Genomic DNA, 260,381 nt, shown 5'->3' on the forward strand with positions numbered 1-260,381 from the left:
CCAAAATAAACAAAAATAAACAGGAGAAATCCCAAAACAGGAAATTCACACGGTGCAATATTAACCCTTACTCTCTGAGGGTAGTTTACTGCATGTCAGTTGGTTATGCCAATGCCCTCCAGCTGCAGTTTATTGGCAGATAGTTTTATTTAACAGTGAAGGCTCCAATTGGCAGGAGTTGGAGGCCCTGGAGGGTGCCTGATACTGACCAGCTGGGGGCACTCACTTTGTTATCAGAGGACTCTCATTGTTCTCTGTGGCATGTATTGGAGTGCCTGTCCAGTTACCCTTGAAATGACATGGCAGATATTGGAGGGCCATGCAGAAAACATAGGAGATTTTCTTGAGGCACATATTGGCATGCGTTGGAGGGTCTAGTAGGGTAAGGGTTAATTGCAGAGTCACTGTACCAGGTACAACCAAATGTGGTTTGCGGTCCATCACGCATGGTTAGACATTGTAGGCCCACTGGTACATGTAGGTCACGTTGTGAGTGCCGTTACACGTAGGTCACGTTGTGAGTGCCGTATGGTGATTCAGTCACTGAGAGACGATGATTTTCGCGCGACGTGGGTTTAAGTTCTGACACAAAAAGCGGACACGTTGCCCAAGCCAGATATTGGTACTTTCTTCGGGTAGGTTCGGTTGTCCTTGAATTTCGGTTTTGGTTCAGATTCGGTTAATATCTATTATGTTTTGGGTCGGTTTGGCCTGGTCAACCCGACCCGATTCACAACATTAGGATCACACACACACACAACGAAATTCTTTCAACAGATTTGTCTATTTATTGATAAAAAGAAGCCGTGCATGACAGTTCTTCATCACTTTTTTGAAATCTCATTACAAGATATGAAAAACTTCAGGCTTAAGCCCAAATTGTCATAAAAGCAATGAAGCTACTTTAGTTAAATAAATATTTTGTCAACTCCTGTATTTACATTGCAGGTTGGAAAAACGAGAGAGTTGTCAGGTAAAACATTCCCCAAGAAAAATATGGAGTGACCAGTTTTCCAATAATTCCCCTACATCAATATGATGAAAAGGTAAGGTTACTTAAAATGTCAATATTTAACAATTGTTGAGTGCTGTGATGTGGGATATGACATTTTGAGCACCCGAGGGGCCCATAGCACCCGAGGCCGAAAGCCGAGGGTGCTATGCGCCCCTAGAGGGTTAAAAACGTCATATCCCACATCACAGCAGTCAACAATTGTTTTGTTATTACTCTGTCTTGGATTCTTTGGATTTTGATGTAAAAATAACGAAAACAAATAGCGGTAAAAACACAACAATCATGACAATCAAGCGGCAACTCACATGCGTGTCGCATGCTCGAAACAGCTGATCGTCTACTAGTTCCCTGCTCCCACTCATGTGTGAAAACGTGGTGAAAATAGCGTGGGTACCAACGATACAAGCGTTTCACACTGTATCGTACTGTACGTAAAATCATAGCACACTCCTGCCTCACCTACCTGATATCCCACGGGGAGTGTGCCATGACTTTTTATAAACTTAAAACGTGATCGTTCTAGGCCAATGAAAATACAATATTCAAGACAGAGGTATAACAATATGCATTACAAACTTTCCATCTCGCAAATTAAGCATTCTCTCTCTCAAAAAAGGCCTATTCCATTTGAAACCAATTGACCGAATTTTGTCTCTGCGTTGCTGTACAAGCAATTGACCCATGCCACCTCCCCACTAATTGTCTCAATTTCTCCTATAACTCTCATCGTATCTTGTCGAAGGTATTCAGGACCTTCATTTTGTCCTCCAGCAGTCCTTCTTCCTGGATGCCCAGGTTCTTGGGCAGCTTGGGCTGGACCCATCCTGTCAGCATCTGTCCCAGGTTGCCACTAATTGTCTCAATGTCTCCTACAACTCTCATCGAATCTTGTCGAAGGTATTCAGGACCTTCAGCACCATCTCATCCTCCAGCAGTCCCTCCTCCTGGATGCCCAGGTTCTTGGGCAGCTTGGGCTGGACCCGTCCCGTCAGCATCTCTCCCAGGCTGCTTCCCACGTCCAGTCCCTGCTCCTGCTGCTCTTGTTCTTGCTCCTCGTTGGGGCTAAAAATGAGCTGACGCAGATACTCGGTTCTCTCCTCACGTTCTGTCAGGGCCTGGGAGCTCCACACAAAGTGGGGTATCTATTGGGAGGAAGACGAAAGAGAAAAAGGTTTATATGGTTGTGCTTCTGAATTTGCTTTTTTTTCTTAAATGACCATGGTGTGACCGTAGTTGGAATTGTCATCAATGATCGTTCCAAAATCTGTTTGTCTGATTGGACTTAATCTGTAAAAGACTAAAACTTTGATAAAATCCATTATGGAACAGCTAAGATCTAGTTTATAACGGCGTGGGGTGGGGCTGGCAAGAACACGACCACCCTCCTCCCAAGAAAGGGTTAAAACAAGCTGGAAATGATCTCGGAAGCTGCGGGCCAACGAATTCATGTTCATGCATGAGTCACATGATTGTGGCACGTACTTTCTGGAAGGAGTAGTGTTTTGAGTACAAAAATCAGGTTTTTAACCCTAGTGACCCCACGATGACCTTTCACGTTAAGTGGAGACCCATTGAAGTGACACAAGGGAGGGCCAGGGCCTAAGGGACGAGTTGATATATGCCCTTCGCCAGGCCTGAGGGATGAGGTGATTATAGCCATGCAAGGCTGTCATGGAGCGTTTGTTACTAACTAACGGAGAGACGCGACGATTTGTTGAGCTGCTGTCTGCAGCTAAAAAAATTGGCCTTTTTAATTATGACAAGTTTTCAAAGTTTCACTCGTACAAAAACAGTGTGTACCAACTGTACTTGGGTAACAGGCTCATCCGGCATACCTAAGGTGGACGCTTCCCCCAAACTGATTGGAAAAAATTGTGATCTCCCATTCCTGAAAAAAGGTTCGCAAATACTCATTTCAACTTTCCCCACCCTTACAGAAATGTTCTCCCAAACCATAACTTTGAAGCAACTGTTTGTTAAATTTCCCCCAACCTGGATGGGTATCTGGTTATTTGAAAAATTGCAAGAAATGCTTAAGGTTTTTCAACTTCTTGGGGACGGGTGAACGCTTACCTGGACGTATCTGTAGCCCATGAGTTCCATGTGCCTTCGTTTCAGAGCCACCATGCCTAGGGTGCGCCTGGAGTTGATGCAGAACAACGAACTGGACAAGAAGTCGATGGCGACCCTGAAACAAGACAAGCATGAGATAAGGTTAGACATGAAACCAACAAGAAGAAAAAGCAGGGTTCGACCTTAACTTTTTTTTTTCACTGGCCAGCCGGGCTACTGAAACAGACTCTTATCTAGCCCGCGGGCGTTTTCACTAGCCCGCATGTTTTCCTTTTATAGAGTGTCTCATAAACAACAATGTGCATACATCTAAAACATGTATCCTGAGGCAATCTTGTCAGTCTTTTTAATAAACAGATCTAATACTTTATCCCTAAACAGTTAATAAAACTAGACATATACAGGTTTGCTTTCTGAATTTAATGATTTATTTCTTCCTGTCTTTTCATCTCTGCTGTAGCCCCATAATTTTTGACTCGCCAGCCGGGCTACTTAAGGAATAGTTTGACTAGCCCACCGCTGTTTTGACTAGCATTTAGCTAGTGGGCTACCGCCAAAGTCGAACCCTGGATAAAGTGAGGAAACAGACGAATAGGAAGGAAAGTTTACATTTAATTGTTGAAATTTTGCCTTTAAATTGTCAGAAATAGAATGTGGAGGGGGAAAGCGTTAAACGTTTTCATACATGGGTTGTATTTTTAAGAATAAAATTAGAATATTAAAAAATTATTATGCACATGTTATGTGGAAGGCGGAGAGATCAGAATTTGACATATGTTTCAGCCCCAAACATTTGACTGAAATTTGTAACTTTGAAAAACTAAAGTTTAGCAACTACACACCAACGTTGCGCAGCTACACCAAGTTTTGTGAAATCAATCATGCTTATTGCACAGCTGCACAATAAATTTGTTGCGTAGATCCTACGCATGGCGTAACTTAAGCGCTGTTTCCTGAAATCAGCTGCAGAACCAGGGAGAACCAGGACACGCATGTAATACATTCATTACTGGCTCTTATGAGAACGCCATTCAGTGACATCAATGGCTTCAACTCGAATCCGTAACGAAATGGGATCATTCCTTGAGAATTTACCCACCTCTGTGCACCGTGCGGTAGCTGCTTAGTCTGGGTACCCCACTGCATCAGATCAGCCAGCATGGTCCCCGCTACCTTGGCCTCGGATCGGTTCAGCACGCTGCCATAGTCCGCACAGGCTAGAGGGTTGCCGTCACTGTCCAAGACACACTCAAAGGCTGAAGCCAAAAGCATGAAAAAGTTGTAAAATTTCCAAATTTTCAAAACCATACCACAGTAAACTTTAATAATCTCAATGAAAGGGACAGCAGCTCAGTTTGTGCCGAAAACTGTGAGCTTAGTACCATGAAATTGGGCCCCGACTGTAATGAATGTATTATAGGCTCAACATTTATACTGTTAATCTTGTATACTGCCCTCTATTGATGGACCAGCCACTAGGTGCAATGCACATATAGTCCCATGCATGTATATGAGGACAAGCAAGGCTCACAAATCCTCCAAGTTTGCACTGACTGCCATGCACCATGATGATGCCACCTTCAAATTGAATGCAGTTCGGCCTTCTCGAGTGCACATACCAATGCCATTTTTGGAACGCAATGCTCTGAGTCCTTAGGCCAAAAAAAAAAAAGTCTCCGGTTTCTGGTATGGAGCTTGCCCAAAAGTGGTGCGGCGACGCGGCTTTTTTTTTTTTTTACCTTTTTTTTTTTTTTTTTTTTGGCTTCAAATGTCGGCTGATGACTGCAAATGGTGCCCGACTAAACTTAGTGCAAATATATGGGAGTCCAGAGAGGCCACATAAAGCTTATTCTCGATCGTAACCCCATCTAAAAACACGTTAAAATTGTGCAGCAGCAGGATTCCAGTCAAACCAGTGAGTTTGGCGGTTTTGAGACATCATCTTGTATTGAAAAAAAAACTTTTTCATTTTGCCGACGCGCATGGCTACGGCGACGCGCGCGCATACCAGAAACCGGAGACTTTTTTTTTTTGGCCTTATCCAACGGCAATACAGAGTTTTGACTATACATCGCCAAGTATTTTTACGTAAATACTTTGATTTTGATTTCGGTTCGTATACTTACAGATATCGTAGTAGTACGGCGACACCACAAATGACCGCACGTACTGCGCTCCACCCAAGACCTCTACGAGGGCGCTCTGTATCAACATCAAAGACGAGTCTAACGTCAAAGAACCTATTGGAGAAAAAAACAAATACAAGGAGTTATAACGTGAACTAAAAGCTTCCATCTGAGGATAAAAGCACTTTTTTTAAGAATGACAATGTGCACATTGGACTCACGTTTCTTGAGCAGGTCTTGACTGAACTGTTCGTGGAACCAGGGGACCTGTAGCTCGGGGCACTCCAGCGCAACGGTGCGGTTGAGGTACATCAGCTTACGACGGTACATCATGCTACGATCCGGGATGGCTGGAAAAAGAATTTGCCAGAGTTCATGATTTTTATCCCACAACACCCTTGGTGTAAGAAGCATCCCAAATCTGAACACTGCTATTAAAACCAAGCACCACAATTTTCAGGGGGACCAAGAAGATTGGAATATAAATGGAATGGCAGGTCTACGTCCAGGGTTTTTCTTTTTGTTTTAGAAGTTTCCCAAAATCTGTGGAGAGAAAGGGGAAGTGTAGACTACAGCACAAGTTGTCTTCACACCTTTTCTGTTTAATTATTCAATCGCCATTTTAATCACTTTTTTTTAACTGGGGGTGAAATCATAAAACGACACGTCTCACAGTCCTGGCCCTATATAAAGTATACACCTGTAGATTGCTTTATCCAAATAATATCCCAAATTCTTTGCCCATCCAAGAATTTTAGAAGGAAAAAAAAAAACCTACTTTCCAACTCTTCGTCCAGTTTTGTCAGGAAGTCCAGGCTGAATATGTGTCGGATGAACGGCTCGTGGAACTGCTGAAGGAAGGTCAAGATGTGAGTCAAGTCCACCAGGTAGCCGGACGGAAGGCTGTCCAGGAAAGGCTCACAGCGGGCCACGCAGGCCTGGAAGAACTGCGGGGCGTTGGGAGGGAGGTAGTTCAGGGTACAGAAAGGGCTCAGGATGTACAAGACCTGCCAAGGGAAGTAAACAGTGCACGTTTAAGACTTCATCAAACTTCATAACACTATTATTTCTTGTTTGTCACACCTAAATGATAAATAATTTAATTTGTGGGGCTACTCATCCTTGCTTGTAGCAGAAGCTAACTTGCAAAGGACGTACATGTAGCTGCAATGTAGTCGAGTCAAAGGCATGTAAAGGCACCTTAACCGTAACCCTCCAGGGTATTTTGGCTAGAAACCCTGCCAAACGCAGCAACATGCAACGCTTGTCTAAATGACAAGCCTGCCCAGTGCGGCAAGATCCATCCGGTCAAAAGTCTCAAGGCCAAACTGCCTCAGAGTCCGTGGTCACCAAATGCAGCAGGATACAACTGTGGCATTGTTCAATGGGATTAGCTCTCACTGTCTCAGAAGTGGCCAGTTTATGCACAGGTGTTGGTAGCTGAATGCAACAAAGTGCACCAGACTTTTCCACCTGATGCAATGTGTTGCGTCTGGCGGGGTTAGGGTTAAGCAGCTGCCATACGACAGATCACGGAGCACAGATCACGGAGCTCAGCCATATCAAAAGTGTTGGTTTTATATGCAGAGGGAGAAAAATTGGAGAACCTGGAGAAAAACCCTCATGGCACAGGAAAGAATAAGAAAACTAACTCTATTCACCCGAAGTTAGCTCGGCCGGGAATCGAACCAAGGCCACGGCGATGAGAGGGGTGGGCTTTATGGACTGTGCCACCCACTGTACCCGTTGGCGACTACTTGTGCATAGAATCTATAACTGAAAAGACAAGTACCCACCACTGCTGCCTTGGGCCCTCGCCAAGATGCCTTCCTTACCTGCATCGGGGTGATCTTGTTCATCTTATGTGTAGCCACCTCAGAGATCCGGTCCATCAGATCTCGCTGGAGGTACCTGGCCCGGAAGAGGATCCTGGCGCACTCTACGGCCAGCTGAGGGGTCAGGCGGTGCAGGATGCTCCCGGACTGCTTCATGGCAGCGTCCAGGACCAAGACGTGGCCGCCATCCTGGAGAATGATCTCTGCGATGTTGTTGAGGTAATGGATGCTTGTGATCTGTAGGATGTTCGGGAGAAAGCGTTCAGTACAGATGTAGAGAAATCTCAAACAAAAAGAGACATCTGGTTAACCCTTTCCTTACCATGGACAAATTTGTCAACAAGGAAGTGGCCCCTGCTGCTTACCATAGGCGACTTTAGTCGACCAGGAATCCACACAGAGAACACCCTTAGCACAGATTTATTCACTAGTTTTCAGAAAGGTGGCATGTTGGTGTATTTGGCCGCCCTTACATCAATCATATACCAACTGAAACAGTGTTTTCGGATCGTTCTAATGGTGTAGTTAACTTGTCGTGTTACTGTTACAAAAATTTAAGAAAAGTGCGTCAGAAGTATCCACTCACAATTCTGAGGTATGGAGTGCCATTTAGTCACGTTGTGAAATGGCTTACAGTTTGATAACTGGGACCAGATCAACAAACAGGCATAACTTTCTTATATTTGCACATAATGGACTTGATTTTTACATCACATAAAAGAGTACAGTTCAAGGACCAAACTTTACACACAATACCTATGATTTTATTCACTCCTTTGCAGTGAAAATCTGGGATGAAAAGTGAGTTTTCAACTTGTGGTCCATTTTTCACGCTCTAGTGATTTCCGCATGACTGAGCAAACAATTTGGTTCTGGGGAGAGCCAAGTCCTAAACAATGTGGTGAGGAAAGGGTTAATGGACAGCCTAACAGCCTGTAAGCAATTTTTGCATTGAACTGTTGTGAATTATTTAAAATCCCCCACTCGACAGGAAACTTGTGGTACAGTCTCCATACTTATTTTGTTGGGGGCTAAATAATAAATATTCCTTAATCCTAAAAAAAAAAAGCACTCTTGGTAGAATTTGAAGAATCTTGGGAATCAAGAATAGATGTGGATCGGCAGATTCACAATAACTTTTCAATGAATGGATAAGCCTCTGTACTGATGATGTCACACTTTGTTTACACATGTGGTTTCTTATGGAGGCCCGCACACGTAAACAGAGTGTGACGTCGTCAGTACAGAGGTTTATTTTTGGTTAAAAACAACAATGCACATGAAAGTGGGAGGTGTGAGTATTTTTATCTTATTATTATTTTAACCCTAACCCACCTCACTCCTCCAAAATCCTCCTGGCGGTTTTGGAGGATTCCAGAGGATTGAGGATGAATGGTGATTGAATCAAATGAGGATTCTGGAGGATTGAGGATGAATGGTGATTGAAGCACATGAGGATTTTGGAGGATTGAGGATGAATGGTGATTGAAGCACAAGAGGATTTTGGAGGATTGAGGATGAATGCATTTTGAGGCAGGACTGTCTGATGATTTTGAAGGATTTGGCGTTGGTTATCCTTCATTTAAACACGAGTGCAAAATATTTGGCTGAGGAGGATTTTGGAGGATTGAGGATGAATGCATTTTGAGGCAGGACTGTCTGATGATTTTGAAGGATTTGGCGTTGGTTATCCTTCATTTAAACACGAGTGCAAAATATTTGGCTGAGGAGGATTTTGGAGGATTGACGATGAATGCATTTTGAGGCAGGACTGTCTGACAATTTTGAAAAATTTAGGCGGAGGATTTTGGAGGATTGAGGATGGTTCTAAGCAAAAAGGACCTGGGGGTTAGGGATAATGTCAACTTTTACCGGTAAAATAAATCATCATATCAGAATTTTGCATTAAAGGAAAACACTGCACACCTTGTCGATTGACACCTGTGCCCTCTCAAACAACTCCTGTTTCAAGTTGAGGAAATCTTGGCACGGAGTCCCTGACTTGTCCAACTTGCGGGCAATCCTGCTGGTGGCCAGCAGCATGTGGTTGATGCCAGCGATGTGGAGCTGTGGCATCATGGCCCGGACTCGCTCAAGGACAATATGGTCTAGCGAGTCTAAGGAAGGCAGCTGCGAGAGACTGGACACACATCCCAGTACCCTACTCGGTGAGAAGGCAGAGCGGAGTATCTCAAGCAACCTTTCCTGGATGAGTGTAAACACCTCTGAGTCCAGGTTATCGACACGGGTCAGGAATCCGACAATGTCGGCGATGCCTTCCACCTGGAGGTTACTGCTTTCCGCTTTGATTCTCTTGACCAGCTTCCGCACCAGCGGGTTCTGGGTCCGGTACCCCATCAGGCGCAGTCCAACACTCATGTGGCTAATGGCACTAGGGGAGAGGATTGATACGATCTCCTCGGCTTTATCTGCCAGAAGAAGTTTGATATTGGCAGAGGCGACACCCCCAATGGTCTCCATAGCATAGGACAGTTCGTCAGGATCTTGGCAATCCGGAAGCTTTTTGGCGATGGTCTTCCGGATTGCTTCTCGGAGCTCCTTGTTTTCGTAGTCAAGGCTTTCCAACATGGACTGCACCATGCATGACTCTTTGACGGGGATGTTCTCGATCATCCCCAGCAAGAGCTGGGAGCACTGGTTCAACAGCGGCTGGCTGATGCTCCGCGAACGCGCCATAGTCTGGATGACTCTCCTGAGGCTGTTGTCACCGATGTCTGCAGGGTTAGCCTCTGCCAGAAGCTGGCTTGCCTTCTGGAAGATGGCTTGTCTGTTGGGCGGCGACACCAAGTGTATGACCTCCCGCATCCAAGCCGAGAGTTCGCGGATGCTGTCCACCTTGTGCAGCTTGTCGCTAAACAGCTGCACAATCTTGCAGAACATGGGGCTGCGGTTGTCATTCATATCTTGGAGGCACACAACAAGCTTGGACAGCGTGTCTGTCTCAAACTCATCGAGCCGATGGTTTATCTCGGTCCTCAGCTCCCGCACAAAGGGGTGATGAACCTCAGGAGTGAGACGCAAAGCCGCGTACAAAGTATCCACAAGCAGCTTGCCATCCACATCTTTCAACTTGTTTTCAGCCAAGACACACAGAGCATCGAATTCTGGATGGCCACGGACCACCTCCAGAAAACAAGCCAAGTATGGACCGTCATGGAACTTGGCAAGGTGCCAGAGGTGGTTGAAGGCTTGGTAAACGTGCAGGTGGGTCAGACGAGATCGGTGACGGCTGGTGAGGTTCAGGACCTGAATGGGGTCAGTGGTGGACGTGATCTCGTCAGAGAGAGCATCTGCAGAGACTGTTGCCTGGAAGCGCTTCACAGCTCCTTGGCAGGAATTCCCAGGAGATGGTATCTTTCTTGTGTTAGTCCTCAAGATCTCTGAGTGCACACCAGCCTGGGTTGCTCTTGAGATTGTTGGCAAGGGCTTTGGAAGTTTAATGGAGTTACGCATAGGGTCTGTCACAACCGACAGACATCGCACACAGACAGATGCCGTGCAGAGTTGCTGCAACTGAGACCGGGCAACAACGCAGGCCCCAACTCGGCACCCGACTACAGAAGAGGCCATACTTCACAGTAGATCACAACACAATTAGCGTGCACACAGAGTCCTCAAATGGAATTCTCTTGATCAGCATGACCTGTGAACACTGAAAGAGATCAATTTGTAAGTCTTTAATTTTGTTAGTCTGTCTACAGGGTATTAAGATGCACATCAAGTTTGACATTAAAACAGCACAATAGTCAAAGATATATGATAAAATCTGGATTTACACAACAAACTCACACACTACATTTTCGACATGTTTGAATGTTTGAGTCCAGTCACAAGATTGGTTTAAAATGTGTGAATTAGGCCTAAAAGTAACTCATGTACAAAGCGTACTTATGATATAAATTAATATTATAACAGAACAAAAAAGGAACAATTACAAATAGACTGTAATGTGAAAGCATTGTAAGCAAATAAAAGAACAACAATGTGAAAAATAATGGATAATGACAGTGTAAAACAAAACTAACAAAACCCTGCCCTCTTTCCACAAAATTAAGGTAGCTGATATCCAACATGGTATCTCAGCAGATACCAAGATGATATTCAGATGATTCCAATTGCAAACAAGAGACTTTTCCAGCTTGCGTCATCGCCAAATGTTACATGTTATAAATATAATACGTCCCAAATTCCAAAACATAAAATTTCTTTCCGTTCTCTGGGCCGGGAACGGGGTCCTAAGTAAACTACACGATTACCCATTTTTTTAACCCGACTGTTTATTTATGAGTGGGAGGTTTGCGGTAACACCATGTAAATGGTGATTAAAATCTAAAATGACATCTCTAGGTGTTACTATTATTAAGTCTTAGCATAACTGAGTTGTGTTGTTCTGAGAAGAACCAGTTGGCTTAACTGAGTGAGACTGAGTTACTCGCTGTATCGAACAGTGTGCTCTGCTCGTCATCAGGAGATTTTTTCCTTGCAAATTAATACTTACAGCCTGATCATGTCGTTGACATTGTCTACACCTGGAGGAACTTGACAAAATGCTACATATTCAATTTCTCTGTCCTTTGTATTTATAGTGTTTAAATAACAGCGTTTAAAACTTACACAACTTTACCTGAGCTGCGTTTATTATGAGTTTACATCATGATGAAATGACAAGTTCGTCCCACGTGCAGTGATCTTTTTCGCGTCCCAAGTCCCTTACGTGAAAGACCTGAGGTCGAGGTTGAATTAATAGGGGGAAATATTACGGTAGCCTGTAAATGCCACAATATACCCACAACGCATTATTTTGTGTCGGTTCGCTAGATGGGGCATTTCATCATCACTTATTGATCTTGCACGATGTCGAATTTATGAAAAATGTCTTCTTCTTTTTTCTGATTCAGAAACAAAATTGAAGAAATTTAGTATGGGGAAGTAAAAGTAAAAATCGTTTACTCAATATGAGTTGCCCCCTCCTAGTGAATTGTTGTACAACCCATCGCCAACAAAAAGTGGCCGGGACTCTTGGAGTACAAACAGAACCACCCCGGTCCCCAACAAAGGTTCAAGTGTTCTTTTTTATCTGTAATAGCTGGACTGTTTTTCATTTCGATTGTGTCACTGATGTGGTAAGATTTACATTTGCTATTTAGTTTTGTTACCCACTTTTTGCAGTAAATCCCCGCGGCCATACAATTAATTAGGGACCCCAGTGGAACCAAATTTTCATAATTTGGGTTATCCTGATCTTGGACTTGGGGTTTTTTGTTTTTGTTTTTGTTGTTTTGTTTGTTTGTTTGTTTGTTTGTTTGTTTTACTTTTTCCACAATTTTAAAAACTCTTCTTGTTGAACTTTTCAAGAAAAAAAAGTCAATATGTTCTTCCGCCATATGCAACGGCTTATTTGTATTTGTATTTTTTTTCTTAAAATTCTAACCAGTGTCTAACAGTCTATTATCTTAGAATAAAATACTCATCTTTTTGATTCTAATTGTCTTTGCCTTACAGAAACTCGATCTTGAATAACTTTGCAAATCCTTTGCGTAAAATAATTACAAGAACTTAAATCATGGAAGAAAAAAGGGAATGTGGGTGGTAGACACCAAAATAAATTCGCTCGCAGACGCATAGCATTATTTCAGCATGACTTTTGGTTTTGTTGTCGTAACTTATCTTTTCCAGACCTTTCTTTTTCTCCAAATATTTGATCCGTGTGTCAAAAAAATGCGCTCTTGAAGGCAAAGATCCTTTTGCGCTTGAAGGTTAGCAAAATTGTAAGTGCGCCATCTCTAGTCGACGGCGAGAGATCTTGAAGTTAGTCAAACGCAAAAAAAACCGGTCAAAAAGTAGGCATCGCCCATTTTCGCTCTATCTCACGCCCAATGTTACATCGAGAAGACGTTAGGAAGTTTACGCTACACCTACGAGACATTGGGCTTGTAAAAGCGCTCATTAGAGCGCTGTTCGTAATGGAGTGTATTGTGAAATCGTGAAGTGCATGGTGGACGTGCATAGATCGCATGCAACCGTACTGTGTGCCGTATATCGTAGTGTGTAGGGCGTGATATTTCTGTTGATGTTCGCGGAGGGAGAATTTAAGAAAATTGTAAAAATGCTGAGCAGTTGAATATAACCAAATAATGTCGTGACAGAAGCGGAGAAATTTTCATCTGTTTGCAATTTTAACGATGCAAAAGAAAGCAAGGATTTTGACGATTCAGTATGCTAGCCAAATGCACGGGAATGCACTTTGCTTGACGTGACAGATGACCGCCAGATGACCGAGTAAATTGTACACATGGCCGGTTGACTCTCTGCTGTGTGATTCCGTGAAAAACACCCGGAAAAGTTCACTTCATTTGCCGCTGCTAGACACAGGGAACAGTTGGAACTTAACTATGGGCCAATGTCTGTAGGCCTTACAAGGAAGCCTGTTCCCTGAAACTCCCAACTAGCCGTGGTTTGCAGGGACGGAGACGAGACGATGCCGGACGGATCGTCAGCGGGACGGGGGACGGAGGTGATGGCCGGGAGTGACCGGGTGGTGCTGCGCCGGCTCGCGGTCAGACCCAAGCCCCGAAGAACAACGCTCATCTTCGGCGTGAGCCAGATGATACTGGGCCTAGCTATCGTGGCCATTAGCTTCACAGCGTTTGCCCTGTCAACCAGCAACAGGGTCAGGAATGCTTGCCCATATTGGGCAGGATTTTCGGTGAGTAGAAAATAGAATAAAGAAATTGTAGCCTAAGTCTTTGAATTACTTAACTTATAGTTATAATATCTTAATTTTATGGATTTTTAAAACTCAACTTCCTTCCAAGTTATTGGAAGGAACATTTGATAGGCGCATAATTTCCAAAAAACTCAGTTCATCAACTGATCGTTGGTAATATCATTCGATTCTTGATTTCTACTAAATGACAGTAAGCCAGATGGGGTCCTACTAAAGCGCGTCAACAAGCGTCAACAAGCGTCAACAAGTTTTAGTAGTCGTTAAGTGCGCGTCAACAAATTTTGTATAGGCCTCTGAACAATAAAAACAGCTTTATATGGTAGAAAAAGCAATAATGAACATCTTCTGCATATCAATTAAAGTTTAAATTACTTAAAAAGTGGTTTTCCAGCGCGAAATCTACGACGGGTTTTTCGGTTTAGTATTGGCCGCCATCTTGTTTGAGATTTACATACTACGCATGCGTGGAGTGTACCATTCACGCATAGGGGTTTCTTTATACGATACGAAAATATTCAATTCTAGAAATTAGGAAAACTATTTTTTTTTCAATTATAAATTATGCAAAACTTGGTCACGGTACTTGGCTTATTATTTGAAAAATATGCCGACTGACACTGTTCACAATGTCTGCCAAAAACTCCCAATGCAAAAACCAAACGAGGTTTCGCAAAGCGTATAGTATAAAGAAACCCCTATGTGTAAATGGTACACTCCACGCATGCGTAGTATGTAGATCTCAAACAAGATGGCGGCCAATACTAAACCGAAAAACTTGTAGTAGATTTTGCGCTGGAAAACCACTTTTTAAGTAATTTTAACTTTAATTGATATGCAGAAGATGTTCATTATTGCTTTTTCTACCATATAAAGCTGTTTTTATTGTTCAAAAGCCTATACAAAATTTGTTGACGCGCACTTAACGACTTACTAAAACTTGTTGAAGCTTGTTGACGCTTGTTGACACTTATTGACGCGCTTTAGTAGGACCGGCCAGATGGACTAATTTGTGTTTAAACTGGTGTTTAATACCACTTTACCAGTTTTATCTTTATTAATCCAAGTAAGCTTTTTGATGATAATGTGGTAGGATAAATGCAAACGATCCTATGTATATACATGTATGCCTTAAAGCATCACTCGTCAGTGTCACAAGCAAAGGCCACAGTGCTGAGCACACCAACACCGTTGGTGATTTATGACATTTTACGTGTTAGAATTTGATTTGGCCTTGTGGTCGTCACGCACGATCACATTTTAATAACCTCTGGAGGAATAATAAATTGCCAAAAGAATTAATAGATTCTGGTTTCTAGGCTCATGAAATAAGACTTTTTTTCTACAGAAATGTCTTTTGAAAATGGAATTGAAATATTTGTAATACAACCTGTCAATGAAGGACCAACTTGCAAACGTTGTAATTGATTTCAACCGTTTAAAAGGCCAGCATTCACAGCAAAAAAATATATACCCGCTACCACTCTTATTCTTGTACACTTTATGCTGTGTTTGTTCCCAAACACAGAAAAAACCTCCAATTTTGTGTACATTTTTTGTGTAAATATTATTATTCTGGTAAGTACACATCACATGGAAAAGCATATAATTTGGCAAGCTATTGAAAAGTTGTTTATTTTACTTGAGTAAATATTTTGTTTTCTCCAAAACCACAAATCACTTGACTTTGACTTTCACACAAATTAGAAAAGATTCCGATACAGCGTAAAAGGTTTACAAAATTTTGCAAACAATAAATCAGTCATTGGATCAGCTTGTGTACTTAACCTCGTTCGCTTGTGAATTTAATCATGGAGGTAGAATTACATAGTTTTGTATTGGACCGTAAACTGCATGCAGCAAATAATCTTCCCTTAGATTGTGTTGTCTTCAACATGTCAGTCGTAAATCAAGATGTTGCTCTAATTATCTTGAAAACATGCCGCAGGCAACAACTTTATCCCGTCAACGAAAGTTCCAAACTTGTGCCTTCACCACTGCAACTTAATTGCACAGTCAGTTTCCTGCCCAAACAATTTAGTTGGAGACACTCATTGACAGAAATACTTGTTTCAAGTAATATCTTTATTGTTGCATTTTTGCTAGGATGCCACCTCAATCCTGCAAAATCCTACAACTGCCTCCATGTAAAAATTGCATACAGCCTCAATCCTGCAAAAGCATCCATTATTTCTTGAATTTGGTCCTAGGAGGGGTGACCACTGCCTCAATCCTGCGAAATCCTCCAGCAATCACTGTCAATATGTTGAGGCAGAGCCAGTGATATCCTGCAGCAGTGCAGAGGATTTCAAGTGTAAACTTCTTTTTAAATTTTAGTCACACTGTAATCATATACAAAAGACAATTGTTTTGGTCTTTATTCTTTACAACAAGTGCATAACTGTTTTAACAAGCAAAAGTACATGTATGCAGTGCAAGAAAAATATACCGAAAACCTATTGTCAAGATTAATATCCAGAAAAAGGCACAAGCTGTGAAAAAAAGTCAAATTAGCATTCAATCAATATTGAATTGCACATTATTATAATGCTCAAATGTGTTGAGACCTGTGTAAACTCAGATCACCTGACAGTTGTCAATTTTCGGGGACCGGTGCTGCCATTAATGCGCTTCCAATGATTTATTCATGCGACGTTCGCACCGAGCCTGCGCTGCCCTCGTACAGTACGCACGTGTACCGGTACATACGCGGGCTGTATATAAACCACACTATCACCAAGCTGCAACAAGCGTGTCCAGATCCCATGAATGTTTCATTCGGGCTGTCATCGGTGTCTGGGGGTAATTTACTGTGTGTGTGTGTGTATACTATAGCTTTTTCAGTCTTTCATCTTTTACCAAAATCCCCCACAAATTAGCCAGGGGAATATAGATGGGCTTTGCCTTCTGTCACTGTCAGACATGCTTCAGATAGTTTTCCTTTATGGTGCGTACTGTGTGTCAGTAAATGTCACCTGCAGGTTGCAATGTTGGTGTGAAAAAAAAGCCACTCTTATCGGAAGCTGTTTTCAACTCACTGTCATTCTTTGGATTGTTTGCTTGTTTCATTGTTTTGAATTAAAACCAACATTTCGCTCTAGAAATAAAGTTATCATTTCAAATCATTTAATATTGTTCAGATGCAGTGTTTCCCAACATTTCTAGTCACAGAAAAGAAATGTTCACTTATGAAATTGATTTTATTTTTATAGACAATAATACCATTCAAAAGAAAGTTGCAATTACGTTTTGATAACTTTTATGTCTGGTATAAAGCAGGCATCCAGAAATTGGCTTATTTAAAACTACATCAAAATAAAGAAGCTTTAGTCTCTTTTTTTTTAATTCCTGTCTATTTCATCTTAGATTAGAAATTAACTTCCTTAAATCATCCAAGTTTCATATGACTTTCCTCTTCCAAAGGATTTTACAGATCTGTCGTTATCAATTAAGACTTTCTAAGAACAGACATTCTATCTACAACTACCCGCAAAAGTACAGTACTTTTTGAGTGCCATCTTGAAACAACAAACCACATCTTGACCTCCAGGTAGCAGTAGTTGGGGGTGGAGGTAACCCAATTCTCCTCAAAAGTGCTGCGAACTCTGTGTACACAAATTATTTTTACTACATCCTAATCCTTGGTTTAGCCAGCAGTCAATCAGGCCCCATAACAAGTGACAAATAAACAACATACTTACATGTATTTCCTGCACAAAGTTCCAGAGTTTTGATAGTGTACTTTTTAATTTCAAGTGACAAGGTAAAACATGTCGTTTTTTTTTTAGCACTTCGTATTGAAATGAGAGATTTAGGCCTATAAAGGGAAAATTCTAGTCTTATTATGCAATTATACAGGGCCTCTCTGGCACCGAGATGGTCTACGTATAGCAAAGCAAGGGCTTTATTGCACCTGTTTAACACAAATCAGCAGGTGGGTTTTTTTTTGTAATTAATTAATACCAGTTATTGTGAGAAACTCTGCGAGCTCTTGGGATATTCTTCAATCCAACTGAATTCCAACAAAGTGCAGTAAACCGATTGCATAGTCTGCAAAACCAGTGGTAAGATTTGGATAATCCATGAATTATGACAGACTTGGGTGACAAAAGGTTCCTAGAAAAGGCTTTGAGGTTTTAGGATAAAGGTGTAAAAACAAAATTAAGCAACCAAAAACAAATAAAAGTTGTGACAGTAACAAGTGGGAGATGTGAATGACCAGAGCAACCCCTGGCCTTTTGTTTGATGAGTCAGTCTGTGGTTTGTTCTGTGCTGTGTTTTTAGCACTTTGGGCTTTGTGTACATTTATCACAGGTTTAAAGGGGGGAAAAAATGACAAGTACACTCTACATAAGGTGTTAAATCTTTGCTGACATTCTGCTGTTGGTTTATCAACCCAACTCCCTTAATTTGTTGGTTTGCGAGCTTTAAAAGCAAACTGAAGAAGCCTCACAAGGCATAAAACGCCACGCGAGGGACGTGCCCACAATTGTCTCGCTTTTACTACACGGGGCACTAACTAAAATTTGCCACGATCAATTGGAAATGTACAAAATTTCCCGGCACCACTCATTCTTGTGGGTGTGCCTGTGTGCACAGGTGTGTGCGTCTTGACTGTACCCGTAACGACAGACAGAAGATCCTGACTCATTCACGCCATCATTAGCGCTAATTCCTTCTCAAATGAAATCCTTGCCAAGCCATCTTCACTTTCACGGCTTTAAGCGGCGCCAGAAGAAAGCGCCTTTCTGAAAAAGCAAAAGGAGAAAGGAAAAAAGTCCACCCCTGGTTTGTTGAGTTTCTTAAGACCAACAGTGGTGTCTTTCCTGGACATTACCCTGATGGGATCAGATGGGATCAGGGCCCTTTTTTTTCCCTGTGAGCGATAATCCCTTTTGTTCAGTGTCACCTTGGTTTGTCTATTTCTTGAGTGATGCCTTGCCCAATCATAGACCCTTGAGTTTCAGAATCAGAGCAGTGGTGCGGAAACCGGGAGACAAAAGCTAAACAGTCTCCAGCTCTTGGAATCTAGAAAGTCCTCCAGATCGGCCACTGTGTGTTCAGACTTAACGTACACCACTCCAGTGTGAAATAGCAACCCCCCCCCCCCTTATTAATTGATTGGCAGAAATGTACAATCGATAACGTTAGAGGTTCTCTTCCGACAGTACAAATGCAGTGGGGTGGTTGTAATGAACATCCATTACACGGATATTTTGCATGCTAGATCGGAAATTGGAATCCTTGTTAATGTACATCGTATGGCAGCATGGTGGCAAGTCACGTTCCTGTCGGTGGATCAATGCTTTCTTTTATGGAACCAACCTTCAACAACAACAACAAAGATGAAAAAAAAGAAGATGAAAAATATAATACATGTAACAAAAGATGTAACAAATGATATATTTGATTAATAATAAGCATCCCAAATTTGCCCTTCTCAGACTTTTTAGTAGTGGACGATGAAACAACAAAAACTCAGAAAGTTTGAGCATCGATAAGTGGAATAAAAATTGAAACTTGACACAAAAATTGGTTTTAGCATGAACAAGCACAGTCAATTGGGAGCTCCACTTGTAGACCATCGACTCTTAAATTCTTTTACTAACTGAGAATGTAGGCTATTGTAATCACAGTATAAAATTTGATTGCGCATATTTTATTTTTTCCCTTGGTACAAATATAGTAAACGGTAAAAAAAAAATCTGTGGCGTCCCATTGTAATTTCATCCTCTGCAATCATCATGAGTTGTCACGTACAGGGTGTCGAGTTCCTTAAAAAATACGACAGTTAATTTTGCTCGGACGAATACATGATAAAATGGTAAGATAATCTCCTACGGTCTATTTCTGACCGTAATTTCACCTCTCAAAAAAAGGGAGAATTTGCAAAATTTTAGGAAAACTTTTGAGGGGAAAAAAAAATTAGGAAAACAACTATCTGCACCACACACTGAGCTACATTCCTCACTCAATGTGTGCGCGTGCACTTGACTCCAGGCACTTTCAAATTAAGGCCTAAAGAACCGAAGCACGGCCGGGGCCGGCCTGCCAGCTATTGATGGAATAGGGCCCAATCATGTCTTCAATTACTACAGACACCAATTGGCCAGTTTGTTTGACTGCCGAGAGATAGAAGCGGGCAAAAGCCACGATCCGTCAAACGTCTCGGGGTGTAGTCTGGCTCTGTGTTGACGGTAAAAGTTCATTAGACGTGTGTGCTCTAATCACACGAATACAACCACGCGTTTCAGTCACCTATGTGTGTACTGGTTGTTGGCAATCGCAGCATCACGAACTTACAAATCAGACAATTTTTGTGTACCTAAGGAGCTCAGTAAATAAACCTGGTCTTATACATCCATCATCTAGTAGGCCTAATTGTCAAGAAGATAATGTACTATGAGTTATGGATCATTCCTCTGAATCATTAATTAAATATTCTGGTTTAATTGGCTCAGTCACAGACAGCACATTTCTTCAGGTTTATTCACTGAGCTCCTAAAGTACCCTAAAAAAAGTGTGATTTTTTTTAATGTCCTTAACCCCAAATTGTCCATACGTGCATGGGTGGAGTGCTTGTTCAGCAATGACAAAAAGAAAGAATTTATGTGTAAAAAGGAAGAAAGAAAAGTGAGAACACAGTGAGAAAGAGTTGAGGCTCTGCATGGGAGAGGGGTTAATTATGGAAGGTTTGCTGTAGCACCATGGAAAGGCATCCATCCTGTGTAGTGAGAAGGTGCTTCTGATTAAAATCAAATTATGTAACCGCTGTGTCTTCTTGTAAGTTTCGTCCGCTTTCTTCCCACTTACTAAAGATATCTTTCCATGGAGCTACAACCAACCTTCCAAAGACTATACAAAGGTGACTGGGCTGGAGTTGCACTTCTTGAATAAAATTTTTTACAAGGACCTTCAAAAAGTGCTTAGACTACAAAACGTCTTGAAAATGTTAACCAAATTTCAGGAATCCTAAAAAAGTTTCTCATCTGGCATATAAACTTGAATGCTGCACACCGACTGAACATGTTGTGCACCATTAACTATACGATAATTAGGCCCTGTCTCTCTCTCACCGGATTACCATTTTGAAGATTATCAGCTAAGAGGATTAAATAATTGATTTCAATAATGTACCAGAGCAACCCCCCCCCCCTTTGCTAACCATCACTACCACAACACTGACTGTTGACGTTCCAGTATAAAGTAGGCCTCTTCAAGTACCTTCGATCCTAACATGATGCTCTTTAGTCAAATGCTAAAAGCGTGGAGCCAGCTTCAAAAGACCAACCGCCACTCGAGCGGATCCTGTGATATTTGGCGGCGAGGTGCTGAGTACATCAGGAATTACAAATGGGTGAAACCCACGCCTGATTTGTTTGTTCTAGGGATCTATCCAAGCACTTTCTGTTATGTAAAAGAAGAAAGAGACTAGAAAATCATGAAGCTTAGAGCATTTGATTTTTTCGGGGTGGGGATGGGGGGGGGGGGTGTTGGAAGCAGGCAAATTGGGGTCCAAGGGTCAAGTGGAGTAACAGAAATCCAATTGTCTGTTGACGCAGTTCGTCAGATGTAGCTGGAAAGCACCGAGTCCGTATTAGTCATCCTTGTTGCTTATTTGCGCTAGATTAAAAATTGTGGCTTGGGAGAGTTTGCACATACACATGTATGCACAACACACAATGCGCTGAGTCAAAATGTTAGACATTAACAGAATGTCGGACGGTCGACGACATAAACCAACAACTGCAAAGGCAAATATATGAAACAATGGTCCTGCTTCAGAATGTGTACATTTCCCGGAAAAGAAACGCTGTGCAAAGTATGGGAAACGTTGACTAATGCCATGGCTTCCTTTTACGAGTTGTTGAAATCTTTCCATTGCCTGATTAACGATTGTAAGAATTCAAAGTCTGTCTTTCTTTGATCGTGGATGACTCACGGAGGTTTCAGGCTTCAAATTAAAAACAGAACTATTGCAGTTGTGTCAGTTTGTTTTAAGTTATGGCTGAGTATCAAGCAGTTATAGGAAAACGTCTGAGAATTATTAACTCTTTAGCCCTAAACCCCCTGATGCAGTCTTTAAAGGTATAGTCCATCATTTGTAATTTGTGCATTTTGTTCGTTTGAAGCAATAAACAGGCATGCAACTTTTCCTCGGATCAGCTGATTTCCTCTTTTTTCACTTCCAATGTGTGCCATTGAAAATAGAAAAACACTGTACAAAGTCTTGGAAAGATTTGAATTTCCTCTTTTTTTTGTGACTTCCCAGTTGCATGCCTGAATAAAAGTGCTAAGTATCTGAAGGAGGATGCTGAACAACCAATATGATGAAGTTTCAGCTAAGCTTCAGCTGCATTTTTCGAGAAAAACAACATTCTAGGATCTCGATTTCAAATAAAAAGTTGCTGAATCATGTTTTGAATTGGGCATGAATCCAGTGTCCGAGACACGTTCTCACTTGCCGATTGCAACTATGCGATGTCACGCACAGAGCTGTTATGTTGAAAAAGGCATGGGAACTCTCCGAAAGTTAAAGCGGCAGGCTATTCATATACCAAGAAGTCCACTAGCAAGTGAATGCAGTCACAGTCAGAGACCATAGAGCTGATTGGAGGACGTTCCAGTTGTTTTCTTTAGCCTGTGTCCCCCACCCCCCCCAAAAAAAAAAATTGGAAGGCTTATTTTTTTTTTAAAGATTCATTTCGAATATATATCCGTTTTCCAAAATTGAAACCAAATAGTGGAATTCAAACCGAACATTAAAAAAATCCGGATTTAAATCCCACCACTGCAAGTTTTCCATCATACTGTACATTGCTGACCATTAATTTCAGTACTTTTTCAAGTTAATTTTAAGTAGGTTACTTCAAGTCACTGCACAGGAGGAAGTGTGTACATGCAAGCAAAAGTATAAATGTATCACAGAGTATCTAAATTTATAATCCAATAATGCTTGTACAACATGTTCATGTCGGAGGCAGTTACAATGTTTCAATCTTCAATTAATGTCTTGTACATTTCCGAGATTCATCCTCACTGCATTGACGTAGGATTGGAACAATGGTTTATATATTTCTTTTGATTTGGGAAACAAAGAGGGAAAAAGTAATGTGCAGTCTTCTCCTGCATTCTTCAGGACTTTCAGGATTACCAATTAAATTCTCTTATCTGGTGGCCTTGGAAATGGTTTACACGAGGCTAACCTACCGATACGGTAGACCTAGTGCCTTGGGGAGTATTAATATGTTTTTTATTCATCACAACATTGAGTCCGTGTACATGTACATTACATATATGTAACCGACTCCACAAAAAAGGTATTATGTCCCAAAAAATTGAAATTGAGTTATATACATGGTTGGAAAGCCCACAATGTACATGAAAGCTTTCATTTGATAGGGCTCCATAGCCCCTCCCAGTCTGGAGATATGACGTATAAATTTGCATATTACTGTAATTACTTCCTTAGAGTTTAACTTACACAACTGAGAAAACAGGCTTTGAAATAGCTGGCGTTGTTGTAGAACAACAGAATGATGCACACAAAATGGTTGGGTTTTTTTTTCCACTTTGTTCATCAAAATCAACATTTCTGTGAATGAAACCTGAAACTGTAGGTATTAAAGATGACATTCATGATACAAAATGAAAATGACATTTTGACAAAATGTTCACCCTCTCAATGTTGAGCGGGCCCTTACACAATAATGCTCAGTCAGAGCAAAACCCTTTTTGTGGAGCCGGTCACATATGAACATTACACATTGGAGACAGGGCAGGAAAAGCTCTTTCCGAAATTATGTCTGTGCTCTTAAGAGTTAGGTATGTGGAAAACTCAAACAGATTTTGCTTTAAAAAAGAATGAACTGATGATCAATTAAAAAAACATTTTTAGAAATAAAATTCAGACAATTATGATTCATACTTCGCTCAAATATTTAATGTTCATGCGAGAGTTAGTGAATTTGACAGCACAAACCAGTCGCGTCAAAATAACCAGATTTTCACTTCTGTAAATTCACAAAGAAGTCATGAATTTGTGCTTCAGAGCATTAAGGTGTCAAGAATATGTTCTTGACAATGTCCATTCACACATACATCCATACAGTACATGTACACGTACATTGTACAGCACACATGTACAGTACATTGCATGTGTAATGTATGCTACTGCAGGTCCTGCCCTTTACGAATTTAACTGTCTATTAACCAGCCCTGTTCAAAATACACCTAATATTAACCAAGACCTTTTAACCAAGGCCTTATTATACTCTGCCGATCAGCGTACAGTGCAGTAAGTTACAGTTACACATTGGTCGCCTTAACCAAGTTGTCCCAGTTTCGCAGAGTAAATAACCGCGCGACGTGATTCATTACCTGCGATACTATGCACACGTATACAGAAGAAACAGTCCTGGCCGCGGCGTAGTGATTAAGGGTTAGGTCATCCCTTGCCCACCCTTGAGTCTCTTCTCCAATAATAGCTCTTCTCTCCCTCCCCCCACCCCCCCCCCCTTTTCCCCGGTGTAAAGCAAGACAGTCTAAGCACTCCAGAATGGTGGGTGAGAGTTCCCCCTTCTGTTTGCCCAAGGAGGAACTTGAAGAGTTCTGTTGGAGGAAATTGCCCAAGTGGTCATGATGATGAAGCATCAGCAGTGCAGTAGTTTTCCTCAAGGATGTACCGGTACAGTCAACCGTCTTGGTGCAACCGGGGCTGTGTACGTGTACGTGCTTGCATCAAGGAAAAGTCTTTCCAAAGAAGGAAGAAAAATAGAAGAGAGAAAATGTCACAAAACAGAACTGAGCTCCCCGGCACGCACGTTCGTGTAAATTGCACCAGATCTGATCATGCAGTAATTGGGTAGTTAACCTTTACCGTTTGTTTCCCTTTTTGTCGCCTTTTGAGACTTGAAGGATGGCTGGCCACGTTCCCATTTTTTTTCCCGTTTGAAAATGAGGACGAAGATAATTAGCCGGGAACGCTTCGCTGCACACTCAGGACTAACCGCGCCTATGCTGGGTTGTGATTGGTCGGATGTGTAGACTAATGGGACTGGAGTCCTAAAGGCCTTTCTGGATTGGTTACGCATGAGTCGTTCTGATCTGATAATGTAGTCTCCTCCCTCTGGTTGGTTATTAGAAAATGTGTGTTCCTAGACATGTAGGAACTTGTATTACAAAAGGAGTAGTGTGGAATTTGTATAATGTACAGAATAATGTACAGTGTATATTTGTACGGTACATGTACATTATCTACCAAATCATGTATATACTTTCTGTACCTTTTTCGCCAGGTTGTGGTTTTGTCAGGATAAAGGGAAAATACAACATTTGCAAGCATCACAAAATAAAACTACCAAGTTTTTACGAAATACCTTACAGGATGTTGGTAAATGACATTCTAAAGCATCCTGTAAAATTATGGCACCTGATGTGAGGTCATTTTCAAGTAAATGATTTTTTTTAAATACATTTCCAACGGTGGTCGGCCGACCACCGTTGGAAAAACCTAACTATTTTTCAACTGCTGCTCCAAATTTACCATTTTTTTTCAGTTCAAATGTTGTTTGCTATTGGTTGCATGTTCATGAATGGGGGCAGGCCAGCTAGACTGGTTCCCTTACCGTACAATTTTCCGGCATCTATAAATTGATCCATTTCATTTTCAGTGGAGTCAGGGAACCAGACTACTTGGACATTCTTGTTTTTCTTGGTTTTTCCAGCATTTTCGAACACAAAACTTCGAACTTGTCTGTGGAACAATAATTTGATCAATAATACTAACCCCTCAAATAGTTCATTTCTGAAAATTAAACCAAAAGCCAATGATGTACAATCCCTTTAATAATATACATGGCATTCATCAGGTTTCTAATGCCTGACTTATGCCTTTTGATGCCTGATCTCATATCACAAGATGTGATCAAATGTATGCATTTTTCATAATTGTTCTAAATACCATTTTTATACAATTTTGAGTATATTTTGAAAAAAAAAAGAAATTCAATGCTATACATTGGGTTTTTCATCACGAGGAGAAAATCAGATTTTTTTTTCTTTTAAATCCTTTTTCTTGAAAATGCTTTTCTGCCATCCCCCCCCTAGTTTTTGGACATATAGGCCTACCCAGAAACTCCCTTTTTTTTCATCACGAGAAAAAAAAATTCTTAAAAATCCATTTCTGCTTTTTTTTTCTTTCATTGCCAATTTTTGGACATGTACCCAGAAATGCCCCTTTAAAAAAAATCGGACTGATTGCGCGCACCCCGGCAACCATTTTAATGTGATGGAGAGTTGTTTATTCAGGAATATTCCTCCACAAACAAATCCGTGTATTAATCTGGCTAATTGAAAGGTTATCGCCGGCACTTTACGGCCACGCCGCATTTGATGCGCCGGCTCAAATAAAGAAAGGGTTTGCACCAAAGATATGTTTATCAGGTATATTTGTAGCTCCATAAATTACACTGTCCGCTTCCAATTGCAGTGGCTCTTTGGAGGATGCTGCAGAACTTCTGAATAAACAGTGAAGGTTGGCGTATTGCGTTTCAAGTGGTGACCTTTTGATTTGGATTAAAACGTTTGTAGGCGACCTGGTTACCAATCGCTGGTCTCTTCATTGCCTACGGCAATTTTTTGCAAAGCTACACTAAGCACAAAATCGGGCTTGGCAGCTTGGCTGCGTTCTGACAAGAAGCAGCAATATGTGTTACCACCAAATGAGAATACAATATAGTCAGACTTTTTCGGAATTGAGATGATTTTATTTCTGGATTTTGCAGAACTAGAGCTTTCTAATGGTATAACATTTAGAAGAATCGAGTTCAGTTACGGAAATGTACACCTCCAACTAATTCAAAGTTGTAAAAGTGATTTCTGAGGAAAAAGGCATAATTTACATATCACGCCATTTTTGTGCTATGGTGATACAGGTACGTCAACCAATAAAACAGGATAAAAATAGGTTTTAAAACGTTTGATTAAACAGAAACAATTGGGAAATGTTCATGTAGAACAGGAGTTACAGATTGAGGTTCACCTGAAGAAAAAAAAAAGTCAACCACCCCTTCAAATTTCTGACTGTTTTTTACAGGTCATGTTGTGGTATTGTGTCTATGATATTGGGCCATGGTGGAGAAATATATGATTTTATCTTTTCACCAGATCTGGTCCAAGTCACTGCCGAGTTGCAAAAATAACAACACGGTTTAAAACCCTAGAAATGAGGTTAAGTGCTGCATGAGATGTATTTTCTGACAGTGTCTTTAGAGCCCAAACCAGGTTTTAGTTAGACTTTTTTCTTATAGACAGATAAAGCCTTTAGGCGAAAAATATGGCGCAGTTGCAGGGGCAGCAGAATGATTCTCAGGTTTGAATGGGGCCTTATCAAATCTCCAAACTTTTCTGACCTGGTAATACTTCAGAAAGAGGGACACAGATGAAAGATTGAGGGCAGTTTTTTTCAATGTTCATTGTACACATTGTATATACATAAATAGTATCATTGCTAATAAAGATGAATAAAAATTTAACACAATGTATCACATCAATATCAAAACATCTGTATAGTATATACCCAAAATGAAAATGTGCTTGAGCTGGGGAACTTTTTCTTTGTATTATGGACACATTCCAGACTTTCTGAAACATTCAATTGTGAAATTTGGCCAGAGATGATATGATCTGGGATATAAGATCACCTAATAAAATACATACACAGCAACCCCCTGACGCTACACACGTATGTACATGGCTGAGCTTCATTTCTGTCAACAGAAAGCGTGATACTGTAATTAATCTTTTGTAGCTGTCAAGCTTTGCCTGCAGCTGTGACGGAAGACCCCATAAAGTCCCCCCACCGACCCCCCCCCCCCCCCAAAAAAAACCCCTGTGACAAGCATACCCCATGTGGAATTTGAACAAAAACCAGCAGCATCCTGCTTTTTTAATGGCGGAGCAAAAACACTCAAGTCGGAGGAAATCTCATGTCTTGGAGCATTCAGGAGCAGCTCCTTTTTCAATCTTTGGCGCCAGCCAAACTACAGCACAGGCTGGTAATGAAACTAAAGATCGATATTTCATTGCGGCAAATCTGACATCAGAAACAAAATACATGTACGAGATATGGCACCGTTATCTACTCCTCGAGTTCACATCACTGTAGAATTGAGATACGAGCGGTGGATATGTATAAGATCTTTGCATCTATTAAAAAAAATGGGAGGGGGGGGGTTTGGTGAAGAGAAAATACAGACTTAAGGCAATGAAAAGAATGCCTCCTTTTGATTAAAAGACAATGATGGTGCCATGAATCAGCCGTTAAGCACCGGGCCCGCCACAAATTTATTGCACTTAATTTGGGGAAATAATTGGGATTGATGATGAAGAACGGGCGCTGGGCGCACGCACGCTCGCACCAGACGCGCTCCGCGACATCCTCAAGGCCCCTGCCGCACGCAGGAGCAAAACCAAGAAAATGAAACAGGGTCGGGTAATGGAGATTCTCCGTAATTCCCTTTTGGCTCTGAGCCGGCCCGAGATATCCCCGCTAGGTTTCCTTCCCTTGTGACTGATCCTGCGGTAGAGGGGAAAGGCATTGATTCGGCAAATAATATCAGTGCCGCGCAACCGTGGCCCCGGTATCGCTGTAATTGTGCGCGCTGTGGTCATTGCGAGTTCAGAGGTTTTGTTTCTCTCGATATCTTGTGATAAGGCTACAGGTTGGCACGCTTTGCTTGAAATTTTTGCCGCTTTCGTGTTTGACTTTAATAAAGTTACAGATTAGTAAAATGATCATTGTATTAACCCAAACCGTCCCAAATCCTCCAAAATCCTCTTTGCAAAATGGAGGATTTTGCAGGATTGAGGCTACATGTACAGTATATGGCAAAATTGTGACTGATTTTGGAGGATGCAGTGTGTCAAGGTCTTACCGGTAGGCCGGACATTGTGTTGTTTTACTTGTTTATGCTCAGCCGTGCATAAATTTAGGCCTAGAGTATACTTGAAATCCTCCGCACTGCTCTACGACGTCACAGGCTATGCCTCAGCATAGTGATTACTGGAGGATTTTTGCAGGATTGAGGCAGTGGTTGAGGCAAGATTGAGGCAGTGGTCACTTCGCCAAGGATCACATTCAAGAAATAATGGATGATTTTGGAGGATTTATGCTACATGCAAGATTTACATGGAGGCTTTTGGAGGATTTTGCAGGATTGAGGTTGCATCCTAGCAAAAATGCCTAGGGAGTTAGACTTTAATAAAGTCACAGTTTAGTAAAATATAATCTATTGTATTAATGAATATTGTGCTTGCACTTGATTCGCATACACACAAAGAGATTGACAAGCACAGAATCCCAAAACCCCCATCAATACCGGTACTTTCATATTGTACATGTGTACATGTAGTTTTTAAGCTAACGCCATCAGTAGGTTAAGACAAAGCAAAGAGTGACCTTAAGTATGAAAACTTGATAATATACCGTACACAGGGAGAAACACGTTTTTCTTCCCCACCAGCCAGCCAAGTCTTCGGCGGAGCTCCCTCTTGGATACACAACTGTTCACACAAGTCTCTCTTCCTGCGCGTGCTGTCCGTTTCTTGCGCTCGCCGCACACTGAGAGCAAAAATTAAAAAACACAGGGGTCATGCAGATTTCGTCTACAGTTCCCCCCTGGGGACAATTTAGCGGAGAGAAAAGAGGTTGATTTGAAGGAAAAAAAACTAGAGCATCAGATAGATTTCTTGATGCTCTATTTTACTCGCAGAAAAGTGCAGCTGATAAAAAGGGAAAAAGAAGACGACTAAATCGTCGTTATTTGGAGAACCATTTGCCAAATGAGTTCTTGAGTTTCAATTAAATTTGGTTGTTATTTTCTTGGTGAAAGTGCAAGGGGAACGTGAAGGTGGGAACTTGTACCTTAAAATGGACAAGAATTTTTTTTTTTTAAATTGTTTGCGGCATAAAGTATTTTCTAAAGGGCTAGAAAGATTTCTAAATTTTCTTGTGCTAAATGTGGTACTGTTGTTTGCACACTATAAATGTATGTGTGCCTATCCGTAGTATTAAACCTGTTTTGAAAAGAGATTACAAAATTTCTTCTTTTATGTTTTTGCATTTCTGCCTGAAAATGCCTTTTACAGTTTGTATCTTGCTGTTTTTAAGTTGGACCATTGAATTTTTAAGTCCAAACAAGTCCGTTCAATGTTTTTGAATCAGATTCACACGTATAATATGTACTGTACTGATATCTACTTACATGCAATTCTGATCAACTGTTACTTTTTGGCTTATTTGGACAAAGAGATGTTTTTAATTAAATCCCACAAAAACCTTTCTTTTACTTTCCTTTTTCTGTTAATGAGTGTGACCCAAGATTGACAGATTGCACACCATGTGAGAAAATACTGAGAGTTTAATGAAGTTTACAGATCGGCAAGATGTCTTGTGTATCGTGGATTCCAACATCAGACAGAAATAAACCCAGCCTCTTTTCTCAGCGTGAAAATGTTGATCATGTTTTGGTTGAGCAGAACATCTGTGATTGTCCGTCATCGGTGTCCCTTTCACCGGGCAATTAGTACCCAACATTCAATCCATTCTCCAGATCCCAAGTTCAAGTTCCTCTGGACGTAGCGCTGTCAATCATTTCCCCCCTCCCTCCCTCCTTCGCCAGTTGATCTCCATTTTACTAAGTCGCTATCTTTTGCAAGCCATTAATGAGCGTTCAAAGGGGGAGGGGACTGGAGCGGAGTACCGGTGGAATTTCCACATTCCCTGCTATCATTTCTTTTGCTGTCCGCTCGTGTTTACCGTGTGCCTGTCAAAATGAAGAGCGTTCGTTTGTATCCACTGTGCGATCACTGAACCATGATTGAACCTTTTGCAACCGGATCGTTGATTGAAACCTGGGCACTTTGTATATATATCTGTTGTAATGTATTTTTCAGACATGTATCCTGCTTGATAGTGCATTGAAACTGCAAGTGCTTTGCCCTTGAATGAAAGCACTGTTCATTTCTTTTGTCGGTCGCACTAGAGGTTGATGTTTGCTGCTCTCACGAATGTTTTGTTGGATCATTGCAATTTGAAAACTGAACATAAATGTAAATGTAATTGAAAAGTTTGCACTCTGTAGACAGAGACAGTGTAGCTTGTCAAAAAAAGTTCAAGGCAGCTAAAAAAAATCTTTTACAACAAGAATAAACACCTACATTTGAACTTGTACAGTAGTGCTCTTTGACAATTTACAATGTATAAAGTTCACAAACATTGTTTTAGTTGGGCTTTAGAGGCAAATGAACACCATATGTGAAAGCACTGTATTTTGAAAAAGGGAAAAAAAAACACAATCTTAACAACCTGATGTGATTAAAGATTTCAGAAAGCAATGCATGCAAACAGCAATGTGTCTGTTTTAAGAAGGAAAAGAAAAAGCTGAATGGTCATGGTACATAAAAAAGTATTGCAAAACACATGTTTATGTACAATATGCTAAAAGTGATAGTACGGTACATGTACAGTGCATCATACCCTGCAGATGGGCCCCATGGCATAACCGAACATAAACTGCATTTATATTGATTCTGTACTTGGAGTAGACTACATTTACATGTACATTTGTACATGTATAGTTCAAAAAGCCACGGTTCAAAACTGCAAAATACATTATGCATGTACATGTAAGTACCTGGTACTTTGTACATGTACATGTACATACATGTATACACTGTGTGTACGTATAATGTACAAGGGGTGCGGAAACCAGACAAGACAGGGCCGGTCCCCTGCCAGAGAGGATACAGATCGTTAGGTTTGGTAATTGGGAAGGGACCGGCTTATAAATGACACCAAGTGATGGGATATGACTGATACTCACACCCAGCTGGGCTAGCAGGGTCTCCCGAATATAAGAGCCAGGGAACATGGGCAGGAAGGGTCAATTTTGCTTCTGTCAGAGCAATTGGCAGGGTTCCCTCCCCTAATGTATTGGCCTTGTTATCGTGTAGTGTGCCAAATGAAGTACAGATTATAGATCAAAATCACATTAGTTTTGCTGTAGCCTGGTATTTGGTTGCATGTTTCATTTTGGGGAAGGGTAACGGAAAATGGCATTTCTTTCAGTCCTACCGGTAGTTTAAGCCTCACAATTTCACAATTTTCCTGTTCTGTTGCATGGATGATTCTTCCTCCATGCATGGTCACAACCAAGTGTGGTAACATTATATGAACCCCTCAAGAGTTGTTGTAAAAATGTCAAAATATTGCCTTGAATTGAACAAATGTGGCGTGCAACTTGCTGAACTTTTATTCTTTTAACCAGTTTGCGCCGGGATTACTGTATTCTGACATTGACCGGACCCAGGCATGGGATTGTTTTGCACGAACCTCGATGCCTGAGACAAGTTCAGGCCGTCATCTGTGGGTAGCACGCCCTGATATTTCCGGCCTCGCTCGCTGTGAGTGGGTCACAGACAGATATTTCCGGCCTCGCTCATTGCGTGTTTATCCGTCAGCCATTCCGAATACCGCAAAACCTTTGCGTGTACAATGTGTACACGTCATCCGACGTGGGTAGGCCTACACCACGTTATGGGGAAGTTTTTTATTGTTAGGCAAATTAGGACCGAGTTATGGGGACTTTCAGCTGTCCTCACAGCGTTTTCAGTCCCCACAAATACCTCGCACAGACGGTTGTACATGTATGTCCCCACAACTACGGAACAAGAAATGGTGAACTGGTTGAAACACTATTCAGGTTCAACCTGGTATGGGTATGTAAAAAAAAAAATTGTGCTACATGTGCAACAACAAACTTGTCTCAGACACACTGCAATCCAACACTGCAGCAACACAATTGTACAGACTTAGAACCCACAGAGAATGTGACCATGCCCCTCATAGAGTGATTGGGAAGAATTTGTGAAAAAAAGGAGCATATTTGCAGAGCATTTTGTCAACAATGTAAAAATAAAATCAAGCGTCTGAAAAATAAATCTCACACATGCACCCGTAATTGTATTTGCAATTTCTGGTACATGTTTGCCAGCATATAGTGACATTTGAAATCCTTCCAGTTCGTACTTCATCCCCGTATTATCTTACAATCCTCTTACGGGAACCTCCACTTCTTCCCCCGCCTCAATCCAGGCCTTCTTTTTTGCACATCCTTCCAAATCGGATTCCAGGATTCAAATTTCCAAATAAGGGAGGGTCCAGGTACGCCTTTTTGGAAGATTAAGGATTTTTATATAACACTGAAAATAAATTGAATAGTAGCAGACACAGCAGAATTGTTATACATGTGTGCAATTTTTTATCCAAAAAGGTGGATGAGAAGCATTTTTGTAAAGTCAGAGTGTTCAATGTGAACGCCATTTTGTGCAAACTTTTTTCAACTTGCCGTTAAAATGTGAGGCGTTCGTCTGGTAAAATGAGAGAGAACCGGACAGAGGTCGATATGAGGGGTTGTTGCGGGTATCAGGAAAAAGAATAAAATTCGCCTTACAATACTGTTTGTTGCACTTTATTTCGACATTCCGATGGCAAGTTATGGCTGTTTAAATTTCGCATTTATCGATTTGTCAAAAAAGTAAACTACTGAAAAAAAGGCCTTGAGTTTTGTATTCGTGAAAATGCAAGATGCCAACTGTTTTTCCTTAAAAACTCTTTTATTTCACTATTTTTATACTATTTCTTTAAAATACATGTATGTGTAGTAGACATATCAAAGATTACAAAAATCAATAAATCTGAAAAGCGAAAAAAATCAGCCCCATTTGGTTTTGGCATTTTTCTATACTGCTGCCTGTGCCAAGTTCCGTCACAACACCTCACAAGCGTGTAGGGGTAAGGCTGTAAAAATAGGGTCTGTCGGGGTAACAGGATGCAGAAGTTGTCTTTTGGGGGGGGGGGAGGTCTAATAGAAAGGATGGCTTTTATTACAAAGTAATCTGTATTGCTTTTATTTTTACCTCTCTTGTTATACAGTGAATGCACCCATGATGATGAATAAGGAAAGAAATTAGAATTAGTAAGACTTCTACAAAGGAAGTGGCTAATCATACCGAACCATACAAAATCAAACAAACTGATGTTTAATTAGAAACCTGTTGTGTTTGTTTGCTTTACAGGTGCTACTGACCGGCGGCGTTGGTCTGATTGCATGGAAACAGCCGTCCTCCTTAGCCGTGAGTAAAAAGCCTTGTAATTAAAGACTGTCGTCTTGCTCATTAATTCTTGATGAAGAATGGTACAGAGGGGCGCTATTTTGTAATGAGCAGTGGAGACATGCTTCCTGTGCATGGAATGGCGCGGTGGGGGAGGGAGGAGACAATCTTGATCATTACTGATGATGATACGAGCAATAAATCCTCAACAGTTAAATAAAACATTGAGTGTACAAGTTAATGACGCCAGCAGCAGTCAGTGCACGTCTTTCATTTCTGCTTGACCTTTGCGTGGGAGGTCGCAATGTTTTGATCACAATTGCATGTTGTGGATGCATTTTGAAAAACGCACCCGTCAGGCTTGAAGTAAAACTTGCTAGTGTTGAGATGGCAGGGTCTTAAAGCGTGAAGTTAGCCACTTTTCTGTCTTTCTCAATTAAAAAAAAGGAAGAAAAAATGTAGATGATCTAAACACCCTTACATTTAGCCCACAATGGTGCTTTTGTTCTGAAAGATTTTCAAAACATTAAAGGGGAAAAAGCCAACAGGGCAGTGGCATCAAAAATTCAATTAAAGCTGTTCATTACGGCTCGGTGCATCGCCGTGTTTTGTTTTTCCCCGGCAATGAACAGCTGTGTGGGCCATTTGGGGGAAATATTGAAAGAAGCGTGCCTTCTTGTCCGGGGCCCTGGCAGAAAAAATTAATAATAAAATACGACGGTCAACCCTCGGGAGGATTCTGGACCCTGCCGACTTGTCTGCCGGCTACCCTTGAATCAAAATGTCCTCCCCCGCCCCCTCCTTTGCCACGCACGTCCAGCGGGGACGTTGACAGAGTCGGAAGATGCTCGGAATAGTTGTTCTCTCCTGGCCGACTTCTTAACCATCTCGCGGGATCCAGATAATTCCTGGAGCTGTCTTCCCAGATCAGGAGCGGAAAGACGTTCCGGTGTTTTCCTTTTCTTTTCTCATGAAAATGTCTCCCCCAATTCTTATTAGCGGCATCTTGAGTATGCAGCTTCCCCTCAGGAGGGTGGAGCTGAAGGAATTGGTTATCCCAATGGTGATCATAAGAATGTCTTGGGTAATCAAAACTGGAGAAACATGTACACCGCTAATCATCTTCATTGTCGAACCTTTCAAATTTTCTTATCGTTCTAAGGTTTGGTGTGTTTTGACTTTTGATGGAGTTTTTCTAACGTCTGTCTGGTCGAAGTAACTTTCAGTATTGGATTTTGCCCTTTGACGACGTGATTTACAAGCACATCCTTCATTCAGGCTGCCATTTACATCCCTTATTGTAAGGCCATTGGCCAGATGTTGAACATGTACAAACTGTAGGCACCTTACTTTTGCTGCTTGATAACAACAGCGTGAAAAACCCAAATAGACAAAGCAACCCCAAATACACGCAGCTTATACTTATAGTATTATGTAGTTTTTAAAAAACGGCTCATCACAAATTATTGACTTCCTGGTGTTGATGATTGGGACAAAATGTGATGAGAGGTTCTTTCTCTGTGCTGTAGGCTTAGGGGTTTATGAAATCTGGGCTCTGTTGCCATTGGGCTTTAGGCAATATCTTCATGATTTTAGTCCTATGACTTGACAGGCTCGAGTACAGAGACGCCAGATACTGTCACATAAGTCGAAGCTGAAATCTAAGTCCGGGTTTTGCAAACCCCCATTGTAAGTCTCTGTATGTCGTACCGGTACATGTATGTTTTCCATTGTAAGAAAAAAGAAGTGTAGCTTTGCTCTCCCCCCTCCACCCCTCCACCCCTCCAACACTCCAACCCTCCACCCCTCCACCCTCCACCCCTCCACCCCTCCACCCCTCCACCCCTCCAACACTTCACCCCTCCAACACTTCACCCCTCCACCCCTCCACCCCTCCACCCTTCCACCCTCCACGCCTCCACCCCTCCACCCCTCCACCCCTTCACCCCTCCAACCCTCCACCCCTCCACCCCTCCACCCCTCCACCCCTCCAACCCTCCAACCCTCCAGCCTCCACCCCTCCACCCCTCCACCCCTTCACCCCTCCAACCCTCCACCCCTCCAACCCTCCAACCCTCCAGCCTCCACCCCTCCAACCCTCCACCCCTCCACCCCTCCAACCCTCCACCCCTCCAACCCTCCAACCCTCCAGCCTCCACCCCTCCACCCCTCCACCCCTTCACCCCTCCAACCCTCCACCCCTCCACCCCTCCACCCCTCCAACACTCCACCCCTCCAACCCTCCAACCCTCCACCTCTCCAACCCTCCACCCTCCACCCCTCCACCCCTCCACCCCTAGGGTTAATAATTTTTCGGTGTTCACCTTCTTTTTCAACGAAACAACGTTAGGCAGCACAGTTTTTTTCCGCAGATGCCTCGCAGATACCAGCCTTACTTTATAACGGCAAACAAGTGAACATCAATCCGTCATTCACTCTGCGAATTGTAGCTAGCAGGGGCTCAGCAATTATTCAACTGTTCGCACCTGCAGCTGGGGTTTCCCTGTAAAGCTCAAGACTTTTAATGAGTTTTCTCATTTAGAACCTCAATCAAGATGTCACGGACTTCAGAATATCATATTGCCCCGTGCAGCTGCTTTGCTTGTCGACTGCCGGGTTATCACATTATTCGTGCTTACAGTTTTTGTACCTCAAATGATCACTCTGCAAAGAAAAAGAAGAGATATGACTATTCATCTTGTCGCCTGGAATCCATAACGAACGAGCCCATCTGCACCATTCGTGTGTTAAATGGCTTTTAATATCCCCCTGCATAGGCGGTTAAGCCCCACTTCATGACTACATCCGCATTCAGCACCCGGTAATAAATGAGATCTAGACAGAGATCCGGGAAGTAAAAAAGGAACGTCGGTCGTCGGTCGTCGGCCGCGATCCTGCCAGTTCACTGACTGCCTAGACAAGTTAAGTTGTGGATTGAAGGAGAAGTCCACAATTGTGAACATCGTGTGGAAATTGAAACCGTTGCCAACTTGCCATTGGGCAAAAATGACGGGTGGGTTTAAGGCAGTTCATCTTCATTGCTCTGCGGAGAATTTTCCCCCCATTAAAAACTGTGCAAACACTTTACTTGCACTCGCAACATTTTGCTCGTACTCGGATTTTGAGGTAAAAGTAGTCGAATGTATGATACTCCACGCCAGAAACCTTTCATCCAGTACGAATTTCGATTCAGCGCACGTAGTCAAATTGAAACACGCCATGCGCACTCCACGTTTTAACGTGGGTAGGGGTTGGATGCATATGTGGGGCTGAGAAGTGATCCATCTGAGTGCTCCCACGCTAAAAAAATGGCTCATGTTGCACTATTACCTGAAATAGTTGGAACATCAAACTTAACAAATGACAAGGCACTCTAGTCACCTCCGCGCGCAATATTGCAATTTTGTGGAAATTTCCTGAGCAGAAGTGGGGCAAGGACCCCCAGAAGGCTAATTTTGTTGTCTATTGTACGAGGGTCGTCAGTCCCCCCTCCCCCCCCCCCTCCTTCTATTACAAATTGCTGCGCTATAACCTAATTGCGGCAAAAGGATGGCCCAATTAAAAAAAAAATGGGACTATAAAATGTAACAGGAGTGACATCCATATTTCCACCTTGTTCTTTGACTGGTTGCACTGCTGCAAAATACCCTGACCTGTTGCTGAAGGGGATCGATTCAGAACCACGTCAAGCTTTTCCTGTGTGCGTGTGCACACAATATTTCCCAATTTTGCCGGGGAAGAATGCACTTTTTATTTTTTTTTATGGTCGGCCTGTGTGTATACTTCACCTGAAGGACAGATGCGTGACTGCGGTGGCCACAAAAAAAAAAAAAAATAGGGATGATGAATTAAGTTGTCATCAAAAGACGTGAGTGGTGCATGTAGTGGTTTGGGGGAAAAGGGGTTGGTGGGTAACTGTAATTATAAATGCCCAGTTGATTTCATAGCTGGAGGGGGGTTGGGGTTTGGTTGAGCGTGACATGGTAGGTTGCAGGTGGTAATGGGACCTGATAGCCAATTGATGGAAAAGCTCCCGAGGCTGGTAGCCACAAGGTGTACAGGTGTATACCACAATGAAAAAAATGAAATTGCCATAAACGTTCGACCAGACCTTTTTGTTCCGGGAATAAAAGAACTTGTTTACGGTTTTTTAATCCTTTGTGTGATTTTCTTTTGTGGGAATTTGACTCAATCATGACCTGACTTGATGCATGGGCATTTTCATGTACATGATTGCGGGAAGATATTGTATGGACTGTGAACGGGGATTAAAAATAGTTTGAAATACGATATTAACTAGGCCCAGTACCAAGCCTGTTCGGTATGACGATGTTTCACGATATTTCGATTAGAATTTCATATCGGAAATCGTATCGATCTCATAAAAAAAATCGGCACATCGTGAAATTCGATATGCCGAAAAATATCGCGATATTCTTTTGAAGTACCGCTTTTGTAACTAAAGTCCATCCCTTACAATTTCAAACCGTCGCTAAAGCGCTCCCATGAAAAACCGCAAACCACAAATTCACTGTTGCCGCATTGTATGTACCGCGAGGTCTTGCCTATTCAGGGGCGGAACCAACTGACTAACGTCACGTGTATTGGATTTTGCGTCCTCCACGCACGCTGCACGTAGTGCAGTACAAACAACACAATTTCACCCCACATACCAAGTGCCAAAATCGTAATCACGTGCGTGGAGTTAACCGAAGGGAAACAAAGTCTCCAACATTTCGCAAAGAAAATACAGTGCCTGTTTTGTTTTGACGGAAATGTGAAGTTGTACAGACAAAACACCACAAATACATGTGCTTGAATTGTAGATTACGACGTTGAGAAGTGAATGTTTCGTTTGGCACGCGGCTAGAGGAGACCACGCCGAGCCCGCAAATTTTGTTTTTCCAGCACCAAACAACATCCGCATACGCACATTAAGCGCCCTCTACGATACTTTTATGATACGTGGGCACTATATATTTATTAGTTTTCCACATTGATCTCCATATACACAGACTGGATAGGACATCGCGCCGTGTTTGTGCACGAATGCGCGGCCGAACAATGGCGGCGCGTTTACTGTCAGACGGGTAAACGCGCATTGTGCTTTCACTTTGTTTACTTTGGAAAATGAATTATTGAGTGAAATTTTTCTTACAGGAGGGAGTTCAAGCGCTCCTCCAAAACAATCTTTAAAAAAAACTGTACGATGAAGAGTTACCCTCAATCCCTCCAAACAGCTCTTCCACACTTTCTTGATATACACTTTCTTATTATGCATTTTCGAAATTCAAGAACCCCCCTTTCCTTTTCCCTTTTTTTTTTTTTTTTAAATCCCTCCTCCTCCCAAAAATGATTGTAAGTAAATTGCCATTTCGTTTTTGGCACATTGGTCATTAGAGCACACTGAATTACTCCATCAATGAAATGAATAATATATTAATAATATGCTGAAATGACATCATATTTTTTTAACTGAACACTCACACGGGAAATTGTATGGAGATTCCATTCAAATGATTGATATATTTATTGAAAACCTGAACATAAACAAATTACAGTCTAAAAGATAAAAAACCTTAATTTTACAATGTAATCAGTAAAAACTTCTTCCCGTCCCTAGATTGATCAGGGAATGACATCGTTCACCTCTTGTGATATTGTGTGAAAGGAGATGAATCACAAACCAAAATAGTACTTTACTAATTTTGTCAAAGAATAATACAAGCTACGCACGGTCTTGTTTACAATTAAATGTTTAGCTATACTTCTGAAAATAAATATAATTACTAGTAAGTGTAATGGGAATCGTTTTTGTGAGCGAATATGACGGTGTATATGGCTATAGCTAGTAATCTTATATAACGGCATACACAACATAATTTCAAACCGTAAAAGTACTCATTGCTTTCTTCACCATACAAACTGTCAATAATGTAACAGTCATCTTGGGAGCTCATAAAAATACTTGCGTTGAACTCCACAACTTCTTTCCAAAATCAAAATCAATCAATGTTAAAGGGAATATACATCATTTGCTTTTGCTGTAATTTTCAGAAATGGATGGAATTGGGGGGTTGGAAATATAAAGCAAATATAGTTACACTGACTTTTTGGAGGTTTTGGGTTCGAAAATGCTATAAAAACCAAGAAAAACGATCATTTTCCTGTAGTCTGGCTCCCTGACTCCATATAAGAAGAAACAGAGCAGTTTACATACATTGGGGAATTGTATGGTCAGGGAACCAGTCTAGCTGGCTCGTACCCGTTCATAGGTTTGTAATCGATTGCAAACAAGTGCAATGGTCAATTGGGGCCAGTATTTGAAAAAAAGCCAGTTGTTTCCAACGCTGATCGGCCGATCAGCGTTGGAAATTGATACAAAAATACCACTTTTCTTGAAAATGACAGTATACCAGGTGCTATAATTTTACAGGATGCTTTAGACTGTCATTTACCAACATCCTATTAAGGTATTTCGCAAAAACCTGGTAGTTTTATTTTTCGATGTTTGCAAATGTTGTATATTCCCTTTAACAGTTCCACATCGTAAAAATTGATTAAGTCAAACGCTCAGATGCCTATCACATCGCATGATCCATTCAGTGGATGATACAGTCGATTCCATCCCTCCGTGAAGTTCTCCATTTTCGTCCGGCTCGGTCCTGCAGCTGGTGGTTTTTGCTATATGGCTTTGTTGAAGTTCTTGGTTAGATATGAAGGTCAATCGGCCAGTTGTGTAGTAAGTTAGCATGAACCATCTCCTCGGTTTCTCTTTATAAAGAAAAATAATAGAAACATTTCGGTAGGCGTTAAGCCAAGGTAGCTCTACTGAGTGGAGCGCTGGAACTTCGGTACCCTCCGTACAAGCTTGTACAGAGGGTACCGAAGTTCCAGCGCTCCACTGAGTAGAGCTAAAGCCAAGGCAGACATAATTCAATCAGATTTTGCATATAAAAGTTATAAAGGTTATTCGAATAAACTATTTTAAACAAGTCAACTTTTGTTCATTGCCATTGCCGGGTCAGTCATGCACGTTTAGGCATATGTCTTAACAAATATGGACGGCGATTGGCATGACAGGTCTAGATCGCATGGATTTTGAACAGAATATCTCGCTAGCTACCACACAGGCCTCCATCCCTTCAAACTCAGAGCGACAACACTAACGATATTATAATTTGCTATGTTCATATTCCTCCATGCCATGTTGTATAGGCCTCGTTAAAAAACAACTTACTTGCGAATAATTGTCCTATTCTTCAACGCTCCTTACTTCCCGACTCCAGCAATCTAATGCTACGCACACCTTGACTATACTCTTCATCGATTTTGATCAATTTAGATCTCTGTTTCTTTTATTCTTTCAAAAATGACAAAAGAAACCGAAGAAAACCTAACTTCATTTTTTAATCCTCCGTTCGAAAGTGTACACAACTCGAATGCGAAATTGTGTTCTTTACCCTTTTCAAAAAACGCGCGCGCGAACGCACGTTCGTACGCGATGTCCTATCCAGTCTGTGTATATGGAGATCAATGGTTTTCCACTTTTGAAGCGAGCAATGTGACAGCTCAGTCGATAGTAAATTGTGTTTTATACCGCGAGGTTGCGGGTTCGAATCACGATATTGTATATGATTTTTTTTTATTATTATTTTCTAACCTGAGGCTTGGGAGGATTTTATTAAAAAGGGAAATAAAGCCCGAATTTCATATATTTATATTTTTTATTTTCTTTATGTTTTTAGAAAAGTATAGTCCAAAACGCCATAGCGTATTGCGCGTATATGCGGATGTCGTACGCGTTTGGGAGAGAAAAAAAATCGCCGCTGGGCTGGGCCGACTTCGCGCAGGCGAACTAGATGATCAAATTTTCCTGCACGTATTTTCCTGACTCGTTCCTTCTCTTCCGTGGTTGTGCTTGGGCACTTACACTTGCTTAGTGCCAAAACTGTCCCAAACTTATGAAATCTGTTCATATTTTCAGCAACAAAAAACATCGAAAACCAATTGTTCAGTCGTGCCTTGTATTTCGTTCACAGAACAAAAAATGCGTCACAAGAAATTGGACTGATCCATTAATTTTTGTAAAGGGGTGCTTCACCCTCATTTTGGAGTTAACATCGTTTTTCGAAAAAAATCTTTAGAAAAAAAAATATTTTGTTAGTTTGTAACAATGAAGAACTTTTTCTGAACCAGGAAATATTTCGGACTCCATTAAAAAAAATATTATTTGTAATTCTGAAAAGATGGAAATACTGGTAAATTGTTTTCAATGAAGCACACCCTTGCCGCAATGGTGTGGGCTGTACTATGAGTGCACGTGGGGATCATGTCAATGCGGCGTGCAATTGCGTGCTAGTGCTTCGTTCTTTCCTCGATATGGATTTCTATTTGCACATTTTTATCCAACATTTCAAGGTAATTTTGTTTTCGATGTTTGAATGTGGAATTTGTTTTCTACCTAAATTGGCAAAGTAAATGAGACTCTAGTCAAATAAAATTGACGATTTTGTTCAGGACATATTGGGCATGTTGGGTCTTTTTCGCGGCACTGGATCGTGACTTCGGTCGTGTTTTTTTTATTTTTTTTAATTTTTTTTTATTCCCTTGTTCCATGAATGGAAAAATGACGTCATCACGATAATATCGCGATATCCGATATTTTTTTCACGATTTGCCGATTTAAAAATAAATGGGTATCGAACAGGCTTACCCAGTACATGGACCTTTTCCCGTGCAGAATTGTGTTTGAGAAGTTTGTAGTTGTACGCTTTCTTGTTCAGAGATGGACATCTGCTCGAAGTACCGTTCACATAATTAACTCGTCATTGTTAGTACATACGTACATGTACCTTTGATAGTCCTGTGCAGAGACAGCTGTGGAAACTGATTGCTGTAAAGTAGCTTGCTTAGGGACAACAGGAACTGAAGTTGCATTTGATGACTAGTTGCATTGGTTTCCTATGCACATGCACATTTATAGTTGATGCAGTGAACAATATTCACCGGTACTTTGTAATACGCTCAGTGCATTTACATATATGTACAATGTACCGGTAGGTCATCCACTTGGTATTTTTCATGTGTCTCTAAGGTAACATGCACTTTCACAGCACATGTATTTGCCTGCTCATGTGGAGTCGCTCGTGACGCACACTTGGCAATAATTAAACAAGTTTTTAGACACTCTGTGCATCTTTTGATTGATATGGAGTTAATGGAGCATCCTTCTTAAGGCTTTCATATCTTCTACTCTTTTTCGTTTCTTTTTGGTTGAGAAGCATCTTATAATTGCCCCCCAGGTGTGCTTGTATTGCATATTAATTACTAAGAGTAAGACAAGTATTATTAAAGTGGCATTATGGTGTGAACATTTAAAGGAAATGAATTACAATTAACCCTAGACCCCTACTTTATACTTTTACTAATTAGTAAAGGACCATGTTTGTCAAAATCCATCACGGTCAATCTGCTTCACATATAATGTGCTTACATTTTGATGGACTTACATGTAGTACACATTGCAAATAATACGACAACAGCAGTACAGGATGCTCGGCAACATTTCATCGAATTCCCCAACATTGCTTCAGGCCTCCCGGCCCAAGTCCATCATACTCCATCAAATTTTAGACAAACCAGGCCAGCAGGACCATACATGTCCCTCAAATCCACCAAAATGGGGGGTGGGGGGGGGGGTGGATTTTGATGGAGTTGGTAAGCTTTAATTTAGGTGACTGCTCTGTGGCAAGCAATTACATGTACATGCTCTTTAAAATGAAAATTAGGTTTTGCCCTTCACTGACGTATAAACACTGTATACTCAGTGTGAAACCTCCCGAGTGAAAGTTGAAAAAATCACTCGGGTGGGACTCGAACCCATGATCTCCTGCTTTCTATTGCAGATGTCTTACCACTTGACCACTGAGCCAATGGGATCGGTTGGCTGGTTCGAATCTGATATGTACATAGCAGCGGGCACCGCATAAACTATTTTATTTAAAATGTGCAGTATATTACAAGGTTCTCAAGTCTCAATGTGACATTGTAAATTCTCTGCTCATGTGGATTCAAGTGTGATACACAGTGGGCGGTAATTAAACAAGTATTTGCACACCTTACATGTCTCTTGATTGATAGCTCAAGTATTTCCTGGGACATTAATGACATAGACTGAGGTACCGTAAGAAGCGTGGAATAGTTCCCTGGATTTCTCAAATGTTTCTCATTGTACTGTAGGGCTGTGCATCTGAACCAGGTACCGGTACCCGAGTACCCAACTGTTATAAGATGGAATTTTGCGTTGGGGTGATATAAATCAAATTAGGTTTTGCCTTTCACCGACGTTTAAACACTGTATACTCAGTGTGTTACCTCCCGAGTGAAAGTTGGAAAAAAAATCACTCAGGTGGGACTCAAACCCACGACCTCCTGCTTTTTAGTGCAGATGTCTATTACCACTCGACCACCGAACAATGTACATGTACATGTACATGCACAGGGTGAGTAAAAAAACAACCGAAAGCCAAATGTCAGGACTATTGTTTTAGTGAAGTTCTTCATGTAGCACTTTGAAAATCTAGGATATGAAAGCCCAATTCATAAGCTTTCTTTTAGTACAAGAATCATTCAAATCACTCATGTACTTTTCAAGTTCCGGAGCTTTAAACACAACCACTGTTTTAAAGTTCTGCCCACGGATCACAACAAAAGGTGTGCGTTCTTTCAGCAAAACGAAAACAATTCACTCACATCCCTATGTGTGTGAATTTGGGTTGGTTTTTTTTTTACTCACCCTGTATATCACTGTGCCCGTCTAATTTTTGTAATATGGCAATAAAATAAGATTTTTGACTTATCAGAGCTTTGATAGGAGAGCCTATTCTAATCAAGATTTCTGTCTGGTTTTGGAAATTATGTAATTCTTGCCAAGGTACACATGAACATTTACATTACTTTAATTTGATTTTCGAGCCACCATAATAATCAGTGCTCTGTCAAGTGCTGATACATGTGCAATGTACAATGTATGCATTGGGAATACGAGGCGCCGTCCAAAATAGACGACATGGCTAATAGCATTGACAGATGTGACACTGGTTATAACAACATTGGGGGGGGGGGATTGAGTAAGGGAAAGGATTCTACCTGATGGCTTATTAATGTACTGGGAGTCAGCATGAATGAACGTGCTGTCTTGGAGACACCTGTGTTTCTGGAGAAGTTCCCAAAATGTGTAAACCATTCGTGTGAGATTTCGAAGGGTTTGAGGGTGAAGAAACTGGTTCCCACGGAATAAAAGCTAGCAGTGATTTTTCTCCCTGAGTCATTTTCTTGATGTACTCACATGTACATGAAGGTGGAGCTATCCCCCTCCCTTCCCCACCACTATCCCCTTCTCCCTCCCAGAAAATCTCACATTTTGTAGTTATAATCAAACCATAACGTGCAATTTTGGAAATATGTGAGGAAACGAAAAAGGTTTTGTAAATTTGGTACATCCCGCATTCTACATGTATATCTACTTTTAGGCCCCTTTCAGATTTTGTCTAGAACCTGGGTAGGTACACATTCATGTTCTAGGCTGTAACACGCATGTAGTGCTGAAAAGACAATTTGGCAAGTGCTACACTGTACATGTACTGTACATGTACGCCTGCAGCAGGGTACAAATGTGTACAGTATGTGGCGTTTAGGTATCGCTGTGTGTGACCATCGTTCAACTCGCGGACGAGAAGAGTCTCACCGAGGGGGTTTGCTCACCTGTAGATGACTCATGCACAGACACACAGACACACTGACACGCACACAGTGATATCTCATTCCAGAGACATGGTGCCTAGCTCGTTTTTGCCCGTACGATTTCATTCCGAGGGGCTGCCTTTCATTAGCTCGGCCTGTGTTGCCCGATGATGGAGTGTGATGCGATTTGGTGCGGTGGCTGCGCATACGGGAGTTGTGGTCGTGGGGGGGGGGGGGGGGGGGGAGGGTTGGATGGGGGGCTAGCGGGGTTACGTCTACCGGTACAGCCTTGAGTCAATGATTGACATTTGTATGCGTTGCGGTTAACAGGTCGTATCCCTCGGTTTCTTGGAAATGGTTGAATTTGGGCTGATAGTTTGTACACATTCAGTATCTGAGTCAACATGTGGTCATGTAGGACCCGTTGTCGATATATCGATATTACTCGATCATTTGATTTTACTTTGATTTTGATATCGCCGGTAGCATTTTCAAACTCTCAAGGTTTTTGGAGTATTTGCAGAATTGTCTTAAGTACAGTAACTGGGTCACTCTGTGTCAAATCACCCAAAAAATTTGAAAGTTTAAATCCCACCCCCTTCAAATTGAGATGAGCTATAGAAAGCAAATAAAAAATATTATACCCCCATTTTTAAAATATTTTTTTTTTAGAAAACATGTTAGGGTATAATACTCATCCAAGTTCGTCTGAAAGTCATGTGTTTCTCAAGTTCAAATTCAATGTCAAAGTAAAGATAAAAGTGTCATCGTACCTCAAATTGCTCCGACATGGAACATAATGGTAAATTTGGATTGCTAAATTATGTTACCTTTCCAAAGAAACCAAGATTAACAAATTTGGCTCACAGGTTATGGAGATATGGTCATTTGAAAGTTGGCGGCCACGCCCATTTTGGCAAAAATTGCCAAAAACTGGCGGGCAGTAGCGCAAAAACCGATGGCGCTGAAAATTAAGGCTTTTTCAGCCTAAATTACCCCATACAACAAATACGAACTAATTTGAAGGGGTGTGATTTGACATGGAATGACCTTATTCCTTAATTTACATACAGTTCCGGTACGTTAAGATATGGAGAAGTTGCCATGGGACTCCTGCGTAAAGTATATAGTGGAGTTAAAAAGGCTTGAGGGAAGTTTTTATCCCCCCACAAAATGCCAGAGAAAATGATAAATTTGTGAAATCTGATTTTATTTGACAGTGTTCACGAATTGGTGCCATCCAATAGCGAAAATCACCTGTACAGTATATTGGACATGACAGTTTCTTCAAAAGACCTGCAGGATGGATCAAATATTCCTTTAATTTACTCCAGAATGACGTGCGTAATACAGTCAGGAGGGCATCCATTATTTTCACACACAAAAAAGTACAAGTCATTTTTATATCATCTGCTCAGTCTCATAGGTGCTCATCAACATCAATCTTGCTCTTGTTTCACCACGTCGTCCATGCATAATGTCCCTTCATGGGCTGGATAATTACGACGAAGTACCAATTTTTTTTGTTCCTCGTGTAAGAAAGTGCAAGCCCTCATTATCACATATTACTAGATTCGGAAGAACAAAGTACAGTTTCCCACCCCCGCTGTCGCGCCTCCAGACATGGATGTGTATATGCAATGGCTTGCCCAAGATGGAATGCCCCAGAAATGGGGCAGAAACCTGAAGACGATTGATAATGAATTTTGTCCCGCCCGCAGACATGGACATTATGTGAATATTCGTTGAGAATTGGGTGAGTGGCTCCGTAGAAATTGGGTGGCTTAATTAGCTTTGTAGAACGAGATTACAAGGTGAACTCGATCTTATCACATCAGGTTAATACTCTGTCAGAATTGCAGACGTTCGATGAAATTGATGGCAGTTTTTTTAGTTCACACATGTGCATTTTTCAAGTCCCAGTTACTGCACTGGAACATGTATGTTGAAAAGAAAAAATAAATCGTGCCAGAAGATATCCTTGAAAACAGTTTTCTTTTTTATAGGATGTTGATTTAACACTGTGCACATGTGTGTAGAAAGCAAGTATTTAGTTAAAGTTAAGAAAGTAAATTGACAGCGGCGGGATTTGAACCTTTGACCTCAGGAACAAAGCGCTGCTACAGAGTAAACACAATCATTTACTTGTTACATGATTTATGTTATTCTCTAATGTTCTCTCTTGCTCCCGTTTAAGACAATAACATTTTCACCATAGCATCACGCGCGGTTCTAGAACCAATATTTTGGGGGGGCTAGCACGGTGGATCCAGAATTTTTTTCAGGGAGGTGTGCTGAAATGTAGACCGGTTATTTTTTCCAGACACTTACCGTAGGCCTCCGAAAATCAATAGGGGGGGGGGGGGCTCATGCCATATTTTCAATGGGGAGCGCCAATAAAATCCTAAAATCATTCACACTATATTAACTAATGCGCCCTTGTCACGACTATTTCTTTAGGGGGAGACCGTTCGCATGTACCGGTACATCACAATCCTTCTTTTTGCTAATGCAATTTTTTTTACGGAATTTATTTTGGGGGGGCTAGACAAAATTTTGGGGGGGCTACAGCCCCCCCATAGCCCCCCGTAGAACCGCGCCTGCATAGCATGTCTATGAACTTCCTACATTTTGTAGAGACATGCAATATCACAATGGTTTTGGGCATTATAAAATTATCAAAGCGCCGTCCCGTTACATGTACCTGTACATCAATTTCCAAATTGATTTAATTGTACAACCAAAGAATATAAGCATTGAACATGGTACCGAACAACAAACACTACGCATTGTGGCCCAAGAGATGAAATGATTTTAATCAAATGAGTAACGACGACAGAGTCACAAAGAAGGGCGACTCTTCCCGCAGACTCAGAACAAATTGAAATGGATGCATTGTGTGAAATTAATCTTTTAACCCTTTAGCTCCCCATGCATTGCAGTGGAAACCTAGCTCCCCATGCATTGCAGTAGAAACCTTGCTGAATTCTCTAAATTCCTCCACTGTGCAGTTAATTAGTGGCATCTCCAAATGTCATTTTAACTTTCAAGCTGCGTAACGTCCGTGTAAAGTTAGTCCGACTGCCTCTGCCGGTAATAGTCTCCTCTTTAACCACTTCGCGCCCGGTTTATTTTTGCCGAAAACGTCAAAATTTTCAAATTCAGGCAAAAGTTCCTTTGGCTAGGAACCATCCTAAATCCTCCAATTACCACAATCTAAAAATTTGATTCAGCTCCAATCTTCCAAAATCATCCGTTATTTCTTGAATTTGTTCAGTGGAGGGGTGACCATTGCCTCAATCCTTCAAAATCCTCCAACAATCACTGTTAATGGGTTGAGGCAGTGCCGATGACATTCAGAAGCATGCAGTGCGGATGAAAACAAGCATAATGCAGGGCTCAATTATGCATGGCTGAACATAATGCTGGGTACAACCTACAAACTCGACACGACGCATCCTCCAAAATCAACCGACACTTTTTTTGCTACTCAGGGGTCAAAACTTGATTGAAGTCACTGTCTGAGTTGTTAAAATGAAAATTGGAGAAGTCGTCTGCGCGGTACAAAAACAACATTCTCTGACAGGCTCGGAGGTTTCAAACGACACTCCGTCACATGTTGTGCGGAACTGTCAGCACAACCCGCCTGGTTTCATCATCCGTGGACGAGGTGGGCTGTTTATTTAACCATACCTGAACCACTGTAAACACACGTCTTATTAGAAGTGTGGAGACCTAGCCTGCTTATAAAAATATCCAGTCTGGTTCCGGGAAAATTAAACTTGGTTAGTGTTGGCGCAAAATCATGCAAGCGTCGAAAATGCTTCAGTGTTTGTGTTGATAGGCAATTTTTGCACAAATGTAGCTGATGCATTAAAACAGTACAAGTAAGATTTTTGTATCAAGTCCACATTTGTACAATGTACATTATGATCCCTCTCTGGACGCCTTTTCACACTATACAGAGGAAGGAAAACCACCCTGCCTATCTGTGCAACACCGGTCTACCACGTACCGTTCACACTTGTACTAGTTTGTAATTGGTACGTGGGCCAGGCGTAACATTTTACTTTTCTACCCAGGTAGAGCTAGACTCTCAACTCTGGTTTCAACCAGGGTGAAGTCTGTCTACACACATAAGCCCTTTTCACACTAGACAAATCTCGGGGTTGATGCAGGGTTGACGCAGGGTTGAAAACATGCATCGGTTCATACTTAAAGAATTTCAACCCTGCATCAACCCTGCGTCAACCCCGAGATTGATTTTGCCCCTGGTTGAAATCAACCCTGCTCCAGACCAGGGTTGAGATTTTCAACCCGGGTTGAAATTCTTGCCAGGGTTTAGAAACAGTAGTAACTGAGCATGATAAGCTTGATTTGCATGGAACAAGTGTGGAACGATGCAGGGTTGAATGCGGGGTTAAAAAAATCAAAAATCCAACCTGGGGCGGCACTGGGTTTGCCCAGGGTTGAGTTCAACCCGGGTTGAGAGGCTCTAGTGTGAAAAGGGCTATACCGGTATGTAGAACACAGGAAGGTTTTTGAAGGTGAAACTATTTATTTCTACCATAGAAAAAGTGAGGGGAAAAAAAATTATATCCGCAACTTAGAAAAACAAATGATTAGGAATATGTATTCTCATTATGGGCTGTGGGTTTAGTAGCAAAGATGTGTGAATGCATAGAGGACAATGTTATTAGTGAAGAAAAAAGTTGACAGTCTGACTTTGAGTTTGACAGACATTCTTCTGTTTATCACTGGCTCCATCAAATAATCGGCAGTCGCCACCATCTCAAATATTTTACTTCTGTCATGGCCTAACATGAAGTCCCGGCAGAATGTTCTTCTTCAAACAGAGCATGCCAATCAATAACCAATTTCGGAGTGGACTTGTTTAACGCAAGAGTACGAGTGCATCGTGGTATTGGATAACGACGGTCTCAGTGAGACATAGTGAGAAGAATGATAGAAGGGACAAAAATATTTGAAGGGAAAAAAGTGCCAGATCTCAAGATTTGTACGTACTCGTATTGCACAGTGAATCTAAAAACAAGGCCCCCCCCCCTCTATTTCTTTGGACGCGTAGTTTTATGCAGCCATTGATATTTATTGATCGAGCTTGTAAATGGACTACCCTGGCCGAATCTCGTGTTACCTTTAATAGTCGGCAGCTGAAGAACTCATGTTGGTTATTCCCGAGCACACAATAAAAAAAAAAGGGCCGCGCAGTCTTTTTCCCGATGAAATTTGAGCAAATGTTTGAGTTCGCATTTGGACGCTATTGACGATGTCTTCGCGAGGCGTGCGGTCGTGTGCCCGTATAGCTGCCCGACGCTTTTTGCGACGCCTGTCAAATTAAGGTATGGTAAGGGAATCAACAGCAAACGCAGAATGAAGTTCAACGGGACGTGTATTCTCACACTCCTAAAGTCAAACGCGATTACTTTGAACTCACTGAACCCGCATTTAATGCCTTTCGAATGCAGTCAGTTTCAGGGGTTTTTTTCCCCTTCATTTTGTTCTTTTCCCTTCTTTTCTTACTGATCCGCAATGATTAGTCTTCAAGTGAGTAAAAAACAAATCTGAGACTCTCTTCATGATATTTGACGCCAGGTTCAATTTGAAAGCAAATATGCTCTCAGTGATTCATAGAAAGATTTCTGTTTCTGGCTACCGGTACTTTGGCTCATATTTCCCGAAACCAAAATACGGTACCCGGTACATGAAAATTCTGAATTAATTTTTCACCTCGGGCAAGTTGGCATTTAATGTTCTTTTGTACATTCCCTCATCATCTTGGAAAGTTGTTTGTTTTTAAAAATAATATGAACCTATAGACCCTTTATAAATTCTCTTCTGCCCCCTCCCCCCCAAAAAAAACGAATTACAAACCAACAATGTGCTGTACACATGTAAATGATACTAGTTCTGCATATGCCCCATAATGTTTGAATTGTTAAAAATATTTTGAAGTCTCAGTACATTTGTACATATATACATGTATGTACAAAATGTACAGTACATGTTAGAAGGTGGGGGCAATGGCTCATGTGCCCCTCCCACTTTTTGGACCGTGATACAGAGGTGACCGCTCCATGATTGTCCGAAGGTTCAATAGTCCAAAGGACAGTTAGCCCGAAGGTTCGTTAGCCCGAAGATTCGATAGTCCAAAGGTTCGATAGTCTGAAGGTTCGATAGTCCGAACCTTCGGATCAATAAACTTTTGGACTATGGAACCTTTGGACTATCGGACGGACCCCGTTACAGAAATGTACATACTGTACACATTTAGCCTTGCTCCATCCAATCGCGGAAATGCTTCACCGCCGAAGCTATTACAAGAAGCTTTACAAGAAGCTTTAGAGCCGTGCACTGTAACCCATTTAATCAATCCGATGAAAGAAGAAGAAAAAAAATCCACACTAAGTGAATTTCCCGAACTCAAAGAAAAGACTTACGGTATTACAGGTTGATATAACCATATCCATTATTCCGGCAATTGAAGGCATCAGAATTGGGTTGATCAAACAGGGGAGAGTTTTGAGGGCGAGGGCAGCAAACGACAGATGGCAGGCTAGGCAGGCTGGACATACAGAAATTGACAGCGTCAGATCGGAACGCTGGGATTTCATATATTGACAGATCTGTAACAAGGGCCGTGCTCGTTTTTGACAGCTTAAAGGGCCAGGACGGTAGTGGGTTTTTCAAAAAAATATTTCCTGAACCGAGCTTTCTGTCTCTGTACATGTAGATGTGAAGGTGAATTCTATTTAAATTTTGGGGTTTTTCAAAAGAGACATGAGTACGTGCAGTTCCTATTATTCGTCAGTTCAGTGTGTGACATCACAAGCTGCAATCAGCTGAATGAGAATCATGTCCGAATGCTAATTTCGGGATTGTGTCAAAACACGATTCAGCAAATTTGAATTGAAATCAAGATCGAGAATATTTGGGTTTTTTTCTGAAATATACAGCATTCACAGAGCTAAAACTTCATCAGGTTAGTTGTTCCACACTCATCTTTAGATTTTGAACTCTTGTTGCTTCAAAGGGGGGAGTAATGGTCCATTCTACCGTTAAAAGTGTATTATAGCTGTACAATGTACTATACAATGTACATGGAGTTCAATGACCTGCAAAGCTGAATTTTGATGGACATAGACAATATACACGTAGGCACTTTGACGTGAACAAAATCAATAATTAATGACTAGAAATGACAGCTTAAAGGGGAACTTAATCACCGTGCAGTGCCAACCTGCGAAGCCATTGCGCCATTCAGATGGGAGTAACAGAGGGAAAACAAATTAGGGTTGGTCATCAGTCGTTTTTCATGACTGGTCTGTGTTTTTTTATATACATGAATTGTTGTCCAAACCAAAGTAAAAGTGCGGAGTTAAATTTTACACTGTTAGTGAAAGAATTTGACTGTCATGTTACAGCATGTGACGGCTCATGATTCAAGCATGCAACTTTTCCTCGGATCAGCTGATTTCCTCTTTTTGTACTTCCCAAGTGTGCCATTGAAAATAGAAAAACACTGTACAAAAGTTTTGGAAACATTTGAATTTCCTCTTTCTTTGTGACTTCCCAGTTGCATGCCTAATGATTGAATGCAGAAGTTCATTATGTCCATGCAGGTTTTAACATGTATTTGGTTAGGATACCCCCCCCCAAAAAAAAAATCTCCGAATTGTCATGAGGACATTAATCAGAGGCAAATATATTAACAAATGAACCCTTTAGTACATGTATTACATTGTACAACACTGTATTTATTTATGAGTTTTTGTACATTGTACTACACATACATGTATGAGTCTACAAAACTAAACATGTATATGTAGCTTGCTGGGGTGGTTTGGGGCAGTATAACTATACGAGTAACAGGCAGGGCGCCTTGGGGCAGTACAGGAACTTGGCTAAACACGGTTGAGCAACTCAGTTGGATTTGAACCAGGATGTGAAGTACATGTACAAGGAGACTATGGCAATATGCCATTTTTACAAAACCTGTTGGGGTTCAATGGTTGGGAACCATTTTCAGCACCAGTCCTGCCACTTTAAGATAAACCCAACCAGCAGCTTTGATGGATGGGTATTGCGGTCTTGAAGGGGATTAATTGTGTTGAGATGAATGGTGCGTAATGTCATGGACCTGCATGCATGCCCCAGTCTTGTAGTTCTTGAACCGTGCATACGATGTGTGAAGGAGAAGAAACAAAGCTAGATATGTACATGTACATGTGTACATGTGTTATTTAGCTTTTAAAGCTATGTATACGATCTTTAGATCTGTCTGTGTAATCATAACAGATAACCAACAAAATGTTCATGGGCTTAGAACTTGACAGTTTGTATTGAAACCCTAACCCCTTGATTGATGTGATAGGAACCTTCCTCGTTCTATCAAAATCCAATACTAGATGGTAAACTCTACACTGCAGTGCAGTACTCACTCCAACAAATTCCAGCAAAATGTGCAGTTGGATTGTGAAGGGTTGGGGTGTTTCTATAATAGGCATGTTTCCCCCGAGACGCCTGCATTTACAGACATCTCAGAATTTACAGATGTCTCAGAATGTCATTTACATTTTGACATTTTTCCTGTCCCTGTTGCCTTGATACGTTGTACATTATTTGCCATTTAAGCATCATTAAGAATGACTTTAAATGATTTTTATTTGTTGGGTGGGTAAATTGCTATTCATAATCACTCTTGGAGGACGACTGCGTTAAGGAGTGCATCATTATTATAAAATCATAGATGTCAGATGTAACAGGGACAGGAAAAAAAGTGGACCCAAAATTTAAAGAATGACTCATTTTGAAGTAAGATGTACATGTGTTACAACATATTGATGTACCGTACATGTATATTGAAATTACAAATCTATCTATTATTGCTCTAGATTGCAAATCTGAAATTATATGGATTATTTTCCCAGCAGTTGAAATCAAGTAAGTGCACTTAGCTTAGATTGTTGAACTACATTCAGAATGCTAGTGTTGAGTAGTCAACATCTTTCAAACTGATATTTTTAGAAGAGACAAATAATCACCCAAAGCAAACCTAGCAGTGAACCTTTGAAAAAATAAACAGTTTGTGGTCTTGATACTCGCGTTGCAGAATGGTAGTGCAATGGGAGTAGAACAAATAATTCACACCAGAACAAGTTCCAGGTATAAATTCATAAGTGGTGGATGAATAGTACGTGCACCTTGGTCCTTTCAAATAAACACGGGACATTTTGAAGAATTTTAGCCATTTCACAACTTTTTTATTTTTCATCCGCGAATTGAAGTTTTACCGAAGCATCGTGTGCCACAGATGAATTTTATGCATGGAAATTTACGAAGCTCAGAAAAAATATTTGCTTATCAAAACAGGAACAAGGCAGAATTGTAAGAAGATGTATTTGTTGAATAGCTTTCAGCTGATTTAAGCACAATTTTTTTTAGGCCAAGAAAAAAAGTTGTGTTTCCAATTACATTGGGGAAAAATTTGTGTATTTTTTGTTTTTGAGGGTTTTTTGCTTTAAAATTTAATAGCAAAACAAAATGGGGTAGTACATGTACAAAAAAAAAAAAGCTGGTGGATTTATGTTATAAAATTGTTTTGCATTCATTTATAACAGTCTGCATTTTTCAAACTTTTGTCTAAATTCAGATTTTTTAATCTGGGAGAAAGACATCATCTGTATTTAAGAAGAAATGCATCTTTCAGACCTTTCATTCAATTTCAGACTTCTTTCAAAATGACAATCTCATCCCTGATTTGTACTGATGACGTCACACTTTGTTTTCTTATGGGAGCCTGGTAGGGATGACGGTTTTGTAGCCCTGTAGAAAATGCTCAAGTAAACAAAGTGTGACGTCAACAATCAGTACAGAGTCTTATTCTAGCAGCAAACGTAGAATTTCTACGTTTGCTGCATAGGCTCAGCTGAATGGCTCAGCAAGACCGCACTGCCGACTAACTTACAAAAAAATGATATAAAACTTTTGAAAAAAACATAGGACCTTTAAAAAAAAAAAAAAAAAGTGGAGATGGCACCATAATTGTTTTCCCTTGTAGATTTTGGGTAGGTGGGTAACTGGAAGCACAAACATTTTTTGTTTTGGCCAAAGTAATAATCGCTGCTAAGCAGTTCAGAAAAGTTGAAATCAGGTCAATTTCAATGCCGACGTGCCAAGGGAGCAGGACATTGCTATGTTACAGTCGACTATCCCCACAAGCAATTTAAACAGCATCCACAGACTTGAGCACGCATGCGGTTTGCAAGTCCCCTTGCCTCATCAAAGCGAGATCCGAAACCAAGGGCAGATCACAGACCCCCTACCAAACCTTCTCCCAATTTTCAATCAAAGCCCATAGTAACCGGTTCCCTCCGCGGGGAGCCTTTCCGGCCGGCGGACCGAGCAAAGACACATTCTCGGCCTGTGAAACACCTGTCCGGCTAAAAACGCCCAGCCGGCCCGGCCGAACCAGCCAGCCGACCGCAATATGCGACTGTTGCTAAAGATTGACTCTCTCCAAACCCTGGGTTTTTGAGGGGTTATAGCCAGGCAATCGGGACAAATTATGATGCATTTTCGGGGTCTACACGGCGCGGTCATTCAAGCGTCGTGCTGCATTGCCGACGGCCGGGGCGATAGAGGCCGTGTATTGATTCGAAACCCCTGCTGTGTATTGCAGTGTTACACAGTGTATGCATTACCCACAGTCCCGCTAACGCAATATTTGGGTTGCTAGGGTTAGGGAATGATACACATAGACGCACATAGACACATAATATTTTGGGGCAAGAGAATAATCTAAGTAAGTGCATTCTTGATTGCATTGCCAGCCCAAGTCCATGGGTTTGGTTTTTTTTTTTCATCATCAGCCGGCGTGTGAAAATGAAAAGAAGACGATCAACATTTTTGGAGGGAGTGGATAATGTGGGGATCTCGCACATTCATCAAATTATACACATGGGCTGTTTCCTTAATGTCGCTGCCATTAATGGGATTGCATTTCGGGGGATGGGTTATAGCTTTTCCAGGTCTGCAGCCTTTATTAGATTTCCTAATAGAAATGGAAGACATTTATTTTATTAGTGCATGTATACATTTATCTGTCCTGCAATTTAAATGTACCACATCATAAAAACTCAATGTACATGTACTGTATCATTACATGGAATAAAATAAAGATAAAATGGTCTGTCTTCCGTCAGGGATGCATAAAAAAACCTTGGTTGCTACCCAGCCCTGAAGGAGAGACAGTCCTAGTCTGAAAATTTGGCTCCTCTTTTCATCAACGAGCACTGTTTTATCTTTGTTTTATTCCATATAATTGATCGGTGCTATGCAGTTAACCTTTTCACTTGATTCTAATGTGATCTGTAATGTATCAATAAATGTACGTTCATGTTGTGCATGAAATGTAAACCACCCCCCCCCCCCATAAAACAAATTATCATACAGTTTTGCATTCAATTTGTTAAACTACATGTAGATGTAAATCTTGTTTTATCAATGTTTTTTAATTGTGTTCAACATGATGTACAATGTGCAGTTGTTTCACCCTGCAATATGCCACTCATTGGCCAAGCTTTAAATAGAAAAAAAATTACTGTACCAGAAAAATCGTTACTATATAATTGTAATCAACAGCAATCACACCTTGAATAATTATCGTCATTAACGACTGTAATTGATTTCAACACCACTCAGACAACAGTCTTATGCAATGGTGTTAATGGTCCGTCGTGGTAAGTGGCACCTTTAATTGTTTCTGCCATCAAGAGTTTATTGAACCGACACATAAGGTGTAAAATGGTTAATTAAATCTGTCTAATTGTTTCACGCATCTAATTTGGAAATGAACTTTGAACTTTTAAAAAATATGTTTTCAAATGTTCAAGTTGTTTACTGCCAGGATCTGAGTCAAACTTATCATTCAGCTTGGAGCTTGAACTCTAAGTTTACTTAAAGTATACATTTGTTGAAAAAGATTCATTTATTTGTTGGATCAATTTTAAGCTTTAACTGTAAATGTTTATTACTATACTGGTACATGTACATGTAGGTACTGCATGTGTACTACTCTTTGAGGCTTAACCCTAACTCCCTAGGGGGTATGCAAAATCATATTGAAATCGGAGGATTCAGGACTGTTAAGGTTTTTAAGCTCAAACTGTATAAATTGTGCACTGATTGTAGACATGTACATGATCATCAAATTTAATTTACGCACATTGTTTTTTTATTTTAATCCTTTGTCTTCAGTAATGAAAGTCTGCAGTTCCACTTGACAGTGCATTTATCAAGCATGGAGTATATATCAGCAAAGATCATTAATTTGTAGACTTCGTGCATCAATGTGTTCCGTGTCTTTTCTAATATGCAAATGAGAGAACTCATATATCAGAGGGCCCATTGTTATTTTGACAGGCCGAGTATAACCAGTCCGAGCAAGGCCATCTTTTTTTTTTCAGCTGAATCAACATCTTTGTGACGGAACCGAGACAGATTACCCAACCATCAAGTCAAATACAGGTCCCCCGCGTGAAATGAATAAATCTGGTCACAAAAGACCCGATTCAATTTTTGTCCGCAGCACGGCTCATCATTACGCATCCATCGCAGTCAGCAATCAAACAAAATTTCGAAATCACGATCCCAACCAAGGCACGTACATGCTCGTGTACATTTGCACTGCTTTACACAACCCAAACCCACTTGTGTAGACAGAATCGCATCCAAATTAAAAAAAAAAAAAAAATAGAAGAATTGGTATTCCACTCCGGAGGGTCCAAGCCATGCTGTCCAGCGTAAGAACCACCCCCCAAAAATGCGGCTAAATTATGAATTGAGGCATGGGCAGTGGTGCATGTGCGAGCTGGTCTCATATAGTGTCGTGCACACGCGTAAGGAGAACCCACGAAGAATAATGTAATATATAACTGCGCGTTGACTGTGTGTGTGTGTGTTTGATGAATATGACTCACGATTTGAGGGAAGTGTCGGAACAGGGCCAGGACAGGAAAAGAGTTGGTTGGCACGACACCATTAATACATGTACTGGTACATTGGTTTAATCCTCCGTGATGTTTTTACGTGTGCATAGCTCAGGGGATCGAGTTAGAGATTCAGGGCTGGGATTATCTCGGGCAGAATTTGCAGTCGCCAACAGAACAGGTGTGGTTTTATGATACCAAAGAATCATCATGGGTAACATTCAGAGTGTTCAGTATTGGTTTTACCCTTCACCGACATATTTTTAAGTGTATATACTCAGCATTGTCCCGATACTAAATTTGCATCACCCCGACACAAACTCCATCTTATGAATAATTAAGAATGTTTGTAATTGGAAGTACAGGTAGTAGGAAAAGACTTCTGTCTCATGGATCATGTACCGTGCTTGTATCTGCTCCGTGCGTGAACAAGAGAGGGTGTTTGGAACCATGATTTTTTTTCAGTATTTGAAGAAAAAAACTCTCAGCTTTAATTTGACATCAAAAACATAAATATTCACTGATCACGTTTTTCAAGAAAGGTAAATGTTTCAGAACTGCATTTTTTTTTGGGGGGGGGGTTGTTCACCCTGTATACACCTTGGCCCCCCTTGCATGTACATGTATACATTGGGTAGATAACAAATTCAAAAGCATCCAAATGCACCCACACTTTATGAATTTATTCATATTCCCAGTATGAGAAAAAGAGGGCATTGTTTTGCTTATAACTAGAGCATGGATAATGTGAAGGACACTTGGGAAGTTTATGTGCACTGTTCATCCAAGCAAGCATCAAGGGGACAGATCCATGGCCGTTATCAGCACTCTGTCTCTCTGTATTTTTTATTGAGTACTTGCTGGTTTTTTTCTCCAGGGAAAGTGGTTTTGGTTCTGTGCAAATGTACAGTATGATCATTCTTATAGTTAGCAGCAGTCTGTTCGTCTCCTCTTTCATATTCGTACCTTCATTGGCCTGTTGATTCTTATTCCATGAAGAGTAACAGTCCAGGTATAGACCACTTTCTTTCAAACTTGTTTATTTTTACAGCAAAACATTTGAAAAACAGCAGTTCTAAGTTAGTTGTCAGTAGATTTCCAAATTGTAAACTATACAAGCTTTGAATCCCTTTTTAAGTATTGTTTTATCAGTCACAGACAGTCAAAAATTTCTTCCACTTCCCTTGCAGTGCATTTGTATACAGGATAGTAAATATAGTCAGATCCAAAAACGCTGTGACTACTGACTAGTCAAATTATGCCATCAACAGACAAAAGACGTAACTGATACAGCCGGCATATCAATCACCTCCAGTCAAAGAATGACTATATCAAATTAACAAGGGAATTCCAAGCTGTTAAAAAGTCACTTGATTGATTTTTGACTGCTGTGGTGTCTTAGCTGAATTTGCTAAGCCAAAGAGGGAGGGGTAGTAGAACAAACTGGAGGCATGATGGGACGCTGCAAGAGGACCTTAAGATGAAAAGAACATTAGGCAGACTTCAGACCATCCACAAGATATCCCCACAGTGGCATCTGTACATCTACTTGTAATTTTTTGGGGGAAGCTGATGTCAGAGCTAGGTTTGCCCTTGGAAATTTTAGCTTTGATATTCTGATTGATGGGTGTCCAGTTACACGCTTGTTACAGACCAGCATCAGCTTCTTCATTTCAAAGGGTTCTTAATATCTTATGCTCCAAACATGCCTCCATGTACTAGCAGTTGCTGACTCCTATAGAACCCCTTTTAAGAATATTGCTTTTCACAAAAAGCAAATGTTGCTAGTTTGTCAGACAGTTTTTAAAGGAGAATTCTTCTTTGTTTGTTTGAGAGGACAAAGATTTTGTGGTTCTAAGTAAAACCACTTTTTAAAAACCTTGACCTCGTGAGTGGACCCTTCAATTTTCGTTGGTTAATGAGTATGCCTTTTCAGACCGCTCCGTACCAATATTTTCTCCATTTTTTTTTCCATTTTGTGATCTGATTGGACGCAGACACCTGCTTGGTTGCCTGCTCTAATGCCAGTTCATTGTGATCCGTTAGCGGGGAGCTACTGTCATTGGACAGACGACGGACCGATGGCGATGGTTGCCCAGAATGAAAAAAAAAAAGCTACTGCTTTCCTGTAATTTTATCGAGCGAAAAGACAGCAGACTGTGGTAAGGTGTTTGGAAGTTATTAAATCTCTGATGAGTTTACCATGCCGAGAGGAGCGTGGGTACAATGTCTGATGTGAAAGCAGAAATCTCTTTGTCCGTTTTTCCCGGATCAGTAGATTTTTCCGCTCTCTTTTTTATTACATCCTGTTAATGGCATTGAAAATTGGAAAACACAGTGGCAAGTCTGTTACTGCCTGGAAGTTCCTTGTTAGTGTTTTGCGTGCACGTTGTTTTTGTACTTGACCAAATTGAATCAATTGATAATCCACCATATTATGAAATGTTATCATTCATTGGTATAGAGGGACATTTGACAGTATGGTTAGTTGTACAACAGAGTTGGATAGTTTGTGTAACATAAGCAATCTAGATTTAGTTCACCAAAATCATGGAGTTATTCCAAAATTAAATTGAATTTTTAACCATATCCTTTTACAGGGTTAAGCAGCAGCTCGCATACATGTACATGTACAAGGTAGATACAAACAAGATTGTCCTGTGATGTGTTTCAACGATTTGTTATCTGACGAAACGCAAATTGAATTTCAGCTTTCAACCCCGGCGAACTTTGCAGCTGAGCTTAATGCAAAGGTCTGCTGCAGCTCCACATAACCTCGCTAGACAACATCAATATTACTGCTTTCCTTCAATAGATCATGCAAGACATTTTTAGGAGGCAGTGATTGAGTATTTTCTCTCCGGACACTACAAATCTTTCGTGATTATTGGTATACCCGGGCGTTTATTTGAACTCTGCTAATTGGATCTCTAGGGCTGACAGAAGAGCTGGTCAGAATAAAGAGCAAAACGAAAGCCTTGATGCTGTGGAATGAGTCTTTTGACACCTCTTTAAGTTATGCGGCCATATACTGCCACAGGTCAATTTATCGTTTGACGGATCCCAGCCAAGCCGAACGACCGCAGCACGCAACACGCACAGTTCATCATAAAACAGTCTCGTGTCTCGATGGTCATTTACCGGACAATTTATCTGGATTGCTTGACCCTTTGGCGGGCGGGCAGTGTGGCTTTAGAGACGACCTAATGGCGTCGTTCAGTCATCGACCCTCGACTGAGGTCGTGTTTACTCCAGATTTAGACTAGTTGTTACATGTACATGCACAGAAAAATTACCAAGAAAATTGTCCTTTATTTTATGCAGGTTAAAATGTGGGGCCCTCATTTATTTTTGCATCCCAAGTTTGACTGACTTTTTTTCGTCAGTTTGATTTAGTTTACTCCAGAGATCCGAAATTTACTTCCCAATTAGACTACTTGTTATACACACAATTGCTTAAAGAAAAATTGTCCTTCATTTTATGTGGTTTAGAATATGTTGCCTTCTTTTATTTTTTGTATCCCAAGTTAGATCGACTTGTAGTGTCATTTTGAATTACCCTACTCCAGAGACCTGAAAAATGCTTGTTTTTTTTTCTCAGAACATAAGTGTCACTTTTATTCATCCCCAAAGCTCTGAATATGTAGAAGCATCACACCTCCTCTATTCTGGTCAAAAGTAAATGCACTTTTTGTTGGCCTGTATAATTGCTATCTATAAACTTTTGTTTAATTCATTGGGCTCAACTTGTTTTAAGTATATTTGTTTCTTACATGTATGTGAAAATTACTTTTTAATCCCCAACATGCATTTATTTTGGTATAAGAAAAACAAATTAACAATGCTGAGTTGGACTTATGGTTTGTCTAGTGTCCCTTAAACACGTCATCATGTTGAATTTATCAAATATGCGCACATACGTGTACATTTTAGCATTCCAGGTCACTGCATTAGAAATGTGCATATCTAACATCGAAAGAAATTGAGACGTGTAAAGGCATTTTGCTCCCTTAAAAATAAACCTCAGCCACTTTGCCCGTGGTCTGACCTGAAAGAGATGATAAAGGCAGATGACACAGCATTCTAACTGGATTATTTCCATTTCTCCTTTTATCTTTTAACTGTCAGTGGTGTGCATGGTTGGGAGGCAAACCTTTCCCAAGTGGGTGCATCAACCACGTAAGGCCAGGCCGTGGATATTGGCAATGCATGCTTAAGGGGGGGACAGTGACAGTGCGTCAGGTTTTACTGCTGCTATTACGAAGCGTAATGCGTGGCTAGGATTACATTTACATCACCCCAGATTCCCACCTCGTGCCTTATTTTTTTTATTTCCAAATCCTTATTGGCAGCTTTCTAATTGAGTCAAGATTCATCATCCCAGACTGGAGATCGAAAGCGCTCATCAGGAGAACAAAAAGGGAAACGCCACTGCTTCGTGATGACAAACATGTTTTTTTTTTTAAAAATGGATTAATCAGTGCGCATGGATGCATGTTGTCACTGGAGACTGACTGATTTTGATTAACTGCAGGATGACCTGTATATATTCACACGCGTTTTGTGATTCACAGCATTTTTGGGTTCCCTGCTAAAAATGTTTTGCCAAAGTGTAATGTTCACACATGCCTGTCTGTGTAAGGTTTGCCACCAAACCGTCTGTTCGCTGTGCATCATCTGCAAGGCGGTAAATCGCTGGTGAAGATCAGCTGAGATTGTAATCGGGCAAAAACCGTTCAGGATTTGTCAGGGTTTGTCATTTGTCAGAAAATAATTGTATTTGGAAAATTAATGTCACCGGTGATTTTCTGGAGTAACAAATGTTCTTCGATAAAGATCATATACATATGTAATAAACTTTGTACATGTCTGGAAGCCTGATCCAAGGCATTCAGTCACAAAATATACTATTGAAATCATTTCTCGGTAGCTACATGTATAGACTGAAGGTATAATTGTATTGGGAAAAATTGAAGTTTCCAGTTATTTTCTGGAGTAACAAATGTTCTTTGATAAACATAAAGATCATATACATGTAATAAACTTTGTACATCTGGAAGCCTGATCCAAGGTATTCAGTCACAAAATATACCATTGCAATCATTTCTCGGTAGCTACATGTATAGACTGAAGGTATAACTGTATTGGGAAAATTGAAGTTTCCAGTTATTTTCTGGAGTAATAAATGTTCTTGGATAAAGATCATATACATATGTGATAAACTATGTACATATCTGGAAGCCTGATCCAAGGTATATAGTCACAAAATATACAATTGCAATTATTTCTTGGTAGCTACATGTATAGACTGAAGGTATAATTGTATTGGGAAAACTGAAGTTTCAGGTTATTTTCTGGAGTAACAAATGTTCTTCGATAAAGATCATATATGTAATAAACTATGTACATATCTGGAAGCCTGATCCAAGGTATTCAGTCACAAAATATACAATTGCAATCATTTCTTGGTAGCTACCGGTACATGTATAGACTGAAGGTATAATTGTATTGGAAAAATTGAAGTTTCCAGTTATTTTCTGGAGTAACAAATGTTCTTTGATGAAGATCATTCATGTTATAAACTTTGTAGCCTACATATCTAGAAGCCTGATCTGAGGCATTCAGTCACAAACTTTTGGCCTACTATTGAAATCATTTCTCAGTAGTTACATGTGTAGACTGAGTCTGAAGTTACCAGTACATGCTGGGTTCGAAATGTCCAGTGCACAAATACATGTAATAACAGCAACATACCTCTAACGTTAGTCAGTTTATCACATTTATATTGGGACATGCGCCAACTGCCATAACTTGACAGAAAAAATCTGAACCCAGAATTACGAGTGAATTGAGTTCACCAGCCAAAGATTAATATTATGTCTTTCTCTCTGTCCGTCACAGTCAATTTTGCCTGAAAGGTGCACAGACAATTTTGCCTGAAAGGTGCCATTTTTGGGGCTCGAGTTGATAACAAACAATTTGCACCCTTTTGTAGTGTGGAGGATTTTTTTTGCTACCCGAGCAAATAAATTGTTCACCTGTCATTTTCCATCTATTTGATGTACGAGGGAGTGTCACATGATCCGCCCTGAGGGTAAGCGAAGCCTGAAACCCGAACCCTACAAGTATGTCATAAATCACGACGGGGGTTTTGATGTATGGGTGAAGTTGCAATAGCGCCCTCTGTTGGCCAACCGGAGGTGCACCATGAGTGGAAGTACATACTTATATGTATGTGTACCGTATGTATGAACATAGGCCAATAAATGAGCCCAACGTTGCCTATACTCCAAACAAATTAGTTTTGCGTGCTGTCTTTTTCTCACTTAAAATAGTAAAAGAGAGTTTTATGTCCAATGCACTTGAGGGTTCGTAAAAATGAAGGGTTTCTTGATCTGAACATGGTTTTGGGCTTGAAATTCTTAGAATTTGGGATGAAATTGGTGAAAGAGTCCACAACTCCAGTAATCATTGCTTCCAAAAACGAGGGGGGAAAAATTCTCAAAAAAATGAACAGAACAGGAAAGATGGAAAATCAAGTTTTTTATTTGAGGTTTCTTGAACACTTGGAGAGTTGTTAATTTTGTTTCCTTGATTTTTTCAAGTCAGAGTATACCCATTGGCGTCTATTGCTATTTTCAGTTATGTTTTTGGAAGACTTTAATTTTAATAAAATTAAGCAGAAGTTAGGTTTACGTTAGGTGAAGTATTTTCAAATACCAGATTTTGACACCGCCTTTCATTTGGATAAAGTTACGGCACATAGGTACAGCTTTAATGGCAAACATACATTTTCGTCACTGACACCAAAACGTGATGCCTCCCGAGAACTAATGCATCTACATTTTATGCAGAGAGCATCCGTGGTAATATATACCAATATATCTCTTCAAGATTACGTTCACATGCACACACGATCCCCAGCAGCCCAATCATTACAAACAGGACAGGATACCAGTCCAATTGCTAATTTTCACATGTCAATAAAGTCTCGGTTACTCTCTTGAATTGCAGTCTTGGGCTGGGACGGTCGGCGGACGTATTCATGTTCCAAAAGGTTCTTAAGATCGACTGCCAATCTTGCAAATCGGGCGTGTGCGCACGATCCAATTACACGCTAGCCACTGATAATGTATGTTTTTCCCAGTGCAGCATCACGTACAAGACGCGGCGTCTGATCAGAATCGAAATGATCTGATTGTGCCAAATGGAATTACGCCGGCTCCTGTCTGTAATTGGGTTTTTATCTAAGGTAATTACCGAGATAGGTGGTTTCCTATTCCACGGCCAACATTGGCGGGTGCTGAAAAGCCAATTTTTTTTTTTTCCACTCCAAATTATGGTCATAAATCTTTTGCCACAGATTGCAGCCTTGTATTAATTAGTGTTTGTAAAAAAGATATAATTAAGGGAAATGGGGGAACCGAGGTATGCGATGGGCCAGCAGGATTAGGGTAATCTGCCCGTGTAATTAGAAGTCGTTTATTTCACTCGGTAAACCCAAGACCGAGGGCGACGATGAGCGTACACCACATCTCTCAGTACCTGCTCATCAACCCGTGTAATTGCAAAAAATCTAATCGCTCTCGCGAGTCTCATTTTTCGGCGAGATTTTTTTTTTCTGGAATGATTAACCGTGAGGTATAAACACTTTCTAAAAAAAAAACTAAAAAATTTCAGAATTGGCCACAATGATTTGTATATGCAGGCATTCTATCAGTAGGGTGTTTGCAGTTTATTCCTGGGGTTGTAAATCATAGAAGTAATAAAATTTAACAGACATTGTACAGGGATTTTTTTTTTTTACCTAACAGGGAGTGGAGTTTGTGAAGGAGACTAGCACAATGGGGTATGGTGGAGGATTGTGTGTTGGGGGGGGGGGGGGGTAAAAGAGGGCACTATTACATGTATACTCTAAAAAGCCCAAACAAGGTGTCATCCCTATGTTTGTACTGGTACTGAGTTTTCAAGAAAACCCAAAAGTTCACAGAAAGAATTGCCAATATTGACAAGCTAAGATTAACTAGTGCCAAAACGCGTGTATCAATTCAGAATGCATACAAGACTCTTACCAATTTTGCAGGAAAAACACAGAAACAGATCTAATATAAACACAAATTAAAATGGCCATGAACAAAATTAAATCAAAGGAAAATATCTCCAGGGAATTTTAGACTTCCCAATTCATGCATAATTGTATTAAATCAACAAACACAGTCAACATGAATCACACACAATTTTACACAGAAGTTCAGAATTCATGACACCTGTCTTATTCTTCACTACAGTCAGTTTGTTCAGCCAGATTAGGCCCAAACTGTTGAGGATTTTCCAATCCAGTAAAGCAAACGTAATTTTGTTTGTTCTTGCATTCATCCAACAGTCGCAGTATAATGCACCATTGGGCATTTTGCCTCAAAGAGCCAACGAACTTCCTGGTCTATTTCTTGTATTGGTTCCGTGCACAAGTACCCCCTAAACGGTTACAAAGGAAGAGTTGGGGGAGACTATTTGGAACTGAAGGACATCCCAACGCATCACTGACAGCGCCTGACGCTCACGTGAAGATGCTTTGGGTTTGGGCAGATTCAGAATAAAATAACTTGCGCGTACTTCGCACCATACTAGCGTGAACCAGTACACGCACGCTCGGTGTGTCCCCCAACTGGGGCTTTCAAAAATTGGTCAACTATGCCAACTATGGGCTAGTTTGCACAAGAACTGTTGTTGACCATTGGTTAACCATAGTTCGATTAAAGTTAGCCCAAACTCTGTCTAGTCGACGATGGTTGACTACGCTAGTCGACTATTTGGAACCAACGTACTGGGGCTGGTTGCATTGCTGGTAACCAATAGTGGCGCACATTCATAACGTACAGCAGGGAGCCAGCTAGGATCCAGAAGTTTTGCGATGACATTTAGACTAGCATTTGACTAGAGACATTCGCAGGTTGCTATTAGTGTGCAGGCGTAAAGTACGTCACAAATTAACCACTAGTTGACTAATGGTCCTTGCCCGAACTTGGCCTATACTGTTGGTGTACAGCCCATTGTTCTGCAGTTATAAATTACCAAACCTTTATTGTTACAGTTAATACCACATGCAAATTCTGAAAGCCATTCAGCCAAGTATATGACCAAAAAATTCTAACTTAAAAAAAAAATTGCTCAGTGTTAAACCAAAAAGTAAAATTGCCGAGTCCTCATTGCCTGGTGCAAAATACATAAAGTTACTATAATTCTGTATAAAATAGCTCACGGTGGCCCTCACTAATGGAGGATTTATTATGCTGGCCAGCTACATTAGAGTAACTGTCACAGAGCTCTTGTTTCATCAATAGAGGGCATAAGGCTTCCACCAGAACCAGGGACTACTGATAACAATATACTCATGAGGCCCCTCTCAATGGAGAAACAATAGTACATGCCATTGTACAAAGTAATTGCCTTGTGACAGATTATCTGAACAATAGCTAGCACAATGCTTTTGCCATTAAAGCGGGCCTTCATGATAGAATAGATGCCCGGATTGGCCTATGAACAGATTTTGAAATATTTTATTGTGGGAACAAATTATGAATTGGCACGACAAAGTTCCGGTAATTTAATCTTTCATCTCTCTGTATTTTTTGTTCACAGCTGAGCTTCTTCACGTTCCTATCGGCCGTCTGCGTGGTGCTCCACCTGGTAGCCACGGCGCTCTCCGGCCTGAGCGGGGCCGACCTCCAGACCTTAGTCAGCTGCCGAGACGACCTGCGACCTCTGACCTGCCACTGCTGCGAGACCCAGTCCCGCTGCGCCCGGCAAGAGGACATGGTGGTCTTCGAGGGGGTCGGGGACTGCACAACGATCACGGGCACCGTCAAGGAGCTCATGTACTCGGTCTGCGTCACCAACATCGTGGCGTGCGTTATTTGCATCGCATCCACCATCATCGGCTGCGCGTATATCGTGAAGAGACACACTGCAAGAAGGGTGAGTCTTAGGACTGCATTTGATTCATGCGACTATGGCTAGCAGTAACGCATATGTTTGCATGGGAAGTGGATTGAACTGCTTCCAAATGTGATTGCAAGCCATATTCAACTAAATCAGAGACAGCATATAAAGGGACATTACGTCCTGGAATGCACCCAATTGGGCTACAAAATACATTTTCAAACGAAATGATGTTAATTGGAAAGAGTATTTAAAAGTAGGATATAACTTTCACACAACCATCCTTTAAAAACTGGGCGCTTTTGTGTAATTCTTTAGAGAACCATGCAAGGGTATTTTGACTCTCAAAAATCGAGCTATGGACCTCATTCACGAGGAAGCCATTTTGGTCGTGTTCCCTGCATGTATTTAATTAATTGTGAACTGTTGAATGGGATGGTGCCAGACGATTTATGCATTCTAGCCTCATTTTCGTTTTTTTTTTTTAATGTAGCTTAAAACATTAGGGTATGTTTAATCACAAATCTGAAATTATTCATTGCAGCAGACTGGTATTAATTTGTAATTTACTTTTTCATTGCTTTCATTTCTCTTCGCAAGTTCCAAAACATGAAAAATTTACCTCACTTTCAATTTAATATGGCCGCCTCATGAATAAAGCCCACTGAGTGCTTGTTGTGAATCCTTCCGCACAGTGCAATCACATTCTGCGGACGTGCGACAAACAACATTTTTGTGTAGTGGTGCTGTGTGTATTATGTGTGTTATGTGTGTATTATGGCTGAAAATACGTACACAAAATGTACGCCGCATCTGATGTTAACAACAGGCCTTTTTGGGGGTTTTTCATGGAACGGTAAGACATTAGGTTAGTTTCCTTTTAACCAGACCTTTGAAATAGGATAAATAAACAATCCAAGACAAAAATAATTCTTCGGGAATTTCAGACCATAATACCCCTTTAATCTTGTCCTCAGTGAGCTTGGGCTTATTTCATTGAGCCACTTAGCACGGAGGCATTTGCTTACATGTAGCAAGGAGGCACTGGGTTTGATTCCCACTGAGCAAAATAGTGCAATTTAATTTGTTTTGGTCACAAATTCAATTTGTACACTTAGCAATTTATTGAAGTGTGCCAACCAGTCTGTCAAAGAGTGTAAATCATTTCAGTGGTAATGTGGCATAGCGCCCTCTGTTGACAAACACTAACCAGCCAAATGGCTACAGTACTTAGTACACCAGGTAGGCCTACCGGTATAATGAATTAATAAAATTAACAACCTGACAATTTCAACAATTTAATTAATTATTTTTTCGAATTCTACATGTACATTATAGTTGTTCCTTAAATAAATTAAATCGACCTTGTACCATGTATTGTATAGTAAACTACATGTATACTGAAAAAAGTTGAAAACTCTTAACATTTGTTTATTCAAGTCAAACCTTGGCTAACTTAAAGTGTACTCTTACAATAGTGAAATGCTTTACAGGATTCCATTGAACATAAATACAATGACATGCTAAGACTCAAATTGTCATAAATAACTCAGTGGCACATATGTACCGGTACATATACACTTCCAATTGAAATCACAATTTCAAATGCTGATTTTCTTAGATGTGAGGTGATCTTTTTCCATCTATTCCTTTCATTGGTACCACCACAAACCAAATTTTGACGAGTCTCATTTAAGTCATCCATTTGAACAAATTTACAGTACTGCCCAGCTATTCAACTGAACTGTGACAAAAACATTCCTTTCTCATTGTTCATCCCCTGTTCTTTTGATTGCCTTGTGATTTGGCTTGTGATTTGACTTGTGATTTGACTTCTGATGGACTTGTAATTTGACTTGTGATGGACTTGTGATTTGACTTGTGATTTGACTTGTGATTTGCCTTGTGATTTGACTTGTGATTGACTTGTGATGGACTTGTGATGGACTTGTGATTTGGCTTGTGATGGACTTGTGATTTGGCTTGTGATGGACTTCTGATTTGACTTGTGATTTGACTTGAGATTTGACTTCTGATGGACTTGTGATTTGACTTGTGATGGACTTGTAATGGACTTGTGATGGACTTGTGATGGACTTGTGATTTGACTTGTGATGGACTTGTGATGGACTTGTGATGGACTTGTGATTTGACTTGTGATTTGACTTGTGATGGACTTGTGATTTGACTTGTGATGAACTCAACCACAACCTTATTTCCATGGGAACCCACATGCTGCTGTCTTTCAGAGTGACTCATCTGGATCAGTTGGCATAGATTTTGGTTCATCTTTCTGGGTAGAGCCCCTTAACCCTGGTTTCAATAAGGGTTAGATTTTACCCCTGTGGATGTAGAATTCTGAAACCGGGTAGAAGCCATGTTGGATTCTTGATAGAGGGCAAGGGGTTGGCCAGAACCTCAGGGTTTGACCCGGATCTAAATTTTAAAAATTAGATAGAGCAAAAGGGATTTAATGTCTTTTGAGTCTATCTTATGAGTTTGTGTTTCCATTAAACTCCCCAGACTCGAAAGCCATTTCGTGATTTATGCCAAGTTCACATCAGCTGGGAACTCCCAGCCCTCTGAAACTCACTGTAAACACCCTACGGAGGGGAGGGGAAGTAATCAGGCGTCACTGTTGCCTGTGAAATTCTCACTCCCCTGCCAAACACTCTCTTCTCCAAACCCCACCATGATATCCCTGCGGGGTCGCTTGCAGTCTTTGTCTGTGACACAAAACACAACTCTGATTGAACCAGCAGGGGGAATTTTTATAACCTGACAATGGTTTCACAACTTCCTTCACTATCAAAAGTATGTATGAGTCAGACATCTAAATTTAGAGTGCAAAGGACCCCTTTTATACATGTGCTTGCTCTTTTCAAACCACAGTTTGAAAGCTTGAGTTATGGCTAGTGCTTAAAAGGGGGTGGGGTCATATTAAAAGTGGTGGAGAAGAGAGAGTTTGTCAAGAAACATGCATGGCACAGCTGGTCATTATTTGCGGAGGTGACAGGGGAGGCAATAGTGGAATCCAGCGACCCGAATCAGATGCTTTGACCAATCACAGCCGTGATTAATGTCGGACTTCCATGCTCAAAGGTCTGCCATGTGCATTTGTATGATGTGCATGGCGTATTTCTCATGCAGTGTGAAAACATAATTGCTGGTGAAAGAATCAAACTGAGGAAGTTACGTGTATCGTTCATTTTCATGGGTGAACTGGTTAATTATACTCAAAACCTGATAATATCTGTCAAAATCAAGTACCAGTATGGTAACAGCCTGTCCCATAAACAATAGCACACTATACTATATGATGATACCGGTACATAGACCATTCTGAACGCGCCATCACTGTACATTCACAGCAGAGGCCCCCGTCAATGGCGGAATCATTGTACCAGCTATTGTAAAGCAACTGCCCCATGACAGGTTACTGGCATTTGAAGATCGAAACAATAGCTGGCATGAAGCTTTTTGAAGGGGATCTTCTTCGGTGTACAGCGGTAGCTTGCTCAGAATGGTCTACATGTATGTCCTTCGAGCACAAGTACCCCCTCAACGGTAACAAAGGGAGAGTTGGGGGAGACCACTGGGAGAGACATTCAAACGAATTGCGTGAAGCAGTACGCGCACGCAAGTGTGTCCTGTCCACTGGGCTCTTTAAAGTGGTAAAAATACGCCCTCTCTTGTTTGCGCAATGAGCCCGTACCAGTTGACAGGAATCTCAACCATCGTGTTGTGACCAATAATATCCATATCTATTACCCTCCCCTCCCGCCTGCCCTTGATGTCATTTTGACAGCTGAGAGTGTTTCTTTGCTCTGTGCTGGCAGTTAATCCACTTCCCATGGTTTGGAATGAAAGCAACTTTAAAAGCTTTCCACCCTGCTTCGCAGCTGGTAAGAACTTGTGACAACACCACCGTATGTTTACAGTAAGTTTTCTGATCATATCGACAAAGTAGCCAGCACTTTGGGAAATGCAAATGCTTGCATAGTGCATTCCTGCTGAGCTCATGAAATTCGGTTATGAAAGCAGAATTCCTGCTTTTTGTTTTGAACGGGGTTTGTGCTACTGGTTGGGTGCACCATCTCAGGAATACAGGTACATGAGTACAGTGTTGTAAAACTCATTCTTGTACTCAGACTCATACCGGTTCTTGAGTACTTTTTTGTACTGGTCCTCATACTCATACTCAAGAGAATGTCAGTTTGTACTTGAAAATGAAAAAAAAAACCTGTACTCATGCCTGTACTCATAGCAAGATAATGATACTCATGCTTGTACTGATACTCGTACTCACAGCAAGGTGCTCGTAGTTGTACTCATACTGGTACTCATTGCAAACTATTCATATTCTTCCTTCCAAGAACAAATTACATGTACAGTACTCGTACTCATGGCAAAGTACTTGTACTCACACTCAGAATCGTACTTGTGGCAAAGTTCCTGTACTCATACTTGTGGGAAAGTACTCATACTCATACTCATGGAAAAGAACTTGAACTCATACTCAGAGTCGTACTCATGGCAAAGTTCATGTACTCATACTCGGAGTCATACTCATGGCAAAGTACTCGTACTCATACTACTGGCAAAGTACTCATACTACTGGCAAAGTACTTGTACTCATACTCAGAGTTGTACTCATGGCAGAGTATTTGTACTCATACTTGTGGCAAAGTACTCAAACTCGTACTCGTGGCAAAGTACTCAAACTCATACTCGTGGCAAAGTACTCAAACTCATACTCGTGGCAAAGTATTCAAACTCGTACTCGTGGCAAAGTACTCAAACTCATACTCGTGGCAAAGTACTCAAACTCATACTCGTGGCAAAGTACCGGTACTCGTACTCATCGCAAAGTACTCATACTCATATTCAGAGTGGTACTCATGGCAAAGGAGCCATGGGAGTTCTGTCTTAAAGACTACTCATTTCTTTGAAGGAATGACTTAGAAGTTTGTTTAGATTTGGTGTGTTTGTTTGTCTGTTTACAAGTTTGTATGCATGTATGTTTGAATCTGCCCAAATCCTTCAAAATCTCAAGGAATTCGGGATAAATTTTGCAGGATACAGGAACAGCCCTGTCACTATAACACGTACGCCACTGTGATTAAATCGTTCCTTGGTCCATTTGGTTTCTGCTCAGCTTTTTTTTTTAAGGATTCAGAAAGGTTCAACCAAAAATGGGCGAACTTGGGCTACAAGTACACATTTAAAGCTCTGTGTACAGGTACCGTACAGGTATATTATTATACCCATGGTCTTTTACTTGAACTTTACAAAAAGTACACACTCAAGAACAACGTATGTTGCGAAACATCAAGGCACTTGCAGGCAGTAACCATAAGGTATTTTTGTGATAATAACAATCATTGAGTTGGACCGATACCTGATAGTCAGGAAACTCCAGGTAGATGAAATTTGTCGCTAAATTTGGCTTCAGATGCCGACAGCGAGCACAGGTAAGTGGCAACTCTCCAAACAGCTGGAGCAGGAAATTACATTGTGGAGTTCTTAGCGTGGGACTGCCTAAAATGGCTGTGAGTATCTTGAAGATATGCTGTGTTCTTTCATTTGGTGATTTTTGTGAAAGTTTTGTATTGCATGTAGAAATGTGGTGGGTTTTTTTTGGAGGTGGGTCATTCAATAAATCTGGGTCCACATTTTTTCCTGTTCCTGTTGCATCTGACATGTATGATTTTGTAATCTGGATGCACTCCTTCGTGCATTCTTTCTTCGTATAGAATATGTAAAGCAACAACCTAATCAATCAAATACAAAATAGTTTGAAGTCATTTTTAATGATACTTCATTGGCAAATAATTACAAAGCTTCAGAGATAACGGACAGGAAAATTCTCACACTTTGGACACTTAATTTAAAGATTGACCAACAACACTATGTAAGTGAAAGGTTTGCTAGTTTTTAAATGTAATCTATAAATTGTTACATAACTTAACAAAGTTGTGACTTGTTGATATGTAAGTGAAATATTATCTTTATAGCTTAATTTACAATTAGCTAAATAGATCTTTACACTTTAGCTTTAATTAAAATGTGTACAATGTTGCAGTGAGTATCAATGTAATAAGTACCCTCAGTTACATCATGAAATAAAACGGGTATCGTAAATAGTATTATTAAAAAGTTTGGAAAAAGTTAAGTCTCAAAAGCGACCATATTTTGTCATGCACTCCAGAGGCATGCAAAAGTAACACACATGTGGTAAACTTCAAATTTATTTCATTCATTGCTTCTTTAAGATCAGACAGACAGACAGACAAAAGAGTGTACTATCATTCCTCATCTTCACATTTTAACCGTCTGGACTTAGCATGTTTGACATTTCCAACGTCCCAGGTGAGACCAGCCCATAATGGCATCGATTTCAAGGCTGCAAGAGCTACCCGGGACCCCCCTTAGTGATGGCCCTTTACACTATACCCACCCAACACATCTCTCTCAGCAAGACCCTTTGACTTGAGGTGTCCAATTTGGAGTTGGCCTGGCCTGTCAATTTCTGTCACTTAGCTGTCCTGTTTTACTTTTTTTGTCATGTACATGTATGTAAAGCAGAGTGCCTCGTAGAGTATGGGAATGAAGTTGTTCAGTCTCTTTGAAAGTTTTGATGGAAAACACTCTTGGATGTAAGTGCCTCTTTTTTTCTCTCTTATGGAGGAAGTTACAATGTTACTGTACCGTACTTGTTCATCTTGCACATGCCTAGGGGATGGGGAGAGTATGGGAGTGAACATGTATGTAAGTTGGTTGTCATCACTTGGGCTTTGTTGAAATGAGTTTTTCAACAATTCACCCTACAGTACATGTAACTTGGCTGTGTGAAGTACTTGTAATGAGGAGTGAGGACCTCCCACATGTACTTGATCAGGAATGATGAAGTGCAGTTCACATCACCAATTTATTGCAGTGAAATTGGGCTAATTTGAACGGTACCAATTTGCTAATTTGCCACAGATATATTCGCTTTGGCATTTCGCATTCAACTTGGGTTCAACACTCTCATTATCTAGGCTAGATGGTATACAAATAATGAATGTTTATGAGTGCAATGAAAGGAATATTTTCATTCGATGAAAGATTGACTGTTCCATTCAACGAGGCATAGCCGAGTTGAATGAAACAGTCCATCTTTCACCGAATGAAAATATTCCTTCCATTGCACAAATTGAAAAACATTCATTATTGTATAACACCTATACAGGGTGAGTAAAAAAAACGAAACCCAAATGTTGGGACCATTGTTTTAGTGAAGTTTTGCAAGTAGCACTTTCAAAATGTACGATATGAAAGCCTAATTCATAAGCTTTCTTTTAGTCCAAGAATCCTTCAAATCACTCATGTAATTTTCAAGGAATTTTAAATACAACCACCATTTTAAAGTTCTGTCCACAGATCACAAAAAAAGGTGTGCGTTCTTTCAGCAAAACGAAAACGAATCACATAGGGATGTGTGTCAATTGTTTTTGTTTTGCTGAAATAACACATACCTTTTTTTGTGATCCATGGGCAGAACTTTAAAACGGTGGTTGTGTTTAAAATTCCGTAACTTGAAAAGTACATGGGTGATTTGAATGATTCTTATACTAACAGAAAGATTATGAATTGGGCTTTCATATCCTAGATTTTGAAAGTGCTACATGCAGAACTTCACTAAGAAAATGGTCCCGACATTTGGGTTTCGTTTTTGTTTTACTCACCCTGTATAGATCCTTGTCATTTGATATTTTATGAAAAAATATCTTAGGCTTACCTTCAGTTTTATTTCATTTCTGTGGCCATCCACAACAAATATAAACCCACTATTATAAGTGCCAGGGTTTGTGTCAAATATTGCTATCAACAAAGTGTCAGTACAGTCGGTCATGTACGGTCAACACATAATGCAAACTTCATGCTCCGCGATCGATATGGAGGCGCGCGTGCAATGGAGCAAAACGAATGGAACCAAAATACTCGGTAAATGGAACCAAATAGCATGCTGTATGACGTAAATCATACAATGGAAAATTTGTCAGTGAAATGGGGCAAATGGTTCAATGTCATATGACTAAATTCCACCAATCAATTGACAGGGATCTACTTAGGTGTTATATGATTTGTGCTAAATGACTTCAAGTTGAAATTTGATAATATTCAGAAAAAAGACAAACAAAAAATTAGAAACCACAAAAAAACCCTAATTGTTTTAAAGTGAGAAATTACAAAACAACTACAGTGTATACTAAAATACTTTCATTAGATCTCACTTATTCACAGAGTCCAAATACACTGAGCTGCATACACAATGGACACATTTTGGGTTTTTTTTTTTTTTTTGCTTTAGCAGCTAAGCTAGCTCTTTAAGATGGATAGTTTGGATACCAGCAAAAAATATAATTAATTATGAAAATGGATACCTGTGTCAGTTTTCCTGATGATTTTCCTACAGAACTGCATTGAATTTTTGTTGCATGCAGACTGTCAGTTGTAATTCTATTTGGGTCATCTTTTATTTATTACTAAAACAGCTGCACCATTTCCCCCCCCCTCTAGAATAACACAATAAGTAGGCCTAATCATGGCCTAATCATACAGTACTACTAGATGTAGTAGCCTCAAACCTATGTTTAGTTTCATATTGTAAAGAATTCCAATGAAAACATGTAAAGTAGATTCCCTGGATAAATGCTTAAATACTTCTGGATTTTAAATTAGTATCGCAACACCAATTTGATAGTACTTTTTAAATATTGCCCCAAGCTACAAGTACATGTATTTTGATCCCCACTGAAGAAGTTGATCATTTTACAAGCTGTTGCTTTGTGTGTGAGGCGAAGCCAAGATGCGTGCCCTGCGCATCAAGCCTGGGGTATTGTATTATTGTTTGGAGTCTGCTGGAGGAAGACTTTGCCTATAAATGGTCATCTCGCCATGACGACACAGCGAGAGAGTTTGTGCAGAGATAGACAAAGACATGCTCTGCAAACAGGATGGGGGGGGGGGAGTTTCAAATCATTGCTTGTTTTTACTTGCAGTAAATGTTGTCGGTTTCCTGTGATGAAACTAGTGTATATCCATCCAGGTTTCACTATACATCCATCAACATAGTTTCTGATACTAGCCAAATATTTTGTTTCCAACTGGGATGCATGCTACAAATCTTAAGACAGCTGCAAGATCAGAAAGGCATCTGAGAAGAAATTTTATAATCTAAAACCCATCTCTTTGCCTGTGCGGTGTTTCTATTGAGTTGAGAATTTTGGCTTGAGGAAGTTTTTTCCTCCAGATAGCAGGGCAACTGGTTTGTTGTGGATGGTGTTTCAAGGCGAAAGCAGGTTTAGAAAACGCTGGCAGGGGGCATGAGAAAGATCTGTTAGTTGGGACCGAAAGGTCATTTGTCAGGAATGCCGGTGCTTTTTTTTCTTCTTCTCTGGGATTGATGGTTTGTTGAGCTCATTAGTAGAAGGTTGTCTTGGCTCTTGTTAGCCTTGCTGGGAGCAATCAGTCAGTGCCTAGAGTTGCTCGGACCGCAGATGCTTGGTTTGGAGAGAGAGTTGAAACAGGGAGAGCTTGGAACCTCAAATTTTGTCGGAGCTTAAGATGCTTGCCCTCCTTTGGGTACATGTTCATGTACATGCAGGTGAGTTTACTCATTAGTGTGTGGTTTAATGCCGCACTTCAGGTACCGGTGGTGTTGTGTGATGAGGGGGCCTTTGGTTATAAGACAAGTTATAATGATGCATTGGAAGGACCAAGGTACAGGTAAGATGGTGTTAATTATGTTGGAAAAGCAGGGATAGGCCTGCCGTGTCATGCATGTGCATGTGTGCATTTAAGCAGATGCTACAGGTATCGGTATGTCATTGATGGATCTTCACAAATCTGCTTACCTTTCAGCCTTATGCTGTAGATATTTGCATATTTTTTTTTATTCCACCATAACCTATGTTGTGCAGTCATTCTTTTCAGAACCAATGATGATGTGCATATATTTATTGTATTTTTGCAAGACTTTCTTTTTTCTTCTTTTTTTTTCTATTCCCATCAACTGTTTACATGTATTTAAGTCTTGGCTGCAGAGTTTTTTCTTGAAAGCCAAGCAAAAACAGTTCACCGCCCAAAATGTGTAGCTTGGCAGAACCATTGCATTTTGACCCAGCAGACAAAAACTTCATTGAATAGCTGAGCACACATCTTTGCTACTTGTAAGCACCGAAAAAAATAACTGAAGAAATAATTATTCAAGAGAGTAGAATAGTTCACGAGGATATGATAATTCCAGTGTTATGAAAGGAAGTGTAATGTCCGTGGCAGAGCCAATTAACCATGATATCTAATTAATGATTCAGAGAAATTAGCCAAAACTTCTAGTCTGTAATCTCCTTGACCATTACTGGATGATGGCCGTATAAGATTTTGAAAATACATTTTCAGGTTTATTCACTGAGCTCGTAAAAGTTCTGTCACAGACATTACATAATGCTGAAATTGCCCAAACCTGACTTTAAAAATCTTTAAATATACTCAGTTCCTAAAGAAAGTGTACTGTTAAAAATCTGCTAATTGCTTTGTAATCTGTCCAAAACGCTCATAAGAAGCTTTTTCAAACAAAGAAGCTTTAAAGTGAAACCCACTAATTGCCCTTTAATGAGTCCAACACTTGCTAGAAGCTTTTAAAACAAATGGTTGAGAGTTATAATCCTGGCAAAAATGTTGCTTGTGTACCAACAAGTGTCAGGCATGTTTTGTTCAGGGTGACAAATGCTAAGTCCCTACTCACACACGAGATAAAAGGAATCACTGACATGATTTGCTGATTGCATTTCAGATTAGTGATCAACACTGCTATTACATGAGCAGACTAGTCTTGTTTTGGAACATGGCCCAAGCACTTTATAACTTATCCCATTAGCTGGAATGCAAGCAAGGAATTGTGCAGCCTGTAGATCTTGAGAGAAAACAACAACAATTCACTCTTGACTCTGCAACTGAGCAGGGAGGCGGCATGTTGTTTTCTGTGCTCTGAGTGGGAACAAAGGATGCAAGGTTTGTCTGACTTGAAGTTCATCTTCATTTGGAAACAAAAACTTGTCTTTTCTGTGGATTTTCATTGACAAATCTGTGATTTATAGTTTTTAAATCACCAATGCCGTCCTTAAAGTGATTCCTTATAAGGCAAGGGCTGTACTGGCATACATGGTACTGGGTTTTGACATTACATTGGTTCAGAACTTTTTCAGGTTGGACTCGTCACGTTTTCAGAAATTATTGGGAGTTGCTACATGTAGGAATCAACTCCATGGCAACAGTCAAAAAATTGTTGTGTCGTGATTTCGATTCCAACTTTCAAATCTGTTCTGTTTTGGTGCTGAGTCACCCAAGCTCCTTGATTTTTCTTTTTAACTTTCTGGGTTTTTTTCCCCCAAGCTTTTAAGTATGTTTAAACAAATTAATGACTTTTTGATTCTTTGACACAGGAGCAGAGTATGCAAGATGTAACAAAAAAATGACAAGCTTTGCTGAAATTTTGAGATTTTGCTAAAATGTGACAAGTCCTCAAAATATTCTTCTTTTTTTTAAATTTCTCGTAGATGGTTGTTCGTCGATCCCAGTGCAGCAACCTGGCAAGGGACTCCTTCTTCAGCGACATCATCATGCCCACCGATTCGGTCTTCACCCCGCCCTTAGCCCCGCCCCCTCCCTACTCCCCGCCGGACTACACAGCCATCTCTAATGATCGCGTCCTGGTGGAGTCCAACGAGTTCATGGACGACCTGTCCACCCCCACCCCGGTCATCGGACCCCAGGACATGCCTCCGCCCTACTCGACCCTTGATCTTTCCCCGGGCGGGACCGTAATGGAGTGTGCTATGTCACAGGAATATCAGGTGGACCCAAATGAGGTAAGCATTTCAGTTTTCAGAGTTTTATGTTAAAGCTACAGTCCATCATTTGTAATTTGTGCATTTTGTTCGTTTGAAGCAACAAAAGTGTTCAAAATCTAATGAAGGATACTGAGCAACTAACCTGATGAAGTTTCAGCTAAGCTTCAGCTGTACATTCCGAGAAAAACAGCATTCTAAGATCTCAATTTCAAATCAAAAGTTACTGAATCCTGTTTTGAATTGTTTTGAATTGCAGCTATACGCGACGTCGCGCACTGATCCGACGAATTACAACAACCGCGCGCGCGTGTGCGTCGTTCCAATACTTGTGCGCGCTGCGCTGAATAACAAAACGAACTACTAATTTAAATTTTCCTACGGTGCTTCTTAAGAATCACCGTTGGAAATGCCTTCTTTCGTTGATTACTTCAAAATGACAGCTTCCCAGAAAGAATAATTTCACAGGGAGTTTAGTTCCCTTACTATCTTTCAACCAAGTTTGTTTTTCAGCAATAATTACGCCAGTTACTTTTCGGATGGCTGCAAATGATGGACTATAGCTTTAAGGTAATTGATTCATACTCCATGCTCTTCAAACAATCAATTTTTTTCTCCGGACGAATTTTCAATGAGTATGTTTTGTTTTCACACAAAAAAAAAATTTATTCTGATTTTGGGCATCTGCATCTCTCTGAAAACAGGCTTTCATTTTGTGCACAGATAACCCGCCCTGCGAGAGCCTAATTGTTGTCTGGCAGCCAATAACTCAAATTTTGTGAAGAAATAATTCAATAACTCAACGTTTGGTGGATTTTCTCATTCAAAAGTGAATAATTATTTTATATTGCTAAGAAAATAGCAATTGAAAAAAAAACAATCGATTTTTTGAGGTGAAACTCGAAATAAGCACGGAGAATGCACCTTTAAACTGATTAATTTATAAAATTAGGTAATTATTACCATATGGGCAATTGTTTGGCCTTGTTTTGAGTAAAAAATACTGAAATTCATGTGGGACAGTGTCAAATTGCTCATACTTGTGTACTTTTTACTTTAAAAAATGCAGTGAACCCAATCCAAGATTTGTAATTTTTTTAAGTACATGTAGTGCACTCAAACCCACACCAAAAAAGCTCAGTATATTTTTTCCTTACTAACAAAACATCCTAAGCTCATGAAAGAACATTACCACAAAACTTGGTTTGGATGGTGTGAATATAGAGCTAAGGACTTGTTGAAATGAATTCTGTATTGACTATCCGAAATCATCCATGACTTTCAATTGTCCTGTACTACCATTGTATCAAAGTTTTGACAGGACGGATCAAAGCAAATTATTGGGTGATGAATTCCGTTTTCTCTTGATTCTCTGCGGGAAATGCACTGTTGTATCTAATGTCAGAGTGTTCCGAAAGGCCCATTTATCACAGTCTCATTTGGATGTCGGTCCACACTGGCTCGGCAACAAATACCAAGGCACTCAGATAATGACTTGCAGGAAGCTGACAAGCTGTGCAATGATTGAAAAGCAGTGATTTCAGGTCACAATGGGATTTAAAATTCAGCCGGTGCCGTTTCCATTTGCTCCATTCAAAATGGGTCAGTCCCCTAGCCTAGGCCATCCTCCGCGGTCTAGCCAAGTTAACGACAATGCAGGCAAAGAAATAAAAAGCGACAACTCTGAAATTTAATTTCAGAGTTGCGGTTGCTTTTTTTTTATCGGGGTTACAGAATTTTAAAGGGCGTCTGCGGGTTGCATTTACTTCAGACTTTTCCTTTTGTGGGAAGGCTCTGGTGTGCACTGAAAAGCTTCTCTTGGGAATGTACAAGTATGCTCCCTTTGCCCAAGATGAGTCTCAGTGGTACATGTGTGTGTACATGGCGGGCACAATAGGAAAAAAGGCCTGTTTGTTAGTCCTGCTTCAAAGCAACCAACAAAACCCACTTTTGTTGTTCGCCGCAGGCGGCTGGGTGAGCCGGGCCGGGGCTGTTTAGTGGTGGAGAGAGGGGGGTTATTATCGACAGCTTGGATTGAAGTTATTGTGTGGATGGAAGAAGAAGGGGAAAAAGTACATAGTAGTGGAAAGGACACAAGCCTGAAATGATGCAGAGGTTGAAATTAGATCTGGTGGTGCTGGATCGATGGAACAGACATTGCGGTATGTTCCAGTGTGCTTGTGTGTAGATGGAAAAAATCGGTTGGTGTTCATGAATGCATGTGTCTGTGTTGTCTGTGCTGGTGAATGCGTTGGACTGAGGGACAGGAGTTGACACTTTGATCCAGGTAACAAATTTAATCCTAGCTTCCTGCATTTCTAGTCAGTTTTGCCGGAAACTTTCCTGAATCTGCTAAAAGTCTTCCATTGTTCAGAAGCCCAACAATACATTCTTTGTACTTGAAACTTTCGAGAGGCATCAAGCCTCATGTAAAGTCATCGTGGTTGGGCTCTGCCTTGTGGATTTTAAAGAGTTCGGGTTGAAAATTCAAGCTGATTTCCTGATGAATTCATTTACAATTTAACACCGTTCATAACTAATCTCCTGTATACATGGTATAATTTCAAATGCATGCATTACTTTATGTTCAAAGTGAATGAAACCCTTGTTCATATCAAAGAAGACAAATAATAATTTTGCTTTACTTTTTCAATCTGTGGATCCTTGTTTTTGATTGACCAAAAACGACTTGACATGCATGTTTACCCAACCATTCAGCTATATGTGACCCGCTCCACAAAAATGAGTCTGTTGTGGCAAAACTGACATTTTGAGTTAACTACATTAATAAAATGGGAATGAAATAAGCTTTCATTTGGTATATCATGGGCCTCTCTAGGACGTTTGGTTGCACTGTTGTGCCTTTTTTTAATTCTGTCAAGTTTTTGCCAAGCAAGAAATGTCTCAATGAAGAAAAAAGGGTTTAAAAATTACAAATACACTGTAACTAACCAAGAAAATCACCAAAAATCATGAATTTGTTGGTCTTTTTCTTACAATATTTAAATTTCTGTGTAAGATATCTGAACTAAAACTATCAAACAACCAAAATAAAACAAAAACAAAAAATCCAAATTTTGAGCAAATTTTCACTGTTTCCATTTAAAAGTGGTGAAAGCTGGAATTCAAGCTATGCGACATCAGACTCATTTTTGCAGAGCGGGTCACATATAGAAACGTGGACACACATACATGGCACAAGTACTTGCCCCATTCTAGTGCCTAGATACTTGATGAAATGTGGTATCTTGGCTCAAGAACATGACTAACATTGTACATGGTACATTTACCATTACATGTGCGTGTTTCTTAAATAAATGAAATTGGCCCACAGCATGTGCATGTACCGGTACTGTACATGTTCCTCCAATCACCAAGAAATGCTCCAGTGCATGCAGTGATTGATCTGTTCTGAAACCCCTCAGGCACTGGTTTGGCTTAGCCTGCCTGCCAATCAAAAAAAAAGAGAGTTTTCCTGTAAGTGTGTGTGCAAACATAGGTACATGTGTTTGCTGATAAGTGTCTCAGCTGCTTACCAACTGTAGTGCACAATTCTACATGTACTTGAGATTTTGTTTGCATTGGGGAAAAAAATTGTGTTTGGTCATTTATAATATAGGGTAACAGAATCCATGCAGTCTGAGTTTGAATGTCACATCCAAAAGAGGCCAATTTGGTAATCTTGTGAACAACTCCAACAACTTTGCTCTTGGTTTTTTGTTGCTTGTTTTGTTTGTCGTTTTTCGATTTTGATGTGTACATGTGTTCTTATTCCTCCATGGTACATGTAGCTCTTGTGCTGAAAATACTGGACTGACAGATAGTATACATTTATTTCTATTTATTTATTTAATTAATTCTTATTTTAACTGGGTTGCCCATTCAGTGGAATCCACTGGTCTCCCATGGGTCCCAGTAAAGTGAAGACAATGTGAAAAAAAATACAGTTTTAGATGTGGGAGGAAAACCCCAAAAGAACACTCTGAGGAAAACCCACGGAATCAATTAGGGACTGAAAAGTCGACATACATGTATTGGCCTACTGGCCCAGGCATGAATTGAACCCAGGGCCCAATTTCACGGCGCTGCTAAGCACAAAAATTTGCTTAGCACAAAAAAGTCTGGCCTATAAAAGCAAAGCTCTGGTTACCAGCCAAAACTCCATGTGATTTTCATGCTAAGTAAATCACAAGCAATATACATCACATGGAGTTTTGGCTGGTAACCTGCTTTTATAAGCCAGACTTTTTTTTGTGCTAAGCAAATTTGTGTGCTTAGCAGCACCATGGAATTTGCCCCTGGTCACAGCAGTGGAAGGCGAGGAAAGTACCGCTAGTACGCCAACCTGACTCCCCTGGATTTGTTGGGTAAGCCGGCAGTTTTTGCTCGTCCCATACACACATCCTGTAGGGTCTCCTTGCGTAATATAGGGTTAGAGAAGAATTTCTGTGCTTGTGGTGTCAGCACAGAATGGTGATTGTACACACACAAAATTCTGTGGTTAGCAATACCATGAAATTGGCCCAGCCTTGAAATACCATGAAATTGGCCCATAGTATGGGCTCAGTCCATCCCAGTAGAGTAGAGGTGTAGGTATGGTAGCATTCTTGGCATGGCTCATTAGTCGCCAGACATGACAAATCCTGATCTAAACACTTGTACAAATGCCCTATTGGCAAAAAATTCCAATCACCATTTACAAGTGTGTATGTAGGCCTGGAGGTATGCGCAATCATTAGAGTAACAATTCCCTTGGAATTTTCTGCATGTTGACTCTGGCTCCCAGAATTTGTTCATTTCCAATACATTCCTGTTTTGTTGTCCTATGTAGCCCCCCTTCCCCCCCCCCCCAGTCAAAAACCGAGGGTTGTCCATGTCTAAAGAAGGACTGCAGTGATTTGTGGCCAACAATGGCGACCCATTCACCCGATGTGGCTGTTTTTCCCCCGCTGAGTTGGCAAACATATTATCCTGGAATCTTGAAGACGTTTGTGCTCATTGTGTTACTGTACATCCAGGGTCCTCTGCATATATGATTAACATCGCAATTTACAGTATAACTCCACCGCAGCAATTCAATTCAATTCAATTCAACTCAGTTTTGTGTGAGTAAAAATGCATAGCATCTGAAATTGTTCTCTCATCCTACTGTTCACAAGTTTTCAAACTTTTCCTGCAGTTATGCAAATGAAAGTTTTGCAGTAGCTGACCATGTACATGTACATCTATCTCCATAAATAGCCAATTGGACATTTCACTCGCGCGTCTGAGCAATGCAATTTGTTTGATAAACAAAACACGTCACACGGTCCTAGTCCACCCAAATAGCAAACTTTACAGCATTATGTGGGTTTGTTTATCCAAAACTCTGTCCCACAATGCATTGCGTGAATTGTACACGAGATGTCGAATTGGCTTATTGTCTTTTACACCGTGTTAAATTTTCTGATTACAATTTACATCTCATTTAATAAACATGTTACTCGTACTTGTAACTCATCGTCATGAAAACGTCAATACTTTTTAAAATCTTGAAAAAAATGTTGATTCTGAGTTGCTTTGTTGAGTTCTATTACACAGTTGTTTTATACTTCAACTTGTTAAAGTTTGCTCAGCTTTTAGTTTAGTCATCTAAAAACAAGCGCATCATTACGGAAATTTAGGTAACCAATTTTTTTCACGAGCACTGTCAAGGTTCACGGTGCTGTCGCGTAGTGTTTCTCACTGTTTGTTTGCTAAATAAACCTTCAAGTATTACGTGCACAAGCATCGTTTTGTGTAATTTGATGATTTTTTTTTTTTAATTCTGAAGCATATGAAACTAAATCTCCAGTTCATCACACATGCCCGTTCTGCTTCAATTTGATCTACATTTCGCAATTCTCCCACCATGCAGCAAGAAATAAACGTGACAAAAATGTTCCCTCTCCATTTTACCTCAACGCCACTTCCACCTTCAATTCCCATCAATTCACTCGCTACGTGAATACACTTTTTTTTACCAAGTGTACTACAGAACGAAGGGGAAAAAAAAAAACTTCTTGTTCTCACAAAACGTTATTACTCCAGCCTCCAACAATTGATTTTTATCAATCCAAACAAATTATTGCGCTCTCTCCCAGAGTAATAACATTACTCATGTTTTGGCATCCAGGGATAAATATAAAACCCTGGCAAAAGTGCTTGTGAAAAATCACACTTGCTGTAGGAGTGGGGGCAGTGACCGGTTCGCTTCCAAGTGAGAAAAGAACAGTGTTTACTGAAAAAAATGGCCTTGGAGAATGCAGCAGTGATCAACCCATAGATCAACGGAGATCGATACAAAATGCTCACAAACAGTAGGGTTAAAATTGATTTGTTCATGGAAAATAACCGTTTTCTGTTGACTTTGGAGTCTGGCTCTTGAACTGTAAATTGTTTTTTAGATTGTTTCTCCAAGCATGAAATGTCTTAAATAAGGGAATAATTTTGTGTTTGGTTGGTATTAAACACTCTGTTTAAGAGCGGTTAGAGTTTGGATGCTGATTATTACCAGTGAACCCGATCTAAAGGCGAGGGTAAAAAACCTTTTGTTCCAAAAGTCAAAACAATACAAAAATGTTAAATTTCCAACGATTTTGTTCAACACTTTTACCTCATGTTTTTTTAAACACCCCTCTTGCTATATATTATGGTACATGGATGTCCATGTCGTAAACAACTCCTTATACATGGAGTTGGCGTGCGTACTGCGCGATGTGGCAGTTTCATTTGGATGTTTAGAATGCAAAAACACATCCATTGTCTGGATTCTGGAAGAGTGGTGTGCATTTGTGGGTAGTACAGGAACCGGGGTCCCTATCCAAATAAAAACGGGTACCCGTAAAAGAAACCCAACCCCAAAATTCAAATTCCGGAAGTTGTCTGAAGGGTTTTACAGCTTTTCTGTGTAAACTGCAACTTTTGCAAGTACCGGTATTATCGCCTGGTTTCATTTTGAAAATTTACTACAATTGGCATTCAAAACCTTTCTCTTTCATTGTCTGAGATTATACCAAGTACCAGTGACTTGTAAAATTGCTATGGTCCCTGATTCCATAATCTGGAACCGGTTCCTGACATTAATGGTCGGGTACTTGGGTACCCATTTCCAATGCACGCCCCTCAAGAATGTGAATTCTTTCTTATTCTTTTCATATGTAAGAAGAACACCTTGTTTGTTTCAACTTTTTACTACCGTACTTCCGTTATTTTCACCTCAAACCCAGAAGCCATTAAATTCAAGAAGAATTTATGGCTCAAATCTTAAAAACTTTTTACTGTTCCCGAAACGCTCCCCTGTGTGTTGTTATGATTGGCAGGGGAAAAGTTGGAAGTACTTAGCGGTAACCTTGTGTACATACATGTGTCCTTGGTTTGGGACAAGGCATTTGACTGTGCCTTGTCTGGCTGGGTGGGGGGTGGTTACCTGTAGTGGTCAGGGTTGGGGGTTGTTGTGTCTGGAGTGGTGGCATTTGGAGCTGTGAAGGGACATGTTGGAATCTGTCTGGCCATGGGGGAGGGGCAATGTGTACTTTTTTGCAGGTACATTTTTAGACTTTCCCAAGTCGGCTGAAATGCAAGGTTTTTTTTAAATATGGCTGCATCTGAACATGAACGGAATCTAAAGGATGGCTATACATGATTGGATTCAGCTTCTTGTGTTTTATATTGCCGTCTACAGGTAGCCGAATATTCAGATTATTGGAAACAGCCTTAGAAAGAACTCTGCAAATATTATTCACTCACGTGTAATAAACTTTTCTTCAATCGGCTACTTTCTTAATTTCAATTGTTTTTGTTTTGTTTTTGTTTTTCAAATTAACTTTTTCTACCAGTGCCATTGAAAATGGAGCATCACATCTCTGATTGTAGTGGCTTGGAACCTTAAAAGAGAAAAAATCATCCAAGCGAAATCCTTCTCAAAAGCAAACCAGACGGATTCTGCTACATGTGTACACGTAGCGTTCAAATCTTCGGCGCTCTCAACTTTGATGCGAAAGTCCCGTGCGGTTTAGAAATCCTACCAAGATTAAATGATTTCAGACATTTCGGTGTCCACAGTAATTCGCCTTGTGATAGAAGAATTAAATGCTAAATTTACATTACTACATGTAGGTCAGTTGGATGGCATTGTCAATTCCATATTTCCTCTATACATGTACCCGATTCTGAAACAGGGTCCTACATGATCATGTTCATGAACAACTGGGTTACCAAATCAATCCTGACAGCGTTCCTAAATAAATATACACTGGAACTTGAGTAGGTCGTGTTTGTTTCTATCCACATTTATATTGACTACAATGAATGTATGTGTAACCTAAATCTATCTTTGTTCCTCAAACGCACCTGCAAATATTGTAGTTTCATCCCATGCAGGTGTACTAGCGGACATGTACAAATGTTTGCTCAGACAAGATACCCGTCCAGCATTTATCTCGAACTTGACAAGTTGGTACTGAAGATAAAGATTTTGTTCTGCGGTAGATCTATAATTTGTTACTTTGTTCAGAGGCCACCTGTCCTACTTGACAGGACAGAGTGGATCACTCCATGACGCTTTAAAAGGAAAGAAACTTAATTCAAGTGTTGATCCGGGTTTTATAAAATCCTAGCCGCTACTGTGATTGAATCTGATGACTTTATGGGTACAAAGATCACATGCAGAAATAATACAAAATTGTTGCCTGAAGTTTTTCACTTTTGGTGTGTAATATCCCACTTTTTCAAACTTACCGAAATATAATTATTGCCTCTTCTGTTATATTTACTGTTCTAAATTTCATCACTTTTTCCCTGTCTCAGCAAGAATTTTTTTTAAATGTTTTGCTCTTAAGAACTTCAGTAGCTTTCAAGTCCTTGGACTACACTGGCCTTTTTTTTTTAGCCTAAATGGCCCAGACACTTGTAAAATTCGGGTTGTTACACCCAAATTTAGAGAGTATAAAGACATATGATAACACTGTATTTTATTAAGTCAAATCAACAAATTGAATCATTGATTTCAAAAATTGCCTTGAATTGACAAAGAAACAGCTCAACCCACATTCCAGTCATTTGGGCAAAAGATTTACTCGTTTATTGATTTAACTGAATGCCTTTTGCCCATTGTGAAACACTGACTAATAGTAAACGTTAAAATATAGCAAAATCCTTGATCCGGTCTGACACAATGGCGCATTGGTTCTAATCCCTTGCAGATTAGCAACCGAGCCTTTGAAATGAAAAGGGGGGAAAGTTCATTATTCCAATGGCTCTGAGTGACGTCTTAATCATACTGATAGCTTTATTGTACAGTTCGTAGAAAACTTTTGAGGGATTTTGAAACCCACAATGGAGATTAAATTTGAGGACACAGGATGCCATTGCGACATGTGCGGGTATATATTCGCAACAAAATTACTTAGTCATTATCTTAGTCATTATAGAAGTCCTACTACACGTACAATATTTATCAACACTTACAAACGTAACTGTGAAGTTGTGGTGGTAATTGCTGTTTACTGCATATGTAAGTAAAAAAAAATTGAAATTTCCAAGTGTTAACTTTTATGGGAGATATGTCTTTTTTGGGGGGGGGGGTTCTAAAGTTATTAGGAATTGACCCCATGCCATTTTGACAACATAAAACAAAACTATATGGAAATGCCATGCAATTTGCTGCCCCGAGTACATGCATATGAATGCACATTGTACATGTACCTGCACATGTACACATATCTCTTACTGAATAAAACCAGAGCATGTTCAAGAACATACATGTACTGCTCATGCCTGAGGATTTTTGCATTGAAGTACATTGTAGCATAAGTGTACTCCTCCAGATTCATTTAAAGATCGACTGTTTTGCCCCAAGTTGAAGAAATGCTAAAGTTGGCCTTTTCTTATATCCATTCAGATTGATACACCCTACGTACATGTACTTGTGCCTCGAAGGGGACAGAATTTTTATGAGTGAAATAAAAATGAAGCTGGGCCTTACTTATTCACAAAGGTTCTCGGCAAAAACGTCTTGGTCTCGACTCATCAAGAAATGAACAAAGACAAATCAAACAAATGTTGGACAAATTCAAAAGATTATTTTTTCTCAATTGTAAACAACACGACCAAGAAAATTCTTTTTTTTAACATTTAGTAAATTGTACAGTATGGTGCTCTATGGAGAGATTGCGTGCTGTCTTGCAATAACATTTATCAATAGCCATTGGTAAATTCAACCATCGTTGATTTGTCAACAGAATAAAAAACACCTTTGAAAAGCGAGGCCCTTGGATATTATTACTCCTGACTCTTATCCTCTTATTGAAAGAGGAAGTGTTTTGAAAACATTCGCAATTGCCTTGGGGGTGCAGACCACAAGACTTTATTCTTATTTTTTAATATCGCTGATGCTATCGCCCCTGAATTTTTGCAATATGCGTGTACACTTTAATATATTGATTCAGTGGGTTTTTGTCATTGTATGAATATCTAAAGGGAAGTTTCCTTTGAGCTATCGGAGGTATGCACGCAATAGAAAAGGTAGAATTAATAATAGAAATGTAGCAGTTGGTTTTATTTTGAAAGGGAGAAAAAAAATGAGCTGCAGGCTTGTTGTGTGGCTTACATGTAGTTTATTTTAATTTGAGAAATCTTGTGTATATTGTGAATCCTGTATCTGATTTTTTTTGTGCTACTTGTGCTTCGTGTAGGGCTGTCCCGAGTTATCGAATACTAGATTATTGACCGAATATTCAAATATTTGATCATCGACCGAATATTTGAATATCTTTTTGCACACATGACTGTTTCATTATTTTAATCGTTATGTTGGGTGCTTCATTGTCAGATGTCACTTTTTGTCTGTGGTAGCTTTTTTTGTCTGTGGTAACTTTTCTTTGTGGTAACTTTTCTTTGTCTGTGGTAACTTTTTTTGTCGACGGCAGTTCATTGTTCCTTTCCTTTTAGCATGTTGAATCCTTTGATAGTTATAAAATACTGCAAAACAAACCAGCGGCCAATAACATTGCTCGCCTCGCACAAATTTTAACCGCCGTACTTTGCGTGCAACTTTTGACCGGCACGCCACACAGATGCGGCTCATGCGTGTAAAACTAGATCAGGGAGTCTTGAATATTCCACTTTTTAGTCAATCGCGGTTTTGTATAATCGAATACTCAGTTATTCGAAAATTGACGGCCCTACATACATGTATGTACCTGTAGTAGTGCCAGTTTCTACTCGGTGAGGATAAGTAATCCACAGTCATTCACTCATTTGTCAGTATTCCTTTCAACATGCTGAGGGCGGCCGAGGCCACAATGTTACACATTTTCAGACAAAAGCACATTTTTGACATAAATTTAGTATCTCTAGTCTGTACTTACATGTACTTTTACATGTACACTGTACATATGTACCGGTATGAGTGTCCAACTGTAATTCCCATACAAAAATGGTATAAAGATTCAAGTTTTAACTTCATTTACATGTAAGTAATGTGACATTTATGGACTTTTTTTTTCTTTTCAGTTTTTTTGTTGCCATTTGTGCTTCCCCCTCCCCTTCAAAGTTCAAAGTATTTGCCTTTTATTGGTAAGCATTGAATATTTGTGTAAAGTCATCAATACAGTGATATAACAAGCAGATAAAGGGCCTATAGGATTATAGAATTGCTGTTTGCATTTCGGCTGACAAGAATTCCAAAGTGCTCCGCACAGGAAGTGGCTTGTGTTCTTTCATTTTCTTTGGGAGCATTCAGACTGGTGCATGGTGACAACGGGCCCCACGGAAACAATGGCATTTCATTGATATCATTCCAGAAAGTTGACATTGTGGTAGATCTGTCTGACCTCTTTCTGAAATGCAGACCACTTTTTTTCCCCAAGTCAGGCATGGGTAATGGAGTGAGATTTCAACACGTGGTTGTGAAAGCCGGTCTTTCTTTTTTAGTTGTGCCCGGAGTAAGGCACGTGCAGTACAGTGTTCCTCAAGCAAACATATTTCTGTTAATAATTGCGATAAGCTGTGGGGTTCAAGTGGAGGACTTTTTGTGATTTTTCAGTCAGAAAAAGGTAGGTTTGTCACTGTATTCTATTTGTAGCGTAGTACCTCTTTGAATGGATTGATGAAAATTTGCCTTGGTGATGGAAAGCACGTGTGAAGGAAAACATTGGTATTGAACTGAATGATTTATGAATTAGGATTATAATTGCCATTGAATATTTATGAATTAGGTGGGTCATCTCTATGAACCATACACTGTATAATTACCACATACATGTATGTGGGTTTGTTCATGTACATTGTACATGTTGTGCACATGTCCCAATTCCCCCAGTACATGATTTTCTCGCAGAGCACTTCATAATGTGTGTACACATTCTAGATTGTGTCCGTCCGAAATACACATAAGTCACAAATTTTTGTTGTTCAAGTGACATGTGTGTGGCATTCTGGCAAAATGAAAGAGAACTGAGCAGAGGTCGAAATGGGGGTTTGTGGGTATTATGAAAGAGAATGAAACTATCCCTACGATACTGTCTGTTGCACTGCAGTCGGACATTCCATTGACAAGTTATGGCTGTTTAACGTTCACATTTATCAACATGTCAAAAGGCCTTTAACATTCAAGTTTTATATGTATACGTGAAATGAAAGATGGCAATTTGTTTCTACTTAAGTCTTAAACATACTTTTATTCTACGATTTTTATACTATTTCCTTAAAATATGCATAATAGACATACTGTCAAAATATTTACAAATATTATGCCTACTTAATCTAAAAATCAAAAAAAGTTCATCACTATTCAGTTTTTTGCATTTTTCTCCATTATGGCCTGTGCCCTGTTCCGTCTCATTTTGCCAGAACACCTCACATTTGTCTTTCAAAATCTGGTCCAGATTTGGAGAAAAAAACCTATCTGCACTGTTTATAAATGAAAAATAAACATTTATGTCCCAAGTCCCTCAGAACATCAATGGGGATGAGATTTGTCAGAATTTTCTTGATTTCAGGATGTTTTGTCATAATTTTTCCTGATATTAGGATTTTAAACAATCCCTTGCGAAATCTGGAATTCGTGAGGTTTTAAAGGGGTTTTGACATATATATATACATGAAGAACAGAAGAAGCGGGCATGTGATGTGCTGCCTTTAGGCAAATACAAATAAAACCGACGTTGCTCTGGGGCCCTCAACAACCCAAGAAATAGTATAAAAATCTTGCCGATAATTCCGTGGATTTTTTCATTTTCTCCCAATCTCACCCTTGCATCGTCCATGGTTTGAACATTCAAACATGATAGAACAAGGATGTGTTAATTATTGTAGACTACCGGAACAGTGTCCCATATTATAACTACTTGACATAGATGTACCGATACAGTGTCTCATAGATACATCTGTTGCCTTTATTTTGGTGTCCATAACATTGGCCTTCATGCTGTTCTTCAAATACTCTCATGTGTGCCATAAATCTTCATCTTGTGCCAAAATACCAGCACATGAAACCGCTTTCTATTGAGAACTCCCTTGTGTAAATAAACCTGAAGACCGACAGCCTTCAAAAGCTCCGTCACCGACTCTAAAATCAATAGATTAAACCATCATTCAGTAGCCCGATCATCATCATATCAGTATTCTTTACGATGGACGGGGAGGGACATTATTAAGACCCGTTCCATTAATGACCAAGTTAAGGCCAAGGTTTTACTGCTTCTTAATCCCAGTCCTTCAGTCTCCGCATTGTTCAGTTCTCCATTACTCATGTTGTTGGCCCAGTTGGACCAATGCCAAGAACATTAACTCGCGGACGTATTGCAAAGAGTAACTACATGTACGATAGAATCAGTGCAGCAGAGGTTTTCTTTTGTTGGGAATTCCATTGTGATGGTGTGAGCTGGGCACTTGGGTTTGTATGATTCATGTTATTAAAATGAGAAAATCCTTTGGTCTAGCCCTAACCCATTGCGCTGGTACCCTAACCAGGTCCCCATGCACTACTGGCTTCAGTCAGTTGTTTGAAAGACACAGCCAACCACAAGTGGACATTGTGTATTGTGGGCCTGTTGGAAGAGGTTGCTGGTCTTGTTGTGCAATGAAGTTGAGAATGATTTTAAAAACTTGGATTTGATCTGTGTGGAATATTATCTTCAAGTTTCGAGTTGATGGCCTTTATAAACTTGTAAGTGTTGTTTTTATTAAATCTCCCTTGAAATTGTTCACTTGTTCCAACTTTTATAAAGGCACGTGATTTAGATGTGGCGATGTGCTTCTGTTAGTTAGACAAATGTTGCCATGGAGCAGTTTTATGGGAAAGGTTACAAAATCAAAAGTTGGAAATACGGTACCTTCATATTGCTGTGCGGTGGTAACGGAGCACAAAGCCTGCATGAAAGAAAAATTATACTTTCTGATATTCCTGTGTTAAAATTGTCTTGCAGTATTTATATCTGTGTATTTTTAAATCACTGTATTTTTCTCTCTTTTGATAAAAATATTGCGTTACTCAACGTTTTGCATCCTATATTGTTATTCCTTGGACCTTATTAAGATTTCAGTCAATTGAAAGCAGTGGAATCTGATACCATTAACCATCATAGGACCATTCTATTTCACATTGTTACGAACTTGGGTGAGTCCTGCGGTTAGCATTTTCATCGTTGAATGTGGCAGTGATATTGTATTATACCTACTCAATCACGTCGTTGCAAAAACAGCTCCGTGTATTCTTATCTTTGTGTCAACATTTCTTTGGTTTTTCGCAGCGGTGTTTTCACTTCTGCCAAATGTTTTCATTTTTCACCTTAACGCAGACAAATTCTGTCATGTGTTTATGATTCTGATCTGGGCCCAGGACCTATTCATAACGTTCTGCCATTGTGTTCTCTGCCTTGTCAAAAGCCCAGACAACTAAACAATACCAGCCACCCTCCGGTCTTCGAGGTCATAGTTGTAGCCCTCATGTTGTGAACTTTTACAAAGGTGTTTTGGGTAAACACTCCAAAGTCTGTCAGCATTTTCCCTGCAGATTTTTTGTTTAAGTATCTGTAACTGTCTGGCATCCCCAGGAACAAAAGCAAGTTATTGTCGGCGTTTAGGTTTTTCGGAGAGCAACCAGATTGCGGTAGGTGTGGATAAAAGTGATTGTTTTCGGTTTGTGACATACGAAGAGAAAATTCCTGGCCTGGGATTCGGTACTTGAAGTTGTGGACTTCGGTCAATCATGAAAACCTCGACGGGAAACTCGACGTGTTGCATTGTTGAACGGCACCACTGGCGTACTCATTTTCGTGAGTGTATGATTTGGAATGATTGATTTGATTGATCCGTCTGCAGTTTGTATGCTTTCTTTTGTGCGCTGACCCATTTTATGCGTAATTGACACGTGACAGGCGGCGACAAAAGCTGTGTTTGAACCGCACTGACAGTTCCTCGTGGGGATGTGTCTGTTTGAACTTTGTGAAGCACTTGTTCAGGTACATGAAGGATAATCATGTGTACATGTACGTGCAGTTGACAGACAGAACGCAGGGCTCCATTTCATGGCTTTTAACTTAGCGAAGAATCTTTGCTTACTGGGTCATTCTGTGAATTTGGGATCCACTCTTTTTCCTGTCCCTGTTACATCTGACATATGATTCTGATGTGCTCCTTATTAATGCGGTCATCCTCCAAGAGTGATGATGAATAACGAACTACCTACCAAAGAAATTTAAAAATCGTTTGAAGTCATTCTTAATGACACTTGAATGACAAATTCACCAAGTACCAAGGTAAGAGGGACAGGCAAAAAGTCACACTTTGGACCCTAAATTTCTAGAATGACCCAGCTGAAGCTGAAACATCTGTGCTAACGGTAAGCATATTCATGGCTTTTTAGCAAGGAGTTTTAAGTAAGGATTTCTGAGCTAAAGAGGATGAGTGAAGAAATTCTGTACCGGTTTTGTAAGCACATAATGGTTAGCAGAACCACAAAATTGGGTCTCAGACACATTCCAAAAACTGCTTTTGAGAGATCATTGTATTTTTTTGGTTCCAAGGGTTTCTTCTTAACTATGTACATATATATGACATCTTTTTCCAAAAGATATCATGTAAAAATAGCATAAAGCTGAAATTATGCAAAGGTGTACAATCATTATTGTACACATGAATTTGCGCAAGTATCATGATATTTGACAAACTTGATGCACTTTTTATGCTTAAAGTGAGTTCGACAACAGATTTACATGTAACTTAAAATTTTCAACTTGACAATTCTAGCCATGTCCTGTGAAAGGAGCTAAGCCTTAAAAATTAGAAAAAAAACCTGCTTCTGAATTTGCAGGCAATTTTACTCAGATGATAAACGGACCTTCACTCTTTGTGATTATCATTACAGATATTTGTGTATGCCCCTCGTTGCTTTTCTTAGTCTACTTACAGCGCACCATTGCCAGAGGGTACATGTACCGGGTATACATGGAATATGGTACAGGCTAACTGAATGAGCTAATATTTTAGCATGTGTGGGGCCCATGTTTTAATTATAACATCGGAAAAAAACGTCTGATAAAACTGCCGTCCGAATTTAGAGTCTTGGCACTTTACGTCGAAGCCTGCAATGTCTGTTGTGTAGGCTTACTTGAGAAGGTTTGAATATTGGTAAACGGATAGTGGAAGGGCTCCCCAAAGTTGAGACTAAAGGTGAAGAGTTATTGGAAATAAATGTCTACTGTTGAATTATCAGCTTGGAAATTCATTGTGTGGATACAGTTGGAATTGTTGTCATGCTTTGTTGGAAGAAAAAAAACACATTTTGTCGCCACAATTATTACAACATTTGAGAGTGAGTAATTATTCTTGTTGCCAAGAATAAGTCAAAGATAATGTCCTGTTGTCATGGGTGATGCGTTTGTTATGTGTACTTGGGGAATACCGGTCTTGATCGGTGATAGTTGGCGTGATTCTGATCAAACACATTAGCAAAACTAATATTTGACTTTCAGATAATTAATTTGGGATCCATTTCGCCATAGTCGCGCTTTGAATGGAAATTACTCATGGATTGTGCTGCTAAATTTGTGGCGGTGTATAGTTTGATGTGTAATATAGCCACTGCAAGGATTAAAGAGAGGGAAATAACTGGTATTAAAAACCAAAAATGTTTCTGGACATTATTTTCCTTTTAACAAACAGTTTGAGTTTATAATTGCACTGGTTCTGTGTGATGTATTTCCTCTGGGTTTTGATGTGACAAGTTAGAGGCAGTTGAAAATGTTGTGGGCTTTTGAAACAAAAGAAAGCACAAGCTGAGTTCTTAACACTGCCGCAACTTCACACACAAAAATGTTGCCATTTTATAGTAAATTTTCAGTTTGCGTCACTGATTGTTACAAATTTTACCTCATGTTTCTTGCATTGATCTTTGTCGCAAATTCTGACATTTTTTTTTTCTCTGTTGGTGTTTTTCTTACAGATACATCGTTTTGAATCTCGCCGTCTTAGCACACAAACAGCCATAAGCAATTCCTATAACCCAGGCCGTGCCATTATTACGGTTTGCCAGAGAAGTAGCACAGAACAGATTCCCACCCCACCACTCCGATGGGACAGCCACCATTTTGCCCGAATCACCCCCCTGACCAGAATGGAACAGTCGGGCGGCAGTACCATTGAACCTCAGCCCCGCCACCACCACACAGCCAACGTGCCTGCACCTGGACAAATTATCAACAACAATAGACGGCACACGAAGAGTAAATCTCGGCCGCGGTCTGGGGGCTCCCCGAGGGCCAGCCCGCGACATCAGCGTTCTGAAGCAAGGCAGAGCCTGCCTGCAATGATACACAGGAACGGGGAAAGCAACGGTGGCAACTTTATCATTGTGGATGATGGCATACCGGTGCAGTCGCGGATACGCCCCAACAACGGCGGTTGCTTACCGGTCGTGATTATGCGGCATCACAGGGGCAGACCTCCTCAAGGGAATCGCGTGTCGACCGCTTCCCAGACATCCCTGGAGGGACTTGATAATATTGCGTCCAGCGGGAATACTACCGCAAACACGGAGAGTATTAACGTCGGAGATAAAGTCATCCGGAGCATCCCTTGTTCTGTCAGCCGGGAGGCAGCTTCCCGCTCCCCGCACTCGGCCGGATTTCATGACACTAATGAAAGAACAGGAGAGGTTTACGATAACTCTGCCCCCGCTGATTACAAACCAGAGGGGGCCCCTGTAACAACTGGGTCAGGTTTGATGGACAGAAAAGCCAGCTCTTCATCTGGCAGTGTATCAGGACCTCCAACCAGCGTGCCTTCCCAGACCAAATCAAGCAGCAGCAACGAGCGCCTGACGGGAACCAGTAGCAGCCACACAAGTCGGGATTCGGCCTCAGCTGTTGGGCGAAAGCAGAGACGACGACACAGCCGTCACGCTGCCGAACGCCGGCGAGTGTCTTCCTCCACTACCTGCAGTACCTCCCCGACAGACTGCAGCTCGCGGTCAAGCACAAGCGGGAGCTTTGGCCAATCGCGTCGGCGATCACGCGGCAGATACATCTCCACAAGTTCTTCCAGTGACAGTGAAGTTGACCAAAGGCCTCACCCACCGAGGCGGGTTGTCGTTGCGAGGATGGCCAACGGTGGGGTCCGGCATGAGATGTTGGATCCAAATAGTGCTTATAACCATGGCGTAGGTGCCATCCAACGTGAACATCGGCACAGAAAAAGCTCCGGTTCATCAGCAAACACCCCACCCAGGGGTAGACCAAAGCTCCAAAAGACCAGTGGGGAGAGAGCTGGCTCAGGCAGCAGGAGAACCAACAGTTCTGGACCGCCAACAAGACATGACACACGTGTGGCACAGGCTGCTTCACAAACCCCCATCATCCAATCTCAGCCTTCCCGCTCATTCTCTGTAGCACCACAGGATTCAGCGGAACAAGTCCACCTCCGACAGAAACGACCAAACTCCCTCAACCTGCGGCTGAGTAGGAAATCCCACCCGGCCGCTCAGCTGAGGCCAAGCCATCAGGCAACAGTTACGTTTGTTGAGGAGAGTGATCCCTGGATTCACAGAGACACCGGACGGACATACGCCTCAGTCGGTGTTCAAAGCACGCCAGATCAGACCCAGACCCAGACCCAGACTAGGCAAACGACGCAGGGTAAATCCAGTCAGACCCCCGCCACCTTCAACCCTCCTCAGACCCTGAGTGCTGTCAGCGCACCAACCCCCTCCACCAACGTGGACCCACTCGCAGTGCCTAAACCTAAACCCAGACCCAAGTCCATGGTAGAGCTCAGCCAGGATACCAGCGTCATCGTCTCCAGTTTCCTGCGGCAGGCCGTCCACGGGTTGTCTCCAGCGATCAAGACAGTCCTGGAGGACATTCAGAGTGTCATCACCACAGATGAGCAGTACCTCGCCGAGGCCATGCAGAGCCACAGCATCATTGACGAGTACATCGAGAAATCCAACTCCCTTGACAAACTCCCCAAGGAGAAAAAGGGAACAGATGCCAAGCTTCCCGACCCTAAAGTCTCCCCTCCGGTTCCCAGCCCTGTCAGCTGCAAGGAACTTAAAGAAACCCTTAAGGAGAAGTGTGGCATGGAGGACAGTGGTATCCTCCCTGTCTCCGATAACAAGTTCCCGAGCAATTGCCCAGAAAAGGACCTTATCGGGATCAGCGGCAGCAAACACGAAGCCGTGCTGCAAGAATGTCTAGTCAAAACGCTAGAAAGTGCAAGGGAGACCATTCTCTAGCCATTGCTGGTTATAAATTGTGTACATGATTGTATGTAGAAAAGTTTGCATAATGATTGAATGGAACATGAGAATTGTTTTTAAAAAAAAAGAAGTCTTGCCTATGTTTTCCACACCATCCGGTATCGGAGCAAAATCCTTGTGAGACATGGTACGATTCCTTTTATCACCAAAGAATGATAACTGCATCGCAGTCTGTCTCAACACAGCATAAGCAATTTTTGTTTACATCGATGGATCTTGACGCATTCAGTTCACTTTTTTTAGTGTATCATAATCTGAAAGTTTACATTGCCTGCCTCAAAGCTTTTTTCATGATTTTTTTTGTGGTCATTTTCCGACTCACCATTATGCAATCAACAAAGAAGTAAGTTAAGTGTTACTTTTGAATTTTACTTTGTTCAAAAACTAAACTGAAAGAATTCAACCCCCCCCCCACCCCCCCACCCCCCCCCCCCCCCCAAAAAAAATAAGAAGAACCTCTAAGAGGCGACAGGCCATTTTGTGTATGTGTTGATCTGCATTTGAATAGGACCAGTAAAAGTTGACATAATACATTTTTGTGAGACCGTGTCGGCTGCAATCTAGAAAAAGGGGTGTTTTTCTTGGGCTTTTTTTTAATGCATTTTCTAAGGGTCTCATTTGCACAATTTTATGGAAAGTTTTCATAAAAATGAATTTCCAAAACTATGGCCATTCTAAAGTATGTTTTCTTTTTTTACTTTTCCTTTCTTTTCCTCAAATTGATGAATCCAGACTACCACGCAAAAAATAAATAAATCAATGGCCTGTAACCTCTTGAAGGTCAGTCGCTCATCCGCCCCCGAGGGTTATGAATTTTTTACAAACCTGTTTTGCGATGCAAATTGGGTTTGAGATTGACTGGGCCCCGCATTTAATGGGACTCTTGTATGAAGGAAAGCATCCCACAAGTCTTCAAAGGAAGAGGCTTCTCCGATGACGACAACAGAAAAGGCCCAGTAGTGATGACGCTGTTATATCCCGGAGGCCCACTGAGCAGAAATTGTCTGCGGTGGATGCCGATCAAAAGACTAAGATCAAAAATAAGCTGGGCATTGGTTTAATTAATAACGAGCATATGTTGGAGGTTGGCCATGTGTTCTTTGTACTTAAAGGGAAAATACAACATTTGCAAACATCAAAAAATAAAACTACCAAATCATTTTGAAATACCTTGCTGGACTGTTAGTGAATGACAGTGTAAAGCATCCTTTAAAATCATGGCACCTGGTATACTGTCATTTTCAAGAAAAGTGGTATTTTTGTATCAATTTCCAACGCTGGTCGGCCGACCAGCGTTGGAAAAAACTGGCTGTTTTTCAAATACTGGCCCCAATACTGACCATCGCACTTGTTTGCAATCGATCACACACCCATGAACGGGTACAAGCCAGCTAGACTGGTTCCCTGACCTTACAATTCCCCAATGTATGTAAACTGCTCTGTTTCTTCTTATATGGAGTCAGGGAACCAGACTACAGGAAAATGATTTTTTTTTCTTGGTTTTTATAGCATTTTCGAACCCCAAACCTCAAAAAAGTCAGTGTAACTATATTTGATATATATTTCCAACCCCCCCAATTCCATCCATTTCTGAAAATTACAGCAAAAGCAAATGATGTGTATTCCCTTTAAAGGTAATATACATTTGCAAACATCAAAAAACAAAACTGCCAAATTATGATGAAATACCTTACTTGACTGTGAGTGAATAATAGTCTCAAGCATCCTGTGAAATCATGGCACCTGGTGTGCTGTCATTTTTTTTTTAAAGTGTCAATTTCCAACGATGGTCAGCCGACCATCGTTGGAAAAAACTTTTTTACATACTGCCCCCAATTTACCACATTCAGTTAGTCCACGTTTTGTTTGCAATCAGTTACACATCCGTGAACGGTTGCAAGCCAGCTAGTCTGGTTCCCTGACCTGACAATTCCCCGATGTCTGTAAATTGCTCCGTTTTGTCTGAAGCAGGGTCAGGGAACCAGACTACAAGAATAAAATTTGTGTACGCCAAAATACTCTTCATTTCACACTTTTCTAAAACTAATTATCTTCCCTTTCTAACCTGCAAAAATAAGCATACTGTTTGAACAATTATTTCTGCCTAAGTCGATAATGGTGAGCAGAGTAATGAGATTGGGCAGTAAACCAGCCAGAAATATTTTTTTAACAAAGTAGACACAACATGAATGATTACCCTTTTCTGGATCTTCAGCTTTTAGCAAAAATGACTTCCTGAATCCCGATTGAATTAGCTTTATAATAAGCAGCGTACTTCCTTTTCAGAATGAATTACGACTTCCGCCATCATCTATAAACTCTGCGTTGCAGAATTTGTAAAAGCATTAATATGGTTTACTTAGAATAGCAATAGTTTATTATAGTGCAGCATGCTAAGTTATTGATACACTTCCTTTTATACTTGTGCATATTTTATTTTCCGCCCACCATAAAGAGTTGGAGGGTTTTTGCTTTAAGTAATATATTTGCGGTAATATGTTCTCTTATTTGTGCAATAGCTTTCTATATTGAGTCCTAGTTGCATTTTTGTAAAAGTATGGAACACAGAAAACCAATTTGTTGGAACTATCACATCAATGCATTAACATTGGCCTTTAAAAAAATGATAATTAAACTGCATAATTTTTTTATTAGTTTGGAAATATGCAGTTGGACCAAAAGATACCATACATTCATTTCAGTGTTGTTGTCTGGTCTTATTTCAAGTCCCCAAGTAAACTGACCTCAATACAAGTAACATTTGTTACAGACAATTAAGTAAATGACATGGTATTTGAAAATTTTAATTATCGTAATTCACATCTTGACCTGTTAATGGCAAGAGCTGTATTTAAATTACCCAACCCTGCCTTCAGTACAATGAAATTAATTCTTCCAAAAAGCACAAACATATCTTGACAAATTTTTAAAAAATTGTTTTTACAAAAAGTTTGAGAAACAAAGCTTGATGCATTTTCTTAACCAAATAATTCAAGTCTGTTTCTACTTCCTTGGTAATTTTTTTAAGAGATCATTTTGCATATGTAGTTTACTTCTTGTAGTAAAAAAAGTCATATTAAACAAAGTTATCACTTTAAATTGAACATTTTCAGGATCTGGTGCCATTCCCCCCCCCCCCCCAACTTTTGACTAACCAGTTCAGTGTCTGCATCTGGTTAATCTTCTTTTGGGGTCATGACCTTGGATAAGTTCCACTCTTGAAGAGGGGAGTACACTTTGCTTGTGTGTTTGTATGTTGCCCCATCCGGACTCTTCAATTAACAAAAAAGAAATGTGCTAATGGTGAGACTTGCAAAGTTGCATTCCTGTCTTTTACATGTATTTTTAAAAATATTTCCATCAAATAAAGTAGGTTTACTTGTGTGCATAAAAAGCTCTCACCAATGTGGCCCGGGTTTGATTCCCGGCACGGACCATTATGTGAGTGGAGTTGTTCGCTGATTCTCTCCTGTGCCACGAGGGTTTTTCTCCGGGCTCTCTGGATTTCTTCCCTCCACTAAAACAACAGTTTTTAATCTCTGGCTGTGCTCCGTGGTAAGACGTGGGTCACATGGCGGCTGCCTAAGGCCCCTTTACATGCCTTCGGCTTGAGCACATTGTAGCTGCGTCCTTCGCAATTCAGCTTCTGCTGCGAGTGAGCATGATTTAGCCTCCCAAATTAATATTGTTACTATTAATGTAAAGTCTGAGGTAGACCTAGTATTCGAATTTCCACAAGGTGGAATCCAGATGTCAGAAATGACCAAATATGAATTGATATGCAATTATTTATATTTTAAACTACTTTTAATTCAATGCAATGAATTGGTTCCTTTATATTTGTCGTTAATTGCTGCATTTGAATTTGTCATTAAAAAGCAAGTTTGGGTGTTGGCTATTGTAAAATTCTGTCCCTCAAATTGAGAAACATGCATGCACGTCTTGCAGCAACTTTATGCTCGGATCATTTGCATTAAACCGATTCGTTGAAGTATATATTTCACTACGTCCGGTTTGAGGACGGGGTGATTTGTGTGGGTAACCATCCCCTTTTATCTGATCAATATTAACATATTGTGGAAGTTATAAAAATCACACATTGTGTTCATTGCTTAAAGGTAACATACAGCATTTGCAAACATCAAAACAAAACAAAACTACCGTACCAAATTATTATGAAATACTTTACTTGACTGTAAGTGAATAATAGTCTCAAGCATCCTGTGAAATTATGGCACCTGGTGCGCTGTCATTTTCAAGAAAAGTGATTTTTTTTTGTATCTATTTCCAACGGTGGTCACCCGACCATCGTTGGAAAAAAAAAAAGACTTTCCAATTTACCAAATTTACCAATCAATTACACATCCGTGAACGGGTGCAAGCCAGTAAGTCTAGTTCCCTGACCTAACAATTCCCCAGTGTCTGTAAATCTCTCTGTTTCGTCTGAATTAGGGTCAAGGAACCAGACTGCGAGAACAGATTTTTTTTTCTTGGTTTTTCAAGCTTCCATGAACACAAAACTCAATGTAACAATATGTGCTGTAAAATCCTACCCCCAAATCCATTCCATTCCTGAAAATTACAGCAAAAGCAAATGTCGTATATTACCTTAAGGATATTTGTCTGTCATGATACTGACTTCAAGTTCAATTCCACCAACCACCCAGATTGAGTACTCCTGCATAAAAACATCCAAACTTGCCTGCTATTAAAGTGAATAAAAAAACCTGATATTTCTAGATGTATAACTTTGTATAAAAGTGAGATGAAACATACACCAATGTTGAACACTTATTTTTTTTATATGATCAAATGAATGATGTAAGTCATCATAAAATGATGAGTAATAATTACATGATCAAAAAATCTCTTCCAATTAATCTGTTTGACCAGAAATTCAGGAAACCAAGGCACGGAGGTAAAGCAAGGAATATTTTGTAAATTCATTGAATGATTGAGATTTGAGATGTTTCTTTCCCAGAATGGTGCATGCTGTAATAAAAATAAGATACTGTAATTAAACAAAAAATGTGGAGAGTGCAAATGATTATTAAAATAAAGTCAAGTGACAGATACAATACACCATCTTTTTTATTGTGTCCTTCCTGATACGATTTTGGAATAGCGGTATTGTCATTTAATAGATCTGTGTAAAAGTACCTTCACGCTATTTTCAAAATTCACCCTTTATTGTTAGAATGAAACCCACAAATTAAAATCTTGTTTGGAGAAGAAAAAAACATGAATCTATTGAAGAGCACCGACACGACAGTGGGCCCATTATCTTAACAAATTAGTTTTACATAAAGCAGCTGGATAGAACTGCATGTAAAGGTACAAAGGATTCTTTGCTTTTTGTGTATTTTATTCGTTTACATCAACAAAATTGATTAAAATGTTTAGAAGGCCAGGGTGCATAGCGCATGCATATGCATAGCGTATGCATAATTTGGGGGGCCGGGGTCTATATATTTGATTCCGTTCTTAACGCACGTAAACAAAAATACTGGCCGCGGACAGCTACAGTTTCTTTAAAAAAAACTCCAATGATTTTTTTCTTCCGAATGATAATTGATAACATTTCCAGGTGGAATAATGTCACAGGGTTTTGGGTACCAGTCCTATCTTCACTTTGAGCAAAGATTTCCCGCTAAATTGGTAGGTACGTTTACGTTTGCGGGTAAATTTTTCGAATTTTCCCACGTGGCTTTGCGCTGATCAACAGAGGGCGCCGTATATCTAAACTGGTACTTGCAGAGCCAACCTCGTCCCCAGGGTGTCGAGCAGTACGCGCCCACCACTACCTGCTCTCTCACTATTGGAAACGCGGTTGGAAATAAAGTAAGCACTGGGGACGAGGTTGTTGCAGAGCTAGCTGTACTGAGAAAATAATGTTGAAGCCCCTTTAGCGCATAGCGCACCCAAAGGCGCATAATTAACTACGGCATGCGTTATAAATTCAAAGAAAATCTTATAAAATACAAAAATATATAAATTATAACGTTATAAAAACAGCAACTTTAGTCAGATTTTGGGCGTCTGCAACCCACTGAAAAGGGACTTTCATTTTACGGCCAATAATTCAAATTTTGTGAAGAAATAATTCAATAAGTATAAACGTGTGGATTTTTGTTTCGTTCGATGTCTCATTCAATAGTATGAATAGCTTATATATTGCTAGGAAAATAGCAATTGTAGAAAACAAATCCATTTTCAATGTGAATCTCAAAAATAGCATGGATGATGCAAATATTGAAATTTAAGTTCACATAGCCGCGATATCGGTTGGTCGGTGAAAAGCGAATACATGTTGTAGGATCATGTGCTTTTGTATTTTCTTCGTTTCAATAAAAATACCACTCAAAATCTAAAGAGGAATGTTCCTGGTGAAGTTTCAATCAGTGGATATTACACTATTCGAGAAAACAGTAAAAAAAAACAACTTCAAAACACGATTTTGTCAACAGCACTTTTTATTTCAAATCACCGATGACAGCCGAGCAAGCCAGACGGAATAATTTCACGAGTGTTTAGTACTACCGGTACGAATTTGTAATCAAAGTATAAAAAAAATTTGATAAAATAAAAGAAAAACTAAAATGTCGGAATGTTACTTTTGGGCCAAATGCAAATAATTAGCACTAAAGTCCCTCTAAAAACGGATGATGCTTTACTCATCACAATCAGTGTTGGGGACACTTGCAGCTGATCACCATAAAAAGAGAAACATTCCTTTGGTGTTGGAAGTTTACAGAAAGAAGTTTAAAGGATGAATATCAAGCCAATTAATGCCTTCTTGTTGTGTCGGCTTTTGGATGTACTTGTGAAGTTATCATCTTAAAGCAAAAATCAAGTGTTCAATATCAAAATAATATTAAGAAACCGTCAGTCCAATACTTTTTTTAGTCGATCTGCTCAAAAGAGCACCCCAGCCTGTAATCTCTCATAAATGAGATTAGAAGATTTGAGGCTTTGCATGGTGGAGATACTAAATAATGAAAGGTTTGCGGAAACACCATGTGCGAATAATTTCAACCAAGAGAATGGTTCTGAAAAGAACCAGAGGTATGAGATGTTCATTCGGAATTCACAAAGTCAGTATCTGATGATCGAATCGATAAATTCGACATACCAGATTCCGGGGCACTCAACGGACCCACGGCCAAACTTCGAGTGAAGATAAAGATTTTTTTTTTGGGGGGGGGGGCATTTATCGGCCGCCGTATCATCCCTGGTATCATGCTACCATTATGAGTTAATGTTATAGTCTGATACGTTTACCATTGACTTCTGTACTGGGCATACGGCCACCACACGTGTCCTTTGTATACCCACAACACTGTACATGTTGTTACCGGTAGTATTTTGGCTTGCGCGCACGTACAAAAATTACAATGCAGCAGGGTTGTCTTTCGACACGATTTCCATATTACAAAAATACAAAGGACAGAGCTTACTCACATTTGAAGGAATAATTCCTCCATGGCCATTGTTAAGATTTTCTTGTCTCTGTCGTTTTACACTGAAGAAGCTACGACTGGACAGCAAAATGACCAAATATTATTAATGTTTGGTCGATTTGGTGAGTGGATTTTCACTCTCATTCTCTCTCCCATTGGTATTTAATCTGGATAAGAATGTTATTGTTAGAATATTGTAGTGTCCAGACACCACTTTTTCGGTTATGTGTAAAGTCTATGGAGAATCGAGAGCATTTTTCTATAACTATTTTCTATAACTTGCATATCACCAGAACTGGCAGAAGGCTGTAAATTACTGCGCGCGAGCTCATTAATCATGTTATAACTTATATTGTTAAAAATATTTTGTCTCCCCAATGAAAATCTCAAAAGAAACCGCCCACTCTGTCTGGCTGGACAAACTGTCAGCGCTGAGATTTGTTTTAAAAGGTTTGAGCAATGCTCCAGAAGAAAAGCTGTGGAATTTTTTTTTTTTTTAAATCAAAGTGCGTTTTTTTCTTCAACCTAAGCAAAGCACCAGAAATATTACTACAAATTACTCATTAAAAAAAAAGGAATTAAAAAAAAAGCATTATTTTTATTTTTTTAATTGGGCAAGTTCCTGTTGCCAAATGATGTCGAATTTGTGTGAGGAGTTTATGACACACTGCAAACATAGTAGTATAAACGTTGCTGTGTATGTTTGTGGTTTATACGATGGGATACGGATTGTGAAGATTCTCATACCAATGACTCATCAAGAAAATTTGTACAATTTATTTACTGTTTTTGTTTTATTGTGCTTTATCTTTTACAAGCACAGATATATTTACTGCATTATTACTCAGATGCAGTTGCATAGAAATGGTGTACCTTGTGAATATTTTTGGGAAGATGCTTAAGTGTGATGCATGCTTGTGAAATTTCAATTTAATATTAAAAGTTTGGACACAGGCATAACAGTTGAGGAAAAAACCCAATACACGTACATAAAGTATACATATTGGTCATTTGCATGCAATATTTATAGTATAAACTGTTCATTTGCAGTGTGAAAAATTCAATACCAATATATTTATTCAAATGCTCCTCTTTCCAGGTGAATAGACTGCATACATCAGATTATGTGCTTCTTCAGTTGACGCAATCTTCAAAGTCTTTCGAATTGGCAGTTGCTGCGTTTTCCTGTGAACGTTTCAGAAAAGTTGGAAGTTTTCATCCACAAGAAAACTCCTCAGACAACTTTTTGTTTAACCAAGAAGTGCCCCTGTAAGGCAACAAAATGGCTGACGTGTCCGACACAGGCACATCAGGAGTATTCTCGGTCGTTGATTACGTCGTGTTTGCCGTCATCCTCATAGTCTCCGCGGCAATCGGTCTGTACCACGCGTGTACCGGAGGGCACCAACGGACCACTCAAGAATTTTTCGTCGGGGACCGTCAGATGAAGTTCGTCCCCGTGGGCTTCTCACTCCTAGCCAGTTGGATGTCGGCGGTGGCGCTGCTCGGTACGCCGTCCGAGTGCTACAGCTACGGCACCATGTTTTGGCTCATCAGTGGTTCATACATATTTGTCACCCTGATCGCCGCCCATTTGTACATTCCTGTCTTTTACAGGCTTCGTCTGACCAGTGTTTATGAGGTACGTTCTTTTAAGATATCCCCTGTTGCATAAAAATCAACTTTGAGTTTGTCTGACTGTAACTTTGCTCGCTTCTGACAGGACAACAGACTTTTAATTATATGCAGATATGTCAAATACTTATAAGTGAGTATCCGGTTTGCAAGTGCCTTTGTCATAAACGCGCACGCACCTCTGAGTACTAGTGAGCGCCTATTGGCTAAACACGCCACTTGGCACTACTTCCGGTTCTATTGGTTCCAATGCTACAGTACGCATAGCCCCATAAATGTGGCCTATTTACTGGACTGCCTCCGTAAACATAGGCCACACATCCACATGTACAAAAACGTGTCGCACTTTGCCAAATTTTGATTTTCACATTTAGGCTTAGTTTGTAGGGTTTCTTTGCTTTAGAAGCATTCTCACCCTCTTTATTGGCTAATCAGAAAGTGCTGCCTTTTTCAGATGTCCATTTTTCGTGAAATTTCCAGATACATTTGCACACGTTTGCGTATCAAAATTTCAACATGAAATTTCACAAAAATTAGACATCTGAAAAAGGCAGCACTTTCTGATTAGCCTATAAAGAGGGTGAGAATGCTTCTAAAGCAAAAAAAAACCTACATAGTAAGCCTAAATGTGAAAATCAAAATTTGGCAAAGTGCGACACGTTTTTGTACATGTGGATGTGTGGCCTATGTTTACGGAGGCAGTCCAGTAAATAGGCCACATTTATGGGGCTACAGTACGCAGGGTTAAGTTGAAATGACGTCACACTTGCGAACGGGACAGGCAACTGTTGAAGAAGGTTGTAAAAGTAATATCCTGCAACATCCATTTGTTCAATTGGATAAATGAGCTTTTTATATTGTGTTTTTGATATTGCAATTTCATTGGTCTAGAACAGCCACATGTCCAGTCTGTAAAAATGACTGTTTCTGTCATATAGACCGCGTTTCATGTAAATGACCCCGTATACACTGGTTCCATGTAAATTATCTCATATACATTGCGTTGCGCGCGTGAAGGGTACATGTGGTAGGGCCCGCCTGTCTCTCAACTTGTCATTCTCATGGCAGTAAGGCTCACAGCAGTCCGTCCTGATTTGAAAATCACAGGCGTGTGGAAAAAGGCACACCTGGATTTTTCTAGGTGTGTGTTTTTTTCTAGGTGTGTGGTTTTCTAGATGTGTGATCTGTGGTCCAGGGAAATTCAGGCGTGCAATTATTCACACTTCTCAAGAAGCTTTTAGGTGTGCGATGGTGTGGGGGTGTGATCGCACGCCTCAAATCAGGACTGTCACAGTAAGCAGAACGTTACATTGCAGTGATTTAATTTATTTCTTGAATAGCAAGGTAAAAACTCCATTATCTTTCTGGCTTATTGGTGTGTATAACAAAACAATCGATGAGTGCACTGTAATGTGCTATACATGTATGTCGTTTTTAACCCATATCCCACATCATGTCCCACATCACAGCAGTCAACAATTGTTACATTTCAACCGATAACGAATATTTCTCAATGATTTTCCATTGTTCCATTTCTACAGTATCTGCAGCTACGTTTTTCCCATGCGGTCAAGCTGATTGGTGCCCTAGCATTCATATTCCACATGGTGAGTTTTTCCAAGGAATTGTCACTATTACAGGCATGCAACTTTTCCCCGGATCCGCTGATTTCCTCGTTTTTTACTTCTCATGAATGCCATTACAAATTGAAAAATACTGTACAAAGTCTTGTGTGGTTTGGAATTTCCTCGTTTTTTTCTAAATTCCCAGTTGCATGCCTGCTATTAACAATAGCCTCTAAACTGTGACCTCTCATTGTTAAAGTGTTTTTCAGGGTTTTAAGTTTCGAGTTCCTTGTAGGTTAATTGTGCTCTTTGTGTTGAGAGTTTGAGGTTCGGTCTTTTTCAGGGTTGTTGAATTTTTTAAATAAAAAAGTCAGATTTTTTATTTAAATTTGATTTTTTTAAATTTGAATTGCATTTTATATATATATTTTTTTCTAAAAAATTGTTTATGCTCATTCATACAACAAAATGTAGGCTTCACTTTTGAGTGGTTTCTTGAATACATGTTATAGGCCTACAGGTAAAAATGATAAAACATTTTCATGTAATTTTGTATCATAAATTTGAACAAAAATTTAAAATTTTTAACGATTTTTAAATCCATGGAGCAATATAATTTAATTTGTAAATTTAAATCAATGTGATTTTAGATTTTAATCAATGTGATCTAAATGAAACTATCCTGCTTTTTTTTCATCTTGTTTTACCCATTTTTGAATGCGAGCGTTTTTACAAGGTTGTTTTAACTGTGAATGTGAAAAAAGTTGTAACATTTGCATGTTTTGTTAAACTGTACAGTTGTTTACACTTTTTGTCTGTACAAACTTGCCAAAGTTATGTTTGGAAGCTCAATTATTATTTAGTATTTTGACATGAAATCTTCACTGATTTTACATCTAAATAATGATTTTGATATATGGGGAAAAACAATCTCCAAACATGAAATGAATCCCTGATGAAAATGTTATTTAAAAATTGTAAATCGATCCAACTGACTTGAAATTTTTACGTCCTGCGCTCCAATTTTTCAAGTCAGATTTGTATTTCCATAATAAACTATGATTATATTTAATTGAACTCATACTAGCACAAATATTTTCTCTTTTGCTTAGATATTGTACATGGCAGTCGTCCTGTATGCCCCTGCCATAGCAATAAATGCAGGTAAGTTTTAATCTATTCTCTTTATGCAGTACTGCACTGTCATTGTTTTTATCTATTCTATTACTTTGTTGTTACAGCATTGAAACATTTGTTGTTGATTTGCAGCACGCATATTCAAGCATACAATACAAATTTGTGTCTAAAATGTGCACTGTTTATGCCAGGTTGATTTTCCAGTGGGTAGTATACATATTTTGCCTTTGAAAAAGATCTTTCTAGGATTGAAACATCAGTCCCTCAAACCTATTTTGATTTGTGTACATGTATTTCAGGTCAATGCAATCATTAAGTAGTTAACATCAGGTTCATTCAAACAAGTTTAAATGGCAGGCGAACAGTATGAAGCCCTTAGTTTCAGTTTGAGGCAAATTTGGACACTTTGTTTTTGACAGGACAGTCATATATGTTTGTTGAATTTAAATCTGTCCCTTTCTTTCTATTTATTTACAGTGACTGGTTTCAGCATCTGGAAGTCCATTCTTACTGTGGGTCTGGTCTGCGTCTTCTACACAACACTGGTGAGACAGAATTTCTTCAATAATATCCCACATTGTGTTGCCCCCCCCCCCCCCCCCGAAAAAAAATGGCCTTCAAAATTTCCAAGAGTCCAAGTATTTGATTCATACTAAAACTGCTTTCAGTTCTGTTGATAAAAGTGTGTCTTTTTCCCACCTGCAAACATAACTTGTACTACATAAAAATCCTGCTTCGTCAGAATCCCTCAGTCTCCTGACGACGGGCAGAGTATACTGTCCCAATCTTTGAGTTTCCCCGGTTCTTTTCAGAACCTCACAAAAACTCACACAAAAGATATTTGTCACATGGTGCAACCATAAACATAATCCTATACCTGTAAACATAGCGTTATATTATTTTGTGCATTGCCCTGCCCTGTAATTCCTATTGTTCCTTTGAATTGTTTCAAACTGTCCATGAAATGAGTTTTTCTTAGGAACGTATTTTGTGCAACTTTCTGAAAACTCCTCTTAAATGTATGAACAAATTTGACATCTCTTTTTGGTTAATTTTATTCAGAAGTTCACTTCCTTAAACATTTTAAATTGTCCATGCTTTTTTGGACAACTGAGGGTGCTGTTGCTGTGATGTCATTTCAGGAAGTCACTGTTAAAGTTTAGTGGTTTTGTGTTCAAATGTAAATCCAAAAATGTGCTCATTGAAAACATTTGTGAGAAAAGTTTGCTCATTGGCTTACTGCCATGTACTGACACAACAATGAATCACCCCCACAAAATCAAAAATGTACAACAGCAAAATATCCAAACTTTGGTAACTTTTGTGCTGAAATAGCTGTAACATAGAGGTTTCTGCCTGAAATGACATCAGACTTTTGCTCATGAATATGGAAATTGGTATCAGCAAAAAAAACAAAAAAAGGCACCCTTGAAAATAGCAATACAAAAGTTGGAAATAAGGATAAATGGGACACAAAGGTGCAATTTTTCAAGAACTGCATTAGCAGTGCCCTGAGCCCAATTTCATGAAACTGGTAGGCAGGAAAAGCTCTCTGCAAAATGTGGTGCTAAGCGAAAATCTGCATTGAAACAGACACAAGGAAATATCAGTTCTGTTTGTACCTCATAACCTGCTTTCACCAAGCAAAATTGTCTGTGCTATGCAGTTTCTGTGTTTAGGTCATGAAATTGGCCTCTGGTTGAATTCTGTTTACATGTAAATGTATTGGGACTTTAGAGTTGGCTGACGAATAATCAGGACTTTTTAAACTGTGCCAAATTGAAAGTTTCTGCGAATTCTATAGCAATGCGAACTCTTGTGGTGAGTTCGTCCGTCGGGAGAGATGCAAAGTATGGGAAGCAATCGCTCAGATTTACATATTGGTGCAAGCTATTTTATTACTGTCAAGGCATCAATCAGACACGGGTCCGACTGGTCTGAAGTCAGAACAACAACTCACTAATTCATATCTTGAATGATGTACTGTTTCAACACAGTGTTTATAAATGGAATAAAGATCCAAACATTCTATCATGATATTTAATAATAATAAGGCCAAAAAAAATAATAAGTCGGTCTCTGGTCAGCGCGCACGTCGATTTTAATCATGCGCGTCAATCTTTTTTTTTCCAAAATGTTCCGCGGTAGCTCCAACAGCACCTCCTCATTTTTTTTTTTACCAAAGAGCACCAAGGAATGGGAAATTGCACCAAGGCAAATGATCGAAAGCACCAAGGCAAATTATGGAGGACACCAATGTACATGAGGACACCAAAAAAGCAAAATAGTACCCCACCTTGTCTGTACAATCCATCCAAGCTTGAAGAAAAAAAGAAAAAAGCACAAAAAAAAAAAAAAACCCGCGTGGCCGTGTCAATTCCGGAACTTTGGTCTGACCAGAGACCGAATATTTTTTTTGGGGGGGCCTAATAATAGTAATTTATTCGTGATATAGTGTTTTACATAAAAATCTCAAAATGCTTTACAAACCTTGAATACTTTTTCAATATAATTGTTAATTCTGTAAATTAAGGTAGCGTGTCGCGTGGCAAAAACAATGATACGCATGCTCTGCCTACAGAGGGCGCTAACGTAATCAAACGTGCTCGCACTGTTTGCATGGCATTCTTAATCACGCACAGCATGTACGTTGTCGATGCAGGTGCTCTGTGCTCACGCCACGCAGGCACAAGTCTCATCGCAAAGCGTATGTAATATAGAAGACAATTCACCGATAATCAATTAACAATTAATCAATAATTAATGAGCAATAAGGCCCATTTTCTAAATGTAAATTTTTGTTTGCGTAATTTTGATTTACGCTTGAGATCTCTTCCTAAAGATAAATCTTATGAAATTTTTTTTTCAAGGATTCATGATATCCATTGTCCCTTTGAAAAAAGAAAGCCCCTCTTACTGCGATGGTTTTATAATCAAATAAATTACCTTCATTGAAAGTGCTCGGCAATTTAAGAAGTGTATGGTCATTACGTAGACCGGGGCTAAAAAGGACCGGTGTGGTTTACTTAATTGAATCATCTAAGTACTTAAGAGCCAGGTGGACGGACCGGGGACTAGCGACCATGGACTCTTGGGCCATTTATAAATCAATTCTTGACGCATGTTTGTTTACTTTGAGGGACCACTCTTGTCTTGTATCTTATTACGTACGTCTTGTGAGAGAAGAGCAGGAAGAGAATGTTCTGGGCTTTCCTGAATGTTAGCTGAATTTCTTATTCTAAGCCCTCAAGAATTGAATTGATTCACAAGGAGGCCCAGGATAGGTATTTTGTTTGGGGGCTTTTTAAGCATGCATGATAATCTTTGCGAATCGTTGAAAATCAAGCATGAAAAGGGTCATAGGATAATCACAATCAAAATGATTGAATGTCGGTACTTCCCTAATTTTACATCTGAAAAAATGATATTTATTTTGGTTCTAATTCATTTCCAGCACCATGTCCTTTTTTCACAATTTATTTGAGCAAAACCTGTAAATTGAGCCATCTAGTTTCAGAGTTCAGTCTGTAATTTCGAAAAGATAAATACATAATTTGTAAGCATGTAGCTACTTCTTATAAGCAGATATTGTGTGCAATGAAACTGTTTTAAAATTTCTCACCGGTACGTGCAAGAATGTGTGCTTTCATTGAACATGCAAGGTACATACATGCTGTGATTGATAATTCCTTGATTTTTAATTCGGGCGATTCACAATGCAGTGCGACACCAAGAGTTTGCCACGGAGAGTTCATTTTTACCAGTGCATTGTGGGAGATGGTCGACAAATTCGCAGCGCCGGCCATTTGAAATTGTTCGTTTTTCCGGGCAGTGGTTTCGTAAGCGTATGATTCGAGGATCTGTTTGCCCATTTCTTTTCTTGTTATCAATATGGTGTTTTGTTTTGTAAGGCGGCAGAACGCTGTGCCCCAATCTATGACATTAGCTCAAGTTGTTTACCGACACTCATTCAAATGGGCCATGCTTTGTCGACCGTAAACTTGAAAAATGGACTCTCCGTGGCAAACTCTTGGTGGCGCACTGCATTGTGAATCGCCCGAATTCCGTGATGAATCCATGAAACCACACAGTACTAGGGCAGTTTTGGGCAGTACAGGGGGTGACAGGCAGGGCGTTTTGGGGCGATACAGGGACTAATTGTTCAAGCACATTTTAGTGCCTTGTTGTACCTTCCCCAGTGTTCTCCAACATGTAGAACAAACCTGGCACCCCGCCATGCTTTCTGCGGCGCCCGCCAAGTTTAAGAAGTCCCCGCCAAGGTTTAAAATCCTGCCGCCAGGTTTAATTTTTTTGACTCTACAGTGTACATTTACAATAATTGATTTCAGTTGTTTTTCCAAACATTAACAATGTATTTCGATGTCATCGCAGCCCGATCGGGGTTGTCCGTGCAAACACCAGCGATTCCCCATGCACTGTACGTACTATACTATTACGCGAGATGTACACACACTGACGACTGAATCCCCAGTTCCGGAGTGTGCCGATACTTCAAGTAGCGACAACCCCGCCGCAAAAATATATATCTTTATTAGTACACACACACACCAGCAGGAGTACGTACGGCAGATCTTACGTGCAGCCAACCGACTTTCTTTTTCTCAGTGCTTGCACGCGCGGTACACAATATATTACGCATTGATGTTTTTGTACGAGGCAAACGAGCTCGAGGCCAAAACACGCGTGCACATGGTGTTCCGATCATGCCGATTGTCAAAAGTTATAAATGGCGATCGTGTATGGGCCCGGTTCCCTAAGAGAACAAAATCCACTTTTAATTTATTTGATTTACCAAACTAGTTGGCGACATTTAAGAACATACAGGTAGGCCATAAATAGAGGGAAATTTGGGGGAAAATGACGAAGACAACGACAAAACGCAACATGAAAATTAAGATGACGATCGCACGGCACCGGCACCACCCATAAAATCGCGTTAAAAAAAACGTAATTTGTATCCCATTTTGTTTTTCAAAATTACAAAAAGGTGTCATTTGATCTGAGAGAAGTCTGCTTTAGGTTGAAAATGAAATTTTTGAATGCTAAAAAAATCGGGGGAACTGGTCTGGAGAATCGCCTCAGATTGCACCACAGAGCATCTAGAATCCAAAATTTTCCCGGGGCCCTTCAGCGGGCCCCGGAACCCCACGCCGTAAGGGCTTCGCGCTCCGCGCTCGCAGGAGTCCCCGCCGACCCCAGCGCCAACCTTTAATTTTCAAAGTTGGAGAACACTGCTTCCCTGATTTGTTTTTGGTTTTCCCCTGTATAGGGTGGAATCAAAGCGGTGATCTGGACCGACGTCTTCCAGACCCTGGTCATGTTTGCCGGGCTTCTTGCCGTCATTATCCAGGGAAGTATCGCGTTTGGCGGCTTCAAGAATATATGGCAAATCAACCAGGACGGCGGACGTATTATATTCAATGAGTGAGTCTTGGGGATATTGGGGATATAATGGAATATCCACCACAAAGATGAGTGGAATATGAATGTAATATTCAGTGGATATCCAATAGAGTGAGAGGAATGTCAACTTCAATTGCAACATTTATGGAAACGCTGAGTTAACCAGCATACATGCTGAATGTTTTGAAATACAATTCAGAAAATACAAATTAAAAAAGGGTATAGCCCATTTTTATTATATTTTTGATTGTACCTTATAGAAATGCTCGGTCTTTTTTTAAGTTTATAATCTAATGTGCATTGTTATTTATTGTTAGATTTATTATTTTTTATTCTTAACCCTCCTGTGCATACTTTGCCAAGTTGTCCTTTCAGTCAAAATGAAAAAAATGACTGTTTTCAACAGTTAAGAATTCCCAGCCTACATAAAGCAGGATTGACTGGCTGGGACTGTTTAAGTAACTTGATACAGCTATGTTTTAACTCCGGGTGAGAGATAAAACAGCTGTGACCACAACTTGCCTGCTTTGTCTGTTGACCCAGTTTGACTAGTCACAGTGCTTGCTTGGCATATGATCTGACTGCTGGTGACTAGCCTTTAAAACTAGCCTGTTAAAAGTGTAGCCGGGAAACTGGAAGTGAATTTTGACTGTCGGTGACTATTTCAATAGCAAGAGGGTTAAAGCCAGAGTCCATCATTTGCAGCTATCCAAAAAGAAACTGGCGTAAATATTGTTGAAAAACATACTTGGTTGAAAGATAGTAAGGGGACTGAACTCCCTGTGAAATTATTCTTTCTGGCAAGCTGTCATTTTGAAGAAATCAACAAAAGAAGGCCTTTCCAACAGTGCGTCTTAAGAAGCACCGTTGGAAAGATGCACACGCGCACGCGGTTGCTATAATTCGTCGGATCGGTGCGCGACATCGCGTAGCTGCAATCGGCTCAGTGAGAACATGTCTCGGACGCTGAATTCAGGCCCAATTCAAAACACGATTCAGCAACTTTTGATTTGACATCGAGAAACTAGAAAATTGTTTTTCTCAAAATGTACAGCTGAAGCTGAGCTGAAACTTCATCAAGTTAGTTGTTCAACATCCTTCTTTAGATTGTTAGCACTTTTGTTGCTTCAAATGAACAAAATGCACAAATAACAAATGATGGACTATACCTTTAATTATTATAATTCAATGTGGAACCTGTGGAATGAAAAATTGGCAAGAACACTACAAATTCAAGATTCTTTCATTCAAATTGAGCCTTAGTGCTACATCCCACTGCACGAGAAACTTAATTTTTTGCGGATATTTTTTATTTAATAAGATTTGGGATTGATCCCACCATCCGTCACTCCCTGTGGTCTCTCGTCATCGGAGGCACCTTCACGTTTCTCTCCAACTACGGCTGCAATCAGCTATCGGTGCAGCGCTACCTCAGCTGCCCGTCAGAACGAGATGCCAAAAGGTAAAAAACATCTTCGTCCGACTGAAAATGAGACAAGGGGGCATTGTTTGTAACCCGTGGTAAATAATTATGACTGGACTCGACTTCCTAAATTCTGCAAAATCCTCCAAAAACCTCTTGATTGATTTCAAAGGATCTACAAGAACAAGGGTTAAAGGGTTCATTAGGTGAATTTTACAAATTTTGTGTAACTTTTTACTTCTCTTAACTGTGTGAAAACTATGTGACATCCCTTTTTTGGTTAATTTTGTTTGAAAATTGTAATTCTTTCAAACATTTAAATTTTCAATGAAAATAAATTTAACGACGGCAAAAATATCCGAAATTCTAGCAACTTTTGGGTGCTGAAAAAGCTGTCACATTTAGGTTTCTGCCTGAAATGACATCACACTTTTGCTCATGAATATTAAAATTTGCATTAGCATGAAAACCAAAAAGGCACCAAAATACCCTTGTAAATGGCAATCGAATAGCTGAAAAAAAGGTTAAATGGGACACAAAGGTTCATTTTCAAGGATTGCATTAAAAAAATTACATTGTATGGGCCCTTCAAATTGTTGACCTCAATGTAACCAGTTGTCTGTTATGATTTCTTTTCCTTTACAATTTTCTGTTTCAGAGCCCTGTATGTCAATTGCCCGCTGCTGTTCGTGATCCTCTCGCTGACTATGATGTGTGGCCTGGTGTTGTTTGCTATGTACGGTGACTGCGACCCCATTCTAAGGGGGCAAATTAGCCGAGCGGACCAGGTACGGAAGAAAGCTTTTCTTGTTTGAAATATCTTTCCTGGTACTTCATCTTTCAAGACTAACAGACATTGAGCAATATTGAACTCTGTACAAAAACGCAGGGTTTCTGCCAAATTGTATTTTGAGTTCTTAATGTAGTTATATTTAAAAACTAGAGAGCACACTTGCTAGGTATATGCTAAATGCGCTATGCGGACGTGCCGACAATGACGCGCGTTGGCCATTTTTTTAGTGGGCAAAAGGCAGAGAATTTACGCGCTCAAAGTGGGCACATCCGGGTATTTCACAATCATTGGACTATGGGCTACGTGCGACGACGAAAGAGGGCGCCCTTTTACCTAGCAACGACGTCACATGGGCAGGACATTTCGCTGGTTAATGCGCACCGTTCCTTGTGTGTGACACATGTACACCAGGGGATTTGTACTAAGTACACGCAGTGACCGCGCTTCGCGGGAAATGAATTGCAGTCAGGCAAGATGGCGTCGGTCGGTCACCCCCAACTGTTCTTTCCTTGCCGGTGAGGGGGTACTTGTGAACGGAGCGGATATGTTCTAATTATAGCACTCTGCATTTTGCCCACTCAGAAAAAGGGAGCCGCGCTTCTTTGTCGGCACGTCTGTGTGTAGCAAATGCGCTCTCAAGTTTTTAAAGCAAAATCAATGAAATGTCAAAACCCTATTAACTGGTTTCTTGACATTAAACCATGGACTCTTGTCTGTTTTTGTATGCAGCTGTTACCTTACTACGTCATCAATGAGTTGGGCTTTATCAGTGGTCTAGCTGGTCTATTTATCGGCTGCATCTTCAGTGGCTCCCTCAGGTAGGATCTTACAGAAGAACTTATATCTTTTCGTATTTTCTTTTTTGATAAAATGAAATAAATGTCCAATTAAAATACTGCTGGAGGCTAACGTCTTTTTTATCAGGCACTTCTTTATATTTAATACAAAATTCTGACCAATTTCTCAGCTGTGATTATATTTTGGAAAATACACTGTTCAATTTAGGAATTTTCCACAAAAAAATGTACCTTTATTTTTAAGATCACATTATAGTGTACGTATTGCTGTGCCATGCCTAAATGAAAAAAAAAGTTGACCATGGATCTAGATCTGAGATGTATCAAAAAAGTTTACACCAGGTAAAGCGTTCTGACCGTTTTATTCCCGAAGAGCTACAATGCTGATTTTCTTGCCAAATATTACATCACTGTTCAGCTCATGAATATGCATATTGCATCAGAATTAAAATTAAAAAGGCCCTAAAACACCCCTTACAATATTAAATAAAAAGTTGAAGGTGATGGTAAATCTGCTACTCTGAACTGAACTTAAGGTAAACATTTTACTCCATTGGGCGATTTGTTTCTGATCTTTATTTAAAAGTTTGTCATTACATATGGGTATTGTATGACTCAGGCTAAGGAAACATGATACATGCTAAGGAAACGTGATACATACGTATCCTAAAAGTCCTTGACAAATTGACCCATCAACTCCCACAAGGAAACAATTCAGGAAACCGATCTTGTCTTGATATTGATAAGTGGTGTCGGGATTAAAGTCATTAAACAGGACTCGGGGGGAATGGTGTCTTTTTCCTTAGAAGAATCTCAGACCTATTCTATATAATAGATCCTTGCAAAGCAAGGGTGATATGTGAGCAGATTCAGCGATTAATTATGCAAAAAGACTGCATCTTGACCTCGAAATTCTGACCATTCAGCGGGCGCTTTCTCTATCAGGTCTTCGGTTATACACCCGTTGTTACGTCATAGACATCTACATGTATACAATGTAAATAAACCTAGACAAGACATATATTATTCTTTAACGTTGTGAATTGAGCAAACAAAGGCTGCGGCCATGTGCTCTGTAACGATATGTTACGTGATACGCCCAGCTTAGAGCCAATGTCGTGTCTAGGTTTTATAGATCTCGCCGGTCATCGTATTACAAAAACACTGCATTCGAATTGACCAATCAATGCTTTGGTCCAGATTTCAGAAGGAAATCTGTATCTGTATCTATATCTGTATATTATAGTCGGTAGGGTATCCCAGGGGAAACATCACACCAACTTAGAGAGAAGACAATGAGAAGAAATTACAGTTTTTAGAGGTGGGATGAAAAGCCCAGAAGATATTCAGGGGAAAAACAGGTAGGGACTGAAAACCCAATCCACATATTGACCCAGTGGGATTCGAACCTGGGTCCGGTACCGCTACGCCAACCTGACTCCCCAATGTCACGACGTCACACTTTAGTAAAGTAGACTCCAATTAACTGGCGCATGGGGTCGCATAAATTTGCATGCTTAGATATATCAGCTGTTGGACCGGAGACAGGGCTCCGTGGACAATGGGTGATACTCAGACTATCTCAACCCTCGGACTGTCCGAATAGACCAAATATTCTCATATTGCATCAAAAAATGATGTTCCTCATTGTTTCCTGTAATCCCGCAGTACTGTATCGTCGGGTATGAACTCTCTCGCTGCCGTCACCCTCGAAGACGTCCTCCCCAAGCAGCGCTTCACTGAGAGGACTGCGGCCATCCTCTCCAAGGTCCTAGGTATTGTTAAAGAATAATTAACCCCCATTGAACAAGCCAAAGATTGTTTTAAAAGGTTGTGGCATGGCAGGTTTGTCGGAGTTCATTCGTGGATGGAGAGAGTCTGGCGATTAAAAGCCCTTGCTCCGTCAGATTTATTCCCAAGTCAGTAGAGCACTAGAACTGTGTTTTGGAGGTCAAAGGTTCGAATTGCCACAGACTCCCATGTTTGAATTTACCCAATTGTTGTCTGCGTGATTGATTGAACAGAAGTTGAGGTCAACAATTTTCAATTTATAATAGTCATAAATTCGCAATATTTTCAATATGTAAATTGTAATGCTTTCTTTTCTTCTGGAAATACCCATTCATTGCCCTTGATAGGATAGGCCCAATCAGTACACAAAGAAAACGAAAAAAATAGGACTTACAATGTTGTAGGTCCTGTACATGGTGTCTGGATGTGCTGTTTTCTTTTAAAACCCAATGGGTTAAACCCCACCCCCTTCAAATTGGTTCATATTTAGTATGTAGTGTAATTTTGGCTGGAAAAAAAATCTGAAATCTGAAGCTTTAGTGCCATCGGACAAACTGTTTTTGCGCTTCCGTCCGCCATTTCTTGGTGATTTTGGCCAAAATGGGCGTGGCCGCCAATTTTCAAATGACCATATCTCCATAACCTAGGGGCCAAATCTCCATAACCTAGGGGCCAATTTTGTTGTTCTTGGTTGCTTTTGGAAAAGTAACATCGTAAGGAATCCAAATTTACCATTATTTTTTCATGTCGGAATAATGTGCATTGTCAGTAGAACACCAGTACTCTATTGTGGAGGTCAAGGGTTAAAATCCCTTTTTGGTGATATATTTGTATTCTCCTGATCTCAGTCATTCTGTGTGCATTGTATATTTATCTCCTCTGTTAAGCATTATTATATATGTCAGTAGAGCACCAGTCCTGCATTCTGGAGGTCACAGGTTTGAACCCACTGTGTACCTTTGTTTGTATTTTACCTCAGTGCTATACTGCCGGGCATATGTACATTATTCTCCCTTTGAAGTAGAGAATTAATGTAGTAGAGCACCTATACTATAAACCTGTGGTCACAGGTTCAAACCCACTTTGTACGTTTAATCCTGTCACTGTATCTATGTTATTCTCTCTGTGTACTATATACCTGAGGTCACAGGTTCGAATCCCACTTTGTACCTTCAATCCTGTCACTGTATCTACACTATTCTCTCTGTGTACTACCTGAGGTCACAGGTTCGAATCCAACTCTGTACGTTCGATCCTGTCACTGTATCTACATTCTTCTCTCTGAGCAGCATGCACCTATGGTCTACTCTGCGTTGGCATGGCCAACCTAGCCGGTTACATGGGCCCAGTCCTGCAGGTGGCGCTTAGCCTGATGGGGATCATTGGGGGACCGCTCCTCGGTCTCTTCACCTTGGGTCTCTTCTTCCCCTGCGCCAATAACAAGGTATGTCAGTTACTACGTCAGTTATGCTATCGTTTAACTCTTTTTAAGTCTGCAATTCATTGCCTCCGTTAGATTGAATAAATGCGCTATGATATTTGTGCTGATACATTAGTTTGCCATCTCTTAGCAAGTTGCCAGTTTTGAGCTGTACGCAAAGATTATGTAAACAGTAAAACCTCCACTCTTAGTTTAATTTTTAAAAAGAAAGAAAATAGCCAAAATGGCGAAAGAAGCTTAATTAACCCTCCTATGCAGACATACATTCTGTGTCAAGTTGTCCTTCCAGTCAAAATCAACCAAGTGACTGTTTTCAACAGTTAAGAGCTCCCAGCCTACTCAGGATTGACTGGCTGTGACTGTTTATGTAACTTGATAAGTTATGCTTTGTCTATTCGTGATTGATAAGCCAGCTGTGCCTACCACTTGTCTGCTTTTGTCTGTTGACTGAATTTGACTAGTCAGAGTGCTTGCTTGCAATATGCTCTGACTGTGACTAGCCTGTGTTAAAGGCATGGCAGGGGAAGAGGATTGATTTCTTTGGCTGTCTGTGACTTTTCAGATAGCAGGAGGGTTAATTGTCAAAAATAATTCCCCCAGGGTTTTGGATGGCCATTTTGATCCGTAGAACCAATAGAGACTAATATTCCAGAGTTGCGCCGCACTAAACAGGTGAACTTTATGTAGCTCGAGTCTTTTCATGTATTTAATAAAAAAACTTTGTAATAATTTGGTTTGGCAACCCCCTGAAAGGCAGAAATGAATACTTGGAATACAAGAAATCAGATTGACACCCATATCTTTCCTCCACGTTTCAGGGTGCACTCGTCGGTGTTTTCGCGAGTTTTGCCATTTCAACGTGGATGGCCATCGGTGCTTTCCTCCACCCGACCCCACACCTCGGGCTGACAACAACGCTAGACGACTGCCCTCTCCTGAATACCACCCTGAATACCACAGATGTGACTTTCCTCGACGATAACACAACCTATTTTGAAACTACTGACACAAGTCTGTACAACTTGACGGCTTTCACCACAGAAGCAACCAAAGATACAACTCCACAGTGTGTATTTCTTTTCCTTTTTTTTGTCGAAAAGTTTATAGTTCTTGACTTATGAACGATTTTATTATTTTATTGTCATTGTTTATTAACAAAGCTATTGCTGTGTTGAAGTAAGCAAAGATTTTATCAACTGTTGATTTTAGTTATGGGGGTGCAGAGAGCGAGTTGCTTCTCATGCAATAATTTGACACTATATGTTCAGAATGTTGAGGGTAAAAACATTAAGTACTCTGGCAATTGAGTCTACTTGTAATCCCACTCCCCCCCCCCCCCCTTGTGAAATATACGCGCCATAAACTGTGGGCAAGTTCGCCCAAGAACTATTGTTGACCAATGGTTAACCATAGTTGGACTAAAGTTAGCCCAAACTCTGTCTAGTCGACGATGGTTGACTACGCTAGTCGACTATTTGGAACCAGCCTACTGGGCCTGGTTGCATCGCTGGTAACCAATAGCGGCGCGCATTCATAATGTACAGCAGGGAGCCAGGACCCAGAAGTTTTGATCAGACATTTTGACCAGCGTTTGACTAGAGACGTTCACACATTGCTATTAGTGCGCAGGCGTAAGTTACGTCACAAATCAACCACTAGTCGACCAATGGTCCTTGCCGAACTTGCTCCAAGCTGACTGAGTAACTTAATTGTAATGGGCTTGACTCAAATTAATTCGCTATCGAAAGGGGTTTCATGGTTGCATTGTGATTTGAACGGCTGTTGATATTTATTGTTTTCTCTCCAGTCCGGTGCTTGCCAGCTTGTACAGCATATCCTACCTGTGGTACAGCGTCATTGGCATGCTGGTAGTCCTGATTGTTGGAGTGGTTACCAGTCTGATTACAGGTAAAGTGTTGTTCGTCATATTGGATCAGTGTTGGACTGAATGCTATAAAGCAGCCCCTCAACGATCAAAAAGACAGATAAATGAAGGACTTATGTTGAAAGACATTTAAATGTCAGTATATAATCGCATGCATTGAAGCCATCTTTTGAGGTATGGTAATTATCAGCATTCCAGACTCCAACCAGTCTTAAACATAGTGTTTAATACCAACCAAGCACATATTTATTCCCATTAATAAATACCTTTTTCGGTCAAAAAATCAAAACTTTTCAATCCAAAAGTCCAAATTTTGTATAACAAATTATAAATTTCCAGCAGTTTTGTTCAACAACATGAACAATTTTACTTTCTGTTTATTCGAAACACTCCTCTAGCTTTATAATGGAGTGTCCAGCTTGCGAGTAAGATGTAAATAACTTCTTTTATTGAGATTGGCTTGCACGTACTGCGCGATGAAGCGCAGATGCAGCTGTGGTGAGTGCGTTGTGAATTTAGGACTTTGAAATACTGAATACTGGTAGCATTATGCATGCCTTCATGAGGACAACCAATAAAACGGTAAAAGGCACTGGATTTCATAGGAGTCCAAATTTCAAGTGATACTGGACAAGTGTTTAAGACAAGCCAGCCACCAGCCAGTCATCTCTTTATCATCCGTTTAAGACCGGCCACGTGACGGGCTTTCGACCAATGGGAATAGCTTAAACTCTCTTAGGTTTTTATGAATTACAATTAAGATGAGGTCTGTACCTCCATGAGATCACAAGTTGTGAGTGGGTCATGGTTGAAAATTAGTCACATGTACTGCAAGAAATCTGGACACATAAACCGGTGTACACACAATGTATTCTTCCTTGATCCATGTGAGTGGGCATGGAACCAGGAACATCTGGAATACAAGACTAATGCTCCAACCGCAAGTATTTTTGTGGGGGAGACCACATGGAGTTGACGTTTTAACGCATTAGTGACGACGCCTGATGCTCACAAGGAGAAGCTATGGCATTGTGAACATTCAGGGAAAAAAATAGTTGTGCGTCCTTTGCGCCATAATATTGCAGTCATCTGGGTACTTTTTACAATACGCTGATTTATTTTTGCCACTGGAAGCTTGATATAAATAATGATAAATGCTATGTGATGTGATTAAGCTAAATGAGTCGTTTGTCAGGAACTTTCATTTGGAGATACAGGCCAAAATAGGGCCACTTCATCTCATCACATCATCACATCTCTTGGTGTTCCGACTTCCATAATTTTTGAACTAAAGATGGTACCAGCATGCCGTTTTCATAGCAGTAATGATTGATTGTCCTCTTTTCAAATTTGTTAAAAAAAATATATAACCAGGGTCAATAATTTAGCTTGATCGCATCACATATTCTTAACCTTCTTTCATCTTTTAATCACAGGTGGTAATGAAGACGTAGATCCATCCCTGCTGAGTCCTGTCATACAGAGCTTTCATTCCTGCAATTGTAGGCGATCTGGCCACAAGCTACAGCGCTTGGTGAGTTTTACAAAAAAAATTAGTGACCTAAAATACAATTGAATTTTTTTTTTCAAAAATTCTTAAAGGGCCCATGAAGTGAATATTTCTTTGGAACATATTTTGTGCAACTTTCTAATCCTCTTAAAATGTATGAAAACTATTTGACATCCCTTTTTGTTTAATTGCACTTCTTTAACATTTAAATTATGTCCATACTTTTCTGGACAACTGAAGGTCGCTGTTGCTGTGATGTCACTGTTCATTTTAGGTATTTTTCTGTTCAAATTATGAAACCAAAATTATTTTTGGTGTTTAAACTTCTGGGGTCTTTATATTTTTTTAAAGCCATTCAATTCAACAAAACCTTACACCACAATTTTACCCAAACAAAATTTCATTCATCTTTTGATTTTTTTTTCTGTAAAAAAAAAAGTTTCAAAAATGTGAACCTCAGTTTCCATAAACTATCGTAAGGTGCGTCTGTGATGTAAATCAAGAAAATTACTTGGCGGGTTTTATGACTGGTAATTACATGTACTGATTATATGTGTATACCCTTTAATTATGATAAATTTCATGTCTTAATATTTTGTATCCCCCCTTTTTTTCTGTATAACAGGATGATCTGGATATGATGGATGTAGACACCAACAGCTACTGGAAAAAGTCACCGAATAACATACACACCGCCCTTTGACCTTGGAATGAATATTTTATACACGAACACAAACTTGTTTGACTAGTTTGCAGAATACGGTACTCTGGTCCTGTAGAATGTTTTCTGAAATTTGCTGAACGTTTTTACATCAATAATTTCATTCTTTTTTTCTAAAAAAAAGGTGTATAGCTACAGTTTTGGCAGGTTCATGGGAATTTGAATGAGAGGTCACTCCACAAGCGTAGCATTTCCAGCCCTTTATGAAAAAGAAATTTCCCTGAGAAATTTCCATGATTCTATGAGAAATATTTTCACTTCAACAAGGTTTTTATGGAAAGCCAAGAGGTGGTTGCAGCAAAGCTTGTTGACAAGCGATGGCCTCCCTTCCCTAAGTTTTCCCTGAGAAATTTCCATAATTCTAAGAAAAATATGTTCACTTCAACAAGGTTTTTATGGAAAGCCAATAGGTGGTTGCAGCAAAGCTGCTAAGATACTGATAACACACAGGCAACTTGTTGGCAAGCGATGGCCTCCCTTCCCTAACGTTTCCCCGAGAAATTTCCATAATTCCAAGAAAAATATGTTCACTTCAACAAGGTTTTTAGGGAAAGCCAAAAGGTGGTTGCAGCAAAGCAACTAAGATACTGATAACACACAGGCAACTTGTCGACAAGCGACAGCCTCCCTTCTCCCCTTATAGCCATCCTTTCCTCAACATATCCAACAGAGTGGTAGCCTGTGCATACAATAATTGTAATTTCTTTCAATTTTTCTGTCAGTCTCCCGTTTTGGTGTTTTCCCAAAATTCCCTGAGTTTTCCTCGACTGGAAAAATGGAAAACTCGTTTTCAAGGTTTTCCCAGATTTCCAGCGTGGCTGGGATAAATGTCGCAGTGGAACTTGTCGGTATCCTTGAGTTTGTATTAAATCGCCGTGAGTTTTTATGCTTGAACCAGGAAATGGCTTTGGGGATATTGTTACGTTGTGTTTTGAATAGTGCTTTTGTATATTGAACTTGTGTTGCTCTGATGAAGAGGCAGGTTTGCTTGCATTCAACTGCCTTAATTAAACAGAATTGTACAGCGTTGAACTAACATATAACATTTTGCAATGCCACGGTGGTTACAAATAATTTTTAAAAAGAGTGGTATTTGAATTCATCAATTGTATTTTATGTGATTTTTTTTCAAACAGAGAAGTAAAGTACATGATGGACTCTTGCCTTCATGGTCCACATATTGGTATTTGGTCAAAAGTTCAAAGGTCAAGCTCACTTTAAAAATATAGATCACAAGTCTTTAGAACAGGGAGGTTTTCACAACTCAGTCCTGTTAGTTGTACATTTGTTGGTGCTTTTGACGCCACCATGTGCATCAGAGCATTCAGAAACGACACACACAATTCAATTCCCATCTTTAAAACGACTTCAATGGAAACCTGTGTCTATTCATCGACTGCCGTCCCATTTTCCATCTATTTTTGGTGTGATTTGCCGCCTGAACGAACCTTTGAAAAAAGTTCTCTGCCAATTTTGGTTTGGGTGTACATGAACATGTACATACTCTGTTTGCCCCTTTGGTAAAATATTGCATTTTTATAGTCTGTGAGTTTTGAATTGAAGCAAGGCGAATAAATTATATAAGTAAAATGTAAATACTTTGATAGAAATGCATTCACCTTTATAGTCTTAACCCACAAACGCAGGGGCACTGTTGCAGCACTTTCAGTTACTCAAAATATGGCATATAGATATAGATATTTATTATTTTCTTATTTTTGTGGCATTTGCATATCAAACATGGCCCCGGAGTAGGGATTTTTAACATTATTATATGTATGTTGTTTTGTTTTCTGTGAAATCTGTTGAGCATTTGCATTTTATGTATTTTGCAAGGTTTGTTTTCCGGTTTTCCTTAACATACACAAATTATATATTTTTCAGTTATGTTATGGTCAAGCTTATTTTTTATTTCATCCTGCTGTTAAAAGAGCAAGGATATATATTTTTGTCTTGGTTCTGAAATTTTACTGCTGTTGCAGTAGTTGTTTGTTTGTTCCATGCACATGCTGTTGACTATTTTACCAGTCAATTTATGTTTGTTTGCTTTTATTGTTAAAATTCATGAGACTTGTAAAAGGTCACATGCATGTACAAAGAGTACGTTTTGAAAAAACTTTTGGGGGCTTACCTGTTCACGAAGTACATTGTTGGGTGTTGGTGGGGCATTGGGGACGGCACAGTGGAACACTCTTGGCCTATTGTAAAATTTACGCTCCAGTGCGAACCCCGAAGTGTTGAAACATACGAGGTTTCGGCAAGAAATCTGTTGAAAGTACTCTTTGCGAATCAGTATTTGTGACGTTTGGCTGTATATCAGACGTTGGCTGGAAAATTTTGCCTTTAGCGAAAATCAAAATTTTCGGCAAAAATAATCCCGGCGTGAAGTGGGTAAACAGTGCTTGCAAATGCTTCTGGAAATGCAGTTCTGTGTCTGAAGTTATTCTTAATGGTTTTGCTTTTGTTATAATGACTGCATTTAAATATTGCATTAAAATATTAATACAGCCTGTTTTAATTCTTAGTTTCCCTTTGGTGTCCCCTTTAGTTTATTTTGTATTGAGAGATCAATATCTTCATTGCTTGCCACACTTTTGTTCCTCTAACAGAATAGTCTGGGTTCCAAGGCGTTGACATAAATTTTGGACAAAATATCAACTGCTGCAGGAGCAGTTGATATACTCGTGCAAAAGTGTCTCATACAAATTCGAGTCAATATATAAACCATTGTTCTCAGTCTACATGTACAAAGTAAGATGTCCATGCTATAGACTACAGAAAGGACACTTGGGTATTACTTAAACCTTTTATTTATTTAACGTTTCTGAGTATATATATATATGAAAATTACAAAAGATATCTTCAGTATAGTCAGCAAAGGCTTGAAATGCTGTAGTTCTGAGGCCACTTTCATTTTCTGTTCACCAATCAAACATTTCAAAACCACGGAAAGACGCTCATTTCCTGTTTCAGTTGCCGACAGGAGACCGTCAAAACCGGGAGTGTTTCACTTTCCCAGCAGAAGGCAACCACCTCAAGCCTTGCATACAGAATGTCGCAGTACATGATCAGTATACAAAAAAATGACACTCAAAAAGTCAAAAAAAATGTGTTGGCCAAGAAGAAAATGCACAAATCTACTGCCAGGAAATGCTTTCATGGACTAATTCAAGATAAACTTAAGCAGATAAACTTTGGTCCGCAACAAAACAAAAGCAGATACAATCAAATAAGCAAATTCAGGTTTACTGTAAAGAGTAAATGCATAAAATGCAGTAAAGTAGGTAATTTTGATATATTTTCCAAGCAAGTGTATATTAAGTCATTTAAGGTACACTGCCCAGTCATGATCTCTTCTAGCGTGATCTTGTCCAAGTAAATGTACATTTATAATTAGGGTTTTTTTGCCCTTCACAGACGTACATGCACTGAATACTCTTGTGTGTTACCTCCCGAGTGAAACTTCGAAAACAAATCACCTGGGTGGGACTCATACCCAGAACGCAAATTGAATTTCATTTTATGAATAGTTTCGCTGCGGTACCCGCTGCTACATCCGATTCGAACCGATTCGAACCAGTTGGAAACCATTTTTTCCAACTTTCACTCGGCAGGCAACACACCGAGTATACAGTGTTTATATGTCCGTGAAGGGCAAAAAACCTAATATTAAATTTACATCACCCCGATGCAAATTCCATCTTATGTATAGTAATTGTACATTGTGAGAATACCTGTACATGGTCACATGACTCAATAGAGGGCCCCAAACATAACCCAATCAAGAACTGCATTTGTTCAGCAAGCTTTTTCATGATTAGTAGCAATCAAAGGAATATCTACAGTCCACTTTTTATACACAGATTTCATACTTCAATTCAAAGGCTTCTTTGATCTGTATTGAAAATGACTTGATATAAACACAAAAATAAGCGACACAATTTAAAGAAAGGCACAAATGGTAATAAAGTTGACAAAAATATACTTAAAGTAGTTACAGAAATACTTGCAACAAATTTTTTTCAATGTAAAGCTGGCAATGCAACTTTAATGCACAGCAGCAAAAAAAAATATGTTTTTGTTCCGCTAGGATTGGCATGAGTTGACAAAAGTGGAGTTGTTCGTTTGTTGTTACAACATAATTTATAAAAATAGAAGCCAATTTTATTGCTGCCGTGCATAAGGTTCGTTACCAAAAACAGACAATATGAAGTTTAACTTCACATGTACGCTAAATACTACTTGAACAGCAAGGCCTAAACTTTTATTCAGCCAATTGTTATTATTTAACCAACAGTGTGCTTAGAATACTGTTGAAGAAGCCCCAAGCTAGCCCGCGACCCACAACAGTGTGTACAATGGCTATAAAACCACCATAAACTCAGTTGGGGAATGCACATTGTCCCTTATAGCAACCTGATGTGACAGAACGCACTGTTACCATCACAGACCAGCAACCAACCCCCCCCCCCCCCTTGCAATTTCCAGAAATGCATTCATACTAAATAGAAAACTGAAAGGCGAGGCCCTATTCACATGGCTCTGCAGCTACTTCAACTTCACTCGAACAATAAGATTTTGCTTATTCATAATGCGATTCACTTGGTCGCCCGTGAAGTGTACATGTACATTGCCATATCCGGGTATCAAACTACATGTACGTCGGCAAAAGTTCACAAGGGTGTGTTCTGGCTATGCACCACTTCATATGTTCCTGCATGGCATTACGCCTGAGGACAGACAACAAAAGGAGCACAAAGGGGCCATTGATCCTCGAAGGAAGGTGCCTATTGTCCTCGAACGCAGGTTTGTGTGCTTAGTCTATGGGAGAGGGTTATATTACAGGGACAAAGGAAAACACAAAGCCAATCCTCGGAAGCATAGCAAAAAACGACTGTGTGTACATGTTCATGTGCTGTATGTAAAAGCCAAGTGCTTCCTAGTTTAGTTTTACCATTGCAAGAGTCGTAAAAAGAAACCTATTTGATTGTCGTATCGGACTTAGTATCTTTACACAAGCCAACCAGCCCACACTTGTAGGGAAATGCACCAAGATTTATGATTGGCAATAAATACATAAAAGGCCCACGCAGAAACAGTTTTGCTGACAATGGTTTCATATTTCAGTGTAAAAAAAATTGGGGAAAAATCATAAAGACGCCCAAAACAAGTACATGTACATGTACTTGAATAAATTTCAGAACTTGAAAACTAAACGTACAATTGTATTTCATGATTGTGTAAAAAACTGTTTTCATATGTTTTGAGAGAAATTTAAGAGTATTTCCTTTTGATCAGATCGATCTATTTCCTTTTGAATCAGATCGAAGATTTGTATCTACCATTGTACAAAACAGTATGTGATTGTTTTGACTCCTATGAGTATTTACTTGCATAAATTTGCATTTCTGAAAAAAATCCAAAACAGTGAAAACAATTTTTTAAGTTTAACAAGCACTTACATGTATGAAGCCTCAAGTATTTATGCTATATTAAAGTACATGGTTTTTTATACCCTAAAAAACTTTTAAGGAAAGGAATTTCTCAATGGACACACAATATCTACAAGAACATGCAAATCACTTTCACTACATGATTCAAAAACAATCAAACTCTCGGCATGCAAAACTTCAATTGCTATGGTACACACCCTTGTTTTTAACAGCTCGAAACATTTGTGTGACATGATTCATATTACTCTTTTTTTCAGACAAGCTCAAACAAAAATAATGTTATATTGACACTCAAAATACTATCACAGTACACCTTTATGGATACCCTAAAACCAGTACTATCCCCCCCCAAAAAAAGAAGAAATATTAGAATTTAAATCATTGAAATGGACAACGCTTTTGTGCTTTTTTTGGCAGAAAAATATTCTTGATCACTCTGCTTATAAAACCACTTTTAACAATTTTTAGTGTCAGTCAGAAATAAGCCTACAATTAGTCCCCTTCATTCAAGCATCCCCCCCAGGTGTGACTGTTGCATCTGAAAGTGCTAAAACTCATTTGCATATGTCCTTGATATGACCATGACCTTTGATTTGCATTAACAAGGTCTTTGACCTGTGCTTAAAATTAAGCAACCCACCTCAATTTATTTTAATCAAAATCCAATCCAATCAAATAAACAACTTTAATTATGTTGGGATATTATTTGAATACTTTGACAAATTACCAAGGTCCCCATTTTTTTGGTCTACCTTTCTAGTTTGAAGGAATGTCACCTGTTCCAAGTTATTAACGCTATAAGGCACTCCTGTCCATTCCTGCAGTCCAGACTCCTAGCAGCCTTCAGCCATGCACTGGAAAAGAAAGAATATTAACAATGACATTTCATTTCTCAATTTTTACCGGGGATGTAGTCGAGTTTATCACAAGTCCCTGCAAGTCCATCACAAGTCCTCTAGTCCCAATTCAACTCACAAGCTATTCAAATACGCTTTGACAAAGGCATTCCCATGTTATATACACTGTTACTTGTGACTGGACTTGTGACTGGACTTGTGACTGGACTTGTGATTCACTTGTGACTGGACTTGTGATTTACTTGTGACTGGACTTGTGATTTACTTGTGACTGGACTTGAAAGACGAGAATTTTGAAAGAGTAGAAACAAAGTCAACTTTTGCAACTTTGCAGAAAGAATACTTTCCTCGATGTGGCAAAGTCAGCATTCAGATTTACTTTCGTGTTGTGTACTAATTGCTAAAGTGACATTTCTGTCACACACCAAATATTCATGCAAAAGAACTTGGTATAATTGTGACATTTTTCTATAAAAATGATGTATGTCATATATGCACTGTTCGCCAATCGCATCACAAATGCACTGTGTCATCTCTAATTGGCTCTGAGCAGAAGCCACAGTCCCTGCAGAGTCCACACTAACACGACTAGCCATGACCGTTTGCTGGGGCAAGCCAATGGCACTAACCAAAGCTGTAAGCCACAAATCAAAATCTGAGTGATTCTCCAGACTTACGAGAATGATCCAGACGATAATCCATGGCCAGAAGAAGATGGTGATCAGCAGATGCAGCAAGTGGTTCACACGGGGTCTACGGAAAAAAACAACAGAAATAAACAACAAATATACATTATTTAGTTTTGAAACCAGAATGCAACTGTGTGAATCCCAAACCATTAACCCTATCCCTACCAGATCATCGTCAGGGTTTGGTAAGCACCGTTGATATCAGAATTTTCAATAATCTACGTATATAGCGGAAATCCAATATCGAGAATATTCGATATATCAATTATGCCACGTAAAAGTTAAAGACCATGAAGATGACACTTTGAAAAAAATTCTAACTTTCTAAAAAAATGTTAAGTCTCAATTTGCCACGGCTTTCTCTGGAGCATATTGCGCAAAGTTTTTAAACAAATCTCAGCACTGAGAGTTTGTCCAGAACGGGCCTTTTTCAAAATAGTTTTACATTGGGGGAGACACGAGTTTCAGCGAATGCAGAGCACAAAGCAACAAAAGATTTCTCAAGGAAGTGGGGCACAGATTCCGAGTTTGAAATTGGTTCTGTTAAATTCTGGCAAAGAGTCGCCAAGCCAAAATGGCTGTATCACCTTATCAGTTTACTTGCCATGAAACTTTAACTTCTTGCGAACTTGTTTTTTTTTCTTTCAGCAACAGTCAGCTGCCACTGTTCAACTAACCAAAACTTGCAGAAATATGGCACATGAAGCAACCAATTTTTAAAGCGAAAGGCTGTTCGAAGAGGAACAAGGACTCAGAACTATCCACTTCTCTCTAGATTTAGTCACTCCAAATAGTGTACATAGCCGCAAACTTCTCCCGAGTATAGGCTACCCTGATTGCGTGGCTACGACTAGCATCCATTTTCTCATAGATGTGTGTGTTACTGAAAGCCGTAGCTGCAAGCTTCCATTTACACTTACCGCTGCTGAACAGTAGTCACGATGGTCTGTTGTACTGCAGGCTGCGCGGCCCCGGTCTGTACCACCACCACACCGGGTGCGCCCTGGGTTTGCACGGGTGCGGGTGCGTATCCCTGAGGGGGGTACCCCTGTTGAGGGGGATACCCCTGCTGAGGGGGGTACCCCTGCTGAGGGGGGTAACCCTGCTGAGGGGGGTAGCCTTGTTGGGGAGGGTAGCCTTGTTGCGGAGGATAGCCCTGTGGAGGAGGGCCCCCCTGTTGCTATTAATATGAGGATGAATTCAAACAAATCCTGGTTATTAGTTGTCTTCGCCTTGTTCACCAATATGATTATTGGCAAGTCCCTTACTGCGTAAAATGTTCAGAGCCAAAGGCAAATTTCAAGAAGCTGCTAAGCACGACAATTTGCTGTACGCAAAATAACAAAAAATTGAAATACAAATAAATAGTACAAAAATAAATTGCTTAGTAAAACCAGTTTGCAAGCCAAATGTCATTGGAAGCCTGTTGCTTGTGACAGGATCTCAGATGATTTCTGATTAGCACAACTCAATGAAGTTGTGCCCCGGGGGTGCATACCTATATTCCCCAATACCGATGTTCCTCAATACCAATGTTCCCCGAAATCCCTACCAATATACCCTAACCCTAACCCTAGCCCTAACCCTAGCCCTAACCCTAACCCTAGCCCTAACCCTAATCCTAAGGATTTGGGGGAACATCGGTATTGGGGAACATCGGGTAGATCCCATGCCCTGGTGTGCCCAACTGACTTTATTTGTACGTCCTATCGGTCGGATGTATCTACATGTACAGCTAATGTAATTTGTTGAACTTTGAAATTCGATTCCAGACCACTCATTTCCCCAAAATTGATAAACGGGAAAGTAGTGGTGGGATTTATATCCGGATTGTTTAACATTCGGTTCAAATTCCACTATTCGGTTTCGTTTTTAGAAACCGGATATTTGAAACCAACCTTATAAACGTTAAGGCCAACAAAAAAAAGTCTCCGGTTTCTGGTATGGAGCTTGCCCAAAAAGTGGTGCGGTGACGCGGCTTTTTTTTTTTTTAACCTGATTTTTTTGCTTCAAATGTCGGCTGATGACTGCAAATGGTGCCCGACTAAACTTAGTGCAAATATATGGGAGTCCAGAGAGGCCACATAAAGCTTATTCTCGACCATAACCCAATCTAAAAACACGTTAAAATTGTGCAGCAGCAGGATTCCAGTCAAACCAGTGAGTTTGGCGGTTTTGAGACATCATCTTTCATTGAAAAAAAAACTTTTTCATTTTGCCGACGCGCATGGCTACAGCGACACGCGCCTTCCATTTTTTGTGACACCTACAGGCTAAAAAAAAAAAACTGGAACTTCCCCCTTTTTGCTTTATGGTCTCTGATTATAACTGCATTCACTTCCTTGTGCTGTGGTCTTTCTTAGAATGAGCTCATTGTTAGAATGGATTATAATGGATGATGTCTTAAACTCATGAAATCAATATATCTCCCCAAAGACCATGACAGCCAGGCCAATACATTGTATTTGCATTACTTCTATAAGGATATTGATCCCATGATGAACATTTATATGTCAAAGTTTAGGTGCATAATACTTCTAAATGCATGAAACCTACATGTGTAAACAGTTCAAGTACTTGAATGCGCTGTTCATATTTGTACAATGTACATGCCCATGTCCATAGTATACTTGGCTTATTTGCTAACCCAACCCTGCTGTGTTTAACCAGACCATTACAATTTAGCTTGAATTTAAGTGTTCACAAAACTAAGCTCATAGCTGTCCATTTTAATTGGATTCTAGTTTCCTTTGATGAGGAAAACTTCTCCTTTTTGCAGTTGTTTTGGATAAGGTTGGCTTCACATTGCTAGGCAACGGATTATTTTTTTATACCCCGGTTCATTAATTCAATTAAAATTTGTGCATAAAACATGAACCAGTAATCAATATTGTACACGTAAGCACAATATGACCACGGCCTTGACACCAGCATCAGCTGTACATATAAGAGACAATATATTTTTCACATTCTAGAATTCCTCATCGTCCAGAATAGTGTGTAAGATTTACAGACGTGTATGTTAATTTACGTGTATTTATGACTGACAAAATGATATAAAATATATGCTTGAAACATTAGGACAGAACTATCATTAAGGGAATAAATGTGTGCTCCGGAGGTTTTTATCACTCTGTTTAAGACCACTTAGAGTCTGGGTGCTAATAATTACCCGAGCCGGAGGCGAGGGTAATTATCGGCACCCAGACTCTAAGTGGTCTTAAACAGAGTGATAAATACAGACGGAGCACATATTTATTCCCATTCATAAATACCTTTTCGGTAAAAAGAAAACATATAATTCGTTCAAAACATCCCGATTTTGTTCAACAAATTCACTTTATGCTTTTTGAAACATCCCTCTTGCAAAATAATGGAGTGTTCAGCTGGCGAGTAAGATGTAAACAACCCTTTTATGGAGATTGACGCGCACGTATCATGTTCTGCGTGATGTCGCGCAGAACGCACCTGGCGCGTTGCATTTTGAATTTAGAACTATAAAATTCTGACTCCCTAATATTGTTGCGCATGCCTACGTGTTTCAACCAATGAAACGATAAGAGGCACTGGATTTTTAGGAGTCCACATTTTATTGTGACACTGGAAAAGTGTTTAAGACCAGCTAGCCATGTCTTTATCATCCGTTTAAGACCGGCCACATGACGGGCTCTTGACCAATAGGAATGCGTAAACTGTCTTAGGTATTAATGAATATTTATTAAAGTTAAAGGATTATTTGCCTTTAATGCATTACATGTATGTTCTTTTTCAGTGCACTCCAAATTCAAAGACGAACGTTAAAAATATTGAACCTGTTGAAATTTCAGCTTTGTGGATATTACAATTTTTTGAGAAAACAGTGAAGAACTATGCACAACCTTTTGATCACGAAAAACGATAGCACTCTATTTCCAAAAGTCACCCAATTGACTGATCGTTGGAAATCACCCACATTTCTTGATTTCTTCTAAATGACAGCGTGCCAGACAGAATAATTTCATGTTGTGTCTAGTACCAGTTTGATCTTTAAAGTTTTTTTTTTTTTAAATGTAGGTTACTATTGGGATAATGGCAAATGCCTTTAACTTCGTTTGGAATTTTAACAAAATCATGTCCCGTACATGTATGTATGATTAAAGGGAATATACATCATTTGCTTTTGCTGTAATTTTCAGAAATGGATGGAATTGGGCGGTTGGAAATATATAGCAAATACACTGACTTTTTTGAGGTTTTGGGTTCGAAAATGCTATAAAAACCAAGAAAAACAATCATTTTCCTGTAGTCTGGTTCCCTGACTCCATATAAGAAGAAGCAGAGCAGTTTACATACATTGGGGAATTGTAAGGTCAGGGAACCAGTCTAGCTGGCTTGTACCCGTTCATAGGTGTGTAATCGATTGCAAACAAGTGCGATGGTCAATTGGGGCCAGTATTTGAAAAAAAAACAGTTTTCCAACGCTGGTTGGCCGACCAGCGTTGGAAATTGATACAAAAATACCACTTTTCTTGAAAATGACAATATACCAGGTGCCATGATTTTACAGGATGCTTTACACTGTCATTCACTAACAGTCAAGGTACCCAGCAAGGTATTTCAAAATGATTTGGTAGTTTTATTTTTTGATGTTTGCAAATGTTGTATTTTCCCTTTAAGAATAATTATTTGTTTCATTAACCGGACAGTAAAACCTCAGACAGTGCAGTAATCAATTTTGTATACTGTACCCGATGTATCATTTTTCACACAATACTTACGATTACAATACAAGATTTTATTCTGAAACTTTTACATCCATGAACCTTCTGAACTAATTGTGTACCACTAATATCCAGCTGCACAGGGCAAGGTTGTGCAAGCTTGTGCAAGGCTGTGCAACTGTACGTACTTCACAAAGGAAGTTTTCCCATAAAGCTTAATGGTGACACTCAGGATGTGACATGTTTTTGTACAACTGACTAGGGTGTTTTAACAGGGCCACAACAGATATTAATGTGCAAAACTACTGGGCTTTGATTTCCTGTATGTGAGTCAGAGAATGATGAACTTTAACACCTTATCAGTGTACACCAGTGTGTGTACACTGATAAGGTGTACATCATTGGCTTTTGCTTAATTTTCAGAAATGAACTATTTGAGGGGTTAGTATAATAGATCAAATTATTGTTGCACTGACATATTTGAAGTTTTGTGTTCGGAAATGCTGGAAAAACCTAGAAAAACAAAAATGTTCAAGTAGTCTGGTTCCCTGACTCCACTGAAAATTAAATGAATCAATTTATAGATGCCGGAAAATTGTACGGTACGGGAACCAGTCTAGCTGGCCTGCCCCCATTCATGAACATGCAACCAATAGGAAACAAAATTTGGACTGAAGAAAAAATTGGTAAATTTGGAGCAGCAGTTGAAAAATAGTTAGGTTTTTCCAACGGTGGTCAGCCAACCACCGTTGGAAATGTATACAAAAATACCATTTACTTGAAAATGACTTCACACCAGGTGCCATAATTTTACAGGATGCTTTAGACTGTCATTTACCAACATCTCGTGAGGTATTTCGTAAAAACTTGGTAGTTTTATTTTTCGATGCTTGCAAATGTTGTAATTTCCCTTTAAAGGTAGAGTATATCATTTGCAGCTGTCGAAAAAGTAACTGACAAAATTATTGTTGAAAAGCATATGGTTTAAAGATAGTTATGGCACTAAACACCTGTGAAATTATTCTTTCTGGCATGCTGTCATTTTGAAGAAAACAATAAAAGAAGGTCATTTCCAAAGATGCGTCTAAAGATGAATGAGTAAACTGTATCAGGTTTTTATGAATATGAGTATTTATGATAAGTTAAGGTTACAATTAGGCCTTTAGGACTGTTTTGAAATTGTCTAAACATTTTAACAAATATATTTTGATTGTCTTGTAAATGTGGTTTTTTTTTAAATATTGCTGGTAGTAATAAAAAAATACTACATGTTTATTACCTTGGGTGGTTCGTATGGTGGTGGAGGGGCTGCCATTATTGCGCTATTTGATTTCTTCCACGCCTAAATACGATGACAAACAATGTAGATATTTTCCAATGCTGTGGGTAACCTATTTGACTGCCAAAGAAAAAAAAGAGGAAAATAATAATAATCACTACAATATTCATTGTCTTGCCGTGGGGTATGTCACCCTGGACAAATTAACTGTCAGATTGAATTGTTAAATCTTTTTGTAGCATTGCAAGCTTTACAATGGGAAATCCAACAACAACAATCACTGGGAAAAAAAACACCTGTTCAACGGCCAAATTGATTGGAGTTCCCAGAACAACGGAAAAAGGGAATATCTCAGTTCACTGATTAAAGTGCAATGAATATGCCAACAAAGTAACAGCAATGTTTGCCTAATGATTGAGCTCTGCAATGATGTATAGCGTCGAGGAACAGACATGTACATGTACATGTACACAAATTTGCACATGTTAAGTATATTATTCAGTATGTTACCCCTCTTTTTGTTTAATCAGCCACAGACAGTCAAAAATTTGGCGATCGTGAAGTGTAGGGCCCCTGTTTTGTTTTGATCAAATTAGAGTCAAAAATATTTTTTATTGCTCAAAAATCACCTTTACAATCAAAAGCAGACTTTTCTCAATTCTAATGACACCGTTTTGCAATTTTGAACAGATTCTTGGGGTAGAAATCACGATTTTCCTGCATGGTTTGTGCCTTGCGATTCAGCGCGCCGTGCGTGCTCACGGTACATCATGCGGTGATCCCATATTTATTTTCGGGTCGCGTGTTGTCGCCATGCTGTCATCGTCATTTTACCCCCAAATTTCCCTCAAAAAATCAAAACCCTGCCCTCTATCTATGACATACCTGTTTATTGAGAATGTCGCCAACTAGTTTGGTAGGTCCAATAATTTTAAAGTGGATTTTGTTCCCTTATAGGAACCAGGCCCTACACTTCACAATCACCAATAATTCAATCTTGTTCCCCTGCCATGCCTTTTACACAGGCTAGTCACCAACAGTCAGATCGTATTTCTTGTAAGCACTGCGACAGTCATATTCCATATCAAACAGTTGTTACAACACTGGGACATAAAGACAAATCTGACCTGACAACACCCTAATTCCCCCTGCAAATATTATTGAACTTTAGACTAATCTGCCAAAAACAGCTGACTTTAGCACACAAAAATTGCCACCCCAAAATTATAGCCACCCACCTAAACCATGGAGGAATAAAAACACATTTATTTGTTTTTATTCCTCCATGCCCAAACGAAAGTGTGTGTTTTATTTCTCCATGGAAGCATGGTTGAAGAATGTACGACACAATCATGACAATATCTCTCCTGAAGAAACATCAATCTTGCAAAAAAATCTCATCTTTTTGATTGACGGATTTTTAGAACGTTTAATACTATGCTTACCTCCAATCCAAAGAACCACAAGGAACAAAACTCCCAACAGCGCTTAGATTTCCAGAGAGACCCACGGGGCGACCGGATACAATTGTATGAGGCAACAAAAATGCAGTAGGTCTAGCCTTCAAACAATGGAGACCTAGCCCTAATAAACATGTACACGTGACACTGAGCAGCAGGTGTTTGTTTGTGTCGTGCATTCTTGACGTTGAGAGGGTAGTCGCTGATCTATAGGGTCGCTCGGTGTACGTGTGCGCTTGCAGAGCATGGGCGTCGCCAGGATTGATTCTAGAGGGGCAAAGCATATTTTCTCCCCGAAATCCCTGTACTTTTCCAGCACATTCTCGATTTATCATTTTTTGAGGGTGGGCAGGGATATTCCCCCAACCCATTAAATTAACAGCAATATGACTTCGCGCCTCTTTTTTCTTTCCTTTTGTTTCTCCTTGTAAGTCGACCCCCGATCGGCCCCCTTGAAAATAGTTCCATTTTCCCCTTTCCCAGACTCCTTGGCAGGAACGTCCCAGACACACAAAATAATGCACATAATACTGTGAGTTCACACGGCGAGAAATAGTCCAAAACCCTAGTGGTTTTTCTAGCAGTTCCTGGCCCGGTACAAAGTTCTCCCTAAATTTTTCATAAATTTCCCTATTTTGGGGGGAGGGGGGCATCTATGATACCCGTATCTTGATTTTTTTTAAATATTCTTTTTTAGGGGGGAGCAGTATATCATATTCGAAAAATTATCTATCCATTTCCCCATCATTTCATTTTCCTACGTGACACCCCCCCCCCCCCCCCCCCCCCCCGCCTTGATTATTTCGAGCGCACAACACCCCAAGGCGAAACCGTCAGGTGTAACAAACGCCATATCTGTCACAGCACGGTCAACAAGTGTTAATTTATTATTCGTTAATTATTTAATTAACCATGTCCATGAGCTTCGCCCTGTTCTGTATTTACCCGGCGGGGAGGTCGAGGAACATCAAATTTCATTTGTTATTTTGTTTTATTTGGAAAGGGAGTCTCATAATTTTCTTCCACTATACATTTGAATTGTGAATGTTGTAAAGTGTCAAACAAAACGAAGGGTGGATCCAGAGAGCGGGGGGCTGAGGGTGTGCCGGGGCGGAAGGGCTCTCTCAAGTGAACAATGAGGAAAATCCGCAGAATGCACGACTGGAGTAAGAAAGCATTTGACTTCGCTGATACAAACAATTATGAAGCAGTTCTTCAAGTCCATCAAGTCAGTCTTTGGTCCCGTTCAAAGTCAGGTTCCGTTCCCTTGCTCAAGGCTTGCTCTCTGCAGATCATGGAGCTACGTACGCTGATCAAAGGACAAGGCTGAGAACACTTCAGCCAGTTCATGAATCGTCCGTCGACATGGTCAGTCAGCACTTGACCAGATCCCTCATCAGAAGCCAATGCACGAATAATTTGATTCCATCCCTGGCAGAGGTAAGAAAAGCTATCAAACAGACGAACCGTGGCAAGGCACCTGGCAAATATGGAATTATACTGCTGAATTGTACAAGGCACTCAGCGAAGCTCACTCAGGGGCGGATCCAGGATTTTCAAAAAGGGGGGCACAAAAACTTTGTGCGCGTTGCACACATAACGAGACTGAAGCGCGAAATCCCTTGCGGGCAGGGTTGAGGGCACTGGAAGCTCTACGATTTTAGATGTTCTCTCCTACATCATGAGTACTTTAAGCCATTAAGAGCAAAATTCACAATGTTTATTTTTTACTTTTAATAACACTATTTTTGCCTATCAAATATAGAATTTAAAGTCACTGTTGATGTAAGTTGAAAATGAACCCCAAAATTAGAAGGTGCTGATGACAGCCCCCGGGTGAAAAAAATGAACGTGTTATTTTGCGAGCGAGCGGAGCGAGCGAGCCAAAACAAGTCATGTTTACTATTAAAACATACATTTCCACCCAGAAATTTGCCTTGCAAACAAAGAAAATAAAATAAATTGAATTTCATTAGGGGACAGCCTGCCCCAAGCAGCCCCTACCCCCACCCCACCCCACGGCTGAGCAAATCAACCGGCCCAGAAAATTTCTCCGTCCCAATTCCTTTGAAAAATGTTGTATAACTTATAAGCCTGCTGAGTATTTCATTACGAATAGTCTTTACAAACAAAAAGAAGAAATAAAACTTTATTTCAAAACCATCTCGATTGTCATAAAAAAAATTGATATTAGCAAAATTTCCCCGTAGCGTTTATATGTTTAGTCAAGACTTCAAAAAGACTGCCGCCTGTGTCCCAGTATAATGTGAGGTAACTGCGGTCACATATATACTTACTTTGTATATACACTTGTATACACTTTAACCACCATTTTTTTCCATGTTCTTTTGAAGTCTGCAGGCTAAATAATTTAAGACGAAATGAATCGTCTGCATTCTGCAAGTGTTGTCGAATCACTTCAAGAAATGTCAAGGCCTGAGGAAAATCGTTTATTTGTATTTTTTTGGGGGGGGGGCTCCGATTTTCTTTAATAGAAAACAAAAAAAAAAACCTTTAATTTAACGGAAATGCAAACTGCATCAAAATTCCAAATTCCAAAATATGAAAAAGTTTGTCTGCACAAATTTCCCGAAAGTGGCAGCATTCCTGAGCTGTTATCAAATTTTTTTTAAAGGCCTTAAAGTTCGGTGGCCTACATACAGCTGAACCCAAATGTATATATGCTTTGTAACGAACAAGAGTGGCATTGTATCAATTTGAACAATGCGGCTATCAATCATTCTCTGGAAAGGCTTTTCGGAGCTGAGATTTTATTGGGCATTTTTTTTTCTCAGAGACAGGGGAAACCTTTATGCGAAAAATGTGGGAAACTGAATTGAACGTGAAATTTCTCCTCCGTGTTGTGTACATGCACATAGATAAACGATTGGGGGATGATATTCCAAGTCCAAATAATTCATTAAATGTAGGGCTCCCGATGTCTTTTTTCGTAGTACGATTTTATTCTTCGCTTATTTAAAAAATAAAACTGCATGGCCTACATTATTTTTGTAAATGTTACTCTAAAATATTTCGGAATACATTTTGAAATTAAGTTTGAAGTCAAAGGGCTGTTGATAATCTTATTCGTATTCCTTTTAAAATAAGAAAAAACTAAGCATAGTTCGTATTAAAATTTCCCCTGGAATCTACAAAAGAATTAACTGAGAGTTCAGAACTTAATGGGCTAGGGTTTTGAAATCGTTTTACTTTAAAAATAAATCGAGAGAACAAGACATACTAAGTCGTATTAAAATAACCCCTATTTATTTGATGTCTCTCGATTTGAGGCAAAAGGGATGACGATTAATTCTTCGTGTATCTAAAAAATAAAATGCATGGCCTACATTATTTTGTGAAAATGTTTTACTCTAGAATATATTTTGGAATATATTTTGACGCTATTATTTGAGGGATGTTGTTAATCCTGATCATATTCATTTAAAAATAAGAAAAACCGAGCATAATTCGTATTAAATTTCCCCTGGAATCTACAAAAGAATTAACTTCGAGTACAAACTTTAACGAACTATTTTTTTTTTTAATCATTTTGCTTTAAAAAAAAAGTTTTTGTAGAGAACCAGACGTAAATCTCTCTCTGAGGCCGGGAAAATAAAAGAAGGGGGTGGCGATTTTATTCTTCATTTATTAAAAAAAATACATAGCCTACATAATTTCGTGTACCGGTACATGTTCTACTCAAGGGTGGATCCAGAACACAATTTTGGGGTGGGCCAAAACAAATTTTTGGTCCCCCCCAAAAAAGTTTTGGTCCCCCCAAAAAGTGGGTCAAAAAAATTACGGCGTGGGGTTCGGGGCCCGCTTAAGGGCCCCGAAAATTTTTTGGATTCTAGATACTCTGTGGTGCGATCTGAGGCAATTTCTGACCACTTTAACCACTGTTTTATTGAGGAAAAGATGGTGGTGTACTCATTGCCTGCCTTTATTGCGATGTCACATAAAAAAAAAAAATGGTTTCGGTTTTTTTTTGGGGGGGGGGCATGGCCCCCTTTGCCCCCCCCCCCCCCCCTGGATCCGCCCTTGGTTCTACTCTAGAATATAATTTGGAATACATTTTGACATGAAGCATTAAATGCAAGTGCTGTATTAAATGTGCCCCTAGTCCAGCCGGGAAATAAAAAAGTGTCTTATAAAAATATATTCTTGCTTTGAAAGAAATTTTGAGACAATGATTGACAGGCGACCTTCAAAACTTATACATTGTATATTTTTGTTGATAATTATGTATAATAGTTATGTTCCAAGCGATTGATTTGATGACCGCCCGTCCGCCCGCCATAATGACTCCTCAAAAAGGAAAAAGATAGCCATGTTCTCAAAGGGATGTATTTAATGCCCGCCCGCCCTAAGATGACTCGTTAAAAAAAAAAAAAAAAAAAAAAAAACAGTTGCAAAAAGGGGGGGCACGGGCCGGGTGTGCCCCCATCTGGATCCGCGCGTGGCTCACTTGAGGCACTTTACGCTGTACAGTTCTAGAGCTGACCAGTATCTGGGAAGAGGAAGAAATGTCGCCTGACCTGATGCCAAAATATAGTTAAGAAAAATGGCGCAAGAGCAGACGGTTGAAAGAGCAGACGGTTGGAACTACAGAGGCATCTTCCTACTGTCCGTTGCTGGCAAACTCCTGTCCCGCATCATCATGAACAGTATCTGTGGACAACCTTCCAGAGTCACAATGCCGTGGTTTTCGCCCTGACCGCAGTACTGTCAACATGTGCATGATCTTCAAAGTATCAGAGACAAGTTCAAGAGAAGTGCCTAGAGCAGAACGTGAACTTGCACTTCATCTTCACCGACCTGACGAAGGCTTTTGACACAGTCAACAGGGAACATTGTGGACCATTCTCAGGAAACTAATTCAAGGATGCCCATCAAAACTCATCCAGCTATTTCACGACGACATAATGACGGGAAAACTACTCTTGGGTGGTGAACTGTCCGAGAGTTTCAACATTTCAAACGGCGTGAAGCAGGGCTGGGGACTTGCTCAGGTGCTTTTACCCGTTCTTCACCCTAGTGCTGTCGCATGCTGGGAGAGACCCGGACCTCGGGGTCATCTAAGGTACTGCCTGGACGGCTCCGTCGATAACTGTTTGACCGTGACCTCCGGCGCCTTGCAACAAAACCCAAGACACTGCAGAGGCTCATCACAGAGGCTTTGCTTGCTGACAACTTTGCCGCATGCCCTAGGCTCATGGCCACCAAGAGATATCCTGCAGCACAAAGATTCCCCCTATACCACCAAACTTAAGGTGTACAATGCCGCGGTGGCCCTCTCCTCTCTCCTGCGAGGGGCACTGCACCGACGCATCGTCTTCCTCGGCTCCCGAGAGACAACCACTACACGTTTGAATAAACCCATCTGTTCTCAATAAATGAACTTTGAAAAATGAAACAAAAAATGTGGGAAAAAAAATTGTTTCAACTAAATTTACGATGTTTTACAACGCCCATCCCGGCCCGGGCCCATCCACCAATAATGTATTTTAAATTAGTCAACAGGGGGCGCTCTATCACATAACCATGCATCAATTTAATTCTGTGTCATGTGTGTGTGTGTACGTGTAGGGCCGACATGTATACATGCCAATCTTAGTTCCATCAGGCTTGATCAAGTGATCTGTTTGATTCCACAAACTATGAAAATCAAGCATTGATATGGCCGTTAGTGTTGAGTATTTTCACAACATAAAACTAAGGTATGTGAACATCCCAACATCGAGCACATTATGGTAGGATTTACATTATTTAAGTGAACTGGCGATCGTGAAGTTAAGTGTAGGGCCCCTGTTTTGTTTTGATCAAATTAGAGTAAAAAATGTTTCATTTTTACCCCCAAATTTCCCTCAAAAAATCAAACCCTGCCCTCTATCTATGACATACCTGTTTATTGAGAATGTCGCAAACTAGTTTGGTAGGTCCAATAATTTTAAAGTGGATTTTGTTCCCTTATTACATGTATTATAGGAACCGGGCCCTACACTTCCCGATTGCCAGTGAACTAGGGAGTGACTGTTTCATGTGTTTGGGCACACACACAGTTATTTATGGCAGTGGATATTTTGCCGGAGACGGCAAACCTTTAGTAAACGTTAGCTTGCCGGATATGCACTGAACATGCGCAGTTACTATTTTTTTTGTACTTGGACATTTTCCGGTGACAAATTTTAGTCTGGCTCCATGCCATTATCGTTGTAACTTCGTATTCACAAGATGGGAATCAGACCATTTTACAATTTCGGACTTTATTTCCCTTTAAAAAAAAATCCTCCAGAGCCACAAATCTGCAAAAGAAAATGTAATACTCTGCAATAAAATGTTTGAGACATGTTAAAATAATAAAAGAAGAATATTCTCATTTTTGGGGATGGGAAAAAAAACCATTAGAAATGTCGCCAGCGGGGATCGGGATCGAACGCGGGTCTTCCCGCTCATGAGATCCGTTGCTTATCCACTAGACCACAGGTGCTACACAACTGTTGGTGGTAATTTAATATATCTTATAATTCATCCCTATCTTAGAGAGAACAGCGCCCTCTGTTGATATGGATTGTCGCCAGCAAACCTTTAGTAAACGTTAGCTTGCCGGCATTACCTCCGGCAATATATCCACTATCTTTATTTATTTTCGATATTTGTGAGTCGATGCTTGCTTGTCGCTTACTAGTCCAGACAAATTTAAACATGTTAAATGTCATTGATTGTAAATCGGTGTACCGAAACATGGTCAAAACGAGTGTGCAAAGAATGTAGTATTCAGACGCGACTTCTTTGGTTGCGTCAATTTTGTGCAAAGTCCACAGAGCTTGAGTCGAGTGAAAGCAGTTTCTAACAAAATTGGAAATGTTTCTCAGGGAAAGATTTCCATATAAGAAGTTCACTAATTTTACTCTGTATTGACTAACAAGCCCCCAGATAGCAATTTCATGTCATCAAAGTCAATTTGAGCAGTGAGAGAATACAAGCATTTTCTTAGGAAACACTTAGAATTTTTCAGTCCACTCTCATAGGGTTTGTACACAGAGTGTTGAGTGAACTTCGTATATAGAAATCTTTCCGAAAGCAGTTTCTAACAAAATTGGAAATGTTTCTCAGTCCCACTCCCAGATTAATTTCAACAATTTTTGCAATGACTGACCTTCATTGAGATAATGTACAATGTAGGCCTACATGGGCATATTTTTAAAAGTGGTGTCTGGATGCAACATTCTTTCCCAATTCGTGGCTCTGAAGGATTTTTTTTAAGGGAAGTAAAGTCCAATAATATTGCTATAGTCTGATTCCCATCTCGTGAATACAAAGTCACATCCTTCGTGGCAAAAAAGTCCCAAAAGCATCCATTGTGCATGTTTGAGTGCCGGTACAACTTCAAAAACAGCGAAAACAATTGAGGACCCTGTCAAATATACACTACCAATTAAAAATGCACTTGGAGTTGGAATGGATAGTTGCTCAAAATATATTTTTATTTGAAAGTCATTGCCTGTATGTGAACGTCGGGGCTTGCGATAGTACTGTACGGCCAGATGCAGTCGGGCTATAATTGATTATATTAGACATATCCTTGATACATTTTTGTTTCACAATCAGGATAAAAATAATGTTGGAAATGTCTTGTCTTTTGAAGGAAGATTGAAAAAAATTTTCTCGCTTGTTTGCATTATTGAAAAATTTCATTTTTGTGCATGTAAAGTTGTGCATTTTGTTTGATCATGATGACTGCATCTTGGGATTTTTTTTTTTACTTCATATTCAATGTCACAAAAAACTACCTTTTTGATCTATCACTGGCACGCAATTAACCAATCGCGGTAGAATCACGTCAACCCAGCTTGTGAAATATTGTCCAATTGCATGACATACAAATGGATGCGAAACGTGCAAAATCTGAGACAAACAAAACGTAACGTACACAATTCCATAGGGGCGTGGCTAAGTCACGAACAGTGATAGGTCAATACAGGGTGTAGTCCCAAACAGTTTTATGCTGAATAACATTAACACTTAAGAGAAATGATGGCTCTATCCCATTCAGAGACAAATTCATTATTTTGTTTTACAACTTAGATGAGACTCTAGACATCTTAAACCTGTTCAGAGCTGCTTCAACTGTTTCCATTGTGTTCACAACCTACAGTACCCTTACAATCTGTAAGAGCTTTTGTTGTGGTATAAGTGTTGTCTTACTTTCAGGTCATGTTGTGTTAACAGGGTACTGGTACTTATATGCATACCAGTACATGTACCGGTACATCAGTCAGATGACAGGAATTAAGTCAAAGCTAGAGTATTTGAACTCAAATGGGAAATCCTCTTGTTAGAATGGGGTTCTCTAGAGTAAGAAATCTTTTGCCAATCAGAAGTGAAAGGAGAAAAAGAAAAGTCCTTTTTTCATTTTAAGTAAATCGATTCTGTAAATGAGTAATTTCCTCATCCAGTAACTTCGTGTAATTCAATTAACGTCGGCAATTTCACTTAAGACCATTAAATCACTCTCAGCACCCCGTGCGCTACTGTCTTTACCTGAAGGGAACAAGACTTTTTAGTTGAGTGGCCAGCGGGGCATAATGTGATTATGCAAATGCCATTTCTCAACGGGGGCTATGAGCATCATCGCTTTTCCTCTTGCCCTGCAAGTAGTGCGGGGGGGAAAAACAGGCAAGCATAGGGAGACTGAGTCAGCTCTCAAGAGTTTTTTGCTGCTCTCTGAACGGCGCTGCTGCACGTACATATGTGCGTGGGTTGTCGTTAGCGCTGCAGTATTTCTTGCTGCGTTGATGAAAAATCTTTTCTCCGACGCCATGTTGTGAGCGTCGTTTTGGATGGATAATTTTAAGTGTGGTTCGTGTGTCTTTGTCCCCGCGGATATCAGGAATGAAAATTTAAAGGTAAGGATACTTTTGTAATGATCATGTATTTGTTTTTGTTTTTTGGTCATGAAGATTTTTGGCTCAAGGATCTTTGTTGTCTTTTTTGCTTTTACAGATTTGATTTCATCCATGCATAAAAGCAATCTAGAAGTCGTGAATCATCCATATGTCTGTCTATGTGCAATATGTGATAAAATTATCTAAGGTCAGACAAATGTTTGATATTTGTGTAAAAATTGTGAAAACAATCTGGAATTGTAGGTTTGGGGATATATAAACGTCTTTGTGTGATATTAATTTGAAAATTGGAATTGTGAAGGAATGGACTTAGACTTTAACTTTACATGTACATAAAGTACATGGTGGTCAACTTATTTTTGTGTACTGCATTTTTTAATTTTTTAATGTTGTGTTAATTGTCTATTGTTGGCTGTTCAGTGATGGAACATTTTATTTTATTTGGATGTACTATTTTTCTTAAAGTATTTTTGTGATTAATTACAATTACTGAAGTGTTTTGACAACACTTTCTGCAGAGAACTGTCAACCTTTGGGTTGTGCCCATTTTTACAGCATTTTTGTTTTTGATGTGGGTGCTTCTGTTCATTATTCACAAAGCTCCAAGGATATGATTTAAGGAGGGACGAGAAATGTTTAAGTATTTTTGTTCAATAACTAGATTAAACAAAGAAGTGTATACATGTACATAACTTTTAATTCTACTTTTGTATTTTTGTAACACAGGTGTGAATGCAGTAGAATACAGCCATGCCGTAGCCAATCTGTCCTCCCTTGTCTGTGGGTGTCTGTCTATGTGTGTGCCCAACTATGCCAGCTATCAACAGTGACCACAAGTGGGACGTGTCAGGGAAGGGGACGGGCGTGGCTTGCCTGCCCCCTCCTACTAGATCCCTTCCGAGCAGTCCACCAAGAATCGAGCATCTCGAGCGTATGAGTTTGTCTGCGATGCTTGGAGAGTACCACCAAGACGAGATGCAAGGAGACCTGCTCATGACCTCTTCTTTGCCGAGCTATCCTCTGTCGAGCTTCCGAGCGACGGGGGAGTCGATGGAGATGACCAATGACCTGCTGGACTTGACCAAGCCCCTGCCTTGGGACCGGCTGAAGCGAGGCGCGTCCACCATGAGCCTGGACAGTCTCAACGAGAACTACATGGAGTCCGTGCCGGGCGAGATGGCCGTGCTCGAAGATCAAGACAAGACGCCAGTAGCCACCTGCACCTGTGGGAAGACCACCAACTTTGAGTGTTGGGTTCACCGGGTGCCCTTTGGAGGAGCTGGGGAGCTGACGGAAGAGATCAGTCAAACATGTCTGCAGCTTGTGAGGGAGCTGCGATCAGAGCCGTCAGGCTGCGATGGCCTCGTTCATGAACCGTCCAACGAAAACAAACCACATGACTTTGGAGAGTCTGACCTCCGTATGAAGTATTCCCCACCGACTAATCATGTCAGAGTTTCCGTTGACACCCCATGCAGCTGGAAGAGGGAGAGGTCATTCAGTGGTGATCAGCTTGGGGCTGATTTTGACACCCCTAGCTCCAAGTCGTCAGGGAGTCTCGCATCTGCACCATCTGTGCAGAGATCTGAGCTGTCCTCCAGCCCTGACAGCTACGACCTGCTCTACAAGAGCTTTGAGGTGGCTGTGGAGATGGACAGGCTGCAGTTAGAACGCGGCCAGAGCGAAGGGAGCTCAGTTGGCTCCTCCCTGGAGAGTCTGAATCGCACCTCACCAAAACTCCAGAAGGTACTCGTCCAGAAGCGGCGCAGCAGTCCGGATGGGTCTGGGGAAAGCCCCGCCGATATCACCAGCTGTGACTCAATCACGGGCAGCAACAAAAATCTGATACTTTCCCCAGGACGACAGGGCAACCTTCAACCAATGACAGTGGATAAATATCAATATGAGGTCACACATCTTGAAGACTCGTATCCTGTTGAAGATTCATCTCAAAAGGTGACATTTGCATCACTCGCAAAGAAGAAGAAGAAACCTGAAGTCACCACCCCACAAGCAGTACCCTCAGAGGCCACCCACTGGACTGAGCTTGTGACGTCGACAACTCCAAAAGAGGCGCCAAAGTCGTTGCCCTGCAAAATCCCAGTTAGTTCTTCCAAATCTGAGGTAGTGAATAAACTCAAGAGGCCTCACTCCCTTCCCATCCAGCTGAGGCACATTCAGAAGCCATCAAGCAGACCCCAGCAGACCCCTGAGCAGAGCCAAGGGGTTGCTGGAGGGGCAACTGTTGGTGTCAAGGGGGTCACAAGGACCCTGAGTGCGCCTGAAGGATTCGGATGCAGTTTTCCTAGATCAGCCGGGTCTGGACAGGATTCATCTCTGTCTAAAACCAGTAAGTTTTATACAATAGCAATTTAGACTTCTTAGTTTTAAATTTATTTGCTGTTCGGTAATTCCTTTACTTTATTCTGAATGCGCACTCTATCTCTTTTTGTAATCATCAAGCGTACTTTAATCTTACAATTTGTGTTTCACATTGTTCTTATTTCGTTTGTAGCTTCTTGGGTCCTTCCTGCTGCCTCCCAGAGCACCAGCGGTCTCTCGCTGTTGACACGAAAGCGACCCTACAACTCTCATAGCCTCACAACACCACAGTATGATCCGTCAGCAAACTGTGAGGGGAATGGAAACCCAAAGATGGCCGCTGGTAGTCCATTGATCAACAGCAGCATACACATTGGTGCGCACGGAACCAGAGACTTGAGTTATCATTTAAATTGTGGTGATAACGCACAGATGCCAGAGCGAGCAACAAGGGCCCGCATCCTGGCAATGGACATCAATGCCAACTTTACTGAACCCCAGGAACTGGATATGTTCATCCCTGAACACCACCACTTCATCCCCCAGGAAACAACGTCGGAAACTGGAGACCTCCATGGGGGAAGCCCAGCGTCCAGACCTCTCAGCCTTCTCCAGGACAGGTTGCATTTCAGGTCTAACATTGGGGCCGAATCTTCCTCTGATTGGGTCCCAGGGCCGAGGAGCTCTTGGTTAGACGTGAGCCGGAGAAAGTTGATGCCACCGAGAACTCTGGACTTCATGCAAGAGGAGGTTGGGTCACTCCAGAAGAAGGAGCAGGAGCCTCAGACTTGCTCCCGAGGCTGCAGCACAGACAGCCCTCCGGCGATGGACCCTACAAGCTTCCTGAAGATGCATCTAAAGATTTACAAGGAGGAAGATTTGAAAACCAAAGAGCAAGCCAAAGAGTGCAGAGACATTGGGGTGAGCACAGATGAATCATTAAGTGGAGTATTCCAGAAGGACAGTATCTGTCCCTGTGCTAGAAACTGTTGCCATGTTGCTAACACCAGCCAGTCAACTCTGACTATGGGATCAGATGATCAGAACAGCCACTCAGACGTGCCTGAAAGGTCTTGCCCAGATCCTGTAGATCGCACTGAAAGCAAGAGTATCTTGAGAATTACTGACGATGGATCCGTAGATGAAATTAAGAAGGTGGTACCACGTCAGGATTTCAAAGGAGGGAGAGAAGTGGACAAACAAACCTCAGAAAAGAAGACTGCGAGTGTCAGGGAATCTAAATCAAGGAGCAAAAAGCCAAAAGAGAGGAAGGGGAAGGACATAGCCCACGGAGATGACCGCAAGGAGACAAGCGTCCAATCCTGGCGGGTGGGCGGCAAGGGGAGACGTGGAAGCCGGACAATCGTCACATGTGAGGAGTCGCACGTCGCGGACGCCCTGACCAATAGGGTGGTCAGGATCCAGAACGTCGGAGCCTCAACACTGCCTTCCTCTACCGACAAGAAGTACATCCGCCATCAGCCCCTGAAGCCCATACATCAGGTAGACGAGGAACATCGGCAGCGAAAAGGTTGGCATGATATTGTTCGTGTTGGCTGTGGTATTCGTGATGGTGGTGTCAAGTGTAAGTGTTTTTGGTTAAATGCATGATTTTTTTGCGAAAGGGATTGTTTTAATTTGGTATTAAAAAGTTTGGTACATGTTTTTTAATTTTTTTTTATTTCTGCATGTTAGTTCAAATATTGATTTGGGTGACCGTGTTTTTTTTCCCCTTGTTGTGCAATGACCCATCATCCGTATACAAATGGTGAAGAGAATAGAACACAGTCGTTACGATTTGCATAAAGCCCGGTTCATACTTTATGCGAAGTGAAACTTGTGACGTCAACAATACGTTTGGAACGTCTTGTTGACGACATAAATTTCACTTCGCACTTTCGCGTGAAGTATGAACCGGGCTTAAGTGTGATTTCATAAGATGGTTATAACTCAATCCATTGAAATCCACATCCTAGTTTTTCATTATTTTTCATTATTATTTTTTCATGTGTTTATTAGAGTTCTAGGCTTTAGCCACTTTTATACATGCATGTGCTTTTAATGTACTGAAGATGTTTTTAATGTTCCAGTTTTCCTTACAGAATATGTCACTTGGGTTTACTGCACAAAGGTTTCAGAAAGGTGTCTATTGTCTAACAAAAAATCTCATGGCGATGAGAATTTTATTTTCTCTGATTTCACTCTGAAAAAAAGAGTTGCCTTTCATTGAACCCTCTCGAATCCGTGCATGGAATTTTAATAAAGTTTTCTAGACAATACATTCATTAACACATTTAGAATTATCAGGTTTACAGCTCATTCTTTGAAGTTCATTATCGTTACTCTGACAGATCTGTGGTCTTAAGTTTCTCCAAATGTCTCAAGGTCACTATGGTGCCATGTCAACACAATACACTCACCCAGTTACATTGTCCGATTACTCGAAGCCTTAAGCAGACTATTTTGAGGGGTAGTAAAAGCTGAAACTCGCTGTCACAATCCTTAACAAACCCTGTTAGTGCTTTTTGGGCAGGTGACCCGAGCAGGGCCCCAGATAGAAGCCCGACCGGCCCCTCGACCCCGATTGGCGGAGCGTAATTTGTTTAAATCTTGTTTATGAGTTTGACAGGAAGAGCGCGCCTCTGAGTAATATCCTAACAGGAAGGAGGGGGGATATAGGGTGCAGTCGAGCTACTATCAAGGTCTGAATCATTGATGCTAACCCCCTTCCCTCTCTCCCTCCCCCCCCCCCCTCCCCCCTCCAAAAAAAAGGAAAGACAAATTAGTTCTCAGCTTAAGGTCTGAAACGTCAAATTGAGTTAAGCTGATTGGTGTTTTTCGGTCCAGTTGTGAATGGGGCTATTTTTAGAATATAGTACATTTTGAATTCTGGAAAGTCAGTGCGGGGTTTCAAAAAATGCAGACCATATGTACGGGACATTCTAATTTTGACTATTTCCCGTCGCGCATCTTAAACTCGTTAAAACCATGTTCCAATCACAATCATGATTTAAACTAACTCCCTTTTCATTGGTCGGTGGCAGTTCCATCCTCTTCCTAATTTGTCAATTCCCATGTTTTGTCTCAAGACCTTTTTATGTCTCATTTGATAAATGAGGTTGACCCAAAGTTTGTGCCCCCTGTGATTCGTTTTATCAATTCACACTCACACAAAAAAGAAAACCTAAAGTCATTTACACTTCAAATGTTCTAGAAAAAACGCAACCCAAAACACCAAAAAAAACCACCCACATATGTATTTTAAAAAAAAACACACTTAGAATAAAAAATGTTATACATTGTACCAATACATAATTTCTTTCCATATGAAATTTATATTTTACTTTATGAACACTTATTGTTCATATCGCCTGCTGTCTGTCAGTATTTTGTTTGTGGCAATTCTGGTGCAGATAAAATTTTACAAAATGATGTACATTTAGGCTTACATGTACATGTACATACTTGTACAGACAAATGTAACAAATGTTCATGTACATGTACATGTACATGTAGTTAATATAAATTGAATGGAAATTCCTTTTGAAAGCTGCCCCATCGTTTTTCATAGCGAGGATACATGTTCATGCAAGGTGCAGGTTCAAAGTACATGTACTGTACATGTACGTGTACAGTACATGTACGCCGAGGATTTTCATCAGATATTCTCGCATATTTATGCATGTTATCAAGATGTTTAGAGCTTCCATCAAAGTCATGGGTGCAAAGGCCACAGGCTACATTCTTCAAGTTCCAAGAATCTTAATGTTGGGTTGCCCACTATGCAATGACATTGGAATTCCATAAAATATGGTATACATTGGGCAGGTGTGACCTCACGAAAGGGCACGTACAGGGAAAGCGTGTTCTTGCACAGAACCTCAAGAGATGCTCCAAAATAGCCTGGAGAAAGGTCACAAATGTTTTTTGTTAAATATAAATAAAAGGGAAAAAGGCAGTAATGTCATATCCTACAGCTTGATTTTAAAAAATTCTTTGTGTTAGTTAGATGGTTAGTTGGGTTGGGCCAAATATAAGCAGAAATTTGTCGTAACGCAGAATTCTTTCCAAAGTATCCAATTTGAATTCATTGTGATGTATGGGTTGATAGGGTCAATGTTGCTGGGATGCTAAGTTCACAGAGTTACTAAAAAACACAGAAAAGTTTTGCTTACATATTTTATGTTCAATGTAAAATGTACCCAAAAGTCCCCATGCATCCAGTTTTTGTGTGTGATGTACACTGCTTTTGACATGCATAATATTTCCCTTTTTTTTTTTTTTAATAGGATTTCCTATTCTTTTCTCCTATCATTTCCTATTATTTCCTCTGTTCTCAGCATTCCGTACTGTAGACATAACCCTTTTATGGGTCTCTGCAGGACACTTTTTCCTATATTTTCCTGAGGGTCAAATGCCTGTTATGACTGGCTTTCAGAATATTTTGTCGTGATAAAAGAATAAGGCTTAAAGGTAATATACAACATTTGCAAAAATCAAAAAACAAAACTACCAAATTATTATGAAATACCTTACTGGACTGTTAGTGAAAGACAGTCTTAAGCATCCTGTAAAATCATGGCACCTGGTGTGCTGTCATTTTCAAGAAAAGTGGTATTTTTGTATCAATTTCCAAAGCTGGTCGGCTGACATTTTTCAAACACTGCCCCCAAGTTACCATATTTACTGGTAGTTAGTCCACATTTTGTTTGCAATCGATTACACACCAATGAACGGGTACAAGCCAGCTAGACTGGTTCCCAGACCTCAACGTCTCTAAATTGCTCCGTTTCATCTTAAGTGGGGTCAGGGAACACTACAGGAACATGATTGTTTTTCTTGGTTTTTCCAGCATCTATGAACACAGAACTTCAAACAAGCCAGTGTAATTCTATGAAATACTAACCCCCAAATCCATCCATTTCTGAAAATTACAGCAAAAGCAATTTATGTTGTATATCCTTTAAGCTGCTCCATGGAATAAGGCTGAAGCTTGCATCCCATTAAATTATTGTCTCGTTTTTCTCTTGACTTTTAAAAAAGTAGTAATTCCTGAGTAATCTCCCCCTTTTTAATCCCCTCACAGCCCCGCCCCTTCTCTCAGCAATAACATTTGGTACAAACAGTGCAGGGGGTCTGGCCTGCATAATTAATGCATCCTTGTTCGTCCTCAAAACACTGTAGGAGTTGGCTCCCCTCCAGACTTTCTGCTTCGTCATGACCAGAATCAAATCAGGGGAAGAAAAAAAAAGAAGACAATCTTCAATCTATCAGCTCAAAATGTAGTGTTACCTTGGTGATTCATCAATTTAATTCTTTGTGTGATTTTGTAGAGAGAATCTACAAGGAAAATGCTCTCCTAGCCGTTATTGTTTTTGCATATTTTGGGTTGAATATACAGAAATAATAAGGAAAGGGGAGCACATACATGTACATCAACACAGAATGAATTTTAATTTCTATCGAATCTTATTTCTGTCATTATGTACAATGTACATTAGAACATCCCTTATATTTCTTTGGTTCTCATTTCGGACCGACCCAAGAAAAACAAAAACTTTTCTATTACTGCCAACCCAGTATGGAACCCCAGTAACAAAACAAAAAATGAATACAAAATAATGAAAAAAAAATGCAGGAAAACAGGCTCTGTATTAATATTTGTAAAGCTATGGGAAATGAATGTGGCGTCTAGCAACCAATGGAATCCCGGAAGATGAATTGATGTTGCCTCTCATCATATTAGGCATATATAGTATACCTACATGTACATGTATACTGGTCTGTAATGGCTGCCACTACAGCCAAAACATTACACGTTCGTGAGCTGCTTGGCGCAGATATAATGTGAGTCAACTCCATCTTGCCAAGAATGGTTTTATTACTTTACTCAGTGATATCAACTCATGTAAAAATCATTGCAGATAAGCAAAAAGCAGAGACAATACGCCCTTGGCATCATTTTATTTGGCCATATATACAGTTGCAACTACAAACTTTTTTCAATCAGATTTGATGTTTTTCCGACCGACCGACTGACTTTTTTTAAGAGGAAAAAATATGAGAATCATAGAAATAAAAAGGGACGTACACCCTTAGTTTGAATCCGACGTGAAGGTTAGAAGAAAAATCCACACAAAAAAAACAACACAAAAATCCAAAACACCAAAGCTGCTTCAAATGACAAAGACGAACATGCACAATCATGTAGTTTCAAGCTATCACATGCATTGAGAATGGGTTTATAGTACAAAATGTGTTCGGACAAAATGGTAAATATTTCATAAATGTCTGACATCAGACTGTATTTCCATTCTCTGTGTACACATGAAAAGCAGATGTCAACAAAGGTAATTTGTGGTTCTGGTTGAGTGCAGGCACTATGCGCTTTTATTGATGACCAGTCATAGTTAATCGGCTTCGACAATTACTGTCTACTTGACTGATGCGGCTCATTTATTGATTTCACGAAAACAGGTTTTGAGTCATTGCAAGAATGTTCATTTGCAATTTTAAAAAAAACCAGGTTTACGGGGATGAGAGTACAATTACGTAATGAATTTTTTTTGGCTGTCAAAATTTTCTTTCTGTCAAAAATGACTCATTTCTTGAAATTTGCAGTAATTCTTGAAATTACGTACAGAAGATTTGTGTTCATCTCATTAACTCTAGAAAACCCTTTTTATGATTGCTGAAAATGAACAAATTTACATCAGAACAAATTCACTGTGAAGATATTTGTGCAACATTAAATGAATTAGCCACATAATTTATTTTTTCATGCACACATGCTAGTCATTAAACATTAATAATCGCGGTGACAAGTCAATATAAGATGCCTGCTCTAGATTTGCATGCACAACGTTGAAATTATCGATTGCGAAATTACACCTCCCAATACCCGATGTGCAATGATGCCGCAACCCACACGGTACGAAATGCGTCACTGCGGGTAAATTATGCGAAGGAATGGAGCCGATGGGACGCATGCATCTTACAGTGCGCCTGCTGGAATTCTGTCCAAACAGTACGGAGGGAGGTCTCAGGAGGCCACATGAATAAAAAGTGTTGTTATCGCATCTGATGTGGAATCAGTTATTCATTTCTGGCATTGGGTAGGGTATTGTTTTGACTGTTGAAAAACTAGGCCTCAGTTGAACGTGGCTTGTGTCACATTTCTGTAACGGATGCTGATACATACATGTACATGAACTCGCAGAAAAGGAAATTATGTTTCCTGTTCTGCTTTTTATCTGAAATGAATGAACTGTAGATCACATGAGTACATGTATGACTAACATTTTGGCAGTGTTGTTTTCTACTCTGGTGCAATAAAAAAAAAACCAAATTACCGCAATATCCCTTCCCTCAAATTTTATTTCTCACAGAAAATGTACGTTTTGTACTATGCTTTTGAAAGAACTTAAAAACTGAGAACCAAACTACTTGTAATCCTTGAACTACCTGTATGCATGGCCAAAATTACTTCGAATTATGATTTAGTTGACATATTAGAGAGATAGAAACTAATAATGTACATGCATGTACGTGTACATGTAGTTGGGTAATTATAAGTGTTGGATAAAACTTTAATTCCTTTTCTGCGAGTTTGCATCAGTTCTTATACTGGAGACTTTTTTTTTAACCAAGTGGTCTACATTAATTTCAGTTTGCATGGTTGCATCCAATGAGTGATTTTCCCTCCATTAGTATTGATGTTTCTTGCATGATTAATTTTGTGGTCCCTGTATGCTTCCACGGTGGACGTTATTAAAGCCGTTATAACAAGCTGTGTGTTTTCATGCATGCACGTGCACGTGTAAGTGTTTTGATACCGGGATCAGAATACAGCCCCAGGCGATGAGTTTTGTCACGTCTGCGCTAGAGTTAACCATCTCTGGAATCGATAGACTCATTGCATTAACGGGATGAAGTCACGATACAGCCCTCCCCGAGGATCGAGGGGGGAAAAAAATCCAATTAAAACTGATCCATAGCGTTAAGTGCAGGACTTCCTGGGTGTAATAATCCTGCGATCATGCTCTCTGGGTTTGGTGAGCACCGGTTAAGAGACAATGCTATTTGAAGCTTGAAGCATGTGGTTACCATTTTTTTTTTGGTAGAATTTTTAATTAGTGAGATTGTCCATCTATCACAATGTCCACATGATAAAAAAAGAGCATGTCTGCAACCTATCTATAAACTAGTTTTTGGTCTCTGTCCTTTTGATAAAATATTCTGTGTTATTCAGTCATATACGCGTAAGTCTTCAGGACTTGTGTGGACTTGACGACAGTACTGTCATTTTGATCAATTCTCGGCAATCAAGTCAACAAGTTGCTCAGGATTATGGGTCATTTTATCATTTTAGGGTCCAACTGGCGACATTTTTTCCTGCTCCTATTTACGTTGGTACTTTTTAAAGTACCATTCAATTATCATTATTATTAATGACTTCAAACAATTTTTTATTTGTTGGGAAGATAGCTTGCTATTCACTCTTGGAAGATGACTGCATTATTTAAGGAATAAGGAGTGCATCATTATTATAAAATCATAGATGTCAGATGTAACAGGAACAGGAAAAAAGTGGACCCAAATTTATAGAATGACCATTATACATCCGTGCACACCTTTAAAAAAAAAATGATTGATTAATTTTCTTCAACCTGTAGCCTGTTCAAAATATGTTTGCGCAATATTTGTCGTAGCTCAGACTATACAGGTCAAGACATTTTGCTCTGTAAAAATTGCCCCAAGGTTTGATCTGTGTATTTATAGTTTGACATTCAACATTTCCCTTCGCTGGAAATATTCCGCATCTGTGTTGGCAGTTGGTTGTAGGGTAGATTGGATGAATGCCAAGATCTCATGCATGCCAGGGACGTAGTCAACAACGAGTCCATCACAAGTCCCTTGAAGTCCTCCAGTCCCACTTTGAGTCACAGACTATTCAAATGAGCTTTGACAAAGGCATTTCTATGTTTTGTTTATCCACTGTTTCTTGTGACTGTGATTTACCATAACTGGATTGATGGCCTTGTGGTATACTCGACTACATCTCTGATGCATGCGGACAATCCAATTTGAGTCCATCTAGGACACAATAACAGTTCTAGTTTGTTGTCTTCTTTCTCCAGTCCTGCAGAAGCTGTACAGTAAAGCTAACCAGCTGGCTGGCCCTCTGCCACCGACAGTCACCGCCTGGCCGGCCTCCATGCACTCCCGGGCCGAGCGAGTCCACTCCCTCCCGGCGAACCTCAACCAGTACCGCGGCAGCCAATCACAGTCCACCGTCAACCCAGTTAACCAATCACAGGCCCCGTCGGGTCGTTTGAGCTCGGGCGGTGAACCAATCAAGCGCATCCTCTCGTGGGACTCCGGGGCGGCGAGACGTGGCGGTGATGACTTCCAGCCCGAGGCGAATGGCGCCAGCTTGAAACAGCGCCCTCTGAGTCTGGATGTGTCCAGTCACTATGACGTCAGTGCCGACTGCCTGCCTCCTCAGGAGATGCAAGTTTCTCCCCGCGAGGCTGAAGATGAGGTTAATTTGGTACAGAAGAAAGGTAATATTTCAATACTGTATCTTTTGATTTTACATTATATGTGATGCAATCAAGCTAAATGAGTCGTTTGTCGGGAATTTTTATGTAGAGATCAGACCAAAATAGGGCCACTTCATCACATCACTTCATCACATCTCTTGGTGTTCCGACTTCCATAATTTTCGAACTAAAGATGGTATCAGCATGCGGTTTTCACATCAGTAATGCTGAGATTGTGCTCTTTTCAAATCTGTAATAAAAATGTTTTTGACCAGGGTCGACAGATGACTCGTGTAGCTTGATCGCATCACATATTTTTTATATATTGTTTAAACTTGCTTCTAGATGTTGAGATTCAAATCTTGCTTCAGTAAATCTTCTTTGTAAATTTCGCATTGAAAAGATTGTACATTGAAAAGATATGTTTTAATGTCCATTTTTTGTGTGTAAAAGATACCGTTTTTGCATTTCATACCATTATCTGTTGCCTGTGTCCATTTCAGCTCTTGTGACGTCAATAGAGTGCGCTGTTGAACACATACTCAGCCACTTCGGCCAAGCAAGGACAAAGACTTTGGAAGAAAAGGTAGGGGGAATGCATTCATTCATCAGACTATCAACAAGCTAAACTTGTTTTGAAGTTTGACCACCAATGTTGGTTCACTGTCCACTGTAAATATGTAGCTCAAAGTTGCCCAAGTACAACAGATTACAATGACAGGCTTTCATTACTTTGATGTTGTAGAGCTCAGCCACTATGTCTTCCAACGAAGTGGAATTAATTTATCAATATTGGACATACATGTAGCACATGTATACCATTACCTTATGACAGAGTGCGGGATTTCGGTTAGTTCATAAATGTTCCAGGCACTAATGACAAGGGGGTTAAGGGGATTTGACCTCCACCTCTACAAAATTGCTTGGGGATTTAACCCTGAAACATTGCAGGAATTTGTAGCAAATGTACCTAAACTTTAAAAATGAGGGATTAAAAGAATATGATCAGTTTTGTGTTTTCTTGCAATCTTTCATTGGGGAAAAAATCTTGGCAAGTCCTAATATTCAGAGAAACCTATACATTTTGAGTTTGTGTTCAGACTATGCTTAATTTTGCTTTAATGATACTTATTTTTGCCTTCACATAGGGTCGCCTGGGCAGCACCGCTCACAGTCCGGACATTGGCCATCTGATGCTTCACTACTTGTGTCCAGCCATCCGAGCCTTACTGCAGGACGGACTACGGCCACATGTGACCAGCTTCTTTGTGGGACGTTTGAAGACAACGCTGTGGGGCGTTGTGGAGACAACAGCTCAGCTTGGTAAGTGGTCCCCCTCAAATCTTGAGAAATCTTCCGGATATTTGTTAAGGTTTCGTTCGAGTAGCTCACCCGGAATGACCTGGGTAAAGGCAGACCAGAGCAGTGCTAATAAAATGCTCAAACCAAAACCATCACGATCAGCTATTGACAGAATGCCCCTTATAGACTGAGTCTTCCTTTGAGACGCACTGCTGCATTTCCGTCACTCGCAAGAATGAACAAAATTGGGTTGAAATTATGGCCTCTAAAGTTGCAAAGAGCTCCAGAAATATTTTTATGTTTAGACTTCAAATAATAAGACAAGATCAGTTTGTGGTAGCACCATGTGAATATATCTCTTTTCAGACCCACTCATACTCACAAAAGAGATTTATTCACATGGTGCTACCGCAAACTTATCTTGTCTTAGTATCTTTCCACCATGCAAACCTTCAAATCTCATCAGACTTCAAATAAGTTGTTGTTTTTGGGTCCACTTGAGCTTATCCACTATCGGCTGCCATATTTGTCCGTTTCTTGGAATGAACAGGGCATGTGTGTAATGTATTTCTGACCCTGCTCCCTAATACAGAATGAGCAGGGTCTTTGGTGGCTGACCAGGGTGAGGCCCCAGTATGATGTCAGAACTACTCGAATGGTACGGGGCTAACCTGAACCTATCTGGGTGAGCTATTGAAAGCATCCTAAGGTTTGCCAAAAACAGGTCTCCGGCCAGCAGCTGAATGTTCACTGCTTTCACTAGTTCTTAGCTGATTTTTGCTGGACACATATATGTGAGGTGTTATGACAAAATGAGATGAACTGGGCAAAGGCCATAGTGGAGAAAAAAAGTGCAAAAACAAAAACCAAAAAAACACTGGGGGGGGGCATTTTTTAAAGATTTTCATATTGACATTTTGGTCGGTCACTGGTTTTTGCTCAGAAAATGTTTTATGCGCTAAGTAAGATTCTGTGCTTAGTAGCTCCATGATATTAGCGCCAACTGTCTGCAGCTTCCTTAGCATAAAATAGCTGGAGTGCTTTCGACGTTCCCCAACAAAGTCCAGCACGTGGTTTGCATTATTTTAATGGAATCTGTACTCAACAACCCAGCTACTGTTGCTATTACATGGTGCTTACTGGCCCAGTTTTTGGTTCAAGTCCAAAAAAACATGTTATTGGTTTACTGCGCTGTGTTGTATTTTGGTAGTCTCTGAAATTTTGTAATCCAAAATGCGCTTGGAATTAGATTGATATTAGGAAATCAAAATGTCTTGGTTTTTGTTTTATGTGTGACTGCAGGTCCAGGCACCAGGCCCCTACACGAGCTCGTCAGGCACCTATCCCAGCAGACTTACCTGAAGACGTCAGACTTGAGAGTCAATGCATTCATCATGGGACTCCTCAAGTAAGTTCAGAATCATCGTAAAATTTGACATCAAAAGTTTGATCGATTCCATGTCTCACTTACAAATTTCCTTGCTTTGTATATCTTATGAATCACCTTTTCACCCACGTATCTTGGTTGGTGGGGGGGGGGGGGCACAGTATGGTAGAAAAACAATGTCACCACACTTTTGAATATTCAAAAGGTAATGTAATTTGTCCCTTTTGAATATTCAAAAGGTGATGCATAGCACCAGAACTTCTATTCCGTACTTTCATGCACACAGATTTGGCTGCTCAGCTTATCAGAAATCAACCCTGTGTTGGCAGTGTGTTTTTTGCCTGTGCGGGATGTCATCCATTATCCATTTTTCGTTCCCTGTTTTTCATGTTTTAAATTTTTTATTACAGCATCCGATGTCTGGAGCTGTGGCTTGAGCACATCAGGGACCATCCAGGTATGCTTGTCGTGAAATACTTCCCTTTTTTTTCCCCGTCATAGCATCTTTCTTTTCATAACCTTTGTGTTAGTGAATCAGACTTTGCTTATCTGAGTACTGTGTTACAATCCAGGAACCAGAGCAATGTTGCAATACATTGATAACAGTTTTTGTGTCGCCTAGACAACGTTTTGGGAGACTCTAACCATGGGCGTCGCCAGGATTTTTTCTAGAGGGGGGCAAAACAATTTTTTGCAAAAAAATGCTTGTATTTCTCAACACATTCTCGATTTATCAGTTTTAGAGGGGGGCAGGGACATTTTGCCCCCCCCCCAACTCATTAAATATACACCACTTTGTCTTCGCGCCTCTTTTTCTTTTCTTTTTTTTTTCTTTTTTTTTCCTTCCTTTTTGTTTTTGTTTTTGTTTTTGGCTTTTCCTGGGGGGGGGGGGGGGCAAGTGCCCCCCCTTTGCCCGCCCCTCGCTACGCCCATGACTCTAACCAGGTCCTAAATTCTGTATGACCGTAGACCCGTAGATTCCTAGACCCTTATATTAAAGTTTTGAAAAAAATCTATAACTTCTACATGCTTTCATGGATTTTGACGAAACCTGGATGCAGTGACCCTTGGGTGGGAAGACACAATTCCTCATCGGATTACTCAGGTCAAAGGTCATGTAGGGGTCATTAGGGGTCATTGTTCGAATATGCGTCAATTAAAGGCTTCTTTGTCTACAGAATTTGATGGATTTTAATGTAACTCGGATGGAGTGATCCTTGGGTGGGGATTCATCACAACTCTTCTGAAATTGGAGGTCAGAGGTCATCTGAGGGTCAGTTAGGGTCATTGTTTAAAAATGCACAAAATTTGACTTTTCTTGAGAACACAAAACATATAGGGATCGACCGCGAAAAAAGGCGCCACATGTGGTCCGCGGACCACTTGTTTTTTGAAGTTCTGTTTTTGAAGAACTTTCAACAGTTCCTCTTAGATTAAGTCTTACTGTTTTAGTTGGAAAAACTAGCTGAAATGAACGCAATTTAACACATTTTGTTGGCCTTGTTTGGTTGATTTGTCGCCGAACAAGTCTTCCTCTCTGTGACAGACTCAATCAGTGCAGCGTTAAGGCTCTCTCCTCCAAGTTCTAAGTACCCTAGCTGGGTGTTTTTGTTAGCGGAACGCCAGACGCTTATCGCATCCTGTCAGGGGGGTCAGCTCGGAGGGTGGGCCGGCTACCGAGAGAGAAGATTCAATCAGGAAATGACTGCCGAGGATTGTGGGTTGACTCATCCAGCTCGGCTATTATTGGCCGTGGAGGAGGTTTAAAGGCGTATATAGGATCATTCGCTTCTCTTGCAGTTTGTTCGTTTCCAATAATAACACCACTCACAGTCCAAAGAAGACTGTTCAAAACCTAACGTGTTGACGTTTCAGCTCAGTGGATATTACACTTTTCAAGAAAACAGTAAAAAAAAAAGTCACACACAAGCTTTTGTCAGTAGCACTCTTTTATTTCCCCAAATCAGTCAATTGACTGATCGTTGGAAATCACCTCCATGTCTTGATTTCCAACAGCAAGCCATATTCAGTACCAGTATGATCTTTAATCCAAGTAAGCTTTTGATAATAATTTGGACGGTTACTTTTGGGATAAATGCAAATGATCCTTTATGCCTTTAATGAGACCTTAACCCTCGCTATAGTCCAAACACTACCCCAAATCTAACTCAGATGAACGGCTAGGTGCTGTTGTCCTTATAACTTTTCGGTTACTCACGTTACATTTTCGTAACGTGAGTAACCAATTTTGTGCGTCTTGTTTATCATACATAACACAATTTTTTGGATGTCATCTTTGGTGCTTAGGTAGGTCTAGGTCTACTCTATCTACCATGGGGATAACAGTTATGAAACCTTTTCAGTAAGGTAATTACAGCCCAAGTTAACTCAAAGTACATAAAAAATGTAACGTGAGTAACCGTGGAATTGCCCATATGAAAAAATGTCATTTTCCTGCCCGTATGGATGAATTGACTTTGCTTTGTACATATGACAGAGCGGATGACGGACTGGCCCTTTAAAGCTCTTAAACCTGTGCTTTCTTCAGGATAGCTGACAATCCTGGCAAGCTGATGGCAATGGACAAATTTGACAGCAGTGACAGATAATAGCATGACTGTTGTCAATCCTCTTAATCCCTGTTACTACAGATATAGTCAGGAGCCTTTACGAGCCCAACGCGTTCCTGAGTCTCTGCAACGGCGCCACCAAAGCCTTCTTTGACCAGCTCTTGGTTGCCGTTCAACCACTCACGCTTCTCCCCTTTGATCTGGACTACAAGTTTGAGCACCAGCGATTGGTGCATCAGCTCAACCAGCAGAGGCAGAAGGAGCAGTTGATGGATCAGTACGCCAACAAGGCCAGCAATGCTGTCCTGACACAGACCCATGCCTCAGCGGGAGGGAGTTGGCTCAGGGGAACAGCCAGCTTGCTCTGGAGGAACCGGGAGGGGGCGCAGAAGCCAGAAGAGCCCTCTCCAACTGGAACAGTGACCTCATCATCGCTTGGGTTTCTGAAAAGCCTGAAAGGACAGAGGTCGGTCGAGAGAACTAAAAATAGTCGGTCCTCAGAACAACCTGTTCCCGGGATGTGGAAGACCGACGAAAATGCCACCCCTACCCAGGGAGTGGAGCAAACCAGAGACCTAGTTACCAATAAAGAGGCGGCCAGCAATTGGTCCCTTGATTGGATCAAAGGATTTGTGGCAGCCTCAAAGGAAGCAACCACTACTACTGTAGGGGTGAGCAGTACCAAGACGATGACATCGTCGGGGTCAACGTGGAGCAGATTTGGAAGCAGGTGAATTGGCTTGTATAGTATTCTTGGATAAAGATCCTTAAGGATCACAGTGTAAGACTGCTAACTGTACTACTGCTTTTTCAATGACTTGAGAGGTCTGTATGTTGCAAAGAGAGGATACCCTGTAGTGTACTCCAGTAATACAAGAAATATCTGACAAGGTCACAGGAAAAGATCCAGAATAGCTTTGCTACTTTCGCCTTAATGGCCGAACAGTGGAAATAATTGGAGGAAAGTTAAGTAATATCTTGTTAAAAAAAAAAACTGTATCACCAAGTCACTTTCAAAATGTGGGTTATTGTACCACAACATAATGTACTGTCATATCGAGATTGTTATGGTTAATTCCAACAGTTAGCCACTACCAGATGTAATTGAGACATCCCATGTTTTGGGGGGACTCGGCCAAGAATCGCTGGCATGTTGAAATTCAGCATTAGTAATCACATTGCCCCAAAATGTGCTCCTCTTGCGGTGAACTTGTTACGCATCTGTGACAAGCCCATATAGGTGTGCCAGGGTTTGCTGCCAGTCAAGACAGCAGACTTTAATTCCTAACATCCTGCCATAGATCAGCCATAACATTTCTGTGAAACACGAATTGGCCGCAGGCTTTATTGAGAATGTTTACTTTCCAACTGTCCTGTTTGCTTTGCGCAGTCAACTCCTGTTTTTTGGGGGGTTAAAGGATGGGAAGGGCGTAAGGGGGAGTATTCCACCCCCAACCCCCCAACACATACACACACACTTACCTTCCATACCTACTGTGGACATTCCTTTGTATTCGTGTAGTTAAGAAAAAGAGGAGATAAAATCATTTTAGATGCACTGTGAACACTCAATCCACATTTTTTATCCTGATTTCCTTGAGTGTTCCTCTTCATTTTGTGACAGAAAACCCTAACCCCAAAATGCCTCTATAACTGTTTTTCTAGAGAGGGGGAACGTAAGTGTGGACGTGTGCAAGTCAACAGAATGTTCACACTTCCTGCATTTTGTGGACCTCTTTTGTTCGCAGGTCCACAAAGAGTATGCAATGTTAGAGCAGACAGAAGCAAAAACCAAAAAAAAAAAAAAATGAAAAAAAAAAAAATAGTTAAAGATAAACAAATAATTTTTCTGATTTCTTTCTGAATGTTCTTTTCTTGAAAATTGCTTCTAAACTTCTTTTCGTCTGTCCTAGTCAGTTCACAATTAAAGTTAATTAGTGGGAGAAAAAAGCTTTTTGTTTACCTTCGATTGTGTTGCAGTCAAAGCGATTTTTCTGGAAAACCACATTGCACTACTACAAGTATTTTAGCGGTTGTTGGCTAAAATAGGACTTGAGCCCAATGTTATGTGTTATGGCGCCAATTTGTGGGATATGGCCCAATTTCCTTGAGGGTGGCTCCAATTTCCTTTTAGGCCCCAGTTCGTGGCTTCTCTTAGTTTGGAATTCAGGGCAGATACCCTTATGGGCTAACATGGTTAGCTCAAAATGTATTGGTAGTTACAGTGTAGTTTGTTTTAGTAGTACAGGTCGACAACTCTGTCCTTCAAGCTACAAAAATGTTAAGCATAGTATTGTCTTCTTATGTCTCTGTGCATCACCATTTTTTTTTGTGTTACGGTCAAAATCAGCAGAGGCTTGTACCAGTTCACGCCGGGAATATTTTGACAAGAACGGAACGAGGCGCGGGATTACTTTTTCACTCGACCTCAATGCCAGGCGGGTTGAAGCCATCACCCTTGGGCAGCACACTCGTATTTCTGGCCTCGCTCGCTGCGAGTGGGTCGCTGACAGATATTTCCGGTCTCGCTCCCTGCGCGTTTATCCATCATCCGTTCTGAATACTGCAAAACCCTTGCGTGTATACACGTCATCCGGCGCGAACTGGTAAAAAAGGGATAGGGCTGTAAAAGTCAACTGACTTTATGCACAAACAAAAACCCCTACCTCTGTGGCCTCAAGGGAATCCAGCAAACATTATTGCCACAATGGATTGAGTTGTGGCAAGACGAAAACATTTTAAGTTTCTTCTCACTTTGTGGTCTTCTTTTCCCGCCACAGCCTTTCCAAGGCCTTTGAGCGCATCAGACCTGACAGCACAGCCTCCACGACCCAGCAAACGTCAACACATCAAGACAAAGCACCCAACAGAACACCAGAGAAAGAGACGACTCTCTCCGGGCAAGCGGAGTCTCCTCGAAACTTAGCACCGCCAACCAGTCCTGTCTCTCCTGGGTAAGTGTGGTCAAACATGACAATCATTTAGAAAGTAATGTCAACATGTTGCCCAAAACAGAATCAATATCATCTAATATTCTTTGATTATTTACACTTTGTTTGTATCTAGTTTTGTTTTTATAGTATTTATTTTCAATGGACACGGAATGCCTCTTTAATTGATATTTTGGGCAGCAAAACATTCAGTCAACAGACAAAAGCAGGCAAGAAGTAGGCAAAGCTGGTTTTTCAATCACCTACAGTCAAAGCATACATGTAGCTGTATCAAGTAACATAACCAGTCACAGCCAGTCAGTCCTGCTTTATGTATCCTGGGAGCTCTTAACTGTTGAAAATAGTCACTCGATTTTGACTGAAAAGACTACTTGCACAGAACGTATGTTTACATAGGAGGGTTAAACAGCAGCAACTTATGCATCAAAATTTTAGGTTTAACCCATTAGTCCCTGTACTGCGCCAAACCGTACCAACTCGCCCTAAACCACCCTGCAATGTAATACATTGTAGTTTAGGTGTAAGTGGACTAAAAACCTACTATTGATAGAACTTTCACAAACCGCCGAAAAATCTATCCACTTCCTAGCTCTACCACAGCATATGTACAGGCTGGTCACCAACTACCAGAACCCCAATGAATTAAACCACATAACTGCCAAAACCTGTTGAAGGGGTTTGATAGATAGGGTGACATTGAATACTGCTACAACTTGTCTAGCAGCCGTCTTTAGAGGGCAGTGCCTTTGCTTTGCTGGGATATGCATGAGTGAACCTTTGTGCATTCATTGTTTCTAAACTAAATCCATCATTGACAGGCACTCAGCAGGGCTGACCCACCATATCTATCAATGTCAGTCCAAGCATGATACCCTCAGTTAACAAAACCACCACAGCCTGTCAATTGTACCAATATGAGCTTAACTTACAAAACTGTGAAAACCTGCCACCTGATATATTTTGACGGATAGGGTATCTCTCTCCATGTTGTCATTGAGAGAGGGAGGGTTTGAAGGCAAATTTGGACAGCCGTTTTTCAAACGCTGACTGAATCCCTGATGGTATGTTGTCATTCGTTCCTTATACAGGAGTCCCGTCAAGGCGCGTTGCCATCATGTGACCATGTCCCAGGAAGAGCTCAGCTTCACCAAGGGCTCCATCCTGACCGTGAAGCAGCAGGTGGATCCTGATTGGCTGATGTGCTCCCAGGGCGACCAATCAGGGCTTGTCCACATCGACTATGTCCAGGGAATGGAGTAAACCTACTCAATGACAATTCGCCAGCCTGGAGCAATTTCGGGTGCGAACTATAGTTAACCACAGTTCAACTAACTTCACTCGAGGGAAGGATGGTTGGACTACTTTAGTCGACTATTCGGAACGGGCACGGTTGCATCCCTGGTGACCAATAGCTGTGCACATAATAACTTACAGCAGAGAACCAGGATCAGGAAGTTTTGTGATGACATTTTGACCATCGTTTGACAAGAGGCGTTCTCACGTTGCTATTAGTGCGCATGTGTAAGTTAGGTCACAAATCAACCACTAGTCGACTAATGATCCTCGCCCGGACATGCTCCTGTCTGTGGCTTCACATTGTGACGTAGCAGAATTTGGGTGATTCACAATACTGTGCACCAGCAAGCTGTTTCATCACGGAGACCATTTTGTAACTTCAAAATCGAAATTCGTCCCTGCTTATTTCAGTTTGACGTTACGTGAAAAACACTGAGAACTCTTGCAAATTAAAATGTCTTTTTTTTTAAAAAGAGAACATTTCAATCTTTTCAGAGCTGGTGTCAACCAAATATGCTAGTAATGCACAATATTTTTCAATGTTCATGAAATGGAAATCAATCTTTTTGATCCGGTTTATTCACTGTGGGTATGGCAGGATTTGCACCAACAGCAAGTGCTATGTATTGTGAATGGCCTGAATTGCGGAGTCTTCATTTTGGTGACATTACAAAATCAAGTTTGTTTTGGTTAGTTTTAGTTTGTTTTTGTCCAAAGTTCTGTTCAGGGTAGTCTTCACTTTGATGTGTTTTTGTGTGGGGGATTTGATCTCCAAGAATGTCAGTGACAGTGACAGTATAACGTTACTTTTTCATGTGTTATTATACATTGACTGATGGGTTATAATTCTATCTTTTGTTTTCTCAGTTTTTAATCAGTTGTTTGTATTTTTGGCAAATCTTAAATAATTCATCTATTTCAAAGTATTCAATCAGACAATGGCATCCAAAAATCCAAATTATTAAAAGCTCGTCTCAAGCAAAACCCAAAGCAAATACGTATGAATAGATATTGTACTTCCGATGTTTTCAATATATGTCGGTATATCAAGTCAAATTGGTTACTAAATTCTGGGTTTTTGACAAGACAACTTCACCAAGTTGGACAATATTGTGGCACACTGTTTCTTGGTCCTGTGTAATTGTGACATAGATTAGTACAACAGTTATGGAATTCCAAATGTTTGAAAGTTCTTGAATGGAATGTGTTTTAAACTATGAATTTTTGCTGCCCCGTAACTTGGCATAGAACAGTATTTACAGGTTACTAGTCACCAGGGCCCAATTTCACGGCACTGCTAAGCAAAATAAAATATAATGCTTAGCATAAAAAAGCCTGGCTTACAAAAGCAGTTTACCAGCCAAAACTCCACGTGATTTTCATGCTATAGCAAATAACAGCTGAATACTAATCACAAGCAATATACATCACTTGGAGTTTTGGCTGGTAACCTGCTTTTATAAGGCAGACTTTTTTGTGCTAAGCAAATTTTTGTGCTTAGCAGCGCCATGAAATTGGCCCCAGTCTACCCAAAGGTTTTAGGTTGTTTTTTTCCTTCAAAGCACTGCATAGTCAAAAAATTGTGAATTGAGCAAGAATTTTCAGTTTGTGCTGCACCAAAGATATTGCGCTCTGGGAAATGCAGTGTAGGCATTTAATGAACATTCATGAAAATGGTGACAACTTGCTGAAATTAAATGCTAGATCGAACGGTCATGGCTGGATTTGTTTTTTAGAAGAATTACAGAATTGTTGAATACAAGTTTATTTCATTGTGGGACCATTTATAAAGCACTGCTGTGCAATCTGTGCTTTCATCATAGAAGTTGCAAATACGAGGCATATATTTTATAAGTGACAAGATCAGGCGTGGATCCAGTATGCATAGAAATAGGCAGGCGAGTGACTAGCTGTAGTTGCATTGAATTGATGATAAACCCAAATTATTTGTAGACACTCAGATCATTGGTTCTTAAAATTAGCAGTGCTACGAAATTTGCCAGAGTCTGATTATAAAATATGTATCTGCATGACACACAATCTGTTCTTTTTCCCATTATCATTATTAGAAATTCACTTGTATTATGACTTGTTTTTATATCATAATCTCTGTAAACAATTGAATGTACAATCCACGTGTTGTCTTTTTCTATTTAACACTTATTAAACAAAAGCAATATAATCATTGTAGTGGGCGAGTGCTAGACCCCCAACATAACTTACCAAAACACACGTGATTTATTGAAGTTCTAACTTCTTTTTGTGAGGGAAAATTGAGTTGAGTCCCTATAACATCACGCGGCTATTTTCGTTTCTCTGTTCACCTAGCAGTAGCCCCATAAATGTGGCCAATTTACTGGACTACCTCCGTAAATAAAGGCCACACTTGGAACATGTACCCGAATATGTAGAACTTTGTCAAGTTTTGATTTTCATATTTAGACTTTGTTTGTAGTTTATTTACACTTTAGAAGCACACTCACCCTCTTATAGCAATAGAAAAGAAGTCCAGCATTTTTCAGACGTCTATTTTTTGTGTAATTTCGTGTTGGAATTTAGATATGCAAACGTCTGCAAAGGAATCTGGGAATTACACAAAAAGTAGACGTCTGAAAAATGCCGAACTTCTTTTCTATCTCTAGGGTGAGTGTGCTTCTAAAGCACAAATAAACTACAAACAAAGTACGTATGAAAATCAAAACTTCACAAAGTTCTATATTTCTGGGTACATGTTTCAAGTGTGGCATTTATTAACGGAGGTACCGGTAGTCCAGTAAACTGGCCACATTTATGGGGCTAACCTAGCAGTTATTTGCTTGTGACAACCATTGACTGTGCTTACAACCCAAACATAAAACCTATGTGCAAACACTGCATATACATAAGCCTTAAATACAGAATGTATACACATGCAAAAGCCTAAATTAATATCTATGATTCTTTTTAGCTCTTTGTGCAGGTAAACTTAACAGTGCAATATTTATAAAAAAAAATACCCATTTTAGTTTTGACTAATACAATTAAGAAATGGTGTACAGTGTATATTGTCATTTGAAATACCATCTGTCAGTGTACATGTAGCTGCCTAGTAATCTGTGTAACTAACTTGCCTGATGTTTCGTAACTTGCCTGATGTTTGATAACTTGCAGGTCATATGCAAATGAGTCCGAGATTATTGTGTTTGGTAATATTTAACAGTCGTATAACTTAACTCCATTTATGTAGTCCAGTACTAGACGTGGAATCTAACGAAATCTAATACGGCTGTAAGATTAGAATCATTGTAAATGCACTATTCCATGTGGTAGATTTCCATTCCAATTGAGTTGAAATGATCATCAGGGCCCAGTTTCAAGGCTTTGCTAACGACAGAATTCCGCGCTTACGATCACCATTTCGTGCTAACCGTGCTAGCAGAAAAATTCCGTGCTAACCCTGTTAAGCACAGAATCCTTAGTCACAGGATGTACACATGCGCCGAAGCCAAATTCCTCGCTAACGTGTGAAGTACGCTTACCGTAAGCACGGCATTTTCTGCTATAGTAAGCAGGGATTTTTCGCTAACTGTAACTTTGTGTGACTCTGTAACTCCTGAAGACGGTCAGAGCATACTGACCGGTACGTCGAGTTTATACCTCTGGTTCTTTTCAGAACCATTCTCTTAGTTGAGAAATTATTCGCACATGGTTTTTCCGCAAACCTTTCATCATTTAGTATCTCCACCATGCAAAGCCTCAAATCTTACTTAACTTTGTGTGAGTAGAGTCAAGAAATTGGGTCCCATTTTCCAAACTTCATCGCTCTGCTAACCATAGAATTAATGCTTACAATCAACATTCTGTGCTAACAGCGCTACAAAGTTCTGTGCTTACCCTGTAAGCACAGACTCCTTAGTTACAGGATGACAGTGGATGTACGCATGCGGATAAGCCGAAACTCCTTGTTAACCTGTGAAATATGCAAACAGTAAGCACGGAATTATCTTCTTCTTCATTCATTCATTTTCATGATGACTTGATGAGTTGGGCCCAACTGTCCCTGTCGAGCGTAGTGTTGGAAAGAGATGGCCCGCTCAGACCAGTTTCTAGCTCGATGGATGTTTTCAGGGTCATGTTGGGACGACCTTTTCGTCGAGGGGCTTCAGAATTATCTGCTACAATATAAGCAGGGATGTTTTTGCCAACGGTATAAGCAGAGCCGTGAAATTGGGTCCAGATGTGTAAAGTGTAAACTAGAATGTAAAAATCCTCACAGGCAGGCAATGTACATTTAATAGTTCCTGTAAATAGTCCTGTAAAATAGCTGTAAAAACTGGATTGTTTCCAAACAACTGCATGCTGAAAACGCCATAAAAAGCAACTTAATCCTGCATGAAAATTCACGATTTTGTTTTGTTTTTGTAGCTTGCAGTATGGCCTTTTCACTTCAGTGAGCATAGAACGCATTGGAATGTTAAGATTCCTTTTTTTAAAGTTGAAAACAGAGCCATTTAATTTTGTTTGAGCACACAGAATCGACTACATTCATCACTTGTGTCTGGAAATTTGTTGATTTGTAAGAAAAAGCTGTGAAAATTAAATGATATCTTCTCCATTTTGCTTTGAAACAATAACTTTTGCCTAACAATAACAGAATTTTAGGATTGAAATACATGCCAACTTAGGGTTGACAAATTTTTGCAAGGTTGAATTTTTTTCTTGTGCAAAACTTTATCCCGATTTATCAAAAATCTTCATTTGTCACTGTATTCAAATTCATGGATCTTAACCAGAACTAAATACCAAATGCATTTAATTTAATAAATTAAATTAAGTTTTAGAGTCCCTTGTGAAAAAACACCCAGTTCATTTGTTTGGTGTATTCATGTTATATATGCATTTTTTATAAAGAATCATTTTTGCACATGAGTTTATTTGTATTGACAATATTACAAATTCTTGCCAAGTTGATAGATGCATTGCATGTTAAACTGCATTAAAAAAAAAATAGTTGGACCGTTATAATCGCTAATTACGTTTTCAGTTATGCAGAACTACTGTCAGTTGTGAAACAGGATTGCTACTTATGCTTTTCATTTGCAGAGTTTATTTTTCATTGCATTTGTTTTGTGTAGTGAAGGTTATTTTTGTGAATGCTGTATGAATTACCCATGTGTATAGTAAGTTCAATGTTGTGTGACACTGCACATAGACAGTTTGGATGAGTGCTAGGTTTTCTTTAAGTTCTACAATAAAGTAGAGGTGTAGTTGTAAGGATGCAACTCAACATGATGAAATGTAAATGGGAAGGGACAACTTGGTTCTTATTTGATTAAGCTATTACTGTAACTTTTTGTGTGTAAAATTAATGTGGGTGGGGTGTTCAGGTTGTGTGATCTCAAGGAATGAAAGTTGGTGTAGTATATGAAAATAATAAACCAGCATAATGTAGCAGAAATGAAAAAGAACAAGAACATGTTTCCTTGAATGATTTTTTTTTGTCAAGTTATATTCAGTAGAACTTGTCACCAGTCCATGGTCTCAAGTTTGGACAGGAAAATTTGTCTTGCTGTAACTGCAGGTTAGCCTCTGATATAGAGACTACCCCTTTAAAGGTAAAAATAAGAATCTAAGGACCTCTTGGTGGCGCCCTTCCAATACCGAATTTAGTTTACAGAAACTTTACATGACGGTAAGCTTTACAGCAGTAGGCCTAAATTTCGGCTGCATGGTCGGCTGCTGCTAGCTTGATATTGAAGGTACGTACTTCACATCATTATGGTGCATCATACTGGTAAAAAGCGTACTTCAGGACACCTCAATTTTTTTTCTAGTTCCGTTCAAAATGACTTTGCAAATGACTGGAAAGATTCCCATATCTCATCTGGCATGTCTGGCCATTAGGGCCTAGTACTAGTAGTAGTACACTGTACACATAATTAACAGGTAGTAACAGGAGCGTAAAAATAAAAGGGCGATCGTGAAGTGTAGGGCCCCTGTTTTGTTTTGATCAAATTTGAGTCAAAAATGTTTTTTATTGCTCAAAAATCACTTTTGCAATCAAAAGCAGACTTTTCTCAATTCGGAGTAGGGCCTAATTGCAGAATACCCCGCCACTCGGAAATACACCCCTAAATTCTCTGGCTACAAGGTAGCTGGAGCTACCCAGCCCTGAGTTTTATCATTGGGTTGTCTATTAGGGCTGGAGCGCATTTTTCTCAAAACTTGTAGTATTTGCAAAAAAATTTGGAAAATGTTCAATTTTGTCCCCGTTACACACTAATTGCAACTGCAACTCACCCCAAACTTGCCTGGAATAACCATTACACAGGTCCTTGAAGTAAAAAACGATCCACGATGAAGATTCAGCCTACAATTGCAGTGAAAACAGGAGGAATAACCGCTAACTTGACAACCTTGCTGGATTGGCCAGGACCGCTATTGGTTTGTGCACAAAAAAAATTGTGTACAATGAATGGCGGTCGATTAACAGGCACAGAGAGCGATCGCTGTCAACTACTCGTTTTGCCGGCTGTGCTGGCTGTTGGCGCATGACGTCACGCGGAAGCGTAACACCCGATAACTGTTTCATGCACTATTGGTTGCGGTTCCAGTACCAAAGCTGTGATGCGAGTGGTAAACCTTATACTAGTGCATGAAACAGTCATCGGGTGTTACGCTTCCGCGTGACGTCATGCGCCAACAGCCAGCGCAGCCGGCAAAAACGAGTAGTTGACAGCGATCGCTCTCTGTGCCTGTTAATCGACCGCCATTCATTGTACACAATTTTTTTTGTGCACAAACCAATAGCGGTCCTGGCCAATCCAGCAAGGTTGTCAAGTTAGCGGTTATTCCTCCTGTTTTCACTGCAATTGTAGGCTGAATCTTCATTGTGGATCGTTTTTTACTTCAAGGACCTGTGTAATGGTTATTCCAGGCAAGTTTGGGGTGAGTTGCAGTTGCAATTAGTGTGTAACGGGGACAAAATTGAACATTTTCCAAATTTTTTTTGCAAATACTACAAGTTTTGAGAAAAATGCGCTCCAGCCCTAATAGACAACCCAATGATAAAACTCAGGGCTGGGTAACTCCAGCTAGCTACAAGGTTGGAATCTATGGAAAAGAAACAATTCAAGTCCATGCCAGCTACGCGGATACTGAGTGGGTGTCCATTATTTGAGAACGAAGCAACACAAAAGGAAAGGGAGTTGCTGAAAAAAATTCTAAGTCCAAACCAACTACCCTGTTGGCGGCTACGCGGTTACGAAGTGGGAGTGCAATGGAGCATGACGCATAGTACATACAAGTAGCACTGAGAATGTTTATTGAGGTCAACCAACCGTAACCTCGTAGCCGGCTACGAGGTGGATAGATCGAGTGGTGGGGTATTCTGCAATTGTGCCCTCAATTCTAATGACACCCGCATGACCCGTTTTGCGATTTTGAACAGGTTCTTGGGGTAGAATTTAAATAACGATTTTCCTGCGCAGTTTGTGCCTTGCGATTCAGCGCGCCGTGCGTGCTCAGGGTACATCATGCCGTGATCGCATTTTTATTTTCGGGTCGCGGGTTGTCGCCGCGCTGTCATTGTCATTTTACCCCCAAATTTCCCTCAAAAAGTCAAAACCCTGCCCTCTATCTATGACATACCTGTTTATACCCCGCAAAATTGTTTGCTGCTACAAAAAACCAACTAAGTACAAAAATACATCAAAACACAGACATTTCCCACAGAACCGCTGCACAGTTTGCCCCTAAACTCCGTACTATACCTCTTGACAAACTCGCGTAAGTTGCGCCTAACAAACATCGGTGGATTCTGTCGGTTTTTAGGCCAAAATGATGAAAAATATGCCCTTTCCGCACTGAGCCAACCTTACACTTGAAACGTGCACACAGAATGATCATTTCGCTTGTACAAGTGAAATGATAGTATGCGCATGCGTACAAGTGCAAGTACCATATCCCCCCACCCAGCGGCGCGTGCCGAGCGAACCGAAAATCATTGATCGATCATTCTGCGTGCACATTTATCATTAACACCAACTATTCAGTTAAATCCCGAAACATAAAAGTGTGTTTTCTTTCTCTTATAGTGGAACAGGGTCCTAAACATCAGTTTCACCCATTTATTACGTAGTCCGAAAAGTTGGAACTCTCAATACTGAATATGAGAGCCCAGAAACTTAAGAAACTTGCGAAACAAGAAATTAGACTGGCACATGGAACGACCAGTCCAACACTCCTTCAGTACTGCATCAAACAACTGTGTTAACAAACAAACAATATGCACCCAGTCTCTGTTTTCTTTTCTACACATTGCCATAGTCATGCCACCAGACTACTAAAGGGTCAATCTTTTCAAACAGTTTGAAATGACCAATCTAGTCTTGATACCACTTGGCTCCACATTTGAAGAAAAAAACACTTTTTATGTTGTTGTGTGGGGGATCAGGTGGAAAATTAAGTTGGCTTTAAATGGACTATTGTCATAGTCCAACATGTTTCATCACAGTTTAGAAGCTATAACAATATGAACCAAACTCCTGAAATACACATATCTCCTGTTGATTTTTTCTTTCTTCAGACTTCATATCCAGTAACACGTCATCATGAGCAGCTTGGGTGACAATTCGCTACGCCCACCTGACAAGCCGGATCCAGACCTTGATATCGACACCAGCCTGGTCCAACTTGACCTGAGTGACCCTGACCCCTCTGACCCTAATCTCACTAACGGAACCAGGGAGAACCAACCCCAGTCTGCTCCACAGACTACTGAGGTTGAGGAGGAGTGTGAATATTTCGAGAGTCCCGTACCTGAACACAGCAATGTCATTCTCGCGCAGCTCAACAGGCAGAGACTTGACGGCCGATACCTGGACTTTCGACTGGACTGTAACGGTGTCACGCTGTCGTGTCATAGGTGTGTTCTAGCTGCCAGCAGCCCCTACTTTGACAAGGCTCTGACGGAACTGGAGGAGGATCGAGACTGGCTCTGTTTGGACCACTTGAAACCTTTTGCCCTGAAAGCTGTTCTGGAGTTTATCTACAGTGGGAAGATCAAGCTCTGTGAAGCAACGGCAGCTAGTGTGCTTAGCGCTGCGTGCATCTTGGATTACCATAATATTGTCGATCTGTGCTGCAGTTACATCAGTGGTTTAATCCGTCCTGGGAACTGTCTGGGCATCTTCAAGCTCTCTCAGGAACACGGATGCTCCGAGTTGCAGAGGACTGCATGGCAGTTTGCCCTCGACAGTGCCGAGGATGTTTTTGGACAGGTTGAATTTCTTGATCTCTCAGTGGACCATTTGGTTGAGTTGATCTCAGATGAGGGGTTGAATGTGGAGATAGAGGACGTGGTGTATGAAGCTGTCCTGAGGTGGGTGGAGAATGACATGAGTAACCGTGCCCCGGATCTATGGAACATCTTACAGTACGTCCAGCTGCCCCTCCTTAGCAATAGACTCTTTTCGAGCAGTCTTGAATCTCACCCGCTCATCATCAACTGCGAAAAATGCCGGCAGCTGGTCAAGGAGGCTAGAAACCTGCGGGACCTGGCTCTGAAAGGGAAGGACACTCACAGCGAGTCGCTGAAGCCACGACCATCGATGATGAAGGATGTCCTGGTCGTCGTTGGCGGAATGGAAACCAGTCGACAGTGGGTCAAGGATGTGAGTTACTACGACCCAGCTGCCGAGACGTGGGAGACCCTATCGACGCTCCCCTTCTCACAGACCGATTACAGCGTCGCCTCTTTGAACGACGACGTTTACATCAGCGGCGGCTTCAAAATGGGAAGCGCCACATCAGAGGTCTGGTGCTACAAGACCGCACATGACAAGTGGATGGAAGTCTCCAATCTCAAGCTGGCTCGTTTCAACCACACCTCGACTGGACTGGATGGAATGCTGTACGTGGTGGGCGGGGAAACCGACGACGTAGGACTGACAGAGATTGAAAGGTATGATCCCCAGAGGAACATATGGGAAATCATAGGCGAAGCGAACCCAACGCAGAGTAACCTGACTGTTGCCGGACTCAACCAGAAACTGTACATCGTTGGCTGGCTGGTGCATGCTCAACTCATGTGCGCCGTGCAGTGCTTCGACCTCAAAACCAAAGAATGTATGATACAACCCTGCTCGGGGCTCAACCGACAGATGTTCAACGTCGTCACGTTCCAAGACTTGATTTACATACTCGGAGGAAGCCGTATCAAAGAGGTCGCGATCTACGACCCGGAAACCTATCAATCGGTCAAGGCGGAACCGATGAAGTACAAGCGCAACACACCCAGCGTGGCAGTCGTGGGACGCCGACTGTATGTCACGGGGGGCGAGCTCCGACATCACCTGACCAAAGTGGAGGTCTTTGATCCCGGCAATAATTCCTGGAGTGTGGTTCCACCGATGCCTAAGGCACTGTGCTTCCATGGGTGTGTGGGCATCAGGAAGTACCTTGGCCCACCATACGTAGAGCCCACCAGACGAGATGTTGCAGCAGGTAGTGGAGAATGTCATGAGGTCTTTGCAGATGTCATTGACGTCTCCACCTAAGCCAAGTTTTTTTTAAATTGGCTCAAGAAGTCAGGGTTTTCATGAAAAAAAAAGAACTTTTTTTTCTTGCCCATGCAGATATGTATTCAAGTGTGTTGATGCATTTTCTGTTGTTATCATCCATCTTTTTGGATAATACAAAATGTTATGCTGGATAATATACTTTGATATGTACGTAGTGTTCCGGAGTACGGTATATACAATGTATCTGGAAATTAGTTGAACTTTGCTGCGTGCGTGTCTTTGATGCATTGGTTATAAAAAGAGTGCTATTTTCTCTGTTAAACAGTCATGTTGTACATTTATATAGATGAAATTGTTTGGGCTGTGTTGGAAAAGATGTACATTTTCTGCTATTGATTGATTGCTAAGTGTGAAGACTTGGTATTTTACTTAATTTTATTTTGACTTGTATTTTATACGCCTAAAGTTGTGTTCTTATTGGACCTTTTTGGTAAAACTAAATGGATGCTGTTTTCAACCTTACAGCATCTTGTGACAACTTAACCAAATTAAGTCCAGTGTGAACAGCAGTTAAACTTCCCAAATTGTCAAGTGTTGACTGTCGATTGAAATTTTATAGTCGGAAGTCCGCAGTGGCACGTACATTGTTAGGGTTAAGAGAAACTTTCTTTTCAATTTTGCAATTCTTTTTCAAAGTTTGGTGTGAAATTTCTAATTTTGAAACGAAGTGTGCTAGCTTGATTTGACTGCATTAACTGTCATCTGTTTGAGTGCCTTTTAATTGGCGATCCCAAATAAATGGGTTGTTCGTTAAATTTGGGGTCCAAAAAATTTTCCCGCGCCATTTTCGGCCAAAATTGAAAAAATTGCAAGGGGTTAGCCTTACTTTTTGGTCAAATTTGGCCAAAAATTGATTTTCTCCAAAAAACTCAAAATTCCAGTTGGAATGTGCTCTAGGGACCCACAGGAATCTTCCTTGCAATTTTCAAGCAATTTCATTTTTCGGCCGAAATTGAAAAAATTACAAGGGGTTAGCCTTACTTTTTGACCGAATTTGGCCAAAAATTGACTCTTCTCCAAACAACTCAGAAATGTCTTTGGATGCAAGATGAACATCAATCGACCTTCAAACACTAAACACATTGAAGATTTGGGCAAAAAATCATCGACTTATTGAGACAAAAAATAATAATTTTCACTAATTTTGAAAAAAAAGTATCGAAGCTAATTTTCTTTAAAACGCCCAATCTGTCCAAAATTGCAGTTCCAATGTGCTCTAGGGACCCTCCTGCATCTTTCCTGCAAGTTTCAAGCAATTTCATTTTTGGCCAAAATTGAAAAAAAATTGCAAGGGGTTAGCCTTACTTTTTGATCAAATTTGGCCAAAAATTGACTTTTCTCCAAATAACTCAGCAATGTCTTTGGATGCAAGAGGAACATCAATCAACCTTCAAACACTAAACATATTGAAGATTTGGGCAAAAATCTTTGACTTATTTAGACAAAAATTAATAATTTTCACTAATTTTGACCGAAATTATCCACGCTAATTTTCTTTTAAACGCCAAATCTGCCAAAAATTCAAGTTCAAATGTGCTCCAAGGACCCTAAAGCATCTTCCTTGCAAGTTTCAAGCAATTTCATTTTTCGGCCAAAATTGAAAAAATTGCAAGGGGTTAGCCTTACTTTTTGATCAAATTTGGCCAAAAATTGACTTTTCTCCAAACAACTCAGAAATGTCTTTGGATGGAAGAGGAACATCAATCGACCTTCAAACACTAATGATATTGAACATTTCGTCAAAAATCATCGAATTATTGAGATAAAAATTAATAATTTTTCACTAATTTTGACCAAAATTATCGACGCTCATTTTCTTTAAAACGCCCAATCTGTCCAAAATATCAGTTCGAATGTGCTCTAGGGACCCTCAGGCATCTTTCCTGCAAGTTTCAAGCAATTTCATTTTTCGGCCAAAATTGAAAAAATTGCAAGGGGTTAGCCTTACTTTTTGATCAAATTTGACCAAAAATTGACTTTTCTCCAAACAACTCAGAAATGTCTTTGGATGCAAGAGGAACATCAATCGACCTTCAAACACTAAGTATATTGAAGATTTGGGCAAAAATCATCGACTTATTGTGACAATAATTAATAATTTTCACTCATTTTGACCAAATTTATCGACGCTAACTTTCTTTAAAACGCCAAATCTGTCCAAAATTCCAGTTCGAATGTGCTCTAGGGACCCTCAGGCATCTTCCCTGCAAGTTTCAAGCAATTTCATTTTTCGGCCAAAATTGAAAAAAATTACAAGGGGTTAGCCTTACTTTTTGATCAAATTTGGCCAAAATTGACTTTTCTCCAAACAACTCAGGAATGTCTTTGGATTGAAGAGGAACATCAATCGACCTTCAAACGCTAAACATATTGAAAATTTCGTCAAAAATCATCGAATTATTGAGATAAAAATTAATAATTTTCACTAATTTTGACCGAAATTATCGACGCTAATTTTCTTTAAAACGCACAATTTGTCCAAAATTCCAGTTCGAATGTGCTCTAGGGACCCTCAGGCATCTTCCCTGCAAGTTTCAAGCAATTTCATTTTTCGGCCAAAATTGAAAGAAATTGCAAGGGGTTAGCCTTACTTTTTGATCAAATTTGACCAAAAATTGACTTTTCTCCAAACAACTCAGAAATGTCTTTGGATGCAAGAGGAACATCAATCGACCTTCAAACACTAAGTATATTGAAGATTTGGGCAAAAATCATCGACTAATTGTGACAATAATTAATAATTTTCACTAATTTTGACCAAATTTATCGACGCTAACTTTCTTTAAAACGCCAAATCTGTCCAAAATTCCAGATAGAATGTGCTCTAGGGACCCTCGGGCATCTTCCCTGCAAGTTTCAAGCAATTTCATTTTTCGGCCAAAATTGAAAAAAATTGCAAGGGGTTAGCCTTACTTTTTGATCAAATTTGACCAAAAATTGACTTTTCTCCAAACAACTCAGAAATGTCTTTGGATGCAAGAGGAACATCAATCGCCCTTCAAACACTAAGCATATTGAAGATTTGGGCAAAAATCATCGACTTATTGTGACAATAATTAATAATTTTCACTAATTCTCGTCGAAATTTTATTTGGGATATATTTATTCCTCTACCTTGGTGTATATACATGTATATATCATAAACAAATTTCAGGACTTAGTAAATGCTAATTTCACAGCCATATCCACGGTAACAATTCCTCCGTTTGAAAAGTTCCAAAATGTTTCCATAGTCTGGGCTTGCTGGAGATTATCGTTTATTTTCGTCTTAATTCCTCACAATCGTGTTGATGGAGAAGTGCCTGAAATATTTGAGCAAATAATTGGCCAGAAGTGAGCCTGCGAACAGACATATACATCCTTCAAACATAAAACCCACAACACTCGCCATTCTCTCAAGTTTCCGATGAATAATCACGTTTTCGTTCCGTTCTGTGTCCATTGCATTTTTAGGACTACAAAATAAAGTACAGGCCTTAACTTTGCAACAGGGACCATTAGAAATGGTACACGTATGGGATAGGTATACAGCTCAGAAAATGTCGCCTATTGACCCACAATTGTGCATTATTTCATCGGGTGCATTATTTGTTACAACTGATAATGTAGTAACCAATGAATAATGTATCACCAACCGATAATGACACACAAAATGACCAATACTGTATCACTAACTGATAATGTAACAGAAATTGACCGATAGTGTAGTAAATGTACTACACAGTCGATTGTTGTTACATTATCGGTCTTAACCGGTAATGTAGCAAATATTAACCGATAGTGTAGTAACATTAACTTCACTATCGGTCAATTTTTGTCACATTATCGGTTAGTGATACAGTATCGGTCAATTTGTGTGACATTATCGGTTGGTGATACATTATCCGTTGGTTACTACATTATCAGTTGTAACACTATAAGCAATGTACATGTACATCTCATCTCACGACACATCCAAATATTGAAATGTTTATGTTAGTCTGGTGAAATTATTCACACAAAATGGTGGTTTGGTAGGCAAATTTTCCGTGGGCATACCATTTCTAATGGTCCTTTTATATAGACACAATATGGAATTAAAAAATGTGTTGATGCCAAAGCACCTGGATACCAAAATACCTCGATATTATACAAATATTGAATGCTTCGAGTGGTGTAGTAAAACTAGCCTCCCGAGGTGATCCATGGACCATTCTATTTTCCCGAGGCGAAGCCGAGGGAAAATAGAATGGTCCATGGATCACCGAGGGAGGCTAGTTTTACTTAACCACGAGATAAAGCATTCAATATTTGTTTTATAACACTTCACCCACAGATTCTGCTTGATTTTAATATTTTAAATTATTTAAAATCTGAACACAGTTGAAATATGCTAGATTCACTTACAGTCCAGTAAGGTATTTCATAACAGTTTGGTAGTTTTGTTTTTTGATGTTTGCAAATGTTGTATAGTACCTTTAACATTTTAAGCCTTTCATGGTTCTGTTCCACTCTACCTTCAGAACTTATTATACCTTCGCAACGCCAAACCAAGCTTAAAGTCATCTGGCAGGTTGCTTTCACTTCCCCAAACTCGCCGTACCACCAACACTGACATAGACTTTTTCAAATGTTGCACCCCTGCTCTGGAACACAGCAGATCTCACAGTGACAAAAACCATCACACTCTTCACACATACTCACTGAAACTTGATACGCATCTTTTCAAGCTTGCTTTCCCCATCAACTACAGTTTTGCTTTCTTTCTACTTAATCTAGGTGAACCCCTCTGAATGGCCTTCAGAAAAATGTGCCCTTTAATTTGTATTGTTAAATATTTTGTAAGCATCTCAATTCACAGATTTAAAGTACCCGCAGATTTAAGAGCTTTTGTTTCCTTCACATAAATTCTAGAAAAGTTTCACTTAAAAAAACACAGTACTGTATGTTTGAAAATGAACTCTACTGAACATGAATCCTAGTGGATTGTTCCGTTAACAGAAAGTCAAGGAAATAGTTTTGCGTATCGTCGGAGTAAATAACAAATACTACTTTTATATCACATAATACCTACTTCACAATTGTAATGAATTTTGTACACAATCCAAATTTCTACAGTTTTAGACTCCCGGAGTTGTAGTCAAATCACAAGTAAAGAGTACGGTCAACTACAGGGAATGAACAGTGGCCAACAAAATATGCTTTTAATTGTCACAATTCAATTCAATAGCTTAAATGTATCGCTGGAGTTGACACTGGATGATGTGATAGACTTGTGATTTGAAAAGTCGACAACTCTGCAAATTTCCTTATATAGGTATGTACAATAAATTTGATCTTTATACACGTGCTCGATATAAATCTAACAGTTAGCTCTCTTAGTGTCCCTCACACTGCCACAAGAGGGCAGCATACAAATGCCAAGAAGCAAAGTAAGGCCGCGTTCGAATTGATTGGGTACGTCTGAAAATCACACGCGCACGTGGACTGGAAGTGGCTGCAGCCATTTCCCATAGACCAGTGTGTTGTTTTTAGCCGTATCCAAGTGATTCGAAACGGCTTCTAGAGCTATGGCTACGTCTATTGTCAGCTTGTCCCCACGTAGTTGCAATGGACGAGGACCTCGAACAATAGCTCCAGACAAAGAGTTTCGGATGCGGCTTAATTAACAAATATGTAAAAACAAGTAAAATATTAATTCACCTAGACAGACATTTGTTGTGTGTGCCTATATTGACGATTTTATAACTAGCTCTACTACACAGTCTGTTCCTGGGTAATCGGGGAGAGCGAGCTGATATTTGTGGGCTAGCTCGGGAGGCACGAAGCGACCTCCCAGGTAGTGGTGCTTGCCCTTGAAATGCTCGGCCGACTTCTTGGGCGCGGTCAGTGAGATGAGGAGGTCGGGCTTGAGACCATCTTCGCTACCTTTCTCCACATCCCAGCCTGGAGAGAACAGGTGGAGAGTAAACGAGAAACTAAATTAACCACATTGACTGCAAACACTTGTTTGTCCTTTACTTTTTAGGAGTATGGAGTACCGAAGTGTGACGTCATTTAGAACCAGAAAGTGTAGTGCAAAGGAATGGAGTAAGCGCCATGTTGGTTCACGGGCTGAATCACGCGCTAATGTCTTTCACACACATTTTGTGCGCGTGACGTAGTCACTTCGTTACTCCATTTCTTGATGAACCACAAACTGACCAGTTGTAATTTTAAGGGGGAAAATAAGCTTTGACAAAGAAAACCCAAGACTCTAGGTCCGAAACTCTGGATTCTCATTTCAAACGGGGGGTACCTGAGGGAATGTCGATGCTGCACAGCGGAATCGTGATGTTCTTCAGCGATTTGATGACTTCGTCGAAGGGCGCCCTCGCCTGGCCCGAAAAGCTGAAGCCGAAGATGGCGTCCACGACCAAGTTGTAGCTCATGTCGATGAGGTTGCTGGAGGGCAGATAGGACAGGAAAGGGACGTCCATGTGCTTGCATTGCGTGCTGAGGTTCTTGTAGAGCTGAACGTCCTTCTGCTTGGGGTAGTAGATGGATGGTAGATAGCCCTGTTGAGGAAGAAACGTGGGGAAAAGTGTTGGCCCAATTCCATGGGGATGCCGAGTACTGATACATGGGTCGTTTTATCAATTTTTTTTTCCCGTCCCTGTAACATACCTGACATCTACGGTTTTATACTTCCGATGCACTCCATAATGCAGTCGGCCAAGAGTGATTATGAATAGCAAACTAACTACCCAATAAAGAAAAAATTGTTTGAAGTCACTCTTAATGATGCTTGAATGGCAAATTACAAAGTATCAAGGTAACAGGGACAGGGAAAATGTCTCACTTTTGACCCTAAATTTATAGAATAACCCATGTGTATTTACTCAGCACAGAAAATGTTGGCTTATATCTAAAAACAGGCTATCGTTCAAAATGTCATGCAGTGAATATTGCATGTGACAGGCTCTCAGCTGATTTTGACTTAACATGTAAATTTGCTTAACATTATATTTTCAGTACGCCAGGGGTCCAATTTCAACAGGGCAAGTAAAAAACAAACCGAAACCCAAATGTTAGAACTATTGTTTTAGTGAAGCTCTGCATGCAGCACTTTATAAATCTAGGATATGAAAGCCCAATTCATTAGCTTTCTTTTAGTACCAGTACAAGAATCATTCCAACCACTCATGTACTTTCAACTTACAGAGTTCTAAACACAACCACCGTTTTAAAGTTCTGTCCAAGAATCACAAAAAGGTGTGTGTTCTTTCAGCAAAACAAACACAATTCACACACATCCATCCCTATGTGATTTGTTTTTGTTTCACTGAAAGAACACTGAACTTTTTTGTGATCCATGGACAGAACCTTAAAACGGTGGTTGTGTTTAAAATTCCGTAACTTGAAAAGTACATGAGTGATTTGAATGATTCTTGTACTAAAAGAAAGCTTATGAATTGGGCTTTCATATCCTCGATTTTGAAAGTGCTACATGTGCCCCAGGCACACCTTCAATGATTAATTTCTTCGGAATGACACCATTTCAGGGAACTAATTTCACAAGGTATTTGGTACCAGTCCTATCTTCACTTTGAGCAATGAGTATCTCTTTAACTTGTTAGACTGTATGTTTCTGGGTAATTGCAAATGTTCCTACGCGCCTTTAACATTTGCAATCTCACAAAACATTCAATGGCCTGCAGTTTTATCAACAAAATGAGCTGCGTGAATGCAGCTAATGCCTACTTACAAACAGTTTGAGATGTCTAGCACAGACCAGGCCGTCCCCGCCGTTGTTGCCCGGCCCGCAGCAAACTAGCACCGTGGGCTCAGACTTGGTGAAGCTGTTGATGGGGTACGCCCGGGCAATGGCCGTGGCACAGCTCAGCCCGGCTAGCTCCATCAGCTGGTCCACGCTGTAGCAGTACGTGGAGAATAACTCCTCATCGATGGCTATTGCTTCCTTTTGACTGCAGAAATGGAGAGAGGATATGAGACAAAGTTAACAAGTGACGCTGAAGTCATTTTGATAGAATTTTCTGTAGTTGGAGAGATACAATTTGCGTGAATGCAAATGCAAAGCAAAAAGTGAATTTGACGTCAACAAACATTCCCTGTCAAATTTGCCGGAGTTGAAATGTCTTCAACTCGTGCGAATTTGAAGTGCGAAAGGTTCCTGTGATTTTACCAAGTCACATTTGCGTTGGCTTTTGTGCTGAGTATCTACACGATCCTTAAAACAAACAAATGACAAAAACAACCCAATCAATCTGCAGGAAAATGTGGCACAGTGTCTCAATTGGCAGAAAAAGATTTTCATTTTGAAACTGTTGGGAAGATTTTAACTTTTCACTTCCAAGGCATTTTTGCAAGAACCGCCCCCCCCCCCGCCCCTAGTCTGCAGGAAAATGTAATACACTCCCTCAACCGACAAAACCAAATTTGACTTAACAACCCTTATTATTTCCCCGATGGCACCCTTTAGTCGTGATCAAAAATCCTAACAACTAATAAAACCAACATACTGCATAGAATTTTCAAACTGTATTTTATAATCAATACAATTCTATTCTGATGTCATTCCCGGGAAAAATTGGGATCATCTCTAACAGATAAGCATGCAAATTACGCCAAATACTTCCCTAGTGAGTAGTGACTTTGCCCCAAGGATTTTCTGGGGCTAAGTAAGAAAGGATGCCCTAGAAAAGCAAGAAAATTTAAACACGGAGAAAAACAAAAAAATGCCAAACAGTTAGTCTTGACAAATGCAGGCAAAAACCCCGGTGAACTTTTGTGACCGCAATTAAGATTTCCCAAAGGGGGATGGTAGCATCAGGTATTCTCTGAACACCGATGCATGGGGAAAGCTCTGCGATACACCATTATCAGTCCGTTTCAGGTTAATGAATGACGCACTCGCAAATTTTGACACGGCAAATTTATCTTCATATCTTGAGACGCTCCATCCGACATTATTGCTTTTCTTGTCCGTCCATGCACGTTAACAACCATAAAAAAACCAACCCAAAAAAGGTTGGTCACTTGTACATCACAACCACATTTCTGTGGTGTGTCTTAAAGACTTCATTTCCAAATTCTAGTCCTTGACGCTACCTGACATTCTAGAAAATAACCACGCATCAGACATGACTACATTTTACAGAAACGTGACATGTCAGTAGTTCTTCTTATTATGTCTTTTGTCACGTGCGTGATGCACTCCTTGGCCTAATGACTGCATTTACTGCACAATCAATCCCCCCTGGAATTGCAAAATATCTTTTTTCTCTCAAAGAGCACAACACCATCCCCCATTGGGATGAAAAAGTGATCAATTTTAGGATGAAAAGCTGCAAGACTTTCCAAAGAATGCTTCTATTCTCAACTATGGCATATACATGTACGTATTGCATTTGATGTCTTGCGCTATGGCATCTACGTCTTCCAATAAATGCATCTATTGTGACTACAAAAATAGAAACCAATTGAATTGCCTGACTGCTTATAACATAAACTGACAATACATGGTTTTTCTTGCCATACCATAATCAAATTTAAGAAAATTTAATTTGGTTTTAAAGGTAAAAATACAACATTTGCTTTTGCTGTAATTTTCAGAAATGGATGGATTTGGGGGTTAGTATTTTATAGCAATACCGTTACACACTGACCTGTCTAAAGTTCTGCGTTTATATATTGGAAACAACCCCCCCCCCAAAAAAAAATGCTGTTCTTGTAGTCTGGTTCCCTGACCCTACTTCAGACGAAACAGAGCAAGATGTTGGAGAATCGCAGGTCAGGGAACCATACTAGCTGGCTGGCACCCATTCACCGATGTGTATAACTGATTGGAAACAAAATGTGGACTAGCTAAATTTGGTAAATTGGGGGCAGTATTTGAAGGAAAAAAAAAATTTCTAATGATGACCAGCTGACCGACCATCATTGGAAATTGATACAAAAAATCCACTTTTCTTGAAAATGTCAGCACACCAGGTACCATGATTTTTACAGGATGCTTGAGACTGTCATTCACTAACAGTAAAGTAAGGTATTTCATAATAATTTGGTAGTTTTGTTTTTTGATGTTTGCAAATGTTGTACATGTATATTACCTTTAACCAAAACTGCAACATTCGTCTCTATATCAACATTGCGTACAGTACTAACCCAATCAGTAACCAAACAACTGAAAACATCACTGTACACAGTCTTTCCTGAAATGTGAGATAGCTTGAGATAAATTTTCATCAAATTACTGTTTTGAGGTGTACACTACAGTGATGTATTCTCCGTTCAAAACAAACCGCTCCTTCGTGAGAATAATAAAATCACCTGCTTTAAAATAAAATTTTTTAAAAATTCATGAACCTTTCTTTCCGCTAAGATTAAACCTGACAAATATCCCTAGTGGGCAATGGCAGGTCAAAACACAATGCACTACAAAAGAACTTACACGGCACAAAAAACAAGCTTAAATACACGAACAGGCTTTTAAAAATCTCTTTAAAATCGTTCTTTGATATTTAGGAAGAAATCTTCTGAGGATTACTCGGAGGTATTGCAGGGGCTCCAAAAATCCCCCAGGGATACAAGATGAGCTGTTCTTTTAAAGGAATAACCAGATGAGGTTTCTTTTGGTTATTTTTTGTGGTTTTTTTTGTTGCTGTGCTTTCATTAGAACCGACGTCAGTCGTCCCAATGCCTGCAGCACCTGGTGGCAATTCGGAGTTATCTAACGGAGGCAAATGGGGCAACAAATTCGTTGGTTATAGATGAACAAACAAATAAAATGATGGCCTATGGTTTGCACAGGTGTGGTCTCACTACTAATGAAGGTTCGAGATTGTCTTTTGAGATTTGAAACGGAACTTACTGAAATTTATAGACATGTTCACGAAAGCTTTTATTGAGAATGTCAGAAATCCTTTAAAAAATTTTTGTACATAACAAAAGAAAAGGGGACATTAAATCGCAGGAATTTTACGGGACTGTATTGTAAGTCCGATAAGTCCGAGGCCACATAAGCCTGACACCGCATAAGAGCAAAATTTTGGAATTATGAGGTGTCGGATCTATGAGGCATTGAACTTCACCTCATAATTCCGAAAACAGACAAACGATGTTTCGGACAAACAATGTTTCGGACAGTAAATGAGGTGTCAGGCTTACGAGGCGTCGGACATATGGGCCTTTATTTGGTTGGGGGATGAGATTTTGTCGAACTTATGAGGCGTCGGACCTACCGGTATGAGGCGTCAGACTTATGCGCGGAGCCCATTTTATAACTGTGACATTTTGGTTAAAACAGGTAAGGAGATAGAGTAAAATAAAAGAATATAAATGAGCCACATTTGGAGATGTTCCAATGCCATCAACAATCGATGTACATACATGTAGCGGAAAGTAAAAGTTTAAAGAAGCTTCCAGTACAGCATGTCCTGCAATGTGCTTTGTTTGATTATGCCATAATGGCCCCTGTGTCAGGGATGTTCATCTGTCTAGTCCTGCCGTAACTCTTTATGGTTATCCTGATACCTTCACTATCACCTAAGACACGGTAATTTTCCCAGCAGGCAGGTGCGGAAGTAATCAAGAAACCGGCGAGCCGTGCGGAAACGGTGAGCTAGGTCTCACGCTTCGAGTAACCATGGCCTATTTCTTCTAAACACACACATTAAAGACGCAATTTGGTAAGATTGGAAAAGGTGTTTGATGCAGGCTTGACCTGAAAAATAATCCTGATTGCCCATCTCCTGCATGATTACTGTTCATTCCCCCCCCCCTTCCTTCACCTTCAAAAACCAACTGACGTCCAATGTTCATATTCCTAACCGATAGAGGGCAGTTTCTACCAGTATTTTGGGGTTTTCATTCAATCTTGAAATCTGTGTTATCTATAACAATATTAGGATGTGACTGGAAAGGTAGTATTTGGTCCACTAAACTTACCACAACAAAAAAATTCCACCTCACTCTTATTAGGTGCGTTCTAAGCGTGAAAGCGTATGAATCAAACAACTTTTGTGACGTCATGAGAAGCACTCGCACTGCAAATTCGCAAATATTGCACACATTCCAAATTTCGCAGTGAATGTTTCCTGATGTCATATTTGCGTCACGTACGTATGAACCGGGTTTTAGTCATCCCGGTACTGCCCGCCCAAACTGCCCAGCCAATACTTGTACCACTCCAGCACTGGTTTTATGGAATCATTTGGGGAATGAATACAATGTAATACGATGTAGTATACTAAATACAGCCTGTCTCAAAAAAAATGGTACAATCAGAAAAAAAAATTGGTTAAATATGAAATTTCAAACTAAGTCATTCTTACTTGGCATAATATTAAAGAACAAAGACTGGGCTTTCCAATAGTGTTTGTTTGATCTTATTTGCTTTTGTCAATTCAGAGATATAATCAATTTAGTGCGATACACCAAAATCGATTTTGTGCCACTTTTATGCATGGGCAGAGTTGTTTCGAGTACTGTGGCACAAACTTGATTTTTGTGTTCCGCAGTAAACTGGAGTTCTCTGGATTGACAAAAGCAAATGAGATGAAACAAAAAGTATTGGAAAGCCTGGTCTTTTTTCTTAAATGTGATGCTCAAAACGACTTACTTATGTTGAGATTTAATATTGAAAAAAAAAATCGTTTTCAATTGTACCATTTTTTTTTAGACAGGCTGTACTACTGTACATGCATGATATATGTACATGTACATGTATGTACAGGCTTTTAGACTAGATTTACCGGTAGCTACAGATGCATTGTGGACCACTTACAAATTGGATCTACATGGCAGCTTTGCTTGGGATTAACTGTAACATGTAATTCCAATGTGGATTGTTATTGCTGTCTATGTACGACTCACACACAGGACATTAAACCCGAAGCCTGGGGGGGGGGGGCTGTGATAAACTGTGACACTTCCCAGCCAAACTGTCTTCATGTCTTATTCATATGTTTGCGATGTGTACCAGAATGATTCCTGTCGCACACAGAATCTCTCCGAAACCCTCCGGGTTATTTACATTGGATCAGAAAAGTTGCCGACCAGACAGGAGAGAAGATGGCCTCTAAGCACCAATGATGGAGGGGTTGGAACAAGTCAGACGGAAAAAATAATAATAATGTGTGTGTGTAGACAGGGGGAGAATTTTGAAATTAATTGCCAGTAAGATATACTTGTGACTGCAAGAGAGCGGTTGTTTGTGCACGGATAATGATATCGTTGGAGAGCGCAGATTGCCTCGGTGGCGTCAGGCAGGAAGGTAGGGTATTATGTTGAAATGGATATCACCGTCTCCACATCAGCATCAGCATCACCATCATTATCATCTTCATCATCTACGCTGTTTTTACCATGTCCAGGTATCATCTTTAAGGCATGCTAACACTTGGAGCAAACGAGATGCGAGCTTGTGGTGTCGCCAGTTTTCTCACTGCGAAACTGCTAAAGTTCCTCACATTTCATCTCTTCTAACATTGGGTTTGGACCTTCGCCGACATAGTTTGCGTGACATGTACTTGATGCTATCCGAGACCTTGCTAGAAATAATTCATATGTTTGCTCCGGTGGGACTTGAACCCATGACCTCCTGCTTACTAGTGCAGACTTCTTACCACTCTGGAAAGTTCTGCTGCTAAATTTTCATGAATACAATTCACTGATGCATGTAAACGTATGAACCGACCTTAATAGCCTTCAAGTTGGAGCAATTTCCCCAAAGATCTGCTCTCAGCAATCTTGCCTCTCTCTGCAGCCAAATGAGAGACACTTGAACCTTAAGGATGCGATGAAAGATGTGGATTTTTTAACCTTAAAGACGGGATGAGAGATGGGGATTTTGCAGGGGCAGAAGAAAATCGATGAAGACCGGAAAGTGTAGATTATGAAAAAAAGGACAAGGAGCAACGTTAGGGGAAGAAGGGTGATTGATTTGGGTGGAAATAGGAATGTGAAGCCAGGGTTATCTTTTGGAACTTGAAGTAAAATTAAGTAAATAGAAGGAAATTGCAAGAAACTCACAGCTACGAGTTATGGCCAATACCCAAAACTAGTTGTGCATATGAAAACTGTGAGTTTGGCTCATTGGAAAGACCACTGAATAAGCTTTCCCATGATGTATAGAATATGGGAATTGGACAAAATCTGACACAGTTATAGGTAGTTTCAGTCCCAACTTTTAGGACTTAAAACTTAAAAATTCAAAAAATTAAAAGAGAAATTTGTTGTTAAAGCTCTGAAATTATACCCTTAGGAAATTTACAAATTAATTTCATTGAAAGTCAATTTTTACTTTGTCTAACGGCTAAATCTGAATTTCAATAATCTTTGCCTGTTCGGCTTTGAGACTTCCAACTGGTTCTGTGCTTGGGGGGGGGGGGGGGGGGGAGGGGTCACATATACTGTAGCAATGTCAGGCCGTAGTATGAAAGTGACAGCACTATGGCAGCATCAATTTATGGTGATAGTGAAGGTGCATTACGAGACTATAAATTACCACCGCTGGACTATATTGGTGTGTCAGGGTTGTACGTGAAGTAGTGAATAACCATCCTAGAGTACGGGTTAATAACCGAGCTGGATGCACGTACACGTCCAATCAACAAGTCATTTATTACAACGCACATGTTCACTACGGGCCTGCAAACAAGGCGGGCAGGCAGATCAAACCTGTACCGGGCTTGTATCATCGATAAATATTGTAAGGGCTCCGTGCGCAAACAAGAGAGGGCACTTATTTGTACCCCGTTCGAGAGCCCCGGTTTCGCACGCGTATGGCACACAGTACGCATGACTTGTTTTATTCTGAGTGTGCACAAAGTTACTGCGTCTTCGCGTGAGCATCAGGCGTCATCGGCAATGCGTTTGAATGTCACTCCAGGTGGTCTCCCCCAACTCTTCCTTATTTACCGTTGAGAAGCCTGTCACCAGCCCTGATCATCGGTGGGGAGGGTGGGGGGGCATAGTATCAACTAGGGGGGACCACTACCATAAAAAATACAAAATACATATGTATGGCTCTTGCCGTTGGGGAAAGGGCCATCAGGCCCCTCCCCCTTGCAAATTCACATTCGCATTCTCATGAAGTATTGAACCGGCCTTCACAATTCCATATTTACTAGAGATGCTCCTACGCACATACTATGCAAGCCACAAAGCACTTACATGTACATGTACATGTACATGAATCACATACCTGTAGCGCGCAGAACTGGCTCGCATGAGTTTAGAGCACAGAGAAAAATTTTCAAAACATCAATTTATCTGGACAGGTGTATAATACTGCCCCCCAGCAGGCCTAGGTTCAGGGAGTAATTAAGCCTATCCTCCAAGCGATTGCTCATTATTAGAATCCTTGTTACAGGTGTGATACGCAAGGTGCACGCACTCTTGATTAAGCACGTCCATGCATGATATATCCCAGAGTGATCAGATGACAAGCATTCCCCAGACCAATTCTAATCTTGGGGTAATTAACAGCTGAACATACGCTCTGCTGATGAAGCGCCTTGAGCGCAGATAATGGTGGATACATGCACTTTATAAAAACAACACGTTCCTGTAAATGTACCCTTAAAGGAGACATTTTTTTGTCATAAGTTATACGGGTGCATACCTACATGTATGTTCCCCAATACTGATGTTCCAACCCTAACCCTAATCCTAAGGATTTCGGGGAACATAGGTATTGGGGAACATCGGGTAGACCCCAGTTATACAGTACCTAAGAGAGAAAAGGTACCGGGTATATTAACAAGACATTTCAACGTCTCCCTAATGTATGTGACAACTCCAATTTAGAGGCAAATTTTAATATAAATTACTATTACTTTATTATGACAATCTTTGGTTCCTAAATTTTGAGACTACACACAGCTTTGCTTTTGTTAACTCTCCTATGCAAACACACATTCTGAGCCAAGTTGTCCTTTCAGTCAAAATCAATCAAGCCCCCAGCCTACATAAAGCAGGATTGACTGGCTGTGACTGTTTATGTAATTTGATGCAGCTATGCTTTGACAGTAAGTGATTGATAAGGCAGCTGTGCCTACCAGTTGCCTGCTTTTGTCTGTTGACTGCATTTGACTAGTCAGAGAGCTTGCTTGAAATATGACCTGACTGTTGGTGACTAGCCTGTGCAAAAGGCATGGCAGGAGAAGTAGATGGATTTTTGACTGTGTCTGACTGTTCAAACAGGTTAATGTTTATGCCTTATTGAAGCAGTACCGTACACTCGGAAATTCGGCCAAGATGTGGACGATGGATCTGCCTAATGGAGAACGTTGCATTTCTGCTAGAAACCCTTCTTGAATCCCTAAAAATCCTTGACTGTGCAACTAACCTGAGGGCACGTTGGTTGGTTAGGCTTTTTGCAGTCTGTCTGGCAATTTATGAAAACAAAAGAAAACTGCACAAGGTGTGTGAGCAGTACATTTTTTTTTATATCCCCCCTTTTTTGGGGGGGGGGGGGGAGAAGGGAATAAAATGTTTATGTCCAAGCTGTTCTCATTCAAAAGTCTGTGTCTTCCAAAACTCTCCAAGAACTCTACGGCATATCACCCTTTAATTGCCCTCGGGCGCTTTCTAATCTATCCTTAGAAAACAGTTCAGCTCATCTGACATGGAATCCTGGATTTGCCTCCCGGGTTAGAGTCCCGATAGCACGGATACTTTCTCCCGACTGCATTGGGTGTTAGACCTGGGAGATCTATCCCTCTTCAAGCCTGCCCCTCTGGCAATCAGCCCCTCCCTGCAGGTGGAAAATACGGCCAGAACTGACTCGCCAAAAGTTCAGTGAAATTTGTGTCACATCTTATCTCCCGTGTCCGAAACTGAATCTCTGCGACAGCTTCGCAGCCAAAGCTGAGGATGTTTGTGGTGGCGATGATTTTGTGTCCTCGGGCTGGATGGGGGGGGGGGGGGAGGAGTAGTTGTCGATCTCTCTTCTTGCACAATTTGAGACAGCACGTGTCAAGAGATAATTCAGGCAGAGTATTAAAACTGATGGCGATTGTCCATTTTGAGAAACCTGAGACATGGTTAAGATCCGAGATACAAGATATTTGGTTTCTATCTCACAAATTTTGTACCTGGAGTTTATCATTTTATTTTAGTAACATTATTTAAAAATCACAGAAATTTAAATCAGAAAAATGTAAGAGACAGTTTTGATTGAAATATTTTCGCTGATCACAAAGCTTCAGACGTTGCAAACAAAATTGGTGAGCAAAACATTGATGTATAGCATTTTTACTATTCATTGAAAAGTTGTAACCAACCTTAATTTTTCCCCAACTTAATAACTGCAATAGTGAATAAACTTTGTTAACACAAATAAAGTAAGAAAAAGATTACTTTAATTTATATACATACTTTTGATAGGGAAGAGATATTTGCTAGGGCATCCATGAAATCAAATTTTCCTCCAGTGATTAATAATAAAATAATCTTTCAGTTTCTTTGAAGAAGGAAACTCATAGGCATTTTCCAATATCCAAGCTAGACCCCTAAAGTGAAAAAAAAAAACAGAACCAAGAACATCCAAGAAGAAAAGCTCAACAAAAAAGCCAAAACAAACAAACAAAACCCTCTCAAATTTAGAGGTGGGCAGGTGTGGCCAGAATAACGAAACAAATCTCAAGAACATCTTGTACGATCTTAAAGGAAGCTAACATAGACACACCAATCCTCAAGCCCAAGTAGAAAAAAAAAACGTTCACAGTTTCTAAAAGCTGGACTGGAATTTCAACCCTGGTCACGTTGGTGGAAGGCGCGGTAAAATGACCCACACTTGACCTCAAATCTAGGATTTCATCCAAAGGCGTCATTCCAAAAACACATCGGTTGTCACCAGTCCGTGAGGAAATGTCCTCAGACGCAGGCCTCAGACGCAGGAAGTGAGTACGCCGTTTGAATGATAAAAACAGATTAACATTAACAGGGGGGGGGGAACTTTGCCAGTTAAAGAGTGAACATTCCAAACGGAACACAAAATGTTCTGGAAATTGAGATACCGTAGTAACTGACTTTCACTGATTCTGGAAATATTCAGTTATCTTATTCACAAGAAACATAAAAACAAACTGACAAATTTTTGTTTAGATTTTAAAGGTATCATCATTTGTAATTTCTGCATTTTGTTTGTTTGAAGCAACAAAAGTGCTCAAAATCTGAAGAAGGGTGCTGAACAACTAACCTGGTGAACTTTCAGCTCAGCTTCAGCTGTATATTCCGAGAAAAGCAGCATTCTACGATCTCGATTTCAAATCAAAAGTTGCTGAATCTTGTTTTGAATTGGGCCTGAATTCAGCATCCGAGGCACGTTCCCACTAAGCCAATTGCAGGTCCGCGATGTCGCGCACCTATCCGACGAATTATAGAAACCGCGCGCGTGTGTGCGTCATGCCAACGCTTGCACGCGCTTTGCCGAATAAACAATGAACTACTAACAAAAATTTACAACGGTCTCATTTGTCCCATAAAAATATTAGGGTAGGGGCTGTCAGAATAGGCCTAAAGCCTACACTACAGTCAAAATTGCAATCCACACAAAAAATTTAAATATAAAGTTTACAAATGATCTTCATGTTTGCATGAATTTTGGGACAAAAGTCTAAAAGTGAACAACCTTGTGCAGATGGCATTGATTGCACTCTGAGCCATCAGAGTAACCATTTTAGAGTTATGAGCTCATCTTGTATTAATGTGCAGGTGTTCATACGTAGATGGGTTTCGTGATCGACTATAGATCTACAGATTGAGTTGACCTTTAGATTTTGGATGTGACAACCACCGGGCACCATGTGTGCTCTGGTCATTAATTGCTCGGACAATTAGGCCTACCAATTCTGGCAGGCAAACAGAGGAGATGCGTAATTGAGAATGACGGGATAATTAAGCTCGCTTGATGCAATCTTCAAGGGCGAGTTTAGGGAGGGGGTGGGGGGGGGGGCAGAGGGGAGGGAAAAATGGTGTACATGCTCATTACCACATCTCTGCCGGTATTCTGAATTTCGAAGGCAGTCCAAATCTTGGTCTTTATCAAACCTTGCCGTTTATCAGAAACAGTTAAGCATTATTAAACACTTCTTTGCCTGTTTTGTTGGAAAGCAAACAACAAGGATTAAAGCACTTTTGCTTCCAGTTTGCTCTGTAACTCAAGAATCTTAAAAACTGACCAGAAAATTTAATTATGTTGTTACTAACTTCCAGCTGCTGAAGGACAGCGTAAACGTGTACATGTATCCTGAATTGGCATAATTCTACATAGGATGCCCCCTTTTTAGCAAAGTCCTTTCTTGATTTCTTGTTGCAGGGGCTCGTTAATCGTTACCATTCATTTTTACCAAGTGACTCTGGACTATAAAATTTTTACAATTTATACAATTTTTACATGTATGTACATGCGTATACATACGCATATGTACATACTTTACTCCACATAAAACATATATCCAGGTGAGTGATAAAACAGCTGTGACCATAATGTGCCTGCTTTCTCTGTCGACCCAGCTTGACTAGTCACAGTGCTTGCTAGACATATGATCTGACTGCTAGCGACAAGACTTTGTTAAAAGTATATAGCAGGGGATGTGGAAGTGAATTTTGACTGTCTGTGACTGTTTAAATAGCAGGAGGGTTGAGACACCCTAATACTTTAGTTCACATCAAACATATGGGCATAAATTAAAGTGGCAAGTTAAAGTGACGAGAGGCACAAAAGACCTCTCAGAAGAAAAAAAAGAACATCGAAAGTCACAACACCCAGGCCTTGGCTATCAGGAAGTGTGTAAATAGCGCCCTCGTATTGCGTCCACTATAGACCATGTTACATTAGTTTGCAAATTGGATGTTGTGGTCACGTATGTGATGCCAATTTTCAGAAAACCGTTCTCTTCTGCACTGCACGTGTATCTCTTGAAATATGATTGGCGTAAAAGTGGTGACATTTAACAGTGAAACGTGGGCAAAATTACATGGAAAGGATGCTTAAATGTTTGGGTAGCCTGTTGTTTGTCTGTTGGCATTACTTCACATGTAACATGGTCTATCTCAACACTCAGTGGGTTTCTCTTAGGTGAGGCATCACAGGTTTTTTTAATAAACGGCCGTGCTATAACCCGTTCATCTGAAGTTAGCCAGCTCTGTCGCAATGTTCATGTCTCTAGCTCCTAGCTCGCAGTCATGTGCAGCACCACATTAAGGTCTTACATTACAGATCATGCCGGTATTCCATAGAGGCACTCTACCGGCTTCAAGAGACTTCACGTATGATGGTAATAATACCCCCGTGGGTATATATGGCAAATGAGTGGATAGGGTTGCCTGCTCCTCTGACTGATCTAGGGTGTTTTTGTTTTTTCTCTCCCTCTCTTGACGGATTTTTTTTTTCTGTTTCAAAGAGAGTGAGATGACTACTAGTCAGGTTTCAGAAAGCGGAGAGGTGTTGTTTTCGTTACCTTGCTTGAACTCAGGTTCTGATGAAGCCACAACGGAAATTTTCAGTAAATTGTCAGTATATATTCGCGAAGTACAGGGGCCGATTTCAAGAAATGATAAGATGCGTCTTAGGAAGGGTAACTCGTCTAAACTTAAGACTCATTCTAGGATCGATTTCACCAAACTGAAAGACGTGATTAAATTTCCTGAGTTTTCCCTGATTTTTTGTGTTTTCCCCAAATTCCCTGAGTTTTTCAGTAAATATTCGCAAAGTACAGGGGCCGATTTCATGAAACACTAAGATGCGTCTTAGGAAGGGTAACTCGTCTAAACTTAAGACTCGTTCTAGAATCGATTTTACCAAACTTAAAGACGTGATTAAATTTCCTGAGTTGCCCCTGATTTTTTGTGTTTTCCCCATTTTTCCCTGAGTTTCCCTGACTGGAAATATGGAAACTCATTTTCAATGTTTTCCCTGAGTTCGAAAGTGGCTGGGAACCAATTCCAAGAGATTCAATTCCAAGGGGCAGCTTCGTACCGGTAGTTCCTCGGCAGAGAAAACCTTCCCCTAGTTCTTAGACAGGGACATAAATCTTAGACAGCAGCACAGTAGATAGCTCGCTCAGCTAATTGGATGATTGAGGACCCCCGATACCTCGCAGATCTGATCAGATCTGCCAACGACTACGTGTAGCTGCGCAACTGTGCATGACCGATGATGGAGACGACGTCGTGAGTTGAATTACGCTGTTAAATTAGAAGAGCTGTGGTTTGCTGAGTTGACCGTGGACTGCTGAAACCTGCAATGCAGATATGGCAAGTTCATTTATGCTCCCAACCCTGAGTGACGTTAAAGCCCACAAATTTTAATATAGTTTTGCCGTTCATTGACATACACAAGCATGGTTAGCAATTGGTTTAAGTATCAGCGTCTCTTGGCGGCTCCTTGTTATTTGTGCATTTAATTGACATTTATCTCTGACCCTCCTTGCCAGATCAACAACACAAAACCAAATAACACTTTCAAGGAACAGACCCGATGCAGCTAGTCAACCTATGTGTACTTGTACAGGCACTGTACTACTTCGACATGTTTGGCAATGATGATGGCCTGATTTAATGCTGCATAAATATGTGAAGTCTTGTTGCAACTGGACCAAGACGTCCCACAAGAAGCACGTCTCCCACCCCTCATCCATATTATTCTCCTCTTGCGTTATTCATGGACGGACACACCGACTACACGAAGGCGCCGTGTGCCGTGCACATTACCAACACCACATATTGAGCGATTGGTGCAATTTATATCCGTTGAGGCCGGTCGTGTCGCCATGACGGGCCGGCAAATCACACCAGGTACTTGCCCTTGGAGTAAACTCGATACCATGGCCAACTTCCGAAGAAGGGTTGTCGTGCGTGCGTGCACGCATGCTCGCAGCTGCTCGCATGCATGCACTTGAGCAGCTGGAAAACACATGTACCAGTACGTAGTTATCTTTAGTCGTTTGTTTACGCAGATCGAGAAGACAGCTGCAAGATTGTATCCAGTGAAAACTGTTTCCTCTTTTCTACATAAAGCATCAAGCTTTAGGGTGTACTTTTGGCCATACATTATTAACAGGTTTGCCTTTTTACACAGGTTACTGAACTCACGTAGCTGGCTTGTTTTTCAGAAAGTAGATCCTTGTGTGTATGAAAAAACTCTTTATATGAAGAGAAGAATGTATGCAATAAACCAGAGATAAAAAATGCCATGAAATTCTACACGTTTTCAAATAACATAGCCTGAAGCAGAGTATGGCGTTTCAGTTTCATTCTCCAGCTCGCTTCCAGCGGTGTTTTATGCACATAATGCGCTAATCGTTATGTCAAGCTATAGCACCCTGACTCAAATCACAAAATCCCTGTCAAAACTTCATAGCCAAGACGATCCCTTTTTAAAAGCATCCTCACTGTCTCATTTTATCCCCACCACAACGACGACGGGTGCACTGTACCAACGCTGCCTCTCTCAAGTAATCTGTCCTTGTATGTACACGTTTCGCCGAGGGTAACCGGGCGGGATTAATTCCCCTCTCAAAACGAGACTTGATACCTGCGGCTTCGATCTGCGGAGGGCCAACTAGCTGTGTGTCCGAGAAGACTTAAGTAGGGCAAAACGGAACCGCCAGTCACGACGACCAGAAAGATGATGAAATGCGACCCAGACTGGAAATGTTCAAGCCAGTGATGACCTGGTGAGATACTGGAGCTCTCCGAAGAATGAGTGTTCTGTTTGTTGTAATTTTTTTTGAGAGAGAGAGAGAGTCTCTGTGTGTGTGTTTTAAGTATGTGCCTGTCAATCCAAAAACGGGGACTCAACAAAAATTTGGGGGCTTAAAACAATGAATATAAAAAAAAGGAGTAATTGTATTACATTGATACTTGTACATGAACAATACATACATGTACATGAGCCTTATTCATGAGTCGGCCATGTTGAATTGAAATTGAGGTAAAATCTTCATTTTTGAAACTTGCGAAGAGAAACGAAAGCAATTACATTACTAAATAATTTAAGTCTGCTTAAATGAATAATTTAAAATTTGTCATTAAACATTCCCTAATGTTTTAAGCCAGATTAAAAAAAAAGTAAAATAAGGCTGCTTAAAAAGTCTGGCGCCATCCCATTCAACAGTTAACAATTTATGAAATACATTCAGGGAACACGACAAAAATGGCTACCTCGTGAATAAGGTCCATAGGCAAAAACACGATTATCACAGTACAGTCGCTGTGCATGTTCTAGTCAAGTTCATCACAAGTCCTACAGTCTGAATTCAAGTCATTTGTTCACACTCCCTAGCTGTTACTTGTGACTGGACATGTGAAAGGACTTGTTACTTACTATTAGAAAGGACTTGTGATGGACATGTGGTCTACTCGATGGCAACACTGCTTGTTGACATATTTGACTCACAACACCACTTCTCATCACAGTTTTAAATTCATTTTTGCTGCCACGAAAGACCAAGGATCCACTGTTGAGGCAATAGTAGTATAGTCTGACCACAGCCTCAATAGACCGTTATCATGTTGCGGCCATCAAATCAACGTAACCAAAGCCAGGCTGGAAGGAAATATAGTCTGGTTCCTTTTTGCACAAAAAACATTATCATTCAGTACTGTTATTGGATACAGGGAACATGACTGAAATGGTGGCAGCATGATAAAGGTCTATCAATCAGATATAGAATCTGACAACGGTCATTGCGGTTTTAACCTCATCACCTCTGACGCAGGGTCAACCTCATTTAAATATCCACACGCATAGAAACTTGCACAGATGTCTGTGTCTACTTGACAGTGAGGACTATTTTACAACATTGTCAAGGTGCATGTATACATGAAGCAACCACTGCAACTCTAGAATCACTGAAAGGGCATCACATGTCCCCACAGACATGTACATATATGTACATGTATATGATATGAGAGTCAGCTTTCCAATCTAAAGTCATTATACACAAATCATAAACACGTCAATGATTTCCCAAACTCAAACTGCGCAGGGAACCGGTTAAATCGTGAAATCCACCCTAAGGAACGTTACACAAGACATCATTGGTATACAGCAAGACATCAATACAGCCAATCACGTCACCGGAGGAAATCTTCCCCAATGACCGCAAACACCCTTCCATAATACCAAAAAACACGCCTGCATGTACATTGTATATACATGTACTCTCCAGTGGTCATCTTCCAATCAGGCAGTTCATATTGACATGTGCAATCGAGTCCGACACAGCAGCTTCTCTTGTCAAATCAGGCCTGAAATGGACCCACCAAAATCCAAAAACAGTCGGAAGCTAATTTCCCAAGGGTTGAACGCACTGACGTGGTACGCAGCATTTCCGCAGCGCATATTGACAATTTACTGACAATTATAGACTGTTTACTGTCTGTAATGATTCTAAATGGAGGTAAATCAAACAAGTTCAACAACCATCCACAAAAAGTATAGAGAAAGTTGGAGAACTTAGAAGCAACCAATTTACACTGTGGCTTCCTTGAAAGCTTCCTGTACTTTGCAAAAACTGCAAAATTAAGAAAGTCTGCAATAAATCCATGGAACTTTCTTGGTAAGTATTAAAAATTGTGACACTAACAGCAAGCCTGTTTAGTGCTGGGTCCAATGAAATCTTACAAAACCATGTGATGGATAGACACATGTCCCGGTGGATGTGACCACTTCTTTTATACTCTGAAGAGCGATTTTACAGAAATTGAACTTAAATTATTTTTTTGGCAAAACAAGTTGGTTATGTGATGTAATACAAATGATTATTGTTCACTAAAGTGTTGCTAAAAAAATATAGTAAATAAAGATGCAATTTTTTTAAGACGTTTCATAAGTTGGTCTTTCCATGCATAAATTTGCATAATTTTAATTAGAAAATGTCACACACGTGACCGATCAAAATGTAACACATGTGACCACAGAACAATTCCCATTTAGTAGAACTAAAGCAGAGGGTGTACCTTGTTAAAATGCATTCTGTAAACCACCAAAGACTAGTCTTACTCCAAAATAAGTATGGGTGTGTGTTAACCCAGGTGGACTCCCTTTCCTCCCTACGTAATGCAATGAAGACTTCGTCCAACCTGGGCTAGGGTGTGTGTGTCCTTAGAACTTTGGAGAAAAGTGTGACATTTTTACGTCTGTCTGACCAAACCTTGATGACCCTTCCTAATATGTTGACACACAATTTGTGAAAGTACAAACTATACTCTGAGTTAGGGAGTAAAAAGTACTAACCTAATGAATCAGTGACAGTAATACCGGTATGTCAGATGTAATTAACAAGGGGTAAAGCTTTAAAAATGAGACGAGCCCAATTTTATGTCACAGAGTGATGAAAGAATGGCCTACTGCACAAATATGTAAACTGCGAAACGTTTGGGAAAGTATATACTGACATTTTGTGAAAACCTCCATCCTCCGGAAAAGTACATACCGTACCTGTACGTGTACAAGTATTTTGCAGAAACATGTTTACGCTGTACCCTAGGAAGCACTTTTGTTGATGTATTTTTGTCTACACCTGTTATCAAAGCCTTCTCACAAGTTTAGTTTTTGGACTGCAAGAATTTTATTCATGAGCCAATTCTGTATCCAAACTCTGCTTGTGCAGCACACTATTTGATGATTTTTAGTCCTGGAAAAAACCCACAACAGATACATGTAAATGCACACAGGTCTGGAGGGGACGTGGTAATCGAAACTGCATTCTTCAATTTTTTCATGCAATCAGAAAGAAGTACTGTACCCTCAGCGTTACTCATGCAAAAGAATATGGTTATTGAGGGAGACTCATATGTCCTTTCGCTAGTGTGCCAATGCACTATGTGGATTCGTGATATTGGTCGACGAAAACTCTACACCATTTCAACACATGAACTGACAAAATAATAAGCTATGTTCTGCCTTGGTTAATAGAAGTAGGCCACACAGCACCATCAGCTTTTTTTTTCAGAGTTGTATCTTGTAATATCCAGTAAATACTACAAACAACGATTTCACATGTATTTTAAAGAGTCTGCTTCTCAAAGATCCATGTTAGCAAGTTGAACGCTGAGGGGGAATCAAAAGCTTGTCTTCTTTAAAGCTACAGTCCATCATTTGCCAAAAAGTAACTGACGTAATTATTGTTGAAACACATACTTGGTTGAAATAAAGTAAGGGAACTAAACTCCGTGTTAAATTATTCTTTCTGGCATGCTGTCATTTTAAAAAAAATCAATGAAAGAAGGCCTTTCCAACGATGCGTCTAAAGATATATCGTTGGAAATGTCTGTTATAAGTTCGTTTTTTTTAATTTGGTGAAGTGCGTGTAACCGTTAACACGACGCACAAGCGCGCACGGTTGCTACAATTTGTCAGATCAGTGCGCGACACGTGGACGCTGAATTCAGGCCCAAATCAAAACACGATTCAGCAACTTTTGATTTGAATCGAGATCCTAGAATGTTGTTATTCTCGAAATATACAGCTGAAGCTTAGCTGAAACTTCATCAGGTTGGTTGTTCAGCACCGTTCTTTAGATTTGAGCACTTTTGTTGCTTCAAACGAACAAAATGCACAAATTACAAATGATGGTCTACACCTTTAACACAAGTGGCTCCTATTTCTCTCACAGGCCGAGATACTGCTCTGCGTACCGGTATATCTGGTTTCCATCATAATCCATTGGATTGTGTGAGATCCTATATTAATGTAGCACTAAAAGCAATCAGGTTTACACAAAGCTGACAGGCTTTACTTTGTCGACACCTTGGGGGGGGGGGGGGGGGAGGGTATGAAATGTGCGGCCTTGACAAGTGGAAAATGTAGAAAAAAGCTTCCAGCATAGACCCATGATTTATTCCCAAATTTCACAAGTTACATACATGTACACATACAGTGTGTGTATTATTGTTAGAAACTGCTCTGTTGGCACTGTTAAAAAAAATCAAAAAGAAGTAAGAATTTTCTGAAGGGGAGTGCAATACCCTCAAAGATGCACAAGGAATCTTGGCAGAAACACATATAGGTACAATTTCATTTCCTCATAATCTTTCAACGCGAAGAGTTTGTTGGCCCTTGAATCAATTAAGACTTAAACACAGGACAAGCTTATTTTTTTTTCTTATGCCAGTAGAATATTTCTTTCGGTAGTTCTACAAGGGAATCTCTTGTACATAACACTGCTGATGTACTTTCAATCCATGGACACAGACCCGCTGTTGCAGACTGTTAGGGATGAATGCAGAACGGAACACAGCGGCAGATTTTGAGAGCGGCCAAGACAACGGGTGACCTACTTTCATTTCCTCGCAAGCTGCTACGAATTCTCAATAAAAACTTCAGCTTCCTAAGCCTCGTCTTTCCTAGTATGAACCAGTTCACATTTTTTTTCCCGGTCAAGAAAAGAAAAAACAACAGACAGGAAATTTCTTTCAGTTCCCTAAGGATCGTCTGATGGCCAAATTGACTGCAAAGACAGCACTCTTATATTCACGCCGGGCCCTCCTCTAATTAGAACGAGGGAGGAATTTCAATTTGCAGAATGTTTTCTTCTCCGTTGTTTTCTTTGTAAACTGATGCAGGGCTTCGGAAATGCACTGGAAATTGTGCCGCAACTACCATTTGGTATATACCTGAAGCGAGTTTTTGTGGTTGCCCCGAGTTATTGTTTTATCCAACAGTTGTGTTTTTTTTTCTACTCTTCATGTCTGGGTTTGCCGATGATACGTGTACATGCTGCCACTGCCTGGGATGTCTGACATATGCAGGATCGACATGACCAAAAAAAGGGTTGGCGTAGCGGTACTTTCCTCGCCTTCCACCGCTGTGACCCCGGTTTGAATCCCGGCCGGGCCAATATGTGGATTGGATTTTCAGTCCCTGTCTGATTCCGTGGGTTTTCCCCAGAATATATTCTTCTGGACTTTTCCTTCCACCTCTAAAAGTTTGTGCCGAGATACTGCTTGTTCCACGAGAATTACACAATTTCTCAATTTTGTGACCTTAGCATTAGTTTTCTGCTTAATGCGGACGGTTCTGTCGTGGCGCAAGCAAATCACGGGTCGACCTAAGGGCGGCGTAAGTCAATCAGGAATCAAATCATAAGTATGGACACAAGTAACAGGGGGGTGAACAACAACAAAAGTGCCGTTATCACAGCTCACTTGAGTGCCATGGCTTGTCGCAAAAACTTGAGACTACATGTAGATGACTTTTAACCTTGAATTTGTGAGGACTTCTTTACAATTCTCTGTCTGCCGGTTACACCTCTATGTTCCGACACCTCTATGTTCCGACTGCACATATTCCTATTCCTAACCCTAACCCTAACCGGGAGTAACACAATCTAGGTTGTCAGAACATAGGGGTGTCGGAACATAGAGCAGTCACCTGTCTGCCTGGCAAAACTTCAGGTACACGTACTTCTGTGAAACTACAAGATAGGTGAACGCTGCCACTTCTTGGAAATACTCCGTGGGATTCAAAATCAGGGGAAGCCTCAAATGTAAAACTGAAAATTGAGTACGCAATGCACATGCCAGCATTACTTCTTGAATACTCAATAACCATGTAGACTTTGACCACACTGTACAGCTCTAGATCAATGCTCAATGGGAGTTTGGCAATTAGGGTTGGAGCAAATTTGAAATCGAAGACGCCGATGTTGACTTTCCATTCCCTACTTAGGCGCTTTCATCCGGATCACAACGGTTCAGGTGAAACTTGCCAAACACCGCGCAGCAGCCATTCCAAAAGCACAGGCTTGATCAATGAAAAAGCAAACAAAATTCAATTTGAAATTTAAAAAAAATAAGAAGCATTAAAAGAACCCAGGACTTTCAAAGTGAAAAGAACAGATTGCTACTAACTGTACCGAGCCAATGTCCGTTCAATCCTTCCACAAAGAAAAAAAACTGAACGTTTTCTATGGATTACTCAACTCACGCATTTTCCACTTTTATTTGGGTACTTTTTTTTTCTTTTTGCAGCATTAAGGCTTGGGATTTACCAAAAATACAACCTATATATTTTGTTGTTGTTGTCAAATTATATTTTACTAACATTTTTATCATTTTTGGGTTGCCTGATGTAGTGTTGTTTTTTTCCAATTACAATTCACACCATCTCTAACTGGTGAATTCCCAATGGGCACTGGGGCTAGGGTTAATGCAAGTGCAGTATTGTACATTGTACCATAAATTTATTCATGTGCATGCACCTACTATGCCCCCAGGTGTAAATTAACTCGGTTAATTAAAAAAGACTGCAGCCTGAGGACTGCAGTAAGTAATAACCAGGTACATGTACATGTAGGAGTATATCAAAAAAAGGTAAGCCCAGCTTTGTATGTGAAAGGTGAGACCTTGAATACTTTAAAAGTGTTTTCATCTTAAAGGGAAGATATAACATTTGTAAACATAAAAAAACCGAAATGATCAAATTATCACGCAATATCTTACTGGATTACTAGGGAATGACAGTCTAAAGCATCCTGTAAAATCGAGGCTCCTGGTGTGCTGACATTCCGACCAGCGTTGCAGAAAACTGACTTTGAAAAAAAAAAGTGCTCCTAATTTTTCGTATTTAGGTATTCTGCATTTTCTTTGCAATTGATTACACACCTGTGAAGGGGTACAAGCCTTCTAGACTGATTCTCTGACCTTACAATTCCCCAAAGTCTATGAATTGCTCTGTTTAATCTTAAGTGGAGGAGTCAGGGAACCAGACTACAAAAACATGGTTAGTTTTCTTGGATTTTCCAGCATCTCCGAACCCAAAACATAAAGCAAGTCAGTTTAACAATATTTGCTATAACATACTAATCCTCCAAATCCATTTATTTCTGAAAATTGCAGCAAAAGCAAATGTTGTACATTCCCTTTAAAGGGTTGTTCATCAGCTTTCCATTGACATATATCTTATTTGCATCACTGCAGTCTCAGATGATGGAGCACCACTAATTTCAAAACAAAGGCTAGCAACCTTCTTTTTCCAAGTTGGCCTGAGTCAGTGTTGGATTAAAGCTGTTTATTGTGCTGTTACTGTGGACTGTGAATTAAAAGGGAAAGTATGCTGAAGATGTTGGTGCATAAAACGATGCATCCTAATGTTGTCTTACCCTTAACTGTTACCCTTATGTCTGTCCACCGAGACCACAGAGCAAGGATAATGTCTCATACATGAGCTAGACGCTCCATCGCAACAGATGATAATTCCACGGACCCCTCCTAATCACATTGAGATTAGAAACCCACACCGCGACGCACGCAATTCAGGCCCGGATGGTTAACGAATTCGTCTAGTCTCCGTCACCTCGCGAGTTAATTGCACGCTCACTCCGATTATTCATGCCTTGATGAATATTCCGGCAGCGAGCTGGAATTACCCTGGGAGGATATATACGTACAAAGTTGTTATCCCCAGTCTTAGGGGTAATCATGAGAGATCGTTTTGTGAAACAGCGGATGGAGACAGGATGCTCAAGTTCTCAATGACATCCAAACATTCCAAATGCTCTTTGGAAGTAGTTTGTAAACTTTGTGAAGGGCGAGTAGCTCATTTGTCGTTTGTGCATATTTTTCTTGACTCTCCATAGACTTTGTAAACCATTGCTGAAGTGGCGTCAGGTTGCAACATTTTCCCCCCAAAACAGAGCATGTACACAAAGACAGGATGTAACGTACATACCAGTACACGTAGACAGGATGTACACGTGTATAACGTACATGTTCTCAGTGAAATTCAAACATTCCAAATGCTCTTTACATAACAACTTGTTTAGAGTTTAATAAAGGGGGATCATCACAGGTGTGCATCGCCATTCTGTGTCGTTCCGCAGACTTCACATTATCTGTGCCTCATCGGCCGAGCCTGTCAATGACTTATTTCTTCACATATGTCCTGTATAATGGTTTTACCGTCTGTGGGCATCCAATATGTACATGTCTGTCAATAATGACTGTCTCCCTGAATTCTGCCAACCGCTGAATGCCCTTATTGTGAGCTGTCAATACTATTGAGTGATGTAAGCATCCTGCCTCGTCTCGAGAACAAAATCAAAGTCTGACCTTTTACAGCTGAATGATGGAATTTTTTTTAAACCAACTTTCCGGTTAATCAATACAGCCATCACATTAGAGCCTCTCAACCCGGGTTGAACCCAACCCTGGGCAAACCCAGTGCCGTCCCAGGTTTTGTGCAAACTGTTATGGACCCTGGCAAGAGTGTCAATCCGGGTTGAAAATCTAAACCCTGGTCTGGAGAAGGTTGACTTCAACCCGGGGCGAAATCAATCTCAGGGTTGATGCAGGGTTGACGCAGGGTTGACGCAGGGTTGGTGCAGGGTTGAAAATTTTTAAGAGTGAAATGCTACATGAATGTTTTCAACTCTGCGTCAACCCCGAGATTTGTCTGGTGTGAAAAGGCATGGATTCAAGGGGGACTGTTGGGGTTTCGCCAATCACCCGTCCCCCTGCCATCTGACCAATGTTACTATATTTATACAATTGTACAAAATCCTGAAGTTTCTCGAAAAATTTCCTACATGAGCAAATTTCAATGCTTGACTAAATTAAGCTTGCTCTTCAGAATATTGGATGTTCAATAACTGCTTGGTCTTTGGTGAAAATAAAAATTTTACAAGCCACCAAATTACTTGTAAGCCTCAACCGATATTAAAGACATTAACTTTAGATTTGATACAACTGAGAAGCAGTGAATGGAGGCACAGAAAAAAAAGTACGGGAAAAAAGGAAGAAGAAAAAAAAAGACAGCAACAAGGCCGAGGAACCAGATACGGCCATGTGTTGAGAGGAGAAAGACTTATTGAGAGAGGTGTCGGAAGGGATGGGGAAGAAAGTGAGAAAAGCGGAAGGCCAAAGGGGGAACAAGCTGGTGAGTGACACAGCGAGACCCACCTGCGGTACAGGAGAAGCACATGCCGGACTGATGGAGCCAGGTTTAAGATCAAGTTGCACGGGCAGAGAAATTGAGTAAACTGGCCCATTGCCTGGTGCAGCAATGAAACTCCCTGTATTGTGTCATTGTAATGACATTACGTTTACTTTTTATTTTTGTGATGCAATCTGTGAAATCCCTTCACATGGTAAAAATCTTCAGGTTTTGAGTTTTTTTTATCATCTAATAGGTGAGACTAAATTTTTTAAGAACTGGTTCTGCTTTTTTTTTTTTCTTTTTTTTTTTTTTACTGCTACTAACCTCCATATCAAATGTAACTTCTGACTTCATAATGATGAGATTTTGAATTGGGTCTGATCTGATAGACTGAATACAGAAACAACAGAATTCAAAGTTCTCATTTTTTCTCAAAGTGTGAATTTGCATTTTCACCAGGTGAAGTTTTTTTTCACGAATGGATCACATACATTTTCATAAAGTACAGTTTATGTGGGTTTTAGTCATTGTGTGCTGAACTCCACATGCAATGTACGTGTACCCCAGAATCAAATTAAGAAGAAATGTTTTCTTTTCCCAAACCACGTTACAAAACCAACATTTTACACAACCAACCTACGAGTACAATGTACATGTGGTACTTATGAAAACAGATTTCTAAGAAAAGAAGTATATTGCACCCATTATATTCTGTATAATGTAAAAAACAAGAAGTACAGTTGGAAAGTAAGTGGCAAGTCGTGCGATTCATTACAGCTGATAAAATGCATTACGGATTAAGTGTTCATCTAGATGTACATGTACATGTAGGCTACAGAAACTGATTATTCGTTAAGGCGATGCTTTAACCAGTATGCATGATGAGTATCCCCACAAAGTGAGGATGATAGCAATGACTGATCAAATGCACAAATATTTTGTACAGTTGAAGTTGGTAAGGCCCAAAAAAAAAAGTTTCCGGTTTCTGGTATGCCCGCCCGTCGCCGTAGCCATGCGCGTCGGCAAAATGAAAAAGTTTTTTTTTCAATGAAAGATGATGTCTCAAAACCGCCAAACTCACTGGTTTGACTGGAATCCTGCTGCTGCACAATTTTAACGTGTTTTTAGATTGGGTTATGGTCGAGAATAAGCTTTATGTGGCCTGTCTGGACTCCCACATATATATTTGCACTAAGTTTAGTCGGGCACCATTTGCAGTCATCAGCCGACATTTGAAGCAAAAAAATCAGGTAAAAAAAAAAAAAAAAAAAAAAGCCGCGTCGCCGCACCACTTTTTGGGCAAGCTCCATACCAGAAACTGGAGACTTTTTTGGGGGGGCCTAAACAACCCTTCTCTGAATGTATTAATCAGTAATGTAGTACTAGAGTCCTTTTTAACAAGGAATAAGATACTACATGCATACAAGGTGGTGTACAGTAGGAATTAACTGTTTGAGTGAAGAATTAATTGCTTTTTTAATTAGATGTTATTAAAATAATGCACTGTGACATTATGTATCAGCTCCTATCTGGGGCCGTATCATAGGTCCGACGCCTCATAAGTCCGACACCTCGTAAGTCCGACGTCGGAAAAACGAGGCGTTTAATTTGTCGGACTTATGAGGCGTCGGAGCTATGAGGCGTCAGACTTATGAGGCATTGGACCTATGAGGCATCGGACTTATGGGCCTTTATTTGGTCGGGGATGCGATTTTGTCGGACTTATGAGGCGTCGGACTTATGAGCGGACCCCTCCTATCTCTATGTAGCAGGCACCATGTTGAGCCTGTAAAAACTTAAACTAGAACTAAAAAATAGAATTCCATAATTAGTCTAAGAGGAAAGGAAATGTCTTCTGCAATCCATTTTCAACAGCAAACAGGAACAAAAATTGATTAAATAGAAACTTCTCAATGGTTTAACTGTATTCATAGCCAGCATGCTTTTTTTTTTTACATTTAGGACACACTTAAAGGTGTTTAAGTAATGGTAAAAAGTTATCACTAGGAGTGTGAAAAAAGCTGCTAACATGATCACCACTGTTAAGTGTGATATTATCTTAAACATGTTACATTACATGTATTTTGTTATTATTGGTGTGTGTGTGTGTGTGTGGGAAGAAGGGGGCAGATCGCCAAAGTAAGGAGCTTCTATGCTTTGTAATGGTTGACTGGTTTCAGCTAAGACCATTACATCTGATCTGCCCTGTCAAGCCCCCACAGTGCACGCTTGACTGCAGCTTCACACACTACAAAGGTATAGCAATTACCTTGACAAGCTCACATAATGGAGCCAATTATGAGGGTGTACTGATGGGATTAGGGCCTTTCTTGGCCTGATGAGGACACTGGGGGACGTATAAGTGTCATGGTATTTAGAGACCATCAGAAATGGTACGCCTACGTGATACATATGCGGCTCAGAAAAAGTTGTTTGTTAGATCACCATTTTGCGTGGTTATTTCGACTGGCACACTATGGGCAATGTGCAATTCACACTGAAATGTTAATATGTAATCATGTGAGTTTGGTGAAATACTGCTAACCACACAAAATTATGACATACCGGTAACCAGCTGCAAACATATCCCGTACCCGCACTATTTCTAAAGGTACCTGAGGCTGTTGCTGTAATGATTCTGAGGATGTTTAAACCTTTTTCGCAGTCCTCAAGAAAACTTAAATACCAATACATGCCATGTCCACAGGCGTTTTGGTGTGCTCCATCCACAAATTCGCATTTGTATAAGTCACACTCCATCATAATTAAATGTTATATTGTAAATTAGTACATGTATATTTCCATTTCCTTCAGCTTTTCTACTATTATGCCAAGTAAATAATTAATAATTTAATTTATTGACCACTGTTTTAAATTATAGCTACAATTGTTGTTTATTTCGTAAGTTATTCACAAACGGGACCAGGCTCTGTATAAGCTTAGGCTTTTTTCCTGGTCCCCCATCTGTCACCATTTATGTTTAATTGATCAAAGTGTTGTACATGTATTAGCATTCTATTAATTTTAGTTATTGTTGTAGTAAATAATCTGTTGCATTTGCATTATATTAATTTGTGACAAATGGAAATAAAACAATACAATACAATATATGTGCATGTTTTTTTTGCATTCTTTTTTGCTCATGTTTGGAAAGATATAAATAACAAAAGGGAAAAAAATTGTAAAACTCAACGACTGTTACAAAGTACATAATGGTCAGTACTGCAGGAATGTCTAATTAATGAGACAGACAAAATGAACTTAAAAAAAAAAAAAAAAGAGTATTTTCCAAATCTTTCAATCTACCGGTACATGTACCTTAACATGCACATCTTGTACAAAACTTTCAACAATTTGTGGCTTCCAAGAGACGACAATGTACCTTGCCATGGTAGGTTTGTTGAACAGATGGCTGTCTTGTGGAGGAGCTAGAGAAAGCAACAACAAACAATCCTGCCAGACAGGTGGCCAAAAGTACAGTGCTTTGCTTCGTCTAAATATGCACAAGTTTGGTCATTATCCGCACTACATTAATCCTAACTCCCTACATAATATAGCGTCTTTCACTAGGAACTGGACCAATTCCATCAAAACCCATCAATCACTGTGCGTCCAATACAAAACTGTACATGACAGAATGAAATCCACCACTGACACACTGGCCGACATTCATGGACTTGCTACACATGGCTTTTATCACAATGGCAGTACAGGAAGCTAGAGGCAAAATCAATCGGATACCCCTAGCACTGTTTCAGGCCATTAGGCCCAAGTCCTTCGTTCTACATCAACATTTAGTCACACCAGGCCTTCTTGACCAAGTCCCCCAAAATCCACCAAAATTTTTTTTTTTTGGGGGGGGGGGAGGGGATTAATTTTGATGGAGTTGGGGTGGTTAGGGTAGGGAAATTTCTGTGAAAAGGTTGGAACTGCAAGAGCAATATCATTCTTCCTGTAAAACCATTTAGGAAAAATACAGTGCAAAGTTTGGTACATTGAGTTAAAATCTACATGCACTGGGATAAATTATTGGGGGGGGGGGCAATTGCCTGAAGATTAATGGGGAGGGGACATATTCTCTCCCCCCCCCCTCCTTGCAGCCCATGCATGCAATGTGACAGAAACCGGATCTCAGTTGAAAACAATAACACGTGGAGAGCCCTCCATATAGTGCAGACCATACTCAAACTCAGTGATATGCAGACTTCTCTTATTTCAATCCATACAGGAAAAGTGATCTCAAGTCGCTCCTTGATAAATGCAAAGAGGGGAATTTCCGGAAAACCCAAACCTCAGATAATCCACAAGCTTCTATTCCTGAGTGCTTATCTCAAGTGAAATGAATGACATGACACAATATGGGGTATGATTTGTGCAATTTGCGAGCCATTTCACAAAACTTACATGTGCATATATTAAACTGCATACATGCACACTGTATAATGTACATTCATTTAATTAACCCTATAAAAAAACCTTCCTATCTCCATCAAAATCCATCCCCCATTTGGGGAGATTTTGGTAGGCAAGCCATGAGTACCGAGTCCATCAAAATCCACCTACAGCAGTGGTGGATTTGTGGTGGATTTCAACGGATCTGGTCCTACAGCATTCACAGAGTCAGTGATGGATTTTGACGGAATTGGTACTGAGGTAGGGTTTTAAATTAAACTTAAGTTCCTTTGACAGCAGGTTAAAATGTGTCTTTTATTTTTGTCTTTCAAACAAAATATGCTTAAGTGTGAGAAAGGAAACAAGTGTGAAAATCAAGGCATAAGGAACACAAATTTGACGTGTGATAAAAACTAAATTCACATGAAATGCTTGTCCATCTGGAATCTATTTCAATTCTGGAGCAAGATATCAGGGATCTCTGAGAAATAACATTTTCTTCAACTGTTGTGAACCAATCAGCTCTGCTGGTCTTAAATTTGCAACCGACTTTTTTTTTTTACCTTCCTTTATATTATAATACTCCTTCTTATCATGGAAACAACTAACTCTTTGAATGATCTACAGAAACATTTTGATAAAAATGCATGCTGCAACAATTCACAATGTCTCCCTACTCTGATTCAATAAGCCAAACCAGTTCACTTGATTCAAATTGAGAACCTGGCAAATTAGAACATGTACAAAGGCCAAGACAACTGGAAAAGTGCATATGGTTGCACCTAGTGTGTCAAGTGACATGCTACATTTATACCTCTCTTATGTTTGGACTGTTTTACTTCTGTAGTTCAAGTGAATATTCTGTACTGTAGGTTGTAGGGAAAGTACTTTCATTTGTCATGCCATGTGAGTACATGCACATGTACAGCCAAAGGCAGATCTAGTGGGACCCGAAGCCAGAATCTTTTTTTTTTTAATCAAACCAGAAGTGGAGTGGAAACTAATAGTTTTATTAAATCAATGTAACTCTTCCCCTTTCCCTCTACAGATTTGTGAAATATATGAATAGAACAAGAGATAATGTGGTTCAGGATCCACCCTCGGTTAACATCTTAAGTGCTACAGCTTGAATTTTCTTTTTCAAAAATCTGGGGGGAAAAATCTGGAAAAAAAACTTGTAAAAATATGAGCACAAGCAAAGTACAGTACAGTTGCGCGTGCATGGAGATTTGTACTGTTACATAGCTGATTCAAACAACTTTCTCCTTGCCGGTAAGTGTGTCTTTTGCTGTGCTTACTGCTTACGGCATATAGGCAGAGGCTCTGTTAGCTGAGAATCGTGTGCTTAGCAGCACTCTGAAATTGGACCCAGAGCACGCACCGACAGATAACACATTATTTCACAAGTACAGCAGCATTCGCCACAGGGAAAAAAGTGCATTTAACAGCAAGAAAAGTGCAGAGCAAAGAGCAGGGAAAATATCAAACTATTTGCAAACAAACACGCGCAGCCATTTGCTGCTCCATTAAAATTATCATGACCGAGTCACTGAACAAACACTTTTGACAGCTTTGGGATGAGATACGTCAAAACAAGTTGCAATTTGGCTGGTTTTAAATACAGGCAGTACCGCTAATTAGGCTAGATTATGATACAAAAGCTAATTAGATATGTGCCTCTGATGATCCAGATGCCATGTTGAGTGTGTGGTGGTGCATTAATGACAAGACGAATATGCATGCCCATCCATCTTGAGTTCAGTTTGGATGAATTGGTAAATGTGCCGCATGAGCAATGCTTGATTGCAGTCGACTAATAATGTCCCCCCCCCCACCTCCCCAGGGCCCGCCCCACAAACGGTGGGTACACGGATCTGCTATTAGCCAATGGGAACAATCCTGATTATTGCAACATAACTAAGGAACGGAAGATTGGAAGGTCCATGTAATTGATTCATTTGAAATATCCATGGGCAGAAAAAGCTCTACAGATGTTGAAACGTGCAGTAAGCCATGTTACAAGTGCATTGTCTAAATCTTTATAAAATAGGTCATCAGTCAGAAATTTGTTTTTTATTGAAAAAAAAAATATATTTGGCATTGTTCACCTACAGACTTTACTAACTCGATTAAAAATTCATAAAAAACTCCTGAATACATGTAAATTTATTGACAAAATGCAGCAAATTAATGGGGGGGGGGGGGAGAGACACAATTTTTTTTTTTTTTAATTCAAAGTACATACATTATTAAATCTCAAGTGGCTCATGCACTTTTTGAATGATGAGTGAACAGTACACATTTGCATAGGCTAAAGTTGGTCCCCAAAATTTACAAAAGTTGAACAAATTCAATTTTTATAAGATGGAATTTTTGCGCCGGGGTGATATTATTCAAATTAGGTTTTGCCCTTCACCGACGTTTTTTAAACACACTGAGTATACAGTGTTTAAAAAAAAAAAAACGTCGGTGAAGGGCAAAATCTAATTTGAAATTCAATTTTCTGCCATAAATGTATCAAACATCATTTCTATTTGTACAAATGGTGTTTAACTCCAATATGATGCATTTACAAAGGCTTTTGTATGAACAGCAAAGTTTCCTGTATAACACTATGATGTCTCTATGAGTATTAAAAACCCTTCTGTGGAAAAAAATATGGTTTTTTTCCTGACGAACTAAAAACGAGCAAAGGCAAAATAAGAACACACTCTTCTGGCCCGCAAATAACACGAAAGATAAAATCTTTTCCAACAAATATCACCCAACGACAGTTTGAACATTTCGTAATGGGTGCCTATTATAAATTTACATGTACCTTGAAGTATTTGGAGAAATGAACTTGGGCTGGCAATAAATTGAACATAATCACTTAACATCCATGGTCATACCCCGTGCTTAAAATTAATCAGTCTTTGAATAATTGACGTGCTGACGACTTGGCAGGTCGGAAATTGCGGGAGAAAACAAAACTGGCCCCGGGGCTTAATTGTTTTCGTCAGGGACGCTGTTATAATTGCGGTTTTAATTAATTATTCATAGTTATAAATCCATTTGTGTGGAATGACTCGAGGGTAGTACTTATTATCCTATGCTGCGCATGAAGCGATACATGTATGTATGAATAAAATAACATGTGTTGCTATGGGAACAAATCACACATTTCCGGTGGAAACCTTGTTTGCATGCTGACATCATATTTCAAAATCAACTGTAAAAAAAAGAACAATTTTAAAAGTGTTTTTCAAATATGCACAGTTTTGTAAATTAGACCGTTTCAAATACATGTATTTTTTTAAGGTAAGGGTCAAGGAAAACATTTTAGCAGAGTGGCGTGCAATTCTTGGCAAAAGTTTCGGAAAATGTCACAGGCCAAATATAGACTAGAATTTTATTTCAAGTACATGTAGTTTTACGTAAAACGAAAAAAAAAAAACCCATCAAAGTAGATTTACAACTTTTAGACCAATCTGCCTTGTACTGTATATTTAAAGTTCATCCGCATGTACATGTATACATGTTCATGTACCTTCTGAATGTGGAGAACATACATGTACACTATATATACATGTACATCATGTACTGTTCACTCAACATGAACAATCAATGAGTAAAATTTGAGTCGAATGTGATGATTCTCATTTATTTCCACTGGCATTTTCTTGACAAATTGGATGCCCAATTGCCTACTATGCATTGCAGCTTGTTTCATTTGTAGATGTACGGTACCCGGTAAATAGAAAAGGTGAAAGAACTAAATGTATTGCATAATACATGTACCGGTAGATGGTGCAAAGCAATGTTTTCAAAAACAGTTTTTTGCACCCCAGAGAATGAAACTTTATCCGCCTAATATCTGAATATCTGAAATTATAAACTGCAGGTGCAGCGAAACTAGGTCTGTGAATCCATAATGCTGTGAGGAACATTCGTCGATCGGTCAGCAGCATTCAGCGGGCACCAATTGAATTATCGGAAGCGTGTCCACACAAACCGCGAATCATCACGTGGGGCACTCTCTTAATCCCTCAGCCAACTAATGGGGCATCCATTAAATTTTTAAAAGACCTGAAACCGGTCCTCTGCAAATATGCTTGCCAGCCAAGTAATTGAATTACCCAAGTCGCTGCTTCTGCTTTTACGGCAAGTTGGCAAGGAGTCCGAGTGGTTGTTAACAGCGGTGCGCTGCGGGGGAGCATTGTGCCACGGATTTTGCAGGTGGTACCAAGTAAAACGATTAGCGAGGTCTTTATGAGATATCATTACTGTGTGATGAACAAATTATGTCGTTAAGGCTTAAAGCCGTGTATTGACGCTCAGCTGTGAAATTTCATTTGCATGGCTTTCTCCCAGGTAGAGTTTGCGCAGAGGGCTAGTTTGTATTTTCAAAATGAGAGGTTGCATTCTGGTCTGCGTTTTCTTGCAAAGTGACGTTATCATGAAACTTATTAGAAAACTATGGTGTATAAAGACACAGAAATGATTCCTTATACACTCAACCAAAAAAGAAAGTCCCCCCCCTCAATACTTTTTTGTCGAACTCAAAAACTAGTGGGCACATCTTGCTCAAACTACAACTGATCAGTGAGAAATTCCATAGCTATCCAGCCATACTCTTTGTTTGGCCCAAAACAGTGATAATGTGTACACAATTATGCAATTTATGACAAATGGTACAGAAAATTTTTGTATGCGTGCAAGGTGAGTGTAAACCACAACTTGCACGTATACAAAAGTGCAACTGTTTTCGGTATCGGTTTTCGGTTGTCATAAATTGCATGAATTCATACACATTATCACTGTTTTGGGCCAAGTAGAGAGTATGGCTGGATAGCTAAGGAATTTCTGTACTGATTAGTTGTTATTTGAGCGAGAGGTGCTCAGTAGTTTTTGAGTTACACAAAAAAGTATTGGAAGGGGGAACTTTCTGTTTTGGATGAGTGTAGTTGAATTACCCATGCTATTTTTTGAGTTTCATCCCAAAAAATAGATTCCTTTTCCAACTGCTAGTTTTCTAGCAACACAAAAGTTACTCAGGGGTAGGCTGGTCCCCACCATCCAATCAGTGCGTGTATCCATAATGTACATGTACAGACCGGGACCTGTTTATGCCCCAAACAAAAACCTTTCTTCAGAGGACTGCAGCAGGGATCCTACACAGATGTCCAAAAAAGGAGGCTTTTTTGGGGGGTTGGAATAAAACATACACTTTGAGAATGTTTTAACTTGTTCGTGCTTTTGCCAAAAATTTCGATTTTTGAAAAAGGTGACATATAAGAGCCAAGTATTGATACATGTATACAGCCAAATGCCACAAATACTGATTCGCAAGAGTCATTTCAACAGTATTTGTACGATACTTCTTACCGCAACCTCATATTTTTCAACACTCTGGGGTGTGCCTACGGAGCGTAAATTGTACCACAACAGGCCGTGCACAGCGGCCAAGTTCAAGTACAACGCACGGTCCGCCTCCACAGAGTTCTCGGACTTTGTGTGTGTACAAAACAAATGGGGGATTAGCGTGTTTAGACGTCATCCGGAGGCAAGTCGAGGCACGCTTGACGTTTTAACCCGTCAGCCTTGCCTGTGTATAGAAACAGCCAGATCGTGTTAAACTAACACGTCATCCGACGCGAAGTGGTTAATAGAAACAAATCTATTTTGTTGAAGAGCATGGAGAATGCAACTTTAAAATACAATGTGCAATTAAAAAGAACACTTTTCACACTTTTGTTCTGGTTTTTGTAAAAACTCAGATTTAATCAGCGCAACATGTGTCTCATTTCCTTTTATCAGGCCGTAAATGTGATTTATATAAAGTGATTGCTTGAAATGCATGCAAACAAATTGTGTTGCATTAGCAAATTTACCAACGATCCAATGCCCGCAGCCCCACACAAGACGTGTGATTTAGTCGAACAAACGCACTTGTTATGATGTTATCGGCCACGGTTCATCGGACGAGTTGTGAAAGTGATCAATGCGCGTGCATGCACACAGTGTAGGTTCGGGATTGGTTGCTCCTCCAAAAGGGTCCAAAAACCACAGGAGTGATTTATCTCTTTGGCTAAAAGCACTGATTCCATTATTCTAATTTGTTTGGTAAACAAAAGCGTGTAGGCTCACTCCATCACACTGCACTCTGTAAACACGCGCTTACACCCCCCCCCCCCCCCCCCCCACAACACACACACACACTCCAGCAGGCACTACACACTGGACGCTGTTAATAAATTGAACTTTATAGCTTCAACCCATCGCGCTACTTGCTGGATAGCCATAGAGGAGAATATTTGATAACCACATGTGTCATTGATAAAAAAGCAACAAAATTTTCACAAAATGAATTTCCTTTTTTTGGCACCATCTCATTTTAATAGAAACTGCATTTGGCCAAATATAAAAAAACACATGTTTAGCATCCCTGCCAGCTTCCTTTTCGGAGGCCGCCTCCTTTTTTTTTCTTTTTTTAAACTGAAACAATGATACATTTTAAACAGTGACATCATTTTGGCATCTTTGTCTGTTGCATTTAGCCCATATCAAGGTGGTATGTCATTTGCTGAGTCCAATGGCTGCCATCTTAAAAAATAGCCTGGTTGGGCGGCCATTTTGGAGGGGGAAAAAAAAGGGCCTCCCGCTTTCGTTTTTTCAAAAAGGCAGGACGCTAAACATGTTTTTTATTATTTGGCCTTATCATCATACTTTCTTTTCAGGTACATAGATACATGTACTTGTAAAGTACAAAACCAAACAAAGAAATTTTCGCAACAAAATGTTGAACCAATTGCAACTTTCTTGTTTTCTTTTTGCTTTTTTTTGTAACAAAATGTAACAAGTCATGGTTCATTTGTTTTGAATTCAATCGGGGTATTAAAGTTTGGGAAGTTTTTCCCACAAATTTCTCAAAAAGCACTGAGCATGAAATTCATATTACATTAGTTGATAATGAAAGTCAACCAACCATACGAAAAAAAACAACATTCCTTTGAGGCACACAAAATCTATTATTGGAAAAAAATCGTGCATTTACTTGATTATGATTATTTTTTGCCCTTTACAAATGTAATTTTGTCCGCTGTACAATAATAATGAAAGTATCTGTTAAAAGAAAAAAACCTAAAATAAAATTTTACATCTCCTGAAAGTGAAATTCCATCAAAATTCATGACGTCAAAATCATAACGGCAAAATATAAACGGCAAAATATAAACGTCAAATGAGTTCTTACAATATCCCTTGACAATTAATTTCCTGAAGAAATTTAACCGTCAATTACTATCCAATCAGTTCAAACATGCACCGTCGAGCACAAAAACTGACAAGGAAAAAATATCTCCATCTTGATAGTGGCAAACGCTCGGGAGACAAGTTTCGTAAATTTTAATTTTGCGATGACGAGAATCGTGATTCCAATCTAAATTCACATGATGAAAAGGTCAGCCTTGTTGCTTGGGTGCGGACCAACGAACAGATACAAATCGGTGACGTACTGATAGAGCAGATAGCTTTGACCAGGCCTTTTCAAAACGCAGAATTGTTTTAATAACTCATAACTTTCGAGGGGTCGAGGGGGCTGGGAAAAGCGCAATTAAGTAAAAGCCGATGATCAGATAGTGACCAGCGGTGGCAAAATGGGTTTAAACAAGCAGTCGTTGTGACTGGTAAATTTTTAGATATTATAGCAAACAAGTTTTAATGGTCAATGGAAATATGTTGGCTTAGCACTGGCAAAGAAAGCAGATGTGTGATTAGATGTGTGATTAACAGCAACCTCATCGACCCTTCAAAATCCCCCAGCCAATAATCAATTTTTAGGGGGGGGGGGGTTGGGCATGAAAAAAAGATTAAGCAAACCCGCTGCACAAACTCTATCAACCTGATTCTGAACTGATCAAACTATGCTTAAAAGCATGCGAATTGATAAAAGGCAGAGGCTCAGAAAACTTGGCTCAAAAAGACCTGTGATGAAGGCTTGAATCTTGTTTGGCTACCTTCTACACGAATCAAGGACCTCCACGTTGGAGTTCTTTGTCATCCTGGTACTTGACCGATGTTCGGCACGCAGCGGAGACTAGCTAATAGGGTGTCCCGGAGGCACGTTTAGTTTCCGCCGACTCAAGTCTTAATTGCTGCTTATTTTGGGCACTTAATTTCAACCGGAGGACGATTCAGAAAAAAACAAGTGTTTTTTTCTTTTGTTTCTCTCTCGTCTTTTATTAACAAGCTCCGTTTGGTTTTGAGTGATCAGATGCCGGCTGTATGTACTAATGGAAGAACCACTTCCTAGCATCTTCCTCCGGGCGAGAAATCAATGTTCTGCTCTCTTCCGCTTGGCTTTCTCGAACCTTTAACCGTGCTCCAGCCGACAAGATTTCTGTCTCATTAAAACTGCATCTAGGGGGTTTAGGGGTTATTAATGGCCAATGGCTGGGGCAACGGGAAAACAAAATTTCTGGGGCTTTATTTTTTGCAATTGTTTTGCAGATGGTTGGTTCTTAAAGGAAATATACAACATTTGCAAACATCGAAAAACAAAAACTACCAAATTTTTACGAAAATACCTGACTAGGATGTTGGCAAATTACAGTCTGAAGCTTCCTGTAAAATTATGGCACCTGGTGTGAAGTCATTTTCAAAACAAGTGGTATTTTTGTATAATTTTCCTACAGTGGTTGGCCGACCACTGTTGGAAAAACCTGATTATTTTTCAACTCCTGCTGCAAATTTACCCTTTTTTCATTCAAAATATTGTTTGCCATCGGTTACATGTTCATGAACGGGTGCAGGCCAGCTAGACTGGTTCCCTTACCTTACAATTTTCCGGCACCTATAAATTGATCCATTTCATCTTTGGTGTAGTCAGGGCACCAGACTACTTGAATATTTTTGTTTTTCTTCATTTTTCCAGCATTTTTGAACTCAAAACATCAAACATGTCGGTGTAACAATATTTGATCTATTATACTAACCCCTCAAATATTCATATCTGAAAATTACAGCAAAAGCCAATGATGTACATGTACATTCCGCTTAAGGTTAATTTTTTTATTTTTTTAGGACATCTATTCACGTGGCTGCCTCGATCCACACAGGAAGTCAGTAAAATATCGCAAGTGGATTTGAACATAGTGAGATCAGAAACAGACTGCAGAGATTTTCCAAAGAAATCAAGCGATGAAGACTGTACAACAGGCTTAAAATAGATTAAATATGTCGAAGCCCTGCACAACGTCAACCAAGCTCTGACAATATCCGTTTCACACCCAGGAAAAACAACAAGCAGCATTCTTGTTTTTTTCATGACGACACAACTACGTTTGAATTATTACAGCCTAAAACATTCATATTTAAAGACCAGAGGTTCAATTATCTGAAACGTCGTCCATCACATCAGATGAGTGATGACATGACCAACGACAGCACAAGTTTTGCCTTCACCACAAGTTGACACCTTCTGCTGTTATAAAATTGACATGAAACGTTACCTCCGTGTAAATTTATGCATCTGTTTTTGTCCCTCTTCTCCTCATGGTGAACAACATGTTTTATTTAGAGAGGGTGATGAGAAGTTGGATTTACATGCATACTTATGACACAAAGGTGTCTGAACTACAAGCAACTGAGACGAAATACTCGAGTGACGATCGTGGAAAAGGTTATTTCTAAACTTGATGGATGGCCTGGGCATACAAGTCAAAATAAACACAAAGTGAGACTTTCTGGTCAGATATTTTCTTAGTGAGTCTGGAAATGTAACATTTGCTTCTGTAAAAAAAATAAATAGTACATAAATGTATTCTTGAAAGTTTTTTCAGGTGATCAGAGGGCATAAATCTGGATGAAACTGACTTGGCAAAAATTTGACTCGAAATTTTCCGGTACAACCCGAATGTTTTACACAAAGTGCATGTCTCAAATTATGGCAGTAGTTCTTACAAATCACAAATATATAAAAGGTACTCATTTTTTCTATTTTCTACTTTTTTCCTTCCCTCATTTCCCTTTTTTTGGGGGGGGGGGAAGGGATTGATGATCCCCAAGAACTTTTGCTGTTCACTGAACCACTTGATTTGCTTGGTAATTCTTTTTAATTTCTCTTACGGATTCTTGAACATTGTTCAATGATAACAGTCTGCCAGCAGTTTAACTAATCCAAAGAATGAATTATAAGCAGCCAAAAAAAATGTTCCCTGTGTAATCTTCACCTGTACCTTTAGCATGAACAAAACACAGGCCCTGAGGATATTTCCATGTGCAAGCCTGGATTTCTGGAAAGTCTTTCCACTTCTAGAATGCCGTCTCTTCTGGCGTTTATCTTACAGGGTTCAACTATAAATGGCTCCAATTTTGAGCCAGAATTTAATGAAAAACCAGAGCACATACCGGTGTATAGTACACCTGTATATATAACCACTAGAGTATGCAAAAGTTTTGCCGAGGGTGTTGAAGAGATTGAAGCTGCGACCATAAAGTATAGAATGCTGTACTTGACAGTGCCCAAGGAACGTGTGTTATTTAAGCCGCAGAAATGTTCCTCTGTATGATTAAGCGCTGGAGCTGATATATTTACGCAGTGGATCCTGACAATTTAATTTGTTCACCCAAACATACCCGGCGCGGCTTTTCAGGAATCTCGTGGAGACAATGCCAATCCGGGGCTAGGGTTTCTTGCCCTGCCCGCCCGCCTGCCTGCGCCGCTCGATTCACAGGCAGCTGGGCCGAGGAGGAAGTTGTAGCTGCGAGCGTGCGCTCACTCGAGATTGCAATCAAACAAATCAATTGGACAAACGCTGACTGAGAAGCTCTGGACATTCATGTTGCCCCAACGACATGGAGGCTCCAGTGGTGATGGAACGTGCCGTGCAATACAGCATTTACATACATATATCGCACATGGCTCCATAACATGAGTGCATTTCACAGCAACTGAACTTACAGTCCGTAATTTCAAGTGGGGCATTGCAAGCGTGTCTGGAGCAAGTGAATTCTGTGATGAAAAACAAACAAACTTAATTAAATCATATCAAAAAAAGAGTAGCTGGAGATCCTGGCACTGATGCAGACACGGAAGGCATGTAACACTTTTCATACATGTTATCCATTGAAGGCCTTTTCACATTATTATCTCGCTAGCGGTGTTGTAACCAACATGCATGGGCCCATCCTAAGCAGACCTGTGCCCATTGAACATGGGGTAAGAAAGACATACCATTCACACTTATGGATTTTCTCCCTGGGTAGAGTCTTTCTACCCTGGTCCCAATCAGGGAAGAGAGACTCTACCCACGTAGAGCGCCAGACACAAGTACCAGTAGGAGCATCGGATTCTTGCTAGTGAAAGGGATTCTGAAATCTCCGTGTTGGACCCAGGTTCAAAACAGAGATTTTAGTGTGAAACGGAGATTTTAGTGTGAAAGGCCCTTTAGTGTGTGGAAAATGGTGATACCCACATCCGGCAGAGTACACACAAACATTTTTCATCTAAATGTGCATCCTTAAAGGGGCATTACGTCCTGGAATGCACCCAATTGGGCTACAAAAATGTGTTTTAAACGAAATGATGTTAATTGGAATGAGCAATTGAAAAGTAGGATATAAACGTCCTTTAAAAACTGGGCGTTTTTGTGTTATTCTTGCGAGAACCATGCGAGAACGAATTTCGGGGGTCAAAATTTTGACTCTCAAAAATCAAGCTGTTGGGTGCTAGTTGTGAATCCTACCGCACATGTTCCACCAGTGCATCGCATTCTGCAGACGTGCGAAAAACAACATTTGTGTATTAGTGCTGTGTGTATTATGTGAGTCACGCACACATCGTGTACCGTACATCGAATAGACACGGCTGGAAATACGTATATGCCACAAAATGTCCGCCGCGTCCGATGTAAACAACCATGTTTTTTTCGTCGTTTCTCGGGAACGGTAAGACACTAGGTTTAGTTTCCTCTCAATCAGACCTTTGAAATAGGATAAGTAAACAATCAAAACAAAACATTTTCGGGGATTTCAGGCTGTAACCCTTTAAAGTGAAACAAGTGTGCACATTGTAGCAATAGCACTCAAGTGCCATCATCTCCCCCCCCCCCTACTTTAAACCACTGAGGGGTAACTGTCTTGTGGTTCGGCTCCCTCCTGCTTCTGAAGTGTTTAGGCTACAATGGACAGCACTCAAGCAGGCAGTGAAAAGCTGACAACCATGATACAGAATCCACTTTACAATACGGTTTCACTAGACCATCCAATCCGCAGAAATTCAGTGCAATCCTGACCTCTGTTTCTGGCAGGAGTCTAAGAAGATGCAGTCGTACTGTGCGCGACATACATGTAGAAATGGGTCCTTGCTCTATGGTAGAACTAGGAGAATGCATGATATTCTTGATGCACTTGGACTGGGGAAGGGATCACGGCAAGACAGATTGACGACTGTCAAATGCAATGACTCAAAGCATTCATCGCACTCAGCCGGCCCCTTTGCGGAACTTTTTTTTTTAAGCAATGGAAGAGTCAGCTAAAAAATTAGTACCTGTTCGAATCAATTCTAACTGATACTGTAATGTTCTCTTGGGAAAGTCTAGAGTGCATTAAAGGGGCATATTCATGTACTTTGGCTGGTCACACAAGAAAAACCTTGTCGAAAAACCTATTCCAGAATATCTTATCTCTGGGTCTGGAAGGCATTCTGTAGTATTTTGAAGAAACTATTGTGTATTATTATTTACACAATGTATCAGGCTTCCATGTTCTAAAAATAAATCATCGTATTGTACCGTTATTGGAAGAAGTTTTGGATATTGCCCTCGTCCGGGCATTAATCGACGCGCATTTTGTTGATCATAGCGCACAGTGCGGGTGTACGCGCACGCGCACCTAGGGTATGTACGCGCACACTGTACTTTTTGTTGTCAACAACAACAAAAACGGCAGCTTCGAGCGGCGCGAGATTCGCAAACAATCAATGTATTCACCAAAATTTGAGAACTAAAGACACTGCAAATACCTTGAAAGCTACCTAGGGTATGTACGTGCACCTACATGTACCGTTAGGGTATGTACACGCACACTGTACTGTTTGTCAACAACAACAAAAATGGCAGCTTCAAGAATCAATGAATGCACCAAAATTTGAGAATTAAAGACACTGAAAAAATTCCTTGAAAGCAACTGAGATGACAGCAAACTTCTGCAAACGTCTAGCCGAGAAGTTGTACATGGATTTTTGGACTAAATGCTAGTGGGTACCGTATTTTGTCCAAGTTTTATACTTTTAAATTAACGTTAATGTGAAAGTTGAAGTAAGGAAAGTAGGCGGCGAGCTTCATTAAATTGACTTCTTTTGGATCAAGTCAGCCTGATATGAATGAATACTAATAATATTGGACAGCTTTTTTTTCGGGGGATACAAGAAAACATGTATATTGCACTTGCTACAACAAAATTGCACTCATATTGCACTCCTCTTCAACTCGTGCAATATTGTTATAACTCATGCAATATATTCTTGTATCCCCCTCATAGCCATCCAATATTCTATAATTCCAATTAGGGATACCCCTCAAGGGAAACTACCAACAAATAGGTAAAACTGCAAGATGTTTTTGTCCAACTCAAATTTATGAGATTTTTTGACTGTGTTGACCTCTCAGTTTAGACTAACATTAGGACAACGAAAAAAATAAAAGACTTCTGACTAAAACCATTTCTTGGAAGTATAGATTTATAATCACTTATTACATCTAGTCATAATTTTGAGTTCAGACCAAAACTAACTTATATACCGTCACATACAATGTACTATGGACTACAAAATTCCTGTTACGACACTGATAATTGGCAACCAATTGGAAAATAGATACATGTACGATAAAGTCAACTTTAAAATATCTTTCAGGCAAACATGTTTACGTAAATATCCTCGTTTGTTTTCATTTGGTTATTTTCAACTTGACATTTGATTCTCTTCATAACACAATTGTCCATGCTCCCCAGATTCTAAATGTCTTTCTCCTGTCATGAATATATCCCCAAGCACACCGTTTCGTTCTACCCAGTTCAATTTGAAGAAATCTAACCCCAAAATTTCAACTGCATGATACTCCGATCACCCAGCACCCCCCCCCTTCATGACAGACTATCAAATAAAGACGATGCAATTATTTGCGAAGTGTACAAGTACAAAACAAATATACAGACTGTAGTTATGCCCCAGAGGATTTTGTTCCAGATACATCTCAATTTTACTTTTTTTTGGGGTTACAAGGGCCCGTCTGTGATCCAGTTCTGTAATGTGTGGCTTATCACAGTGATCTGGGTTGAAGTGGGCCATGTGTCTCTGCACTTTTACCCTGCTCTGGATATATGCATTGTGAATTCATTAGCATCATGTGTACCTTTCTCTTCTCATATCCTCACAGTGCATCACTCGCCTCATCATGAATCTAATGACATTACAGCTCCCAGCTACATTGCTGGAGATGCTAACAGCAGGGTGAGATGGGGGGAGGGGTGTTGAAATTATCAAAATAATCAGCAGAGAGTTTTGGGGTTCCCTAATTTGTCAATGTCTTTGTTCAAGGGGCGCTAGTCAGAAGCCATAAACCCATATATATATATATATGAATATTCAAACCTTGGCATTGATGCATAACCTTTTTATGAAAACCATGTATCACAATGTATTTTTCAGAAAGTCGACTCGCTGACATTCGACAAATTTTAAAAATACAAATTTTGGCTAAAGAACCGTTTAACTTATACAAATAAAATTTACATCTCATCTTTTTGAGATGGCTCACATTTTTTCCCGAATATATTCTATTTGGTAAAAAAATATTTGGATATTTGGTACAATGTACATGTAGATGATCTAATATTCAGAAATTTGATATTATCGGCACAACCCTACAAAGTGCAGAGGCAAACTACATACAACATAAGCAGCTTTGACGTGCCTGACAAAAAATTACGAGGCAAAAGACAAATGAAGAATATAAGAATGTATTACATTTTTTAGGTAGGAGGAAAGCCCGGAGGGATAATCCAGGAAAACCCACGGAATCAGGTAGCATTGAAACACAATCGTGTAAGCCTAGACAGGACTCGAACCCGGGTCAAAGAGGTGGCAGGTGAGGACGGCTCTGCAACAACCTGACTCCCCTGGCTCGCAATGTTTTCAAACTGATTAAAAAAGTGGACAGTGATGCTGTAAATTCTGAACCAAGTTCAAGTGAGGTGAGACATAGTTCAACTATAGTTCTATAGTCAGAACTACTCTTAACCCTAACTCCTTAGGAATTTTGCTAGGAAGCAACCTCAATCCTGCAAAATCCTCCAACTGCCTCCATGTAAAAATGTATACAGCCTCAATCCTCCAAAATCATCCGTTATTTTTTGAATGTGGTCTTGGAGGGGTGACCACTGCCTCAATCCTGTAAAATCCTCCAGCAGTCGCTGTCAATATGTTGAGGCAGAGTCAGTGACATCCTAGAGCAGTTCGAAGGATTTCAAGTATAATATAGGCCTAAATGTATGCACGGCTGAGCATAAACAACACAAGTTCCAGCCCAAGACCTTGACACTTTTTTTTATAATATGCATAGCAGAATCCAGTCACAAGATCCCAAAAAGTGTGCAATGTTTTTGATCTTTTCTCAAGATGTATAGTAGCCGCTGAGCCAAAACTTTAAACAAAATTCAGTTGTTCCGCACCCTACGGTACTTTTAAATTTTGAGCAATTTTGTCGCTCTGAATTAAAACAATGCACAAATAGCAAATGTCCCATATACCTTTAAAGGTAGAGTAGATCATTTACAACCGTCCAAAAAGTAACTGACAAAGGTATTGATGAAAAGCGTACTTGGTTTAAAGATAGTAATGGCAGTAAACTCCCTGTGAAATTATTCTTTCCGGCATGCAATCATTTTGAAGAAAACAACAAAAGAAGGTCACTTCTAAAGATGCGTCTTAAGACGTATTTTTTGAAATTTCCATTAGTAGTTCGTTTTTAATAGGCCGAAGCCGTGAATGGGTACACACAAGTGTTGACACTATGCACATGCGCGCACGGTCGCTATTATTTGTCGGTTCAGTGCGTGACATCACGTAGAGCAATCAATTGAATAAGAACGTGTCCCCGACACTGATTTCGGGCGCAATTCAAAACATTTCTCTGCAACTTTTGAATTGAAATCAGGATTGTAGAATATTGTTTTCTTGGAATATACAGCGTATACTGAGCTAAAACTTCATCAGGCAGGGCCCAATTTCATAGAACAGCTTAAGCAGAAAATTTGCTTAAGCACAAAAAAACATTGCTTAGTATTTAAATTAGGTTACCGGCCAAAACTCCATGTGATGTACATTGCTTGTGACTGGTATTTAGCTGTTGTTTACTTAGCATAACAATCGCATGGAGTTTTGGCTGGTAACCTGATTTTATTAAGCAAGACGTTTTTGTGCTTTTTAAGCAAATTTTTTGCTTAAGCAGCTCTATGAAATTGGCCGCAGGTTAGTTGTTAAGCACCCTTCTTTAGACTTTGAGCACTATTGTTGCTTCAAATGACAAAAATGCACAAATGACGATTGACATACTCTATCTTTAACTTACAGGAGGCATCCCTGTTTATAGTCAGCGAATGTGCAAAAGGCAGCAGGTTTTGTGGTGACATTTGATGCAGTTTGTCAAGAGCTCACTTGAGCTTTTGAGGGTTTTTTTCTGCACACATTCAAGGCATGTCATGATCGACCACTGATTCCGTCATGGTTCATACCGATCTTGCTCTCGGGTACATGCACATGTCATTCAAGAGCAATTGTCATCCTTATTTTTTTTTAAATTTCAGTTTTGTTTTTAACTTTTCTCTACTGGTTTATTTGGGGGAAATGCTTCAAGAAGGGTACTGAAATGTTTTTGTTGGGGAGAAATACACAAATAATTTATCACAACCTGGAGAAAATATGATATCAATTCCAATCAACACGTAAACAAATCATCATACGGCTTGACTGATTACCGTATAGGAAAGGATTCCAGATATGTTTGTTTTTCTATAGTTCAGAAATCTTCACAATTCATACCGCTCTGAAATTTTTTTTTACTCAATGAAGGACCAAGTTCCAATATGATCTCAGTTCAGTCATGTTGGAAATTTCAAGTAAACAAAAGGTTTCAAATGCTATTGCATTTTATATTACATGTACATGTATGCATTACGAGGAACGTTTGACACTAAAAATGCGTGCCTTGCGCTTTTTTTTTTTATTTAAACGAATTTCAAATTAGGTTTTGCCCTTCACCGACGTTTAAACACTGTATACTCAGTGTGTTACCTCCCGAGTGAAAATTGGAAAAAATCACTCGGGTGGGACTCGAACCCACGACCTCCTGCTTTCTAGTGCAGATGTCTTACCACTCGACCACCGAGCTAACGGGATCGGTTGGTTGGTTCGAATCTGATGTACATTTTTTTCCAATGTTTTATTTGAATTTACAAATTGTATATTTTGTTTTAAAAACTTTTTCCTCTGATTTTGGGTGTCTGCAAAAAGGGCTTGCATTTTGCTTGCAAATGATGCAAAAGCCAAATTACGGTACATGTAATTCAAAATGTTTAAAGAAATAATTCAATAATAAAGCATCGGTGGATTCTTTTCCAATCTTTTATTCAAAAGTGAATAACTTCGATATTGTTGGGAAAACAGCATTTAAAAAAAAAAAAATCTATTTTTCATGCAGAAACTCAAAACAGCACGGGGAATGCATCTTTAATGTACAGTACATTATGAGAAAAGTGCAAGAAAAACATTTCAGAAACTTATCACTGTGCAGCTTTCCATGTTGGTTTATGTTCTGTCACAGATTAGATTGAGATTATAATTGGTTAATATTTTTCATAGGTTAGGGGTGGGGGGGGGGGGGAGGAATTCACCTGTCTGGGAAATGAATGTTGACTTAATTTTCCCTATCTTTGCTGCCGCTGTCACGTTTTGTTTTTGTTTGATTACGCGGAGTAAATGCAATATTTCGTGCGGCTCTTTTCTGTTAAAATTGCAATAGGGTGGGTGGTTTGGGTAGGGGGGGGGGGGGGGGGTCGGTGTGGGTGTTGGAATTGGAGCAAGGTACCGATACCGGTATATATGCAATTTTAATGCATAGTTTACTCTTAATGTACATTGTAAAGGCAACTTGCTGCAAGAGCATTAATTTTGCAGTCTGTTTAAATAGGCTGCATATGCAGTGAGCATGCGCGCATTTTCCTGCAGCATGGCCACATGCTGCACAAGTCGTCCTACATTTGCATGAAGCAGAAATGGCAAATGACACAGAAAAATGCATGATACACATCATGCAATAAAGACCATGCAATTTAGAATACAACAACACTGTTGTTCAATGATGCCACTGTTTGACCAATCAGCATTGAGAATTCCAGTTTGCTTGACATATTTTTTTCAGTACTGAGCAAGGCCACATACTGTATTACTAGTAGGCGTACATTTTTTTGTGACATGATAAACGGCGGCACGATACAATGTACATGTACATGTACATGCCATGCAACATACCATGCAATTTAAAATAATCTGACACTCTTGTAGCCATTGTGCGACCAATCAGCATAAGAATTCAAGTTTGCTGGACGATAAAATATTAACTTGCGTATGTTAGTGAACCCAGTGTGGTAGTACTAGTACTCGTAATAATAATAATAATAATTATAAATTTATATTGCGCAGATTCCCCATCAGTGTTCAAGTGCGCAGTACATGTATACATACACAATGTCGTAAAAATCTAACTACCCAGATACAATTAAAATTCACAAGTGAAATTAAAATACCGGTACCCAAATAAACAATAAACTCGAGTAGACTCGTACTCGTACTAATAAGAATGTTTTTGTACTTGAAAAATATTACACGTACCTAATAATGTGGTGCTCATAATTAAAGCACTCCAAAATTATGACCCCTGTTCATCATGTGCATTCTAGTCTCTCTACCCTCACAGGTACCCATACTCCTGGGTGGAGAGAGGCAATTGTAGTAAAGTGTCTTGCCCAAGAACACAAGCACCATGTTCCCCATCAGGGTTAAACCCACATACCAAGGCACATAAGTAGAAAACCGTAACCACTGGACCACAGCACTCCATACCTGTACTCTTACTCATACTTGTACTCGTATTTGTGCTCATGCAAATGTTCTCCGGCAAAAATTTGAAACATTTTTTAAGAGCATTTTTTATGTACATGTTCATATGTACCAGTAACAAAATGTGGGGATGCTGTGTAGAGCATGGAAAGTGTCAATAGTAAAAGTGAAACAGTGCGCACCGGGTAACTGTACCCAAGCTTTCGGTGCGATACATCTTTGTCAACAAGCCATAATTCCCCTGACAGAGGTGCATCGTACCGAAAGCTTGCGGGTACAACTATCCCTGAGTGAGCACTGTTTCACTTTTACTGTTGACACTTTACATGCACCTGTACATGCACGAAAAGAGCCAATTTTCTATTGTTTGAGAACACGCGTACCATTCAAATTTGCTCAATCTACTTGTAGAAAGTACTCGTACTAGTACTCATACTCATGGCAAACTAGTCTCACTAGTACTTATACTCACTGAAATGTTCCTGACCACAACACTGAGTGAACTATGTACAAGTACAGTGTACTATGCACATATACACGTATCATGTACAAAGACCTCTCAAGCTATTGTTTGAGAACACGCGTACCATTCAAATTTGCTCCTACTTGTAGGTACTCGTACTAGCACTCATATCAAACTAGTCTCACTAGTACTTATACTCACTGAAATGTTCTTGACCACAACACTGAGTGAACTATGTTTGTATGTACAAGTACAGTGTACTGTGCACATAATTCATGTACAAAGACCTCTCAAGCTATGGACTATGGATTACAGGTTATGAGCATGAACTTTAGATTCTGCTGTGCCCTACTCACAAGAGCCTAGGGAGAACACAAGGTCGCCAGTGCCCACGTTTAAACGGCATGGAGCACAGGTACCAGGCAACTACCGGTAAATTCTCGTAGCCACTTCGTGAGAGAGAAATTCACCCTTGCACAGGCTTACACCGGAAATGAAACAAAGGCATCCGACAATTACACTAATTTGGTTATTTTAACGTTATTCCTCCAAGTGCATGTACGGGATCGTACATGTTCCTCCCCCATCATTAATGGATGACCTTGGGCCCAGGGCTCTCCGAATTAACACCGCTCCCAACTGGTGTGTCCCTTTAATTAAAGCGTCGTCACCCTGAAGGCCAGTGATGGAAAACTTAACCAATCAATACCAACCCTTGCTGGAGGGGACGCTATGGATTTTTTCCTGCGGGGCTGAAGGGTGAGTGAAAAAAAGTGGCCAATAAGATGCATTTGGATGATAACCCGTTTGAAAGACGAGATGTGAGCATTTATCAATATTAGCAGAGCTGTTGCGGGGTTTCTGTTTCATGATCAAATAAAGCTCTTTCGTATTTTCTTAATATACTGGTACACATGATGGCTTGTTTTGTGCAAGACACTCCTATGCTACAGCAGAATCTATGCGAGACACCGTTCAACTATAAAGGGAAATTATGGCCTAGAATGCGCCCAATTGGGCTACAAAACCTAATTTAAACGAAGTTATATAAAATAGAAAGAGCATTTAAAGTAGAATATGAACATCCACACAACTGTCCTTTAAAAACTGGGCGTTTTTGTTTTATTCTTGCGAGAACCATGCAAGAACAAATTTTGGGGGTCACGATTTTGTTCCCGTTAAAATCGAGCTGCTGAGTGCTAGTTATGATCCAGCCCCACAGTGGTTCGCACTCTGTGGACGTGTGAGAAACAACATTTGTAATGTGTGTTTTATGTACCACACACACAACATGTATGCTGCATTGAATAGACATGACTTGAAATATGTATGGGTATGCCACAATATGCCCATCGCGTCCAATATAAACAACTAGGTTTTTTTTTTCTTTTCATCTTTTTCCGGAACGGTAAGACATTAGGTTTGTTTCTTTTCAACCAGACCTTTGAATTAGTATAAGTAAGCAATCCAAAACATGCATTTTTTGGGTGGATTTCAGGCAGAAATGCCCCTTTAAAGCTGAAATTAAAATTTTCAATCACTGAAATTGTGAGAATATGCTGCATTTTGCATTCTCTGTTGCACAAGTAGCACATGTAGTTAATGGCATAGTGATCATTGGGAATTACACCTAGCCTGAACTACATGACCATTTTGATTATAACAGCTACGATTACACTGCATACAGAATCCTCTTACTTTCAACATTCACCCTTTCCATTGCAATTTCAGTTTTCATTGATTTCTCTTCCCAAAATGTGTGCATTGACGCACCGTGCACATATAAGTAGGAGTGCACACATTTCCAATCGAGATGTGTCCCTCGCAACTACAACATGAACCACCACAATGATTACTGTGTTACATTTACCTGATGTAAGTGGAAATATTCTGCGGCTTGGGACCATCCCCCGACTCCAAGTTGTCTCTCATGGACCTCCGGCGAAACGAGAAGCGCGTTTTCTTTTCCGTCATCTTCGACGACACCGTCAGCGTTGAGCCAGTGTTCCCGTCCTGATTATCCATGGAGGCAGCCGACGTAATGGACTCAGGGGAGAACCTCTGCGGGCGGCTCCAATTTTTTTTTTTTTTTCCCTTCTGCTGTTTTTGTAAGCCTCGTCTCCCGTTATATGGATCCAGGTAAATATTCCGCACTCTCTAGCGAGTCTTGTGCGCTGCAATCAATTCCTTTAATCTGTGTTCAGGTAAACTCTGTGTCGGATCACACACACGGCATGGCGTGTAAGTCTGTGTACCACATTGGCCTCGGGTTAGATAAGATATTTGTTCTTTTATTATGTGGGATTTTCAGCCTCCAATGATCCTTTTCAGCCCTTATCGTATATTTGCAAATTTGTTTTCCTGTCGCAAGCTTGCACTTTATACACAGCCACAAGACTCCTGGTCGTTTATCAATTTTTCTTTTTCTTTTCTTTTTGCCTCTTGCTGTTTTAATCTGAATCCTGCTCAGCCGGATTACATTCAGACAGCCAGCGAGTTGTAAGCCTTTCAACAAGTGGGGATAATTGGACCGGGAGTGGCCTAATGCATCGGATGCCCCTGGTCGTATCGGAGGATGAGACGGGGCAATATTGTCCAAGAGCAAACGGTGACCGTTGAAAGAGGCCAGCGACTTTCAGCTAGGTGGTTTTCTTTACCGGAATGGGCTTCGTTTCACCTGTCCTCACTCTGTCGCACACCACACACCGTATCGTTCAGCTCTCTTGAACTTGCCGATAATAACCTGAATCTTTCCGATACCCCCCATTGGAAATGATATTGGACTGCTCCATCTTCCCTTCAAAGAGGGGTGGTTTCTGTGTGTGAATGCAAACACTCGAGGAGCAGCTCAGGAACGCAGTAATGGAACGATCCGTCACAATTAATTCCCAATTGGACTCTGCTTGTCCCTTGTGGCTGCAAACACAGACATTTACCCAAGCGCACATGAATGTAGCACGGATTGAGGGGCTACGTCTGCTGCGGCGGCAGTGGATTGAGAATAAGAGCAATTTTCATCGGTTAGCAAGAGCCCCCCCTCCGGGCTCCATGTCGTTTCTCATTTACAGAAGAGACCCCAGCATCATAGAGGCACCACAGATTGTCACTGCAGTGTCTAGTGTAAACAGTAACCGCCGTTTTCAACTTTGACTTGGCACAGAATAAACAGCCTCAGTCGGAGTACTCAGATTCGCATGGGAGCCAAAGTGGTTTCACTGAATTATGGTTTGATTAAAATGTATACAAAAGTATACAAATGTACACAAATGTACACAAATGTACATTTGTGTATACATAGGTCTGTGTTGTTTCACTTTAAGTAAATGAGTGCTGTGCCACTGTCATCACAGTGCTGTCTTAAATAAAAGTGATTAGAAATGTAACATGTAGTGCCAGGCTGACAGTTTCTTTATGTTGCTACATGTATTTTACAACAAGTTTAATTACATGTACTTTGTATAAAGTAAATGTATTTAACCCAGATTGAGTAATTTTACAGTACATTCATCAGTTTGACAATGTTCATTTTATGTATTTGTATGCATTTATAAATTTACAAATTTATCCATTCCCAAACAAAACAATTCTACTCTAAAAAAGTATTCAATAGTCTTTTCAATTTTCCCTTAAATTTCCCTCAAGGCTTCAAGCAGTCATTTTTTTCCTTTACCAGTTTTACAGGTCTGGTTTTCCTTTCGATTTTCCACTTTAATTTATTTAATAAAAAATTTTCGCAAGGGCTTTAAATATGATAAACATTATTTAAGAATAAACCATCAGGAATACCGGACATTTTTCACTTCTGTTCCTGTACATACAACACAGACTGGAAGCATCTCCTACTTTAGAAGTTTTCGTTTTGTAAAATACATGTATTGCCAAATATTGAAATATCAAAACATTTATGTACAGTGATATTCAAACTAAAGTTGACACTACTGAAATGTTGGAGTAAACCTGTTTTGTTTTCACAAAAATCTGTTGACCAATACATCAAAATTGCAACCATTTTTTTAGAACCTTTACAAGGAATATAAAAATGTACAGTATTTCATTCTGCAAATCTGGGGTCCACCCGACATCTATGATTTCTGATTCTGATACACTCCTTCATGCAGTCCTCTTCCAAGAGTGATTATGGAAAGCGAACTACCTACCCAACAAATTGAAGTCATTCTTAACCCTAACAGTCCTGAATCCCCCACTTTTAATGCACTGTTTCACACACTTCAAGGAAAAATTACATGATGTAGGAAGTTCAGAGGTAACAGGGACAGGAAAAATGTCACACTTTGGACCCTCAATTTATAGAATGACCCAAATACATACATCGAGCTGACCTAAAAAAGAAGAAAGGGAATGACTTTGTACCACAAGCCAGTACTGATAACTTATCAAATTGGGACATTAATAAGAAACCAAAAATCTCTTAAATCAATTTACTTTAATACACAAAAGCAATTTAAAAAAAAACTACAAGTGACAGTCAAGTCATTTACAAGGAACTAAAAAGACTCAAGTGACAGATAAAAATACCTCAAATGACAAAACAAGTACATGTAAATAGAATCAAGTGATAAAGTCATTTACAAGTGGTAAAAATAGACATGTACACACACTGCACTGTTTCATAAAATCCAACAAAGTTAAATTTATTCACTTCTTGTGGCGTCCGTCATTCACAACACTAAACACAAGAGGGGGCTATCACTATTTCCAGGCACATCAGAATGGGTTTGATCCAGTCAGACAAAAAATATATATACTATGCAAATTTTTTTACGCCAGAACAAGTCAGTTTGAGGCAAGAATTTCAGATTAATTTTGAGGGTTATTTCCCAAATTCTGAAATTAAAGTTAAACTGATGGCAGAGATGACAAATGTAAAAGGGCAAATAGACAGTAATAATAAGTGCCTGTTTAAAGGTAAATTTGTGAACATTTGCTTTTTGTGTATGTCTTTTCTTTGAAGCTATAAACTTGCTCAAAATCTTAAGAAGGCTGCATAAGAACTAACTTTTCTTCAATGTAAGATGATGTCTCAAAACTGCCAAACTCACTGATGGGGTTACGATCGAGTATAAGCTTTATGTGGCCTCTCTGGCCTCCCATATATTTTGCACTAAATTTAGTCGGGCATCATTTGCAGACGGTGTTGTAATTTTGTAATCGTGCATCTGGAAGCCAGACTGAGGGAGCGATGGTCATGTATCTGAGACCTGTAAACGCTTTTTAATTAGCACAATTAGGGAGCAGACTGATGACCAGCCTGGCAGCACATGCACGATGTCATGTCGCTGTAATTTCCTGAAGAATGTTCGTGTCCTTCAAGATCTTAAGTGGGTGCAGAATTCTCAAGCCTTATGGCCTTACTGAGGTCACCTCAAGCTCCACCCTGAGAGGGATCGAAGCGTCATCTGCAACATCAGCCGACATTTGAAGAAGAAAAAGTAGGGGGAGGGGGGAAACACATCGCCGCACCACATGGTGGGGCAAGCTCCATACCACAAACCGAAGACTTTTTTTGGGCCTATCGCGTTTTAAAAAGTAAGCCTGAGGGCATATTTTCTTAACCCACATTTAACCCTCCAATGCATGCAAACATACATGTAAATTCTGTGCAAAAGATGTCCTTTCACAGCTTCAATCAAAATCAATCAAGTGACTGCTTTCAACAGTTAAGAGCTCCCAGCCTACATAAAACAGGATTGACTGTAACTGTTTATGTACATGATACAGCTATGCTTTGACTGTAGGTGATTGATAAGCCAGCTGTGCCTACGTTTGTACATGTACCACTTGCCTGCTTTTGTCGGTTGACCGAATTTGACTAGTCACAGTGCTTGCTTGAAATATGATCTGACTGTTGGTGACTAGCCTGTGTAAAAGGCATGACAGGGGAAGAGGATTGATTTTGTGACTGTCTGTGACTGTTTAAACAGCAGGATGGTTAAAGATTGTTTTGTTCTGAATAATACCATTTCAGGCTGAATAATTTCACAGGGTATGTGGTACCAGTCCTACACGTGTCTTGACTTTGAGCAAGGATTTTCTTGTTAAATCGGTAGGTACGTTTCCGGGTAATTGTAAATGTTCCTACCTACATGCCTTTAAGGTTTTTTTTAATGAAGCAATGATTTTTTTAATTCCACAATTCAATACAAATTAGATGACTACTGTGTTTTGTACCACTCATCAAGTGCTTTACTGCTTTCAAAAACAGGCAAATTTAGGCCCAAGATACTGGTACAGGGAAATTCGCCATCGATCGTCTCCTTTTTTTTCTTCTTCAAATGTTAACAATAAAAGTTAAAAACCAGAGCCAAAGGCTGAATAAATATATTCATACCGGGAAAAAATTGCCTTTCAAAACAAATTAAAAACCAAGCTACCGGTACGTGCGTTTCATAATTTTTCATATTTTTTTTTAATCAAGATAATGTCTGAAGTACTGCATTGTCCTACTGCATGAAAAAGATGGCTCTAATTTACCATGGATGAAAATATACCGTACTTGTGATGCTTTTATTGAATTAAGTTATCTGTGCGTGTATAATCTCCAGGGACATAGAGTGGTGTATTTGTACAGTACTTAGACTGTATTCATTACAATTAGAGATAATTTTTTAATATATAGCATCTCATCTGCACGGTAACTTTTGACTGTTTTAAAGATGTGTCTACTCTGAAACAAACTTGTATCCAGAAAGTACATGTGTGCAGCTCTGAGCAACTGTGTTAAAATGTACTGTATCTAGGCAATTTTGTTTTTTAACCAGTTCCACGTTTCCCAAAGGTACTGTACCTGTAAACATCCCACGCTAATGGCATAATTTACGTTATAACGTTCCTGAAGACAACTGTACCGTACATGTATCCCTAGGAAATTTGCTGTTTTTGTGTAATTACCGCGCAAAGGAATTTCATCAGGGTCATTTCGGTCACACGTTTCTTTTCAAAATTGTTTTGCAAATGCTAGGATCGCTAGACGCATAATTCCAAAGCTGGGCTGGGAACTGATATCTCACAATAAACTGAATACATTTTATGTGGCGCCAATCTTTTGTTGAAGGTCTGGCTCAGATTACGATGCTTGAAATACACGTACAGACAAGGCCAAAATCTGCTGCTGCAATGAAGGATGTGACTTTCTGTTTAATTTTGTAAAGGTTTTAAGAAACATTCAGCCATTTCACAAAGGCGGACGCCTGCCCATTATGTCTGCAGACCGGCGTGACTGACATGATAAATCAACAATGATTGACATAATAAATAGCGGGCAGTCATTGAAAAAGTAAAAACGTTAACTACGTGTACTCCGAATGTAATCAAGCACAGCAGTGCTTCTAAGGTTTTGTAAATTAAGTAGATTTGAAAACATCGTTAATTATTTATGCTATGTACCGGAATGTTTAGCTCAAAGGAAGATCAGATGAATGTAGGTCCTTTGTTATAATTCAGGTTTCGTTTTAAATGTGTTGTAAAATTTGTAAACAGATTAAATTTTTGTTTTTTAACGTTTAAACACGTACACATCCTTAGTCGCATCAGATGTAAACAAACAGGGTTTCCATAATTTCCTCTGTAAATATAAGACATTAATTTTGTAGATTTCCTGTGACTTATACCTTTGAAAGAAGGTCAGTAAACAATCTAAAACACACAATCTGAAATTTGTATCCTTGTGGAGACATTTCTTTGTTCTCGTGTACTGAATTTTTCGAGTTTGCAAGTACAGTTTCAAAATAACCAGAATTAATTTCCTTGGCTGAAATTCGGACTTAATATCCCTTTTCTAAAACTCTACCATTTGCGACACATCAACATACATGTACCTTGGAAATACCTAGTTTTTGAGTAAAATCCATATATCTATTCGTAAAAACCTTGTGGAGATGTATTCATCTATAGAAATTGCCCTGTGGAGACGTACATACAATCTTTTGTTCCCTATTGTGTGCATGTCTCCAGAGGGCACAGTGTATCAGATCATGAAATCTTTGCCAAATTTTGCCAAATGTGCACATTTAACATTACTTCTCACTAACGTCCAAGGCTAGCCAGAACATTTTGTGCATGGCATCAGTGTTTTTATTTTAGATCTAGATGTGCTGTGGACACATAAAACTAAAGCTTCTTTTTACCAAATGTGCAAAATGAGCAACGTTCATAAAATGACCAACGTTTGTAATGAGTATGATAATGCTAACTGAACTTTTTTTCATCTCCGGTTGCTGTGTAGCGTTTGTGATTAAAATCATTTTTTAATATTCCTCCCGAGAGTGGCACAGCTGCAATAATGTGACGCCAAATGGCACATTATGATAAGCAGGCAGGCGAGCAAATGGGAAAATTGCCATTTAGAGCTAGACTCTCGAGAGAAACATGTCCAGTATGCAATGCAACTCTTTCTCTGTGTATGTTAACATGTATAGCAAATATTATTACATTATAAAGAAACGTGGCAAAGTTTCTAATAAATGGGCAGCCACATTTCTACGAGAAATGAAAATGGGTCCTGTCACTGAGCTAGAAAATAAATCACCGTGTTAACATTCCTGTATTTTCCTTACCCAAGCCACAATTTTCTCCCAATTATTTTTGTTTTATTCCAAAGCCCTTAAGATTGGGTTGGTCTTCAAACGAACAATTCGGCTTGAGAAATTTTCGGTAGTTTTTGGATTTTTGAAAACTGTTTTTTTTTTAAGTTTAGGTTTTATCTTTGGGGTTGACTACAAAGATACATTTTGGGCTCCCGACACAAGAAAAAAAAAACAACCTTTTTAACTACCATAGACCTTGGCTGGAACCCCATTAAAAAGAAAATTGAAAAATTAAAAATAATGAACACAAAATTTAGGCAATCACACTCTGTGTTATTCCCATCTGTTCACTGCAAATTATATATAATGTTAGTGTTTTCTCTGTTAATTGTTCAGCGCATTGGGACCCAGTGTTAAATGCGCTTTATAAGAATGGTTTATTATTGTTATTATTATTATTTGAAAAGCTATTGAAAACGAATACCAGTGGAATATCAGAAGATGAGTGGATGTCGCCTCTCATAATATTAGGTGTCTACACTATATACCTTTACCATGTCATGGCTACCACTGCAGCCAAAACATTACATGTTAATAAGCTGCTTGGTGCAGTTATATGTCAACTACGTCTTGCTAAAATGGTTTTATTATTATTTTATTCAGTGATCAACTATTGATTAACTCATTACAAGTAAAACAAAACTAGAGACAATATACGCACTTGGTATCATTAATTTAGCCATCTATATGGTTGCAACTGCCATTTTATTTTTCTTTGAACTTTTAATTTTTTTTGACCGGCCAACAAAAATAGTATGAGAACCAAAGAAATAAAAAGGGATGCCCTTATGTACTTGTACGTATTCATGAGCATGTGAGCTCAACCGATCAGACTACAAGGAAAAAAGAATCATAAACACAAAGCAACCAATGAAATCACAGAAATGGTGCGGTCGTTGCCTCCTTAGTCATGAGCTCAGGTGGTCTCCAAGTCTTATCCGCCCCATCAGCAAAGTTTGTTTTATTTTAGCTGACTCGTTAACATCAAGCTTAAAACAACATCTCCTTAAAGTGCCCGTAATCTGTCAATTACGACGGCTTGCGAGCCGCGGTGTTCGCACCTGCAGCGCGGGGAAAACGCCCGAGTAGACGGATCAAATGAACCAATGGGGTGATTGTTCAGACTGACGGAGCGTAATTGAAATCGCTGCAGAGACGATCAATGCTATCGCACCACTCGGAATTGCCACAGCCGATCTAAGCATAGATTTGCGTACATAGGAACTGTGCAGTCGATAAGACGACTTCTTGGTGGGGGTAACGCTGAACAAAAGGCTGGCTTCTCATGCGAACAATCAGGAAACGTTGACATGACACTGGGTGGGGAAAATTCCATCAGTTCACAGGATGGGATGGGATGGACAACTGAGCCGTGAGAAAACCATTGATCCTCAAGTCTATTCTGCATTTATCTATTCTCTATTGAGACAAGAAATTTTATTTTCATTCTATCAGCAATAAAGCCCTGCATTTCCTGTACATATTTAAGCTCCACTGTGCATGTGTTTATTCCGGAGCGACACTCCGAAAAAAGAAGAAGACATTTTCAGATTGCATTGCTGAGTGACATATGTATAAGCTGCCTGAGTTAAGAGCTTCCAACACATGACCAAAAAAAGTTCCAGATGTGAGCGAACATAATCCTTTTCTTTTGTAACTGTACATGTACATCAATCTAAAAGCAGTGTTGAATGCTAAGGGAATCTCTAAGGACATCAAGTTCAAGGTTCACTTCATGATGGTCTTTGCTCAGGATTCCAAACCACTGAATTGATAGTATCAGTTGTGAGATTAGGGGAAAATGACAAATCCACGGCCCCGCCGGCCTGGCCGTACGGTCTTATGAATGATACATGTTTTGTATAAAGGCAGTCCCTTAAAATACACATTTCTTTTCTTTTATATAAATTTTTATACCCGTAGGTAAACACCTTTTTATGAAGGTCTAAATCTTAGGAATTCCAGATTTCAGGTTTGTTTAGTTCCACGGTATCCAAACAATAATTACAAATCAATCAGAGAAAATCAAATAAAAGAAAAATTGTTACTATACCGGTAAGCACATTTTACAACATATTGTACAAAAATTCCTGAAATAATGAAAAAATTCCTGAAAAAAATCCAGAAATCCGGAGAAATCCAGACAAATCTCACACCTGTTTTCAGTAATTACGAGAACAATGTACATATGTAGTCTTGAATTTCTCAAGAGTAATAACATTTGTCCCACATGCCAAAATCCCTTCCCCGGAATATACTGCTCTCTACACAACTTCAAACTCATGAATTCCGAACTCCCATTAAAAAAAAAGCTACATGTACCACCTTCTGGTACTTACTGATATATAAGTGGCAGAAGATTACTTTTAAAGAGAATGTACAACATCTGCTTTTGTTGCAATTTTCAGAAATAAATGGATTTGGAGGATTGGTACCGGTATGTTATAGCGAATATTGTTACAATGACTTTTTTTCACGTTTTGGGCTTGTAGATGCTGGAACAACCAAGAAAACCAATCAAGTTTTTGTAGTCTGGTTCCCTGACCCACTTAAGATGAAACAAGCAATTTATAGACTTTGGGGAATTGTAAGGTCAGAGAATCAGTCTAATAGGCTTTGTACCCCTTCACAGGTGTGTAAACAACTGCAAAGAAAATGCGGAACAACTAATTATGAAAAATTAGGAGCACTTTTTGAAGAAAAAAAACAGTTTTCTCCAACGCTGGTCGGCCGACCAGCGTTAGAAAAAATACAATTTTTCTTGAAAATAACAGCACACCAGGAGCCACGATTTGACAGGATGCTTTAGACCGTCATTCCCTAACAATCCAGTAAGGTATTTCGTGATAATTTGATCATTTCGTTTTGTGATGTTTGCAAATGTCGTATCTTCCCTTAAAAAAAAAAAAGCTACCACCTACCAGTACTTACTGATCAATATAAGTGGCAGAAGATTATTTTTAAGCCCTGGCTTTTAGAAACTCAATAGGCAACACTTACATGTACACTTTAATCAAGGGATCAAAGATCAGAGAGGCGGAGGGAGGTGCAAGTCTTAGCATCTCAGCTATTTAGATTGATGCATAGGTCTGTACTGATAGAGGAGGCAATTATGCAATCTGTATCCATCAGTCCGATGTTCAGCGCACTGTCAATATTCCTTATTACATTCGCGCTGCTTGGGGTGTGGGGAAAGTGCTCCATGTTTGAACAAGAATCACCGAGCAATACATTGTAAATTGACTGTTAAGGTCTATGACGAGGCAAAGTTGGGAGAAATGTGGGAGGAATATTTATAATATTTTATTCCACGAGTAAAAGAACTGACACACTACTTTATCGTTCAAAATTGTCTAATTCCGCTTCACCATACTAAATATGTATTTTCTGTAATTGTATTTTCTGAAAACTTGTAAATTTATACTTGAACGTATTAAAAAATTCAAATGAGATTCAATTGGAAAAACAATAATAATAAAATAACAGCATTTACAACAGCTGGTTGTGCATTATTTTCTTTGTTCATTAAACAGTCACTGAATCACCAACGCCCACCATTTTGGAAATATTTCTGTCCGACTTTCTTCGGAATCATGCAGCAAAGTTCTCTAAAAACTTTGTCACAAGTAAAATAGCAATTCTTTGTGTACTTCAAACACAAAGCTGCGAGTGCCTTGCATCAACCTTGATAAGTTGTGCAATAATATGCTCCACGACGTTCACAATGTGCTGGTAAAATAGGTAATTTTCAGTCGCTATGCCACAACTTACGCCACCTAAAATGGCTGCTCAAGTTACACCATAATTTGTTGCGCAAGTCGGGTACTTACGCACTATGAAACTTTTGTGAAAATGTCATAACTCAATTGTTGCGCATTTTTTTTTTTTTTTTTTTTAAGTGACGTCGCTATAAAAAATTTGGTTAAAGTGGTAAGAAATTGCCTCAGATTGCACCACAGAGCATTTAGAATCCAAACAATTTTCAGGGCCCGCCCAGGCCGTAATTTTTTTGACCCACTTTTTGGGGGACCACATTTTTTTTTAGCCCCCCAAAAAATTGTGTGCTGGATCCGCCCTTGATGCCACTATGTGCAGTTTTGTGAAATCAGCTAATAGGCAGTGACCAACAGATATTTTTGTGGGATGTGGGATCCTGCTAGATTCAGCAGGAATTAGAGCAGATCACACTACAATTAAGTGTTGAATATTGATTGATATGAAGAACAAAGTCCTTACCAAATACTTGTACTCGCAGATGGATTCGGGAAAATAGACATTAATTCAACACTTATCGAAAAATTTGAGTTCTAACATCGATAGAGCAAATAATAACTGTCGAGAGAAGAATTCTCTTTTATAGAAGAATTTGAGAAGATCTTTTTAGATTAACTGCAAATGGCAAAAGTTATTGGGACTTTTAAAAGCAGACTAGAAGAGTCTTAAATACATTATGAATACATGTATTGCCAATTTATGCAGCTAGACAATTTAACAAGGCAGCACCTGGCAATAATGCCACAGAATCCCAAACCATGACATTCCGAATGGCCATCTTGCTAATCCGTGTTTAATTGGATTGAGCATGTTTTTCTTCTCCTGAGGGAGAGGGGCTGATTGAGATGATAGCTGATTAGAGCAAATGTTGATATAATGGAGGAAGCAGGTGCGTTTTGCTAATAACATTGTCTGGTGGAAAAACACGTTTGCGTTGAGTTTCGCATCTGAATATCTTTATTTGGCAATTCAAAAATATAAAAACAACTCAACATTTCTTAACAACAACCAGAAAAAAATTGAACCCTGTTAAAGTTGATCAGTGTGGTTTGGAAACTTCAATATCATGGATTATGGAAAGACCTTCTTTTTTGTTTTAGTCCATGAAGTGATTTTTTTTTTTGAGGAACACATTTGTGTAACTTTCGACTCTTGTTAAATGTATGAAAATTTGGTTAATTTCTGTTTAAATCTGCCTCAACATATTGACAGTGATTGCTGGAGGATTTTGCAGGATTGATTTTGCAGGATTGAGGTACATGTAGTGGTCACCCCTCCAAGGACCACATTCAAGAAATAAAGGATTTTGGAGGATTGAGGCTGTATGCAATTTTTACACGGAGGCAGTTGGAGGATTTTGCAGGATTGAGGTTGCATCCTAGCAAAAATGCCTAGGGAGTTAGGATTAATAATAAATTATCATGTACATAGGCCTATATCCGTGCAATCACCAAATTGCAACATCTTTCCAAATATGTACGTAAACACCACCTGTAATTTCACACGCAATCTAATATAAAGTACAGACTTTATACAAACATTGTAAATGCTCCTTTGGGGCACTCCTGGTGATGAGCGCAACTTATAGTGCAGCAATTTCCACCTTGTTAAACACCATTCCACGTTTAATTAAAAAAACATGCGTGTTACACATGTACGTGTTGATCCTTCATCCTGATTGCTAGTTTAATTATTACGTCCGCAGAGTTGGAAATGTTAAGTGCATGCACTGCACATGTATCGGAATTATGAACTTTACTGCAAAGCAAATGTGATACACAGATTTTAATATTACATGTCCGAGGCTCTGCCGCTCTACGAGAGGGATGTAGCCCGTTTTGCGATTGAGTTGCCCACTTTCGCGGTTGATAAACTCGTGAACACACCAACCCTTAGCGTTTTATTGGATCGTGGTGATGTGTGACGTTAAGGGGAAAAAACGTTAATAACAAACAAAAAATGTTTTGATACCTTTTCCTAAAACAAATACCACTTGTTCACCCAGATATTACTGAAACACTAGCAAGCTAAATTTTAAGCACATGATAAGCCTTGTGAAATAGCCTTATTATGGTGAACTAGTCTTACGGACAAATCTAGTCTGAGTAAATGTACGTCATTCTGCACAACGGGAGAGCCATGTTTAGGCACATGCATGTACACACCTCACATGTACGGTTGCAGACCAGTAAATAAACTTCCATAGACCCCAATGATAAATGCTTCCACTTCAGAAATTCGGGAAAAATACTCACAACTCTCCAAGGAGTTCGAGACATACATCAAATTAAAGCTTATTTCATCATCTTTCATTTTCTTTTCAATTTTTTTTTTTTTGGTGGGGGGGTTCAACTGATGACTGTTAGGAGAAATGTCCATCCGAAGATGATCACCCCTTCCAATAGTCCTGAAGCCCATCGCCATTTTGAAAAACGATGCCTACACTCCATTGCAAAATAGAGCGCTCTTAGGGCCCCAATTTCATCCAAATTACACAGAACTATACAAGCTCACAGTCCTGTGCACGGCTTCCATCCATATTTGTTACAAACCCTCAAGTTCATGGCCCACAGTATGCCCAAATATTGAAGAATTGGAGGGCATGCAAATCATGATTTGGCATGCGTAGGCAATTTCGGACCGATTTACTGGCCTATATACATGTACAGCCTTATGCACCATTGAAAAAAAATGACTGAACGACCTGTTTTTATTAGATTGCTTTACTCATAGACCAGCCCCAAATATACGTGATCAGAATATGTTTTTGAGGACTGATAACCCTTCCACAACATCACCCTAACACACCAGATTAGGATCAGAATTTCCAGCGCCTTATTGGATTAGCTTGATTATCACAGATGAGCTCGAAGACATAAAATGATTTACAGAGGAGAGCCCGTGGCTATCAGCAAATAGCACCAACAGATTTCTGATTGAAGAGGAATAACAATGTTATAAGTCTATCCAGACACAAATCTCTCTTCGGGCAAACAATCTCAGGACGGCACATGGAGATTGAGTGTAAATTTTGCACTAGGCACGGCAGACTTTTGAGATGGAAAGCTGAAGATCTGTCTATGAAATGGCCTGAAACATTCTCCAACTCCGTCAACCTGAAAATATTGGACAATTCTTGACAAATGTGACAAATCTTGGCATCACGAGTCACTTCATAAATCACTTTACTTTCAAGTCCAAACCAGCCAACCCTGAGAATGATAGGCCACACTCTTACATGTATGTAGACAAATCAATTTTTTTAGCACGCCATCGCAACGACTTTACCAAAAAATTCAATTTAAAATTAACATCTACATGTATACATGTAGTGCAATGTGTTCATACATGTACCACACACATACACATGGGCGTCGCCAGGATTTTTTCTAGAGGGGGGGCAAAACATATTTTTGCCAAATAATGCCTGTACATGTATTTTTACCCCCTCCCCACCATCAAATTTACACCACTATGACTTCGCGCCTCTTTTTCTTTTCTTTTTTCTCTTTTTTTTTTTTTCTTCCTTTTTTTTGGGGGGGGGCTTTTCCGGGGGGGGGGGGGGGGGGGGGGGGGGCAAGTGCCCCCCTTCCCCCCCCCCCCACCCCTTGCGACGCCCATGCAGTATGTAGACCTACCGGTACATAAAATGTACATATCGTCGTGTGACAAGGAAAAGGTCGTAAGCAGCCCAGACACGCAAAAAGCACTTTTGGAGATAATCAAGTTGAAAGGTTTTGTGCTGCTATTTCTAGATTAAAAATCACATACATGTAGGCCCTAAGGTTGAAATTTCGACTGATGAAATTCGTTCATAATTAAGATAATATGGTGCATTTTTATGTCAAAATATTACTTAATTGTGAAGTTATTTCAATGTTTATGCTAACGACCTTTTACCTGGAGCTTCCCAAGCCTTAAACATGCACTTAAGCGGCATGTTAAATCCTTACAATCTTTTGCCGGGAACAAAATTGGCTTTGCGTACCCACTTGAGTGGGACGTTAGGATGCATGGAACATTTTTTGGTTACATTAGAATTACACGCTTACAACCTTTTGCCGGGCACAAATAATGAAAAACCTCCTTCCGTCTTTTGTTTACTGTTAATTACTTCGGAATGACGTAGCCCCTTGAGACAATATGTATATAAATGAAAGATATTTCCAAGCTCTATCAATTACCCTAAAAATCCAAATTTGACCTTTTGACCCATTTTTTGCCCTTACGACCTTCTTCCAGGCACCCGACGAAATACTGTAAAAATCTAAATTCAAGTGCAGAATCTTTTTTGTGAGTTTGTATCCATCGTTCAAATTTAACTTACAGTATGCGGAAAATGACAACGGTAGAAAAATTGTGCTCAATAATAATGTTTACAAATTTAACTTTAAAAAAAATGTGGCAAACACATGAAATCACAGTGGAAAAAGAAACATATACATACATTGCTCGCAATACATACATAGGCAACAGCAAGTACCAAAGGAATGGTCTGTGAATTTATGCATGTGTTCTGCAATAAATCTTTATTACTAATTAAGGCCCACACACACTGCAAAATGTCAATACCTATTACCATAGTAACACCGAGTTTACAAGGACAGACAGGATACAACTACAGTTTTCAGAGCCCCACATGAACAGCCGGTATAGCGGTAATAACTGTGGCGATTTTTCTCTCTGCGTCTAGTGCCGTCGTTATTAAACGTGTTGCCAGTCGGTAAATTTTAGTTGCTCCCCTTCCCCTGTCGTTTGCCGGCACGTTTCCCAGCTCCAATTGTAATCAGGCAAAGTAATTGGACCTCTTTGGCAACGCTCTGAATCTTAATCACGAGCCAGGGCAGTCAATTCACAGGACCTATTATTGGAAGTACGCAACGGCTTTCAAAATGCTCCTTCGCCTACAGTTAATTCACTGATTAGGTCAATTTCACTGTCCGTCTTTCTTTTCTTCTTTTTCTTTCCCCCCCCCCTCCCAAATTGGATCCGCATTGGATAAAGAAATTAAAGAATTGAAGAATTTCATGACGGATAAAAAATATCTGGCCAGTGAATGACTTTTAAACTTGCCAATAAATTTTCCGAATTCAACAGCCGATGGCAATTAGGAAATCTACCCCCATATATCATCCTCCGGCGAAGAAACCGCAGACAAGGATGACAAGAACCTGCTCCAAATTTATAGCTTTGCAGCAGTCAAATCAAAACTAAGTCTTTGCGAATTGGTTTTTTTTTATAAAGTGCTTCATAAAATTTTTAGAGTAAATGTTAAATTTTTGAAGACAATTATGCTCTTACTTTTAGAAACTGCAAACAAGAACTCCATTTTCTTCCCAAAATACAGAGAGAGAAAATGTAACTTGATCTTAATTGGCAGAGACAACAAATAGCATTAAAAGTGTCAAAATTATAAACAATTTACCCCACCTTAAACCCAACTACATGTAGCCCCAAAACCACTTAAATAGGCGACTGGAATTGTGCAGTATTTTCATGCTTCTGAGCCAAAAGACAAACAAACAAACAAACACCAGGATAGGAACAATTAATATTTGAGACTCTGTAAACCTTAACACTTTTGTCACATTTACATACATGGTAGACAGAAAAATGTAAGCAACCAGAACTGAAATACCTTAAGTGGCTGATGAAAGCATCCAGGAGTTTTTTTGTCAACACACAACAAAAGGGCTCAAAAAGATACTGTTTTGTACACGATATCCGCTTGAAAACAGTCAAAAAGTTTACATTATTCAAGAGACACTTTGAGCATGCAACAGTGATCACTAAAGAGTTGAACTCTGAAAATAAATAAATACAACAAAAATTGAAATGGACTCACTTGAGATATTTCACCTTCTTCATGGCGCTCTTTGGCGGGCTCTTGGAGGTGTGATTGCTGGCCATGTTTCTTGAGGTCTGCCCAAGCCAGCGAGAAGACACCAGGGGACGTTTTGACGAGCACGCTGGCAGCAGTGTTGGTAGCGTTGACAATGTCTGGCCGGCAACGCCAACAGCCAGACAGTAGCAACGTGAAAGCCTGGCCGACAGTCTGAGCATGCGGGAAACGATGGATGGATGGGGGGATGTTGTAGTCGCTTCAAGCCACTCAACCAGCACAATTTGCCAGGCACGCAAAGCAATCAAGATCTGTGGAAATCTAATAAAGAAGAAAATTCTGGTGCTTGTCAGGGGGGCTCATCAAATCCAGCCGTTATACGCCTGTGAAATTACATTACGTGTCGTCGTTGGACGATTGTCATGCAAATGAGGGACAATTACTGTCGTTTGAAAGTCGTTTTCATCCGTCAGACGCATCGAGGACTCAACATCAAGTGCCTAGGAATGTTAATTGTTTTAACAATTGTCAGTACTGTTTTTTTCAATTTTTTTTTTGCTCGATGCAGATAAAACAGGATTTAAAGCAAGTTACTAAAGTGCAGCTCTTTAACCCTAACTCCCTAGGCTTTTTGCTAGGATGAAGCCTCAATCCTGCAAAATCCTCCATTAGGCCTCATGGAAAACTAGCATATATAGCCTCAATCCTGCAAATTCCTCCATTATTTCTTGAATATGGTCGGTGGAGGGGTGACCACTGCCTGAATCCTGCAAAATCCTGCAGCACAATAAATTGGTTGACCCATGTTTTTAATAACTGAAAACTTGAAAAGGCTTTTAGTACAAAGACTTGTTTTAATATTTCCGATTCTGAAATGTAAGCACTTCCAGATTAGCCTTAAATTAGTAGCTGCGCCTTAGTAGCCCTCTGTGTGCTATAGGCCTACACGCATTGCTCACATTTCCACGAAACCAATTTTTAGCACAATTCCTGCCCTTGAATGTACCAAACAGTGTTAATTGCCAGCGTTCCAGGGCTGACTTGCCTCCGTCGCCAGGGGCAACCAAAGTCGTAAGAGAGAGAAGCATCATCAGGGTGAAGGCTAGTGGGAAGGGGCAAGCTAAACCATTTACCTTATGTATGCTTGGACTCCTGTCAGCCAGACAAATCTAATGAAAGCTGAGAGATTCCGTGGTGCTTCCCATGATAATGGAAAAGGGTCACATAATGTGCAGACAAACATTGGACATGTATGTACGTGAATTGAAGGCATTGCATATAGGCCTATGCAATATAATATGCTTAGACATTTCAGATGGTATTAAAAACAGTGATGTATGCAGGTACATTTTGTAATACATCATTCTTCACTGTGTGCCCGAGAATTGACACTTATAACACAAAACCTTCCCAGTTCTGCGTGAATTATTTCCAGCTATTTTCCACGATCCATCAAATTTTCTGGGTCTCTTATTTCTAATCAATTGCAATTTTTGTTTGAATTAGTCACTTGTCTAAGAGTAATTGCATGTCGTACATTCAATTATCCAATACTAGAAATAGAAAAATGGTAATGGAAATGCATTGTGAAAATTAAACTTAATTAAAAACTGTTTTGAAGAATATTGATGAGCAACAAACTAGACTAAATACATACATGTACCGGTAAGTACTGTAAGTAGTTTAATATGGTAATCTGCCATTTTCAAGGGAACCATGATGGCGGGTTCCTACTTCACATGAATGCAAAGTGGATTTGACGTCACGCAACATGCATCGCTAAATTGGCTGGTGTTGAAATGTGTTCAACCTTTGTGAATTTGCAGAGCAAAAAAATTGCCTTGATGTCACAAATTAGGCCTATATTCGCTATCGCTCTGAGTACAAATCGGCCTACATTTGTAAAAGGGCCCATGAAGTGAATTTTTTTCTGAGGCACATATTTTGTGCATCTTTCTACTTTTCATAAATGTATGAAAACTATTTGACATCCCTTTTTGGTTTATTTTATTGAAAAATGCACTTCTTTAAACATCTTTTAAAAACTCATGCCTTTCCGGGCAACTGAGGGCAGTGTTTCTGTGATGTCATTTTAGGAAGACACTGTACAGTTTACATGTAGGTGTTTTCTGTTCAAATAATGAACCCAAAAATTTGCTGACTGATAACATTATGTGACAAGGGTTTACGTCAGCGAAATATCCAAAATTCTGACAACGTTTGGTGATGAAATAGCAGTAACATTGCTTCTTCCTGAAATGACGTCGCACTTTTGCTCATGAATATGGAAATTTGCATTAGCAAACAAACCAAGAAGGCACCAAAATACCCTTGAAAATGGCAAAACAAAAATTTAAAATTGGGATAAATGGGCACAAAGGTGCATTTTCAAGGATTGCATTACAAAAAAATCACACGGCATGGGCCCTCTTGGAAAATACATTAAAAGAGTTCTACTTACATGTAATTCATCCAAGAAAATCTTGTTTTGATATCAAAGTTATGCAACTACATGTATCATACTGTATGTGCATCTGACTGTGAAAATCAATGCAACTGCCTCCAAGTGAAATGCCAGATATGCGACACTCACTGACAACAAAAACCTCTTCAATTCAAATAATCCCGCAGAGATCCATGTGTGAAATAGCATTAACGTCCGAGGACAGTACAAGAGGTGGGAGGATTAGAAGCAAGTCCTTGGACAGTTCAGGTCAGTGAGAATTGACTGACACGTCCAACGATGCAGCTATGTTGCCTCTGAAAGGATGAGATTTAATCCTATTTTATTGCACTTCCTTTCAATTATATTCTCAGACATATCTTTCTCGATGTCAAAAAGGGTTTTCCTTTTCTGTTAATCAATTTTGAAATAATGTACAGTGTAGTATTCAGATGCCACTTCTGTGATTGTGTACAAAAAGTCTATGGAGAGTAAAGTGCATTTTTAAAGAATTTTCTAACAAAATTGGAAATGTTTCTCAGTCCCAGATTCATGGTGTTTTTTTTTCAAAATTGAGATAATACATGAAAAAAAGTGGCAGTAGGATGTTACATTTTTCCGTCAATATTCCTTGCAAGAA

At 40.0% G+C, this 260,381-nt stretch overlaps 8 protein-coding genes across 14 annotated transcripts; 5 read left to right on the forward strand and 3 right to left on the reverse strand.

Moving 5' to 3' along the window:
- Positions 1–1,629: 1,629 nt before the first annotated feature.
- LOC119745714 (FAST kinase domain-containing protein 1, mitochondrial-like) lies at positions 1,630–11,792 on the reverse strand. 4 transcript variants are annotated; one of them, XM_038222258.1, is made up of 10 exons: positions 11,569–11,689; positions 8,976–10,722; positions 7,050–7,286; positions 5,993–6,221; positions 5,436–5,564; positions 5,215–5,328; positions 4,188–4,344; positions 3,089–3,203; positions 1,924–2,157; positions 1,630–1,768 (listed from the first exon to the last, which is right to left on the reverse strand). In XM_038222258.1, exons 2-10 carry the CDS (start codon positions 10,638–10,640, stop codon positions 1,739–1,741), a joined length of 2,910 nt encoding a protein of 969 aa, XP_038078186.1. In that variant the 5' UTR covers positions 10,641–10,722; positions 11,569–11,689; the 3' UTR covers positions 1,630–1,738. The 4 variants fall into 4 exon arrangements, with proteins under 4 accessions (XP_038078186.1, XP_038078185.1, XP_038078184.1 ...); XM_038222257.1 differs by lacking the exons at positions 1,630–1,768; positions 11,569–11,689 and adding an exon at positions 11,703–11,792 and having other exon boundaries at positions 1,881–2,157; positions 8,976–10,725; XM_038222256.1 differs by lacking the exon at positions 1,630–1,768 and having other exon boundaries at positions 1,881–2,157.
- Positions 11,793–13,077: 1,285 nt separating this feature from the next.
- On the forward strand, positions 13,078–35,074 carry LOC119746469 (protein FAM189A1-like). Its single transcript, XM_038223431.1, has 2 exons — positions 13,078–13,776; positions 33,934–35,074. The coding sequence occupies exons 1-2, from the start codon at positions 13,549–13,551 to the stop codon at positions 34,012–34,014; spliced, it is 309 nt and encodes a 102-aa protein (XP_038079359.1). The 5' UTR covers positions 13,078–13,548; the 3' UTR covers positions 34,015–35,074.
- A 33,254-nt stretch (positions 35,075–68,328) lies between these two features.
- Positions 68,329–100,746, forward strand: LOC119745359. The gene is made up of 3 exons (XM_038221665.1): positions 68,329–68,696; positions 80,264–80,575; positions 98,019–100,746. The coding sequence occupies exons 1-3, from the start codon at positions 68,535–68,537 to the stop codon at positions 100,305–100,307; spliced, it is 2,763 nt and encodes a 920-aa protein (XP_038077593.1). The 5' UTR covers positions 68,329–68,534; the 3' UTR covers positions 100,308–100,746.
- Positions 100,747–107,683: 6,937 nt separating this feature from the next.
- On the forward strand, positions 107,684–130,431 carry LOC119744696 (sodium-coupled monocarboxylate transporter 1-like). Its single transcript, XM_038220764.1, has 15 exons — positions 107,684–107,913; positions 108,891–109,433; positions 110,968–111,033; positions 112,104–112,155; positions 112,606–112,673; positions 117,419–117,573; positions 118,874–119,014; positions 119,634–119,763; positions 120,498–120,586; positions 122,234–122,340; positions 123,646–123,800; positions 124,616–124,863; positions 125,605–125,705; positions 127,119–127,216; positions 127,818–130,431. The coding sequence occupies exons 2-15, from the start codon at positions 109,074–109,076 to the stop codon at positions 127,893–127,895; spliced, it is 1,848 nt and encodes a 615-aa protein (XP_038076692.1). The 5' UTR covers positions 107,684–107,913; positions 108,891–109,073; the 3' UTR covers positions 127,896–130,431.
- Positions 130,432–131,019: 588 nt separating this feature from the next.
- LOC119744697 (annexin A7-like) lies at positions 131,020–142,507 on the reverse strand. Its single transcript, XM_038220766.1, has 6 exons — positions 142,337–142,507; positions 140,892–141,011; positions 135,833–136,092; positions 134,901–134,976; positions 132,818–134,220; positions 131,020–132,627 (listed from the first exon to the last, which is right to left on the reverse strand). The coding sequence occupies exons 2-5, from the start codon at positions 140,925–140,927 to the stop codon at positions 134,200–134,202; spliced, it is 393 nt and encodes a 130-aa protein (XP_038076694.1). The 5' UTR covers positions 140,928–141,011; positions 142,337–142,507; the 3' UTR covers positions 131,020–132,627; positions 132,818–134,199.
- Positions 142,508–147,786: 5,279 nt separating this feature from the next.
- On the forward strand, positions 147,787–172,837 carry LOC119745667. 4 transcript variants are annotated; one of them, XM_038222193.1, is made up of 11 exons: positions 147,787–148,071; positions 151,987–153,610; positions 153,776–155,167; positions 162,723–163,148; positions 163,631–163,713; positions 164,276–164,450; positions 165,732–165,837; positions 166,227–166,273; positions 168,468–169,116; positions 171,167–171,340; positions 172,426–172,837. In XM_038222193.1, the coding sequence occupies exons 2-11, from the start codon at positions 152,071–152,073 to the stop codon at positions 172,595–172,597; spliced, it is 4,764 nt and encodes a 1,587-aa protein (XP_038078121.1). In that variant the 5' UTR covers positions 147,787–148,071; positions 151,987–152,070; the 3' UTR covers positions 172,598–172,837. The 4 variants fall into 4 exon arrangements, with proteins under 4 accessions (XP_038078121.1, XP_038078120.1, XP_038078123.1 ...); XM_038222192.1 differs by lacking the exon at positions 147,787–148,071 and adding an exon at positions 150,630–151,260; XM_038222195.1 differs by lacking the exon at positions 147,787–148,071 and adding an exon at positions 150,630–151,260 and having other exon boundaries at positions 153,776–155,113.
- A 5,427-nt stretch (positions 172,838–178,264) lies between these two features.
- LOC119746054 (kelch-like protein 29) lies at positions 178,265–183,950 on the forward strand. Its single transcript, XM_038222822.1, has 2 exons — positions 178,265–178,371; positions 181,200–183,950. Exon 2 carries the CDS (start codon positions 181,225–181,227, stop codon positions 183,169–183,171), a length of 1,947 nt encoding a protein of 648 aa, XP_038078750.1. The 5' UTR covers positions 178,265–178,371; positions 181,200–181,224; the 3' UTR covers positions 183,172–183,950.
- A 3,620-nt stretch (positions 183,951–187,570) lies between these two features.
- LOC119746255 (NAD(P)H-hydrate epimerase-like) lies at positions 187,571–191,155 on the reverse strand. The gene is made up of 3 exons (XM_038223093.1): positions 190,922–191,155; positions 189,473–189,731; positions 187,571–189,120 (listed from the first exon to the last, which is right to left on the reverse strand). The coding sequence occupies exons 1-3, from the start codon at positions 191,072–191,074 to the stop codon at positions 188,903–188,905; spliced, it is 630 nt and encodes a 209-aa protein (XP_038079021.1). The 5' UTR covers positions 191,075–191,155; the 3' UTR covers positions 187,571–188,902.
- Positions 191,156–260,381: the final 69,226 nt, after the last annotated feature.

This window comes from Patiria miniata, unplaced genomic scaffold (genome assembly GCF_015706575.1).
Source record: "Patiria miniata isolate m_02_andy unplaced genomic scaffold, ASM1570657v1 HiC_scaffold_7, whole genome shotgun sequence".
NCBI classification, from domain to species: Eukaryota; Metazoa; Echinodermata; class Asteroidea; order Valvatida; family Asterinidae; genus Patiria; species Patiria miniata.

Coding starts and splice junctions, on each gene's coding strand:
- LOC119746054 (XM_038222822.1), top strand. CDS start 181,225: ATGAGCAGCTTGGGTGACAATTCGCTACGCCCACCTGACAAGCCGGAT.
- LOC119745667 (XM_038222193.1), top strand. CDS start 152,071: ATGCCAGCTATCAACAGTGACCACAAGTGGGACGTGTCAGGGAAGGGG. Junction 155,168..162,722: donor TCGTGATGGTGGTGTCAAGT/GTAAGTGTTTTT, acceptor TTCTTTCTCCAG/TCCTGCAGAAGCTGTACAGT. Junction 163,714..164,275: donor CAAAGACTTTGGAAGAAAAG/GTAGGGGGAATG, acceptor GCCTTCACATAG/GGTCGCCTGGGCAGCACCGC.
- LOC119744697 (XM_038220766.1), bottom strand. CDS start 140,927: ATGGCAGCCCCTCCACCACCATACGAACCACCCAAG. Junction 136,093..140,891: donor CACCATACGAACCACCCAAG/GTAATAAACATG, acceptor TCATATTAATAG/CAACAGGGGGGCCCTCCTCC. Junction 134,977..135,832: donor GTGACTACTGTTCAGCAGCG/GTAAGTGTAAAT, acceptor TTTTTTCCGTAG/ACCCCGTGTGAACCACTTGC.
- LOC119744696 (XM_038220764.1), top strand. CDS start 109,074: ATGGCTGACGTGTCCGACACAGGCACATCAGGAGTATTCTCGGTCGTT. Junction 123,801..124,615: donor TCCCCTGCGCCAATAACAAG/GTATGTCAGTTA, acceptor TCCACGTTTCAG/GGTGCACTCGTCGGTGTTTT. Junction 125,706..127,118: donor GGTTACCAGTCTGATTACAG/GTAAAGTGTTGT, acceptor TTTTAATCACAG/GTGGTAATGAAGACGTAGAT.
- LOC119745359 (XM_038221665.1), top strand. CDS start 68,535: ATGGTGGTCTTCGAGGGGGTCGGGGACTGCACAACGATCACGGGCACC. Junction 68,697..80,263: donor AGAGACACACTGCAAGAAGG/GTGAGTCTTAGG, acceptor AATTTCTCGTAG/ATGGTTGTTCGTCGATCCCA. Junction 80,576..98,018: donor ATCAGGTGGACCCAAATGAG/GTAAGCATTTCA, acceptor TTTTTCTTACAG/ATACATCGTTTTGAATCTCG.
- LOC119746469 (XM_038223431.1), top strand. CDS start 13,549: ATGCCGGACGGATCGTCAGCGGGACGGGGGACGGAGGTGATGGCCGGG. Junction 13,777..33,933: donor CATATTGGGCAGGATTTTCG/GTGAGTAGAAAA, acceptor TTTGCTTTACAG/GTGCTACTGACCGGCGGCGT.
- LOC119745714 (XM_038222258.1), bottom strand. CDS start 10,640: ATGGCCTCTTCTGTAGTCGGGTGCCGAGTTGGGGCCTGCGTTGTTGCC. Junction 7,287..8,975: donor CACAGGTGTCAATCGACAAG/GTGTGCAGTGTT, acceptor AACATCCTACAG/ATCACAAGCATCCATTACCT. Junction 5,329..5,435: donor TCAAGACCTGCTCAAGAAAC/GTGAGTCCAATG, acceptor TTTCTCCAATAG/GTTCTTTGACGTTAGACTCG.
- LOC119746255 (XM_038223093.1), bottom strand. CDS start 191,074: ATGGAGCTAGCCGGGCTGAGCTGTGCCACGGCCATTGCCCGGGCGTAC. Junction 189,732..190,921: donor CTAGACATCTCAAACTGTTT/GTAAGTAGGCAT, acceptor CTTCCTCAACAG/GGCTATCTACCATCCATCTA. Junction 189,121..189,472: donor CAGCATCGACATTCCCTCAG/GTACCCCCCGTT, acceptor TGTTCTCTCCAG/GCTGGGATGTGGAGAAAGGT.